The following is a 288,358-nucleotide window of genomic DNA, read 5'->3' as shown; positions in this document are numbered from 1 at the left end:
AGGTGGACACCAGGATGCACTAAACACGTTTCGTTCCATGCGCTTCACTTAGCAGCCCGAGCTGCCTTTGGACAGCGCCTTCCAAAAGGGGGCTCAGATTTCTGCAAGCAAAACTGCAGTGTCTACTTGCAAACACTTAACCATTTACGCTATGGCTTCGCCTTGAGCAGGGCAAGATAAGATGCCACCTGCCAGCAGAATGGTCAGCCATTAGTCTGTGGAGGAAGCAGGAAATCTGAAGCGTTAAGGAGGGGCCTCAGCATTATCACGTGACTTGCAGATAGTATGCATCATTCCACTATGACAGTTCTCGGAAAACAAAACGCTTGGATTTTATCAGAAGCTAAAAGCAGACATGAGAAGCGGAGTTGTCATCACCACCAGAATCGAAGATAAAGCATTCAATACAGAAGATGATGGTGATAATGATAATGATGATGATTTTTTTAAAATAAAAAACCCCCTAAGACCACATACCTTGGCATAGTTTACTGCAGTGCTGCCAAGGGCCATAGATATTCCAATAAAACTGCTGAGGTTTATCTTCAATGGGGATATTGAATGTGTATCGAACATCAGGGTTATATAAATTACCCACTGATAAAACCTAAGAGGGAGGAAAAAAGCATAAGGTGAAAAGAATTATCTCAGCTATTACAATTTAGAAGAACAGTATTTATGAGGTTTTCATTTTAAAGCGAGATGTTTCTAACCTGAAGAACTATTTCTTGGTCAATACGGTATGTAGAATTGATCCTTTCAATGGGGGTGTCTGAGCCACTGTATTCTATCACCGCATTTCCAACTTTGATTTCCTTCTTAAACATGCTGACAACGTAGTCTCCGTTTAATATGAAGCCTTCGTTACTCGACAATGCTGTGCAGATAGAAACAACAACAAGCAGGGACACAGAATCAGTGTAATCTGCTTGCCTAGATAAGAAAGGACGTTATTCGAAAGCCATCTGATTTACATAATGCTCAAAATGAACTCGGGGATGTCTATCTCCAGAAGCAACCAAGACAGAACAAGACTGGGAGGGAACCAGAGACCGCCTGCGCTGATTTATGCACTCCTTATTCATTTTGTTCCCTTTATTGCTTCTGTCTCACTGTCCCTTCCTGACAGAAGCCCAAAGCAGCCAGCAGCAAAACCAAAAGCAACTAGATTAATACAAAAGCATCAGGCTGTCAATATAATGAAACACTGGCAGACAGGAAAACATAAACCAAGTCAAACTCAAATTCAAGTTGAATTCCTTGCAGCGCTGGTGTCCCCATGCTCCCGTTCTTGACCTCATTTGTACAATGATGGGAGCTGCTTCTCCATGTTGTGATCCGTGTGTGTGTGTGTGTGTGTGTGTGTGTGTGTGTGTCTAGTTCTCCCACTACTGCAGCCTAACCCCTGACAGCTTTCCACCTTGGCAATACAGCCCAAAGTCCAAAAAGGCTTCCCTACTACCCCTGAACAATGACTTGGAAAATCAGCACAAATCCACCAAATAGTTGGAAATCCAGGAATAATTAGCCCCTACTAAAGGCTGTTCTTCAGGTAAGCAACAGTAGAGACCAATTCAGTCAGTCACTGGAACTCAGGCAAGGCAATGGTGATTGCATCACACTTTTTTTTGGGCTGCTGCAACCTAGTAGTTGTCAAAGGGTTGGTGTGGGCACCGGCTGGCCCTGTTTGTTAAGGAGCTACTGAAGACCCTGAATGCAAGATGCAGATGCTGCAACGCTGCACTGCAGGGGCACAGCATAGCGCTTGCACATGCTCTGCTTGGAAAGATTCCATGTTTGATCCCCTGCATCTCCAGCCAGGGTTGCAGCTCAGTGGTATAAGGAAGAACCCTGGCTCAGCGGTAGAGCAGCCACTTTGCATTCAGAAGGTTCTATGTTCAATCCCAAGCTCCTCCCAAGTTGGGATGGGAGAAAGTCCTGTCAGAAGCCCTGGAGAGCTGCTGCATAGGCAATGCGGAGCTAGATGATCAATTGTTTGACTCTGCACAAGGCAGCTGTCTGTGTTGCAAGCTCTAAAGTAAAAGGTTTCCTGTATCAATACTGTGAAGGACATGCATCTCAAGCTTGGAGAGAGGGAGTTATTTTTAAAAAATAGACAATTCTGGAATGGTGCAAATTTGAAAGGGTGCAAATATGGAGGGATATGTGAAGCTCCTCACAGTGAAGTCAGGAGAACCAGCAACCATAAAAAGGTGCCTGATTCCTCCTTCACGTTCCTGCCGGACCCTAAAACCAGACGTGGCGAGATTGGCTACAGCCCTTGCACTTCAAGTGGTGGGTGCTGTAGAAACACCTGTCTCAGGAAGAGGAAGACCAGAAGCACCAGAAGAGGAAGTGGGATGACAAAGGTGAAAGTTTTCCAGGGGTCCTTTACCTTTTACCTTACTCTACCCAAATACTGGGACGCAGGTGGCGCTGTGGGTTAAACCACAGAACCTAGGACTTGCCGATCAGAAGGTTGGCAGTTCGAATCCCCGCAATGGGGTGGGCTCCCATTGCTCGGTCCCTGCTGTTGCCAACCTAGCAGTTTGAAAGCACATTGAAGTGCAAGTAGATAAATAGGTACCACTCCGGCGGGAAGGCAAATGGCGTTTACGTGCGCTGCTCTGGTTCGCCAGAAGCGACATAGTCATGCTGGTCACAAGACCCGGAAGCTCTAAGCCGGCTCGCTCAGCCAATAAAGCGAGATGAGTGTCACAACCCCAGAGTCAGCCACGACTGGACCTAATGGTCAGGGGTCCCTTTACCTTTTACCTTTACCCAAATACTGCATTTAAGAAATGCAACAGAGGCATCCATTTGGCCTCTTTTTCAAATTTCCCTGGATTGTGCTTGCTTCAGATTCAAATACATGTATCAAATATACACAAATCAGCAAACACGCACGTGCTCATGTACAAAATCTGGAGTCTACAAGCATGCAGCATACCAAAACCCAAGACACAAATGCTCATGGACACAAATGTCTATATCCTCTCACATCAACCCAACGTTTCACACAACCAGTACAGAGACACTTCAACACTCTCCCTAATGCAAACGTGAACATCCCACACTTGTATCAGTTCATTCTCTCTTATCTTCCTACACAGAACACACTTGTAGGATGGAAGTTAACTCCACCACACAACACCTTGATTTAGCTGTAAAGAAATACTAAAACAAGAGGATCTAGTTAAAACATCTAAAGCTGACCATCCAAATGGGAGATTCAGAGGTGTTTGGCCAGCACCGTATTTTGCGTTTTGCTTCATGCCAAACATGAGCAACACACAAAAATGTCAAAAAGCTTAAAAGTCTAAAAGCTTTCTCTAAAAGGGACGGTTTCCTGAAAACAGCAGTCTGCTGCACAAATTCACACTAATGCGATTATGTAGTTAATTTCCTAAGTTAGTTTCCCCACCATTTCACCCATCACAGCTACTATATTAGCCCTAAAGGAGTACTCGAGTTGCACAGAAAGGAAGGTGTTCTCTGAAAAGGCCTGCGAGAGATAAAAAGCTATCACACTGCAAAGGGACAACGAAGGGGAACTTTCAAAGCACACAGAATCCAGCCACTGTTGCTTTTCACGCAGGGGTGGGCTCTTACGGTGCCAAACGACACTGAAACCCACAACAAATCTGAGTCCTTCCTCTCGCAGGAGGGTGAAGTAGTGAGACAAGAAAGGTACACCTCTCAGTTGAAGATGTGGTTGGATACTTACTAAAGCATGAATGTCACCTTTGACACAAACAGGCCACCATAAAAGGAAATGAAAAGTTCTCAGGGCGAGAGGAAATAAAACACTAGCTTCAAGTAAGACACACTGGATCAGGTGGGAGTCGCTCCGCCATCTTATTTGTGCAAGGAAGCCTTTGCTAAGCTGTTACCCAACAGATGCTTTCGACTACAACTCCCATCAGCCCCAGCCAGCACAAGGCTGATGGGAGTTGTAGCACAAAGCATCTGGAGGGCACAAGGTTGGCGAAGGCTAGCATAAGGTATATTAGTGGCTCCCCATTTGTGGAATGCTTTCCCCGGCGAGGTCCATTTTTAGGAGCCAGGCGAAAACATTCCTCTTCAACCAGGCCTTTGACTGATTAATATTCTACAGCCTTTTAAATGTGCTTCTGGGAGCAGGGGGCTATTGTTTTGTTGGTTTTGTTTTACCTACTTATTTCTGTCTTTATCTTACATTTTTAGCTTGTGAGCTGTCCTGAGATCTTTTGACGAAAGGCAGTATATAAATCTTAATAATAATAATAATAATAGTTACAGATAGGTAGCCGTGTTGGTCTGCCATAGTCAAAACAAAACAAATTCCTTCCAGTAGCACCTTAAAGACCAACTAAGTCAGTTCTTGGTATGAGCTTTCGTGTGCATGCACACTTCTACAGCAAACCTTTTTAGAACTAAAATACCCAACAGATGAAGTTAGACAACAGATCAACAGAGCCAGACTGATACCCAGAGAGAACTTGCTGCAAGACAGACCCAAAAAAGAAAATAACAGAACACCTCTAGTCATCACATACAGCTCCCAAGTTAAAACAGTACAACGCATCATCAGAGATCTACAACCTCTCCTGGACAATGACAGTTCTCTTTCTCAAGCTCTGGGAGGAAGACCTTTCATTGCCTACAGACAGCCACCCAGTCTTAAACAACTCCTAACCCACAATAATACTACAACCAGACCTAACACGGACACTGGCACCAGAGCCTGCAATAAACCCAGATGCCAACTTTGCTGCCACATACACCTGGACAACACCATTACTGGCCCCAACAACATCACACATACCATCTCGGGACTATTTAATTGTTCATCGTCTAACATTGTGTATGCCATAAAATGCCAACAGTGTCCTTCAGCTCTCTATATTGGACAAACAGGCCAGACCTTACGCCAAAGAATAAACGGACATAAATCGGACATCAGGAATCACAAGACAGAGAAACCAGTAGGAGAACATTTCAATCTCCCAGGACATTCTATACAAGATCTCAAAGTAGCTGTTTTACTACAAAGGAATTTCAGAAATAGACTGGAAAGAGAAGCTGCTGAATTACAACTTATCACCAAACTCAAAACCATGGAAAAACCTGGTCTGAACAAAGACCTTGGATTCTTATCTCATTATACATGACAAAGCCATTTTTCACCTTTTCACCCCTTGCTTTTTCCTGTAAGACCTATTGCAGTCATTAAGAGTCGTCAACAGGCTCATCACAGCTATCTGCCAATCACCCATTCCCACCACCCTTCTGAGTAATACCCCTCCCCACCTTCTCACTATATAGAAGGGTCTGGAAACTTCTGTTTCAGTGTATCTGAAGAAGTGTGCATGCACACGAAAGCTCATACCAAGAACTGACTTAGTTGGTCTTTAAGGTGCTACTGGAAGGAATTTGTTTTGTTTTGAATAATAATAATAATAATAATAATAATAATAATAATAATAATGCATTTTATTAAATACTTCTGAAGGCAGCTCTGGGTGAGTTTCCTTGTTTTGCTCCATGCTAGGTTTTGATTGAGAATGGGCTAATACACATTTTTGCTACAGAACCATCAGGACTAAATATCCAGCACAGAGGAACTCTGCATCAGATGACCTTTGAGTTCTTTCCATACTGGAAATCCCGTGTTAGCCCGATGGAAATATAAGCACGTCAAGAAAACAGCATGGTTTTGCCACTGCTAACAAGCACCATGTCTTACCAAGGTAGTTATCATCTTCTGGTTTCCCTGAGTAACTATGCTGCCGCACATCGATATTTGTAGCACCAGCCGGTATGCGTATCACAGTGTTATAACCTGGGGAAATAAACTAGAAAGTCAAGCTTGTCGTGCATTTGTATCCTCTGCTTTTCTTTTTTCTTTCTAAATCATCTTAGTAAAGAGGGCAGGAAACCAACGTAAAAATTTGGAGTTATGTCAATTAAATTAGTTGTTTGGTGTGATCACGAAGTAGCAAGAAACTCACATTTCCGGTAGCTTAAGGGAATTCCTGCTTATTATAAGTGTTAGGTGTTTGAGCGCATCATGCACAGTTAGGGGTTTTCCATCCTGGTGTTCTGCCCGAGTAAAGTTTTCTGCGACCAATTCTTACCATAGTGCACCGTGTTGAATGTCCCTGCAATGGTTTTGCACGAGGAATTGTCACCGCCACACACACCGCACTTATCTCTCCTGGCTTTCGAATTGAGCACATGATCACATCCAGCTTGCTTTAGAGAAAGAAAAGTTCAGAACTAGATTGAACAAATACGGAAAACAGGATAGCGTTTAGCAGGGCTCCAAATTGAAAACATGCATCTGCCACTGAAGGCCTCCGACTGCCGCGCTCATTCGTTTCTTTTCCAACGTGCTCTGCTGAAGCTATAATTATAGCCATCTTCCAATTAGGACTTGAAAAACGAGTCTCTTCCAGGCCCGCCATGTGAAGAGCAAAACCACTCAGCGTGGCGGGGAGAAAAGGTGGGGGGAGAGCTAAGGAGCTGTGGGGTTGGGGGGAGCTAAGGAGCTGTGGTTAAAAGTCACACGGACGTGGGATAGGGTTATTATCAAAATGGCATTGGTGTATTTATTAAGTATTTGTAAACTGTTCTTTTCATAAAAGCATACTGAGGAGGGAGCACAGCATGCAAAGTTATAATAAAACGAGCAAAACCGTCCATTAAGACATAATTAAAATATCAATAAAACAGTAAGTAGATACTGGTTGGTTAAAGGGGGAAATTCATGTTGTGAAGGCCTGCCTAAACCACACAGTGAAGTGGAAATGCCTAAAAGAAGGCAGGGGTGGTTCCTGTGGAAACACCATTGGCAAGGCCTGAACCTGCCACACTATAGTCTTGGTTCCCAGTGAAGGCCAGCTAAACCTGAGAGAAGTGGGAAAGCATCAGATGTAGGGCCATCAGAAGTCAGGTGGTCCTTAATGTGAAGTTACTTTTTTCCAGGCTTTGTATTTTAACAATTGTTTTTTCCTGTTTTAAATTGTTTTGACTGTGTGGGAGGTGGGGCAGGCTGGGTAAGGAGGGGGACGTGGCACAGGTGGTTAGTGACTTAGCCATGTGCCAGACCTGAGGAATTGTGGTTGTCCTGTCAACCAGCCCTCGGGTCTGCAGCTGCTGTTGCTGAATGCCAGGTTGGCTCTGAGGCTGGCCACGATCTGATTGTGGATGAGGAGGCTGGTCTGGTCTGTATCACTGAGACCTGGATGGGTGGGCAGGGTGGAGTTGGTCTCACCCAGCTGTAAGGTAAAGGTAAAGGACTCCTGGACGGTTAAGTCCAGTCAAAGGCGACTATGGGGTTGCGGCGCTCATCTCGCTTTCAGGCTGAGGAGCTGGCGTTTGTCCACAGACAGCTTTCCGAATCATGTGGCTAGCATGACTAAACTGCTTCTGGCACAATGGAACACCGTGATGAAAGCCAGAGCGCACGGAAACGCCGTTTACCTTCCCGCCATAGCGGTATCTATTTATCTACTTGCACTGGTGTGCTTTCGAACTACGAGGTTGGCAGGAGCTGGGACAGAGCAACAGGAGCGCACCCCGTTGCCAGGATTCAAACCTTCTGATCGGCAAGCCCAAGAGGTCCAGTGGTTTAGACCACAGCGCCACTTGCGCCCACCTGGGAACTTGGTGTAGCTTCAGGGCACACTTGAGGGTCGGGGATGGGGAGTTGCTGTGGTGGAGGAAAACACCAGCCAAATGCAATCAAAGACTGGTGAGGGTTCATCATCGAGACTACCTAGTGGCAGTGAAGAGAGCGAAGAAGGCAGACACTCTAAGGGAAACTGATTTTCTAGATCCATTTCAGTCAGGGGTTAGTTCGGATTTTGGCACGGGAACTACAATCCTTTACTCCTTTGTATTAATGGTAGAGGAAGCAGCAAAATCTGTTATACTACAGTGGTGCCCCGCAAGACGAACGCCTCGCAAGACGGAAAACCCGCTAGACGAAAGGGTTTTCCGTTTTGGAGGCGCTTCGCAAAACGAATTTCCCTATGGGCTTGCTTCGCAAGATGAAAATGTCTTGCGAGTTCCTGCGGGGTTTTTTCCCTTTCCCTCCCCTTTTTCTAAGCAGCTAAGCCGCTTATCAGCTGATCCGCTAAACTGATAAGCCGCTAAAAGCCGCTAAAAGCCACTAAACCGCTAATAGCGCTAATCCGCTAAGCTGTCAATGGGCTTGCTTCGCAAGACGAAAAAACCGCTATACGAAGAGACTCACGGAACGGATAAATTTCGTCTTGCGAGGCACCACTGTATTTAGATGCCGGAGGTTCTGTGGAGTTCATATCCCACAGAACCATTTTGGGAACTGACTGGCCTGTTTGTCCCATCCAAAGTGGATTCTGTCTGGACTGTATGAAGCCTCCAGGTTCTGGCACATAGCCAACACACAGGCATGCACCAGGGCCCCACAGAATCCATCCCTATCATGGCGATTATGTGGGGAATGAAACCTCACTCCTCATACACTTAAAACCCCTCATTATTTTGTGATTTGGGGCTTTGGCAAGATACACCAAATGCGGTTGTTAAGGCAGCTGGGTAATACAAAACAGAACCCTAAAGGGGATATATTACAGTCTAAAGCAGATAACAAGGCTCTTGGGTTTAATTTAAGATAAAGAGTATGGAATAGAGCAGAAGTGGGGAGCCTTTAGTCTTGATTAGGGCCCCCAGGCCTGCCCATTTGGCCCACAAAGCCATTTAGGCCAAGTCATGCCCACATGCCCTATATCTGACCTCATATTTGCAGAGCACTATGCAGAAACTGGTCGTCGTGAGCACAGGTGACTGACTGACTGGTGGCACGCCCACCTGTGAAACCTGGAGGAAGGCACTCAGGGTCCAACTCATGGAAGAGGAATGAGCTGGTTCCTCGAAGAGAGTTAGCCAGTTAAACCGAAGGAGGCTGTATTTACCCGACAAAGTCCTTGTACACAGATGTCATTTGTGTCTGGGCCACAAGGAGTGCCATCAATAACTCTGTCCCTGAGCTGATAATACGCCGTGTTTCCTGCCACTCTGCAGAAGAGCTTGCACCTATCTTTCATTAAAACTGCCAAGAGAAAGAAAGGAGAGAGAGAGAGAGGAGAAAACCAAGTTAACTTAGTGCTGGTTGTTTACTTTGTATGGTGAGAGAACACTCCTATGCACTCTCCCACAACTCTGAGCTAATGTCCCTTCCCTCACAGGTTAAAAATCAGATGCCAGCACCGCCTTGATCAAATGAGGCACTCATTTGCCCAGCTGGGTTGCTCTCAGCTCAGTTGCCATGGCGGCAGCAGGTTGGTGGCGAAATTGGAGCGGCCCATGGCTGCAGGCAGGCGATTGATTCTACTAGGCCAGGTGGTAAAAGTAAACTGGACAGCGGAGGCAGGGCTCCAGTGAAGAAGAGTGGTAGGAAATCATCATGAGGCAGCTCCCCACAAATTCCTCCTTAGACGGTAGTTTTGCAAGGTTGAAATCACTTTATCCTGAAAATCTCTAGAGATCTTGCCTACATTCAACAGCCCCTCACTCCCAATATTGTAACTTGCTATTTAAATAACGTAAGGGAGCTTTTGTCAGACCAAACTAGTCCCATGAATATCTTTTCTGTGGGGGCAGAGACGCCTTATGTTAAGGCTTTGCTCTTAAAAATGGTGGCGCAAATCAACCCTGGGGCTAGGAATAATACACAGAATTAAGCTGCAAGGTGCATGTTCCTTGCATCTAGTCCACAGATGAGGGACCCATTAAACTCAAGGGCTTCATTTCCTTCATGGCAACTTCTCAGCTCCTGGACTTGGGCTTCCCCACCCTGATCTAACTGCTAGATTGTTTTGATATACTTACTTCCACTGTATTTTGGAACCCAGCGCACATTAGGAGGTAGACCGTTAATGTTAAAATGCTTCCCATCGAAGACTGCACATTGCTCATCACGGAAATCTTTCTTTTGCTTTGAACATGGTTCAGTGTTGCAGGATTTAAATTTCATTCGTCGTCCCACACAGTATTTTCCACCATTTTTGGGTCTTGAAAAAAAAAGAGATGGGATAAGTATATAGTTACAAATTATAACATTATTTAAGAAAACCCAACCCTCTCACACAACCCATCCATTTTTGGAAGCCTCGACTAGTTCTTTGATCCTTTCACTTCTTTCCAACTTTTAAAGCCCTACCACAATCTTGGTTGCTTCAGACATACTGATAGCTGTGGTGGTACTTTGTCCCACGTGGTTTACGAGACAAAGAAGAAGCGTTGCGCCCACTCCTTACTTCCTTCTCTTGTGTGCCTAATGCCATACTTCCAGGGTTTGTCAAACCAGAGTTTCTTGTTACATCCAAACCAGGAAACTGTGTTTTAAGCTCTTTCTAAAATCCTGGCTTGCAAACAAAAATCAAACCAGGTTTGTAACGTAGGAAGAAATTCAGGGTAACATTATCATAATCTTTCTATCGCTGCGAGCATTTCAGCTTTCCAGACGGAACAGTGCCCCCTCTCCTCCCCCCAGGTGCTGTTCTGGGGCTTCGTCTAATCCCTCCAGAGCACAACACTTTTTCTCAGTTTAATAGGCCAATAGTTCCTAAACCTCCCCACAATGGACTGCTTGAAAACCGCTGGGGTTCTTGGAGGACCACTTAGCTGCTTTTCTGCCGGTTGTAGCACTTACAATGCATTGTGCTAGGTACTGTATAATTTTAAATTGCATTTTTATTGCTTCTTTTATTTCTTATATATTGTGATTTAATGTATTGCAATTTGAATTCCATATAATTCAAATTATAACCCAATAAAAAGAATGCATGAAATGAAAGCAGCAAGGAAAATCCAATTAAAAATCAATATGAATATTTAATGCAATGGATGTGCCATCTCTCCCCTTCAACCACAAATCCGCAGACCACTTAAACGAAGCTTATGGACTACTGGTGGTCTGTGGACCAGTTTAAGAACACCTGTAATAGGCCATTGGATTGAGATCATTATGCCTGAACTGGTGTTGTATGGTCAGGATTTCAAAGCACAGAAGAAGATGAGCTATCTGAACTGACTTCAGTTCTCCAAAATATTTATGCCACTCGTGGCAAACACAACCCACCAGCTTTGTATGACATGCCTACAGGAGCTAATATTTCACTGCTTGCCTAGACTGATATAGATTACCAGGCAGGCCACAATATACGGGTGGTGGGCTTCATTTAGAGTGAAGGGTCACACACTGTGCAGGCTGGCTCCCTTGTTTCTGAACAGAATTAGAGAGTGCTGCTTCGTTCTGATTATGAATCACTAACATGACCTTCCAGTATTGTTATAAGGATTGATGAGGTAAGAACTGTCAAGCACGTGGGTGTTCTCCTTGCAAAACAAGTTTGCACACTGCATTTCATATGTGACAGCACATACATACCGTTCCCCCAGTGGAGATGATCTGTGCAGAATAAAATGTCACAAATAAAGCTGTGTTGAGACCAAGAGCCAAGGCACACCAGTCGCTTAATATGAAAATCTGGATTGTAAACAGTACACAGTCTGCTGGACTCTCTTGGTTCTCAACAAGATACTGCAGGATCCATTTAAGAGCTAATTACATGACAGGAAATATCCCCCCCCCCTTTATTGTGAAAAGCTAATAAATTAATCCAAAACTGTTTGAAAGAAAATTAGGCTGCAATCTTATGCCCACTTTTCTAAGAGTAAGCTATGATGAACTCAGTGGGATTTAATTCTGAGTAGGAATGTACAAAGGTCCATATAGTTAAAGCTATGGTTTTCCCAGTAGTGATGTATGGAAGTGAAAGCTGGACCATAAAGAAGTCTGATCACCGAAGAATAGATGCTTTTGAATTACGGTGCTGGAGGAGACTCTTGAGAGTCCCACGGACTGCAAGAAGATCAAACCTATCCATTCTGAAGGAAATCAGCCCTGAGTGCTCACTGGAAGGACAGATCCTGAAGCTGAGGCTCCAATACTTTGGCCACCTCATGAGAAGAGAAGACTCCCTGAAAAAGACCCTGATGTTGGGAAAGATGGAGGTCACAAGGAGAAGGGGATGACAGAGGACGAGATGGTTGGACAGTGTTCTCAAAGCTACTAACATGAGTTTGACCAAACTGCAGGAGGCAGTGGAAGACAGGAATGCCTGGCGTGCTCTGGTCCATGGGGTCACGAAGAGTCGGACACGACTAAACGACTAAACAACAACAACAACTAGGCATGTACAGATTTTTTTCAAACCAAAAACAAGTTTTTGTGAGGATGGAACTTTTATTATTTGAAGAGAACAAGCAACCATGTATGGATTCCACACGAAGCTGGGTTTGAAGTCTGCTCACAATAAGTTTTCAAGGCAATACCATTTTCCTGTGCAATTTTTGATGTCAGAGGCAACACACTGCACATATGGTACTGTCACAAACCGCAGGAAGCTGGGCTTTGCTGCCAAGCTATCATTCATCAGCTTCACGGTCCCATAATGAAACTTCCTTTCAATCAGGATGTTGGGGTTAAAACATACTTACAGGTCTGAAATTGATTTTTTTCTTTTCCAAACTAGCCCTTTACCACCCTAACAAATTTTATGACAACTTTGAAGCCGTTAAGGCTTCGTACTAGCTTTCTCAGCAGCAAGCAGAGATCTAAACCTAGCTCGATGTACTTTGAAGCGGAAGAAGTACCCACTGGCAGAGAGGGTATGTTCCCAATTAAGTACTGTCTCCAATATTGCCATGCCTTGTTCACAATTGCCATTTGGGACATTTCCTTTTCTTATACAATCAAATTCCATTCTGTTTTTTCTATAGATATCTGAAATGAAATCTTTTTATGCATTCAGACAGTTGGAAAGACTCTTGGGCTATCAACCCAAACTTTCTGCTCTACAGCGGGAAAATATAGGCAGCTGTATTCAGAAGGTTTTCTAGACTCATCTTAAGCTAAGGGACCTGGCATGAGAGCAACATGAAGGGACAGGAGGTGACACAGAGTTCTGATTGTTTGTGTCAGAGAAAGAGCAGGGGGTCGTGGAAGTAAGTGTGCCCATGTACAGCCCTGGCACAACCTGTTTCTGCTCCCACTCCTGTGGCCGGAACACCAGTGCTAGCAGGCATTCCCATTTTGCATACTAGGGGACCTCTGGGGCGTTTATTGGTGGACCTCCCTCGGTCAGTAGAATGGCCTTTATGCCAGTGGTGGCACTGTGGGTTAAACCACAGAGCCTAGGACTTGCCAATCAGAAGGTCGATGGTTCGAATCCCCGCGACGGGGTGAGCTCCTGTTGCTCAGTCCCTGCTCCTGCCAACCTAGCAGTTCGAAAGCACGTCAAAGTGCAAGCAGATAAATGGTGGGAAGGTAAACAGCGTTTCCGTGCGCTGGTCTGGTTCGCCAGAAGCAGCTTAGTCATGCTGGCCACATGACCCAGAAGCTGTACGCCGGCTCCCTCAGCCAATAAAGCGAGATGAGCACCACAACCCCATAGTCGGCCACGACTGGACCTAATGGTCAGGGGTATACCCAGGAGCAGGGTTTCCCAAACTTGGGTCTCCAGCTGTTCTTGGACTACAACTCCCATCATCCCTAGCTAGCAGGACCAGTGGTCAGGGATAATGGGGATTGTGGTCCAACAACAGCTGGAGACCCAAGTTTGGGAAAACCCTAGCCTGGTGGCATCTCCAAGTAAATACAGGATTGTTCCCTTAATTTTATTTTAAAAAAACAAAAACAAAAAAATATCTATAGCTAAAAACACGGAGAGCAAAAAATATTAAAAGGATGAAAGAATGCCATATAAGAAAGCCCAACACAACAGACGTCTCAGCTGTTAAAGTGAGTTTATACTTCTGCCATATTTACTCCAATTTTACTTTTACTGTTGAAATTATGACCATTGTTTTAATTGCTGCTTTCAATTGTTTTGATGTGACGCTATCCTACTTGCCAGCTTGTAAATCAGTTATGTCGAAGAGATGGGATACAAACATTTTTAAGCATATACGATGTGTATATGATTGTCAACATAGATTTGCAAACGGTGGTTGAGGCCAGTCTTGCTTTGCTGAAAGCATCTTTCCCCATGTGGCATCCAGTAAGTACACCAATCCCATCCATCAGTGGCTTATCTTAAGCCTTTTTTCTACCTTGGGGACTCAGCAGAGCTTCACGGGGAAACAGGGTCTGCTCTGCTCATTCCTTTGATTGCTATGAAAGCATAGTCTGCTGGCAAAGCCACTTACATCTTCTTAGAAAGAGCTGGTCCGTGTATGTGTCAGAATAAATTCATTTTAAATAAAATAAAAAAGAACCACTGGCAGCAAAAGCTCAGGATAAGGCAGTGAGTGTCTTGGGCTTTACGAGCACCATCAAGTTTAATGGGGAGGCAGCACTAAGCCAGTGAAAAGAGGCTTCACATGGCCTCCTCCTCCCTTTCTTCTCCCAGCTCACTCTTAGTACCATTGTCCTTCGACACAGCCAACTAGGGATGAGTGAAATCTGCCAATTTCTATTTCGTCCCCTTTCTCATTTTTCCAATCTTAAGTTCAGTTCCCAATATTTCATCACCAGTTTGCAACTCCTTTTTCTTTTTAAAAAATAAGTCTTCGTGAAAAACCATCTGCAGTTTAGGGAGACAATTTCTCCTAATGTACACATTGTTGAGGGACGTGGGTGGCGCTGTGGGTTAAACCACAGAGCCTAGGGCTTGCTGATCAGAAGGTCGGCGGTTCGAATCCCCGCGATGGGGTGAGCTCCCATTGCTCTGTCCCTTCTCCTGCCAACCTAGCAGTTCAAAAGCATGTCAAAGTACAAGTAGATAAATAGGTACCACTCCGGTGGGAAGGTAAATGGCGTTTCCGTGTGCTGCTCTGGTTCGCCAGAAGCGGCTTAGTCATGCTGGCCACATGACCCAGAAGCTGTACACCAGCTCCTTTGGCCAATAAAGCGAGATGAGCGCTGCAACCCCAGAGTCGGCCACGACTGGACCTAACGGTTAGGGGTCCCTTTACCTTTACACATTGTTGTATGTAATTACGCATATTTCTTACAAAGCATCCCCAATATAACTTGTTTCCCCACTAAAATATGCATATTTATGCACACTCATTATGCATTTGCGCATTTCTGCGTACTTAACTTGGCTAGACAACCGCACATTCAGAGATGTGTGAACTTTTATAGATGGCTGTGGTTCGGTTAGCATGTTGATTCAGAAAGTGAGAATTTGCTACGTTTGTCTTGTATTTGTGAATGGAGTCCTATTTCTCCCTCATGCCTACTGCTTCACCACACCCCCAAGCTCTTTAAGAAATCTACTGACGTATGAGAATGAGAGCAGTCTATGGTTGCCTTGTGAGACAAAATCACTTACAAGTATACAGAAGTACTATTTGGCCCAAAATGAATATGACATTAAAAACAAACAGCATTTTAAAAGAAATTTGCACTCTAGAGAATTCCTGAAGTGGCTTCTGATTACACACACACACACACACACACACACACACACACACACAATGTCAGTAAATTTAAAAGGAGTAACACAAAAATTAAAACACAACAGCAAACTGAATTAAAAGGCTTGAGAAAGTTCAAACAAGGTATTTGACTGATGCCAAAATTAGATCAGACACCATGTGACCCTCCCTTGTGGAAGAACATTTAACAATTGACGCATTACTTCTTCTCATTCTGCTTATTTGAGATCAGTACTGATTAAAAATCTTCATCGTCAATTGTATGACTTCCATAGCTGGAAACTGAGGGCTGAAATTCGCAACACAAAAGAAATTTGTTTTAAAGCTAAGTGACCTAATGGGCCAGTTTCAGTTTCATAAGCTGGTCATAATGCAGCTACAAATCAGACTACGCACTTCTCCAAATTGGGTGATGTAGCTTTCCTTCAAAAAATATGCCAAAAATGAATATTTTAAAGAAAAAGATGTGTATACAGATGCATGTTTTAGTGGAGATTTCAGAGTAAGAATATATATAAAATGAAGATAATTTAAATGCAGAACGAGGACGGTGTACATATAACTGAGGGCTAAGAAATAGGTTGATCCATCCATCCTTAGATGAAATACTTCCTTGTGATATAAGAACAAGACATCCTCGCAGGTGATATCATATGGTTTCTACAGCACTAGAGATATCAGTATTTTAGCAACATTTTTTTCATTTTGGGAGGGAGGCCAACAATGGCTGTTACTTCATCAGTAAGCTTGACAGTTGGTTAGCACTCCTGTACTTACTCAGGCCTGTTGCATTCTCGAACAGCATTTTTTATGCCCCCACCACATGTTCGTGAGCATGCGCCAAAGGGACTCCATGTGCCCCATGCTCCATCCGTCATGGATATCTCTCGCTCTCTGGGAACACAGTGGCCATATTTGCAGTGCTACACTCCAGAAAGGGCAACAGAAAAAGAAAGAGTTTCACAACATTGTTTCATTGCTATGATCTGGATCCAAGCATTCTAAAATGAACCCGAGATACTACTATACTACTACTTTATTATTTATGCCCCACCCATCTGGCTGGGTTTCCCCAGCCACTCTGGGCAGCTCCCAACATTAAAACATCAGTCATTAAAAACTTCCCTAAACAAGGCTGCCTTCAGATGTCTTCTAAACATCAGATAGTTATTTATTTCTTTGACATCTGATGGGAAGGCGTTCCACAGGGCAGGTGCTACTACCGAGAAGGCCCTCTGCCTGGTTCCCTGTAACTACACTTCTTGCAATGAGGGAACCACCAGAAGGCCCTCAGAGTTGGACCTCGGTGTCCAGGTCAGATGATGGGGGTGGAGATGCTCCTTCAGGTATACTGGGCCGAGGCCGTTTAGGGCTTTAAAGGTCAGCACCAGCACTTTGAATTGTGCTCGGAAACATACTGAGAGCCAATGTAGGTCTTTCAAGACCGGTGTTATGTGGTCTCGGCGGCCACTCCCAGTCACCAGTCTAGCTTTACACCTGAATGTGGTGTTGTCAAACTTAGCAGGAAAAGAAATTGCACCCGTCAGAACACAATATTAGAGATCAACCTTCTCTCCTAACCCAAGTTGCGCAGGAGGCATTTTCCTGTTTACTGTGAGGTGGGGAGCTGCATTTGCGTTTTGCTGCTGCTCAAAATCTGGTTGTAACACTATGATAATCTGGTATTTTCCATCCTACTAAAATGAAATTCTTCTACTCATTATTTTATTGAGGGGGTTGGTTAAACTATGGTTAGTGAGGATAAGCCAAGATAAAGACATAGTTTCAGGTGCTGACTTGTTCAAAAACACATAGTTTAAACAAGCCACAGTTTTTCAACTTCAAGCATCACAAGGAACCAAAGTTTGCTTAAAAATAGAAGTGGATGCTTTCAATGTTCTCTGTCTGGTGCATGGAAGAGCAGAGGGGAGGGCACAATCTTGATGCTCGTGTAGCAGGAAACTACAGTTTCCCATTGTATCTGAACCAGGGCAGTGACTTTATAATCAGTTTTTAGTTATGGATTCAGAAGCTTCCACTCCCATCAAATTCTACTGCAGATATGAATGAGGTTTGAATCTCTGAACAATAAAGGGCATTCAATCTGCTGAGGACAGTGGAGTGACAACTTCCCAAGCCATTGAGTTCTGCTCATTTGCTGTTCCAGGACAAGAAGCACAAGCTGTTACAGCTTCTGAGGAAAGCAGCCTGGCTGATTTTCTGATCACAGGTTAGATGTCACAGTGTGTAGAAAGAAAAGATGCATCTGCAGATCAGGCATGGTGAAAGAACCTCTCAAATACTGAAGGCTTAAAAAAAAAAGATGATGTAAATAACAGGGGTGGGGAGGAAGGAGAGAGTGGATTCATGTCTCTGCCCTGTCAAGCTGGATGCCCTAGGCACAATATGTTCCCCTTCTGAAAAGATCCTGCACCACTTATGTGCAACCACATCACTCCCAGCGAAAGGGAAGCTTGGAGAATTTAAGAACGGCAGCATCAGTTCCTACGCTAACCTTCTGCAAGAGCACAGAGGTTCTGCAGCTGTCAAAATAAATATACACATGCCATCAATATAGACAGCGCTATCCCCAAAGAGGAACATCTTGCAGAACAGCTGCCATGTGCAGTGAAAATATTGAATAGCAATCGCGCTCCGCGCAGAACAGACCAATTTGGCTTGAGAGCGCCTAGAACTCACACGACGCGGCATGTTTTACGCATGTTTGAGCCAGCAGTGAAAGGCGGAAGCCTCACTAGAGAAACTGGTGTAATCCAACGTAGGCAACCGCAGGTGAGTGCTACATCTAGTTGTGTGAATCAGATGAATCTGAAATAATGCTGATTTAAAAACAAAAGCAGAGACATCACCTTGCCAACAAAGGTCCGTATAGTTAAAGCTATGGTTTTCCCAGTAGTGATGTCTGGAAGTGAGAGCTGGACCATAAAGCAGGCTGATCGCCGAAGAATTGATGCTTTTGAATTATGGTGCTGGAGGAGACTTTTGATAATCCCATGGACTGCAAGAAGTTCAAACCTATCCATTCTGAAGGAAATCAGCCCTGAGTGCTCACTGGAAGGACAGATCATGAAGCTGATGCTCCAATACTTTGGCCACCTCATGAGAAGAGAAGACTCCCTGGAAAAGACCCTGATGTTGGGAAAGATGGAGGTCACAAGGAGAAGGGGATGACAGAGGACGAGATGGTTGGACAGTGTTCTCGAAGCTACAAACATGAGTCTGACCAAACTGCGGGAGGCAGCGGAAGACAGGAGTGCCTGGGGTGCTCTGGTCCATGGGACACGACTAAACAAAAACAACCACCATGGCATGACCACGTTTGAAATATTGTGTACAGTTCCGGTTGCCTCCCCTCAAAAAGGGTATCATAGAGTTGAGAAAGGTTCGGCAACCAAGTATGGTCAAGGAGATGGAGCAACTCCCCAAAGGTTACGACATTTGGGGCTTTTAAGTTTAGATTGGGGTTTCCCAAACTTAGGTCTCCAGCTGCTTTTGGACTACAATTCCCATCATCATCTAATGCCTCTAAAAGAGGATTAGGCAAATTCATGGAGGATAAGGCTAGCAATGTTCCACGGCCATGCTTGGAGGCATTACGGCTCATGTGTTTGGGGTTAGCAAGAAAGAGTCAAGGAGCTGCAGCAAACCTTGCCCTGGCCACATTCCGTCCCATCAGCCCATGGCGTGTGTTGAGTCCGACATCCTTTATGTGCTCCATCGGCATTGATGCACCAGAGTCTCCTGCACTGCTTCTGCTTAAAGGGAGTTCAAAAAGTCTCAGCATTACTGAACAGCCAACCCAACATACATCATAGCCCAGAGACATAGTTTAGATTATCTCCCTGGTGTTGTTACGATCATGTGTAAACAACGAACGCAATAAAGCAGGGGAAGATGACTCGGGCTCTGGTTGCAAATGTAAAAGCTTTCTGCTCAAGTGCCTTAACCACGGATTTCAGCGGCCGGGTTAGTAGCCAACAGCTCAGTCCAAACCGAAGATCCATTGGGGCGGGAGAGTTTGGATTCAGTGGATCTTGCGTTTCCTGGCACAGCTACGGCTTTGCTGTGTAAGACACTTACACAGCATTAAATTAAAGCATTAAAACGTCAAAAAGGAAATATTCTGGGGGAAGGAGAGAGCAAGGAGAGACTTACACCCCTTCAAAACCCCTTTCAGCTTGGTTACATGACCTAAAACAAACCCCAATAAGATCCAATCACAACAATACAAACACAACATGTAGGCTAACAGTATAGAATATATAATAGAATAATGATATCATTCAAATTATAGGAACAGGCCAATCAAAATTCATATATACAATATAACAGAGTATCGTCAAGCCGTGTATTCAAAACAGATGTCTAAGGACAGTCTCACAATAGTCTTTCAAAAGTTTCAACAGAAGATGTCTCAAAAGTTTCAAAAGTAAAGTCTCTCAATAGGCTTTCAAAAGTTTCAGCAGAAGAGGTCTCAAAAGCCTCAAAAGGACAGTGTCTCCGGAATGATACTACTGCTTGGTAATAGTCTTTGTCAGCTGGAAATAAGATACAAGGCATACAAACCTTGGCTTATTCCTATAATTTGCATGATATCATTATTGTATTTTATATTCTTTACTATTAGCCTACGTGTTGTTTTTGTATTGTTGTGATTGGTTACGTGACCTGGCAACCCAGCAGAACTCAAGTTTGCAAAAAGGGTGGTGTAAGACACGTTCCCAGATCCTTCCTGAACAGATTCTGGAAGTTAACTTAAGCCACTACTTACAAAAACAACAACCCTTAAGCCAGTGCAATTTACACTAGACTATACCTTGGATTTCCAAACACAGAATTGCTCTGTTAGTTTGTATTCACACAGAGCAGCTTGCAAGTCAGACTATGGAAAGCTGGGGGGGGGGGGGACGACGACACCCTGCCAAATAAGAGTAAACATAAAACCTGGACAACCCAGGAATATTTCCGATTGTCTAGAAATGTGGCTGCATCATGAACACAAAATGCTCCCCAAAATATTAGCATTGTTTGAATATCATTTGCAGTATGGAGCCTCTGAAGTGTAGAAAGAAAATCAGGTTAACAATGAGACTGTCTTACATTCCAACTCTATTAAAATATGAGGATAAGCCATTTCCCCTCTGTGATTCCTAATTTGGAACAGTTATATAAAATTTTAAGTTCTTCCTGTAGCAGCATACAGAACCTGCTCTAGGTGAGAATTTAGTGATATAAACAGGGATTTCTGCGACATCAGTCCTTCCAAATCCTATCATGTTTCCTCACCTGGCAAATTTAAAATTGGGCACAAGTTTTACCACATATTGTGCTTGTAGACTGAAGTTACCTAACATTGCCTGTAAGCTTAAATGTTGCTGCTCATGCAGGCCCCATTCACACACCTACCCAGAGGCATCTCTCACATGGCTCTGTAATGAACATGAACAACCAAAATATATGGACGGGGCAGACTGAATGGATTTCCCAAATCTGATCAGCACTCTGTAAGGAAGTAGGGTGTTGACTGGGTAAGAAAGGTCCATGAGATTAACCTGACCCATTCATTGTGGTATTCAAACACATACAGTATTTGCTATTGGATTTCTTGCTGCAATTTTATTATTTTAATGTTAGTATATTCAAACTCGAAATGTGATATCCTTGTAACGTCCCTGGAGCCATTTCGTGAAGGGCGGTCTGTAAGTATTAATACTACTATTACTACTACTACTAATAATACCACAGCCATGTGAGAGGACCTGGGAAAGTGGTTTTCCTCTGTGTGTGTGTGTGTGTGTGTGTGTGTGTGTGTGTGTGTAAGACTCACATTGTAAAGCTTCAAATCCAAAATGACTGAAAGGCTGCAATCTTTTTCAACAACAAGGATTTGTCTCCTTTAGGAATCTCACATACAAAACACATGCATGCATCTTATTCAAAACGTGCCTATCGGTATTTCATACTCAAAGCAAGTTTTTTTTTAAAAAAAGTGTTCTTACCATGTAGGGGCAAACCTTAGCTCCAGGCCCAAAAATTAACTCACACTGCTTATTGACATCATATATGTATCCTGGAAGTTGTTGAGGCAACGCATACTTTCTCGGTGAAGGTTCATCAAGCAAACACTCCCCATAACCAGTGCTAGAATGAAAAGTGTGACATTTATCTCCACGGCTGCACTTGAGAAGGCGATTAAGATCATTCTAAAAATCTCTCAATGGTTAGTGAATAGAGTATTATTAGCACGGAATAGTAACATACAGCATAAGGCCACTTAAGCTTACCAACCCTCAAAAAGCCCATTTATAAAAAGAGTAATCTACTAAAGGACCACAGTCGTGCCATAAAGTGGCTTCACTGCATGATAACCACTTGCTCACAAAGACCAACAAAAAATTAATTTTCACATAATATTTCTGGACAGTGGTACCTCGGGTTAAATACTTAATTTGTTCCGGAGGTCCGTTCTTAACCTGAAACTGTTCTTAACCTGAAGCACCACTTTAGCTAATGGGGACTTCTGCTGCCGCCACGCCACCGGAGCACGATTTCTGTTCTCATCCTGAAGCAAAGTTCTTAACCTGAGGTAATATTTCTGGATTATCGGAGTCTGTAACCTGAAGCGTATGTAACCTAAAGCGAATGTAACCCGAGGTACCACTGTAACTTATAGCAGTAGAGAGAGGTTTAAGAGGTGCACAAGGCTGTCTTCTAAAGGCTGGAAGCAAAAGTTAAGTGACAGTGGAAGGTAAAAATAACATCCTACTCTTCTCAGTCCCCCCCCCCAGCTGCCCAGAATAATAATAATAATAATTTATTTATACCCCACCCATCTGGCTGGGTTTCCCCAGCCACTCTGGGCGGCTTCCAACTGAATATTAAAAACAATACAGCATCAGACATACGCTATGAGGCCAACCAATCCCATCTAGCACTGCATCATTCCACAATTAAAACAGAGAACCTAAAGGCAGTGTAAGCTGCCTCAAATCACCTGTCACCCTCTTATGCTGATGAGAAACTCTGCCCGAGAAAGAAACTCTGATTTCTTTATTATATAAATTAATGTACAGTTGCAGAGTTCGCCTTTTAGGGTTGGAGAATATTGCTTTTAGACTGGCAGAAAGCAAACAGCTGTTCTCAAATGCATCTTAGTAATGTGCACAGTAGGGCTTGGAAAACTGGGGGGGGGGGGGGAGCTGCATACACGCCATACATTTAAAGCACATTTTCCTCCCTGCAAAGGAATTGTGGGAACTGTAGTGTGTTAAGGGAATTGTAGCTCTGTGAGGGGGCAAGCTAGTCCCCAGGATTCTTGGGTGAGATATGCGTGTGTGCTTTAAAAGTATGTTGTGTGCGCAGCCTCAGGACATAATTTTGGCCTGTTTCCCACCCGCCAAATTTTCACCCATGGAATCATGTTGGAAAAGCACCCCCATGTGGCACTCTTGGAAGAGTGCTGTACACATGTGAAGAAAGAGGATCAGGTGATAACCCAGTAATACAACCCAGTAGTTCATTTTCCTTTGGTGAGTTGCTGGATACAACACTCATGTGGGTTTTGCACTTTCGCCATCACTCACGGTGATTGTCTTTTTATTGCCCACTTCTACAATTAAGAGTGTTTTGCATCACAAACCACTGAACCTCTTTATCACTCCTTCTAACTGCAAACTCAAGCGTTGACAGGATTATAGCCAAAATAAGGACACTGGAAAAAAAAACAACCAAGAGGGAGGGACGTATCTGCATGCTCAAGGGAACCCCAGAGGCTGTAGAAGTGCAAGAAAACTATAAGAAAGCCTTAACTTGAAAAACACCAATAAGAACTAGGAAAGGGCCAATTAAGGACTGAGTATGCTCAACAGTTGTGGAATGTTGAGTATCAGATGGAAAAGAAAAACAGAAAGGGAGGCAGTGATTGAATGGCCTGATGGAGGAGAGCAGTAACCTTGAACAGGAACACTTTCTTTAGGATTTGAGGATACACTACAAGGTTTTTTGCTTGCAATCACCAGATTTTTCTCTTTTGTGGCTGGTACACTTTGCTTGTACCTTTAACACCCTCCCTTTCTTTTGTTCTGCTCATCATGGAGAGCAGCACTAATATCAATTGCTGCTGGCCATGATGTCAGATACAGTCTACCTCTGTATACCATTTGCTAGGAATCACAAGCGGGGGGAGTTCTTGGGTCCTGTTTGTAGGCTTCTCACGGGCATCTTTCAGGCCATGGTGAGAACAGGATGCTAGATTAGTTGATCCAGCCCAGCCCTCCTCTTGTATTCTTACGTTTTTGCCAAGGAAAAGTTGCAAGAATGAGGTATGAATGGACCAAGCACCCGGACCTTTTGATTCACCAACGCGTAATATGAGCAAACGAATCCACAGTGTGCATGTAATGTATATTTGCATTCCAAACCTCCCCCCTGCTGCTCCGCCCCCTATGCTAAGCATGCATTCATATCCAGGCAATTTCACACAAACTCAGGAATCTGTGAAGTAGTCATTAAGGCTTTACTCTAGAAATTCTGTTATATATTTCCGGCTACATTTTGACCACATCCAAGGGTTGGTGTTGTAGTTCAGGGTGGGAGCCATCACGTGCTGCTGGTTTTTCCCTCCGTCTTCTTTGCACTTATTGTTGTCGTCATGAGGCATGTTAAATCTACAAGAGACAGCATACAGTGGCCAATGTGTTTAGCGAGAATTTTGAAAAGGAGGCAAAGTTAAAAACACCTGCAAACATAGGGGATTTCAGTGGAAGTGAGCCAAGCACCTCGTCAACTCCCCTACTTAGAGTCATAAGGTAAAGGTAAAGGGACCCGTGACCATTAGGTCCAGCTGTGACTGACTCTGGGGTTGTGGCACTCATCTCGCTTTATTGGCCGAGGGAGCTGGCCTTTGTCCGCAGACAGCTTCCAGGTCATGTGGCCAGCATGACTAAGCCGCTTCTGGCGAACCAGAGCAGCACACGGAAACGCCATTTACCTTCCCGCTGGAGTGCTACCTATTTATCTACTTGCACTTGACATGCTTTCGAACTGCTAGGTTGGCAGGAGCAGGGACCGAGCAACGGGCGCTAACCCTGTCATGGGGATTCAAACCGCCGACCTTCTGATCGGCAAGTCTGTGCTTTAACCCACAGTGCCACCTGTGTCCCTACTTAGAGTCATAGAATGTTAGAATTGAAAGGGGTCATCTAGTAAAAGCATTTCATTCAGAGTGCTCTGGGTAGGAATTATGGAGCAAAGGTTTACAGAATTCCTACATAAACAGGGGTTTGTCCTAGTGCTGTGTTCAGAAATTACGGCCCATGTGAGGGGTCTCCTGCCTCATCTCCAAAACAACAATTCCCAGTTCTCCATTGGCAAGCAAGCAATAGTATTTCAGATGTTTTGGACTTTCTGCTTTGGAAATCAAAGGGTGACTATATGCCTAACAGAGTGCGTAGGCACTCCATAGGTTTTTAAGTAGTAAAGCAAGCTATGCACATGAATTTTATATATAGATATAATTCTTGATGAAGCATTGTCAGGACACGTAACTAATGATCTCGGGCAGTGGAGAAGGGAAGACATTTTGCATGCTTTACCAAAACAACCACAAGGGGAAACTGTTGTTTATTGTATTACCCAATCAGAAATCCAGAAAAGCAAAAATTTTGCAAAAAAAATCTCCCACCTTATGGCAGGACAGTGTCACCAACTTTCCATGTGGCAACATGCTCTGCTAATAAGCCTAGCAGTATCAATAGTGTAGTACAGGTTAATGATAGTCTACAGTCACCCAACACCAAAAATTTCAAGACAGTGGACACTTGGGTTGCGAACATGATCTGTGCGGGAGGCACATTCACAACCCGCAGAGTTTGCAACCAGCAGTGCCGCATCTGTGCACGCACGGGTTGCGATTCGGTGCTTCTGTACATGTGCAAAGCGCGATTTAGCTCTTTTGTGTATGCATGACGGCCAAAACCCATTCCGGTACTTCTGGGTTTTGGCGTGTCCGTAACCCAAAAAAACGCAACCTGAAGTGTCTGTAACCCGAGGTATGACTGTATTCATTTTCTCACTTTTCAGAATATTTCCTACTACAGTATTTAATGCTCACACCACAATTTCAAACATTGAGGAAACATTGCCTTGGACCCTAGGTTGCTCCTTCATTCACATAAGGGAGCAGTGGATTGATTTCTGCCATCTGGCAGGTTGAGTGGAGAGTTTGTTTTGAACCTGGTGGCTGAGAGGGAGGGTCTGTCAGAAGCGAAATGAATTCATATTGATTTATATATATTAGTAACTCTGTACAGTGGTGCCTCGCAAGACGAAAAGAATCTGTTTCGCGAGTCTCTTCGTCTAGCGGTTTTTTCGTCTTGCGAAGCAAGCCCATTGACGGATTAGCAGATTAGCGCTATTAGCGGCTTATCGGCTTAGCGGATAAGCAGATAAGCGGCTTAGCGGCTTCGAAAAAGGGGGAGGAAAGGGGAAAAAAACTGCAGGAACTCGCAAGACATTTTCATCTTGCGAAGCAAGCCCACAGGAAATTCATTTTGCGAAGCACCTCCAAAACGGAAAACCCTTTCATCTAGCGGGTTTTCCGTCTTGGGAGGCATTCGTCTTGCGGGGCACCACTGTATTAATCTAACATTATTATATGTAACTGTTTATTTTTGTAATATTCTGTTGAAGTTGTCTAGTTTTGCTTCAGTTTTCTGTACACCACTTACAGATGTTTTATTAAATTAAGTGGTATAGAAATTAAATAATCAAATCCACTCTCCCATCTATTTACAGTCCCCAGTGTCATATCACACACCATTTTCAAGGGTCCCCCAGCTCCCTTAATCAGATTTTTGGAGAGGTCAGGGGGATGCAGAGGGGAGGGGAAGGCCCTGTTCTATAACTCTTCAGTTTACAAGGGGAAAGTTTGGATCCAAGCCAATATTGGCATATACAGTTGTACCTTGAAAGACGAACAGAATCCATTCCAAAAGTCCGTCCGACTTACAAAATGTTCGAAAACCAAATCGCGGCTTCTGATTGGCTGCAGGAAGCTCCTGCAGCCAATCAGAGGCCACAGAAGCCCCATCAGATGTTCGGGTTCCAAAAGAATATTCGTAAACCAGAACAATCACTTGCATCCCCATGTAAGCTATATGGTTTACATATCTCTCTCAATGATGTCATTTTTTAAATATATCTATGTTTTTATAGAACATACACATGGCCAAGTTCATGTGCAATCGTAAAAGCAGTACTTAGTCCACTGTCTTCACTAATTGAGCAGCTCCGGTATGGATCACAGACTGTACCCAATTCAGCCAGACCTGGAAAATCAAAAGCAGAACAAGAGAGAGAGAGAGAGTTTGCTCTCTAAATAAAGGCGCGCACAACGTTCTGTCAAAAACATGTTAACATTGACACCTTAAAGAGTAAAAGAAAAAGGAGATTAGGCTTACCTAAAGTATCACATTTGTCGTGAGCTCTACAAATATCCTGTCTGAAAGCAAAACAGACTTGATGCTTTTAATTTCCATGCAAGTTAGCATTCAGAACACACAATAATAAACATAACACCATTTAATTATATGGCTTTGGGTTTCTTGCTTGGCATTAATTTCAATATGTAGCCTGCCCAGTTCCAAATGTTCAAGACGGGGATAATAGTAGATTAAAAAAGCAGGAATAAAAATCCAATTTCATTTTTCAAAGGACTATCATTAAGGGCTGATAATCTCACATTAAAATATTTTGCGGCATTATAAATAAGAGACATGAGCGTTCACTTTAATGAAAATTTCAATGCAAAACTCCAAGGCCCTGCCTTGACTGAGTGCTGTGCATTGTTCATAACCGGTAGCTATTTTAAACTAATAGCAGAAATGAAGCAGAAACCAAATGGGTCTTTCTATTCACTTTTTTTTTTTATGCGCTCTGGAGTAAAATTCAAACTGTGCAATGTTCTGAAGGTAGCAGGCAATGCTCCCCATCCACTTGGCATCTAGCCAGATTTGAAGTCATGGAGGCAGCTGCTAGTATCCTCTAACCCAGAGGTGGCTCATAATATTGAGTAAGAGCAATCTTCCCCAACCTGGTGCCCTCCAGACGTTTTGAAATACAATTCCCATCACTGCCCCCAGTCAGCATAGCCAATGATGCAAGTTGTAGGCCAAAACCTCCAGATGGCATTGGTTGGAGCAAGCAGGACTAGAAATAAGTGCCTACTAAAAACAGCCGATGTTTTTACTACCTTATGTCACTAGTACAGGCCAGTGTTTCCCAAACTTGGTCTCCAGCTGGTTTTTTTGGACTACAACTCCCATCATCCCTAGCTAGAAAGACCAGTGGTCAGGGATGATGGGAATTGTAGTCTGAAAACAGCTAGAGACCCACGTTTGAGAAACACTGGATAGGCTGTGGTGCTTTATTAGAACATTTTTACAAAGGCAAACACTTACTGCAATTTCCCCCACTTTGCCAAGGCTCAATTAGGTCCCCACTTGAAATACATGACCACTTGTGTAAGTAGATTTTATTTCTTTTTTCATTTCTGGTCCAGTTGCTTGTCCCTACCCCCCAGCTGACAAACTGTTTGAGAACCCTACACATCTAAAACATAGTTCCAGTTACAGATAGGTAGCCGTGTTGGTCTGCCATAGTCAAGACAAAATAAAAAAATTCCTTCCAGTAGCACCTTAAAGACCAACTAAGTTAGTTCTTGGTATGAGCTTTCATGTGCATGCACACTGTGTATCTGAAGAAGTGTGCATGCACACGAAAGCTCATACCTAGAACTAACTTAGTTGGTCTTTAAGGTGCTACTGGAAGGAATTTTTTTATTTTATCTAAAACATAGTGTGCAACAGGGAGGCTGTGAGGGCAACAATGAAAAGAAGATGTGTACATGTCAGATCACGGCCTCCAGCCACAGCTGTAGTGCAAATGCTTATGTATTCATAAAGCCACTTCCGCCCCAGCTTGAAATCCCTCCCATAAGACCTCTCCTTTTCTGAAAAGGAGAAAGCATTGCCTTTATTGCTAACTGGTGTGGCTTAATAAGAAACTCCCATACATTGCAAACTTAGCACCAAAATCCCAGAAAGCCTCACTTTGGGTTCAGCCAATGACCATATGACTGAGTAATAGGATTGTATACTCTCACTCAAAAAAAAAATTAAAAAAAATTGATCCCTGGTAGGGATGGGCTAATTTCAGTTCCTCTCAGTTTCTTGCCTTTTATTCAGTTTTCCACATTTCCACACCAGTTTTTAAATATATATATTTTTAAAGCCCTCACGAAAATTCAACAAAGGTGTAGTGCAAATTTGTAATATTTGCACGCAACTCCCCCTGATGTAACACACATTTGTGTTTTGATTTCACTAATATATGCATTTTTACACACCCACTACCATTCATGTATGCAGTACGTTATTTGGCTGGAGAACTGTGCTGTACATTCTGAACGAAGGCTATGCTTTCTTTGCATTATCGTTCCCAAAAGGGGGAAATTCAGTAGATCCGCCTTTAATTGCAAATTGAAATGAATTCCTGATGCCCCTATCCGTAGCCCTTAGAGCTCCTGTTCTCATCACCGCCAAAAAATTAGACAGCAATATAATACCTTTCCCCATTATGCCTCAACATTTCAATTATCCTTGACTATAACATGCACTGTCATTCAATTGTGATTTGTAACATTGCATTCTAGTGGCAATTACAGTGAGGCCAAAAAATAAATAAATCTGCCCGTGACATACCTTGTCACCAATACAGCTGTGTCATGCTTTTCTGGATGATCTTCGTTAGGGTGGTTCTGGGTCTGCTGCCACTGACAGAAGTTTTTTAGTGTCGTTTGAGCATTGTAAGATATGGAAGGGCCATCCTGGGTATAAAGCAAACATGTCGAAGGATTAGGACTCCCTATCCTCCCCAGTTCCCATTCCTCCATCTGCGGTGCCTTTTATTTATTGACCATTTTATTTTACATTTATGGGCCACCTTTCTACCTGATAACATGTCTCAGAGATGGACGGCCACAGGAAAGAACACTGAACGTAGTCATCAGAAAAACAGCAAACCATCTCTCTCTGCTCAAAAGCATTCAGCACCGGCATCCTACTTGTGGATTACTTTCAAATTCCTAATGACTTTCAATAAGGTAGCATTGTTGTTGTTGTTGTTTTTTCCACTCTCCCCTCCTCCAAAAACACATTAACACTATTGTGAGACTGATGGGTACTGTAAAATTTAAATAAAAAGCCCTCTTCTCCCCATGATATTCCCATTCGCTCAGTAATATAACAACAAAAAAACATGGCAAGTGCAGTGAGAAAGGGGGGGGGGAACGTTCCTTCTGAAATCCTCAGCAAGAATACGAAGCTCTGTCTAGGTTGTATGGACCCTGAGCAGGAACTGCTTTGCTAGGAAATGGGAAAACACTGCAAAAGCTTGTTTAGTAGGGAAGTATTGGTTTGCCCGATTGGGGGTGCTTCCAGGTGGGTGATTAATTGAGAAAATGGTACCCCTCGTGCATCCATGTTATTCTGTAGCATCTATCATTGATATATATATATTAAATATTTGTTATCCCTATTTCAATTGGCCCCTGAGAACAGGATGCTGGAATACTGGGGCATTTGGCCTGATCTACAATGGCAGAGGAGCTGTGTTGGGGAGGGAGCTCCCTGGCTCCAAGCTCATGAGGAGTGTTGAGGCTCTTCCATGTGGTGCTGCTGTTTGAAGAGCACCTTCCAGCATACAAGGCACAGATGGTTCTTTGTCACTCTCCTGCAGACGGCGAGGAGATGTTTGGATTCAGTTGGACGCCATTTTGAATCAAGATGGCCGAACTGGACCTTTCAAAACCTCACACTGATCTTAACCAAATTGCGCACAATGGCTCCTGTGACCAAGGAGCAGGTTTCCATCTATGCTTGGATGCACAATTTTGAAAATCAAGAGTCAATATTTCAAAACCACACTGATTTCAACCACTGATTTCAAAACTGCCCTGAAGTTTTGGCTTCTCAGAATTCTGAGCTACGTTGTACACAAGGCTGCTGGTAATAAATAAGCGGGAATGTTTCTGCCATTGCAAATAGTGGGGGCAAGGCCCCCCTGATTCTGATTGATATTGCAGCAGTGGCAAAGCGTTAACCCCTTCCCGCACCCAAGGATATGGATAAATCTCCTAGTATTATCCCAATCACACAAGTGTGGATTACATTGTTAGGGAAGGGCGATTGCTCAGTGGTAGAACATCTAGTAGAGACTCCTGTCCGGAACTCTAGAAAGCCACTGCTGGTCCATGTACACAAATCTGTGGGCCTCTGAAGCTGAGACAAGCTTGCCTCATACTGCCTGCCCCATACACCCAACTTTCAGCAATACAAATCTCAGTGAGCTTTTGGGAAGGACGTATCATGTTTTTTTCTCAGTTTTAGAGCATTTAAATGACCAAGAATAAGACATTCCTAGAAATATGTCTAGGCGAGAAAGAGAGTGAGAGAGAAGAACGAGGGAAGGAGTAATTACCTGCTCATTTTGTATGACCTCTAATCTCACGATAACAATATTAATTAAATTTCCAATACTTGGGTCTTTATATATAGAAGCTACCTGCATTAAAGAAGGATAAATTTTGAAAAGTTAATGTTAACACTATACAAGCAAGCAAATAATTGACTCTTTTTTAAAAACAACAACAAACACACACCTGCAGTGCAAAACGCAACAGCTGCTGGCCTACAGCTGATTAAATCCTGACTTCAGGAAGTACATTCTGTTAGCGACAGATTCTGAGAGCAAGGAAGGGGTGGGAGACCTCAGACCTAAAGGCCAAATGCAGCCCTGCGGGTCTCCTTATCTGGCCCTTAGAGGTCTTCCTGGGCCCTGCTGAGCACCACACCTTCCTCAATATCTTCTGCCTGACTAGGGTGTACCCTTGAACCCCCATAACTCCTCTTGTTGCCTGGATGGAGGGGTGTATGTTTGCAGAGAAACCTCTGGCCTGTTGTACAAAGCCAAGAGTCACATCTTTGGACTCCAGATTGGAGGTTCCTCATCTCTGCCACAACACAGCAACGAAACACTCAGGTTCGTTGTGTGCAAGTGCCATGGGGGAAGGGGGAAGAAAGTGCCCTCTGAAATGCCTGGGAGTACTCTAAGTCTCCATCTGGGCTGTCTGGAACTCTGAGCAGGAGCACTGCAACAGCTTGTTCCCCAGGCAAGCATTAAATTGCACAGATCTGGCATACTTAAAATCCCCACAGAGGGATTTTAATACTTACTATGGACATTAAGGTCAAAATGTAGTGCTGTAGATTTGCTCCATGGTAAGCAACCATCCGACTGTCTGCCACCACCATGACCTCCACGTATCGAGGGTAGGAGAGGAATCGCTTGGTTCTTCGGCGTGTGCTTTTCCTCCTCACACTGCTAGTCTTGTTTTTACTGGATGCAGGAGACTGCGCTGAGGCTAGGCCACGTTTCAAGGCCTCCACGTCGGACAATATGCTCGCCGTGGGCCACTGTCCCGTCTTGCTCCGCCTCTTAAACTTTCTGTGGCTTTTTTCATGCCCTGCAGTTTTAAAGAATGCAGGAAGACAAGAGACATTCTTGAAAATATACCTGAATGAGACCAGTATTTTTCATTCATTCATTCATTCATTCATACCCCGCCCATCTGGCTGGGTTTCCCCAGCCACTCTGGGCAGCTTCTAACAAAAGATTAAAAATACATTAAAACATCAGACATTAAAAATTTCCCTAAATTTCCCTGGCAACAGCCAGGGCTAGGACTGCAGCCCAGATCACTGTGGCTCCATTCAGAAGTGGGGGTATATTGGGTTAAGTTTTCCTAGTTATAATGCTAGCGTTTCTAATGTTCCTTTTACACTGCAGTACCTGTTATGTTATGGAACCATGGCTTTTTGAGCGACATATATCGGCCATGCCGTGCTAAATTTTAAACAGCAAGGAAGAACTGTGTGCCAGAAAAGCGCCCTGAATTTCATCACATGAACAGGGGCAGCACGATAAATGCAAAACAAAGGTAAACTGCAACACAACACAACACCCCCCCCCTAAGTTTGCCAACATTTTTTTTCTTCTGGAAACCATTAGCAAGGAAATGAACACGAAACATCTGCTGGGTTGTGCTAGATTTCCGGAAGTGGCTTTCACAGCCAAACCAGGAAGAGGCATGGGCTTGGCAAACACTGTTTTTGGTTTGGTTATTAAGGCCAGTCCCTGGACTCAATGCTTACTTGTTGGCATCTGTCTGTCTCAGGAGTCAATGGAGGAATGCACCTCTGGGTGGGGAAGTCAAATTGTTGGAAGGTTGTAGGGCTTGCTGTGGATCCAGAGACCGATATGGGAGAGACATGTTTTGTTGCAGCTGGGGCAGGTGAAGGTGCCCAGTTGTGCTGCTGCAGGTACACCAGTCACTAAATTCCCAGCACACAATTTCTTCTATTTATTTTAAGAGAACACCCTGTGGAATTGAGGACCATGCAATGGTGTCTAGAGGTTCCTTGCAGACTCCTTTGTCTGGAGTTTCTCTCTAACAGTGTTTCTCTCCATATGTCATTGGACAACAATTCTCATCAGCCCCAGCCAACAGCCAGTGGTTAGGGTTGATGGGGGCTGTATTCCTACAACATCTAGAGGGCCTCTAGGCAACTATCCAGTTGAGAACTTACAAGGGGATTTTCTGCAAGAATCTTCACCTCCACTGCTGCCTCCCAGTACCCAAGGCTAGGAATTTTCCTCTCCCTTCTAACATCGGGCAGCAACCTGCCAGCAAACTCTCTCTCAGACTGTGACTGTTTCTTCCTGAAGCCAGAATTTCCTTCCATGCTACAGAGCTTCCACGCATACAGGGGTTTTTCTCTTTTCCCATTTCTAAAGTATTGACGTTCCACAGGTACTGAAATGCTCACACAAGCGTTCCACCTATGCCTTTGAGTATCTAGGTCGCTCTAGATCAAGGGCTTAATCTTTAAAATCTCAGTCCCTTTTTGTTTTGAAGATCTGCTTTAATTTACATCATGCTGGCTGAAAATATTCAGCACCCTACTGGGTCCACAGAGAAGAATACATGCAAAGTCATATAATGGAATTAAGAAATCCCATAAGCTGGCACAACATCTAACAAGAGCTAGAGCGCCTTTCCTGTGAGGAGTTCTCAGAAATTCAGATATTAAAAATACAGAAGCGTGCATCAAGATTCACGCTAGTATTATTTTGCAAACTTTAGAATTTAAAATAAGAAGCACGTCCCAAACTAAGCACAACTTAAACTTTATGCTCCCCACTTTTGTGATCTTGACATTTAAGCTCGGCCAACCATGCACCTTTAAACTCTGCCCTCTGATGTGAGCTGTGACAAAAATCACACTGACTCGGCCCGCTTAGCTTCAGCAAAATGGTGGTCTAACGTGCCTTCACACCATACCCTGGGCCATTCCCTTGCAAAGGAAAAAGCATCATTTATATATGCTCCAGGGCACCTTACTCGTAAGGCCCTTGTTTGGAAGAAAGGGAGGATGAACTCTATACACTCATACCTACATGCCAAACAAAAGGCAGAAACCTTGAGCACACACACAAAAGCTGTAACCGGAGAGAGGAGTACAGAAATCTTGTCACTTTCCTTATGTGCAGTTGTTCCAATGACCTTCTGTCAATCTTAGCAGTGAATTTCCTTGTTAGTTACAACAGTGGAACGCAGAACACAGCCTTGTTTCTTTACTAAACAATTGAGCAGAATATTGCCTGTAAGGTCCCCTTATATCTCAGGCACTTTCTCTCCCTCTATATATACCGTATTTTTTGCTCTATAAGACTCACTTTTTCCCTCCTAAAAAGTAAGGGGAAATGTGTGTGCATCTTATGGAGCGAATGAAGGCTGTGCAGCTATCCCAGAAGCCAGAACAGCAAGAGGGATCACTGCTTTCGCTGCGCAGTGATCCCTCTTGCTGTTCCGGCTTCTGGGATTCAGAATTTTTTTTTCTTGTCTTCCTCCTCCAAAAACTAGGTGTGTCTTATGGTCTGGTGCATCTTATAGAGCGAAAAATATGGTGTGTGTGTGTATATAAATTTATAATGTTAGATATATATAGATAGATAGATATAGATATAGATATAGATATATATCTAACATTATAAATTTATTTACGTTCCAATAATAATGATAATGATAACAACAACAGATTTATATGCTGCTTAACTGCCCAAGTGACTTCTAAGTCATTTGCAATTATAAAACCCGCTTTCAAAAAATATAAGCAGACATACTCAAAATACATAACAATTCCATAAAAACCATTGAAACAGAAATGTATTTTGTAACAAAAGAAAACGTGAATCCAGGTCAGGCAGCTAATGCCTCAAACAGGCACAAGGTGGCAGGCCTAGAATCCCAGCAAAAATTTGGCTCTCCGGGCAATATGGCAACGCTACACGATGCATAATCGCTGTGTCCACGAGCATTGTTATGCTAAACTGAGAAATTGTAAGAGGGCAACCACTTATGGTGAGTCACTCTAATCCCCTTCGTTTCCACAATAACGTGTCCTTCAGAAGAGACACCATTTTGCACTATTTAATGGGACATGTGACAATGGACGCAAGTCCAGTTCAGGCTCATGACAGATTGGGGGGGGGGGTCAGTTTCTATAGCTACTCTCAGCCAGCCTTGCAGTAACTAGGAAGTTAATTATTTCACAGGCCTTTGCAGAGCTGATCAAATGTTAACCAATATACCTTCAGGCAGATACACATGTTATGAACTAAAAACAAAGGTTTGTTTGTTGTTGTTGTTTTAAGCAATTGGCACAATCCGAAACGGTGTTGGTTGGTGCTATGTATGACTACAGCAAAAATAGATTTTACCTCACGATACAAGACATTCTGTCATAAGTGAGGGTGCAAGGCAGCAACATGGGGTTCCTGCCACAGAGCTACACATCTCTAGAGCTGTCAATGGAGGCAAACCTAAACTGGAAAGGGGAATTTTACCCTTGCTATCTAGCAGGGAAGCTGTGTTGGCTTTCTAGCAAGTGGATCGCTGGTGCTTACTATCAGGGAGAAAGGCGACGCATTGGGGAGGTTGGTGCAGGGAGAGGGTCCCAGTGTTTCTGCGCCTCATCTTTCTCCCTGCCACATCGGCCCTGTTCTCTCAGTAAGCCGCAGCGAGCTGTTACTGTATATACTGCATGGATGACCCAAACAGATGTCCATTAGAACTTTGTCTGCATCTCTGTAGAAAGCATCTTGTATCTCTGTAGAAAGTATCTTGTCATAGAACAGCATTTCTCTGACCGGTGCACTCCAACTCCCTCTGTCCCTGACCACACTGGCTGGGGGTGATGGGAGTTGGATGGAATCCAATATCTTCTGGAGGGCACCATGTAGGTGAGGTAAAGGTAAAAGACCCCTCAAAGGTGACTACGGGCTTGCGGCGCTCATCTCGCTTTCAGGCCGAGGGAGCTGGCGTTTGTCCACAGACAGCTTTCCGGGTCATGTGGCCAGCAGGACTAAACTGCTTCTAGTGCAACAGGACACCGTGACGGAAGCCAGAGCGCACGGAAATTCCGTTTACCTTCCCGCCACAGTGGTACCTATTTATCTACTTGCACTGGCATGCTTTTGAACTGCTACATTGGCAGAAGCTGGGGGCAGAGCAACGGGAGCTCACCCCGTCACGCAAATTCAAACCGCTGACCTTCCGATCAGCAAGCCCAAGAGGCTCAGTGGTTTAGACCACAGCACCACCCGCTCCCGCTTAGGTGAAGCCTGTCATAACACACTCCTTGTCAATTTTGCAAGACGTTCGCTGCACTGAAAGATGCATCTCTTGGTGTGAGCCTGACCGTAGGTAGGTGCTACTTGAAAATTGCTATGCTCTTCCTCTTATTCCTCTAATGGCATCTCCCTACTTTACAAATAGTCTGTGCAGCCATGAAAGAAAGAAAGAAAGAAAGAAAGAAAGAAAGAAAGAAAGAAAGAAAGAAAGAAGTCATCCTGGGCAAGATTGTTCCCAGCAATCAAGACTTGAAATGTTACCTATTCCTCTGACAGAGCACTGTACAGTGGTACGTTGGGTTACATACGCTTCAGGTTACATACACTTCAGGTTACAGACTCCGCTAACCCAGAAATAGTACCTCGGGTTAAGAACTTTGCTTCAGGATGAGAACAGAAATTGTGCTCCGGCGGCGCAGCAGCAGCAGGAGGCCCTATTAGCTAAAGTGGTGCTTCAGGTTATGAACAGTTTCAGGTTAAGAACGGACCTCCGGAACGAATTAAGTACTTAACCCGAGGTACCACTGTACTTCAACTTCCCGGAAGAAGTCACATTGATATCAGATGTCATAGAACAGACTGTTTGGTAGGAAAAGCCTGTATTGCTCCTGAAGTCTAAGCAAGGAAAATTTCCACCCTCTTCCTGGATCTGCTTCTATGCTCTCAACCAAGCAGCCTGCCCCACCAAGAATTACAAACACTGAACTTCGACACAACATTCTTAGTATACTCAGAAATGTTTGTCCAAGCATTTGTTGTTTTATTTTTTTATGTAACTATCGCATGTCACATGCTCTAATGCCAACAACAGTATATCGCAGTGCAAGCGTGTTAAATGGTTTGAGGGCGAAATAAAAACAACATTACAGAAAAACCCAACACTGAAACTTTTGCTACCATTTCATCTCCATGCCAGACAAAAGTCCTCACCTGCAATATTCTGCATGCCAGAGTATTAATTATTATTGCTATTAATTAATGATGATCATAATTTTAATGTAACTTGTTAGTTACCTAATACCAAAGAAAAAAGTCTCTAAGCGACATACAAAAAATTAAGAGTCAAAGGCACAGTGGAAACACAAAATGTTTGGTTAGTACTGCTATGGCACAACAGGAGGTCCAGTAAAAATCTGGAAATCCTAAAGGCTAGTTGCAGCTTCATCACCCAATTTGAGGACATAAAGGTTAAAACTGCCCCAGGGTATTGTGCACCTTGCGACCCTTTCCTCCTCAACACATTTACCTTCCTCCGTCTACCTGAGTCTGGACAGCAACAGCAGGCAAGAGAAGAAGATGAATGAGAGCAGGTGTGGTCAACCTTTTCAGGGTTTTGAGGGCTCCATTTCCATGGGAAAGGATGTTCTCATGAAAATCCATCAGCATTATCCCGTGAATTATTCCCACTATACACATTAGCTCAGGACCACAATACCTCAAGGACCGCCTCTTTCCATATGAACCTACCCAGACCCTGAGCTTATCTTCTGAGACCTTCCTTTCTGTACCTCCTCCTTGAGAGTTCTGGAGGGTGGCAACATGAGAACGGGCCTTCTCTGCAGTGGCTCTCCATCTGTGGAATTCTCTCCCCAGGGAAGTTTGCCTGGCACCTTGATTATACACCTTAAGGCGTGAGGCAAAATTGTTTCTCTTTAACCAGGCATTTGGTTGATGCGATTTATATCCTATGCTCTTTTAAAATGTGGGTTTGGGGGGGGTATTGGTTGTTGTTTTTATTTTCATTAGGTATTTTTGTGGTTTTATATCTTGATTTTATTCTGTGAATCGCCCTGAGACCCCCAGGTATAGGGCAGTATATAAATTCAATAAAATAAATAAACAATTTTTTATATGCAGTTTCCCCTTAACAGAATGCATTTTTGCACGTTATTTTCCACAAATATACACATTTATAGGCACACCAGTATCTGCAGTTTTGTAAACAATAGTTAGCTGGAGAACTGCGCCGCAAAACCTGGATAAGTATGAATTCTGAAGGACAGCTGTATTCCAATGTGTGTTACTGTACAGTGGTACCTTGGGTTAAGAACTTAATTCGTTCTGGAGGTCCGTTCTTAACCTGAAACTGTTCTTAACCTGAAGCACCACTTTAGCTAATGGGGCCTCCTGCTGCAACTGTGCCGCCGCCGCATGATTTCTGTTCTCATTCTGAAGCAAAGTTCTTAACCCGAGGTACTATTTCTGGGTTAGCGGAGTCTGTAACCTGAAGCGTATGTAACCTGAAGTGTCTGTAACCCGAGGTACCACTGTACTGGAAAAGGCAAATTAGGAAGGTTTGCCTTCAAATGTCGAATTTCTCCCTAATCTGGGCGCTCTACAGGAAGTGTGAAGGCTGTAGCCTAACTCAATGCTTCAGATCATGTCAAGGTGTAGCTATTCCCTCAAGGTGAGGATGCAGCGCCAGTATAAGCCAGAAGGCCACAAAACGGATTTATCAGGGAAGGAAGAAGTGCATTTTCCCGCTTCCTGTCACTCAAGGGCACTATAGGAGGTGACAGCACCATGGCACACAACTCTGAAAATCCTGGCTAGGTGGAACTAGTCCTAGATCACCCATAACAACAAAGGTGTCTTTTCAGTTCAGCTTATCTCTAAATGCACCCATTATAAATAAGTTTCCATGATTTCAAAAGACCCTTTGATTAAAACTAATGAAAGCTGCTATGGCTGGAGATAGTGGAAACCAAAGCTCTATTGCCACTGGAATTTAAAAAAAGAGAAAAAAATTGCTCCCAGCTACATAGTACGAGTTGCAGTAACCCAAGCTCCTCATATTCTGCTAATGTGTTTCAACCTTGACTTCATGGGGGGCTTTTACGAAGAGTTCCATTTCTTATGCCCAGTCAAGTGCACACAGCCAACAAAGGCACCCAACTCAGGTCGATGCTTTCTCAAAGTGGACTCTGAAACTGATAACATTTCACGAAGGCAAGGCTGGAAAGAAATATGCCAGCGCTCCCTGCTACTCCCCGTCCTTTTCGAAGGATTCCACTCAAGCACGCTTCTCGGAGTTATTTCTTTATTTCAAGCATTTACACCAAATCCTTTCTATGGGGATGCGTTCAAAGACGCTAAGCGGTAGCGTTTGTGTTGCACGCCCCCCATCTCCGAGGAGTGTGAGATTCCAGGGGTTCCAAGCCTTTACCCTGGAGTTCATGTTTCTTTTTGGAATGAGGCACAGCGGAGACTGCGGTGTCTTTAGGATATATGGTTTATTTACACATATATAAATCGTGAACCCACGATGGAGGGGTTCACAGCATGAACACCCCAAAAGGGTCTTGTTTCTCATTGGATTCAAACAGAAATCTGACATGGCGCTCTCTCTCTCACTCTCTCTGCCTGCTGCTTTGCTTCTACGTCACACCAGTGCAAACTCTCCACTCCAAACTCTGGCTTTTGCCCTTCTGAATATCTGCGAGTTGAGGGAGAGGCCCCACCCATTTGCCGTCTCCCACAGAGCCCCTTCCTTGGTTCCCCTTACACCTCAACAGCAGGCTAGCCTGCCTATTCCAAGAATCGGAAGCCTTGATTAGATTGTAACTCTTGCTGGATCCAGGAATTAGAGGGGTCTCTGAATACAGCCTACTTTTCCCGCCCCACGGCATCCAAGTTTATATTTGGGGAGGAAAGAGAGCGGTGACTAAACAGTGGACGTGTAGAGTAATTAAAAATTTCTGGGAGATGATATATAATGAATTGAAAAAAATGTTTAAAATAACTTTTGCTAAAAAAAGCCAGAAGCCTTTTTATTTGGAATTACAGGTACCGAGATACCAAAGGACCAGAAAATTCATGGACACAACAACAACCACACAGATGCTACTAGCCCAGAGATGGAAGGAAGAAACAACCCCGACTAGAGAAGAATGGCAAACCAAGTTGATGGGCTATGCCGAAATGGCAAAATTAACTGGGATGCTCAGAAATCAAGAAGACAAAAACTTTAAAAAAGAATGGGAAAAGTTTATGATTTATTTAAGAGACCACTGCAAGCAAGTTAAAACACCGACAGGATTTTAACCACACTTGTAAAATAACAGAAAGGATGGATAAGTTATAAGGATAAAAAATTGGATAAATATTGATATGCAGTTGTAAATATTATCATTAGGACCCATGGAAGGGATGGGAAGTCAGAAGATTCAGAGATGTTTGTAATTTCTTTACATTATTTAAAATCAAATAAAAAAATTATGAAAAAGAGAGGTGACTAAACAAAATATCACTTAAGTGGAAACCTAAGTGGAATTACATCTTTACCGCTCCACCTCCCCCGATTCTTGCTTCTTTCAATCAAATGCTGTTTGAATTGCAAACCACATCCGACACACACACATATCCTGAAATCTGCCAGCTATTTCTCCATGCAGTTAAGCCTCAGTGAAGAGGGTTCTTGGAAGTGCAGAAGAGAAAAAGGATCTCAGACCAAGCCCTTACTTTTGGTCTCCCCTCCACCTTATCAGCCACTGCTGAGAGGCGAAGAAAGACTTTGGCGTCAGATCCTATATGTTCTCCCAGAGGCTGGCACTGTGCTGAGAACCATTTCAGCTTCTTGCCACCACGGTGAGAATCGGCGGAAGTCCTTTCCTTCCTTGATTACAACCCCTTTACCTCTTCTCAAGGAGGCGAGGTCTCTGGTCACCTTTCCTAGCCACAAACGAAATGTGCAGCGTTAGGTCGCTGGAGCGGTCAAGCCTTTGTGGAACTATGACACATCAGGATTGAAATTGACCTCAGATCTAATCTGCTGCAATCCCTGCCCTCACCACAGCTGCTTTAAAAGGCACAAGAAGTGCAAGGCACCTCACATTCCACTTGGAAAAAAGGAGGAAAAGTTGGCCCCAGACAACTGCTTTCATTTCCCATTTTGACATATGAGAAATCCACCCTTATCAGTTGCTGCAGCCAGAGGCAGACCCCACCGCAATCCCAAACAAAGGTCAGGGGGGAAGTGGTGTGGTGCACGATGAGGGCAACTTGGATTACATTTCTTTTGGGGGGGTGGGAATCGTTAAGGTGAGGCCAGGAAGGAAACCGAGTAAGCCCAAGGAAAGGTCAACTGATAAGAAAACAAGAGTTTAAAACCATTCATGACATTGAGAAGGAAATACCAGAAACAGCTAATTAAAAATACAGCCTCTGAATGCAATAAAAAAAAAAAAGGAAGAGAGCATGCAGAATTGGGAAAAAAAATAAAATCAATCGATCAAGACAGAGAAGCAGCCTGAGATTGCAAGGTACTTGCAAACGTGACAACAATCACATATGAAGGTATTCCATAGGTATTCCACACTTCGTTTGGTAAGCAAGGCCGGCACAGAATGGTTCCTAAGGCTGGTTTTCCCTGACACTTTCCCCCCCTTGACACTGGCTGACTCATTCACAATCTACAAGTTTCTGAACACCAGCCATAGGTTTTGTAATCAGGAACTGAGCAGGACTTTCTGTGCCTTGTATCTCACATGCAAGCCCAGTATTACTGACTAGAGATATCTGGGGCTTCAACAAGGGGCATCATACATACAAAGGATGTGTAGCACTCTACTGACCTATGACCCTCCTCTTGTACTAGTGCAGGCATAGGCAAACTCGGCCCTCCAGATGTTTTTGGACCACAACTCCCATGATCCCTATCTAACAGGACCAGTGGTCAGGGACAATGGGAATTGTAGTCCCAAAACATCTGGAGGGCTGGAGTTTGCCTATTCCTGTACTAGAGAAACCCCTGAGAAAGGGGAATACCTACCACTAAAGTTACCTCAGAAGTAAGAGGGGGTGTGACTGTACTCAATGGCTCGTGGGTTCCCTGCTCAGCGCTTCCACAACAAGTTTAAATACTGCTTGTAGCATACTGATCCTGTGTCACCTAGTCACCCACTAGTCCAGCTTATTTTCCCCAAACCTCTCTACAGACAGGCCCTTGGACTACCAGAACCTTAAAATCCTCTTTGGATGCCCTCTATGGTCCTTTTAAATAATTTAGGTAATGTGGGCCTCTGTTCTTTTTTAAAACAACAACAACCCTGAAGGAGCTCTTTTTTCTCTAATTGCCTTGTATGAATGTTACAAAGTTTATGAGGCCTTCTTGGTTGTGTCACAACCTTTGGAAGTTTGGTTGGTGGCAGTGACAGGGAGGACCTTGTCTGTGATGGAACACTTATTGTGGGGATATGACCCCTTCTGAGCTTAGCCAAACTCTATCATTATTAACGTTCAGTAACTATTAAGATGACATTTATGTTCCCTAGCCTTTGCTGCTTAGTCCCAGTACATTATTTCATTTCATTTCAACTCTGCCTGGGTTTTATTCTGGATTCTAACTCTTCAGTGTTGCTATATCGTAAACATAGCAAATATGTTTTTAATTTTGGGTGTGTGGCAAGTTCTGTATTGTTGTTATTTATGTGGGATTGCCCCCCTTTTCTAATTGTTTGATCTTTTTCACTTTGTACAGTCAGCTGCAACTTACGTGAGGATTACATTCTGGGGTTTGCACCTAAAGCCAAAATCGTGCATAGTCAAAACCCATCGGGTTCAATGGTGGTTGGGATTGCCCAAGCAATTTTTCCTGGAACCCTGCCCTCCTTTCTTATTGTTATTTTTATTCTTTGCCAAGCACATAAAGCTGAAGGCACACAAGTTAAATGTGCCTAAGTTGTGGACTTGTTGCAGTTCATTGTTGTTGTTGTTTTAATTATTTATTGCAAGCAGCCCAGAAAACTTTATGTTATACAGCAGAATACAAATGTATATACTCAGGGCTGCCAACTTGAATAAAATATTGGGTGGGTGGGTGGGTGCATCAGGTAAGCCCCACCCTGCATAACCAATCACAAGACACGACTCACACACACCATTTGAACAGCAATGCCTATCAACTTTGGGCATGTAACAGAAGAACGTTAAGAAGAGCATCTGGTCCAGTATCCTGCTCTCACAGTGGATGAACAGTTGCCTGGGGGAAAACAGCAAGCATGATTCAGGCACAACAGCACTCTCCCTTCCTATGGTTTCCAGCAACTGATAAGGCTCTTTGGCTTCCATCAGTGGAATGGGGAGAAGCCAAGAACCCCTTTTCCCTTTGCACTCCCCGAAATCTGCTCCAGAGGTTTGGGGGAGCCACCAAAGAAGTATGGTAGGGGTTGCAGGGGCCTGCAAGGTGTAAAGGGGCTATTGCTAAACATCACCTCCCTTTCCGTTCCGGTGATGGAATCCTCTACTGGTGGCAAAAGCTTTCTGCCAGTGAAGGAATGCCAACTGGGTACAGCTATCAAGGATCAGAAAACCAATTTCATATAACATCATCTTACCTTGTTTGGAAGCCACTGACCTGGTTCAGATTAAGGAAACTATAGTTAACTGTGGCTTGTATGTGGAAAGGGAGCTATAAAGAAGCTGTACGTGAAGCTAGTGCACATCTTGGCTTATCAAACTCAGATTTTGTGGTCCAAATTTGGACAGTATATGCTAGATTTTAGGGCATCCTGCAATTCTGGAAAACAGTTGGACCATAATGACAACAGTTATCATCCACCAGGAATGAGAAAGCCAAGGGTTCACCAGGCCATAATGTCTTTCCTATAAGTAGATTTGGAGGGGGGAAACCCCACCTGTAGTATAAAAATCTAGGAACAATGGATGCTGCCTCAGGCCATCTAGTCTATGCTGACTGGCAGTGGCTCCCCAAGATATGAGGCAGGGTTCCTCCACAGCCCTACCTGGAAGTGCCAGGGTCCCTCTGTATGCAGAACAGATGAGTGATGTCGCTTTCCTGGCATGGAATACTTGGGACACATTGTAAGAAAATACGTGCAGAACTCTTAACCAGGAACGATGAGAGTGTTATGAAACAAGCATCCGGCATTTTACAACAGCATGACTCGGTAGCATTTTATGACCTTTTCCGCTCCAAAGGGTCACACCTCCTGCCCTTGAAACTATTCTCCACCTCCTCCTCTCCCACAAGTCAAGCGAGCATCCGAACTATCGAGCCAATCTCTTTTTTTCCTCCGTCTCGTTCTCAAGCCCACCCTCCTCCGTGGCTCACAGGAAAGACGAGGCTCCCAAGTTCTGCAGTGCTTCCTTTCTTTATTAAAGATTATTTTTAAGTTCCCAGTCCCTCCTTCTTCCTTCGCTTCCCTGCCCACATCCCCTCCCCACAATAACTGGAAATGTTTAGATCAAATGTTATTTGAAGCTGGGATCTGAAAGGCCAACTCAACAGGGATGCTGGCACACACCAGCAGAGAAAGCACTCGAAGTTGCCTCTGATTAGAGGAGCGCTAAGCGACACAAAACCCTGCACACTGGTGCTGCTGTCTTGAACCTTCTGCATCACAATCCCGTTTAAATAGCCTATCCTTTTTGGTCAAGGTTGAAGGTGCATGGAACTGGGGGAGGGGAAACTGCTTAACATTTCAGCAAGACCTGCTGAAGCTGAACACCACACAATTTTTTAAAATGTGGCAAGAGTTGTGGTTCAGTGGCAGAGCATCCACAAGGCCTCAGATTCAATCTCTGGCATTCTGAGGACAAGCTAGGAAAGCACACCTTTCAGGATGAGGCTGTAGCTCAATGTTAGGGCGTCCTCGGTTGAATACCAGGTCTCCCCAGGCTGGGAAGCACTCCTGTCTAAAACCCTGGAGAGCTACTGCTAAGCTTGAAAGGCCAATGTGTCCATTTTAGTCTAAGGCTAAGTCCCTATGAAACAACAGGGAGCTGGTTGGCCAGTCAGTGTTGTAGATAGTACTGAGCCAACGGCCTGACTCTGGTAAAGAAAAGCCCCCTATATCTGGCATGTACACTATTGGTTTCTCTGGACCTTGGCCCCTTAGCCCAATCTCAAGCTCCACAATCACTGTGATACACAAATGGAGATCTCACACAAGTGATTTTAACCATTCATTTCAATGTTTGGCCAGCTCTCTTGTGTATTAGCTTTCTCCCAAATCAGGGTTGCTGGGCTGAAAGCCAGAGAACATATACGTGCCTTTAGATCTCCCAATGCAGCAGGAGATCAGAAGTTCTGCGATGTCTCCTGCTCATTCCCTCTATGTCCCTATTGCCCAGCCCCCTCCCAGGCTTGCTGTGTGGCATACCTGGGACTCTGACAACATTGGGGAGGAGGGATGGATGAAGTGTCCCACTGAGACACGTGTTGGAAGGAATCAGGAAATGGCCTGTTAAGCCATGCATGAGAGGAGAGGAAGGAAGGGGGGGAGGGAGTTCGGTCTGGAGGATTGGGAATGTGATCAGTGATTTTGTGTGAGTCATGGGAAATTCACCAGGACGTGGTGTTTCGCAGCACCTTGGAAGAAGAGGCAAAGAGAAATAACTTCTTGAGTGCAAGTGATGTTCCAAACAAAGACTAATTTCCCTTGCGAGGTCCCCGTTCTTATACGCTATCTAAAATAATCATCGTGTTTAAGAAATATTTACTGGATACTGGTACTCAGAAACCCTCATTTCCAGTTAAGCTACACTAAGCTCTTCCCTGTCTCACAGAGCTTAGCTATTAAGAATGCGGCTTGCAGATCTCTCCGCAAGTTTTGCCATTTTTATCCTTGAGCCACTTGCTGCAAAAGTTGTGGCGTTTATGCAACTGTTTGCTCCGGTAATGCTGTAAAAGCTAACCCAAGCGTCCCACTGGAACACAGCTGAGCTTCAAAGACTCCACGAGATTATTTCTTTTCTCTCTGGTTGGCTGGCAACTGTGACTGATGGAGTCGGCCCGCATAAAAGGACCGGGGCGAGCCAAGTTGCAATGATGAAGCTGACAATAGCCCCCGCCAGCCCCCCAATCCTCTTTTGATGGCAAGCCACTCTCTCCAAATAGAAAGGTCAGAGCAGGGGAGTATGAGCAAAGGAGCACACTGCCTCCCATACATCTTCAAGGCGGCTGACACCAGCACAAGAAGATACACTGCGATGATCATAGGAAATGATGAATAGCAATGCAGGCATCTTCTGGAGAAGAGGGAACGTAAGAACATAGGAACCTGCCTTGTCAGACCACTGTCCTAGCTCAGCATTGCCTGGCAGCAGCTCTCCATGGATTCAGGCAGTCTCTCTGGAGATCTGGGACCTTCTGCATGCAAAACAGATGCACTACCACTGAGCTATGGATCTGAACCTTATCCTACTGAATCTTCAATCAAGTAACACAAAATGGTTGAGTCTTCCTTGGGGTTACTAAAGAAAGCCAAGCAATGGGAGGCTAGTTAGAAGATGGCCCTCATTATCCTCCCCAGATGTGTGGACCACTGGATCACTGAATGGAGGGAGATTAACAGGAGCATCCCCAAACAAGTTTTTTTTTTTTTCAGGGTCCCTCCAACTACCTTTGATTCAGCGGAATCCATGCTCTGCTGATCCACTCTCCCAAGGGTTGCTGATCAAATGTGCCAGATCCCATGGTTCCTTCCAACTGTTCTGAGTCTCCAGCATCTGATCTCCAAGAAGGGAGCAGAGACAGCTGGAAGAGAGAAACCAGAGGGGCATAGTCCAGCAGCAACCTTTGGAAGAACAAACAATAAAAAGCCTTGTCAGAGGTACCGTTCTCTTGAGAAGTCAGCCCTTCTTACACCTCTAGGCGAGTGTTGCTAATTGGGGCCCCAAGAAAAATTTAAAGGGGGGGAAAAAAACCTGGATGTACATTTCCAAAAACAAATAAAATAAAACCCACATACAGCAAGTGTTTTGTGTTGTGTAGGCTTCAATAATAATAATAATAATAATAATAATAATAATAATAATAATTTATACCCCGCCCATCTGGCTGAGTCTCCCCAGCCACTCTGAGCGGCTCCCAATCAAGTGTTAAAAACAGCACAGCATTAAATATTAAAAACTTCCCTAAACAGGGCTGCTTTCAAATGTCTTTTAAAGGTAGGATAGCTGCTTATTTCCTTCACATCTGAAGGCAGGTGTTCCACAGGGTGGGTGCCACTACCAAGAAGGCCCTCTGTCTGGTTCCTTGTAACCTCACTTCTCGCAGCGAGGGAACCGCCAGAAGGCCCTCGGCGCTGGATCTCAGTGTCCAGGCTGAACAATGGGGGTGGAGATGCTCCTTCAGGTATACTTACTTATGATGCAAGTAATGGGCCCTGCCTGCTAGCCTGCTCCCTAAAATATCACTGGTTTGCTCATTTCTATATATAGGGTGCCTACATTCTGCATGGACTGCATGCATGGTCCATATAGCATATATTCAACACAAAAACTAGCGACAATTTGTTGTTGACACAGCTGGACATATAAAGGGCCCCATCACCTTCAGTAGCTTACAGCCTCATCAAACCTAAATCCAGCCCTGGCTGGGCGATATCTGGTTTTCAACATTGTGATACATCGATATATCACAATGTCTGAAATAAGGATGGAGCTACACAGAGTCAATGGCTGGCTTCATGGTTTTCCCCACATTGTGATTTTTCCTGGCAGGAGAGAGCTGAGCTGGCAGAGATAAAAGGGGCTGCAGGAATCAAGAGAAGCACTGGCTGGCTTCACAGTTTTCCCCGCATTGTGATTTTTACATAGCACACATACCATGATTCATGATATATTGCCATATCAAAAATTATGAAACTGGTATCACAATATGGACCGGTTTTGGTTGATTTACAGTGGTACCTCTGGATGCGAACGGGATCCGTTCCGGAGCCCTGTTCGCATCCAGAAGCGAACGCAACCCGCGTCCACGCATCACAATTTGCCGCTTCCGTGCATGCACGTCATTTTGACTGTCTGCGCATGTGGCGAAACCCAGAAGTAATGTGCTCTGTTACTTCTGGGTTGCCGCAACGCGCAACCTGAAAATACTTATCCCGAAGCTACTTCAACCTGAGGTATGACTGTATTGACATATCGCCCAGCCCTACTGATTGCCATTAAGACACCTCTCATGCTTTCTCTAGTTCTCTTCAGCCAGTGAGTACCTTGGGTTAAGAACTTAATTCGTTCTGGAGGTCCGTTCTTAACCTGAAACTGTTCTTAACCTGAAGCACCACTTTAGCTAATGGGGCCTCCCGCTGCCGCAGCGCCGCCAGAGCACGATTTCTGTTCTCATCCTGAAGCAAAGTTCTTAACCCGAGGTATTATTTCTGGGTTAGCAGAGTCTGTAACCTGAAGCGTATGTAACCTGAAGCATATGTAACCCGAGGTACCACTGTATTAAATTAACATGGGGTGGGTGCTCCATGGGAGGGGCGAGTGTTAACTCCACCCCCACTACTATTCCACCTGCCTCCCCCATGAACTGAAGGAGCGTTGACTGAAGTGGGGAGCCCCATGTACTTGTGGAAGGTCCCCAAACTGGAAAAATCAGGATTCTAACATGAGGAGCCTCCTCTGCTCTTGAGGGCGGTGGAATCCCAAGTGGGGAGAATGTTGTTACCCTCATCTCCAGCATGTGAGCTTCCTTTGGCTGCTGTAAGAACAGGAAGCTAGATGGGCCTGTGGTCTGATCCTGCAGGGCTTTCCTTATGCAAATCCCTGCTCCAGGATTTCGGCTTCCAACTCATGGCAGGCGATCGGAACGAGTGGTGGACAGCAGAGCTGGCAAGCTTACTCCCCACAGCCTTCTCACATGTTAACGCAACTCCTAGCAAGGGGTTTTGCCTCACCCACTCGCTTTACCCCGAATACTAATTTTTGCACTACTAGTTCCAGTCAACTGGAATCAAATGAATTCCTGCTTCAAGCCCGCTACACACAAATCAACATGAAAGATTAACGATAAAGAAAAACCACAACAAAGCAGCTATGATTAAGATGATGGCCTGGGCAAAAGACTACCTGCCCACAACACAAAGAGAATTAGCTCGGGATGAGTGCTGTGGCAGATGCCTGGACCTTGAGAGCCAAATAGCGTTTAAAAGCACATCAAAACAATGAACGTCATCTCTGAGAGGAATAGTACACAGACATCTGGCACAGGATATTAATACATAAAATATCACAAGAGAAACTGTGGGAAGCAACTATGGTAAGTTGGGGGGAAAGAAGTCTCTTTACAATGTTGGCATAAATAGATTCCGTTACAGGTTTGTGAAGTTCTATATAAAAATATTGGAAACGAGGTATTGAGAGTGGTTTAGGAATCAAAGCAATGTTTATTATTAAGATAGTGTTTCATAAGAATTGCAAGAGCAGTGGAGGCAGCTGTTAACCCTTTTCCTGTAGTATGGGAACATCATGTACTTTATTTTCTCTGTTTATGCGATTACAAAGACGTGTGCAAGTATAGATTTGTTTTCAAATTTTGCATTATTTCATTCTTTACTGTGTATTGGCAAACTGTTCTCTCCAACCCCCATTCCCCCCTAATAATTGCTAGGAGGGAAATTGTATGCCAGAATATTCCACTTGAGTATTGGAATGGGTAACAACGGATTAAAAACAAAAAGTTGTTTTTTAAAAAGTCTATCTTCATTTGAAATTATCTATAAATGCCCACAGCTTCCAGAGGTACATATCTCCTGGAGTATATCTCCTGGGTACAACCATATAAAATCGATATTAATTAAATCATTTTCATAATTGTCAATCAGCTTGAACTTGAACCATGTATTGAGCTAGGTTTGATTTTAAAAAGGATTGGTGCTGAATTCAATGACTGGGAATGCAAATACAGCACAATATGGGAAGTAAGAAAGAAGTGACCAAGCTGCATTAGAAAAAGGGCGGAAACGTCTCTCCCCCCCCCCCCCGGCAACACAAACATTCATAGTGAAGGCAAATGATCAGCTTCATTACGCCTTAGTGATATTCTCACATACTGTATTGCCCCAAATATAAGCCACAACCAAATATAAACCAAACCTTTAAAATTCGGGGGGCGGGGGAGAGAAAAAGACAATACTCGAATATAAGATGACCACATGGCGGCGACCACATGGTCCAAGCAAAATAATGTGGCAATATAGGACCAACATGGCGCACTGGGAAATGAAGGGGGCCTGCAGAAGAGGCCCCAACACTCCTCCAAAGTGCCAGCCTTACACAGTGCAGCTGGGGGAGGTGGCCCACCCGGGCACCCGCAACCCACCGCCAGCTGCCCCCTCCATGCTGGGTGGGCCCTAACAGCAGCAGTGGGGGCCGACTGGGCAAGAAGAGACATTCTGTGGAGGGCGCAGCTCGCCTCACACAGCACCAGGTAGGCGTCCCCTGCTACGTTAACAGCGGTGGGACAGGCAGAGGGGGATCGCATGGCAGTGGCAGCACGGCAGCCCCCGCCGGCACTCGCCATCCCACCGCTCCTGGCACTGGGCGGGCACCCCCCCCCCCGACAGCAGAGGCCCACAGCGGGAAGCGGCGGCACTGGTGGCCGGCCACCAGTAATCCGCCACCCCGTTTGCTAGGGCTCCAGCAGCAGTTACAAGGCTTGGGAGCAGCGGGCAGGCTGTGCGTCATTGCCCCATGCTCCCGCCCACTTTGCCAGCAGCCTCCCCCCCCCCTCGCTCTGACAGCTCAGGGGAGGCTTGGGAGCGGCGGACGAGGCAGGCACCATTGTCCCGCACCCCCAACAGCCCTCTGGTGGCATCCTAGGCTGTTTCAGCAGCGATATCATAAGGCCGTGAATATAAGCCACACTTTAACTTTTCACTGTCAGAATTGGGGGGGGGGGGAAGTGTGGCTTATATTCGGGCCAATACGGTAGTATGGTTGCATATAAACAAACCCCTATGCGCATCTTAAACATGTTTGAGGTCAAGGGATAGCCCCCTCCCTGGCCACTGATTCATCTGCCAGTCATGCTTTTCACTTCCATGCTCAGTGAGCACAAAGGACCTGAGACATGTACTGATGTATGCAAACAGGGCTTCTTCTGTAGGACCCAGAAAGACCCTTGCAAGAGGTTGTTTTATGTGCATAGCTAGAACACGCATGGGAGGCCTCTTTACCAGCTCACCAAACACACTGCTACAGGGAGGTGTGGTGAGCAGTCTCAGGGAACAGCCACCCTCTCCATGTGGCATTTAAACATGTGAGAGGTTTGCCTGACCACCCCCAGCATGGTATTTGACAAGCTGGAATCATGTTACGAATAGCAATCAAAGATGGCACCTGGAGCAGAAGAGAGGGGACCTGGAACAAGAGAGACTTAAGTTATTTCACAGGCAAAATTCTGACACAATCTTACTCAGTGTGAGGGCCAGCACTGGGGGTTTCAGGTTCAGTATTCATTCTGCAGAAGCCCACATTTAAAGCACTTATTCCGCATTGAGAGTCATGGCTTCCTTGCCAAATAATCCCAGCAACTGTAGTTTGTGTCTCCAAACACCTCACAGCTCCCAAATCTCTCCTGTTCCGGGTTGCCTCTCTCCTGCATGGCATGGACAGCACACAACCCGAGAAAACAAACAACAGCTACACTAGAATGTGTGGCTGCCGTTGCACTAGGCCAAAATGCGCCCAGGCAGTTGGAATACAGGGACAGTAAAAAGTAAATTTCAGTGGTATCTCGGGTTAAGTACTTAATTCGTTCTGGAGGTCCGTTCTTAACCTGAAACTGTTCTTAACCTGAAGCACCACTTTAGCTAATGGGGCCTCCCGCTGCCACAGCACCGCCGGAGCACGATTTCTGTTCTCATCCTGAAGCAAAGTTCTTAACCTGAGGTACTATTTCTGGGTTAGCGGAGTCTGTAACCTGAAGCGTATGTAACCTGAAGCGTATGTAACCCGAGGTACCACTGTACTGGATGCAAACAGACACGCAGAGAGAAAAAGACATGTTGTGTTGAAGTTGGGGCAGGGGGAATCTAGTTATAGACAGTGTGTGTTTGTGCTGATCATGCCATGGTTCAACCCTTGTATGAGACAGTTGCATATTCCTGTATTGAAGGGGTTCAAGGATTCTGTAATAACAGCAAAGCGCAACGTAAGTCAATGGCATCCCTGCTCCCCAAATATATGTGGACACACACACAAAAATCCATACATGTGTTTTAGGCAAATATGGCTCTTCATGCCTCTCTCATAAATGCGCGGATGTATTGCAATGAGGCAACTGGCAAGAACATTGTAATTGTCTCCTGGCACAGCGATGGATGGTTCCCCCCATGCAAACCCGCTACGGATATTTACGCCGGATGCTGGTGAAGCGTGTGAGATGAGAGTGGAGCAGGGCCTGTGACCAAGAGGTCTCATTTGAAATGTTTTGCAAGGTTCTACAGGCCTTTATCGTTAAGTGGTAATCTTACTCTCAGCTCTTGTCTTCCAAATCAGTGCATAAGATTATGTATGGTGTGAATAAAGTGGACCTTTACCTAATAATAGAACTCAGTGACATCCATTGAAGCTAAATCTTGGAAGAGCTAGAACAGATGTAAGAACAAAAGGCAAAAGAAAGTAAGGCTATCAAGAGCCCACCATGGCTATGATGTATCTCCACTGTTGGAGGCAGGGCTCTCCTTACGTTCTTATGTTAATGAAAGTAGCAACACCAGCCTGCAATGCATTAACTGTATCTTCAGTTTTAAGCAGGTATCATAGAGTTGTAAAGTTGGAAGGGACACCAAGGGTCATAAATAAATTTATTTATGTATTTATTCTTATAAGTAAATGTAACGTAAAGGTAAAGGACCCCTGGACGGTTAAGTCCAGTCAAAGGCGACTATGGGGTTGTGGCGCTCATTTTGCTTTCAGGCAGAGGGAGCCGGCGTTTGTCCACAGACAGCTTTCCGGTTCATGTGGCCAGCGTGACGAAACCGCTTCTGGCACAACAGAACACCGTGACAGAAACCAGAGCACATGGAAACACCATCTACCTTCCTGCCGGAGCGGTACCTATTTATCTACTTGTGTGCTTTCAAACTGCTAGGTAGGCAAGAGCTTGGACAGAGCAAGGGGAGCTCACCCTGTTGTGCGGATTTGAACCGCCAACCTTCTGTCGGCAAGCCCATGATGCTCAGTGGTTTAGACCACAGCGCCACCCGCATCCCTTACTTACATTATAAGTAAATGTATTTGTGCACAAACACTATGAGAGAGAAGGCCGAAGGAGCTCTCCCCTTCCCTCCTACCTGAGTTTCATGCAATATTGTGCCCTTGTAGTTTGAAGGAGAAAAGGGGCACAGCTCCACAAGCAGTGCAAAACAAAAAAGGGAAAATTCAAGCACAAGAGATGAAAGGCAGACCTGAAAGGAGCTGAGCTTTGCCTTGGGGCAATCAATAAAGCTAGAGCCCAAAGCCAACTCAGCTGAGCCACGCGACTAGATTATCCATTCTAGGGATATATTCTTAGAAGTAAGCAGCCCACATCCATCAGTTCTTCATCCCCGATTTAGGATTCCAATCCTCGTGGGCTACCTTGGATGGTTTCAAAATTATTCTTACCTCCTGCAAACTCAATGCTAAAGGTCAGGGGAAAGCAAAATATGGGATTACCTGAAGTGTCGCAAGTCTGCTTGTCCCTTGGCACGGCTGTCGGAGGTGCGCTGTGTCTGTAGACCACATGTGGCTTTTTGTGCTCTTCTGCATACTCTTGCTGGTCAGACAGTATCAGCGGCTCTACAAAATACTCTCCATCATGAGACCTGAACGTGCCGAGCTGAGAAGGAATGAAAACAATACCATGAAGCTTCCAACAGAGATGTCAAGGAGGGAGAAGATTCAAAGACTTTGAAACAGGGCAGAAGGGGGCAAAAGAGGACAGGACTCCTTACCTTTCAGAGGTTTGAAGAAGGGATTCCAACAGGCATGGCTTGCATCATCATCATCACCATCATTTTATTATTTATAACCCACCCATCTGGCTGAGTTGCCCCTGCCACTCTGGGTGGCTTCCAAAACATATGAAAACATCTGGCCACCCTGTTTCTAAACTCCTGCTAAGAATGGGAATTTTTGCACAAAGGCTGCATTTGCATGACTGTCTTTGGTACACATGACATGTACAGTATTTGCTTTGCATCCTCGGCTCCTTCCTAAGATTCCTTAAGGTGAATACTACGTGACGTGTTTGAAGGCCTGCAGAGCAGGGATGAGGAAACTGCATGCCTCTAGACATCGCTGAACTGCAACTCCCATCATCCCCAACAACTGGTCGTGCTGGCTGGGGTTGATGGGAGTTGGAGTCCACCAGCATCTGGAGACCACACCAGTTCCCCACCCTGGCCACAGAGGAACAACGTCCACTTGCAGCTCCTTGAATATAAACTCAACGGCCAGAAAGAATCTTAGGTACCACAATGAAGTAGAAAGCAGATGACTTTGTCCTGATCTTTGACTCCTTGAACTGTTTAAAAAATTGTGCAAACCACACACTAACTACCACTGGGGTGCAATCAAATGAGCAAGCCAGCAGGAGGGAATTTCTCAGATGTTCTGCTTTTACTCATCACAGAGTTCTCCCTGGCCACAAGCTGCACCTTCAGGTATTTATGTATTCTGCTGTATTGTTTTTAATATTCAGTTGGAAGCAGCCCAGAGTGGCTGCGGAAACCCAGCCAGATGGGCGGGGTATAAATAAATTATTACTACTACTACTACTACTACTACTTTTTCTGGACCAACCGGCAGCACTGGGCATGGATGAGTGAACTGAGAGAGAAACTTCTCTTTTCTCAGGCTGGATTCCTATTAGAACCTAAAAAAGAGTCAAGAAGAGCCTGCTGGATCAGCCCAATGGCCCATCCAGTCCAAGCATCCTGTTTTCACAGTGGCCACCTGGATGCCTGTGGGAAGCCAGGATTCGAACACAGGAGCACTCTCCCCTCCTGCAGTTTCCAGCAAGTGGAATTACTGCCCTCATCCATGGAGGCACAGAAGAGCCATCAGAGCCCTCTTCTCCATGAATTCATCTAAAAGAAACCTCTTTTAAGGTCCAGGTTGGTGGTCATCATCACTGCCTCCTTCGGGAGGGAGTTCCATATGCACTGAGTGAAGAAGCACTTTGCTTCATCTGTCCCGAACCTTCCAACATGCAGCTTTGTCGGACGTCTTATTTGTAGGTTATCATCCTGGATTTCTCAAACACGATCAAGATTGGAGGTGGCACAAGAGATCACATCTCAGGAACACTTAAAGACACTCGCTGCAGAGGTGGTCCCTCTTATGCATCCAATCAAGTTACAAATAGGGCCCTGCTCAGTCCCATTCCCACCATTCCCCACAGGGGCTTGTGGAGGGAAGATCTCTCTTGACGTCTTCCTTGCCTTTCCACCTTAAGTTTCCAGCGGGCTGAAGAGGCTGGGAAGTTCCTGGACTCCCTTAAGGTCGATCCCAGTAGGAAAGCACAGTGCCTGAGCTCAGTTAGGAAAATGAGTGTTATTTCCCCTCCTCTTCTGGTAAGCCATGCTTGTCTAGAGGGCTGGCAGAACACACTCCCACCCCCTGGTGGCTCTTTCCGCAGAGCCCTGGGCCCTCCCTCCCCTCCACTGCCTCCGCCCCCTAAGCATCAGAACATCACAACAACAACAATGGCACAGAGGTTTACTACAACTGCGCAAGCAGAATCTTGGAGGAAAGGAGCATGGTTTTGCGGGGGGGAGAAAACGGGCTACCTGTCACTGCATCCCTTTCCCACCTCTGATGTACACCTGTGGGGCACTGCCCCAGGCAACCCCAACACCAGGACAGTTCTGCCTGGTAAGTATGGCTAAAACTTAGCTGCTTGCAGCTCTCTCTCTCTCTGGAACAGAGGGGGGATTGGGGAGGGGGAAGAAAAGCAAAACCTCTCATCTTTTTTCTTCCCCTTGCAACTGGGACAGAAAGCTGATGAGCGTCAGGTTTTGACAGCAGGACCCAAAGCTTTCTTACAAATTCTTAAAACAGGACTTCTTCCAAGTGGGGAAATGACAGCTTAATCAAATTACTCTTTCGGTGCTCTGAAAGCTGGGAACCGTACCGCAAGCCCACCTACTGGATCAAAGTAGCAGTATCTATCCTGACTATATACCCCCATCCTTGGGCAGGCTTCCTTAGCAAGAACTGCGCACACTGTCTGACACCATGCCATGCTTTTCAACTTAAAACCTGTTAAACTAGAGAGGAGCCCTGCCGGCTTTAAGGACACTTTTCAAGAAACTTCCAAGTTGCAGAGCTGTAGAGCAGTAAACTTTCGTCCCTAGGGGGAGCGAGGGGGGAAGAAAAGGGGAAAACACACGCTGCTTCTATTTGTCTCCTTCCACCTTAAATGGCTCTCGGGCTCAGAGCACCACCCTTGTTTGGGGTTCTTCTGACTGCGAATCCTCCTCCCACCAAACCCACCCATCTGCCCCCTCCTCCAAAAAGCCGCCTGGGGTAACCCCACCTCCCAGCTTCCTCTCCCATCGCAATCCCAGCCTCACGTCAGAGCCCTGCAGTTCCCCTGTTAAGTCTCCTTGGCTGGACACTGCTCATGTGTTTGTCAATGGGAATAGGAGGGAGAGAAGGACTTGGCTCTAATGACCTTTGGGAGAGAAAAAAACCCCAGAATTTGCTAATGGTCACTGCTTGTTCCTGGCAGATCCTTGCCCCCCCCCCCCCGCAACCCTCCTTTCTCCCTCCCCGCATTGCTTTTCCCTCTTCCCCATCAATCAAAACGAGCTCTCCTCAAAAGTGAATCCTTTGATTTTTTATCTACTGCTCTAGCCTCGGAACACAATGGCAATTCCTTAACTTCTGTATCGCTTTTTTAAAAAAAGAGTGCTTTGTAAATAAGGCGGGGGGGGGAGGGAGAGATGCTGAAGGAAGGAAAGCAGCCAGTTCTGATATCCATCAGCAAACAACTTTTAACAAACAGGAGTTTTGCTTTGTTTAAAAGTCTTATCTTTAACTTCAGCACTCCTCCTACATGCAGGCAGGTTCCAATAGCCCCACGGGGCAAGGATGTTTAAAAAAAGTGTGACATAATCCCAAGCATCCCCAATTGTGGTTCAAAATCAAGGGCTGAGAATGAATTCCTTCCACCCCACCCCACCCCTGCCCCTATAAACAACAAGAGGGGCTGTCCATCTTGTGACAACAAAACTCCATCCACAGTCAAGACCAGCAAAGGAAGGCCACTTAACTTACCATCCCAGAGCAGAGGCTGATGACTGCTGTGTGCTGGGGCTCGGTATTGACATGTCCTTTGTAGAAACAGTGCTTAATGTCACTTTCCTCCTCCTCAGTGTAAAAGTTTGTTTGGTTAACCTCAGGTACTCCCAGGAGGCTGACAGTGAAGAGAGGAGCAATAAATCCCGAATGGGCTGTAAGGTTGAAAAAGAAGTGTTGCCCAAAGGCTGTGAGCCTATAGTGCGCTTGGACGGCACTGGAAGATGGGGAGGAGGAGGAGGTAGCATCTGGGCCCCAGGCCTCAGCGTCCAAATGGAGACTCCGCTTCTTCCTTCGAAAGTGGACCTTGGGAGGGAAGGGCTCCCCAAACTCATTCACCCGGGTGGGGGTCACTATCTCGTACTCACTCAGAGTCTCCAGCAGTTTAGCTGTCGAGAGGGAACAAAACAGATCCCCTGTGAGCGGATGCAAGTGTGTGCGTCTGTGCACTATACAATATTATTTCCACCCTGTGGGTCTGTGAGAAATCCAGTACCAAGGGAAACCAGCAACTGCCCCATAGAGGGGTCATTTCCTTATCTGTGGGAAAGACACAGTAAGTGACTGTGGAAGGTGCTTTTTCTGAACACTGCCCATCTTTCTCCCTTGCCTCATTCACTTGAAATATCTGATGTGCATTCTGCAAACGCTCACAAAGGTAAAGGAGGCTGGCAGTTTAGAGCAATAGGGCAGAGGCTGCCTGTGAGGGGGGAAAAAAACTTTCCGCTCTTATGTAACCACGCTAAGCACTGCGAACAGCACATGCACTCAGCAGCAATTGCAAAAACGGGATGTAAAATTCCTTAACCACCGCAAAATGCACACAGGTATATATGAATGTATGTGCACCGGAAGGTTGACATCTCCTAAAACCCTATGCGGCTCTGGAAAGAAAGCACTTAGTTCTGGGCCACTGCAAACAGCATCCTTCTGAGGCTGAGCCAAGCAGTTCAGTTCAGCCCAAGGAAACGTTCGGGAGGTGAACGAATTAACAGGTTTGCTAACAGGAGCTCCCTTCCCCCCGCCCTCCCCAATGCAAAACTTTTGCCTTTAAACACTGAGCAGAAAAAGAGCCGACCGAAATGTCCAGCTGTTTGCAGCAGAAGTACACATGGCACAAGTGCTGGAGTTTTAGGTTTTGTGTTGGTTTTTTTTTTTTTTATTAAAAAAAAATGTTTAGGGAGGCTGCTTTCCAGCCACAGGCAGCGAAAGAGAAAAGCAAAGCAGGCTGAACTCCCGACAGCAATGTTGCGGGGCTGCAAGTGTTTCGAAATCTTAAGCACAGCATACATATATTTGTAGGCGGAGCTGCTAGCAGACTGGATACGTCTGGAGCTCCAATTGCTTAGGAACGCTTTCTGCGCTTTGCCTCCCCGCGTTGAAAAGAAAAGCGTGACACCCCCTTCAGCCCACCCCGCCACGAGCAAAGCAGTGCCAAACTTAAAAAGAAAAAGAAAATGATTTTTATTTTATTTTATTAAAAAAGAAATTATTTCAGGCGCTGCTGTATCTTACCTTGTGTCAGATGCAACCTTTCCTTCCTTGCTGCTGCACCGGCTACATTCAAGAAGTCTTGCAGGAAGAGCGTGCTTAATCCCACTGCCCATAACACAAGCTGCATGGTGGTTTGTGCCGCTCCGTTGCAGCGGGTCAGCCTTTCCACACCCCCGTTTCGTCCCCTTCTTTCGCCTTCTTGCTGCTTGGAGGTGGGGGGGGGGGAGCGAGGAGAGCGGGGGGGGGGTTGTTGGAGCCAAAACTTCAGAGAGAGCTTTTTCCCCCACTCTCCTTGGCTGCCTCCCCTCCTCCCTCCCTCTCTCCTTCTTCCCTCCCTCCCTCTCTCCCTCCCTCCTCCTCCACCTCCCGCAACTTCACTTTTATTAAACGTGGGGATCCCTCCGATCCGAGTCGCTTTCTGCTGCGGCCACCACTGCCCGCTCTGGAGAGTTGTTGATCGGCAGGAGCGGAAAGACTCGAGCGCGGTGGATCGGGTGCACCATAGTGCAGGGAAGAGGGGCTGGCGTGCGGGGAGGGGGGGGCGGGAAAGACGCCGCTGCACTTTTGGTGGGCTGCCTCCTTTGCTCTCCCACCCACCCCTCTCTCCCTCTCCCCCCCGTTTGCCTGCCGGACTAGAGAGTGCTTGGGAACCACTTTAGGATACCGGAGTAGGGGCGGGATCGCAGAGATCAAATGCCCGGAGATCCCGCCTCCCTTTAAGGAGGGGATTGAGAGAGAAGGAGTTGGTTGCGTGCGTGCGTCCGTGTCCCCCGCGTTACTTGCGAGAAGAGTGTCCCGCAGCGAGGCTCTGGGTTCGCCTTTCCAAATGAAATGTTGGTTCTTGCAGGTTCGGGTGGAAATCGAAAGGGCTGGGCCTCCTTCCGAAACCGAGCCCAAAAGGCACGAGAGATCCGAGATCTTAAGCTTTTGGAAGAGCAATCAGGGCCGGGGTTGGGGGTGGGGGTGGTTGAATTATGCAGCCTGGGCTGCCAATAAATGTGGCACAATATAATCATTTCCACAAAAAGTTTTTAGTGGCCGGCTCTTCGGTTTCCTTTTGTGCACTCCTCCTTCGTCACTCACTCTCTCTCTCTCTCTCTCTGTCTCTCTCTCTCCACCCCTGTCTGCTGAAAGCCAAAACTGCCCGCTTGAATTACTCCCCTTCTCTATAATTTGTTTTCTTCCAAAAAGAAGAAGAAGGAAGCTACTTTGAAAAGTATAGGCGGCAGCAGGCAAGGTTCGCACCTATTTATCGTCCCTTGGACTGAGAGTTAATCTGGAACAATCGCGCGTATTATTAACACTTTATGGAGTGTGGAAAAACCCTTTGTCGATTCCTTTGATACTGAGAGAGAAAGAAGGGGGGGGGGAGAGGTCACCAGCCACAATAATCTTACCTTTCTCCCTTGGTTTTTTGTTTATTCTCTGCTTATTGGGATTTTTTTGTTGTTAGTTTTTCTTAGTGAAACCGCAGGACCTCTTGCAAAGTATTTAGAACAAGATATACTTCCTTGGAAGTAAGCCCCATTCATTGTGATTTACTCCGGAGTAAACTTCCACAACATGAGTTGCCTAATTCAAAGGAAGCCAAAGTTCACACTTGATAGGGTGATCCTATGGCCCAGCTAGGTGCTGCCACTATACCTATAGGAACCTACAGTGATATCACCACAATACCAATACATATGTGGCCCCAATCAAAAGCTGGCGACAGCTCCCACATATGGCACCAGTGGAACACCAAGGTGATGCCACTCAAACCAGAATAATACAGAATGGTAGTTAATGATGGATTAAAGCAGGCATAGACAAACTTGGCCCTCCAGATGTGTTGGGACTACAACTCCCATCATCCCTGACCACTGGTCCTGTTAGCTAGGGGTGATGGGAGTTGTAGTCCCAAAACATCTGGAGGGCCGAGTTTGCCTATGCCTGAATTAAACAGCCATCGCTTCCCCCAAGGAATCCTGAGAACTGTAGTTTGTTAAACATGCTGAGAGTTGTTTGGAGACCCCAATTCCCCCCGCAGTGCTGTAATTCCCAGAGTTCCATGTGAAAAGAGATTGTCTGTTAAAACCATTCTGAGGATTGTAACTCAGAGGGGAATGGGGGGGGGGGTCTTCTAGCAAGTCCCGGCACCTTTAACCACCTACAGCTCCCAGAATCCTTTGGGGGAAACAGTAGAGTGCTTTAAAATGCATGATGTTAACAGAACCAGGAGTTTGGCTTCTTAAAAACCCTCTTCGTGTGTTAGTTGTGTGAAGGGGCAACATGGACACAAAATGGCTGTGGTGGGGCCTCGTGTTTAGTCCCACCCCTAAGGCTGTGCAGCTCCTCTGCCCACCTCACATTGTTGAGGGTTAACTTCCGAGGTGGGGAACCTTCCTCTCTGTGTAGATTCCCTGTGTGATGTGATATATATATATATATATATATATATATATATATATACACACAATTTTATCTTCAACAAAATCATTATCACATATAGCATATATAGATCCCCCTCCCTGCTCCAATGGCTTCCTTCAGTTGCCCCTTCTCATTCTTTAAATATTGCTTGTCCTGCCTAAGTTGTTGTACCTTAATTTTGTAATCTTTTAATTAAATATTGTTATATTCTTACCATTTTATGCCCTATTTCCCAAGTCACATCTTATGTTTTATTATTTACTCCTTTATTGTCTCTTAACTTTTTTTGTTTATTTTCTTAATTGTAAGTGTTTACTCAAACCCTGCTTGTGAGTCCACTTCTTTGCAATGTTTCTGTAGATACACCATAAACGGTTCCCAGTCCTTTTTAAAGTCTCTTATTGTCCTTGTCTCTTAGTTTTCCAGTAAGTTTCACCATTTCAGCATATTCCATCAGCTTTTCTTGCCATTCTTCTTTCGTTGTTATCTTGTCGTCTTTCCATCTGGGGGCTAGTTAGTAGCATCCTACCCGCTGTTGTAGAGTTTCTTAAGAGTTTCTTCCATTCTTTTGGCAAGTCTTGGCCTGTAATGCCTAACAGAAAAGCTTCTGGTCTTTCCCCAAAAGTTATCTTAAACATTTTTTTTCATTTCATTATAAATCATTTCCCAATAGCTTTTGATTACTTTACAATTCCACTACATGTGGAAAAACGTGCCTTCTTTCTCTTTACATTTCCAACACTTATTAGAACTTGTTCTATACATTTTTTGCTATTTTAACAGATTCCCTGTGTGATTTAGACCCTTGAAAGATCAGAGTCCTAAATCACATGGGGAACCCATGTGGATAGAAAAGGTACGCTCAAAAAGTTAAGCCTCAACATGGGAGAGGTTGGGTGGAGCCATGTAACCTTGGTGACAGGACTAAACCCCTCAAAAAAACCACCCACTTTGCCCTTTCAGGCAAGTAATGGATGAACAGGGCTCTAAATACCCTAATATTACAGACCCTGTCAATGGCTTGCTTTTTCTACCTGCCTAAACTGGAAAAACAACAACAATAGGGTCATCAAGCACTAGACAGACCCCATAGCCCACCAACACAATTCTGGTGTGCTGCGTATAGGTCACAAGTTGAGCAGGTGTGGTTTGATAAGGTTTGCAGCTTCATTGCAGGACAAGGGTCCTATTCATAGGTGCCGTTTCTCATCTTGTAGAGCAGGCCTGAGGGGAGAAAACCTCACTTGCTGAAATTTGCCTTTCTGGGAAACGGTTTCCACCAGCCATTTCAAGCAAGGGTATTTGACCCTCTGCTCTCCGTGGTAAACTTAATGCGGGGGGTGGGGGGGCAGTAAATGGAAGAAAATAAAAGCAGCGAATAAAATACAATGAGAACAAGCAGTATGCAGTCCCAGGCTAGGGTATTTGTTTTTTCTAGTAAATAATCCAAGTTGTACTACACAGAGTTTAGGTAAATCTGTTTTTAGGGTGAAGTTAGGTCAGTAAATTAATGTAACAAGGTTTTTTATCTATATTTTTATGACACACACACACACACACACACACACACAAACACACACACTACAGTGCTATTTCTCTAGAAAAAGAGGTGCCAGAACTCACCATGAACACCTCCCTTGTTCTCTGAAAATGGCAATGGAACTGAGAAGTGTTGGAACTGAGTTCCCTTGAGTTCTGGCTGAAAAAAGCCATTGGGGATAGGGGAGAAATTCATTTCAATTCAAGGAGAAGCTACCAAATCTGCATCTTCCAAGACAATATGGGAATCATAACACAGCTACCTTTCAAAATTTGCTCTTTGAATTTTACAGTGCAGATCTCCTGCTAGGTAACGTGCACAATAATTCACGCAGAGCAAGGAGTGCATTAGAATGCATACATTACTGAATGTATATTAGGGGAAATAGCATTGGAAAATGTGTGTATTAGGAAAAAATAGCACCAAAACGCTGATGAATTTTCTAGAGGACTTTTAAAAATGTGAATTGGTGTGGAAATATGGAGAACTGAAGATTGGAAACATGAGAAACATGGAGAAACCATAAAATTTATACTCCAATTGACTGTAAAAAAAACACAAAACCCAACAATCTCAGTTTACAAAAAGACAAAACAAGAAAATCAAGAAAAATTCACAACCATACTTTGAAACACACAAAGGTGAAAATACTACAGCAGATTAATTTACCTCACAATTCTAAGAAACTAAGTAGGCTTGCCTAAATGAAAATGTTTTTAGCAGGCATCAAAAAGTACAGTGATGGCGCTTGCTAGATCTCAATAGGCAGGGAGTTCCAAAGTTCAGGTGCTGTCATACTAAATGACCGAGTTCTTAAAAATGTGGAAATGAGTATTGCTTGACCCCTCCCTGCATGGTACGTTACCATTTAACCAGTTTACTAATGCGGTAAGTAATTGTGGTTGATTTCAGTTGACCTTATTGCTACAGAATAGCCATGCCAAAAAAACTAGAAGGACATGCAATTCACAGGGTCATTCTTGTACAGGGATGATTGACTAGCACTGCCAACATGCCCAGTCTTTGACTTTCCACAACCCATCGCAAATCCCACATGGTTTATATATCGGTACAGAATTAACCTAGACTGAATTAACTTTTGGTGATGACAAGGACAATACAATGCTCTGAAGAAGAGCAGGATTTTAAAGTGCCTTAGTTTGCCTGGATAGTTCAAACAATACTAGTAATGATATTGCTTTTATAGCTTCTCCTGTCCATTGGCACATAAGGCACTCCATGTGAAAAAGCACGATAAAATCTAATAGCATGCCATTATAATCCATTGCAATCTTATTTCCAGATTATTTCGAAAGATGTGTGCTATGTATTAGCTATTCTTCCTTGGGCTTTTTAGCTTGCTGAAAGCTTAGAGCAAGCATTTATATTAGTAAGCAAAATGCTGATGTTGTTGTTAAATAAACAATGTATTTTCAAGGGGTGCAGAAAGAAATCAGCCATTGAAATAATCCCTTGTTCACCCACATGAAAATATTCCTATCTTAAAAAGTTTTTTTATTTATTTCTGCACTCCTTTCCCATCTTCATAAATATACACAAGAAGGCTTACAGTAATGTATAAAACAGCAGCACAATAAAGCCACATAATTAAAACTAAAAGCAGGTTAAAAGGCAGCAGCAGCAGCAATCAAAATGACACTTTTAAGAGCAGTGCTCAGGGAAAGCTTGTACAATTGTATTCCCTGCCAGTCTAAAAGCAAACAGCTGTGTGCCAAATAGACCTCCTTAGAAAGGTTATTTCAGATTTAAGATGAAAAGGCCCTGTCCCATGTACCAGGCTCAGCACCAGTAGTCAGGCTGGCACTGCATTACCTCTCACACTGACTCAATGCAAATCTTATTACGGTCATAGACCAGCATTTAAAATCTAAAAAGCGTTTGGATTTAAAATCTAAAAAGCGTTTAGACAAGGTGAATATAAAAGTCTATAAGAATTTAAAAGAAGCTAAAAGAATCCAAAAGAAGGGTCAGGAACATTGGGTGAGTGTGGAAGAACACAAAAGCTTGATATATAAAGGCATTAACTATCATTTACAGAACACTCTGATATGTTCATTAAAGCTGATTTGTGGCACAGGTCATCCTCCTACGAATCTCGAGTGCTGCTGTGCAGAACCTAGCAAAACTATACATCGCAGCAGGATCGGTATCCAAGAGCAAAAGGGAGGTGTAAAATTGTCCTGTGCACCCTCGGTACTATGGGGAAATCAGACTAGTAAGGATGTCTCTGGAATACAGTGGTATCTCAGGTTAAGTACTTAATTCATTCCGGGGGTGCGTTCTTAACCTGAAACTCTTCTTAACCTGAGGTACCACTTTAGCTAATGGGGCCTCCTGCTGCCGCCACGCCGTCAGAGCACGATTTCTGTTCTCATCCTGAAGCAAAGTTCTTAACCCGAGGTACTATTTCTGGGTTAGCGGAGTCTGTAACCTGAAGCGTATGTAACCCGAGGTACCACTGTACAGGACATGCTCTAACGTTTCTATTTGTCCCAAGTCACAGGAGCATTGTCTTCTGGGTAGTCAACCTTCTGGTATCGGCCTTCAATAACGGCTGAGGGGAGGGCATGACATCGAGCCAGGGTGAAAGCCCTTATGTGTTTAGGGACTTCAATTTTAGTAAGATATGCCATAGGGGAGGCAAGATGGATTCCTTGGCAGTAAAAGTTGGAGTCCTGGCTAGATCCAATTGGTGCTCTGTGTCTACTACCTCATACTGACTCAACCCAACTATGCTGCCACTCCTCAGCCTGCCCCCAGGTGACCATTTTAGCAATGGGTGGCCAGTGAGGCCACTTTCAAATGGGATCCATGCTTGACTGCATGACCATATAGTGTGTGTGTGTGTGTGTGTGTGTGTGTGTGTGTGTGTGTGTGTTGGGGAGCCCATTAGTAGCACTGAGCTGAGGGCCTCCCAAAGTCTGGTTCTTCCAAGGATCCTCCAACCATATATCTGATGGTGGGTGGAACAAAGGCAGGGGCACTGAATGTTGAATAAAGCACTTCGAGCAGGTTTGTATGAAGGACGCCATTATTTAGATACTCTTCCTATCCCTTTCATTACAATTGTATGCTCAAATTATGTCTTCTCAGCCGGATAGGATCATTACTAAACCCTGTTACTTTGGCAGAACAGATGCTACCTAGATTTACTGGATTTTAGCAGTAAACTTCAGCTGAAATGTTTGAGGAAGTCTGAAGGGACGGAAGAGAAATTAATAAGACCAGCGCAGCCTATGAACCCTATATGTGCTCAGTAACTCGGACACTGCAAGTCCCATGATGCAGTCCAGAATAAATCCACAAAACAATCCACAGGTCTGAAAATTGTACTGAAAAGCTACCTGATGATTCCAAATCAACAATCCCAGGAACTGATTTTTTTTCTTGCAGGAATCAAAACAATGGTTGTAAAATCAGAGTTTAATATGAATCACCTTGCCATATTTTTTTTTGGAAATTTCATGTATGACTGATTCTGTTTTCTACTTTCTCTTAATAACCCCCTGTTTCTTATTGGCTGACACAAAATAATAATGGAAATAATTGCTAGAATTCTCATTTCTGCAGCAAAGACTAGGGAAAGGGATTTTGTTAAATTTATCTCAGTTTGTGTCTGTCTTTGGCTAATAGAATTATGATATATTTTAAAAAGGTATATATGGACTTTTTTGTTTTTACCAAGTCTATATAAGAAAGTTTGTTGTTTTATTCAATCCACCCACAGAACCCCTTGTACTGTTTTGATATGCAATACTTTAGCCATCTTTCCCTATTGAAATATTTCAGTTCATCACAAATAAGGGAAACCTCTTTGTGAATAAAACAACATTTACAGAAATGCAGAGTGGGGACAATGTAAGGGAGGGAGAGAGAGAAAGGTTTCAAGCATGTGAAATGAAGGAAACAATCTTGTTTAAGCTGATTAAGAACCTTGAGGACTGATGGGTTTGTGTATTTAAAAGAAGAGACATCACCAAAGTTTATAGGCTCTGAAGAACATGGACTTGTACAACTTTCAGGGTTCAGATGCACGGGCGGAGGAAGAGGGGGGCGGGGGGAGTGCACTGCCCTTGGCAGTGCGATCCTGGTGGGGTTCCATTGCAGCTGTCCCCCTACCCACGCTGGGTGCCCCTCCCCCTCAGGCGGGGCCCCCCACCCCCAGGACATGCACCCCACCCCTTTGGGCAGTGCGCCCCACCCCTGGGACACACACCAGCCCTGCCCCCACCTGCTCTCCGCCCCCGGTGCTGGAGCATGAAGCTCTGCCGCTGTTCAGATGCATTGCAAATACCGCTGCATGTTCCTCAAAAGTTGTTAAAACAACCGCCAACTTCCTTCCCTGGTGCCTTAAAATTTGCATAATAATAATAATAATAATAATAATAATAATAATAATAATAATTTATTTATACCCCGCCCATCTGGCTGGGTTTCCCCAGCCACTCTGGGCGGCTTCCAACCACATATTAAAAACAATACAGCGTGGGACATCCCAGAGAGCAAAAACCCTGGGAAATGCAATTTTGCCTACAATGACTGGCAGCACTTCTCCAGGATTTCAGATAAAGGATATTTCGAGCCCCACCGGGGGAGGGGGGTTGATCCTGAGCCCTCCAGAATGCAAAATGGATGCTTTACCACTGAGTTGCAGGCCTTAGTGCAAATACTGGTAGAGAAACTCTATTATATTTTGCGCATATGGTCATTATGTGGCAAACTGTGGTTAACCCCCCCACCCCACCCCACCCCCAGCAACAAGCCCAGACCAGCTGGAAGCTGAGTGCGAGAAGCATGTTTGGCAGAATTAGGTATGTTCCTGGATGCATGTCAGGATGTTTCTCAACATGCTTTGCAGCCGCTAGCTAGCGCTACCCTGCAAGGTTCAATTTTTGTAAACCACATCAGCCTATTAGTAACTAATGTAATATACATGTCCAAACAAGTTAAAATAAACCCCGGGAATACAAAAGAGGCCAATCCGTTCTTAAAATTACTTCAGTCTGTTGGGCACACTTTCCCTGAAAAGCCATTGTTCTTGCGCTCTGCCCTGGCTCGGGATGAAAGCAGGCCTTTGAAGGCTGAGGGAGGTCAACCACGTCTATGGTGGTGGAGCTCTGACGTTACCTGCTCTGGGTAAGGGACTGCAGAAAATAGGTGAGCCTGTGGGAAATTAGTTGGGGAAAGAACACAAGGCTGGACAGTGCCTCCTACTGTGGAGAGAGGGTGGATAGGTGAACATCTGCACAATCAGGTGCAGATGTGGTTTGGGTCAATGTGCAGGCCAGAAGGAGCCCACAAATGTTTGTCCAAATAAATATTACTAACATTAGGACCTCTTCACATCACCTTCACCGTTCATGCTAGAGCAGTGTTCTGTTTTGCTGCAGAAGAATGACCTCATCACAGGATCCCCTTCCTTAAAAAAAAAAAAAAAAATCAAACATGGCCAAAGTGTGCTATAGCACTGGAAAGAAAAACGGCATGTCAAATAATTAAAGAGACTAAGAAAAGAAAATCTGTTTGTGAAATGGGAGGAAACTGCCGGTGGGATGAGAGGGAGGGATAGTTGCTGGTATCCAGCAGCTTAGGTTTTATGTGTGTGCTTTGTTTTATTTTAGAAGGCTGTTTAAGGATCAGTGCAACCCCTAAAAGGAAATCAAAATACTTTTGGTATTCTCAGAACATTGCATGCATGAGAACAGAGTATATGGTTGTTCTTCACCAGTGATGCCACAGGCACTAGCCAATAGGTACCCATGGCAATCACGTGACTCACAGCCTATGAACTTGCAAGGGCCAAGTGAAAACTTTGCATTTATTCTAGCCACAAAAAACTGAAGTATGTGGCAGGAAAAACTGAAATATGATGTATCTGAAAAGACGCTGGAAATACTGTAAAGTTGCTGCCTTCCGTGAGGTTCTAATTCTAGCTCTCAAAACACTGAACACAAGCAGGTCATAGTGTTATGATCAGGCTGCACACATTACTGGTGGTATCTATTTGAGTAAAGCTGCAATTCTATAGTATGCACACTTATCTGACAGTAAATCACACTAGACCCAATGGGACTTACTTACATTCATTCATGGCATATGCATTCTGCCCCATAACACAAAGTTCTCTGGGTGGCTCAAATGAAACAAGAAAGAAATAATTTGAATGCAAGTAAGATGTAAAACATAATGGCATGATTGTCTGTAAATTGCATTAAAGAGGGCCAATGGGGTCATATCCTCAGATTGTTCCAGATTCTGAAGAGTACACAGGAAACCTGGACAACCTAAAAAGAATCATGCGAAAGAAACCCCAGGATCTAACCAAAATATTTCATCCCAAGCCTGTAAAGCGAATGGTGACTTTTATAGCACAATCCTATCTGCTTACTCAGAAACAATTTCCGCTGTGTTGACTTGGAGCTCCCCCCCCCCCCCATGTAAGTGTCTAGGACTGAAGTCTTTAGGATTGCATCAATGTTTTTGAGAAAGGATATGATAGTGGGATGGTTTCTTTAAGGAACAGTATTCAGCATTAAATCCTTTGGAAATAATATTATGCCGTGTGACAAGACTACATTGGCAAACCCAGTCCTTTCACTGTGGTTAAGAGGGGAAAGATACATCATTTGAGGGTAATGATGGCCATCTGAATCCCTTAGCTTTTTTATTCTGTATTCTTTAAAACCGGCTCCAAACTCAATGCTAAAAGGTCAAACAATAAATGCTTTTGCTGTTGTTTGTATTTCCAGGCTTAATCAACATACTTTTATGCTTACACTTAAAAGAGCCATCAACTGAGGAATGGTATTATAGATCAGCCCCTGCTGTGGCCACCAGTTCCTGGGTGGTATAGGGTTTGAATGACTTTTTATTGGCAGTTTGGATGATATACAGACAAGTCTCGTACAGCTCGGCGTTGTGAATCTTTGCAGATGGGACGCCCGGAGGAAAATCGCAGCCTAAGTGAATAGATATGCAACATCTGAAGGAATGGAGCCGTAATCCTAAATACCAACTCAGCAAATAGCTTCCCTATCATGAAGGATCTGTTTTTACTTACAGACAGCTCTGGATATAATATTAGTGCAAACATTACACTATGCACACACACACAAAGAGAGGAACATTTCGTTTATGTGGGTCTGAAATCCAGATCCTTCCCACTCTATAAGATAAAGGTAAAGGGATCCCTGACCATTAGGTCCATTCGTGGCTGACTCTAGGGTTGCGGCGCTCAACTCGCTTTATTGGCCGAGGGAGCTGGCGTACAGCATGACTAAGCCACTTCTGGCAAACCAGAGCAGCGCACGGAAACGCCGTTCACCTTCCCGCTGGAGTAGTACCCATTTATCTACTTGCACTTTGACATGCTTTCGAACTGCTAGGTTGGCAGGAGCAGGGACCAAACAATGGGAGCTCACCCCGTCACGGGGATTCGAACCACCGACCTTCTGATCGGCAAGCCCTAGGCTCTGTGGTTTAACCCACAGCGCCACCCGCATCCCTTTCCCACTCTATAGGATCGAATTAATTACCGAGTGAGCAGCCCGAATCTATGTGCTTGAATATTCATTCAAAATATCTGGGCGTATTGGCCCAGCCTAGAAATGGTTTGTCATTTTTATTCTGACAAAATCCACCAAATCAGGGAGACTTAAGCTAGTAACAGCTAACTTGCCTGATGATTTTCACCAGCGTTTAGACCTGGTTCAATATATTAATGGATCTGCATGTGAACAGGTCCCCTGAGAGCCAGTCCCAGGCAGAGATGGGGAGAAATTCATCGGGTAATTTTCACTTCACGAATCAGTAAGTGAACTGAAGGCAGCTGTCGTGTGGAATTTGTACTTTTCTGAAATTTGCAATGCTGTCCTCCCAACATTAGGTGTGGCGAAAAGAACTGGTGAAAAACGTTAGGTTGCAATGAGCTGGTGAGTCCCTCAGCTTTCAAATCGGAGCCAGCTAGATCAGAGCCAGTGAATTTAATGAGCACCATGAATGCAGCTGCAGCCCATGTTCTGTAAAACCTCAGACTGGGGAGGGCATGGATTCGATCCTTTAAGCAAGCGCCTAAATACCAGGAACAAATGCTCCTTTGCTGTAATAGAACTTCATCAATGTCCCAATGGTTTTCTTTGCTTTGACTTTCATGGGCTCCATATGGCACTTCACTAAAGAGTATACAGTGGTACCTCGGGTTAAGAACTTATTTCGTTCTGGAGGTCTGTTCTTAACCTGAAACTGTTCTTAACCTGAGGTACCACTTTAGCTAATGGGGCCTCCCGCTGCCACCACACGATTTCTGTTCCCATCCTGAAACAAAGTTCTTAACCCAAGGTACTATTTTCTGGGTTAGTGGAGTCTGTAACCTGAAGCATCTTTAACCTGAAGCATCTGTAACCCAAGGTACCACTGTACCTTGATATCTAAATGAACAAATTTGTTCTACAGCTTGTGGATCTAAACACCATTTATACCTGCCCAAAATCCCACTGAAATTAATGGGCTAACGTAAGTCAACCCAGGCCCTACCCCTCACTGGCTCAGTAGGAATGTGTCCATGAACTCTGGTAATACCCCTTGCTTGCCTATATAGAGGATAGACACCTATATAGGTGTGCTTATAGAAACTTGCCCTCTGTACAAAGGCAAAATTTCCATTCCTTGCTCCACCGACTTTTGCCTCTGGCATGTGGCCCTAGGGAGGTTGTCCAGAACAGAATTTGGCCCTCAAGCTAACTGACTCTTAACCATCAACCACTGAACATACCCAGTACATTTCAGAGAGCAAATATAGTATCTGAAATGTTATACTAGGCAAAATGTCTTTGTCTCTACAGAGTCAGAACTGTTTCAGACTCTCTGCCAATGAAAATAATCTACAGGAAGGTGTTTCCCCCTTAACCTCTGGATTGGTCATTTGAGGGTGCAATCTTATCCTCCCTTATTTGGGAGTACTTAAATCTGAGTGGACATGTATAGCATTGCACTATTAAATTATGGGCACAATCCAGATTTTCTTGGCATTACACCCTTTAGTTATCATATATTCGACAGAGATTTTGCCCCTTTCTTCCGAGGTTCTACTATTTTCTGAATTTAGTGAGTCTTATCTTTACAGGAAGGGTTATCTCTTACAAATATATTTTCAGTTATTATGTCAGAGCGTTTGCTGTAAACCCTACAGCATCCAAGATTTTCAACCCTAGTCAGGAAGCCAAAAACCTGCAGGTTCTTGGCATACATTTAATTTTCAAAAGTCTGCCTGCCAAGCAAAAGCTTTTGATCATGCACTGGTTGAAGGGTTTTTAATTTATGACCAAACTCTTACCCAGTAGCTAGTTCTTCTGCCTCTGGCTTCCACTTCCCCGTTCCCCCCATATCTCATTGGCCCCACATAGAGCTCAGGGATTTGGGGCAGTGCATGTTTTTGAGCGAGTGTCTGCAGAATGCTGGAGACTAGTTATAACTCAGTGCCCTCCAATATTTGCCAGACAAAACTAGGTGTACTTGTTTTACATTATATGGTGGGAAATGGCTCCTTGTAGCAGAGCAGAAACTAATCGGAACAAGCGAAACACTTCTTTATTTATTTTATTACAGTATTGAAATTTGGAGGCTTGGAAAGCTTGTTACACAATTTACGAATTGTGGTTCACTCTTATAAAACTGAGGGGAAAGAACATCTATTTCCATCCCACCAATTCTAGAGATGCTGAATGTGACGTTGTCAGGTCTTTCATTTTTTTTAAAAAAAAGATGTGTTATATTTTTCACAGTATATCTGATAGTTGCGATGGTCATCATTCAAAAGGCGATATTCCTACCACATCCCGCCAGCGCAAGGGTCACCACTAGCATGATGGGACTTCCTTCCCTTCTCCCTGGATTAATAAATAATCCATCTTTGCAGGGAACTCTGGAAATTGTATCTCTGTGTGGGGAATAGGGGGGTCTCCTAACAACTCTCAGCACCCTAAACAAAACTGCACCTCCCTGAATTGTTAGCGCAAAGCCATGATGATATAGAGTGGTACCATAGTGCAATAATAATAATAATAATAATAATAATAATAATAATAATAATAATATAATAAAAAATAAAAATAAAAATAAATAAAAATACCATGCCCATCCTGCTGAGTTTCCCCAGCCACTCTGGGTGGCTTCCAGCAAAATATTAAACTACAATAATTCATCAAATATTAAAAGCTTCCCTAAACAGGGCTGCCTTCAGATGTCTTCTAAAAGTCAGATAGTTGTTTATTTCCTTGACATCTGGTGGGAGGGCATTCCACAGGGCGGGTGCCACTACCGAGAAGGCCCTGTGCCTGGTTCCCTGTAACCTCACTTCTCACGGTGAGGGAACCGCCAGAAGGCCCTCGGCGCTGGACCTCAGTGTCCGCGCAGAACAATGTGGGTGGAGACGCTCCTTCAGGTATACTGGGCTGAGGCTGTTTAGGGCCCTGGATCCATTCCAGTCCGGCTTCCGCGCTGGTCATGGGACCGAGACGGCTCTGGTCGCCCTAACAGATGATCTCCGCAGGCAGCTGGATCGAGGCGGGTCGGGGCTGCTGATTCTTCTAGACCTGTCAGCAGCCTTCGACATGGTCGATCACAAACTCCTGGACCACCGCCTTGCCGACGTTGGGATTCAGGGCACAGCCCTTCAATGGCTGTGCTCGTTTCTCTCTGGTCGGGGACAGAGGGTGGCGCTTGGGGGAGAATTGTCATCGCACCACTCCTTGGTGTGTGGAGTGCCTCAGGGTGCGATTCTCTCCCCAATGCTTTTTAACATCTTTATGCGCCCCCTCGCCCAGCTTGTCCGGAGTTTTGGGCTGGGTTGCCATCAGTATGCCGATGACACCCAACTCTATCTGTTGATGGATGGCCATCCTGACTCGGCCCCAGACACACTGACCAGATGTCTGGAAGCTGTGGCTGGATGGTTACATGGGAGCCGGTTGAAGTTAAATCCTTCGAAGACAGAGGTCCTCTGGTTGGGACAGGGCGATATGGGATTGAGGGGGCAACTCCCATCTCTTGCGGGGGTGCAATTAGTGCCAGCACCGTCTGTTAAGAGTTTGGGTGTAATCTTCGATACCTCCCTCTCTATGGAGGCGCAGATTACAGCTATAACAAAGGCAGCATTTTTTCATCTCCGCCAAGCTAAGCAGTTGGCTCCTTATCTCTCTCGCCCTGACCTAGCCACTGTGATCCACACGACGGTCACCTCCAGACTGGATTATTGTAACTCGCTCTACGTGGGGCTACCCTTGAGACTGACCCAGAAACTCCAGCGGGTGCAGAATGCCGCGGCGAGACTCCTTATGGGGTCTTCGCTGCAAGATCACATTCATCTGGTACTATACCAGCTGCACTGGCTCCTGGTGGAGTACAGGATCAGGTTTAAGGTGCTGGTTTTAACCTTTAAAGCCCTATACGGCCTAGGACCCTCGTACCTACGGGACCGCCTCTCCTGGTATGTCCCACAGAGGAACTTACGGTCTGCAAATAAAAACATCTTGAAGATCCCAGGCCACAGAGAGGTTAGGCTGGCCTCAACTAGAGCCAGGGCCTTTTCGGCCGCGGCTCCAATCTGGTGGAACGCTCTGTCACAAGAGACCAGGGCCCTGCGGGACTTGACATCTTTCCGCAGGGCCTGCAAAACAGAGCTGTTCCACCAGGCCTTTGGTCAGGGCGCAGTCTGACCCCCCTCCTCTGGCAATCTGCACAGAATTTTGCTTATTGGTTGCCATAAATTTGATTTTAATTAATTTGTATAATGAAATGTTTTTAGAATCGTTGGATTATTTTGATTGTTGTTAGCCGCCCTGAGCCCAGCTTCGGCTGGAGAGGGTGGGATATAAATAAAATTTATTATTATTATTATTATTATTATTATTATTATTATTATTATTATTAAAGGTCAGCACCAACACCTTGAATAGTGCCCGGAAACGTACTGGGAGCCAATGTAGGTCTTTCAAGACCAGTGTTATGTGGTCTCGGTCTTAAATGTATGGTGTGGATGTGGCTTTAGCTGGATACCATCCTCTGGATTATTATCATGGGTTCTTCAGTGAGAAGATCAGGAAAAGTTAACCTGCTTCCTTGAAAGGCAGGTAGCTCTACTACCTCCACTGTCAGAGGCACCTTGTGTCGGAATTCCAGCTGCTGGGAATCACAAGTGGGAGGATGGCTGCTGTGTGCAAGCTTTCCATAGCCATTTGGTTGGCCACTGTGAGAAGATGCTGCTGGACTAATCGGATAGGCCTCTGCAGCAAACCACCCCAGACAGGATAATCCAGAGGCTTTCTTCTGGATGCACTGATCTAGTTGCCAGGCCCGAGGAAGCTGGCATGTTGCCAAGGTGATGGAGGCGCAATCCAGATGCTTCTTTGGAGACCAGCTGCCTCTTGCAGGACTGTGCTGCCTGCCAAAGATGGGAAGCCAAGGGGAGACAACCCTTGCAATCATTCTTCATCCTGGAGCCTCATGCATGCAGTCAGAGGAGATTGTGTCTCTGTGCCAATGACACAGATGTGCCAGCCAAAGTTGGAAATGGTGTATGGTCTGCAGCTTGGGAAAAAAAATACTTGATTAAATAACATTGCATTTGGGGGTTGTTGCAAAGATTCATGTGTATGTGTGTGTCTGCTTTATAAAGCATAATAGTTTGACATGCAAAAGAAAGAGCTCATGTTATCTGAAATACAGAAAAGGCTATTTTTAGGAGCCTTTTTCAGTAAAGCAAGCAAGCAAACAAACAAACAAACCAATGTCCATTCACCTCCTTTCACTCTCCTCCCTTCATAATTCACAGTACCAGCCCTCTTCTTGGAGATGACAGTAATACTTTTTGTGGAATACCATACAGATACCTACTCAGATGTGGCCCTCAGTCTGAAACATTTGCCCGTCTCTGCTCTGACATACTATATAAATACTAAAATGAACACTAATGTGGAAGGCCCGTAGATTTCAGTGGTGTGGATGGACTGTGGGACTGCAGCCTTATTGAGAAAGAATCTTACAGAGGAGGAATTGCAATGGCTTATGGATGCTTCCCAGTTATTTCTGCCTTTTCAGCAATTTCACATTTTTTAGCTCATATTTCACTGAGCGGTATTTTTTGTCTAGTGTGCAGCAACCCTTGGAGACCCTAGCCAAACTCATTTCAAATACTTTTTCAATGCTGTTATATCCCTCTATATAACAAAAATGTAAGAACGTCATCATGCAGTCCCCAAAGCAGGACCAGTGGTCAGGGATGATGGGAGCTGTAATACAACAGCTGCTGGGGGCCCAAGCTTGTGAAACACTGCCTAGTATGTGTGTATGTGTGTACACACACACACACACACACATCCTTATTGTTATCTCAGGAGGTGTTTTTACCATGCTTGTTCAGTCCCTCTGAAATCAGTATGGTTTCCTCACAAGTAAGCAAGCATGGGCTTATTATAACATGACACGGTAATGAAGCTGCGGGAACAAGTGCACTTGGGAGTGTGACCCAGGTGTCCTTGCCAATAAATTTATAAATAGTACCCAATTAAGAGCAAGAACAACAGATGCTTCTTGTCTGAAAGCCAGAAAATGACTTGTGAAATGTAGAGGTTATATACAAGACCAGAGAGCTATGTATTCTTACACCAAATATTTCATAAAGCATGAAATAATAGTAATCACTCAAGCAAGCCCATAAGGAAAGGCGGGTTGGTTTTCTGTTTTGTTTTTCTCTTTCAGATGGAAAATCTGCAGCAATCAGATGTTTCATCCAAAGGCACACAATCTATCAGCAATGGAGCCCAAGAGGACCAGACTTCTAAATACACGTGTTTTTCCTTTCTTTGAAAATGGGCCGACACTGTGTGTTCAATACCTTTGCACCCACATAAGGTATGGACAAACCTGATGTGTTCCCATTGAATTATTCACACCATAAAACCTCAGAAACCCCGACAAGTTGCTTCTTTCCCGCACACTTGCTCTTGTAGTTTGGCACATGTTAGTTGTATTATATCTCAAAGATTGTCACTGTGGAAGAAAACAACTTGAAGCTTTCCCGTAGGATGTCACCTCTTCCTTGTCAGCGAGGAACCCTGTGGTGCAGGCTTCCTGCACAGCAGAGGACTGATGCCTCAGCTGACGAAATAAGCCGCGCCTACCTACATAAAACACTCCTTACAGCATGCAATGGCTTACTCTTCCATTCAGGTCAGTGATGGAGTAATTCCATTTTAACCTATGATGCCTTGAACGGTTAAAGAACATACCTTAGAGCAGAGGAAAGCAGATTTCAGGCTTGCAGGATCTACCTTGGTGTCTTGTTTTTTAATCCACCAACTGAAGCCTGTTGCAAAAACTACACAGAATGAAATTCTGAGTGCAGGAATTTGTTTTGAGTACCAAAACTGAATGGAGTACACTGCTGTAATGCGATGGAGGCACTCTAGAAATAAGTTTTTAAATGGAAAGTCTCTGAAAACACATCCCCATGTTACCTCACCCTATTTCAGCAGGATATTATTGGAGGTAACTTTATTGTTATACCTCAAGCATCTTTGCCAATCTACTTCAGCTCACCTGGAATCTGTCAATATTCCAATCTACATTCTGCCACTCCTGCCTTAGAGAATTCCCTTTCCAAAGGGTTGCCAGATTGGAGAAGCTCCTCTGTCCCTTTAGTAATGGAGCCACAAAGTAAGAGGAAGCTACCTAACTCATTGTCTGTTCCCATCACATATGCTGGGCCACTAAATGAGAACTCTACCAGGTCCAGCAGGTGGAGAGGAGGAAGAATGACAGGACAGGGGTAAGGTAACCTTGGCTACACATTTTCCTTCAGCTTTGTTGACAAAGAGACAATGGAGTTCTCTACGTTGCAGCTACCAGGATCTGAGTATGATGGGGTTTATACAACGTAGTCTATGCTAAACACAAACTCATATGTTTACAACAAACTCTTTCTCTGAGTGTCGATCCTTAGAAAGCCAAAATGGCACCAGTTGGACATGAGCGGAAGATATCTGCTTGGGGGAATTTGAAGATTTGCAGGAGTACAAAGACTCTTTCCAAACACACAGAGGGTATGAAGTAGCCCATTGACAACTGAGCATATTGCACGGGCATGGAATAGTTGATGGGGGAGGATGGGAAATGGATGGCTGAATGTGTGCTGGCACACCGTCGACCAAGACATGGCTGGCCAGAACTCTGAACAGGAGCACTCTGCAATGTAACATTTTGTTGTAGCTCTCACTTATTGCTGTATAGTGAAAAATGCCACATTCTGAGATAGGCTATGGGTGCCTTTTCCTGCCTTCATGAACCTTTTAATTCCCCATCCCTCTGTATAGTTACATTCTCCACAACCAAGCAACATGAGCACAACAATAGGCACCATTTTGAGACGTTGAGTTCACTGCTGTGGCTTCCTGTGGAACGCTAATGAAGTAGGAGTGCTAACCCTTAAAATAATGGGTGTGGAAAGCAAATGGAACAGTACAGCACCCCACCCAAACGCAGCCTAATTTCTTAAAGAAAGGAAAAAGAAGAAAGAGAGAGCATTTTGGCTAGTGGTCAGCGAGACCACAACTGCTTTTGTTGGGATCACTAAGAGACTAACACAAACCACCCACCAGTTCTAGTTAGGCTCTGTTGTACTGCTTGAAATATTCTGTCTGAACTAGTACCCAAGGGAGTCTAAGATTAGAAGCAGAATCTTCTTCTAAAAGAAATAAAATGACTGTGTTTCTTGGCCATGAATGTAAGATACCAGATGGTTTTGGAAGAATATTAAACAGAAGACAAGTTCTCCTGGCAAGCCTAAATTCATCTAGGGGTTGTGTTTATATTTATAACAGAGCATTTCTTTTGAGGCAAAATTTGTCCATATCGTCAGTTCTAGTCACTATAAAAATGTGAGCTGGCTAATAAAAAGGGAAACACAGAACCAGGGCATTTTCTAAATATAAAAAAGGTCGGCTGGTAAGGAAGGGGCTTGCTGTCTGCCCCCTTTCCTCTGAAGACAAAGAGACAACTGTGCGGAACTCAAATGGTTTGTGCCTCCTGTTAAGTTCACAAAACTGATAACATTTAGAAGAGACTCCTAGTTCAAACAGTCGCTTTCTAAGACCTCAGGATACTGTCCCCCAGGGGCAGCCACTTGCTTGAAAGGACCCTCCAGAGAAAAACTGTCTGTGCCGCATGACAAAATGTACCTGAAAAAGAACGTGTGCCTCTTGAAGGAACAAGGTTTGATGCAGAACACTTTCAGAGGAGTAACATCCCACATTAAACAAACCCAGAGACATAGGATTCATACTCCAAAGATTTAAAACCCACCCACTCAAAAATATTGGGAACTATAGATTAAGAATTCTGAAAACTGTGTCTTTGTGAGGGGTAAATTGCAGTTCCTGGGATTCTTTTTGGGTGTGTGTTTTAAATGTATGGTGGATATGCAGCACTAGGATCTATTGATACACATATAAACATACACAATACACACCAGACCACACCTGCCCATTCCCTTAGGTTGGATTCAGTGGTATACCTCATAGGCCCAGAGGGCTTTTCGATCCAATGAAGATTTTTGTCAGTGAAATGAGGAGTGAGGCCATTTTTGTCGGTTCCCCTTCTCCCCTGTAGCCTTCCCACACCAAATCAGTTCCAGATGAACCTTTTGGGACAGGTTGACCCGGGGGGGGGGCAAAGGAATCAGAAGACATTGCCTCCCTCCCCATTGTTGTTGTTGTTGTTTAGTAGTTTAGTCGTGTCCGACTCTTCATAACCCCATGGACCAGAGCACACCAGGCACTCCTGTCTTCCACTGCCTCCCACAGTTTGGTCAAACCCATGATAGTAGCTGCGAGAACACTCTCCAGCCATCTCGTCCTCTGTCGTCCCCTTCCCCTTGTGCCCTCCATCTTTCCCAACACCAGGGTCTTTTCCAGGGAGTCTTCTCTTCTCATGAGGTGGCCAAAGTATTGCAGCATCAGCTTTGGGATCTGTCCTTCCAGTGAGCACTCCAGGCTGATTTCCTTAAGAATGGAGAGGTTTGATCTTCTTGCAGTCCATGAGACTCTCAAGAGTCTCCTCCAGCACCATAATTCAAAAGCATCAATTCTTCGGCGATCAGCCTTGTTTATGGTCCAGCTCTCACTTCCATACATCACTACTGGGAAAACCATAGCTTTAACTATAAGGACCTTTGTTGGCAAGGTGATGTCTCTGCTTTTTAAGATGCTGTCTAGGTTTATCATTGCTTTTTCCCCAAGAAGCAAGCGTCTTTTAATTTTGTGGCTGCTGTCACCATCTGCAGTGATCATGGAGCCCAAGAAAGTGAAATCTCTCACTGCCTCCATTTCTTCCCCTTCTATTCTCCAGGAGGTGATGGGACCAGTAGCCATGATCTTCGTTTTTTTGATGTTGAGCTTCAGACCATATTTTGCGCTCTCCTCTTTCACCCTCATTAAAAGGTTTTTTTAATTCCTCCTCACTTTCTGCCATCAAGGTTGTGTCATCTGCATATCTGAGGTTGTTGATATTTCTTCCGGCAATCTTAATTCCAGCTTGGGATTCATCCAGTCCAGCCTTTTGCTTAATGAATTCTGCATATAAGTTAAATAAGCAGGGAGAAAATACACAGCCTTGTCGTACTCATTTCCCAATTTTGAACCGCTCCCCATACTACTGACAAAAGCCTCTGCTGGATCAAAAGATACTTTTGGCAGTTCAACAGACACCACTGGATCATACAACCCACAAGCTGCCATTGACCCTCGTTGCAAAGATACTGAGAAAATGCAACACAACTCTCAGAACATTCCAAAGTGCCATATAAATGCCAAGTGTGTGCTTGTTGTTACACTGAGCAGGTAGCAATGAGGTTTTATCACGCTTCAGGTACAAAAGCTCTGGTAACAAAAGGGGTCCCATCTAATCTTCAGCTACTACAAGGACTGACAGTTGCATAAATACATTTCCACAAGGGATAGGTGCCAGAGAACCAGCCACAGTTGTAAAAAGTCAAGCCAAGATAAACTTCACTTATTTAGTTCCAGTTCTACAATGATGATATAGCACAGTTCTGGAGATTTTAAAAAAATAAAGATTAAAATAAATTAAAATAACAATAATTCAACACACCGATTAACAATGGCTTAAATCTGGAAATAGCTTAAGGAAGTAGAGTAAACCAAATAATCACAGAGGAACTAATAATATCTTCAGAGACACAAGATTTGTTTAGACTGTGATAGATGGACACATTTTTAATCAATCCGTAGAGAGGGGCTATAGAAAAACATAAACCTCTTCAGCTGGGGGCAAGTATGGTGTCCATGATAATGAGAGCAGATGCATCCAAAGGATACAACCAATTTTCTCAAAGAAACCGCATTTCTTCCCCCACTTTGTGATACGTAAGACTAATTAGTTGACTATTGCATCTTTCCAAAGGCAGAAGCTTATATAACTGTATTTAATATTATTCAGTAGTCCAATGCTATTCGTTAGGGTGGGTATAGGGACCTCAGCCATTGTCCTAAATCAGGAATGGGGTACCTGTGGTCCCCAGGAAGCTGCTAGAATCCAACTCCCGTCACCTTGAGCCATTATGACCAATGGCTCCAGCAATGTCTGGAAGGCCACAGGTTCCTTGTGTCCATCCTAAATCTTAACATTACTGGTAACATTTAGACTGGGTGTATGTGCCTCAGGTCTAATTTTGATTTCAGTGGGTCTACTTTGAATCCCCATCAGCCCCATAGACTTTAAGCAGTATCACACCATGTTAAACTGTCATGGCTTCTCCCCCCAAGTAATTCTGGGAAGTTTAGTTTGTTAAGGTGCTGAGTGTTGTTAGGACACACACACACAGAGAGAGAGAGAGAGAGAGAGAGAGAGCGCGCGCTACAATTACCATGGTGGTTTAACAATTGATCCTTCTTCCCAGGGAACTCTGAGAATTGCAAGTCTGTGAGAGGAGTGGTCCACCACCACCAACAACAATAACAACAACAACTTAAATCTGTATACCACCCTTCATCCGAAGATCTCATAGTGGTTTGCAGCATAAAAATACAAAATAAAGACACAAAATACATAATGAAAAACAAGAACAAACCAAAACAATCCCAGGATTCCTTGAAGGAAGCGGTGACTGTTAAAGTGTTTTACGTGTATGCAGCAGATGTGGCCTTAGTACCCAAACAACTTGGCTAGCCTTGAATGCCATGTACCCTGACTTGGGAAGGGAACGGGTAACATTGGCTATTGAACCTCAGGCAGCAAAATGTATTGGGCATGCTAAGTTGTGAGTGAACATATCAGACGACACAGCGATTCTTCAAACAGCTCTTGTTTATTCATAGGCCAGAACAGAACTGAACTGAAGGGTTCAACCAGCCTGCTTATATAGAGCTCCACTAGAACGCAACAGTAACCACTTTCTGTAACTATCCAATCACTGAACGTCACTTTTCAATCCCTTATTTGCATATGTGGACCTGAGTGAAAACTATCTATAGTATCCCCCTGCTGGCCCAGGGTGAGAACTTCAGTACATAACAGGGCAGGCCTTTTCTCCAGATTCGGTTCCTGGTAGAAACATAAGGAGAGGGCATAAGAAGAACCTGCTGGATGAGGCCAATGGCCCATCTAGTCCAGCATCCTGTTCTCATAGTAGCCAACCAGATGCCTGTGGAAGCCAGCAAGCAATCCTAACTAAAGGAACTCAGCATGAATTTGGCAAGCCAGTGCCAGCCAGAGAGGGCTTTTCGGTAAGGCTTCAGTTCCAGCCTGCGGTGTGTGATTACTAGGCCATACTGGCCATTGGATTGGCTTAAAACAGCAGGCTTTCTGCCAGTGCCAGCTTCAACACCATTCGCGTTAATATACATTTAACATGGGAGTTAAAAAGAAAGAGAAAAAGAAACTGTGGAGCAAGAGATTCATTTATTATTTTGATGCCTAACAAGAAGGCAGATAAGGATGAGAACAACTCCAGACCAAACTAGGGACTGGGCTTTGCAAAGAGAAGGACAACTTGTATCGTCCTGCACAGATACAGATACCAAATAATTCACACAGCAGACTTTGAGAATGCAGAAGCCATTGCTTGATAAGGAATTTGAGGAGAGGAGACAGAAGCTGGCAAGGTTACTACTCAGTTTGTTGTTACAAAGGAGATTGGTGAAAGGCCTGCTCTGCAATTTCATTTTATCTTTTTGTCAGCACGCTGCCCCAGTCTTCACTGGCGGGTTAAGCTCCCTTCTACTCCAGCTTTCTAAAATGGGCAAGTCAGGCTGACCTCTGTTTTCAAGTTAGATGGGGATTCTTGAAGGCTATTGCTGAGGAGGACTCTGGAGCCAAAGACTTGTTGCTGTTATTGAGAAACAATTCTGAAGAACGGCGTGAACAGAGAGGCTGAAAGTGGGACAAATTTCTTTTAGGCTGCTTCAGTGAATCTAGCAGCATGTTTAGATTTGCTTCGCTACATGCCAATGGGCCTTGTGCAAGGAAATGAGGTCAGATCCAAAAGGCAGGTCTCATTGTAGATGCATGCTGAACGTGGTTCTGAAGCAGGCCTGAGATTTACCCTGGATTTTGTGCTTACTAAACCTCGCTGCCAATCTGAGTTTCTTAAACCGCAGGGCTGCTGTAAACTGCCCAGATTGGTTGGGGAAACCAAGCTAGATGGGTGGGGTATTAATAATAATAATAATAATAATAATAATAATAATAATAATAATAATAGCATGGAGCCAGGAATGAAACCAAAAGTAGACTGACCAGCTAGCTGAATCAAATTATATTGCTATGGGGGTGGGTAGTAAACCTCTAACATTTTACTTTTTGTTACTTCCAGTTTACTTGGTAACACCCCCCCCCTCCCCTGGGAAAAGCTAATATTTGAATAACAGCTGGTTAAGGAACAACACTGGGCAGACGCCATGATTTGATTTTATCGGGACTGTGTGTCAATAAGGCAGCTACCTGCAGTGGAAGGCTCCTGGACTAATTCGGCAGAAACACCAGTTTGTGAAGAGAGGATGTGAATTTACAGAGGGGAATCTTGGACTACAGATTTGGACTATAAAGAAGAAGAGTAAAGACATAAAATCCACACAGAAACATTTTATTTTGACTTCAACTCACTTGCAGAATGAAGGCAGAGGCTGTTGAAAAGAATGGAGGATTAACAGCAGAATGTATTAAGGGAATTATTGTAATATTTTGAAATGCAGTAAAACTATGAGATGATTAGGATTCCCTCCGATCTCAAAGCATGAGAAGTCAGCTAAAAATAATATATATATTAAAATAATAATTTATAATTAGGCATAACATTGGGATTGTTTGATTACTGGATAATTTGTATAATTTGGAATATATAATTTGGTTTGATTGGAAATTTTTAATAATTTTTTAATAATTTGTAAATAATTTTTTAATAAATAACAACAACAACAACAAGAAGGCATCCTTAGCTTAGGCAGTTGCCAAGGTCTCAGTGCAGGTGAGAAGTAGGTCCACTTCTGATGCCTGCCGTGCGTCCCTCACCGTTGGTCCAGTACTCTGGGAAGCATCAGACAGCTGGGTCTAGACACCCTTTTAATTTCCCACAATGCCCCTGACCTAGTATCACCCCAGGGGATTATGGGGAATTAAAATGGTATCTAGACCCAGCTGCCTGGTTCTGATTGCAGCACTACCACCACAGCCAGGTAAACACCTTGAGGACCACTGACAGAGGCAAGAGGACAACAGAAGAATATTTTATCCAGGGCCCTCTTTCCCTCCACCCCAAGTTTCAAACCCTGCTAAACAGGTTCTTTGTGGAGTAACCAGCCTCCCATTTGGCATAAGTAGGAAAATGTAGGTACTTCAATTTTATTGAAAAGCTGCACCTAGCATTCTAAGGAATAAATTGTTATGAGAATCAGTTCCAATGATATGCCAGCAGCTGGGTTGTTGTTTTTTTTGAGGGGGGGGGTTAAAACTTTTCATGCAAAATGTGCTTGTGTGACTAGACTAACATAGGAGCTATGAGATGGCATGTTGCCATTTTCCATTTGTGGAAGTAAAGGGGTTATCCCACATGAGTTAGAAAAAGACCCACCTGGGTCTGAGTTATTATTTGAAGGCAGTGGGGTCTTGTCTATAAAAGTGTGTTGGTTGCACTGTGGTGTCTAGTTTGGATTCTTATTCCATAGTCCTTGTTTTATCATCTCATGGTGCAGTGGAGAGTTTGTCACACTGCCTTCCTTTCTGCTTTCTGCATTAACTTTGGCTTTCTGGCTTAGCATCTGTCATCAGCTTTTGTGCTTTCCTCCTAGTTTCTCTTCTCTTTTCCTTTTGTTTTGTTTTGTTTTGTGATGGGACCTTATACGAAAGCACAAAACTCTCATACCCTTGTTGAGAAGCGAACTCCAGCATGATGGATCCGCATTTAATTCTGGAAAGAATTCGTGCCAAAATTTCTGTTCTTACTTCATGTTGGAAACAATCCCAGCAGCCGCGAAGCATTTGGAGAGTGATGCCAAACCGTACAGGAATGATTTTGAGCACAGAATCGAGCAGTTAGATCAGGGGGGGTACCAATGTGGTGTGTCCTAGATGTTCTGACTCCAACTCCCATCAAACCCAGCCAACATGGCCAGTGGTCCGGGACGTTACTCATGGGAGCTGGATTCCAGCAACATTTGAAGGGCACAACATTGGCAACCCCTAAGTTAGATTTACCCCAAAGAGTTAGGGCAGAGTGGAAATTAAATGGCTCTATGTATTAAAAGGGATTTCCAACTGAAATAATGTGTGTGGGGGGGTAGAATTTGTAAATGTTATGGAGTGCCTTTTTTGTTATAGTATTACAAGGCTATACATTTGCATAAAATAAAATGGACCCACGCTACTTGCAATTTACTCAACAGCCACTGCATACAAAGTTCCCCTTTTGTTCCAATGTGCGCTGACTCTGCTAAGCTTTGCTCAGAGCAAGGGCTGATGGGAAAGAGGAGCTGAGTTGTGATGATGACTCATTTGTGCATTAATAATAATAATAATAATAATAATAATAATAATTTATTATTTATACCCCGCCCATCTGGCTGGGCCTCCCCAGCCACTCTGGCTTCCATAGAAAGCAAAAATACAATAAAATATCACACGTTAAAAACTTCCCTGAACAGGGCTGCCTTCAGATGTCTTCTGAATGTCAGGTAGTTGTTTATCGCTTTAACATCTGCTGGAAGGGCGTTCCACAGGGCGGGCGCCACTACCGAGAAGGCCCTCTGCCTGGTTCCCTGTAGCTTTGCTTCTCGCAATGAGGGAACCGCCAGAAGGCCCTCGGCGCTGGACCTCAGCGTCCGGGCAGAATGATGGGGGGTGGAGACGCTCCTTCAGGTATACTGGACCGAGGCCGTTTAGGGCTTTAAAGGTCAGCACCAACACTTTGAATTGTGCTCGGAAACGTACTGGGAGCCAATGTAGGTCTTTCAAGACCGGTGTTATATGGTCTCGGCGGCCGCCCCCAGTCACCAGTCTAGCTGCCGCATTCTGGATTAGTTGTAGTTTCCGAGTCACCTTCAAAGGTTGTGTGCCTGTCTACTACACCACTCTGTGGTGCATATCACTTTCTCTGTCTGAACACAGTGCCTCCTAGTGGTCCTTCTGGCAATTCACAGATGTCCATCTCCACCCTCTTTTTGATAACATCTTATGCAAAAATGAGGCATTAGCAAAACTTTTGTATGTTGTGGCTAACTTGTGGCCCTTTGGACTCAAACTCCCATCATCCCAGTCAGCATGGCCAATGACCAGGGATAATGGGTGTTGAACTCCAGCAACATTTAGAGGGCCACATTTCCCACATCCCCGGTCTAACAATATCCTGCACAAGAAGAACCTCACCTCATATTCCACAACTGCTTTGTCAGGAATCTTTGATGAAGTGCTTTATTGAAAGCTTTTTTTAAAGTCCAAGTACTCTATGTCAACTGGATTGCCTCTATCTATATAGACACTCTCAGAGAAATCTAAAAAGTTAGTGAGGCAGGACATACCATTGCAGAAGCCATGCTGGTTTTGCTTCAAGCATGGCTTGTTCTTCTATATGCTTGGTTGTTTAACCATTAACAGTAATTAACAGTAATTAACAGTAACAGTAATTAACAGTAATTCCCACTAGTTTTCTAGTGTCATTTCCAGAATACATTTCCTGTATTCCTTTCTAAAAATTGGTTACATTGGCCACTTTCCAGCCACTTTCCAGGCTGATCCCAGGGACACGTTACATACTTTTTGTTAAGAAACAAGCAATTTCACATTTGAGTTCTTTAAGAATTATTGGGTGGATGCTGAAACTGTACCAGATGTATCAGCACACCTGCCAAAATGGTGCCAGTTTGTGGTAAGGTGACCTGTACCCTGAGCTGAAAGAGATCTATTTATACTGGGTTGGGGAACCTTTGGTTTTTTCTAATGTTGATAAAACTACCACTCCCATCATCCCTTGGCCATTGGCCATGCTTGCTGGGGATGATGGGAGTTTTGGTTCAACAACACTTGGAAGACGAAAGGTTCCCCATACCTAATCTATAAAATAAGAAACAAATGTGTGGATTTAGAGGAAAGACTGCTCTTGCTGTTGGAGAAGGTTGAGAAAATGTGGAAACAAATATTTGTTAAATATAAAAAAGGATTCCAAGGTGTAGTTGGCAAAATGTAACACAAAATTCTTCCTCAGGTCACGGAATCAGGCAGTTGATCTTCAGATCTCTGGCAGCCTTAGGAGCTTCCTTGGCCTAAATCTCTGATACACTGGTTTGAGCACTTCCACAACATATGGCTCTTCATTTATTCATTTACCAAATTTCAACCCAGCCTTTCCACATATGCGACCAAGGCAACTAAAAACAATTTGCTGTCAGAAAATGGCCTGTAAAAAGCGGAACAATAAAAATGCAAAATGTGCCGGTTAAGACCATTAGTATTAAAATCAGATTTTAAAACACTATTCTTTCCCAAAGCCATGTCTAAGTAATAAGAATAATGTTGGCTATCTTCCAAAAGCTAGGACTGGGTCACGATGAATAAGCTATGTTGCTAAACTACACCAAGCCCTTAAACTGTGATGATAGGATAGTGGCTTTTCTTAAATCAGATTGTTTCCAGGCAACACAGGGTTTTAAAGATAAGCACCAGCATCTTGAGCCTGGAAGTCAATGCAGCGGAAGGGAAGCTATCTGATTACATCAGTGGTATAGTGGAGGACAGCATTCTGGAGTGCACAAGCACAGGACATTTTCAAAGCAGAAGCGATGACATCATCTGCTGGCGCACCAGAACAACTGGTGGACTCTCCTTTGCCTGGAATGAGGTGATAACGAGGCTTTTAAGTTTGTTTGTAACAGATTAGCTTGGAGGAAGTCAGATAAGCAGGGAAATAATCAAGCAGAGGCGGGATAGTTTTGTCCTTTGATGGAATTCCGAGCTCATGCTAGCAGTTTAAATGATAACACTTCCATGCAGTTTTAATTTGCATTTCTAATTGGCGTTTCAGCTGATCATTCGCCAAAGCTCATTTCAGTTAGCTGGAGATCTTTCATTAAAGTTCAGTGTGATTTACAAGCTGGACCCTTGCTGGCAATGGTAGACTCATTCCCAGGAAACAAAGCACAGGATTACAGTTGCACTGAGTCTAAATAACTGTGTATTATGGCGATGGCTGTGGCAGGACCAACACATGTTGGCAGGGTGAGGATATAGACGACACCTTCCTGTTGGTGGTATTGCTCCTGTTTACCTGGACAGGGCTAGATGGGGTTGCGGCAGTGTTGGGGTCATGTGATCATACTGCCAATCCATCCCTCTCACTGGTACAACTGCACACCGCAGCCTCACCATTGACCTGCCTGGCCCCATCCTCATCCAGGTCGAGAGAGCAGTGACACACTGCTCCTGGGCTATGGACTCTCCATGGTGGACTGATGGTGGTAGGAGAACTCTCAAGAGGAGCTCCTCCTCATTGTTGTTGTTTAGTCATTTAGTCGTGTCCAACTCTTCGTGACCCCATGGACCAGAACACGCCAGGCACTCCTCTCTTCCACTGCCTCCCGCAGTTTGGTCAAACTCATGCTGGTAGCTTCGAGAACACTGTCCAACCATCTCGCCCTCTGTTGTCCCCTTCTCCTTGAGCCCTCCATCTTTCCCAACATCAGGGTCTTTTCCAGGGAGTCTTCTCGTGAGGTGGCCAAAGTACTGGAGCCTCAGCTTCACGATCTGTCCTTCCAGTGAGCACTCAGGGCTGATTTCCTTAAGAATGGATCGGTTTGATCTTCTTGCAGTCCATGGGACTCTCAAGAGTCTCCTCCAGCACCATAATTCAAAAGAGCTCCTCCTAGTCAGATTTACTGCTATGCTGACAGGAGTGGGCCAGCAGTAAATCACACAGGGCAAACTGAAGTTAACTCTTTATTAGCAAAACAGGATCTGCGAAGGATCTTGTCCCCATGAAGCAGTTGCCAAGACTAATGGGGCCTCCTCACAGCCAACTACGTCTCCTCCTCTCCAGGGTGTTTCCCAAGCAATAAGAGACTGGGCCTGTGTGCGTATCTTTGCTCCTCCCAGTTCATGCCCCTCCTGGTTCTGGGAGACCAGGAGGGAGGGGAGCTTGTCATAGCTTGCCATACCTCTTCACAAGCCTGGTCCATCTCTGCCTCTTGGCCTCCCTCCTCTATTGCTTCTGCTTCTGAATTTCTCTCAGCCACAGGCTCTCTCCACTCCCTAAGGCCAGCATCTGCCACCTGGTCCCTCTGCCCACTCATCATTGTCTCACCACCAATCCCCGGGCTCTGAGCCTTCTTCCTCTCGCCATTCTTCTGCGTCCAACCAGTCCATGACATACGTCACTGTAACGTCCTCAGTTTCCAACAGCCTTTAGAAAGCAAGGTGCAGCAGTCTGTAGCAGCCAAACTCCAAAAGCCATCCCATACTGCATAAGCAACATTGCAGCAGGCAGGCCTTGAAGTGGGGTTTTTTTAATTAAAAAAACAACAACCATGACAGCTCCCACCTTTCCTGTCTTTTCTGACAAGATGGCCACCAGTGAATAAGGTGCAAATGGCAAAACATCTTTAGCCCAAAGTACTCCCTGTAATTCTTTACTCTCTTCCAAGCTGTAAACCTATCACATTTTATTTCTGAAAAAAATTATTTAGTCCCCATTTCATGCTAAAAAGGCTGGAGGGCAGCTTGCATACAGTTGATTAAAAGCAAGAGGGCCTCTGTCTATCGGCTTAGAAACCTAAAAGACATGATATAAAAGGAAAAAAGGAGGAGGCAGCAAAAGGTAACTCGGAAATATTCAACCAAAGCGAGGGCTAAATTCCAAAAGGGTAGCCTTATTAATCTATAGTAGAAACAAAATTTAAAAAATCCTTCCAGTAGCACCTTAGAGACCAACTAAGTTTGCTATTGGTATGAGCCAAGTATGTATGCAATAACACACTTAGTTGGTCTCTAAGGTGCTACTGGAAGGAACGCCCCCCCCAACTACGGCAGACTAACACAGCTACCTACCTGTAACTAATCTATAGTAGCAAAAGCAACAACGAATCCTGAAATGTTGTTAGAAATTAATACTTTTGTTTTCAGCTTTGAAGACACCAGCACCAGCTAATTCCCTCCCTTCCTACCCCAGCCCTTATTCCCTCCATCTCTCCGATAAATTGTTTGTTTTCAACCAACTACCAAGGGCTTCCAGGCCATGCTTCGGGTTAAGCAACTGAGCCTCTTCTTCTGAATGGATTTGGGGGAGAAGACAAATGGAATTGGGTGTCATCAGCATATTGACAACAGCTTCCTCCAGATGATCGTTCCCAGTGGCCTCATGTAGAGGTTGAAGGTTTCTGCATTTATTGGTCTTTGATTGGTGTAGCTGTCTGTTGGCAGGCATTACATTATCTTCAGCAAATGAGACAAAGGAAGATGAGTTGGTCTTAATTGGAACTACTAAGCCAGAAGAAAAACAATCATGCGTAATAAGTTGCAGATGCTCAAGCCGGGGCTGGTGGTGTTCTTAGTCCTAAGGTTGCCCCTAGATCTCCTCCACTCCACATAAGGAATAGATTTCAAAAGCTATTAATGCAACATAGATGTGCGGTTTGAATGCCTTAGATCAGCATTAGCTCTAGTCTAGTCTGTTAATCAATAAATGAAAACATTGTGGTTGCTAGAGAATGCTCCGTGTAAGCTTGATCAAATTCTTCTAAACCAAACAAAGCCAAAGCTTTACATCTTAAAAATGGAACATTTTAAATATAAGCAGGGGATTCTTTTCAGGGCTTTGCATTATAAAACCCTACCTGTCCTTGCATATAAAGTTTGTTTAAGTTGGCGTGAGGATGTGGCCATTTCCACAGACACCCCCCCCCTTCTCTTCCACCCTCCCAACCGCACGCTCTCTTCTCAATATGGGACCTAAGGCTTGCTAGCCTTGCCCCCCCCCCCAGTGGCATGCATTTTTGTGTTATTATATTGTAAACCATACTGTGCACTTCAGATGAAACAAGGTATAGAAATTTATTTAATAATAGTAATTAGAAGGATGCAGAGACAGAGTCCATTTGGGACTCCTTTCTAGCTGTGCTGCTCTACGCAGCTACCCTAGTTATGTAGGTATTGAAAACAGTGTCACCAGACTATAGAAATTCTGTGTTTTACCCTGGGTTCTAGCATCCTGGTATAGATGAGGTATTCGGTGACTGACCTTTGCCAAATTTGTCCTTCTTTCCACCCATTAGCCTATTAGCTACCCTAGCAGGGTTGGTTTCGCAACTGCTCGACAAGGGATGTCACTAGATAGACCAATGACAGAAGCTCACTTCATGCACAAAATGAAAATGTGGATACTAAAGTACCATATGGTGTACATTTAGCCCCCCACCAGGCTCACGTGGCTTCTCCTGGCCACTCAAGTGTTGAGGGATAACTTCTGAAGTTGGGGGCCTTTTCTATTCCTATAGACTCTTTGTGCAATCATAGAATTGTAGAACTCTTTCAGGTTTCCAAATGGTTCAGGGAGCCCCTTTGAAGAGAAAAGGCTCACTGCTTCAGAAGTTATCCTTCAACATGCAAGAGGCCGTGGGGGGGGGGACTGCATGACCTCATAGTCTCCCCTCCAGACCTTTAGGATCTGTATTGTACACTTGCATGTGAAAAGGGCCTCTGTTATTAGTCTGCATGGTTATGGTCCCTGTGTGAAAGGCTAGAGGGCAATTGGACACTTGTTTCAATCATTCAGTCGGCCTTCAGAGTCAGCGTGGCAGTGCTGGAGATGAACACAGTCCCCACCACCACAATTTCTGTGTGGTTTTCTGAAAGCATTATAAAGTAAACTAGATTTGTCATAACAAGCTTTCCCCTGTCAAACAGCACATTTTCTCAGAGCTAAACTATGTGGACAGCATCGTATACAGATAAGAGGGATTTTTTTATGTTATGTGTGTGTGTTTTAAATTAACACTCCACTTCAACCCAGTGACGCCTTCAAGGCAGGATTGGGGGGCAGATTAACAGAAAGGCCCCCCGAAACACAACATAGCTGGTGCACCACATTTTAAAATGAAAGAAGTAATAGTATTTCCATCCAAGAGCATCTCCATCACCTGAAGAACAGGACGTCCAGAGCCCAAAGAGTCAAAATTAGCCCTATTGGGCTCTCATAGGAATTGAAATTGAAATACTTTATTGTAACTTGTACAACTTGTATACAACTTGTGTATCTGAAGAAGTGTGCATGCACACGAAAGCTCATACCAAGAACTGACTTAGTTGGTCTTTAAGGTGCTACTGGAAGGAATTTGTTTTGTTTTAACTTGTATACAGTGAGATTACACGAGCACTCCCCACTCAGCTCTCTTAGTCTTAATTCCCCTCATTTACTGACGCGCACCCACCAAACCTAAAAGTCAGTTGCTCTGTTGTTATCTTTTCATTCAGCAGCCTAACAGCCCACGGATAGAAGCTGTTCTTTACCCTGTTGGTGCGACTAATCGTGCTTCTATATCTTCTGCCTGAGGGCAGGAGATCAAGAAAGTGCTGGCCAGGGTGTGAATCATCCCTGAGAATTTTCCTCACTCTCCTGAGGCAACGTTCTTCCGCTATTTCATCCAGCGGATTCACGGGACTGCTCATAATATCTTGTGCTGTATTCACCACCCTCTGAGGCACTTCCTATCAGTTGATGTCAAAGCAGCGTACCACACCGTGATACAGTATGAAAGGAAACTTTCTATTGTGGACCGGTAGAAGGAGAACATCAGATGTTGATTGACATCGTTCTTTCGCAATACTCTGAGGAGATGGAGTCTCTGTTGGGCTTTCTTAACCACTTGGGTTGTATTTATTTTCCAAGTAAATCCTTCACTGAGATAAAATCCTAGGAATTTAAAGGAAGAGACTCTTCACAATGAATTCACAATGAACATATAAGTCACAGAAGAAAACCCAAATGCCGTCAACCTCAAAGAATAAAACAAACAAAACAAACCCCACCAGCCTCATATACCTTAGAACTAGGGATGGGAAGAAATTTTATTCCGTTTGCATCTGAATGTGAACCCCATCTAATTTGCAACCTGCGAACCAAATCACAGCCCCCCCTTTGAAATTTGTTTTTCTCCAAATTTTGCAATGCCACCCACCAGCCAGCTAACAGGTACAAAAATGTGCATACTAGGGTAAAGCGTGCATAGAAATGTGTACTGAAGTAAAAATAGCATACACAAATGCATTTTATTAGGGGACACTGTTTTGTAACCCCCCCAAAAAAACTGTACATTAGGCTTAAGAGTATATGAAAACATGTGTGAGAGGGGAAATTGGCACTAAAATACTGGTGAATTTTCATGAGGGGTTAATTTTTTTTTTTTTTTGGCAAACTGATGTGGAGAACTGAACTTAATATTGGAAACATTAGAAACTGAAATTCAAAGAATCATAGAATTGTAGAACTGGGAGGGACCTCAAGGGCTGTTCAGACCAACCTCCTGCAATGCGGGAAACTCTAAAGGATCCATGACAGATGGCTATCCAACCTCTGCTTAAAAACCTCCAAAGAAGGAGAATCCACCACCTCTCGTGGGAATCTGTCCCACTGTCAAACAGCTCTTACTGTCAGACAGTTCTTCCTGATGTTTAGTCAGAATCTCCTTTTTATAACCCCTCCACTTCAAAGCGATGTGAATCCAGGATGGTAATGCAAATTAAAACAAACCAATACGATTATAAACTGAAAAATACAGGGAGCAGATAAAAATTGCAGCAGGAGCATCAATGGTAAGAATAAATCAGAATCTAGCCACTTGTGTCATTAGACAGGCCCTTGTCATTCGCCTACAACCACCCTCCACACAAATCTTTATGATTTGCTATTCTTCTTCCTTTTTTGCTGGTTTCACCTTCTGATTCTTTCCTTTCCGTGATGATGTTTATTCTGCAGCTCCTCTAAGCAGATCTCCACCCCCCCTTTTTTTTGCCTTGGCATTTGCCATATCCATCTGTGGCTGGCAAGCCTTTATTGAATATTTTAATTTCCATTCCGCCCTCCCCACTTTTCCCCTCAAATCCCAGCATGCTTAACTGATTACAGCTAGGATTCTCACTGCTTCTAAGATTTTTGTCTGGCATAAGGTGTAGCAGAGCAGAACTGACTTCCTGGCATGGTTTCAAATGCTGCCTATCGGCTGGCTCTCATATCTGTAGGCTCCCTGTTAATGAATCTGAATAGCTTCCTATGCCAGTAGACACGCTTATTAAAACTGAGATTACTTAGAGGTGATTTGCCAAAGGGACAGAGGGATTTAATCCCTCTCACACACCCCTCCCCATCAGGTTATATTTTAAAGCAGGCCTGGATGAATTGTGACCCAGCAAATTTAACACAGCCCACCGGGTATATATGATTGCAGCTTGCCAAGAGTATTTAACAGCCATCCTGGTTTTACTGTCCCAGAACTGGAGGCAGGAAGGCAGCCAAAATTGGAGGGCCATTGAACCCAAACCTACCAATGGGTTTGGGAGGCATTTCCTCCGCCCCCCCTTGCCTAAATTGAAATCTGAAGCATTTTTTTTCCTGGGGCAGGGGGTGTGTTTATCCATGTGAGAATTTCAAAGGAAGCACACAGAATATTTTTGTCCACTGAGTGTGAACTTGCAAGAGAAATGGGCTTTGTGGAAACAATTCGTGATTTTTCAGTGGGGGGGGGGCAGAAAAAATAAAGCTTAAAAGCTCTATTTTATTTTATTTTGAAATGTTTGCAGCTGTGTTGATCCATTATAATGAGAAGAATCAAAACACTGACAGATGAGGACCAACCGTAAAGTTGTAAAATAGTCAGCAAGCTTTAAACAAAAGTAGCCAAAAGCAGCGTGGTAGAAAAGCCACAGTTTGGACATTAGTGTAATTTTAGAAATGAAATTTCAGAATTAAAATAGAAACTTTCCTTTCATAACTTGTGTTAGCATATGTAAGGGACAGAATCAGGGCATGCTTGTGGGAGGGGGACCATGTTACCAGTTTGTACTCCATGTGCCCCCCACGCCAAAAAAAAAGGATACTTGGGGCCTGCATCATTTACCGTATTTTTCGCTCTATAAGACGTACTTTTTCCCTCCTAAAAAGTAAGGGAAAATGTGTGTACGTCTTATGGTGTTCTGGCTTCAGGGATAGCTGCGCAAAGCCTCTTCAACAACATTTGATTCAGAATTTTTTTTTCTTGTTTTCCTCCTCTAAAAACTAGGTGCGTCTTATGGTCTGGTACGTCTTACAGAGTGAAAAATACAGTAGGTCTTGCTAGACCCACAACATAGCTGGGTTGTGCTTGGCTTGGTGGGTTGGGAGTTGTGCAAGCATATATTTTTTATAATCCTTTTATTTCAAAGCCTGTTTTCATGACTCTCACAAAGGCTTCAGCAGCCCACTTACGGCAGTTGACAGTCGCCTATTGTGGTTCTGGTGGTAGATGGATGTATGCCTGGTGGTGCACTGGAATCAATGCCCGTGATGTAAATTCTGGTCCGAACCTGAGTCCATTACTGATTGCCAAGTGCTAAGCTTGCTCCATAATTCTTATGGGAGACATAAAACCCTAAATCAGATGAGCAGAAAGTTGTGAAAGGCAAATTGGACATGATAATATTTGGCTTAATCTTATGTTTTTGCGAAAGGGAAGGGAGTGATGTTTTCAAGGCTCCAATTATAAGGAAAACAACTTGGAACTAAATGAGATTTACATCTGAGTGAACCTGATTAAGATCACCCTACAGTAGTTTTAAACTAATTTTCTGTATTTGCCAGCATGTTTTATTGCTGCCATTGTAATCTGCCCTATGGCAATAGCGCAAGACAGTGGGATATCCTATGAAACATAGAACTGGGTTTAATAGCTGCTTAGCCTTAAACACATTTGGTAGGGCTTTTGTTTTGTTTTTAGGTAACAAGCCTCGTCCCCCCACCTTGTCTATCCATTTCCTATGTGTAGAACAGGAACTGTCACGATATTGCTCACTGGATTTTTGTTGGGATGTGAACTGGGTAAGGGACAGAGCAAACCTTATACTCTGAAAGTGTGTACGGAAATTGTTTTGATTAATTGTAGCATGACTGCTAAGTAAATGTGTTTTTGACACAGTCAAAATTAGACCCAGATTGGCAGAAAATGAGGGTTCTGTTCTGTGTATGTTCTCATGTGGAAAACACATGTCAGCTGGGTGGTACATAGCTGAGGGCATGTTCTTTGAATTCTAGCACAGGGGATCACCAACATCTTCCCATCTCCCACTCTCAGTCTTGTCAGATGTGGTACTTACGAGGACATAGTTTTGTCAGATTATTATTATTAAAATGTGTATACCGCCTCCCATCCATAGATCTCATGGCAGTTCACAACATAAAATTATAACATGCTATTTAATAGACTGAGTGGAATGGTCTTCCACCCACATACCAGACTGATCTAGCCACTTCCAAACTTTAGGGTCATGGAGGGTGATGGACCTGAGTTCAAATCCCAGATCAGTCCTGCCTCCTCTGCTCTGTCCATAGAATGGAAATTGCAAGTATTAGCCCCATAGGGACAAGTGACAGATACGGAGCAAAACACTCTGAGCACAGAAAGGTTTTCAAACGGTATGTAACTTAACTCAAAGAGTACGCAGCCTCATGGCCCATTACTGAACTTCATGGATAACCCAAAGCCAGATGCAGAGGGTGAACTGGGGCAAGGTACCATGGCAGCCAGATCGCAGATAGATCTACCTGCAGTTCACAGGAGCCCTGTTCACATGCCAGTCATGTGTAGGACTAATAGATTCAAGCCAGAGTGGGGGAACACTTCTTACTCACATGAACTGAGATTTCACCGCAGCGGACACCACCGCAGTGACTTAGAGTGGAAGTTGAGAGGCGGGTTGGTGGGGTGCCAACTTTTGGCATTGCAGAGGGCACCACTGAAATTTGAAAGCCCAAAGTCCGCCCCTGCTCCAACAACCGCACACCGAATGAAGTTGTTTTGCCAGTCTGGGATCCACACACAGAGAGCCTTCTTAACTGCTCCAAGCATTAGTGACAAAGAGTTGCTGTTCAGAAAGACATGGCCCGACCACAGTTCTAGAGAGCCAGTGTGGTGTAGTGGTTAAGAAGAAGAAGAGTTTGGATTTGATATCCCGCTTTATCACTACCTGAAGGAGTCTCAAAGCGGCTAACATTCTCCTTTCCCTTCCTCCTCCACAACAAACACTCTGTGAGGTGAGTGGGGCTGAGAGACTTCAGAGAAGTGTGACTAGCCCAAGGTCACCCAGCAGCTGCATGTGGAGGAGCGGAGACGCGAACCCGGTTCCCCAGATTATGAGTCTACCTCTCTTAACCACTACACCACACTGGCTCAGAGCGGTAGACTCGTAATCTGGTGAGCCGGGTTCGCTTCCCCGCTCCTCTACATGCAACTGCTGGGTGACCTTGGGCTAGTCACACTTCTTTGAAGTCTCTCAGCCCCACTCACCTCACAGAGTGTTTGTTGTGGGGGAGGAAGGGAAAGGAGATTGTTAGCCGCTTTGAGACTCCTTCAGGTAGTGATAAAGTGGGATACAAATCCAAACTCTTCTTCTTCTTCTTCTTCTTCTTCTTCTTCTTCTTCTTCTTCTTCTACTACTACTACTACTACTACTACAACTACATAAAAGTGTCTTAAATCACAACCCTAAACCAATGCATGTGCAGAACTGCAGCTTATGTATCGCAGTGGACCATTTATTCCGTGCGGCACACCTTAGTGTTTTCTTCTGCACCTCCATTCTTTGCTGTATCCCCAGTTTAGAAACTCTTTCCACATGGAATCAGTTGCCAAAGAGCGCAAGAGACCCAGTTAGGGAGGAAGAGAGTGTCTTTCTACAGCTCTGTGCACCGCGTAGGAAACACTGCAGTGAAGGGATTAGGAGGCTATTTTCAGGCTAGCATTCTTTGCTGTCTTGGCCATGAGGCAGAAATCTGTGCAGAAGTGGTTGCATAAACACGCTAAATTAACAAACAGAAGGAGCATATTCCGGAAGAGATTAATTCCAGCTACCCTTTTTCCCCCTATAGAGCAAGTTGCCATTTTCATCAAACAAGAGAAGCGAGGCGGCAGTGAAAACAGCAGGTGGGTGGGGGGGAGGGAGAGGGAGAACATGCAAGGAGCTTGGAGGCAAGTGTAGGAGGTTATACAGTTTCATTGGAACTCCCCCCAAAAGCTGGGTGTGCAGGCTGAGAGTCGGCATAAGCAATGTGCACCACCTCTGAGGTGTCAGTGGGACAGGGAAGTCTGCCATGTCTGTGCCACACACCAAAAGCAGTGTGAAATATGGTATTAGGTGAACTCCCTGTTGCTCATCTCAAAAACTATTTGGGTTTTAAAAAAGAAAGCACCAGCTTTCCTCCTACCTCCCCCCAGCTGTAGAGCGGCTGAGGACACGCACAGTCTGTATGTGCATGGCATCCGAACAGGCTGCCGCTCTCACGCGCCATCCATATGGGCGTCCATACGGGCTGCCTCTTGCATGGCGACCGCACAGGATGCCGCGCATGCGCAGTCCGTACAGGATGCCACACATGCATAGTCCGAATGGGAAGCCACTCACGCGGCAGCCTGTACATTTGCCATGCAAGTGGCATCCCATATGAACTGCACATGTGCAGCATCCCGTATGGACCGCGCATGTGCAACATCCCATATGGTTGCCGCACATGCACAGTCTGTATGGGGTGCCGCTTGCACGGTGTCCATACAGGCTGCTGCACATGCACACTTCGTATGGGATGCCGCTCACACGGTAGCCCGTACGGTCGCTGTGCAAGCGGCAGCCCGTATGGATGCCATGCAAGCGGCACCCCATATGGACTGTGCATGTGTGGCATCCATATGGGCTGCCGCACATGCACAGTCCGTACAGGATGCTGCACATGTGCAGTCCATATGGGATGCCCCGCCCCGGGTGCTGGAAAGGGTTCCTCCGCCACTGGAACTATTAGAGGTGTGTGGTGGGGAAGGAGCAATTCGTTTCTGTACATTCTACAGGAATGTTTGGAAAATAAACAAGGGAGCCCCTTCCCTGCCAGCCCGCCTGAGCTATTCCCCAAGAAAAAGCTGGAGAAACCGCCCCCTTCCTTTGAGAAGTGGGAAAGAATACTCAGTAATCATCACTAGAGCAGGGCCTCATCATCATGGGCCTCCAGGTTAGCAATGGGGGAGAGATTCATTTCAGAGTGCGTCTAAAGGCAAACCTACCTAATTCACACTTTCTGAAACAATACAAGAACCAATGCACAGACATCCTTCAGCTGTAGAGCATCTGCCTTGCAGTCATAAGGGCCGGAGTTCAAATCCCGGCATCTCCAGCTAGGGCTAGGAGAGACTCCTGCCTGAAACCTGGAGAGCTGCTGCCAATCAGTGTGGACAATACTCAGCTTGATGGACCAATGGTCTGACCAAGTATAAGGCAGCTTCCCATGTTCCTAATGTGCACTTGTCTGAATTTCACAGTGTTTAATAGCAATGGGAAGCCAGTGAGGTAGCTGAGCCCAAAAGCAGAGTCATGTCTCCTTTCCCACCATCTTATAGAGCAGAAGCATCAATACAATTCATTGAACAACAACTGCAGGGCTAGGATTGCTATATGAGGCAGATGTTTGGTTTGTGGTATCTGTATCATGGAAGCATCACAGTCGGTCAGTACAGTGGTACCTTGGGTTACATACGCTTCACATTACATACGCTTCAGGTTACAGACTCTGCTAACCCAGAAATATTACCTCAGTTAGTTAGTTAGTTTGATTTATTACGGCCATTGGCCCATATCGAAAACAATACATCAAAATTTATCCATAAACAATACAATTTAAACAGTTAAAATCCAAGTTAAAACACCCATATAAAACCAATTTTACTTCAATTAAGTAAACACTATACACAATAAGTTCCCTCTATGTAAACTGAAATTCAAATCCCTCGGATTTTGGGAGGTATGCGTCTTAGTTCTGGCACTTATTGATGGTTCTTAAGTTTAGCTAAGCTGTCAGAGTCATACAGTGATCCATTTCTCCTCTTTTGATATAAGACATTAATCAGGTATCTAGCGACTGCAAGGGATCTACTTGTGTCTTCGTCGTTTAATAAGTATATTATTTGGGCTTCCTGAGGTCTGTCAGCAATTCTCGATAAATATGGGGCCAGAAACTTGGACCGTGAAGCCGAATGTAATGGACAACAAAAGATTATATGATATAACGATTCTATAGATCCACTTTTACAGTCACAGAGGAGTGAGATCTGTCCGTTGGAGAGTCTGTTACCCAACACATTTGATGGGAAAACATTGAATCTAGCCTTTATAAAGGCATACCTGTGCATCACCACAGATAAGGTAGTTAAATATGAACAGTTGAGCTCCTTTCCCACCTGCTGAAATTAGGTTTGGAAGAAGCATTATACAGTGGTACCTCGGGTTACATACGCTTCAGGTTACATACGCTTCAGGTTACAGACTCTGCTAACCCAGAAATAGTACCTCAGGTTAAGAACTTTGCTTCAGGATGAGAACAGAAATCGTGCTCCAATGGCGCGGCAGCAGCAGGAGGCCCCATTAGCTAAAGTGGTGCTTCAGGTTAAGAACAGTTTCAGGTTAAGAACGGACCTCCGGAACGAATTAAGTACGTAACCAGAGGTACCACTTTACATATCTTGTGAGCATATGTTTTGTTTGTATACAAGGCTTTCTTCCCCATCTAACATGGATCCATATAACGTCCTAGTTCTATGAACAAATATCAGAGTGTTTTGTTCTTGCTGGGTTTTTTTACTGTTCTACATTGCTACTTATTTACTTGGACATAAATCCCACGGATTTCAATGGAAGTCCCTTTCATCTAAGGGTGCTGAAGATCACAGCTTCAAGTGTTTTTTAATAGAAATCACCAGAGGATCTTTTAATGAGAGAAGTGACAGAGTACGCCAGCCTCAAATCTTTTACAATAGGCCACCCGATTCTTTCATCCCAGCATGTCTACAATGAGATGAGACAAAGGCAATAAAAAGAAGGGAGCTCAATGAGGCTGAAGACATGAAACTGCAGCCTTGTCATCAGCTGCTGAAGAAACAGAACAACATGCTAATACAATTATCTTCTCCAGAATAAAGTAACTTTTTGCACATCAATGTGAGAAGGGGGGAAAAAATCACAAAAAGTGACAATGCGCTAACACTACTCTGATGGTGGTAGGGAAATCAAGGGCAGAGATAATTACGAGAGGAGGAAAGAACTTCACGTTTATGTTTCTATTAAACTAGGAGTGCTTCATTGTGTGTGAGGATTATTAAGTAAACAGGAGGAGATCAGTTTATTCCCTCATCCCTGGTGGTCCTCAGTCCAGTCAGAGACGAACAATGGAAGAACCAGGGATAGCCAAGGATCCTGAACTTTGTGAATTCCAATGCGAACCTTTCAGGCTAAGGTGCAAAACTAATGTTGTAGCAATCCTACTCCGAACTAAGCCTCACTGACTTCATAGGGGTTCACTTCCAGGTAAGCAGGGTTAGAATTATAGCCTTTGTTATTCACCAATTTTTACATGTATTGAACCTGACCAAAGAACTCAGTTATGTGGGATGTATACAAATATAATGAATACATGCATAAATAAAAAAAAATGATCTGCCACAAGTCTTGGATCAAAAATGCATAGCCTGACCTCAGGCGAAACCTTGGTGGTGGTGCTGTCGCTGACCTGTGGCAGGGCCTTTTCAGTGATGGTTCTCCAGTTGGGGAATGCCCTCCCTAGAGAAGTGTGCCTCTCTCCATCATTATTAACTTTCAGGAAGAATTTGAAAGTATCCCTGCAAATCCAGGCATTTGGTGCTTGAAGCATGCTGCTCCTGGCAACCTTAAAATCAATTTTTAAAATTGTAATTGCCTTTAGAATGTTTTTAACTGTAACTGCTTTTAGATGCTTTCAATTGTAATTGCTTTTAGCATTTTTTTAACACGTTGTTTTTTTAAAAAAAATCTATATCTGCTTGCCACCCTGAGCTCCTAGGGAGGAAGAGAAGGATATAAATTCAAAAAATAACAACCACAACCACAAATAATATCCTGAGAGAAAAGACGTTTAGAAATATGTGTTTAAATACATATTTAAATGTGAATTACCATGGGCAGTATTCAGTGACATATCTGTGCTAGAAGAAGAGGAGGGGGAGGAGGAGGAGAAGTTGAGACTTGATATCCCACCTTTCACTCCCCTTAAGGAGTCTCAAAGTGGCTAACAATCTCCTTTCCCTTCCTCCCCCACAACAAACACTCTGTGAGATGAGTGAGGCTGAGAAACTTCAGAGAAGTGTGACTGGCCCAAGGTCACCCAGCAGCTGCATGTGGAGGAGCGGAGACGCGAACCCAGTTCACCAGATTACGAGTCCATCGCTCTTAACCACTACACCATGCTAGCATAAAGATGAGTGTTATCTCACTGGGATTCCCTCCTCTCTCCTTCCCCATCCTGTTATCAAATCTGCTGTTGAGTGTTGGGGGAAGCCCGGAACAGATTTGGGGAATGCTTGTGGGGAGGAGAAAGGGAGAACATTCTGCTGCATGAGGAGAAATCCTTGCACTGATGGGACATGCTTCGTTGAACACAACCCCAAATGGTTTGTTTCAACAATAACAGCAAGAGATCAGTGCATAAATGGGAATGGTGCAGTGATAAAACCGCTAGCACATTTGCAAAGCTAAGTATAGTTTCAAATTGGATGAGGGACTGCGTCTTGAGATTCCTGCATTGCAGGGGGTTGGACTAGATGACTCTCACAGTCCCTTCCAACTTCTATTAGTCCATGTTTCTATGAACTGCTGTATATGCAAAAGTGACAAAGACCGGAAATTAGCTGATTCACCTGTCTCTGGGTGGAACCTTGGAAGACATTGCAGAAAACTGTCTGCCCCTCCTGTTCTATTTCTGGAGCCAGGAAGTAGCTGAAGCCAAATATACATTTAAATATGCATGTTTTGTCCCACAGGGATCATGAGACTGAAACATAACATAAATGTTGTGCATTATGCCTACAAGTTTAAAGACATGCAAATAGAGGAGTGCAAGTTGGGAGTTTGCTTGAAGAAAGCTAGGTGCATTGAGCCGTAACTCTGCAGATAATTTCTGGATGAGGCAATATCTGCAATAAAAACATATGCAAAATACAGTGCAAGTCCAAAACCTACCAAAACAGGTTGGTCCCCCTGCCCTCCACCCATGTAGATGACTTCAACTTAATGCAGGGATGGAGAGAACCTGTGGCTCTGCAGATATTGTTGGACTCCAACATCCATCAGCCCTAGGAGCCATGGCCAATAGTCAGGGGATGATGGGAGTTGTAGTCCAACAACATCTGCAGGCCAGGGTTACCCAATTCCTGGTCCAATGGTTACCCAGCACATGAGTACTCACAACCCATTACTGGTACACTGCTAAGTTTACAGTAGAAGAGAAGAAACAGGAAGTTGGGAGTGCTATTTCGCTTCCTCATCATTCCCTACTCAAGAGAGGAAGGACCACAGCTTAGTGATAGACCACAGCTTCTTCACATGCAAAAGGTTCCAGGTTAAACTTGCAGCACTTGCAGCCAAAAGCTTATCAAGTCAATGGAGTGAGATCTGCCTGAGATCTTGGGGAGGAATTGTCTCGTATATAAGACTAGACTAGAAGACCAATAGCCTGACTCAGTACAAGTCTATAAGTTCTTATATACTCTGAGCAACCATAAGAGCAGCTAAGTTTGGACCAGATGGAAACTGGTGAGGAGGTACTTCTGTCCCAAGCGAAAGCGATATATGAAAAAGGAAAGACAGGGCACTTCCACCCTCACTTCAATTTCTCTATACTGACAATATTCCTGCAAATCAAACCGGTTGATAGGGAAAGGGCAGGACTCCCAGTTTTCTGTTGCTGCTGTGATGGAAGTTACACCTGCATGAGCCCCACTGATTTCATTGGACATAATTGGATGCAGGCCTACAGGCAATCAAAAGGACTCTCTGCTGATCCTTTGGTTCAGCTTAAGCTGCGGTAGCGCAAAGAGCGACAAACAACAGTGTTGTTGAAGTGCGATCCTATGCTTGGGAAACAAAGCTGTCTGGCGATACTCTGCAAGAGGGTAGTAAGGTAAAGGGACCCCTGACCGTTAGGTCCAGTCGTGGACGACTCTGGGGTTGTGGCGCTCATCTCGCTTTATTGGCCAAGGAAGCCAGCGTACAGCTTCCAGGTCATGTGGCCAGCATGACTAAGCCGCTTTTGGCGAACCAGAGCAGCGCACGGAAATGCTGTTTACCTTCCCGCCAGAGCGGTACCTATTTATCTACTTGCACTTTGACGTGCTTTCGAACTGCTAGGTTGGCAGGAGCAGGGACCAAGCAATGGGAACTCACCCTGTCGTAGGGATTCGAACCACCGACCTTCTCATCGGCAAGCCCTAGGGTCTGTAGTTTAGACCACAGCACCACCCGCATCCCTCAAGAGAGTGGTAGAGAGAGCCTTATCCTCTACTTCATGCCAATGCCATGTGGCATAGTGGCTAGAGTGTTGGACTATGACCTGAGAGACCAGGGTTCAAATCCATGAAGTTCACTGGGTGACCTTACCCTCAGCCCAACAACGGACCTCACAGTAAGAAGTTGTGTGGATCAAATGGGAAGGATAACTATGTAAGCCATCTTGAGCTCTTTGGAAGAAAGGTGGGAGACAAATGTAATTAATGGTAATAGTAATGCAACAGCTGTCCATGAATTGCGCAGTGGAACAGACCAATGCCCACCACTGGGATGAGAAGGCAACTTCTCTTTGCACTAGATCCTGCATATTCCAGAAGCAGGAATGGATCTCTGGCTTAGCTGAGGACAAGAAATATTGGTTTAAACAACCCATAGGCTACAGCTTTAAATCACATATGCAGAAAAATAACCAATGCGCTGTGATTGAAAGAGCTGCAAATGAACCCTTTCTGTTGGTTGCAATATGTGGGGAAGGAAACTTCTTTTTGATGTGCCACAGATTCCTAAAATACAAATGAAGAGATCACTGAGAGGTTCAGTCCATTTCCTTTTCAGTCTGCGGCTTGCTGGGTGTCCTTCTGAGTCCTACTTAGCCTGGTTTTTAAGGCAACGATCAAAGGTGATGTTGCATCTAATGTGGTGAAACGGTCGCTAGGGCAGAGGCCCCACACCCATCAAGGATTTATGACTTGTTTGTTCGTTGTGTGGTTTGAGTCTTCAATAAACCAAAACAAGGAAAACCATTTAATTTCAGGGTACAAATATATGTATGTGAGAGTGCAACCCAGATGAAAGCTGCCATTCTCAGGACTGAAGACAAGATACATGAAACCAGCCAAGAATGACAGAAGCAAGGCAATGTCTGCCAGATTTCCAGTTCGGGTGGATAATGAATGAGTGCAGCTATAAAATGAAATGACTTCTCTCCCTCTGCCAATGTATGGCTTTTTAGAGGGTTGCTACGAGGCTATTATGAGGGAGGAAAACAGGGCAAATTAAAATACGAGCAACTTTGTAAAATCAAAGATGTTCCAGGCCACTTTGAATGATGCTATGTCATTTGGTAGCCTTCTGTGTGGTTTAAAAATAAATAAATGGTGTGTCCTACTGATGAATGACACTATTTGACAGGGATAGGGAACCTTAGGCCCGGATTCAACTAATCTGGTATGCTAGTGAAAAGCAGAACAAGGGCTCCTACTAGTGCAAAGGGCCTTTCCTGCACCCCAATTCTGCTCTGTGAGTTGGGGAAAACAGTGCATGGGGGAAGGAGAGGGGGGATTGCTTCATCCAGCAAGTGGAAATGCTTCTGCTGACAGAACAATCAGAAAAGTATTCCTCTGAGAGGAATACTCTGAGAGATCTCTGGGCCCAAATGCAGCTCCTCAGCCCTCTCTATCTACACCTCAGGATCTTTCTCAGGCCACATCTCCTCCAGACCAAACTCCACAGTGGCCAGGTGTTATGTACTGAGTCGAATAGGATCCAAACTGCAGCAGTCTGATTGGTCCTAGAACAATAGGATCCAAAAGGCAGCAGTCTGATTGGTCCTAGAACAATAGGATTCAGAATGCAGCAGTCTGATTGGTCCTAGAACAATGCAGCAGTATGATTGGTTGGCAGGAACCACCCAATCATGCTCCAGATTGAAGTGAATCCACAACCTGATTGGTTTACAGTACAATTCCGGAATTAGCCAATCATGTGCAGCCCATTGTGTAAATAATGTATATAAGGCAGATACTTTGAGGGGACTTTCATTCATTCCTCCTCACCACTATGAGCTGAATAAAGAGCATGAAATCACTTTGCGACTCCGAGTATATTTCACTGGCGACGAGGATGGGATCCCGCTGAGCTGACTGCCACACACAGCACCGCAGCACCGCCACCTGCCGCACCGCTGCCTCGCACCGTGTATCCAGGCTTCAGCTCCGGGACACAAGGAACTCAGAATGGCAACTGACAGCATCTTCTCGCCGTTCAACCCAGCATCTGGAGACTGGGAAGCGTACGCCTCCCGTTTCACCTTCCTCCTAGAAGCCAAAGGGGTCACCGATGATGAAGACGCCAAGAAGAGGGCAATATTCTTCAGCGTCTGCGGAGAGGAGACATTTGAAATCGCCCGGGCTCTCCTTGCGCCTGAAGACGTTGCTACTGTTCCATACAAAACAATAATGGAACAGCTGACGGGGCACTTTTCGCCACAGCCCTCAGTGGTGGCTCGTCGAAATGCCTTCTACGCAAAGCGGCAAGCCCCTGGGGAAACCATAACTGGGTTTGTGACCTCTCTCCGCCAAGCCGCCCGGTTCTGCAACTTCTCAGAGCTGGAGAACATGCTTCGTGACCGCCTCGTCGGTGGCCTGAGGGATGAGAAGCTGCAACGACGCCTCTACGCTAAGAAGAACCTAACGTTCCAGGTCGCTCTGGAGGAGGCCCTGGCAACGGAAGCTGCCGAGAGGTCGACACAAGAGGTACGGCCGAGCCAGCCGTCCCAACCGAGGGTCCACCATGAAAACCTCACCGACGACTCAGGATCTGACAGGGAGGAGGTGCACCGAGTACAGCAGCGCACTCAAGCAGCCCACATACCACAGCTGCCTCGACGAGAAGGAGGGAACTGCGCAAGCTGTGGAGAAAGTCATGAGAGGAGGACCTGCCGTTTCCGCAATGCAGAGTGCAGACAGTGCAGAAAATCGGGACACATCGCCCGGGTGTGTCGGGCTCGGCCCACCCGACACCAGGCATCAGACGACCAATCCAAGAACCCCAGGTCCCGGGGCCCAACGCACCAAGGCAACTCGACAGAGCTCACGGACTTCCAGGTATACCAGTTGCCCCACCCCAACATAGAGAAAATTTATGTAGAGGTACAGATAGAGGGGGCCCCATGCCGCATGGAGCTTGACACGGGTTCAACTCTATCCATAATCTCGGCAAGGACCTTAAGGAAACTGTGTCCTACTGGGGGTCCCAAACTCAGGCCGGCCCCATTCACCCTCCGGGACTTCCAGAAACGTAAGGTCCCCACAATGGGGGTGGGGACCTTCAGGGTGCAATACCGAGGGCGGACGCGGCAACTGGACTTGCTTGTGGTCAAGGGCCCCTACATTAGCTTACTGGGATTGGCATGGTTTGGACCACTGGGGCTAGCTGTCACCGGGGTGAACCACACTAGCTTACAAGTGGACGTGGACGCCATATGCAAGGAATTTCCGGGGGTTTTCGATGGGAAATTGGGACAGTATACGGGCCCCCCCATTGCTCTACAGCTTGACCCCGCAGTACGACCAGTCAGGCTCAAGGCCCGCCGGGTCCCGTTCGCTCTGAAACCCCGTATAGACGAGGAATTGGACCGGCTCGTGGAGCAAGGAGTGCTGGAACCGGTACCTAATGCCCCCTGGGAAACCCCAATCGTCACACCTGTCAAGCCTAATGGCTCAGTCCGCATCTGCGCAGACTACAAATGTACCATAAACAAGGCCCTCACGGCCCATGCATACCCAGTGCCAGTGGTCAGCCATGTCCTTGCCACCCTGGCTGGGTCGAAAATTTTTGGCAAGCTGGACTTGGCCCAAGCATATCAACAGCTGCCAGTAGATGAGGCAACAGCAGAGGCACAGACGATTGTGACGCACAGAGGAGCATTCAGGGTAAAGCGGCTGCAATTCGGTGTCAGCGTGGCACCAGGCATATTCCAGAATCTAATGGACTCTCTCCTTAAAGGGATTCCTGGCGTCACCCCCTTCTTCGATGATGTGTTGATTGCCGGGCCCACACCAGAGGAGTTTGAGGACCGCCTCCGCACCGTTCTGCACCGTTTCCAGACAGCGGGTCTCAAGGTAAAGCGGGAAAAATGTCTACTAGGAGTGCCCCAGGTGGACTTTCTGGGATTCATGGTGGACGCAGAAGGGGTCCACCCGACTGGGGACAAGGTACGGGCCATTTGTGATGCCCCAGCGCCCAGGAACAAGACTGAACTTCAGGCCTTCTTGGGACTATTGAACTTTTACCATTCCTTCCTTCCCCACAAGGCGGCGGTAGCGGAGTCCCTACACAGACTCCTGGACAAGCGGGCCCCTTGGGTGTGGGGCCATCGCCAGGAGGCCGCATTCCAGGCAGTCAAGGACTTGCTTGTCTCAAACTCGGTCTTGGCACACTTCGACGAGAGGCTGCCGGTGGTGCTAGCATGCGACGCCTCACCCTATGGCATTGGCGCTGTCCTGGGACACCAACTCCCAGATGGAAGAGAGGTACCGGTGGCATACTTTTCCCAGACACTCAACGCAACCGAGCGGAACTACTCACAAATCGACAAGGAGGGCCTGGCAATCGTGAAGGGAGTAAAAAAATTCCATGATTTCTTGTATGGGCGGCCCTTCACCGTGGTGACTGACCACAAACCGTTGCTTGGCTTGTTTGCCCCCGAAAAGCAGACCCCCCAAGTGCTGTCTCCTCGTGTCCTCAGGTGGTCAATTTTCCTTGCCAGCTACCAGTATGCACTGATTCACCGCCCTGGGAAGGCGATGGGCCATGCGGACGCCCTCAGCAGGCTACCACTACCAGAAACAGGCCCCGACCCGGCACCTGCACAAGAGGTTAGGAGCCTGGAGCTGCTTCCCGACCGCCCCATTCAGGCACAAGAAGTTGCACACCATTCCAAGAAAGATAGGGTCATCTCCCGGGTCCTGGAGTGGGTGTGGAGGGGATGGCCCAGCAGCAGCCCCGGGCCAGAATTCGCCAGCTACACAACCCGCAAACATGAACTGTCGGCCCACAAGGGGTGCCTGTTATGGGGAAGCAGGGTCGTTGTTCCCCAGCCCCTCCGCAAAAGGGTCCTCACAGCCCTACACGAGACACACCCAGGGGTAGTAAGAATGAAGGCCCTTGCCAGGAGTTATGTGTGGTGGCCGGGGATCGACGGAGAGATAGAGGCCTGGGTCAAACACTGCCAGGCCTGCCAAGAATCCCGCCCAGATCCCCCAAGGGCCCCAGTCCAGTCCTGGGAGTCTGCCCGAGCACCATGGTCATGCCTGCATGTGGACTTCGCTGGCCCCTTTCAGGGGAAAACATTCTTCATAGTGGTGGACTCCTACACCAAATGGCTGGAAGTCGCACTGGTACCATCCACTTCTACATCCGCAGCCATCCGGGTACTACGCAGGCTGTTTGCAACGCACGGGCTCCCTGACACTCTCGTCTCAGACAACGGGACTGCATTTACGTCAGGAGAATTCCAAACCTTCACAGCGCAGAACGCCATCCGCCACATCCGTTCGGCGCCATTCCACCCTGCCACCAATGGCCAAGCAGAACGCATGGTGCGGACCACCAAGGACACCCTTCGCCGCATGACGCAAGGGGATTGGGAGTACCGCCTTGCCACATTCCTTCTAGCACAGCACAGCACCCCCAGCTCAACGACTGGCCGGAGCCCCGCTGAACTACTAATGGGTCGGCGCCTTGCAATCAGATTGGACCGCCTTCACCCCGATAGAGCTCAGGATGAGGTAGGGGTGGGGGAAGGCAGGAACCCCCGGACCTTCGAGGCCCAGGACCCAGTGTACGCAAAGAATTTTGGGGCAGGCCCTGCATGGGTACCCGCCACAGTCACCAGGGTCACTGGCCCCGTGTCGTACGAGGTGCTAACGGATGGGGGGCAATGCTGGCGCCGCCACTGTGACCAGATACGGCGACGATTCCCGGGAGAAAACCAGGAGGAGGAGGACAGGTCAGAGGAGTCCCAGGGGAACAGTGGGGCAGTGAGGCCCATAGAGCAGCAGGGGCCAGCAGGAGAGGCAGAACCAGTAAATACAGAGAGGTCCCGGGAGGCCGAAAGGACACCGGAACCAGAACCACGACTGAGCGAGCCGGTTGCGCCAGACCAAACAGCCCCATCACAGCCAGCATCCTTGGAACACGAGCCAGAACCAGAACCCCGGACCAGGGAACACCCCAGGCCGCAACGCACACGTAGGCCGCCAGCGTACCTTGAGGACTATGAATGCGACCTCCCGGGCAGGACTGGAACTTAGAGGGGAGGGGTGTTATGTACTGAGTCGAATAGGATCCAAACTGCAGCAGTCTGATTGGTCCTAGAACAATAGGATCCAAAAGGCAGCAGTCTGATTGGTCCTAGAACAATAGGATTCAGAATGCAGCAGTCTGATTGGTCCTAGAACAATGCAGCAGTATGATTGGTTGGCAGGAACCACCCAATCATGCTCCAGATTGAAGTGAATCCACAACCTGATTGGTTTACAGTACAATTCCGGAATTAGCCAATCATGTGCAGCCCATTGTGTAAATAATGTATATAAGGCAGATACTTTGAGGGGACTTTCATTCATTCCTCCTCACCACTATGAGCTGAATAAAGAGCATGAAATCACTTTGCGACTCCGAGTATATTTCACCATGTGTCTTTCAAGTGAGGTAATGCCTCTTGTTTGCCTTGACAGACGCTTGAGATATGTGTATGTTTGTGTGTAGAAACTTCTCACAATTGCATGACTGGATTTTACAAAGAAAAAAGTCACAATTCTGGCCTTGTCTACTTTTGCCTCACGGTCGGCATGTGGCCTCTAACAGATTGTTCATAGGGGAATGATGCCCTCAAGCTGGAAAAGTTTCCCCACCCTGACTAGATGGCAATATATTGTTGCTTTCAGGGGTATTCAGTGCTTTTTTCTGGGGGGTACGCATATCCTTAAACATTTTGTGAATCTTTGTACTTTTGTCCATTTACTGTATTTATTTACCCTGATTTGAACTATAAAATGATGATTTTCCTGAGTCAAAATGAGAGTACCCTAAACATTTTTTTTAGAAAAAAAGCACTGGGGGTATTCTGATTCGATACGTGATATCCATTCATGTAGCATTATCAGGTTTTGTTTCTACTGGCATTGCCTTTTAAGCTCTGAGTTGCAATTCACAGCTTGTGGGTTTAGACAGCCAATCACGATGAGAGTGGGAATGGCCCTGGCCTTCAGAAATACTCACAAGCAGTTGCTTTCCCCCTTTTGTTCAGTTCTATTAGCTCAATAAAGTCTCTTGCTGTTATCACTGTGTCTCACCTTGTAGAAACCCATGTACAGTGGTACCTCGGGTTACAGACGCTTCAGGTTACAGACTCCACTAACCCAGAAATAGTACCTCGGTTTAAGAACTTTGCTTCAGGATGAAAACAGAAATTGTGCGGCGGCGGCGGTGCAGCAGGAGGCCCCATTAGCTAAAGTGGTACCTTAGGTTAAGAACAGCTTCAGGTTAAGAACCGACCTCCAGAACGAATTGACTTCTTAACCTGAGGTACCACTGTACACTTCAGTTGGGATGGAGAGTGTTGGCAGTGAGAAAAGTCCTGCTGTTGCTACTGCCAAATAAATGGCAGTGGAAGGACGTAAGGCATAAAGAGGTGAGCAGATTTCACCTTCCCCTTTTGCCTCCCATCTGTAGTATCCACAATACTATCTTCAGTGGTAGTTCTAAAATGCAACACAGTCCAGCAGCAACCTTACAATAGCGCTGGAGGAGATCTGTTGCCTCATCTTCACCAGGAATGTGATCCTTTGCTTGCTGATTTGGGTTTCTAGGCCCTCTTGGTTTCTGGTGAGATGCAAACCCCACGTAACAGCTCAGGAATGTCAGAATCGCTATGTACTATCAACTCTTGCCCATTTCATTTTCGCTTTGGGCTTGCTTCCAGCCACTGTACATGATGAACAGCCTTGTGGGATCCCAACACGTGAGGATAACTTATGATCTCAAACATGTGATCCCCACCTCCATCCCCTCAAGTCAGCAGACATACACAACTGAGTTTCTGGGGAAGCAGCAGACAAAGCATCCTCAAAATGTTTTTGAATTTCTCAGACACATGGAAGCGATACAACTGCAACTTGGAATGGAAAGCTACATACTCAACTTCTGAAGCTAAACATTCTGGACCCAAACATTTATGCAAAGCTTAAACAATTAGCAGTGATAATTTTCGTCAACGGTTTCACTGGCTGCTTCGTGAAATAATCTAGAAAGCAAAACAAGCAATATCTTTTTAAATGACATAAAACATGACATGTATCAGATTAGAGCCCCCTGGAAAGCACCATGTAGTACAGCTGTATCTGACCACTCGTTTGTATACTTCTCTAGTTTCTGGGTCACAAATTCTATTCATTTTCCAAAGTTGGCTAAGCATTCCTTTGAATTGAATCCTGCTGGCTTCATATTTGGCCGGATAGCAGCTTCCTGGCTGTACAGATGACATTCTGCAGCAGTAAGCAACGAATACTTTCAGAGGAGTCAACTTCTAAAGTAATCCCTGGATGCTGGGGTAACTATTCAACAGTCCCTTGATAGATCACTCACTCCCAGGATATGTCAAAAGAGAGAGAAGCAAAATTAGAGAGAGAGAGAGAGAGAGAGAGAGAGAGAGAGAGAGAGAGAAGGAGGAGGAGGAGGAGGAGGAGGAGGAGGAGGAGGAGGAGGAGGAGGAAATGGAACCCCCCTTCAATGAAAGCGATGGCTACTAATGTGCATAACAACTGGGGAATTCATTAACCTTCTCTACCTTGAGGAGTCACAGTCCCAAGGCAGAGGCAAGCACAGGGGACGCCTTGGCCAGGGATCCTGCAAAAACTGGAGCTGGTGTGGTGGAAGGAGACAATTAATTTTGCAAGGGCTTCTAGAACTGCTCGCATCATTTTTTCAGAAGCGGGGAGTGCTAAGACCTCATAGGAAGCTGCCTTATACCCAGGGGCGCCGACTTATAAAAAATATTGGGGGGGCCCATACCGGGGTCCTGCCCCGGGAAGTTTTCTAAATTTTAGATGAAAATTAGTGAGTTTTAAAGTTTTTTAAAAGTATTTTAGAGTCATATGATCAACATTAGAACCCCGAAAACTCGACTCTCTATAACTCCACACTCCGGGAAACTCGACAAGCCTGAAACACTTTTTGGCTTTGAAAAAAGAAACAAAACATAAACACGCACGGTATTTTCGTAAAAAGCTAATTTAATTTACAGTAACAATTATGCTTATAGACTATTACAGAGCAGTGAATATATAGCTCTGAAAAGACTGTAATGATATTTAAATAAATCCTAAACTATCATTAAAAGAATAAAACATAAAATATTGCTGTCGCACAGTAATAGCACTTTGATTAATAAGTGAAATAGCTAATTTAAGCTTACTTTGAATAAGGCTGAGGGTTCATTAAATAAAAATAATATCTCAAAGTTAATGCTTTAATACAGTTAATAAAGTTAATACAGTATGCCTAATACTGTATGTAAATACTGTAATACTGTATGTAAATAACGGGCTTTAATTGGGTCTTACACCCTAAAAATATTTAAGTATTTGAAAATAACAATTACAGTACTATAGTAATATAGAAATACAGTACTAAACTAGTACTAATATTTCGAAACTGAAAATTTAACATTCTGTATGTATTTAATTCTCTATTTTATAAAGATTTTTAATATCTGACAGTGAGTTTGGAGTAGCCCAATGCAAAAATCCTGAGGATCCATGTGGATCCATGCTTTGTAACCACGTTTTTGCACCACTGTGACCCTAGGCAACAGTGGGTGCGTGATTTTTTTGGTGCAAGATGTAGCCATGGACATGCTATGTGATCTGATGGTGAATTTGGGGTGGCCCAATGCAAAAATCCTGAGGATCCATGTGGATCCGTGCTTTCTAACCACGTTTTTGCACCACTGTGACCCTAGGCAACAGTGGGTGCGTGATTTTTTTGGTGCAAGATGTAGCCATGGACATGCTATGTGATCTGATGGTGAATTTGGGGTGACCCAATGCAAAAATCCTGAGGATCCATGTGGATCCGTGCTTTGTAACCACGTTTTTGCACCACTGTGACCCTAGGCAACAGTGGGTGCGTAATTTTTTTGGTGCAAGATGTAGCCATGGACATGCTATGTGATCTGATGGTGAATTTGGGGTGACCCAATGCAAAAATCCTGAGGATCCATGTGGATCCGTGCTTTGTAACCACGTTTTTGCACCATTGTGGCCCCAGGCCACAGTGGGTGCGTGATTTTTTTGGTGCAGGCTGTAGCCATGGACATGTAATGTGATCTGATGGTGAATTTGGGGTGACCCAATGCAAAAATCCTGAGGATCCATGTGGATCCGTGCTTTGTCACCACGTTTTAAATGGGGAGGGAAGGAAAAACACAGAAGGGACAAGAAGCACAAGAGGGGTGTGCGGAGAAGCAGCTGGCTAAGAATGCAGGGAAGGGGTTTAACGGGGTGGGGGGGAGGAAAGGAAGGCAAAAGTCCCGGTCCCCCCAAGCCAGCCCCCTCTCTCTCTCTCCCACCTGCGAGTCCCTAGAGCACGGAGAGGAGGAGGTGGTGGGCTGGAGCCTGCACGCAGTGTGACTAGGAAAGAATTAGAAGGAAGGGCTCGATCCTTTCCTTAACCCTCTGCTTGCCAGGAGGGCAGGGGATTCCCTGCTCTTTGTTGAGTTTGAACAAACGCAGCAACAGAAGCGGGTGGGCAGTAAGACCCTGAGGCAGAATGCAGGAAAGCAGCAGCTTCCGCCTTCCCTCCGCCCGACCGCCCGATCTTATTTTTGCCTGATTTTTGCCTATTTTTGCCCCTGCGCTCCGGAGTCAGCTCCAGGGACCACACATTCGCTCAATAACACGCACAGACATTTCCCCTTACTTTTTAGGAGAAAAAATCTGCGTGTTATAGAGCGAAATTTACGGTAATAATTTTCTTAAATTATTGGGGGGGCTGAGCCCCCCCAAACGAATTTTTGAGGGGGCTCGGGCCCCCTCAGGCCCCATGGAGTCGGCGCCTATGCTTATACCAAAGCAGGCCACTGGTCCATATAGCTCAGTATTGTCTACGCTGCCTGCCAGTGGCTCTCCAGAACTTCAGGCAGGGATCTCTGGCAGCCTTATCTGGAAATGCCAGGGACTGAATCTTCTACATGCAAAGCAGTTGCTCTGCCACTGAGCTACCACATTGGCTTTGTGTTCAAAACTTGAAATCTATGCTTCACAGAAAGCATTATTTTTAAGAAGAGTGATTTGTTTATTATTCATTTAAGCCGGCCAGGCCTTGGACCTGCTGTGTAGGTGTGCAGGGTATGGGCTGTTTGAAGAGACAAGACAACAAAAGAATAGTAAGCGGTTGATTATGGGTCCTTTTGTCTCCTTCCCTTCCTGTTTTGGGCCTTTTGCTACATCCTATAAACAGCCTACCCCCTCCATTCGTCAAGTCACTTCCTCATCCTGTTCCAAATCCCTCCTCGTAGTTCACGCAAGAGTGCCATTTAGGGACAGCAGGGGAACGGATATGAACTGCCTCCCCACCCCACCAGTGTTGAGGAACAGGTCAGGCACATCTCCATCTCTCTGGCTAACACACTTGCTCCATACACTGCGTTATGGAGTTCCTCTTCATTAGATAAAGAAAGAACAAAGTCTTGTATATGTGGCATATGGTGAAGTGATGTTGGGTCCCATTTCTTCATTCTGCTGTTTGTGTGCTCTCAGGCCACATCAGCACCATACATTTAAAGCAATATGATACCATTTTAACTGTCATGGCTTCCCCCAGGGAACTGTCATGGGGATAGTAGTTTGTTATGGGTGCTGAGAGATATTAGCAAACCCCTTTTCCCCTCACGGAGCTACGGTAGCCAAAGTGGTTTAACAGTCAATCCCTCTGCACAGGCAACTCAGGGAATTGTAGCTCTTTGAGAAGAATAGGGGTCTCCTAATAACTGCCAGCATCCTTAATATTTACAACTCCCAGAATTCCTTGGGGGAAGCCATGAGTATTCAGAGTGTTATCGTTGTGCTTTAAATGTGTGGTGTGAATGTGGCCTTAAGTAGGCTTTTAAATATGACATCTTCCAACTTAAGTAAGGACTTCTGCACATTTGCTTCTGAGGAGAGGAAAAGGGAAAGTAACTTTTGGGAGGATAAAATAGTTAATTGGTGAGTTTTCTCAGTGTTGAATAACTTATGCTGCTTCTTTACTCTCATAATTATGTCCTGAAGAAAAGTCCTTACTGACAATTTTGGTATTTCTCCCTGGAGATTAATTCACTAGTTGGGATAAGCCTAGAACTGAAAATGGCCAATTAAATTGTCCCAAAAGGAAGGGCCTTTATTCTAACTGCTGCTGGAGCCGTTCCCTCCCTCCATTGATTCCACTAAATAGTGAGCACTGCAGCATCTATGTACAATTAAAATTAATGGCCAAATTAATGGCCGCAGTGAGAAATCAATGTAACCACCATTAGAAAAATAGGGATGGCTCCTCATGTGTATCACGGTGGCAAAATGGTGATCCGTGCTGCAGACGGCAGTGGAACAAATAAAATCGATGGTGCATTTTTATTGTTCGTAGAATGTTTGTAAAAACAAATGTCGCACCAAGGAAATGGATTCAGTGCCACTGGCTAGGATGGGCAGCTCACCCATATTTCTGCCATGCAACAAAACCAAACCCTGTTATTCCACAAGTTTAATTCACCTTCCAGTGGCAGGATGCTTTATGGCTGGCTTTGTTAAACTGCTTATTTCACCCTAGTGGCGATCTTCAGGGCTTGGTTTATGATCCCTTTAAAAAAAGATAATAAAATCAAGGTTCCAAATTGCCCATATATCCCGGGAAGCACATTTATGAAACCAAAAGATTTTAAACCCCGGGAAGATGGATCAAAATTAAATCTGGTTGCCTCATGGAAATGGACTAAACTGTGGTCACTAGTTTATTTTGCTTTTCAAGTAGGTAAAGGAACAAAGAAAAGGAGAGGTATTGATATTGGCAGTGCAAAGACTACAAAGAACACGTCCATACTAGTAGGGGCTTTTGTGTGTGCACGCAAAGGTTCTCTTTTATCTGATGACATTATGAGGGTCTTATAGGATGTGTTTCTTCTGATTATGATACAAAGAATGCTTTGTCTCCTAATTCCATCTCCACATCTCAGCTGACCTCTAGATATTTTCCTTTGGTTGCCATGCCAAGTGCAATGTTTATCTTGTTATGCTCACGTTTGTACAGAAAAGACAATGTTTTTTTTCCTTCGACAAGAGAAGAAAATATCATGTATCAGACACTTGCTCAAAAAGATTCCAAAGAAAACCACATTATAACTTTCCTTGTTACAATTTCCAGAGGGGTAGCTATGTTAGACAGCTGCAGCAAAAGCAGCAAAGAGGGCTTTTTTTGTGACACCTTAAGAACTCACACTTTTATTGTGACATAAGTGTTTGTGAACCATGGATGACCTGCCTGAAATTTGGCAAGCTTAATCCACGCTGGAGGGGTTTCTTTGCCTGCAAATTTCATCCACTTATGTGAAAAGCAGGGAAAGTTGCAGCCATGTTTAGATTCTCCATTATAATCAATGGGGACAAAACAGAACTTTGTGTTTAACAGATCAGATTTGGACCTAAATAAAGAATTAAATGAGAATGACATCAAGCTGTTCTAAAACAGATCAGGCTGTTCCCAAATGCCACAGATATGAGAAAATATTGTGGTCATTATACACACCTTAGCATACACCAGGCCAGACTATTTACCTACTAAGCACATTGTTGTTTATTCTGACTGACAAGGTCCCAGACAAAATATCTTTTCCATCACCTGCGACCTTTTAAGTGGAGATGCCAGGGATTGAACCTGGGACCTTCTGCATGCAAAGCATTTGCTCTATCTTCTGAACTATGCTATGCTCCCTATGTAACCTCGTGGGTTCAAATCCCACGGTTCAAATCCCCACGATGGGGTAAGCTCCCGTTGCTCAGTCCCAGCTCCTGCCAACCTAGCAGTTCGAAAGCACATCAAAGTGCAAGTAGATAAATAGGTACCACTCCGGCAGGAAGGTAAACGGTGTTTCCGTGCGCTGCTCTGGTTCGCCAGAAGAGGCTTAGTCATGCTGGCCACATGACCCGGAAGCTGTACACCAGCTGCCGTGGCCAATAAAGCGAGATGAGTGCCGCAACCCCAGAATTGGCCACGACTGGACCTAATGGTCAGGGGTCCCTTTACCCTTTACCTTACCTTTACTTCTACACCTGCATCTATTCATACAGATAACACAAGCAACTTACATGCAAATATATATCTTTTGCGGGGGCAAAGCATATGTGGCTACCATATGCGATGCTTAACAAACTGGTTTGGCCTCTGCCCTTCCCCCAGGAAGGAAGAGAGAAACAAAGGACTATCTTACCATTTGAGATGCCTGTCCTCAACCCAACTTCGAAAACAAAACAAACAGCTTGGGAGATAACAGTGTCTTCTCCTCTGTCTTCTGACCTACTGTGCCAATTGTGTTTCTCAACCCTGGAGGCTCCTGTGGTGAAAAACGATACTGTCTCTTTATATCTCCCTTTCCTTAACTGATTCCTACATCAGCCCAAGGCCATCGATGTTGCTTCCTTCCTGCTAGGGGTGTGTGTGTACCGGTAAGAAATCAATGAAACCCAGCCTCTTGTTTTCTAGTTTTCTCTCCCCTCTTCGTGCAATTGTGCAATTGAAAACCATGCGCTCGGTACTGCCTGACTGCCTCTCCCCTGTTGTGCTAAATAAGCACTTCAGGAAGTGTCCCCCTCTCATCAGAGCGTGATCTCAGTAAGATGTGAAAGGGATATTGAGCTCCCTGAGGAACCCAGGCAAAGGACAAGTGGCAAACTACCAACTGAAGAATAAAAAACCAGGAGGGGTGTGTGTTGCAATCCTGCCTATAGGTGTACCTGGGTTAAGTCCCACTGATTTGGGGGGATTTGTGCATGAATAAGGAGGAGCATCACTGCCGTTCTTATGCCTTACTTATTGCTATTTGAGGCACCATGCAGAAGTTAAAAGGGAGATAATTCTCCATGCAGGCTTGCAGTCTGGTAACCAAGGGGAAAGGAACTGGGCTGTTTTTGCAAGAGCAAGAGCATCCCCAATGTTGACCAGGAATCAAACAAGGACCAAGAAGGAAAAGCAAGTGTAAAGAAAATAAGAGGAGAGAGGTTTCGAAAAAGATCTTAAAGGAAGAGAAGAAAGCATTTGGATGTATGGTGGAAGAACGTTCCAAGCAATGCAATTTGACAAGAAAGAAAGGTAAAAAGGACAAAGCTAAGAAATAGCAGGTGATAAATGGGGTTTAAAAAGAAGATTTGTGACTGAATACAGAAGAGGCCAAGATAAAAAGAAGGGAAGAATGAAAGATAGCAGGGGCTAAGCCAAACTTGTAACAATACATTTATAATATCTATCTCATGACACCAATAATAATGATGATAAATGAATTGCTGTGAGAGGAACATGCCCTTATACAATCCATCTGTATAAATCACCAGTGGTCTACAGGCCTTTTTAATAGGAGAGTAAAGTCATGTTATTTGAACAGACTTGGTGTTTAAACTCTAGCACAAGAAAACTCCCTTTGGGAAGGCTCCATATTGTGTTAATTTACATATGGTAACCTGGCATTCTTAGTCAAAACAAAAAAGGGGTCGATTTTGCTTAACTTGATTAATGGGGATGGATTAATGAAGATTAGTGGAAGAGCATATTCCCTGCACACATGATCCCAGATACAGGTTGCAACCCTAAGCAATCCTACATATATCTACTAGAAATAATTCCCATTGAGTTCAATGGCACTTACTCCCTGGTAGGTGTGTATTGGTTTGCATCCTTACTAGGAAGTAAGCTTCACTGAGCATAGTCAGACTTAATTCTGAGCAAACACAAGATAAGATTACCCTGTCAATCCTTGACAACTGCACTTTAAAAAGATTGCAGCTAATGATGGGTGTATCTTCTCTGGTGCTAAACAAAGGCAAGTGCAATACAGATTGTCCTTCCAAGAAACGTGACATGAGAAATTGCGATAATGGTTTCTCTGAAAGCGTGATCTAAAACTTTGTGGCAAGTAAACAGAAGTTGGAATCAACTGTGGGAGTTGAGATGGACTTGTTTTCTAGTGGTGCCTAACTTCCGAAGTGCTTGGGCTAGATTCCTCTGCTCTGGTGCAGAAGGCGAGTCTAAATAAGCCATTGGGTTGGAGCCCAACTTCAATTTCCATGGGTGAAAAGGCTTCTTCCATCCTTGAAAGACTTTGGATCTGGCAAAGGGATACTACTGATAGGGATGGAGTGTTAGGAAGGCAAGTTGGCTGCTTCCTCTCCTCCTGCATTCCTGAAACACTGTGTGAGCCGGAAGTCTCTCCAGGTAGTACTGAGGAAAACATCTTCACAAGACTCTGGAGAGCTGCAGCCAATCAATGCAGACCATATTAAGCTAGATAGACCAATGTGTCTGATGTGGCATAAAGCGTTTGCTGCCTGAGGCGGTTGCCTCCCCGCCCTTCACGGTGAAGCTTTTAGTCTGATCATTCAAAATGTATTCAAACTGCAGAAACACATGACAACTAGATTTTCATTGTAGAGTTCCAGGTTCCCCTTAAGCCAAAGGAATGACGTCCAATTCAGCACCAAAGGCCACACACTATGGAGGTGAGACAGAGCGGGATCCATAGGAACTTCTGCACAGAGCCTAACTGCACAGTTGTGGACTGGATTCTTGAGGAAGGACCATCCTCAAGGCTCTCTCCACAAAAATGCAGGGTGCAGACTAGCCTACATGCATATTGCTGGTACATGTGTTGGGCTCAGCACAGGTGAATGCCAGATGAATGTGTGATGCTAAGGGGCAAGAACAGAAAGCCAGATGAATGTGTGACGCTAAGGGGCAAGAACAGAAAGCGTGTTCCTCATCCATTCCTATTTGCACAAAGAATCCTTATCCATCAAATGTGGTTGATGGAGCAGGGCTATTATTGGACGCTCTGGAGAAAAAGGAAGTGTGGTGTTTGCCCTCCTAGGTGTGTGACATCATACTGGGTTCATAAGGAAAGGGTTAACTAAGTGTAAAATGACTAACCAATAGGAACCCAAGGGGAGGAATTAGAGCTAGAGTTAAGAGTTGTTCAGAAGTCAGTCTGGAGTTAGAGAAGGGAGAGGGAGGATAATCTGTGGGTTGGGCTGTGAGAGTGTGAGAGAAACTGTTAAGTTGAGATAATCAGTCAGAAGGTATTAGGAAGGTATAGGCCGGTAAAGAAACTAAGGATAAGAAACTGACAAGAAAATTAACTGAGAAACCATACTTGTTAATGCTTACAAAATAAACTTGTTTATTTGATTTAATTTTAACAGCTGTCTGGACTCAGTGTGTACCCGAGAGTAACGGTTGGTGGCAGCAGGGAAGCGAGCACAGTGGTGGCATAGGGATCAATAGACCGTCAGACATCGAGGGACCCTGTGTGATCGCCACAGGAAGGTTTTTTTCTTTTTTTGTTTTTAAATATAAACAAATGTCACTTGGAAGGATCAGCCATGAATGCCATGCCTCAGAAATCCATTCTGAGAAGTCAAAGTCTTCTTTTTCTGATTGCAGTTACTGTTTCAAAGTGAGGCAGTGCAGAAGGGCTCATGGAAGATCGTGATGTTGCCATAGTACTGCAGATCATCTTTACTCCATAGCAGAGGTTTTGAAATGCACACTTGTTTTGCTCAGAAAGATCATTGGAAACAACTGGAGAGGTTGCTCAAGCAGAGCTGGCTCTGTATGTGGAACTATAGGGATCCTTTGCACCCATCGCAGCCAGAATCCAAAGGAGCTGCATATTTAGCTCTGCCAGACATTGTGCAGTTCCTCTCAGCCTCTCATGTTTTTAAGGAATAACTTTAGAAGGGAGGCACTTTCCCCATCTGTGTTGGTGTCCCATATAATTGAGAACTCCATTCAGTCCCCCCTTCAGTTCTGCGCATCAATGTACCCCCTATGCATTCATGGGAACTTGAAACAGTGGAGTCCCACAAGAATTACGAAAGCGGCAGGTCCATTACTAGGACGCCACATGCCACTAAATGTCTGTGCCTGCACAAAAGCACCAAGGACACTGATAAAGGCAACACATTTGACATGGTGCAAATTGCAGTCTTCTCACAGAAGCAAAGGAAGCTGATTGAGAGACTGAGACCATGTGTCCATCTCTGTCAATATCATCTACAGTGGTACCTTGGTTTACAAACTTAATCTGTTCCTGAAGTCCGTTCTTAAACCAAAGCCGTTCTTAAACCGAGGTGCACTTTCCCTAATAAGGCCTCCCACCGCTGGTGCCCTTCCACCGTTCGGCTTCCATTTGTAGACTGAGGTAAAGTTCACAAACCAGAACACTACTTCCGGTTTTGCGTAGTTCGTAAACCGAATACAGTGGTACCTCGGGTTACAGACGCTTCAGGTTACAGACGCTTCAGGTTACAGACTCCGCTAACCCAGAAATAGTACCTCGGGTTAAGAACTTTACCTCAGGATGAGAACAGAAATCATGCGGTGGCCGCGCGGCAGCAGCGGGAGGCCCCATTAGCTAAAGTGGTACCTCAGGTTAAGAACAGTTTCAGGTTAAGAACGGACCTCCAGAACGAATTAAGTTCTTAACTCAAGGTACCACTGTAGTTTGTTAACAGGGCTGTTTGTAAACCAAGGTACCACTGTACACCAGTGGTTCCCAATTAGCTAAGTACTGCAAATGCCCTGTTTTTCAAAAGCCAAGCCATGGACTTTTCATGGAATAATAGAATCTTAGAATTGGAAGGGACCCCAAGGGTGATCTGGTCTAACACCTTGGAATGCAGGAATCTCAGCTAAAGCATCCCTGACAGATGGATGTTCACCCAACCTCTGCTTAAAAAACCTCCAAGGAAGGAGAGTCCACCATCTCCCAAGGGAGTCTGTTCCACTGCTGAACAGCTCTTACTGTCAGAAAGTTCTTCCCGATGTTTAGTCAGAATCTCCTTTCTTGTAACTTGAAGCCATTGCCTCGAGTCCTACCCTCAAGAGCAGGAGGTATTTTGATATCTCCATGGTAGTTTTTTTATGTGAAGGGTGACATGGCCGCAGACTTCCTGGGGAACCAGCAATTGGGAACCACTGATCTATACTGACTGGCCAAGGCTTGCAAGATTTCAGATAGGATGGAACCTGGACCTTCTTCAGGCAATGCCTGCTCCCTACTACTGAGCCTCTTCCCTTTCCCCTACACTTCCGATGGATTGTTGGGCATGGTTGGGAGGGTTTCCCCCTTGCTGTGCAGGTCAAAGGGCTCTAGGCACTGACGGACAGCACTGGAGACGTATTAGCATCAGCAAGCTTTTATGGCTGGGGGCAGACAAAGGAAAGTCACCTCATCGTCCACTTGGGGAGTTTGGTTTGGCGCTCACGGTTATATGAAAAAAAGGAACCGTCCCCTATTAAAGATACCTATGTCGATGGTTCCCATGGGATTACTCACATTACAGTGAAGCCTCATATGGTGCTTGGAATTAGGGATGCATAATGCATGAACAGACAGAGAAACACAAGGCGAGGTCAGTGAAGTGAAAAGCTATAAAAGAGCTTTAGAATTTAGGTACTTGGGATCGCGGGGAAGAAAATTCTATCGCCACCCAGGCCTATTCCCTCCACGCTGCTAACGAAGGGGGCACTGCGATCGTTCCAGAGGGCAGCCGTTGGAAACAAAGTCTTATTATCCCGAGCAACAGACAAGTCTATTTTATTTTATTTTATTTGGATGTAGAATCTGTCATCTCTGCCAGGCAACAAACAACTTCTAGGAATACTCCTTCCTGCAAAGTACCGTGGTGTATTTTGGCTTCTAGCTCTGCAGACATGATATAACAAGCAGGGGCTGCCAGTAATTCACCCAGTGAAGCTGTGCAGTGGAAGATTCAGGTCAGTTTAAGGCAGTGCTTTTTATTTTTTCTTTCTAGAAAAATAAGTGCTGGTACTCAGGGGTGAAATCAGGCTTTATTTCACACTGGTCAAAGACCCAATTTGGTACCCACAATGCATATTTGCACACATACACATGCAGACTGGGAGCCTCAATGGCGGCCCTCTGCAGGTTTCACCTGGGGCAAAAAACCTGGCTAACCCTCCTGTAGCTACGGCTCTGTGGTACTCACCATGGAGTTGTTACCGTAAGTGCCACACTTTTTAACAACAAAAAGAGGTGCTGGTACTGCATACCCTCGAGTACCCCCTGAAAAAAGCAGCACTGGTTTTTTTCCACACAGCACACTGTTAGTCAGTGGAATTTGCTGCGCCAAGATGTGGTGATGGCCACAAACCTAAGTGGTATTAAAAGAGAGTTAGATAAATTCATGATGAATGAGGCTAGCAATGGCTATTTGTCATGATGGCTTTATGGCCCCTTCGGGATCAGAGGTAAACTGCCTCTGAACACCAGTTGCTGAGGAATAACAGGCTGGAAAGGGGTCTTGTTTGTGAACTTCCCATAGGCATCTGTGGGGCTAGATAGGCCTTTGGTCTGAACCAGCAGGGCTTTCATACTTTTATGTTTTTATGATCCTGTGCCCAGTCACCGAGTTACAGCCTGTCTCTCTAATACACACGTTTGTTCATACAAGAAACACAGACTCAAACACAGAAACACAAAAGCAGATTCACGCATGGTCTCACATGAAAACAGACTCAAAGCTGAAGTCTTTCCACGAGCCCAAATCCATCATAGCTCCTACCAGAGTTGTCCATTGGCAGAGAGGCTTATGTTGGCCAGCTTGACACGGGTAGCTTCCAGAGGGCAATTCTCAGTTTTTGCAAATCATCGAAGCTTGCACACTGGCTAGCTGTCCTGTAAACCAGTCATTTGTACAGGAACTTCCAAAGCTCTAATTTCTCAAGCATCCCTATGATGATGAGCAACTCCCCTTTATTTCTAATGTGGTAGTCAGGCAACCACATGGTTGAAGCCATTTTGAAATGGCCTGAAATGACAATTATACTTTCTTTTTCGGTTTTGAAATCTACATGATCTAAATTTTATTTTTTTGGTAATGTTCAATTTATTCTGTGTTTACCAAACTGTTGATTTTTGTCATTTTTTAATTTTCTGACATGCTCTGTATTTTGTCTAAACTGAGCTTTTCTCACCACCAAATTCTCTTTTGCTTACTGGTGACAACTGATTTTTTTCAACTGGAACTCACCAGAACTCAGTTCAGGCACCTCTCAGGTGGCTCCACTGCCATTATAAGAGAACAAAGGGAGGACAGATGGTGAGTTCTGGCACATCTATACCTATACCTATATCTATCTATATCTGTATCTATATCTACTTAGACTGTACAAGTCTAAGTGACTGGGGGAAAATCAGTTTAGGCCCTGTCTTACACAGGAATCAACTCCAGTTCCAAAGCACAAAGTTTGGGGTGAAAGGCAGCTATGCAGCCCCTTGGTCCAAAACAACGATAATAAATTGGCACAGATTACCTGCAAGCTCTTGGAATTTAGGTAGGGTTTCAGAGCTGTGGGAGGTTGGCTTGACCTCTCACTCTTTTATTGCTTTGCCCAATATTCCCAATTTTTACCCTCACTTCTCAGCAGGCAGAACGGCAGCTCAGAAATAGATGCCAGATGTTCATAAAATGCACATCACCGATACTATATTTTGCTAGCACTCACCCTTGCTTAACCAAGGCCATCAAGCTCTTGCCCTTGCATCAGCCCTGAGGATGCTCGGATTCTGGCAAACCTCAAGAGGGTATGGGGAGCAGGGGCGAAATGAAGCCAATGCCCACTGCAGTTGACGTCTTGATCATTTTGGAACAAACTCTTCCTGTGTCCATAGCAAAACTATGGAACTCTCACGCAAGGCTGTGATGGTGACCAGCTTGGATGGCTTTAGACAACTTGGATGGATTAGACATGGATAATTCATGGAGCACAAGGCTACCCAAGGGCTACTAGCCACAATGGCTCTGTCCCACCGAAATTATCAGAGAGACATCATGCCTCTGAATATCAATTTCTAGGAATTGCATGTGAGCAGATTGCTGGTGTGTTCATACCTAGCTTCCCAGCTTCCGGCAGTCATCTGATTGGCTACCATGAGAACAGGATGCTGAACTAGATGGACCCTTGGCCTGATCCAGCAGCCTTGACTTACATTCTTATGTTCACAATCACTGCACAGCTGCCACACCCACAGCTGTGACTCTCATTTTATTTCTGCTGCACACTGAAGAACTCAGTTGCAATTTGCCTTCTGTGGCATAATGTCAGATGCAGCAAACAAATAGATTTCCGAGGTTTATTTAAACAATACGAGGAAGCCATCACTGTTGATTGTTTAACAAACTGCACAGGGTTGAGATGCCACCTACAAGTTATGCCCAACAGTCCACCCAACGAAGCCATGCGTTCAGCTCTTTGTACACAGCTAGCTTCAGATTTTCTGACGTTCACTGCAGTCGATTTCTCCTGCTAGGAAAGCTGGCAGATGGCTGTTAAGCAAATGATTGACTTTCAAGCTAAATCTCCCCACTCACAAAAGTCAACAGAGGGGAAGGGTTCTCCATGGGATTTCTTGCCCATGATGGAATTAGGATGGAGCATGGACTGAGGTGAGCAGCCGAGATGATAAAGTGTCTGTGAACAAAGTCTTATGAGGAACAGTTGAGGGTATGTTTAGCCTGCAGAAGAGGAGACTGAGAGGTGATATGATGGCCATCTTCAAATATCTAAAGGGCTGCCACATTGAAGATGGAGCAAGCTTCTTTTCTCCTGCTCTGGAGGCCCGGACTTGATTATGTATTTGTTTGTTTGCTTGTTTGTCTTATATACTGGCCTTCATAAACAGATCTCAGGGTGGTTCACAAGACAAAAATACAAGATAAAAGCACAAATAAACAGAAACAAGAAAACAATAGTCCCCCTCCCATAAACATATTTAAAAGGCTGTAGAATATTTATAATAATATTTTATTTATATCCCGCCCTCCCCAGCCGAAGCCGGGCTCAGAACAGCTAACGACAGTAAAATGATACAACGTTCTAAAATCAGTTCATTGTAAAATCAGTTCAAATCAGATTAATGGCAACCATTAGGCTAGAGTTCTGTGAGTTACAAGACAGGAGATCTGCTGCTGCTATGTAACTTTTCTCCTCCTCCTCCTCCTCCTCCTCCTCCTCCTCCTCCTCCTCCTCCTCCTTCTTCTTCTTCTTCTTCTTCTTCTTCTTCTTCTTCTTCTTCTTCTTCTTCTTCTTCAACAGCTTTTTCTGTTAAATACAATCCCTGGGATGCCTTTATACACTTCCAATTTAGAGCAGGTCAAGCTTTTTCTGTGCTGAAACCTTATGCGCTAAACTGATCAGACAGAACTCCCTCAGCATGAGATCATGCCTTTCTTAATGACTGCAACTGACCTAGGCCAGGCCATTGAAAAAGGCAGGCTTCAGAACTCCATTCAGAGAACAGCAAGCTATGTTTGAGGAGCTGCGTTTCAGTCTCCCTTGCATTTAGGGCATGCCCCCCTGCTACAAATCTAATATGTCCGGGGACTGTTATGCAATGCAGGAGTGCCATGTAGAATGCTATGGCTTGGGTGTTCTGAGTCTTGGGCTAGAATATTCTTTTCCCCCTTTCCACTTCCAATTCTGGAAAGAGGGTTGCTGGGTGTCCTACTTTACAGAAGACAGTTCTTTCTTTGAAGGGCTATCTGGCCCAAGGCTGTTTGAAAGATAATAATAATTCTTATTCTTATTCTTATGATTTATACCCTGCCTTCCCTGGCCCGAGCAAGGCTCAGGTTGGCTAACAACAGTAAAAATTACAGAAAAAACATAATGGGGGGGGGAACCAATTTAAAATACAGGTTAAAATGCAATTTAAAATGCAGCCTCATTTTAAATGTAGCCCATAGATCAAAACCATAAGGGGAGGAAAACATAAGGGTCAGACTGAGTCCAAACCAAAGGCCAGGTGGAACAGCTCTGTCTTGCAGGCCCTGCGGAAAGATGTCAAGTCCCACAGGGCCCTAGTCTCTTGTGACAGAGGGTTCCACCAAGTCGGGGCCAGTACTAAAAAGACCCTGGCCCAAGTTGAGACCAATCTAACCACCTTGTGTAAGAATGGTGAGCAGCGCCCCTGAATGTATCCGTCAGGACATAGACAGCACACTGAGCATCCAATCACAGTCTACTCCCACTATGGTGAGATTTACTGCATTTTTAAAATCTTAATTATAGCAAGTATCTCTAGATTTGCATCTGTCTATGAAAAAATATGCAAATCTGCACTCCCTTCTCTGATTATGAATAAATGGCTACCCTGTTTGCAAACCATCTTGATTTGGGTTGAGGCATTTGTTGTTCCATTCCAGGAATCAAAATGTCTTGGGCTAGCCCTGTTTGGAAACAGTGCCCTCTGACCCGGAAGTGCTTCCTTTAATCCCAGATGTGGGAGATGAACTCCCTCTACTTGCCCAGTGAAGTTCATCACACTCTGAATCAGTGCAGGTGTGCTCCCCCCTCACACTTCAAATTTAGGTATAGAATGGGTTGAAATTCATTGAAAATTATTGTTTTGTACAAGTGCTAGCAGTCTGGGTCTGTATGAAGAGATACAAGAGAGGCCTCAATCTATAAACAGAATGAGGGACCGCCCTGTGTCTGCTCTGCTAGATCAAGTAAAAGAATTTGAGAAAGCAGGGTTTCCACAATATATTTAAATTGCTTAACCATTCCAGACCTTGTTCGTTTTAATGGCGTTCTTGCCAAAAAGCATCGAAGGCTGCAATCTTCTGCACACTTGCGTATGGGAACGTTTGCACCATTGAGCACAGTAGTACTTACTTCTGAGTAACCCTGCATGGGATTGCAATGTATGAGATCCAGTTTCTTGGCAAAAGAAGTTGGACCTTTGTTCAAGCTGGAGTCCCTAGTTACACTAGATCAACTCTGAAGAATGGCTTTGTTTGTCAGATACAGAGAAATATGACTGTCCTTTTGCCCAAAACTTCACCATTGTTTTGCTTAGTAACCACCTGAAATGTTTACATTTGCACACTGCAGTGGTAGTAAAAGGAAATCTTATCTCGTAGCAAAACCAACAAGCTGTTTCAACACGAGAACAATGTCTGCAAAACTGTCATGCCATCTGTGCCTGTAAAATTCCGTCTTTCATAGACACAACATGAAAGCCAAAAAGAGAGAAAGAAACAAGAAACACCCTCTGGTTTTTCTGGGTTCTGGAAGACAAAATATTCTGTATTTTGTTCTCCAGTATGCATTTGCTGAATTATGCTGAATTTTGAATTATGGTGCTGGAGGAGACTCTTGAGAGTCCCATGGACTGCAAGAAGATCATACCTCTCCATTCTTAAGGAAATCAGCCCTGAGTGCTCACTGGAAGGACAGATCCTGAAGCTGAGGGTCCAATACTTTGGCCACCTCATGAGAAGAGAAGACTCCCTGGAAAAGACCCTGATGTTGGGAAAGGTGGAGGGCACAAGGAGAAGGGGACGACAGAGGACGAGATGGTTGGACAGTGCTCTCAAAGCTACCAGCATGAGTTTGACCAAACTGAGGGAGGCAGTGGAAGACAGGAGTGCCTGGCGTGCTCTGGTCCATGGGGTCATGAAGAGTCAGATAAGACTAAACAACTAAACAACAACAACAACGTGCATTTGCTTTCCTAGAAAGTAATATGTAAGTATATGAAAGAGGAGGAAGGATTCTGTCTGTCCCAGGGCTGCAGAAGCTGCAGCCCTCCAGATGTTGGTGGACCACAACTCCCATCACTTCTAAGCACACACCATGCTGGTTGGGGCTAATGGGAGCTGGAGGTCAACAATATGGAGAGAGTGCCACAGGTTCCCTATCCTTTCTCTACTGCACTATATAGAAGGCTTACAAAACATTGTATTGAAATGCTGAACTCTTGGCTCAATTTCCAGCCCTTGTGTTGCAAATGAGTCCAGTGGTATTTTGAGTGGCATAGTAGGACAGAAAGGAATAGATCTTATGTTCTGTTCATGAGAGCAGCAGTGGAGATTGCAGGGCCGGGGTAGCTGCTTAGATTTTGTAATGCGATTGGCTGCAAGGCTCTGCACCAGTCTCTGCTAGCCTTCCAGATGTTTTGGAGCACAGGTTCCATCAGCCCCAGCCAGTATGGCAGTAGGCCACTGGAACTAAAGGGTCAGGGTGCTGTCAGTGGCTCCTGGCTGGTTGCCCAGGAAAGTATAAAGACAAGGAAAAGTTTCTTACAGTCCTTTTTTATTTCAGTCTTTACAGAGAGAGGCTATAGAACCCAGCCTCTTGGATAATGGCGTTGTGCTGAGTGAATCTCCACCCCACCCCCCCGTCTCTCCCACTTCCTCATTCATCACTTCTATGGGTGCTGCTACATGCCCTCTGCCTTTGAGCTCTTTGCTCTCCTACTTTTAAGGCTCGCTGGGTTCTGGGAGATGGAGGGCCTGGAATGCTTTCCAGTGACAACATGTCAGCCAGCTGCTCTGCCTCTTCCTCCTCTCCCATCATTTCCCAGCTTTCCCCCTCATCTGCCTCTGAGCTGTGACCTCCCTCAAACCCCTGTTGTCAATCTCTACTGTCTTCCTCTTCCTCCACCCTGGAGGGTCAGGCTGGGGAGGCGGTCTTCCTCCTCTGCCCAGTCCCTGACATAAAGGCAGTTGTAGTCCAAAACATCTGGAGGGCAGGAGGCTTCTCTCCCATCCTTGAGCATTCTCTAGATTCAGTTCCCATTACTATTCTGTATCTCCTAAAAACTCACAGGTTCTCATCAGCCCACCCACCTTCTGCCCTAACTGCCAGGCCATTGGCTGCGGTAGTGGCTCTCAGTCTTTCAATGGCCATTAGTCATTATGGTTACAGTGGTACCTGGGTTCTCAAACGTAATCCGTTCCCGAAGACCGTTCGAGTTCCGAAACGTTCGAAAACCAAATGTATGCAAATTCAGTTGAGAAAATTGAAAAACATGCAGTGGAAGCCATTCAACTTCTAAGGCACGTTCAAAAACGGAAGCATTTACTTCCGGGTTTTAGGCATTCAGGTTCCGAAATGTTCATCGATAGAGATGTTCAAGAACCGTGGTACCACTGTATATGCTAACTCCAGGTTCATGAGAGTTAGCATATACAGTGGTACCTCGGGTTAAGAACTTAATTCGTTCTGGAAGTCTGTTCTTTTTTTTTTTATAATAATTTTTATTCATTTTCCAAACACATAATAAAGACAAGCGAAACACAAAACAAAAACATACAAAACATTTAAACATGTATAACTTCATAATCTTATTTTCATGCACCTTCTTTCCTTCGACTTCCCCATACCTCCCCATCACTGCATCCTTGTTTTACGATTCTTTAGCAACCCTTTAGTCAATTTATCTATAATTCCTTTTCATTAAGTTTTCTTTAATTTGTTAATTACAGCTGTAATTCTCTGCTTCTTACCCCTTGACATCTTAACACTCCTCAATTTTACAACAGTTTTTAAGATATATTTTAAATTTCTTCCAGTCCTCTTCCACTGTCTCCTTCCCCTGGTCGCGGATTCTGCCAGTCATCTCAGCCAGTCCCATAAAGTCCGTCACCTTTGTTTGCCATTCTTCCAGAGTAGGTAGTTCTTGCATCTTCCAATACTTTGCCAGAAGAATTCTTGCTGCTGTGGTAGCATACATAAAAAAAATCCTGTCCCTCTTTAACACCAATTGGCCAACCATGCCCAAGAGAAAAGCCTCAGGTTTCTTAGGAAAGGTCCACTTAAGGACTTTCTTAATTTCATTATAGATCATTTCCCAAAAAGCTTTAATCTTCGGGCAGGTCCACCAAAGGTGGTAAAAAGTACCTTCAGTCTCATTACATTTCCAACATTTATTATTGGGCAAATGATAGATTTTTGCAAGCTTGACTGGGGTCATGTACCACCTATAGATCATTTTCATTATGTTTTCTTTCAAAGCATTACATGCGGTAAATCTAACACCAGTGGTCCATAACTGTTCCCAGTCAGCAAACATAATGTCATGACCGATGTCTTGTGCCCATTTAATCATAGCTGATTTCACCGTTTCATCCTGTGTATTCCATTTCAACAGCAAATTATACATTCTTGACAAATTCTTAGTATTGGGTTCTAACAGTTCTGTTTCTAATTTTGACCTCTCTTTCTGAAATCCTATTTTCCTATCCTGTTTAAATGTCTCATTTATCTGATGATAGTGCAACCAATCTCGAACTTTGGACTTTAATTTCTCATAACTCTGAAGTTTAACTCTTTCACCATCATGTTCTAAGATTTCACAATATTTTGGCCATTTAGAATCCATATTAAGTTTTTTCACCTCCTTGGCTTCCATTGGTGACAGCCACCTGGGAGTTTTACTTTCCAACAGATCTTTATATCGGATCCAAACATTATATAATGCTTTCCTAACAATATGATTTTTGAAACCTTTATAAACCTTTGCCTTATCGTACCATAAGTATGCATGCCAGCCAAAGTTATTATCGTACCCTTCCAGATCCAAAATGTCTGTGTTCTCAAGAAGTAGCCAGTGTTTCAGCCAGCAGAAAGCTGCCGATTCATAATAAAGTCTTAAGTCCGGCAGGGCAAACCCCTCTCTATCTTTTGCATCAGTTAAGATCTTAAATTTTATTCTGGGCTTTTTGCCCTGCCAGACAAATTTTGATATATCTTTCTGCCACTTCTTGAAACAGTCCATCTTGTCCAAGATCTGCAACGTCTGAAATAAAAATAACATTCTAGGCAATACATTCATCTTAATAGTAGCAATTCGGCCTAACAAGGAAAGTCTCAACCTTGACCATATTTCTAGATCTTTCTTTACTTCTAACCAACATTTTTCATAATTATCCTTAAATAAATTCACATTCTTAGATGTTAAGTTTATCCCCAGGTATTTCACTTTTTTCGTTATTTCCAAACCTGTTTCATTCTGAAATCTCTCTCTTTCCTCCATTGTTAATTTTTTTTCCAGCACTTTCGTTTTTTGTTTGTTCAATTTAAATCCTGCTACTTGACCAAATATCTCAATTAATTCTAATACTCTTTTGGTACTAGTGTCTGGCTGTTGCAGGGTCAATACTAGGTCATCTGCAAATGCTCTTAGTTTGTAGTGTCTGACTCCGACCTGAACTCCTTTAACCAACTGGTCCTTTCTAATCATGTTTAACAAAACCTCCAGGACTGAAATGAAAAGCAAAGTCCGGGAAGTTAGATCGACCTTAAAAAAAAAAAGAAGTTAATGATTATAAGAGAATTGGATAGTTGAATACAGATAAACAAAAGATTTTAATTTTTAAAAGCAATGTGAATATCTTTAAGAGGTTAGGTAAGAACTTGCTGAATTAATTTTGGAATTGGGATGTAAGAGGAGGGGGTGGGGGGAAGTCAATGAAAGTGGGTAAAGAAACTTAGGGTATGTAATTGTATTTGTGTGTTTGTTTGTCTTTGTCTTTGTGTGTGTGTCTGTTGTTATAAAATGTAAAAACCCAATAAAAATTATTTAAAAAAAAAAAAGAAAAGCAAAGTCCGTTCTTAACCTGGAACTGTTCTTAACCTGAAGCACCACTTTAGCTAATGGGCACCGCTGGAGCATGATTTCTGTTCTCATCCTGAAGCAAAGTTCTTAACACAAGGTACTATTTCTGGGTTAGCAGTGTCTGTAACCTGAAGCATCTGTAAGCTGAAGCATCTGTAACCCGAGGTACCACTGTACTTGTTACTGGGGAGCATCAACAGGAGATGGTTGTTGCCTTCAAGCCCTGCTTATACAAGGGCACCCCTGAAGCACCTGGCTGGCTACTTTGGAAAACAGGATGCTGGACTGGGTGGGTCAGAATCCAGTGGGGCTCTTCTTATGACCCAGACATCTAAAGAGAAGCATGTGCTGTTTGGGGAGTTTAAAGGACTGTCTTCTGTGTCCCGGTACTTTTCTGAGACCTTGGTTGTAGCTAGCATCCTCATTGCTGGTATGGCAAGCATCATTTATCTTGTGCTGAAAACCTACCATTTCATAGCAAGAGATATTTTATCCCTCCATCTTCCCCCTTCGAATGCTCCCAGGCAAATCTGTCTGAGGGATAATAGAGAGCTGTGTGCCCCAGCATAGCGTGACCGGCTCTGAAAAAGATATTTGTCTTGAGAAGTGCTTTTCAGACTTGGCACGGACAAGGAGAAGAGGAAGGCAGTGAGCTCTATGCATTTTGCATGTGATATCCTGCTAGGAACATGAGGCAAACAGATCAGGTGCAAATGAAAGGGAACAGGATTGCCATAAGGTCAATGCTTCACGGGGCCAAACGGGGGGGGGGGGGCTCATATGATAGAAATATCATATGAAAAGCTGTCCCTCAGGAAATTCTTCAGCTTATGTAACTATCTAGTTACAAAATGCCCCTTTTGGCATTGAATGAAGGGATGGGGAGAAATTTCGTGACAGTACTTCATATCGGTGAGTACCACCATACAGGTAAAAGGACTGTTTTCACAGTTTCCGTTATTTATTAAATTTATATATCACCCTTCACACGAAGATCACAACAGAAAAACTATAAAACAAGAAAACAAAATACATAATGAAACAAAAACAAACCAATAACCCCCACCCCTTATCATTAAGGATCAGGCAGTAGTATTATACAACAAATAGCTTTATTTAAACAGGCTTTCTTTCATTCCTAACTTTCTCTGACCCTTCTGTGTGTGTGTGTGTGTTCTCTCTCTCTCTCTCTCTCTCTCTCTCTCTCTCTCTCTCTCTCTCTCATGCTGAATCTTTTTCTGGTAGCTGTTCCCTCTCTGTGTGACTAAGTTTATCTTCTTGACTGCTGTCCTGACTGCTTCCACGTACATTGACACATTTACGTTCCATATTTTGGGATGCTTAAGTAATCACAGAATTGTAGAGTTGGAAGGGACCCTGAGGATTATCTATAGTCCAATCCCCTGCAATGCAGCTGCTCCATACAGGGCTCTAACCTGCAACCAGCACCACGCTTTAACCAACTGAGTTATGCAGGCTGGTGAATGGAACTTGGAATTTAATAGAGATGGATTTATACATTTCAGACGCCTGCCTGTGAGAAAGAACACCACACACACACACACACACACACACACACTGTTAGCTTTTCTAAGTATTACTCAAGTAATCTCCAGCTTTGCCTTTGTCTTCAGGCAAGGTCTTTCTGAATGCTGGAGGCTATAGTCTCAACTCCCTTGCTTCCAGCAGGCAGGCAGGCAGGCAGGCAGGCAGGCAGAGCTAAGTTCCACGCCTTTAATTTCTCTTTCATATGTTCCTCCAGAGCATTAGAGGGTGTGGGTTTTTTTTGGAGGGGGGAGGAATCTATTTCTTTAAAAAGAATCAAAAACTGTACATATTAACACAGTGGATTAAAAAACACAAACCCATAGAGTAAATGTGGGCTGGCCGGGGAGGGGCGGGGCAGGGGGCTGCACAAATGGGATAAGTATTTTAGCCTTGACTAGAATTGTTGGGCGGGGGGAATTGTTATGAGGAATAGATAAGAATAGTTAAGAATGAACTGTCCTACTCTATCCTAGGGATCAGCACAGTTTGCTTACTCAGAACAGCATGTTCTTATTAATTTGGTTTACTGGACGCTTCAAGCATGGTGGCAAAACATATCTAAGGAGCCATCAGATGGCTGGATAAGATACTTTGAGTACATCGCATGGGCTGATGCCATCTTTGGTCCACTTTTATGTGTAATGTGGACAGCAGTTTTTGCACATATATATGGTGAAGCAGTATGTGGACCGAGAACTCCCAGAAGTGCAAGCTGGATTTCGAGGAGGCAGAGGAACCAGAGACCAAATTGCAAACATGCGCTGGATTATGGAGAAAGCTAGAGAGTTCCAGAAAGACATCTACTTCTGCTTCATTGACTATGCAAAAGCCTTTGACTGTGTCGACCACAGCAAACTATGGCAAGTTCTTAAAGAAATGGGAGTGCCTGATCACCTCATCTGTCTCCTGAGAAATCTCTATGTGGGACAAGAAGCTACAGTTAGAACTGGATATGGAACAACTGAATGGTTCAAAATTGGGAAAGGAGTACGGCAAGGCTGTATATTGTCCCCCTGCTTATTTAACTTATATGCAGAATTCATCATGCGAAAGGCTGGGCTGGATGAATCCCAAGCCAGAATTAAGATTGCTGGAAGAAATATCAACAACCTCAGATATGCAGATGACACAACCTTGATGGCAGAAAGTGAGGAGGAATTAAAGAACCTTTTAATGAGGGTGAAAGAGGAGAGCGCAAAATATGGTCTGAAGCTCAACATCAAAAAAACGAAGATCATGGCCACTGGTCCCATCACCTCCTGGCAAATAGAAGGGGAAGAATTGGAGGCAGTGAGAGATTTTACTTTCTTGGGCTCCATGATCACTGCAGATAGTGACAGCAGTCAAGAAATTAAAAGACGCCTGCTCCTTGGGAGAAAGGCGATGGCAAACCTAGACAGGATCATTAAAAGCAGAGACATCACCTTGCCAACAAAGGTCCGTGTAGTTAAAGCCATGGTTTTCCCAGTAGTGATGTATGGAAGTGAGAGCTGGACCATAAAGAAGGCTGATCGTCGAAGAATTGATGCTTTTGAATTATGGTGCTGGAGGAGACTCTTGAGAGTCCCATGGACTGAAAGAAGATCAAACGTATCAATTCTTAAGGAAATCAGCCCTGAGTGCTCACTGGAAGGACAGATCATGAAGCTGAGGCTCCAATACTTTGGCCACCTCATGAGAAGAGAACACTCCCTGGAAAAGACCCTGATGCTGGGAAAGATGGAGGGCACAAGGAGAAGGGGACGACAGAGGATGAGATGGTTGGACAGTGTTCTCGAAGCTACAAAAATGAGTCTGACCAAACTGCGGGAGGTAGTGGAAAATAGGAGTGCCTGGCGTGCTCTGGTCCATGGGGTCATGAAGAGTCGGACACGACTAAACGACTAAACAACAACAACATGGTGAAGCCTGAGTTGGTCTAGGGGCACTTCTGTGCCCCTGCACCCGAAACTGGCTGAGCATAGAGGCCTCTGACATGCCACGCATTGACGAAAGTCAGCATCATTGTCAAGACGCAGAATGCGCCGTAGACTTCCATGTCTATTCAAAATCAACAAGCCAACCAGATTCTTCCATTCCAAAAAGCAAAGAATTACCCAAGCCAATAGTGAAAGCTCAGCAAGATCTATCTGACTTTTAACATTCCATTTAATCCAAAACATCATAGCGCCTCTACTCATTTTCAGTCTTTCTTTTTTATTTCTTTACTTTGCCAATTATAAAGAGGGTATTTTTACTCTATTAGCAAAACTACTAATTTCTATGTGGTATTTTTTGGACCCTTGCCTGCAACCCTATATACACTTACTTGGGAGTAAATCCCACTGAACCCCATGGAGCTTAACTCCAACTTAGTAAAGACAAATGTTATGCAAATAATAACTTTTATGCAAATAAACTTTTCAGTAAATCCTTAGGAAGAGGATTACTGAAATTGATAATCACTTTACTATTCTAAACTATAGCCTGTGTTCAATAGAATATAGATAGCCCACTCTTTAAGAGTTTCCAAGCACCAACAAGTATGACAAGGAAGTATGCCTCTGTTATTTTTGATTTATTTTTAATTGATTTGAAGTTCATTCCTCCCAAAATTCTTTTAATGAGCTAAACACACATTTGTATTTGTTCACAGTCTAGTCTTACACTTTAGGATCAAGGTACTGGGGCCATTACTTCTTATCCTATCTAAAGTGTGTAAGATAAGCACTTCATTCCAGCCACAAACATCCCTTCCACCCCCTGCCATTCTTTAAATATCTGAAAGCAACCAGCTTCTCCCCTGAGCTCCCCATGACCAGTTCCTCCCACTGTTCTTCATATCATCAGCCAGACATACACTTAGGATGGAGTCTCCAACCCTTTTGACCTAAGACTGTTATATGTAAATGATCTTCAAATGGTGTTTAGAGGTAAGTTTCACGTATTTACAGAGGTCCTTCTGCTTTCCAACAGAGATAACCTATCACAGTCTGAACGATAAAGCCATGTGAGATAAGAAGTCAGAGCCCACAAACCAGATCTGAATCAATATTTACTGTACACCCGAAGATGACTTCTCTGCTGCGAGTCTCAGACAAGACCCTCAAGAAGATGAGATCCTCAGTCGAGCCTCTTTGCCAGGGCGGCGTGTTTGGGGACACATCTTGGGATATTGGAATGACTTGAACTCATGAACCTCATTCTGTTTTACATCACTTAAGGGACTGAGCAGGCTCAACGTTGTCAGGGCAGTTTAGTAGCCAAGTTAGCCGTAGCGATGGAGATATCTGTGCCACCTCCACCAGCTGCTGCTGTGCAGAACAAATCTTAACAGTTTACACAAAAACTTTCCAAAGTGGAGGCATCACCTCCTAGAACTATTCCAACACAGGACTAGACTGTGTTCTGGATTCCTCCTGAGAGTCATCTGCTATAATATACTGGAGGATGTAAGTGACTTTATCATAGATTTGTCGCGTTGGAAGGGAACCTGTTTGAAATGCTTTGCAAACAAATCACAGTGGGCCACTGCTGTTTCTGGCCAGCATGTAAAAAGCCAAGAACTACCCCCAAAAAGCTCTGCTGGATGGTATAACGAGGGTGCAATGACAGCAGCCAAGTGTCTTCACTGGCACCAAGATAATGATTCTTGAGATCTTGATAATGATTCAAGAGTCAAGACCCATCAACAACCTGACTCATCCTTGTGTTCCACAAAGCCAGGGCTTTGACAGGTGTGCCATTTTAGCTGGCAAATCCTTCAGAATGGTCAGAAACCAGTTGAATTCATCAACCTCCAGGGACAGGCCTTTCCAAATGATCCCTGTCTGTGAAACTACTAAAGTAATTGTGAGAGGAAAAGGGGTCTCCCAATAACTGGATGGCTATATTGATCCTCTAGGTTCAGAGACAGTATGGCTCTGATTAGCAGTGGAAAGCACGTAACAATTGGAGCAGGCTGTTGCTTCATGCCTTGGTTTGAACCAGTAGGTTCAACTTCTCCTCTCATGGGAGTTTCCTCCTCTGGAACCCCTGACACAGATCTTCCACTAAAATAAATAGATAACTCTGTCTTCCACCATTATCACCAAAACGGTATCAGTTCCAAAGCCAGGTCGGAAACATAACTCAATCAATCAACCAACCAGCCAATCCAATTTTATTACGCAACCACAGACCCATGGGAAATCTTACTGGGGGGAAATCGATATCTTATCCAGAAATGTTCTGGGCTGATCACGTGCTCAGTTAACTGCTCTAAGGAAGGAGATCAGAAGCAGGCAAGTATAGTTGCCAGAGGTTAACGTGCAGAATCACAGGTGGCCACAAGAGAACCTTTGGACTCCAATAACTGCAGTTTTAAAAGTGCTGCTTTCTAAAGGCAACTCCACAACTGTATTCACAAGCTTCCAACACATAACTGGAAAATACAGTCCTAAAGCAATGTCTGATTATTAAACTTTTGTGGAAACATACAGAAACAAAACACAGAGACTGCAATCCTACATGAAAAAGTTGGCGGATCCTGCATTTTAAAAAAACCAACTATGACTAGGATGTTAGGGTCTTAATGTTAAGGAGTTCACATCTCCAGGGGCCATTATGCTGGCCAGCAAAATTTTATAAATGCCCATACAGGGAGAATGAGCCGATAAGATGTGATTCTGGCACAAGTCCCAAAATCATTTATATTGGTAACTCCTTAAAGTGCAATTTTTCATAGCAACATTGTTCTACAGTTTGTACAACATACTGGAGGTTCTCTCCCCCACCTGCCACCCCCAGCTAAAGAAGCCCAAGAGGCATAATTGACGGAAATGTGATGTAAAATGCCAAGGTCATTTAAATAATAGGTTCCTTTCCAGGCCAGATTACAGCAGAAAGGTAATCCCCGAGGGAAAAGAAATGAGCACATGTGCTAAGAAATGTGTGGATGTTATATGGCAATGCTTGGCTATGTTACAATTACGTCTAATAGCCCAAAATAAAAGCAGTTTGGTCATGGCGGAAACATGCACATAACCAGGCTGGGGGAAAAACCCCTCTTTAAGAACTGTACATAAACCTGTATCTTCTGACTACTAATAGAGAACCCAGGGACTGAGTATTAATTCATTCCCAAATGAGACAAGCTGGATTTCATCCTGAAGAAGGAAAACATCATAATTGTGACCTCATTGTCCTGCTGTCACTACACCAGCAGCCTTGAGGTTGTGGACTTGGGGGTGTAGAGGGTTATGTCATCACAGTGAGGTTGGTGAGCCACACATTGATGCTCCAACCTAGATGAAACCTGGGATATCTGTAACAGGGTCTCCTTGTTTTTTAAAAATTGAGAGTGGCCTTTGGGTGGGAGGTTTGTACTATGGTGTGGGAGAAGGAACCCTTGCCCTCTGCCATTTCCCTGATGTAATTTTGCCCTCCTAATGCTACTTCCTGTTACACATTAGGGCATTTTTATTTTCAACCTACAGGGAGGAATTTGATGTAGTGCTAAGATAAAGTCCCTTAGTGGTGTACATGCACGGCCCCACAATCCGAACACAATGAGTTCTCAGGGAACCATTTGTTAGGCAAGAGTTTGCATAATGAGTTGACAATTTCCATTGATTCATGTCCGAAAATTTCTAATGTGTTCACAGTCATGGAATTTTGACCCCCAAATAGTGGGAAACGCCAGGAAAACCATCTGAGACCTTGCAAAAGGCAAGGAAGGAAGGGGGGGGGGGAAAGCTCGCTTATTTGCCCAGACTCTCTCCCTTTACCCCCTCCCACCATAGCTGTCAACTTTCAGATTTGAAAATAAGGGATCGGCAGCCTCACCTGTCCCGGGGACAGTCTATGGGATATCTAACAATCTGGGATAGCAGTGGGAAGCAGCAGGAAACGGCACTGGAATAAGGGAATTTCCCGCAAAAAAAGGGAAGGTTGAGAGCTATGCCTCCCACCATGGTTTCTGGAGAAGAAGCTGCCACAAACCAGCAAAACACAAAAAAGCAAGGCTTGCTTGAGGCTGCTTATTGGCTACACACACACACTACACACAGGTCTGGCTGTTTGGATATCTGAATCCACGAGAACTGTGTTCATTGCAAGAAGAGGCTGAGTCAGGGCAATCAGGATCTGAGCAGAATTTTTGAGATTTTTGCCAAGACCCTCACAGGCACTACAGGAAGTACAGTAGTACCTCACAAGACGAATGCCTTGCAAAACGAAAAACGCGCAAGACGAAAGAGTTTTCCATTTTTTGAGTCGTTCTGCAAGATGAATTTCCCTATGGGCTTGCTTCGCAAGACGAAACGTCTTGCGAGTTCTTGCGAGTTTGTTTCCTTTTTCTTAAAGCCGCTAAGCCGTTAATAGCCGCCAAGCCGCTAATAGCCGCTAAGCCGCTAATAGCCGTGCTTCGCAAGACAAAAAAACCGCAAGACGAAGAGACTCACGGAACGGATTAATTTCGTCTTGCGAGGCACCACTGTAGAGGCACAACCCCTGATTATAAGGCTTTATTTATTCTGTTTTAATGAGTTGACTCTTATACGTATGTTTTAGCCATATTGATCCCACTGCTCCCCAAAACTTTATGGATGGGGTGACCTGCTAAACAAATGTGGTTGCTCACCAGGCAAGCGTAGCCTACAATGCTTCTGCCTGCCTTTGGAAGGTGGTGGACTGTCCTTCATTGGAGGTTCTTAAACAGAGGGATTATTTAGCTGTGATACCTGCATTGCAGAGGGTTGAAGTACATGACCCTTGGGTCCTTTCCAACTCTACAATTCAGTGGTTCTATGAAAGCTCATGGCATCCCCCACCCCATATTTGCTGCAAGCATCTTAAAAGGGCACGATTGGTGTGTGCTTAGGAGCAGGTGCTTAGTCAGTAATCAAAGGACTGGCAAGAAGAAATAGCAAGTTATCGACTGAAAGTCAGTATATTCACAGTGGGAGCAGTCCAGAGCAAGGTTTGTTTCTGGCAATCATTTGCTGCAATCGTTCAGTTTCTGCTTGGAGCAGCTGGTTCGTAAACCCACAAAGTGGTCCCTTTAAAACTCGTGGGATTGAGGCGAAGTCTGAAGACAAAGAAGCGAGATGTCTTGACTTTGAGGTGGCCTTTCTTCAAAGCTCAAGGCAAACGCTGTGCGAGGCTTTACATTACAGCCGGGGCCATTTCCCACCGCTGCACACATTCGGAGGGAGCTCTAAAATGGCCAAACATGGTTAATAGCTGCATTGAGCTCTTGTTTGGGGATTAACAAGCCCTTCAGAAGAGTTTAACCTGCCCCTCACTTGGCTCAGAGCTCTTCACTAACAAACTGGTCATTAACCACTGCTGAAGAATCACTGAGTGGTTTCCTGGGATTACATCAGCGGTAATTAAAAAACCTAATCGCTCCCCACAATGGCCTGCTAAATTACACTAATTTATCATTCCACCTCTTGAAAAGGCCTCAAGTAAGTGGGCAACAAAGAAAGGGACAAAAACACTGAAGGGAATGTGATCCCCTGAAGATGCAATGCAAATCGAGAATTTCCTTGGCATCAGATCTTCTTTTTTATGTTACATTTGCACACATGGGCCAAGACTGTGCAGGGGGTTGAGGGTGTGGGAGCTTGTGTGTGTGTGTGTGTGTGTGTGTGTGTGTGTGTGTGTGTAGCTCAGGATGGGTGGAAACAATGTGCATACTAACTGGAATTTTCACAGGAATCAGATTTAAGGCTTCCTTGCAAAAAAGAAGATAGGAGAATTATTTTAATTAAGGGATCCAAAAGGAAACAGAAGCATTTTTTTCATTAGTTAAACTACCAGTCAAAAGGCAACACTTCTCAAACAGCTGCTCTGTATCTTAACAAAAGCACAGCAGTTCTTATTAGGGCTTGCATACATGTATGTGTATATCTCCATTTTACTGATAACTGTGATGTAAATATTTACAGCAATTACTTATGCTATTATTGAAGCTATTTGAGGAATATCTTACTCAGCCACCCCTACCTGCTGGCAGCATCAGACTTTGTGGGTGTTAAAAAGCAGATGTGTTGAGAGGAAAAAGCAATTGTTATGAATGGGGGGAGGGAATGTTAATGGGGGAGGGAATAGCTTGTTTTAGATAGGCTTACCCTCCTTGTGTCTAATGCCTGAATCCAGATTGCTGTTACTATGCCAAGTTACTTCTAGTTCTTTAATGCACGACATGCTTTAAAATTCTGACTTCTTTTCACCCTACCCACCACCTCAATGTTTCCGGATTAATCCATATCTGTCCATATTGAAGGCCATGGGCTGGGGGGGGGGAGAGTGTGGAGCAGAGGTTAGGATTTCCATTGTGCCCTGAGTTTCTTCAGGTCAGGGGCAATTGTGCCACCTCCTGGTGGCTGGCATCATAAAAGGGGGGGGGGCAGGGAATCAAACAGAGTGTGATTCAAGAAAACACGGCAAGTGTATGTGCTGATAGAATTTGATGAATTACAGTGGTATCTCGGGTTACAGAGGCTTCAGGTTACATACGCTTCAGGTTACAGACTCCGCTAGCCCAAAAATAGTACCTCGGGTTAAGAACTTTGCTTCAGGATGAGAACAGAAATTGTGCTCCAGCAGCGCGGCGGCAGCGCGAGGCCCCATTAGCTAAAGTGGTACCTCTGGTTAAGAACAGTTTCAGGTTAAGAACAGACCTCCAGAATGAATTAAGTTCTTAACCTGAGGTACCACTGTATTGTATTTTAATATTTTGCTGAAAGCTGCCCAGAATGTCTGAGGAAACCCAGCCAAATGGGTGGGGTATAAATAAATTATTATTATTATTATTACAGCAAGGAGGGTGAATGTAGAGGGGACGAGGCCTAAATGCACCCAACTGAAAAATATCTTTTAGGGAAGCGTTGCAGGCTAACGCTTCTTATATGGGTATGGACATTGATGACTGCATTGCTTCTTATACATTTGTTTTTATCCATTTATCACATAACTTTTAAGCTGCTTTTCAACACACACTTTTTCCCAAGGCAGTGTACAAAAAAAAGAGAGAGAGAGAGAGAGAGAATGGAAATAAATTAAGATCCTTTATCAACATAAAAATTGTAGAACAGACACACAAGGACAATGATGAACAAAAGTGCAGCAATCAAAGCATTAATAAGAACATAGGAAGATCCTACTGGAAGAGGCCAATGGCCCATCTAAGTCCAGCGTCCTGTTCTCACAATGGCCAACCAGGTGGCTGCGGAAAACCCTCAAGCAGGACCCAGGCACAACAGCACTCTCCCTCCCATTGGTTTCCAGCAACTGATATTCAGACGCTATACTGCCTCTGCCCATGAAGAAGAGCATAACCATCATAGCTAGTAGCCCTTGATAGCACTGTCCTCCATGAATTTGTCCAGTTCATCTAAGTTGGTGGCCATCGCTGCCTCTTGTGTGAGTGAGTTCCATAGTTTAACTATGAGCTGCATGGTAATTTTAGCCAGCCACGTTAGCAGAATCAGCTGGTGTGGTAGGGCAGGTTTTGGGGCATACCTGGAAGGGGCTGGGGTGGCACAGAGTGGTGATGAGGTCAAGGCTTCCTGGGCACATTGGCAGGGATGCTGCATTGGCTCTGTCGCCGGTGCCACCCTGTCCCAGCCTAGCTCCGTTCAACAGTGGCGTAGCATGGGGGGTGCAGGGGAGGCCGGCCGCACCGGGCGCAACATCTGGGGGGGTGCTCGCCGCCTCCGGAGTCGCCGAAGAGCCTCAGGCGCAGTCTGTAGCAGAGCCCCATGTCTTGTGGAACCGACGAGATGTGCGCGCGTCCGGGCTGAAGGCGTCTGGCAGGCAGCGGCTCTCAGCGCTCACCGCAGTCCCTGCACGTCAGGGCCGTGGAGGGCACGCCAGGCAGCCCCTTCTCACAGCCACGCCACCACCGTGGCTACCTTACCGTAAATACCCCAGCCCAGGCAGCAGAAAGAAGAAGCTGGCAGTGGGGGTAGGTTAGGGGTTAGGGGGCGCAAATTACTTGCCTTGCCCCGGGTTAGGGGGCGCAAATTACTTGCCTTGCCCCGGGTTAGGGGGTGCAAATTACTTGCCTTGCCCCGGGTTAGGGGGCGCAAATTACTTGCCTTGCCCCGGGTGCTGACAACCCACGCTACGCCGCTGTCGTTCAAGTAAGATACAGCAGGGTCAGAGTGGGGAGGATATTTCTGCTCCTTTGCCTGACTGCAATTTGGCATAAAATCTAAGCGGCCTATAAAATGCCACCAGGAGACAGAACGAGGAGCAAACAGAAGGATATAGCTTACAGAAGTGTCCTCCCTGCCTTTTGCGAACCAAGGAGCTGACGAGTAAATGAAACACATAGAGCAATTTTACTCGAGGTTAATTTGCTCAGGAATAAATCCCACTGAGTTCAGCAGAGCTGGGTCAGTTGGATTGCAGCCATACTGCGCTGAGGTAAATCTTCAAATGAAGCCAAGTTAAAATGCTCACCTTATTTGTTTTAACTTTCTATAAAGAGCAGTGCAGCTCAAAAGATGCATGTATGGGTTGGGTTTTGTTTTCGTTTTTAAGTCCAATAAATTCTTTGTTTCCCTTGACCAATAGATTCTGCTCCCCCCGGCTTTTACCCACCATCCACTCTGCTGTGTGGTAGAGTGTGATCTTTACTCTCTCTTTCCCTGTAGGTAACAAACTTGGCTGCTGCGCTGCCTAATCCTGTGATCTGGTGCCCTCCTGGGAAACTCAATTCCAGGCAACTTCCTGACAAAGCTATTCATCAGGCATATGGACCACATTGATTCTCGAAGAGCAGTCATCATCTCTGGGGTCAAAACTCACTCAGCCTTTGAAATGCTAAACTGCAGAAATGTCCACAATCAGGTAAACATTTCCCAGTTACATTACTCATTCAGTATCTGCACCTAATTATTTAATCTGCATGATTAACTGTGTGTATGTAAAGTCTACATGATTAAGAGCCCCGGTGGATTAATTTTCATTTGAAAAGCAATTTGTACCTCTCAGACATACATTTGTGAACATAACAAGATTATCCCAAGAAAAGACAGAGTATTCTCGTATGGAAATATTGCAAATGGGTAATGAAGAGAAGAGAAAGGGAAAAAGTCAGCGTAACATGCCTTCCTGTTCTGCAAAGAAATGTTTTGGTCACCAGATTTCAAACTTCTTAGCCTCCGGTAACTTTGAACTTCCCATCCTTGGAGCCTCTTCACACAATTGTAGTTGTAGTGTATGGAACTCACTGCTTATTGGCTTAAATGGCCATATAATCCACATCTTAAAGGGTAAAGGGTAAAGGTACCACTGACAATTAAGTCCAGTCGCGGACGACTCTGGGGTCGCGGTGCTCATCTCACTTTACAGGCCGAGGGAGCCGCCGTTTGTCTGCAGACTGCTTTCCGGGTCATGTGGCCAGCATGACTAAGCTGCTTCTGGTGAACCAGAGCAGCGCATGGAAAGGCCATTTACCTTCCCACTGGAGTGGTACCTATTTATCTACTTGCACTTTGACTTGCTTTCGAACTACTAGGTGGGCAGGAAGAGGGACCAAACAATGGGAGCTCACCCCGTCGTGGGGATTCGAACCGCCGACCTTTTGATCGGCAAGCCCAAGTGGCACAGTGATTTAACCCACAGCGCCACCTGCGTCCCTAATCCACACCTTAGATTATTATTTTTTAAATGCAGGGCAAATCAATCAGTGGGTATGACATATGTTAGAACCCCATCTTCAGAGGCAGCGTATCTCTGAATATGGCTGCTACTTTCATGCTTTGCTTGTGAGAGTCTCGGAAGCATAGAATCATAGAATCATAGAGTTGGAAGAGACCACAAGGGCCATTGAGTCCAACCTCCTGCCAAGCAGGAAACACCATCAGAGTACTCCTGACATATGGTTGTCAAGCCTCTGCTTAAAGACCTCCAAAGAAGGAGACTCCACCACACTACTTGGCAGCAAATTCCACTGTCAAACAGCTCTTACTGTCAGGAAGTTCCTCCTAATGTTTAGGTGGAATCTTTTTTCTTGTAGTTTGGAACCATTGCTCCATGTCCGCTTCTCTGGAGCAGCAGAAAACAACCTTTCTTCCTCCTCTATGTGACATCCTTTTATATATTTGAACATGGCTATCATATCACCCCTTAACCTCCTCTTCTCCAGGCTAAACATGCCCAGCTCCCTTAGCCGTTCCTCATAAGGCATCGTTTCCAGGCCTTTGACCATTTTGGTTGCCCTCCTCTGGACACGTTCCAGTTTGTCAGTGTCCTTCTTGAACTGTGGTGCCCAGAACTGGACACAGTACTCCAGGTGAGGTCTGACCAGAGCAGAATACAGTGGCACTATTACTTCCCTTGATCTAGATGCTATACTCCCATTGATGCAGCCCAGAATTGCATTGGCTTTTTTAGCTGCCGCGTCACACTGTTGGCTCATGTCAAGTTTGTGGTCAACCAAGACTCCTAGATCCTTTTCACATGTACTGCTCTCAAGCCAGGTGTCACCCATCTTGTATTTGTGCCTCTCATTTTTTTTGCCCAAGTGCAATACTTTACATTTCTCCCTGTTAAAATTCATCTTGTTTGTTTTGGCCCAGTTCTCTAATCTGTCAAGGTCGTTTTGAAGTGTGATCCTGTCCTCTGGGGTGTTAGCCACCCCTCCCAGTTTGGTGTCATCTGCAAATTTGATCAGGATGCCCTTGAGTCCATCATCCAAGTCGTTGATAAAGATGTTGAATAAGACGGGGCCCAAGACAGAACCCTGTGGCACCCCACTAGTCACTCTTCTCCAGGATGAAGAGGAACCATTGATGAGCACCCTTTGGGTTCGGTCAGTCAGCCAGTTACAAATCCACTGAGTGGTAGCATAGTCAAGTCCGCATTTTACCAGCTTCTTTACAAGAATATCATGGGGCACCTTGTCAAATGCCTTGCTGAAATCAAGGTAGACTACATCCACTGCGTTCCCTTCATCTACCAGGCTTGTAATCTACCAGGCTAGCATATGGCTAGCCATGGTGGGAATCTGCCTACTGGCCTGGAGGATATTATTTGTTTATTTGCAACCATCTTTATAGACTGCCACCTCATATAAAATATCAAGATGGAGTCCAGCAAAACATCCTTCTTCTTTGGTGACACAGGTGCAGTAAAGGATTAGCTACTATCAAAACAATACAAATAATCATTAAAAAATGACCAGCTACTATAGAAAAGGTTTAAACAACTAAATAGGCCCTTTGGCCTTGTATCTAGGCACGGGGCTACAGCTGTCCATCTCCAGCCAAGGCGTTCAAAATCCTTGTCCCTGAAAATGACTCTTATATTAACACTTTCCACGCCAATGTACTCACTGCCTGAAGCAATCCAATGCTCCAGCCATCTCTCCCAGTTCTTCATGTTCCACCACCAAACACATTTCCTATTGCTCTTCTTTTACCTTGTAAGTAACAGGGGCACTAGAGGCAGGTGGAGTGGTTCATGGCCTGAGGGTTCCCTCCTTATTCTCCTCTTTCTATTGCCCCCAAGCACCAATTTGCAGTGTGTCAGGGTGCAAAAGCCTGGAGATAGTCCATAGTCTTCCAGGCTTTGCCACGCCGCTACCCATCTTGCCCATTAACAGGAAGTGAGAGAAGAAGCAAACCTCTCTCTCCTCTCTCTCTCTCCCCACTGTTCTCACTGACTCAACAAGTTGCAACCTATGTGAACAGAAAGGGGAAGGGGAAGGACTGGCTAGGAGGGCTTTTGGAGATGGTGAAGGCTGATGGGAATGTGCCAAGTGAGGGAATTCTTCTCTGGCTTGGATTTTGATCCATGCAGCAGTGGAATTCTGGGGCTAGAAAGCTTGCATCTCTGAGGTGGGTTTTTGAGAACCCCAAATATCCAATCCTGGCTGCTGGGAACTGCTCCAGCACCTCCAGTTAGCTCTATTTCACACAGAAGTAAATTTGGCGAGCTTGGGCTCGATTGGCGGTTAGGCATTGGTAGGGGTATGGTTCTTCTGTTATGCAGATGAAGGGGGGAAATAAGCACCATCACCTCCCCCCAAAACAAAGGGTAGTCCGGTAAAGGATTTAGGCCTTGTCCTAAGCCTATGGAGGTGTGGGACCACGGCACACCCCCGAGCAGTAACTCTGGGGGGGGGGGGGAGCTCCTAGTTGACGTGCCTCAGCAGGACTTTCCCTACTGGTAGTTAACCCTCACCGGTCTTGCAGCCAGCGGGCTGAAGCCAGTTAATGATTAGGACCAATGCCTAAGCCAATACTGCTCAATTCCTGTAATCAATAAAGTTGTGGCCTAATTTGACCCATTAACTCGAATTCTTGTGTCTTGTGTCTTTATTTCATAGAATCATAGAGTTGGAAGAGACCACAAGGGCCATCGAGTCCAACCCCCTGCCAAGCAGGAAACACCATCAGAGCACTCCTGACATATGGTTGTCAAGCCTCTGCTTAAAGACCTCCAAAGAAGGAGACTCCACCACACTCCTTGGCAGCAAATTCCACTGTCAAACAGCTCTTACTGTCTGAGGGAGGAGGCAGGAACTCGCCACGCAACTGCTCCAGCACCTCCAGTTAGTTCTATTTCACACAGAAGCAAATTTGTATTTGGCACCAAGTGCACATTTGACAAGGAGCTGCAGCCAATCGTGTTTGACCGATGAACATACCTGTATGATGCACATTTTTGCAAGGATGTATTTGTTGCATTGCATTTTTTAAGTGCAGGCTTAGAACATCTTGCAGCAGCGTGCAATTGAAAAGGGAACGTGTTAATTGGGCATTAGTCTCCAAGAAACGAAATAGCACCTTAGGTTCTAACTGGATTGTTTTTGCATAGGCTTTCGCTTGTGCCAAATAACCTAGAACACAAAAACTGTGTTCTTCCGGTAAGGAGGCGATTGCTTTAAGCACCGTGTGATAATGGGGACCTGAATGAAGCTGCTATTGTTGATCGGGATTAAGATTGGGCTGACTCTTCAAAAGAGGCTAAATGGATGGAGAGGCATTGTGAATGAATATGCCAAGACAGCAACTCCAAGGATTTTGCTAGCCCTGACCATTCACCGAATGGCAGCTGATAAGGTTTTCAGTAACATGAACTCCACTCTTTGGATAATGCCCCCCTGTAATCTAGGCATAATTAAAAGTGTTAACAATTTTGTTGCCTTTATCTGAACACATTTTTCCCACATGCTTGAAGTGACCCAGGTCATAATCTAAAGACAAGCAGCCTTCTTGTTTTACACGCTATTAGTCTCCTGAGCTATTCCTTCAGCGGGTGTGCAAAGGTCACTGTACCCCAGGCAACATCTTTTGCCAGCATCTTCCACAAATCCAGGATGCACCAAAACAAACACAGATGGATTACATGTTGTCTGTGAGCTCAGCATTTCTTTCCCCCTCTTTCCTTGGATGCCAGAAAACAATTAAAGGCTCTTTGTGTGTAAGCTGTGATGATGCAGACCAATTATTTGACAATTACCCTGTTGGTTACCTTTATTAAGTCCTCCATAAAATGATTCAAGCGGATGCAACGTGGTTCCACCATGTTCTTGTTGCACAGGCTTCCTTTATTAAGGAACAGGGATAAAATTTTAAGATGAGGTGGTGAAAGACAGAATTGATGATAACAGGTACTGAACCCAAAGTTGAATTTACTTTTTTTTTTAAAAAATGGTATCAGGAAAAAAGTAATAATTTCTAAAACGCTAAAACAAAATCCAGTGCAGTACAGCAGCACTGTACAATTGCATTGTATAACACTGTACAAACTCATAACCATACAATTAAAATGGGTGGGGTTTACAAAAAGACCCAAAAAACCTCAGCAGTTTGGCTACGCAATGAGTACATGAATGATCACTTGATTACTTAGAAATCTTTACGGTCTCTGCTATAATTGAGAAAGATAAACATGCCATTTGAATTGCACAAAAATGGTGAATATATTTATAGAATGTATAAACCATTTACTTAAAAAACAGCAACCCAAAACTCTAAATGGTGTACAACAGATTAGCCAACAGTTGCCAAAGAAAGAATACCATTTCCTACAGGGCATCATCGCCACGAGATTCTCCAGCAGGAGGGAGGGTCAGTTCATGAAGTGAGACTATTTGGTTTATATTCAATAGTCATTTGATATTTGACAGCCACTTGGTTTCCTCAGCTTTCATTATTACCAGAAGGCTGTGTGAATGCCAACAAATCAGCTTGCTCATCCTTGATTGGGTCTCCTGAGGGAGGTTTTGTGTTTGTGTGTGATTTTTTTAAAAAAATATCTTTGCTCTTCAAACATTGTTCGAGGAACTTTCCAGTTTGTGTGAAGAATCAACAGCTTAACCCTCTTCAGGTCAGTAAGAAAAATGATAAGTCAGGACAGTTACACATAATGGAATGAGAATGTATAGAAGAATGGGAAAGGAATAGTCTCCGCCACCTCACTACACCTCTTGGTGCCAGTCGCTCTGTGTACAGTTGCCGCCCAACTCAAAATTTATGGTTCATATCCAGAAAGTGTGGTGTAGTTTAAGCTTCAGACGGATTGGTACGTTAGCTTTGTGGCAGCAAGGCTGAGCTGGCTGCAGGGATGGCCCAAGACATTTGGGTGCCTGAGGCAAATCCCAAAATGGCAGCTCCCCCCGCCACTGCCAGGGAAGAAAGAGTGAGTGAAGATGTACATGAGGAACAAGGGGAAATAAAGATCAACACTGGGATCTGCTGCCCCTATGGGTCCTGCTGCCTGAGATGGTCTCCTCACCTTGCCTCATGGGTGGGCCAGGCCCACCTGGCTACGTAGATAATATATCAACAACCAGCACCTTTATGCAGTTGTTGGGGTCACAGCATCCCAGGAGAACCCACCTGCCCCTCCCCAAGTGGACTGCTACTGACTTTGAGCCGCCATTTAAATTTCCCACAATGCACCAGAGTGATATTACATTGTGTGCTTTGAGGCATTTGGGGAAACTTCAAATGCTGACTCGTGGACCGGGCTAGATGAGCCCAATAGTGCTTCCCACGTCTTAAATTTACAATGAAATGGCACTATTTCACTATAAAAATGAAATTTGAACTTTTATTTATTTATAGAAGTATTTTTATACCTCCACCTCATAAAATATATCAAGGTGGTGTACACTATAAAACATAGAATATCAATTAGTTTTGTTTTTTTAAATGTACAGATAATCAATTGTGGTGACTCACTACCGTATTTTTCGTCCCATAGGACGCTCCGTCCCATAGGACGCACCTAGTTTTTTGGGGGGGAAATAAAGGGAAAAAAATTCCCTTTATTTCCCCCCCAAAACCAGGTCGGGGAACAGCAGTATGGCGGCGCTGCGCCTCCCTGCTGTCCGCCGAGCTTGTGGGGCTGGCCGACGTCTGCCCGGCGCGCAGGGCGCTCTGCTTCAGGGCGCCCCGCGCGCCAGGTGGCAGGCTGATCCCCATGCTGCAGATGTCTGCCCGGCGCTAGGGGCACTCTGCTTCAGGGCGCCCCGCACGCCTGGCAGCAGGCTGCTGTCTGCAGCGTGGGGAGCCCTGCGGGAACTCCCGTGGGCTCCCCAGGCTTGCTGATAGCTTCCTGAAGCCTGGAGAGCGAGAGGGGTCGGTGCGCACCGACCCCTCTCGCTCTCCAAGCTTCAGCGAAAGCCTGTATTCACCCCATAGGACGCACACAGATTTCCCCTTCATTTTTGGAGGGGGAAAAGTGCGTCCTATAGGGCGAAAAATACGGTAATAACAAATTAAACATAAATTTAAAATTACTTCATCCAGAAGAAGCAACTGGCCTATCTTCTGCACACAGGAACTACCCACCACAAAACCTTCATTCCCCTCCCCCCCAGAGTTCAAACTCAGTTTTTTGGCCCTCATCCAATCCACCACTGCATTAAGGCACAGCCCAGAGCTTGCAAAGCCTCGCCTGATTCAGATGTTAGGGAGAAACAGAGCTGTGTGTCATCAGTGTACTGATGGCACTGTGCAGCAGAACTCCTCATAAAGTCTCTTAGGAGCTTCATGTAGATGTTAAATAACACAAGGGGGCATAATGGTGCCCTACAGAACCCTATAGCCAAAGTGCCAGGGGGTTGAAGAGCAGTCCCCCGATGTTGCTCTCTGGACTTGGCCACACAGGTAAGAATGGCATCAGCCAGGTATGGTGCTTCCAAGAACCATCCCACTCAGTCATCAAGGAGGAGCTACATAGCCACATAGAGCTACAACTGGTCCCCACTCGTTCTGTTCTTAGGTGTCAGATGAAGACACATTTGATTTCCCATACCTATGGAAACTGATGTGAGACTGAGAGTCCTGCTGGATTGTTCAGGCTTTCCTCTTCTTGTCTTCTCCTCCTCCTTCTCCCTCTCAATTTTTTGCTTTCCTTGATGTCTGTCTCATATATGGTTGGTTCTATGGTTTATGTATTGATCTGAGTATTTTAACAGATTGTGATGTATCACCATGGGATTCTTTAGGTTGAAGTGTAGGCTACAAATGGTGTGTGTGTGTGTGTGTGTGTGTGTGTGTGTGTGTGTGTGTGTTAGACACCTTGCCCAGTTGAGTATCGAAAGTGTTGGGTGTCTGGGGTTCTTCCCAAATCAGCCTTTTATTTTTACACAACCTGGTAGGCTAGAACTTTTGGGTGGGTGGAAAGTGATCTTCTTTTGACTCTCGGTGCTGAGAAGTGTAAAAAAAAAAAAGAGGGGGTGGGGAGAGGGGGAAAAGAATGTCTTCTTAATTGGTAGGTGTTGAGAACTTTACAATATCTGGTTCCAATTGTGGTTGAAGAGTTGGCCTGAACTGGAGAAATCCTGGCCAAAGGGATAGGCCATAGCCATAAAACAATGAGGAAGCAATGACTCCCAGGACAGACTTTTTCAGTAGTTTCAAAGGCCAAAATAAATGGTCCGGTAATAGCTGGAGGATATAAGCTAGCTTATCAATCAAAGAGCCTTTCATACAGTCGCTTGCTCACTCCGGGTGCTGCTGGTAATGCCATGTAAGCTTCTGAATGAGGCCATGAATGGGCTGTCTGGAGGATCCCCTGGAGATAAGACTTGTGCGGAAAGCTGAAAATAGGGGTATTTGCAGATGTGAATTACTGGCCGTGGGACTCACAAGCATTATTACAGTTGCCAACTGACAGACGGGAGAGGGAGAAGCGTGGTCTGCCTCTGTATCTCCATCCAAGTTTAATATGCAGAAATCGGCAGTTGAAGCTATTGGGGCCATTGAGATAAACACAATCACCTGCTAATTGCTGCAGAGCCAGCCATTGGTGATGGGACAGGAGCCAGTGTTGATGTGGGAAGCCTGACTACTGCTTCCAGACCTGAGGGAAGGAGCAGACCCAACTCTGCTTATACGCTCCTCTACTTCCCATTCCATTCCAGCTCCAGTCCCTGGCTGAGCTCAATGAGCCTCGGCTTCTGTTCAGCTTAGGTTCATCCCAGCATTGTTTATCTCTTCACAGCTCTGCTCCAGTGTCCTTAACAACTGCATGGGTGCAGAACGAAGCAGGATACTTCACCCCCATTACTTCTCCCTGCCCCCAATTGTTGTTGTTGTTGTTGAGTTGTTTAGTCATGTCCGACTCTTCGTGACCCCATGGACAAGAGCACGCCAGGCACTCCTGTCTTCCACTGCCACCCACAGTTTGGTCAAACTCATGCTGGTAGCTTTGAGAACACTGTCCAACCATCTCGTCCTCTGTCGTCCCCTTCTCCTTGTGCCCTCCATCTTTCCCAACATCAGGGTCTTTTCCAGGGAGTCTTCTCTTCTCATGAGGTGGCCAAAGTATTGCAGCCTCAGCTTCAGGATCTGTCCTTCCAGTGACTACTCAGAGCTGATTTCCTTAAGAATGGATGCGTTTGATCTTCTTGCAGTCTATGGGACTCTCAAGAGTCTCCTCCAACACCATAATTCAAAAGCATCAATTCTTCGGCAATCAGCCTTCTTTATGGTCCAGCTCTCACTTCCGTACATCACTACTGGGGAAACCATAGCTTTGTTGGCAAGGTGATGTCTCTGCCAACAATTACTCCTCCTCTAAGCACTGAAAGAAGATATGCGGGGCTGGTGGGGAATAGCCCCGTCCCAACCAACGCATCCAGAAACCACATCTCCCTGCTGTTCATGTTTTTGGCTGGTGTGCAAAGAGTCTGGGCATAGTAATGAACTGGTTTCCAAACTACAGATTCCGCTAACCCAGAAACAGTACCTCGGGTTAAGAACTTTGCTTCAGGATGAGAACAGAAATCATGCTTCAGTGGCGCGGCAGCAGCAGGAGGCCCCATTAGCTAAAGTGGTGCTTCAGGTTAAGAACAGTTTCAGGTTAAGAACGAACCTCCAGAACGAGTTAAGTTCTTAACCCAAGGTACCACTGTAAAACCAAACCTTGCCTTAGCTCAATGCATTGTGACCCACCTTGCCTTAGCTCAACACATTGAGAGCCCACAAGTCTGCTCACTGTGGCTCACTGTGTTGTGTGAACCAGATCAATTTGATTTATTTTTATCTGTTGTATCTACACCCCACCTTTTCCTCCAAGGAGCTCAAGGTGGTGTAGATGGTTCTCCTCACTTAATCACCACAACAGCTCTGTGAAGCAGACTGGGCTGGGAGGCCATGACCTTCATGGCCGAGTGGGGATTTGAACCCTCATCTACCAGGTCCTAGTCCGACACTCTAACCACTACTGCACACTGGCTCTGTATTGTCGAGTTCCTCTGTGTTAGAGGGGACCCAGTTTAGGTGAGGTTCCCCATATGGAGAAGCCCTACACACATGTATGTCTACTTCCGTAGAGTCTTTTCACCTGTTGCCCAAATGCACAGAGAACAAAGGGTCCATTGGTATCTGACAACCTCCCACAATATATATATTTCAACAGTTTAATCCCTTTGTCATGGAATGAGCACTCACACTTAGACTGTGGGTGCCCTTTGTGGGATCGTGTGCGGTGCTTCAGAGCCTGGGGAACTTATCAGTTGTATGGGCTGACCTGCCTCTCCGGGTTATTCTTTGGAGGTTCATGCCCAGCCTCAGTTAGTCAATTTACACTGCTGGGAGGTGGGGCCTGTCCCATAAATAGGGGGTGGAGTCAGCAGCACCCAGGCAGTTGGCTCAGGAGCTTCACCCACCCAACCCTCCCTTTGTTTAATGTTTCTTGTTTGCAGGTTAACCTTTTTCTTCCTGTTTAGTGGGTGCTGCGGCGGTCTTTTGATTGGTTGCTGTTGAAGAACCAGGAAGAAATTTTCCTGCATAGGCAGGTTTTGTCTTCCCCGTAGAAATTCGTCACAACTTTGGTGGTTTAAGGCCTTGGGGGGAATCCTTTAGCGTTTTCTTCCTAAATTGGGGGGGGGGGGCGTGGCGTGGCGTGAAGTGGTGATTCTGCTTTATATACATTATCTGCTTTATATACATTATTTACACAATGGGCTGCACGTGATTGGCTAATTCCGGAATTCTTCTGTAGGCCAATCGGGTTGTGGATTCACTTCTATCTGGAGCTGGATTGGGTGGCTCCTGCTGACCAATCATACTGCTGCATTGTTCTAGGACCAACCAGACTTCTGCATTCTGAATCTTATTGTTCTAGGATCAATCAGACTGCTGCAGTTTGGATCCTATTGTTCTAGGACCAATCAGACTGCTGCAGTTTGGATCCTATTCAACTCAGTACATAACAACCCCCCTGCGCGGCCGCAATTCTAGGGTCCCCTCTTAAAGGGGTTGTAATATGGGTGTCACTGGCCATACATTAAAAGGTTGTCAGTGAACTACGCTGCTTGTGGGGATATGGGGTGGGCTGCCTGCGTACACATGCATCTTGCAGGGCACCCTCATATCCCATTTACCCTGAGGAGCCCCAGTTCCCTTGGCTGGGGGGCTGGGAGGGATACACACCCAATGTCTAAGCCAAGATCTTCCTACATTTGAAAGTTTAATAAAGTTGCAGACAAATTTTAATTCCATAACACATTGTCAAGAGTCTTTATTCCTTTCTGGTGGTCCCTTGGGCTGGGACGGTTGCTGCCTGGTCACGCAAAGTTAAATTTCTGCAGAGCATGGTGATGTTTAAGATGTAGGAGTAAGCTGGGGTGAAGAGTTGAGAATCCTAATTAAACTCTAGGAATATTGGGAGAACAGCTGAGGGACTAAGAGGCTCCAATAAATAGCTTTAAAAAAAAAATCATGGCTGTGTTTCCCATTTGTGTGATACAAATGCTAATGCTTTAAGAATTATTAATGTTCCCCGGCACACCCACAAGCTCTAGAATATTGCTGAAGTACACTGCCAGGGAACTCTTCTGCTGCAGTCCTATGCACACTGGTCTGAGAGTAAGTCCCCTTGAGGATTTGCTGCTAGGTGTACAGACAAAGGATTGCACCGTTAATGCCTATTCCTTACTCACACAAGAAATGTGTGTGTGAATTCAGAGGCAGGAATGACAACCCCAGATGTTGAGCTACAGTTCCCATCTTCCCTGGCTGGGGCTAATGGGAGCCCAATAATATCTGAAGGCCACAATGTTGGCTATCTCTGGACTAAGGTTGTAAAGGTAAAGGGACTCCTGACCATTAGGTCCAGTTGTGACTGACTCTGGGGTTGCGGCGCTCATCTCGCTTTATTGGCCGAGGGAGCCGGCGTACAGCTTCCGGGTCATGTGGCCAGCATGACTAAGCCACTTCTAGTGAACCAGAGCAGTGCACGGAAACACCGTTTACCTTCCCGCCGGAGCGGTACCTATTTATCTACTTGCACTTTGATGTGCTTTCAAACTGCTAGGTTGGCAGGAGCAGGGACTGAGCAACGGGAGCTCACCCCGTCACGGGGATTCGAACCGCTGACCTTCTGATCGGCAAGTCCTAGGCTCTGTGATTTAACCCACAGCGCCACCTGTGTCCCTCTCGGACTAAGGTCACTTCAACATATATTCCCCCCCATTAACTCCTAGTCCAACTACTACACCACACTGTCTTGTTGTAAGTACAGGAAGCCAAGGAGATTGCCTAACATCTTGCTGGCAGCTGCTCTGTACAATTTATTTTTTAAGTCATATTTTTACTTTTAAAGAAATCAGCACAGAAAGATTTTTTTTAAGCAGATAAAAGGTAGAACTTCCCTTAAAAACCAAAACCAGTGAGTGCACCAATTTCATGTGCTTCTTAGCCACCCTCCCTGGCTTCCCTCATTTCAATTAAAAACTCAGGAGAAGGTGTCATGAGGTAAGTCCTCCCACTGAGCTTTTTCAGATCAGGAAATTTCAGATCAGGAAGGCTGCCAAACCCTGGAGAAATAAGTAGCGGAAAGTAAAACACGCACACCAGCCCCCTCACAAGGATAAAGTAAGCTCACCCACTAGAATTATTCAAAATTCTAAAGTGTCCATCAGATGAGGAAGAAAAACCGAAGGCTCTTTCACAAGTGTAGGAAACTTTTGAGAAACTGGAGGACAGTTTTGGCACAAAACTAGTGTCGATCATCCAGTCTGAGTTAGAGGACCCCAGATGGAAGGAGGGAGACTAAAGAGACCAACAGTCTGTGTCTGGATTCATTATTCATCAACACTTGGTAGAAGCACATCTCAAGATGGTTGTTCGGGTGGAGGATCCTGGGTGGCAATGCTTGATGGTTGCAAGGGGCGATGCAATAGGCTAAGATTATGCTGTGTGTATTTGCCAGACACATGACGAAATGGCTTTCAGATGGAAGATGCAGGTTGGGTGGTAAGGTGCATCTAAGCATGTGCCAAACATATGTCAACTGAACATTCATGCCATAAAACCATCCTTACGGCTGCACCCACAACCCCCCAAATAGTCAACACCACCCTTAATATCCATCACCTCATCACCATATTTGACTGCATCTTTTGATGTAGAAGCTTTCAGTGTCAAACTGGCTTTAGCACACCCTTAGAAACTTAGGAATCTGCTTTTTACTGGGTAAGACCAATGCTCTCTCTAGCTTGGTATCTGGGAGTAATGCTTAAGTGAAAAGAACACATTTGATCACTCACTTGAAACATGGCACCCTGCCATGGTACCACCTCCTCTTTATTTGTGTGGCATGTAGATTTTGTATTACATAGGCTAATCTGGGTCTGTGGTGTGCAGAGGACTCTGCCTTAGAGTAGATGTTCACAGTGCTATTTTTCTAGAAAAAGTTGTGTCGGAATCACCAAGAATGCCTCCCTTGTTCTCTTACAATGGCATTGGTGCCCACCTGAGAGGTGCCAAAACTGAGTTCCGGTGTTTTGGCTGATGAAAGCACCCTGGATGTTCAGATTTTATTATCTTTCCTCCTAGGAGTGCCATGAGTCTATCAGTTTTGGTGTTCAACCATTCAATGTCCAATGCACTGGTTTTTAGAGAGCTATGTGTGGACATGTATACACATATATGGGTGTTTAAAATCAAAATTTGCTCAGAAGATTGCAGAGATGGGGAAAGAAAATGAAAAATCAGGAAGGATAGAATTAAGCAGATTGTACAGAAGCAGCAATATTTTTCTAACGAGTTAATGAGGAAAACGTGCAAAGAAGAGGATTTGAATAATGTTCCTAGTTTTGACATGTAAAAGCAAATATTGTGCTTCAATAGCTAATGTGTTGATGGATATTTACAGGAATTTTATAACAACATAGCTAAGCTTCCAAAATTACTAACCTGCACTGATATAAGATCATTTTTTTTCTGGCGTTGGCTCTTTGCCATGCAAAATCTGAAAATGATTTCCGGTTATTAAAAGAATCCATTCAATCTGACTTTCATAAAGTTAAGGGAAATTTGGAGCTTTATTAAGGGCAATCCAGAGGGACCTACAGGGAACTATAGTTTGTGACTCACATGCACCTGACCTATGAATCACATGTCATCTGCTGATTGGATGAACTGGTGTGAATAACCAGTTGCCCAAGACACACAGCATTTTGCAGTCCAGGTTCTGTGAGGGAACAGAAAGCTGTTTGTTTCATTAGGATTCGGGAAGGGCCATAACTCAGTGGCAGGACATCTGCTTTCCATTCAGAAGGTCCCAAGTTCAATAGTCAACATCTCCAGGTGGGGCTGGAAGTGTCTGAAACCCTGGAGAACCACCGCCAGTCAAGCTTAGACAATACTGATCTAGATGGACCTACGATCTCTCTCAGTTTAAGGCAATTTCCTTCCTATCACCCAACACGATTAAAACCTCCCAGGATGGTGCAATTGAAGAAGAAGTGCTGAGAGTTAAGAAAGCTAAGGGCCAAGGATTTCAAAGGCGGATTTGTCTCTTTCCACAGAGAGCGTGAGAAGGATTTATTATGTGTGTCTTCGTTCTCATCATCACGAAGAAAGCTTTTCCACTTCTCTGTAGGTCGTTGTGGGGTTTTTTGTGGGTTTGTGCTCCTTTCCAAATATTTTAATAGCTAGGGGGGAAACCAGCTGTTCAGTGGCACCACCCCACATTCTTTTCCTTGATAGCAAGATACCAATCTGTGCCAAAGCCCTAAGCAGTCTGGGGCTTGATTATCTCAGGAAATGTCCCTTCCAGCGTGACTCCTCGCCTCCTGCCCTGAAATTTAAGATCGAATGCCCTGCTGCAAACACCATCCTATGTTGAGGTCAAGTCAGATTCCAAGAAGCACAGGGTCTTCTTTGTTTTAGCTCCTGAACTTTGGGAGGCCTTCCTATCTGGTCATCTTTCCAGAAGCATCTCAAGAGCTTCTTTTCCTGTGATGCTTTAGGAGGCCGAGCCTAATGAAATGTTGTTCTGCCCAGTGCTATTTAATGTATTCATTGGTTTTACTCATCCTGCACCAACCTGGCACCCTCCAGATGCTGTTGGACTACAACTCCCATCAGCTGCAGCCAACACATGCTGATGGGAGTTGTAGTCCAACCAAATCTGGATGGTACCTGGGTGGCGAAGAGTGGTTTACTTGTATTGTGTTTGTGGTTTTTACCTCAATCCTTATTTATAATATATTTTATAATGTATTGTGATTTGATTGTTGTACGGTGCTTTCGTATTGCATACCGATATGTTTTATATCTTATAATTTTATTCTAAAGTACTTTGATGCAAGCCTAATTCTGTTCAGTGGCAGCATCATATTGTAGTTCTTTAATAAGCAGTGTGCCATCAAAAATTATTATAACTATCTGTTGCATAGTTTTGTTTTATTTAAAGCTTGATACATTTCAGAATTTCTTCAGGGCTGCTATAAATACACTCTCTCTTTCTCTCTTTCTCTATACAGAGGAAATGGGATCATAAAGTATACTACAGTCTCATGTTTATTAATATGGTGTATTACATACATTTTGCTGTCCTTGACGTAGTGCTCTGGTTTTTGGGAAGCTAAAAAAAAATCCATAAGTAATTTGGCAATTTTCCATCCTATTTATTTAGTATGAACATTCACTACCCCATTCCCTGTGCGTGTATTTTGTATATTTATAGTGCCCCAGAAGAAAGATTCTTCCAAAATGTGTGGGACTTGAAAAACATCCTCCCTGCCAAATATCCGGAGCTCCTTTCTCTACCTGAACCCCCCTGTCAGCAGTTTTGTGGTAATTTCATCTTTATTCCTGCAAAGAAGGAAATTAAGAAGAGTTTATGTACTGGGATTTGTCAAAGGACCATTGGACACTGTGTGGATGGTATGAAAGTGTTCCCAAGGAGCAGGAGAAATTTATCTTTAATAAGTTGTCATGCTGTGGTCTAACAGCACCAATCTGCACACTTTACAGGGTTGCATTCAGAGCAGACCCACTGAAATCTATAGTCATATCTATTCATTTCAATGGATCTACTCTATGGTTGGATACAGCCCCTTAAATGTTGATTCTGAATGTACATAGTATTGGGGCCGGGGTAGTACAAGAATGGCAGCATGCAGGGAAGTGGAACAATGCTTAGCTCCTGCACCACCATCTTTATGAATATTGCCCAGTTCCTAAAGCAGCTATTTGATACGAGAAGAATCACCTTTATGGGGGATAAGGCTACCTTTGAAGGTGACCCGGAAACTGCAACTAATCTAGAATGCAGCAGCTAGACTTGTGACTGGGAGTGACCGCCGAGACCACATAACCTACATTGGCTTCCAGTACGTTTCCGAGCTCAATTCAAAGTATTGGTGCTGACATTTAAAGCCCTAAATGGCCTCGGCCCAGTACACCTGAAGGAGTTTCTCCACCTCCATCGTTCAGCCTGGACACTGAGGTCCAGCGCCGAGGGCTTTCTGGCGGTTCCCTCACTGCAAGAAGCGAAATTACAAGGAACCAGGCAGAGGGCCTTCTCGGTAGTGGTGCCTGCCCTGTGGAATGCCCTCCCACCAGATGTCAAATAAATTAACAACTATCTGACGTTTAGAAGACATCTGAAGGCAGCCCCGTTTAGGGAAGTTTTTAATGACTGATGTTTTAATGTATTTTTAATCTTTCGTTGGAAGCTGCTCAGAGTGGCTGGGAAAACCAGCCAGATGTGTGGGGTATAAGTAAATAATAATAATAATAATAATAATAATAATAATAATAATAATAATAAAATAGCTACTAGCCCCGATGGCTGTGCTCTGTCTCCACAGTCAGAGGCAATGTGTCTGAAGGCCAGTTGCCAGAAAACACAGGAGAAGAGAGCGCTTTTGTGCTGAGGTCTTGCCTCCAGGTTTCTCACAGGCATCAGCAAAACGCTTTCCATCCTGACTTTTACTGAATTCAAGCCCCGTTGGGTCAGACCAAGGTCTAGTGAAAAGGAGCCTGATTTCTCCTTCTCCTGGGGACCACTACTGGTAGAGGAGATTACATAATCTCAACTAATGTTCTCCATGTTCACCATGTTCTCAAAGTGGCCCAAACCAACTGCTTATGGGAAATTCATAAGCAGGGCATGAGTGCAACCGTACTCTCTCTTGTTGTGATTTCTAACTCTTCTCTGAAATTCCCAACAAATCTCTTGCCTGCTTGCCAATTCTCCTTGTATTCCCTACTCGTACCTCCCTCTCCCAACATCCTGGCCAGCCAGAAGGGCAGCAGAGCTTCTTTTGTTTCTATTTTCCCCTTTAGGTTTCAGTTTCCTCGGCTGACCTATCATACCTCCTATAGCTTTCTGGACCCCTTGTAACCTCCAGAACCTCATGGCAAAAAACAGCTTCTGAACCGAAAAGCGGCTGTTCTCCAAGTAAGAACGGAACATAACATGGCTGAGCCGTTCCATTCTTTCATGATATAAAAAGTCGTATCTGCAAAGTGAGCAGTGTTTCACAATACCAATAGGGGTGGGGAGAAAGGGCATTTTAGGATGTGCAGCATATGGATCAAAACTCTGAGCTCCATAAAACAGTTTTTGTGGATAAAGCTGTTTATCTCCTGCTTTTAATTGCTGGTTTCCAATGCGATTTGGTTTTGTTATACTGAAAGTATTGTTCTGTGTTTTATTGTTAACTGCCCTGGAAACCATTTGGCTGAAGGGCAATATATAGATGTATAAAATAAAAATCTAAATCAACAAAACCTGAAAATAAAATCTTTCACACACCCACCCTCCCCCATGCTTAACTTGTTTGGCACCATTTTCTCAGTATTCCTTCCTCCCTTTTTTTCTTTTGCTTAATGCTTCCAATAATTATTTCATTACACTGTTGATCTCATTCAAACATTTTGATCCCTCTTGGTACTGAATTAGGCAAAAAATAAGCTGTAACAACGAATCCATACACCTATGGAGGACAAAAAGTGCTAAAAAGGTTTGCACTCTTCAGAGTGTCCTACATCCTGGAGATAGGTCATCTACAGTTTTGCAGATGAAATTTTACATTATAGTGGTACCTTGGGTTAAGTACTTAATTCGTTCCGGAGGTTCGTTCTTAACCTGAAACTGTTCTTAACCTGAAGCATCACTTTAGCTAATGGGGCCTCCTGCTGCCGCTGCACTGCCGGAGCACGATTTCTGTTCTCATCCTGAAGCAAAGTTCTTAACCCGAGGTAATATTTCTGGGCTAGTGGAGTCTGTAACCTGAAGCGTATGTAAACTGAAGCGTATGTAACGCGAGGTACCACTATATAGCCAAAGAATAGTGTGTTGTGACCCTGGCCTTGAACTTTGAGTCAAAGAAGGATGAGCTGGCCATGGAAAGACTGCTGTGTCACTGGCTGAGGAGCTAGACTGGATTCCTGATACTGAACCTGAGGCTAGTGGTCAGCAGCCAAGCCATTGTTGCTATCCCTTGAGCTCAATTCAGCAGATTTGAGTAAAGTCCCCCCCCCCCAATGTAGCTGCCCTACAGCGCAGGGAGTAGGTAAAAAAGTAAAGGTAAAGGACTCCTGGATGGTTAAGTCCAGTCAAAGGCAACTATGAGGTGTGGTACTCATCTCGCTTTTCAGGCTGAGGCAGCCGGCTTTTGTCCACAGACAGCTCTCCGGGTCATGTGGCCAGCATGACTAAACCGCTTCTAGTGCAATGGGACACTGTGACGGAAACCAGAGTGCACAGAAACACCATTTACCTTCCTGCCGCAGTGGTACCTATTTATCTACTTGCACAGGTGTGCGGTCTAACTGCAGCTAAAAAAGCCAATGCAATTCTGGGCTGCATCAATAGAAGTATAGCATCTAGATCAAGGGAAGTAATAGTGCCACTGTATTCTGCTCTGGTCAGACCTCACCTGGAGTACTGTGTCCAGTTCTGGGCACCACAGTTCAAGAAGGACACTGACAAACTGGAACGTGTCCAGAGGAGGGCAACCAAAATGGTCAAAGGCCTGGAAACGATGCCTTATGAGGAACGGCTAAGGGAGCTGGGCATGTTTAGCCTGGAGAAGAGGCGGTTAAGGGGTGATATGATAGCCATGTTCAAATATATAAAAGGATGTCACATAGAGGGAGAAAGGTTGTTTTCTGCTGCTCCAGAGAAGCGGACACGGAGCAATGGTTCCAAACTACAAGAAAGAAGATTCCACCTAAACATTAGGAAGAACTTCCTGACAGTAAGAGCTGTTTGACAGTGGAATTTGCTGCCAAGGAGTGTGGTGGAGTCTCCTTCTTTGGAGGTCTTTAAGCAGAGGCTTGACAACCATATGTCAGGAGTGCTCTGATGGTGTTTCCTGCTTGGCAGGGAGTTGGACTCGATGGCCCTTGTGGTCTCTTCCAACTCTATGATTCTATGATTCTAGGTTGGCAGGAGCTGGGACAGAGCAACAGGAGCTCACCCCATCACATGGCGCTGTGGTCTAAACCACTCTGCCTCTTGGGATTGCCGATCGGAAGGCTGGCAGGGAGTACAGCATGAGGAAAGCCAGAAAAAGGTGAAATGCTCATCTTAAGGCCAGGGGGTTGGCCCTTTAAGGATTCACACCCTTCAGGCAAGCGGTGGAGCCAGGGCTGGCCCACCCATGAGGCAAGGTGAAGCAACTGCCTCAGAATGCAGGGTCCACCGGGGCAGCAGATCCTGATGTCAATCTTTCTTTCTCCACTTTATTCCTTTTGTAGATCTTCCTTCATGCCTTCTTCGCTGACGGGGAGGGATGCACCATTTTAGGGTCTGTCTCAGGTGCCAAAATGCCTCGCGCCAGCCCTGAGTGGAGTGTGAGGAACTCATAGAATTGTAGAGTTGGAAGGGACCACAAGGTTCTACCCCCTGTAATGCAAGAATCTCAGCTAAAGCATCCATATGGTCTTACTCACTGCATCTCCAGCCTAAATTGGAGCTACAGTGGTGCCCCGCAAGACGAACGCCTTGCAAGACGGAAAACCCGCTAGACGAAAGGGTTTTCTGTTTTGGAGGCGCTTCGCAAAACGAATTTCCCTATGGGCTTGCTTCGCAAGACGAAAATGTCTTGCGGTTCCTGCGGGTTTCCCCCCTTCCCCCCCTTTTCCTAAGCCTCTAAGCCGCTTATCAGCTGATCCACTAAAAGCCGCTAAACCGCTAATAGCACTAATCCGCTAAGCTGTCAATGGGCTTGCTTCGCAAGATGAAAAAACCGCTATACGAAGAGCCTCACGGAACGAATTAATTTTGTCTTGCGAGGCACCACTGTAGTTGCTCACCTGGAGCATTCCACAGTACTGGAATTGCCTTGACTCATGGGGCAAAGATGCCTCAGTATGCAACCCACTGAGAAGACAAATGAAAAGTGGTTCCCAGATGGTGGAACAAGCATACACAATAATGGGTCTTTACAAAAATTCATATGGGACTTAGGATGGGTTGTGCACTGTGACAGGAAGGAAGCAGAGAAGCAAAAGTTTCAAGCTTGAACTCTGAGCAGGTAGGAATGGGGGAGGAATTCAATTCAGTTCACATTTCAAGGTGAACCTGCCTAATTCACACTTTCTGAAATGACACACGAAGCAAAACACAGCCATCCTTTGAAAGTTGCTCTTCTCCAGCAGGGTGCAATTCTCCAGCCAAGTGATGTGTACAAAAACACACATATATTAAGGCAAAAGGTATATATTAGGGAAAATAACAAAATGCATCATATTTGGGGAAATTCCTTTGCCAAAAATAAAATAAAAAATAATGTGTATATTCAGAGAAATCCACACTAACATGCTGGTGAATTTTCATGAGGACCTTAAAATAAAATTCAACTGATGTGGAAAACTGAACTTAAAATTGGAAAGATGAGAAGCTGACATATTCACCCAGCCCTATCAGCAGGGAGTTCTGTCCGTTGTGGTTGCTATTGCCATTGCAGCATTATAACCTGGAAACCTGAAGGGGCCAATGAAAGCCAAGAACCAGAGGCAGCGAGGCTGAATTTCATGCGCTGATTTGACAGCTCGTTGTTAACTCTTGTCCCTTTTCATGATGTCAGCTGAAAAATGTAAGACCCAAGGCTGAAGCTCTCTCCTTAAACCAAGACTGTAATTCACATTATTCTATGCCTCCTGTGCATCCCATCATGCACACAGTCTGGTTTGTGTGAACTGAGATTATTTTGTTTAAAAATAATTGTGATGGGTGACCTTTGATGTTACGGGTCTCACACACTGGGGTGGGGTGGGAGGAGTTCAAGTCGGAGAATCTACTGTAGCTTTTAGAAAACCATTCACAACCAATAGTACAAAATGTATAGGAGAGACAAAAACATGTTCCCTAAACCACAGGGTTTATAAGAAGGCATATTGGTTTCATGCATCTAGAACTCAGCCAGCACATCGTAGAGCCAGGACCATATAGTCTCTTGCACTCAGACTTGAGGTTCTACCATGAATGATTCAGCCTTCCCATATTGGCATATTTCATGAAATCCAAGTGGTTTTTGGAATGATCATTGCTGGGAGATACGAACTGTGGGCAAGATAAGATGTGGAGAGTCTGGTGGGAGTGGGAAAGGACACCTCTCTCCCCCCCCCCCCGGTTCTATAGCCTGTACTTGAGGTCAAATTGCAAATACTGTGCTATATGCAATTTTGGCAGCCGGGGGGGGGGGGGGAGAGAAATACATAATCACACTGGCATGCAATCTGTAGAGAAGGCTGAGACCAGATAGGATTACACCACCAGGAAGCCAACCAGCCCTCATTTGCAAAAGCCACATAAAGCAAGGCAATTGCTCCATACCTCTCTCTTGTGATTTAGAAATGAAAACAATAATTGCCTCTTTGAAAACGCTTGGATATTAATTGAACCATGAGACATGCATTATGCAAATGTTGCCTACAAAAAAAGCACCATTTCCCTCTCCGCTTTCAACCCAGTCTCCTGACTGCGGAAAGCCAGCGTGCTTGAAAAGGGTTGTGTTCGTTCCTGTGGCATTGCACAGAAGATCAACACTGTTGCCTTTGTCCATCAGATGCAAGCAGCGAGATGATGTGTAATATCGTTTACCTTCTTTGCCCTCCCTTTCCATTTAGACAGAAGAAGATTAAGGTCTTCAATGTGCTTGACAGATACAATACAGACACCTGCCCACTTGTCAGAAGAAACGGCTGTAGATTTGGTGGGAATGGGTGACACCCCAGGAAACCTGGGAAGTGCCACACAAGGGCACTGGCACAACCTCAAGCTGGATTTCTTCCTGTCTTTGATGTTTTCTGAGCATCTGTTATACTAGATTGTGCAAGCATAAAAAAATATACATTTTCATTTGTTACGTATGGGAAAACAGGAAACCTCAGATGGGAGGTAACAGGCAAATATTTGCTCCTAGGTTTATCTCGTTCACTCTTTGCCAACTTGACTACAACTCCCATCAGTCCGAGCCAGCACTGATGGGAGTTGTAGTCCAACAACATCTGGGGGCACTGGGTTGCAAAAAGCTGATTCAGTTGTTTAAGTCAGCTTTTCCCAACCTAGCACCCTCCAGATGTTGCTGGACCACAACTCTTGTGCATGGGACATATTAGAGGTGTTCACACGTTGCACTCAATGAGCATGTGTACCTGCATACACAGTAGTTGAGTAAACACTCATATACAGATGTAACTTTCTATGTGCGCCCAATAGTTTACCTGCACAAATCAACAAGTGTAGACTCTTTCACACAAACATGTGTACATGTGTGGAGAGCACCTTGTACCTATGTTCTGTATCGCATTGGCTGCCGTTGATGGGTACATTGGAATGCACAACATTTAGAGGACATCAGCTGGGGGGGGGGGAAGCTGGTGTGAAATTTTTTTTTTTTATCCTGCTCTCCAGCTGGTGAAAAGGCTCCCACAGCGGCTTACATAAGGACATCAAAAACAAGAAAGCCCCATCCCACAGGCAGGTTATGTTTTCAAAATTCAGGCCCCGTTCTTTGATGTTTGTGTAAAACAGTGAATTATTGATTCTCTGGCTTGATTGTCAGGCAGCTTCATAAATAATCCTGGAGACTTGACTAACTATGTTAATCAGATTTTACCTAGCCTGTTTCTTTTAGCCCTTTTCTCCTCGTGCGTTCTCTGCATGTTGAGTGGTCTATCATAACACAGCTACACTCTGGAAAAGTAGTTGGGGTTTTTCAAAGAGGAGAGCTGTATCGACCAACCCAGGTTCCAGAAACGCAATGTGTCTCTGAAGATAAGCTGAACTTTACAAGCAAACGTAAGGCTCATTTATTTATTTTGTGGAATCAGTATAGCTTGCTTTAAGTATGTTTAAGTATACATGTGAAGGCATGTCTGCAACATGCCAAAGAACATGTCTACAGCAGGCAGCTGGAACTCAACCACACTTCATGGTATGACATTCAAGAGAAGTGGCCCAAACTCCTGAAGCAAGCTTGTGTCTTCAGTTCGAAAGGAAAGAAGCCGTATCTTTACCCCCTAGCTCTAAAAATCCTCCTATTTTTCAAAAAATCATAAATTACTGCTGAAAGTACTCAGGCATCCCAAGTGATGGAGTCGCCATTTTGAATGAATGTGCCATGTTGGTCCTTTGCTACGCATGCATTTGATGAATTGAGGCTTCTGTGAATTGTCTGGCCTCAGCTGACCTGGGGGAGGGGATCAAGAAAGATTAGGCTCAAGCAATTTAATCTGTGAGTTCTCTATGAACAACCATAGATAACCTCAAAGCAGGTGTTACTTCTAATCCAATCTTGGCAAAATCAGGCGTGTCATTTTAAGAATAATGTTTCACGCCACCAGTTTGCTGAGTGGTGGGAAGTCCGAGCCAGCATTTCAAGAGGCCAGTTTCTTTCTGGAGGGCAGGAAGCAGGAGAATTGTGGTCCCTCTACAGGCATTCAGCTTAAATGTCTGAATGAGCAAGTGGGGACACAGCTATGCCTCACTCCCAATGTTGATGTTCCTATCAGGACCAACATCCCTGCCAGTTCCATTCCTGACCTTCATGCACTGAGTGAAAAGGTCTAATGCAGGAATCGTCATATGTTTGGCTGGAGGTATTTGGAATTCTCCACATAATTGAAAACTCAGAACTTGGATTTGCAGTCACATTGAGAATTGTTGGGGGAGTGGTGGTGGAATGAACATGGATGGAAACATTTGAGGCATGTCCAATGTGCAGAGCCTCACTTCCCCTCCTTGCATTATTTTTTTAACGTGGAGGAATAATTTTGGAAGCAGACTCTGGTTTGTTTATTGATGCCTAGGTCATGCAAGCATTATGTGGGCACAGAAACAAGCACACAGAGTTGGGAGTTAGCATACTGACATCATGACTAGTGGCCACGAATAACTTTGTCCTCCACAAATTTATCTACTCTCTCTTTAAAGCCATCTTAAGTTAGGGCTGTTACCAAATTTTACAGAAGCGAATTCATCAATTACCAACGCATTGCATGAATAAGTACTTTCTTTAGTCTGCCAGCCTCATTGGATGATTCTAGTATTATGGGAGAAGCTTGCTACAAACCATGCACAATTCTATAAGCCAGAGGTTTTCAACCTTTTTGAGTCCATGGCTCCCTCAACCAACTACATTCTTTCTGCGCCACCCCTGTGGGGCTCAGGAGCCCAGATGTGTCACCCCTTGCCTGGAGAGCATCCTTGTGGAGTGTTCCCTAGCATCCGCTCCTCTTCCCTCTCCTTGGGAGTCCTCTGAGCAATCACAGCTGCCCCCCTGCCCCAAAGAGAGGTGCCTCCTCCCACTGCCCCACAGGGGCCTGGGAAGCCAGTCCCAGAGGCACCATCCGCCCGGGGAGCTTGTAGCCAGGGCTGCTGCATCAAACAGCTGTGCAAGTCTTTGGGAGGCAGAGACTCAATAGGGCATCAGAGGAGGGAGGGAAGGAAAGATGGCCAGGGGCCAGTGTTGCCCGCAGCACCCCTGTCCATCTGCCACAGCACACTGGTTGACTATACAGTGGTACTTCTGGAAATTGTATCTCTGTGTGGCGAATAGGGGGGTCTCCTAACAACTCTCAGCACCCTAAACAAAACTAAGGTAAAGGTAAAGGTACCCCTGCCTGTTTGGGCCAGTCTTGACAGACTCTAGGGTTGTGCGCTCATCTCACTCTATAGGCCGGGAGCCAGCGCTGTCCGCAGACACTTCCGGATCACATTGCCAGCGTGACAAGCTGCATCTGGCGAGCCAGCGCAGCACACGGAACACCGTTTACCTTCCCGCTGGTAAGCGGTCCCTATTTATCTACTTGCACCCGGAGGTGCTTTCGAACTGCTAGGTTAGCAGGCGCTGGGACCGAACAATGGGAGCGCACCCCGCCGCGGGGATTCGAACCGCTGACCATGCGATCGGCAAGTCCTAGGCGCTGAGGTTTTACCCACAGCGCCACCCACGTCCAAACAAAACTACACCTCCCTGAATTGTTAGGGCAAAGCCATGATGATATAGAGTGGTACCATAGTGTAGTAGTAGTAGTAGTACAGTGGTACCTCAGGTTACAGATGCTTCAGCTTACAAACGCTTCAGCTTACAGACGCTTCAGTTTACAGACTCCGCTAACCCAGAAATAGTACCTTGGGTTAAGAACTTTACCTCAGGATGAGAACAGAAATTGCACGGTGGCAGCGGGAGGCTTCATTAGCTAAAGTGGTACCTCAGGTTAAGAATCGTTTCAGGTTAAGAATGAACCTCCGGAACAAATTAAGTTCTTAACCCGAGGTACCATTGTATAGGGTTCCTTCTTTTTTCTAAATTAAAAAAAACCCCAAACATTGTACCTCTTCCTCATATGGAAATTGCTTTAACCTTTTGATCATTTTTGTCCCCCCTTTTCGGCACCTTTTACAGCTCTATAATATTCTTCCTGAGAGGCAACAATCAGAACTGTACAAACAGCGTTCCAAGTGTGACTGCACCATAGATTTCTATAAAGCCATCGTGATATTTGCATTTTCTATCTCTTTCCAAATGAGCCTTAGCATGAAGTCCACCCCTCCCGCACACACATCTGCCACACTCTAGATCTATATATTGAGTTATTTGTCATGATACTAATAATTCTTTCCTGGGCAGCTCAGATCACACAGGTCTAATCTAGAATTTATTCATTTACGTACCCCATTTTACACCATCTTCTACTTCCTTACATTGAGGCACATCTGCCAGTTGCTTGCCTATCCACCCCCCCCCCCCTTTAAAGATCTCAGCTTTTCAGAATCCAGTTTGGTTTATTCACACTCCCAAATAATTTGCCGTCATCTGTAAATTTGGCCCCCTCATATCTCTGGATCTTTTAATAATTCTGCCTACCTACTGCAAAACTATTTCTTTCCTCAGTTCTTGCATCATGAGCAGTTGCCTTCAGATAAAAATGGTTTCCTGCTTTCCCTTGAGGACGTGATTCACATTCCAGACATGTAGAGAAAGAAGAGAAGCCCAAGGGATCAGTAAACGTACCGGTGACAATCAGGCTATAAAGAAGCTCTGCGCCCAAGACACATCACAAAATGGCTGTGACAATATTGGTTTGAAAACAAACATACAAACCTATGTGAAGACTGTCACAGTACACGCTAAAATGGGATATGGGCCTGATTTGGTTTCGCAATGTTGATCACGGTGTTTACTTTGGCTAAGCATTTAGTTCTTATTTTCTGAGTACTATATACATTTTGCAAGCCCCTTTGCTCTGAATAAAAAGCTTGACCTACACATACTTTGTTGTTTTTCAGAGGGCTGGATCGTCCACATGTAGCCAGCTGTCCCAGCAACAACGTGGAGATTCAGCTGCTTCTGAAAGCCAGAAGGAAAGCTAGATTTAAGCCCGTTGAGTGCCAACTGCTGCCTTGCATTATTAACATTCTTCTGCGGCGTCTTTTCCCTCAATAAATAGTGTGTACACATAATCCTCACATATACACATTTCTTTCACATCACATCAAGTTCTCTGGTTGCCCCTGCTCCAACTTTTAAAGGAAGGAATCAGGAAATACCCGGCAAATAACTATTTGTTTATTTATATATTTATTTTTGTACTTTTTATATATATTTCTGGACTGTCATGCCAGCGAGGGCAGCTAACGGCACTGAAATACCAAGTAAAAATACAAAATAATAAACAAAAGCATAACAAACAGGTAGTTAAAACATCAGTAAACTCTACAGTGGTGCCTCAGGTTACATACGCTTCAGGTTACAGACTCCGCTAACCCAGAAATAGTGCTTCAGGTTAAGAACTTTGCTTCAGGATGAGAACAGAAATCATGCTCCAGCGGTAGCAGGAGGCCCCATTAGCTAAAGTGGTGCTTCAGGTTAAGAACAGTTTCAGGTTAAGAATGGACCTCCAGAACAAATTAAGTACTTAACCCGAGGTACCACTGTATAGCCCGGTAGAGTGCAGTTGGCACCCTAATCTTAGCTGTGCCCTACTGAAACCTAGGCAGAAAGGAGAATCAGATTTGAGTGTCATCAGCATATTAGGGGTACCAAAATCCGAGACTCCAGGAAACTTCACACAGCAGCTTCATATGTTAATTTAGTCATATGCTCCATGGGAAACATTGATACTCAGCAAATTGCTGGAAAAATACAAGCATGTTAGTGCCAGGTGGGCGAGCGTTACATAGTTCAGGGCAGAGGCACAATCTTCTCAAGATGATTGAGGGGACCCAATGCAATGTCCCAGTGTCATATGTGTGATGTGGTGAGGCATCCTGACAACATCACAAGGAGCCAGGTGGTGTAGCCGAACACCCTCTGAACATTCAGGGGCCCCCCTCAATAAAAAAACAAACACTGGGGCAGGGGAAGAAGTCTTGCTTTGGTTCAGACAAGCACCAAATCTGTCCCCAAGGTGGCCTGGAGTTTGAGGTTTGTCCAGCTCCATATTCTGATTAGTGCAGGGTCTTAGTTCAGCGGTGGGGCACATGCTTTGCGAATAGAAATTGCTTGGCTCAATTGCTAACCCAAAGAATTTTGGGGAGCAAATTTTGGGAGGCCCTTCCTTTCCACTAGAGATCCCAGAAAGCCATAACCAGTCAGAGCAGACAGCACTCAGCAGGATGGGCCAATGATGAGATAATTTCATGGTAGTTAGCGGAATGTAGTTTGGGAGACTTGTGAGTGAAATGACTGGGGAAAAAATAAATAATTGTGTAGGGCTTTGTTTTTCTGTTTTTTAAAGTGAAGGCCATGTGATTAGTTGATTTCCTACTGCACCGCTTGTTATGTCATTAAATTCTGAGTGAAGGCCTGCTCCTCCTTTTGGATGTGGTCTGAACATGTTTTGCAAGCACATTGCCATGTATTGCTAAGTAGGACCCAGGGGTCTCCTGGAATAAAATCACCATTCAAAAATGTACTGTACTCCTGCAGCTGGATTCCTACTTTGTTTTGCAAATCAGAAACAAACCCTGAATGCAATTAAAAAAGAAAAATAGAAAGCTGGAGGTTTATACTGACACACAGAGGATGGTGGCCCTGATCCAAGAATATGAAGAATGATGTGTGAAAATCCAGGGAGGACATATGGGACTTCTGTTTTAACTTGGGACCGGGGGGAGGGCAGAGGGAACGAGTGTATTGGATGTATCTGCCAAAACTAAATCACCTATACAAAGTGTGGGGAAGGGTTGTGTCATGGAAATTTGGATAGGTAAAAGGCAAGATGGCTTCCAAGAAGGTACCAGGGCTGACCCTACCATTAAGCAGAGTGAAGCAGCTGCCTCAGGCGGCAGATGCTGGAGGACAGGGAATGGTGAAGAGGCGTTGGAGCACAGGGCTGTGTACATTGTGTGCGGCTTGCCATACACCTCCCAAGGCAGCCTGCTGGCCTGAAATGCAGAAAGGGATGCTGTCAGCCTGGCTGGCTTCTGTACACGGACTTGGACCTCAGGCAGCAAAATGCCTTGGGCTAGCCCTGGACGATACACATCACCGACTTTCGTTACTCAACTTTCCTTTTATGGATCTGGAAGGCCAATGTGCTTGTTTATAAGCTGGCCGGTTTACCTAACACGTGCTGCTTTGGGAACAGTGAAGCATAGGCCAGTACACAGTGAATGGATATAGCAGGCAGAGAGGAACCAACAGCAACATTTAATGGGAGGGAGTGGAGAGACCGACCATTTTTGTTTCTCTGTTTCCACTTCTAAGTTCAGTTCTTTACATTTCCAATTTGTATTTGTATTGAACAACAACAACAAAAACTCCTCCTGAAAATTCATGTGATTCCCCCCCCCCCCAGATACACACAATTTTGTGCGCACATGTACAAAATATACACATTTTTGCAAAGCAATTCCCCTGGTGTAATGCATTTTTGAACGTTACTTTCGCCGATATATTCATTGACATTCATACTTCACCCTTGCATATGCATTTCTGGACACATTACTTGGCTGGAGAACTGCATTGAAGAATTCAGAGAAGGGCACATTTCTAAGACTCTTGGTTCACATATTGTCTCAGAAATTAAGAATTAAGGGGGCATTCAATTTAGAACTGGATTTCTGCCGCCATCCCGAGGGGACAGTAATCCTTGGTGTGAGGATATGGGTGGAACAATCTAATGTGATTTCTACTGCATTCCGAAGAGCCCATCCTTTTGTTTGAGCTCAACATCTACAGCTGAAAGGCTGCTCTTCATGTGTTGGCTCCCAGTCGTGAACCACTCTAATCTGTATAGGTCAGGCTGCATCTGAAGTATTGGGCTTTAAAAAGGACCGAGACAAATTGCAGTGCATGTAAAGGGAGGCAACAATAATTCTGAGGAGTCTAGTAACAAGTAACTCATTACTGTTCTTCTAACAGAATTTATTTCTTTTGTGACCTGTGAATTTTATCACTACTCCTCAGATAGAATTCTGGCCTCCTAGTGAAAGTGGAGTGAACCACCTGGATTTGACTGCCCATTTCTTACCACCCTAAAACCTCATTTAAAAAGTAAAATTAAATTCAAAATTCCTCTCCTCACACCCCTAAGGATTTCTTGACTTATAGTTAAACTATCCATCTCTGGTGTGGGGGAAATGAGATAGGATGACAAGTTTATAAAAAGGTAAAGGTAAAGAGACCCCTGACCATTAGGTACAGTCATGACCAACTCTGGGGTTGTGGCGTTCATCTCGCTTTATTGGCAAGGGAGCCGGTGTACAGCTTCCGGGTCATGTGGCCAGCATGACTAAGCCGTTTCTGGCAAACCAGAGCAGCGCGCGGAAACACCATTTACCTTCCCGCCGGAGTGGTACCTATTTATCTACTTGCACTTTGACATGCTTTTGAACTGCTAGGTTGGCAGGACCAACAGCACGCCGCAGGAATTCGAACCGCCAACCTTCTGATTGGCAGGTCCTAGGCCTGCTTAATCAAGGTAGTGCGAGTGATCGCAACCCTAACTCCATTTACCTGGCAGTAAACCCCACGGAATTCTATGGGACTTGCCTCTTATGGACTCACTGTTAAAACAGTTTATGGAAGATAATCTTACTCAGCTACGTGTGATCGCTGAAGAAGAGACATGAATAAGCTTGCAGCCACAGTAGGCTCTGCAGTAATCTGAAAGGTCTGACTTGAGAAGGTCATTGATTTGCAAATATGTTGATGGCTGACATATGTGTCTAACATGTGCTATGTTTAAAATATGTGAATATTTCCACATAAGCAAACTATGAGATGAAACACAGGTTTGTGCAAAGTAAACAAGGGGCAGCAAAACAGAAAATGCCAGATGGAAGTACAAATCAATATCAGAATTAATTGACACATGTCCATGCATCCCTGCACCAGTATCATGATGGGGCTCAACATCATCCTCTCCTCCTGAGAGCCAGTGTGGTGTAGTGGTTGAGAGCAGTAGACTCGTAATCTGGTGAACCAGGTTCGTGCCTCCGCTCCTCCACATGCAGCTGCTGGGTCACCTTGGGCCAGTCACACTTCTCTGAAGTCTCTCAGCCTCTCTCACCTCACAGGGTGTTTGTTGTGGGGGAGGAAGGGGAAGGAGAATGTTAGCCACTTTGAGACTCCTTCGGGTAGTGATAAAGCGGGATATCAGATCCAAACTCTTCTCTACTCTTCTTCTCCTGCTCATCATTGTCACACAGGTCTAGACAGAGAGAGGTTGAAACTTCTCTGCTCACAAAAGTGTGATGATGGGGTCCAACAGTGCCACCTCCTGCTTGGTAAAACAGCAGCAAAATTACTGGGCAGCTTGGGGGTCCATCAGAAATTGCTTGGGGAGTAGGCCAGATATGGTGAACTAGCTATAGGGTAGCCACCCTTGACATGAGATATGTTTTCCTGGGTTATTTGACCAACTTGGACCTATCAAATCCCCAGTTGTATTTCTAACAGGAACTAGTAGCTAGGTTCCTCTGGACAAACAGCATCATGACCTCAAAACTATATTCTCCCTGTCATTATCATGTCCAATAGGCTGCAACTGAACTGTGGTCCATGAAGATGTCTAGACCTCTTAAAAAGTCATCTGTGCTGATGGGCATTGCTATACCTAGTGATATGCGTCATTGTGTAAGGAAGTACATCTTTCTGTCTATATTGAATCTGCTCCAGTCTCTCCCCACACTTATAATTTTATCAACCTTGACCATGTTCATTTTATTTCATACGCAGCGTGGCACTGTGATTGACCCTGCCTTTGAGGAGGGGAGTTCTCAAGTGCATGTGGAATGCAGAAAGATATGTACTCCTGCTACAAATGCCACAAATTTATCAAGTCTGCAACATACAATCCTGTTAAAACTGTAGTGCATGATACAGACCACAGCATAAAAGCATTTTAGACAATCACATAGCATCTTTCCTCTCTAAATTACATTATTTAGAGATGGGTGAAGTGGCCTCCACCTGTTACTTACCCATCTTCTTATCTTCCTTTCTTCTGATTTTCTTCCTTTTTCAACTTCTATAAATATTTAAAACGCACACACACACACGGAGAGAGAGAGAGAGATAAGCTGAAGGATTGTGCTCACTTGCCATAAGATGGCAGCAGGTGGGCCTTGTACTGTAGCCAAAAAGTACTAGGGACTTAAAGATCACTGTCTCTTTTTTATTATTTTATTTTTTAAAGTTTCTCCTGGAAGGAATTTTTTTATTTTGTCCTGGATGGAACTAACTGTTGCTCTGTAAAGTTGTAAATTCGCAGCAGGGAAGAGGAACTGTAAATGCAAACATACGGAAACCTCCTGGACTTATTTGGATAGCTAAGATGTGAGTCACTGAGGATAGCGCTGCATCTGTGGTAAATGACTAGTTTTACCTCCATCTCCTTACAGGCACCACAAAACCTTGTTATCTCAGGGCCAGACAAACACATTTGCCTGATAGTTGTCTGTTTTCCAGACGGATCTCTTTATACTTCATCTCGCTATCTACACTTTGACCTTCTGCTCATTCCTTTCCCACTTTTTAAAGATACACTCTTATTGCCTTCCAAATAACTGGAGGGGAGAAGAGGGCATAGGATGACAGTGGATGAAATTTACAGTCACAGGATTAAGCCTGCCAATTTATAGCCAAGTAGGTCCAGGGGCTTTTTGTGGGGGAAAGTGATCAAATTTCCTCTATAATTCTATATTGGGAAGGTCTTTTAATCTCTTGCTCTTTCTTACCTTAAAATAATAGGGGTGTGCACATTTGGTGCATGTATTATTGCTTGTATATAAGTTTATAGTTTTGCACAAGCCGTTAATTTCTGATTCTTGTGTCCTCTCATGCACCTTACAGGCCTCTGACAGGCCTCGCAACATGAGGCTGTCTAAAATGTTGCATGCTTTAAACTTTTAAAAAATCCTCCTCCGCTGTGCTTTAACAAACAAACAACAACCAATTCAGAGCCCTTCAGCACTCTGTGGGAAATATTTTGGACAATTTTACTTCTTGCAAGGCTCATGGACCTAGAAAAATGCAGAGCTTTTGGAAAGCATAGACTACAGGGGTCAGCAAACTTTTTCAGCAGGGGGCTGGTCCACTGTCCCTCAGACCTTGTGGGGGGCCGGACTATATTGGGGGGGGGGGGAAATGAACGAATTCCTGTGCCCCACAAATAACCCAGAGATGCATTTGAAATAAAAGGACCCATTCTACTCATGTGAAAACACGCTGATTCCCAGACCGCCTGCGGGCCGGATTTAGAAGGTGACTGGGCCGGATCCGTATCCCCGGGCCTTAGTTTGCCTACCCATGGCATAGAGCTATATCGTACTGAAAATTCAGTAACAACAGAACCTTGCCCAAAAATGGGTGGTTGTCAATTGGCCAGTAATTAGTTTGATTTTCTTAACTCAGGGCAGGTTTCCTGAGGAGTGATTTTAGCACTACCCCCTTCTAGCAGGCAGGGACCACTCCCTCTTGTATGGAGGCATTAATCTCCTCCCTGGCCCAGCCAGCTGTCCCCTCGCTGCTAATTTTTTATCAGCCAAGAGGGGCAAGGTTCCAGAGAGCAAGTGGTTGCTCTTACCGATCCAAACAACTTGTCCATGTCGAGCCTTACTAACGGAAACTCATCCAACACAATAGGGGTAGACAGTGCTGTGGGCACCCCTTGAGATCCATCTGCTGTAACAGCGCAGTCAAGGTCCTGGCGGATGCAAGCATTTTATCATCATCATCACTCCCACCACCATCATCATAGCAGCTCTGGAAGTGCAAAACATTGTGCCAGTCCCACTGAGGTGCATTTTTGCAGTGGAGTCGTCTATGAGTTGCCACCAGCCTTTTTATCTTGATAATTAAATTTTAAAAAGCAATATTATCAAGGTGGGGGGGGGGGAGGTGATGTTAATTTGGAGAGAAAGCAACACATACAACTCACGTGTTCCCTCTTTCTATCCTTGCAAACTCCCCCCACCAAAAAAAACGGTTTGCTGTTGAGATTCCACCTGAAAATAATTAGATGTAAGCAGATGTTACTGCTGACTAGACACTGAATCATCCAAACATTTTAACATGGCTTTTAAACATCCAAATGGAGTGAGCTGTAACACAGAGTGATAAATCAGATTAAGGTGATTAAGGAGCACAATAAAGGTGCAGTCAGTGCCATGCTCACACTGTTATTAATCAGGCCATCAGAGCCCATTTAAGTAAATGTAGAGGCACCACTTCTGATGTGAGATCAGCTGCCTGGCATTCCTTAATTTTAAGAAATGTCTCTTTTTCAGCCTCTACCACTAATATGGTGCCCCCCCAGATGTTTGGAATGCAAGAACCACCAGCCCCGCCCTGCATGGCCTATGGTCAAGAATTCAAGTAGTTGTAGTCCAAGACATCTGGAGAAGTCTGCAGTAGAGAAATTAAAAGGACATCCCTTGTTTTGGAAGACTCTGGAGTCCAACATTTGAACTAACAGCCTTGAAAGAGAATCATATCTATAGTCTTTTTGCTTAGTTTAACATTTGCCACCATGATAATAATGATGATAATAATAATAATAATAATAATAATAATAATAATAATAGAGTGGTCTTCAGGTAGTAACTAATATGAAGACTGAAATCTCCTAAGTGACCTGTCTTGCTTCAGTTACAGATAGGTAGCCATGTTGGTCTGCCATAGTCAAAACAAAACAAATTCCTTCCAGTAGCACCTTAAAGACCAACTAAGTCAGTTCTTGGTATGAGCTTTCGTGTGCATGCACACTTCTTCAGAATCTGTGTATCTGAAGAAGTGTGCATGCACACGAAAGCTCATACCAAGAACTGACTTAGTTGGTCTTTAAGGTGCTACTGGAAGGAATTTGTTTTGTTCTGTCTTGCTTCAGTTTTCCAAAAACTATTAGGGCAGACTTTTAACTTTCTCTCTCCTGCTGCTACCCAGAGAAGCCTAGAGATTAGGCTTTCCTGCTTATTTTTCTGACAAAACTAAATCCTAATATCTGCACCCCACACATTTTATATATCAGCAACAAGAAAACCTTGACAGAAAGCCGACCAGCTGTTTACGTAATCATCCCCTCAGTTAGTGATGTGCAGAGGTGAGTTTTGATTCTTATGTAGACAAAATAGCATTGTCCACACCCAAAAGGGAGGTGTCAGCAGCCTCAGAAGCAGAATCTGGATGTTTGCAGAAACACAAAAAGTATTTAGGAACAATTTTGGCGGGAGGGAACCGTTTTCCCCAAACTGCTCAGTGAGAACTGAGCATGTTCAGTAACCATGAAACATTGTGCTATTGGGCAGGGGAGCAGGCTAGAAGTGGGGCCGGCCCTACCATTCGGCAGAGTGAGGCAGCTGCTTCAGGGGGCAGATACTGAGGGCTGGGGGCTAAACAGAATGGAATGTGTCATACATTAGGTTTCCAGATGTCCCTGTTTCCCAGGGACAGTCCCCAGATTTACAAACCAGTCCCCTGACAAAATCCTATCATTCCTACTGGCGTTGAACAGTGTCCCCAGATTCATTGAAAAAAATCTGGTAACCTTATCATACGGCCTGCCGTGATGTGCTAAGCTGGCCTGCAGTCCTCAGGCATAGCGGAGGATGGTGCCCCATTGGCAATGAAGGACTAAGATTTGACTGCCTGTCTTTGGGGCTTTTGTATAGGGATGTGGCAGAAATTTGTTTCTGTTTGCATTAAAAAGCCTGGAGCTGACCCTAAGCACAGTTCCCCAAACGTACAGCAAAGGCATAAAGGATGTGTGGCGTGCCTGGGCAGGAGCAAAAGGGCTATGCCACCTTTCCTTAGATTCCATCTATTGCCTTGGACCTCCCAAGCTCATTACTTTGTCTTTTGTAAAGCAGATGTTATGCTGATGCAGCAAATGTGGGTGCAAAGAAGTGGCTTGGGCTGGGAGCCAAACCAGATGTTGCACTAATTTAGTGACTCATGCCTGTGATTTTAGAATAAAATATTAATCCATGCAGGGCTCCCTGGTTTTCATCTGGACTGCAGCACAACGAGAGGGGAGGTTTAACCCTTTCATCTCCACCCGTGAACCTGATGCAGTTCATCCACACGTCTCCACCAGCCTGGCACAAAGACTATAGGATTGTTGGCCATGGAGAGAGCTGTTTTTCTAAGGGTAATTGCAGCCCTGGGGAGAGTTGTGGGGCTTTTTTTTTTTAAAAAAAAATGGCATTGCAGCTAGAAGGATTAAACCCCAATGAGTTGTGGCCCCAGTGAAAATCACCCCCCCACACACCAGAATTTTTTTTTTAAATCATCATCAGGACATAAGAACATAACAGCCCACTGGATCAGGCCAGTGGCCCATCTAGTCCAGGATCTTGTACTCAGAGTGGCCAACTAGATGCCTGTGGGAAACACGCAAGCACAATTCGAACACAGGATTCGAACAGTTTCCAGCAATTGGTCTTCATAAGCACTGCTGCCACCTAGACTGGTGGTCACCATTGCCCACAGTGGCAGTGAGTTCCACAGTTAAGTATGCGCTGTGTGAGGAAGTATTTCCTTTTATCTGCCGTCCTGAATCTTACAAAATTCTGTTTCATTGTATGTCCACGAGTTCTAGTGCTTTGAGGGAGAAAAAACTTTCCTCTATTCATTCCCTCTGTGCAATGCATCATATTATAAGCTTCCAGAGAAAACTACATGTCAGTGGGAAGGATTCCAGCTCAACCCTTTTCCTTGCGTAAGATGGTGCTCGGTAGATGGAAGCAGTTTAAAAGCTGCTCCATTATTTTTATTTGGCTATTTAACACATGCTTGAATAAATAATGTTATAAATGCTTGAAGGAGCCATCTGGAGTCTTGGGAGGGTTAAATATATAATGCTGTTACATAGTCACCTATTTTATATTGTGGTTCTGCTGATATTAGGGCTCTGTTGTAAGCTGCCTTGAGGTGATTTTGTCAGGAGAGGCAGTATTAACCATTTTTGATACAAACAAATTATGATAATAACATTAAAACTGAAAACCAGAATATTGCATACTTTAGTTCAAATCCGGACTGCGATGGTAATCCTATGCAGCCATCATGTGGGTAAAGTGAGAAACTTTTGCACAACCTGGGATGCCTTGACTGTTTTCCCCACAGCTGAGCTGTCTTACTGGCGTGTTGTTGTTTTTCCAGCACCCCGGTTGTGTATGCTTCTCTCCTTCCCCTGTGTCTGCCTGGAACTGGAATTGCACCTTAAATGGGTATTTTGCTGAGCAGATTCTACATGAGGGCCTTGGAAACATCATTTTCATCCTTAATGGGTTTGATCTCCCTGGCTTTTTTGTTTTGTTTTGACCATTGCAGCATCAAACTACTGTCTGTAATGATGGATACTTGCCGTCCACATAACTTCCTGTACTTTAGCTCCTTCTCTTTTAGTTTACCATGGGTGCAACATCTGTATAAGCAACATCCAAAGATTTCACTTCACTTTAGATTCTGGTAAGATGAAACTAATGAGACTTGTGTGTGTGTGTATTATATGTATGTGTGCTCTAATTCAGATTTTTAAAAAGAGAATATATAGATACTTAACACACACTTTTTCTTTGGCAATCACTCGTAGCTGAGTAAGATTGTCTTCCATGAACACGGTCTTAACAGTGAGTCTGTAAGTGACTGTGGAGGCCAGTTCTGGATCCACGCGTCCTTCCGCAGTGGGGACATAGGTTTCTAGGAAGGAGCTGATCATGATGAGGGTTTGCCAAGCATGCCTTCCTCTTAGCTCGTTTCTCCTTTTCATCCTGGGTTCATGCTTCTTCAAAGTCCATGACACCTTTGGTAAAGGCTGTACTCCAACTGGAGCGCTCGCAGGCCAGTGTTTCCCAGTTATCAGTGCTTACACTACATTTTTTAAGATTTGCCTTGAGAACATCTTTAAACCTCTATTGTTGTCCACCAGTATTTCCATTCTTAAGTTGGGAATAGAGTTGTTGCTTTGGAAGATGATAATAAGGCATCTGAACTATATGACCAGTCCAACAAAGTTGATATTGAAGTGAAGAATCATTGCTTTGACACTGGTGATCTTTGCTTCTTCCAGTACACTGGCATTAGTTCATCTATTGCACAGTCCTGGCTTTTCAATAAACACAGCACATACTTAAACTATGGAACGATGACCACCAACCTAGATGTCTTTAAAAGAGGATCAGACAAATTCATGGAGGATAAAGGCTAGCAATCGGTACTAACCCTGATAGCTGTGCTTGATCTCCAAAGCTGGAGGCAGTAATGTTTCTGAATACCAGTTGCTGGAAATCATAGTAGAGAAGAGTGTTTCTGTGCTTATGTCCTGCTTTCAGATTTCCAAAATACATCTGGCCAGTGACTGTGAGAACAGAATGCTGGACTAGATGGACCATTGATCTGACCCAGCAGGCTCTTCTTATGTTCTTAATGGACCCACATGACAAGTAGCATCCCTACTTGTAAACCATATGAATAGTTTGACATTCCTGGTAGAAGGTCTACCAGGCTTGCATGTTGATTTATGGAAGTGAGTCGTGTGCAACTTACACTTAGCAGGAGCAATGCCTCAGTGCCTACCATATGAGCTGTTTCAGGAAGATTCTGGGCATCACAAGACAAGACAAAGATGTTCTCTCCCAAGCTCACATTTCCAGCATTTCTTCACTCCTTTCTCAGTGACATCTACGTTGGCTTGGTCATGTACACAGAATGGAAGATGGCAGGATCTCCAAGGATGTGCTTTACAGGGAGCTGGCTTCAGGCACCAGGCCTGTGGGCAGACCAACTCTTCATTATAAAGATGTCTGCAAATATGACACGAAGGCTGGCATTGTTAGCCTGCCATTTAGGAGTCCCTTGCAGATGACCGCAATGCCTGGAAACAGACAGTCAAGTTGCGTCGCCACAGCAGTGCCCAGAGGAGGAATGACCACTGGGAGGAATGCAGAGAGGGAAAACATCATGGTGAAACTGAGTGAAACTGGGTATGCCTCCATCTGTCTCAGCTGCAATAAAATATGCCTCTCCCATATTGATCTCTACAGCCACCGCAGGTGCTATAACTTTCCAACAGTTTTACTTTACCCTTGATGGTGTACTCTTCCATTGTCTCTCAAGTCAGATAGATGCCAACAACTTCTTGATATTCACAGGTTGTCAACAGAAGCATTTCAAAGGGAGGGTTGAATTCTTTGTAAATACAAAAGAAATGTGAAGGCTTTTGGTTTATCTCCAGGAAGCCATGTTTTACATTAACAATGCTATCTTCCTCTCTCCCCTACTGTCACCCTCAATTACCCTGCATAAGATTACTTCAAACTAGATCTGCCGGTTGCCCAGGAATTGTCATTTTGTTCTCCCCCTCCCCTACTGAAACAAGAGCTAGGTAGTAAACGACAGATTCAATTGAGAGTATTGAGATCTTATTCCTGGTGGGCTGGATACCTGCCTAGACAAAGAGCTGCTGTATATATATAAAAAAATACAAAGAGTTCTTTTGTGTTTTATAGAGTCATATTAATAAAGTCCTCCAGGACCAGGGGCTCAAAATGTCTTTGCCTATAGCCTTGATAGACAAAACAAATACAATGGTGCCCACTATTACAGGGACTAAAATAAAGAGCAGAAGATAACTGATCACTGGAAAGGTCCTTGACAATTATGGTTTCGATTCCGTATCCATGGGGATGGCATTGCTTCACTCGTTCCATTCCCCATCTTCAGAATAACAGAGCTTCAAAGATGGCAACTCTTCCGGAACAAAGGCTGTTTGAAGGAGGGAAGGGCATATTTGCAGGCTGCAGCTCTTGGGGAGAAAAAAAAGGAAAATAATGCAGATCTCATCAGAATGTAAGAAGAGCCTTGCCTAAAGTGTCTGTGTGTCCTACTTTACAGGTGCAGTCCTCTGAGGTCCCACCTCTGTTTGAAGGAGTCTTCTACTTGAACGGCTATTCTGTCAGAATCGGGTCTAAAGGTAAAGAACCCTAAGCAGGGAGGGAGCACCATGCAAAAGAGTCAAACCCCAAGTGACACTATATTTCTGCAGCATTTTATATATATATATAATTGAATCTCCAGTATTTTTATATTTATATGCATCTTTCCATCTACATATCTATTTTCTGTAATTTCCCCCATTTCCAGCGATCAAACAAATGTGAAGTTGCAGTTTTCCCATTTCCATCAATTAAACAAATGTGAAGTTGCCTTCTACAAAGTCAGACTAATTGTCCGTCTACCCCTGTATTGCCTCTCAGACTGGCAGTGGCTCTCCTGGGTCTTTCTCATTCTCTCTGATCTCATCCTTTAAAGTGTAGATGCCACAGATTGAACCAGAGACTTCTTATGTGTAAAAAGCATGCACCCTACTGCTGAGCTTGTGTTGCATCTATGCCACTGAGCACTCTTCTTCACTGGCGGCTGCTTCTCATGAACACCTCCCTCCCCCCCTTCTCCTTCTTTGCCTGCACTGCTCTTGACATCATTTACCCACCCTGCCCTTTAATTTCATTGGCTGTGACAGCCTATGTGATTTTTGCCAGTGGTGATGTGACGCGACACCTGACATACTAACCATCCTGCATACCTGTGGAGATATGCACACCCCATGCCAATCTGAAGTATGCAAGGCCGCAAACTCCACCAATGGGGCAAAGCGGAGCTAAGCACCACTTCATGCTTCCTTTTCCCATCCATATATACCATTCATGTTTTGTACTAAACTGGAATCTTCCATGAAGATATTCCCAGACAGAGAGAGATTCCATTTTGTGCTTAGCTCCCAATTATTTTTAAACTTGTACAGTGGTACCTCAGTTGACGAACTTAATCCATTCCTGAAGTCCGTTCTTAAACCGAAACCTTTCTTAAACCGAGGCGTGCTTTCCCTAAAGAGGCCTCCTGCCGCCGGTGCTCTTCCACCATTCAGCTTCCATTCGTAGACCGAGGTAAAGTTCGCAAACTGGAACACTACTTCCGGTTTTGTGGAGTTCGTAAACCGAATATAGTGGTACCTTGGGTTAAGTACTTAATTCGTTCTGGAGGTCCATACTTAACCTGAAACTGTTCTTAACCTGAAGCACCACTTTAGCTAATGGGGCCTCCTGCTGCCGCTGCTGCGCCGCCGGAGCACGATTTCTGTTCTCATCCTGAAGCAAAGTTCTTAACCTGAGGTACTATTTCTGGGTTAGCGGAGTCTGAAACCTGAAGCGTATGTAACCTGAAGCGTATGTAACCTGAGGTACCACTGTAACTACATTAATATGGATCATAAAAAACCTGGGCGAAAGAAACTATTAAGTTTGTAAACAGGACTGTTAGTAAACCAAGGTACCACTTTATTTTAAAAAGGGATAAGGAAAAGCTTTGGAAATGTTTTCACACGGGGGGCGGGGAGAGAGAGAAAAACTGTGAATGCCGGGGTGTGTGTGTGTGGAGATCACCAAAGATAACTTGGGGGTTGTTTTCCCCCGCCAACCCCGGGGAAAAAGTTATCTCAGACTAACCCTTTTTGTGTGAATGAGGTCATTGGGTTCCTGAAAGGGCATGAAGGAGACTGGGAAACAGATTCAGATTCCAGAAGCACAGCTGTGGCTCCAAACAAGATGCTGCCAAATGTGTGTGTACAAGGAGAAGGCATGCCGATGGACTGGTATGACAAGTCTCAAGAGGATCTAACAAAGGGCGGCCACTGAGCCAAGCGACGGTGGATGCCATCACTCTTGGAAATGTGGCACTGGCATAGGCAACAAGAGCCGTGCCTTTCGATACAGGAGAAGTTAAAGGTTTAACTCCACACATCTGGATGTATTTCCATGGGCATCTGGTTGGTCACTGAGAGAACAGGATGCTGAACTAGATGGTCCTTAGCCAGGAGGAGCAGCACTCTTACAGCAGAGTCACAGAAATCAGGACTCCCAAGATGCAAGCTGATCCGTCGCCGACCAAATACCTTTCCAAGTCTCTTCCTGGATTTGTTTATGAAAGCCTTATCGATTGGCAATGAAAACAAATCTTTGCTAATTGGGGCTGCTGCTGCTGCTGCTGCTAGGTCACAGGGCTCTCTAGGAAACCAGCTGAGCCCATGCTCAAACTGTTCCTGGATTGTACCACTTTGGATTATATGGAGATGATTTTATGGCCGCTCCCTTTTTTGTGTGTGTCTACAAATATTACACACGTATGTATGTGTAGATTGACTCATCTGGTTTTTATTAATTGAATCTGCACACAACCGCAGAGGAGGACCCATAAACTACGTTGGATCTGAACTACATTAGTTGCCCCTACTCCTCAACGAGACTTGTAATCAGGCCTAACTTTTCACACTGATTTCAATGGGAGCTGCATTCACAACCGATTTCAAAAGGACTTCTGAGCAGACTTGGTTAGGACTGTGGTGTTAGCCTGGATCCTTCATGTTTGGATTGTGAATGCATATATTTCAGCTGATGCTATCTAAGAGCAGGAGAGGGTCCTGCTACCTGAGGTTTTTTAAAAAAATAAAAAATACTTGTTTTAAACCATAAGTAACTTTTCAAAAGAAAAGAAAGTTTGCCAGGCTAATTGGGGATGGCTTTTTAGTCAATTTAAAACATTTGTAATTGATAAAGTGAGATTGCCCTGCTTTTTCAAGAGAAAAGAAGGAACACATTTCTAATGTGCTTATACTTTTTTTAATTAAAAAAGTTCTATTTAAATAATTCAAAATGGCCACTGAAAAGTGCAAATTTCATCCACCATGAAGACCATGCTGCCATTTGCTTTTATAGCTAGAATCCAGAGTGAACCTGTTTTGTGTTCTTAGATTAATTGCCTTGTCAATTTTTTCTTCAAAGCCTGAAAAGGCGTAATTTGAAGGTTACTCCTTTCTGTAACTTGATGAAGGGTATAATGATTCCTTTTTAGCTACACTAAGCAGATGGGGTATTGTTGTGAGACAACATAACATTAAACAGGGTAGATTAAATTTCTTTTCTTATGTAGATTGCTTTGGTGGGGAAACTGGACACACCCATGTTTCTAGCATCATTTGCAATGAAAAATCTTGATTATCTACTGAGGAGCAGAGGGAAATTAAAATCTTACACATATTTGTTTCTTTACTGGAGAAAAGGGTTATCCCATCCCATTCTGAATTTGTGTTCAAACATCTTTATTGGCAAAACTTCACAAGCCATGTAAACTGGCCTAACATGCGGAAATCTAGAGTGAAACAATACAGTATAATCATGGGTGTAACCTGGGGGGAGGGCAGCTGCCCCCCTTCGATCAAGTAAAACAAGAGAAATACTTAACTGACCAATAATGTTGGTTCTGCCCGCCAACAAAAATCCTGACTCCGCCCATGAGTATAATCCTAATTTTTTAAACTCTGAAGTAGAAGAGAACCTAATATTTTCCTCCCTTCTAAGGCCACATTCACACCATAAATTCAAAGCACTTAAAGAGTTTCCAGTGAAGAGAGGTGTGGGGTTTTTTTTGGTTAAGCCACTGTGGAAATTGTAGTTCTGTCAGGGGAATGGAACTAAACTCTCAGAACCCTTAACAAGCTACAACTCCCAGAATTCCTTGGGGGAACCATGACCTTTTAAAGTAGCCTCATGGTTCTTGAAATGCATGATGGGAATGTGGCCTAAGCAGGGCTTTTTTCTTTCAGTCAGAACTTGCTGGAACTTAACCATCTTTGGAGAGGTGTCTATTTGGTGCTGTATTTGCAAAAAAACATGCTAAAGAAATTCTCTTCAGTTACTTAGGGGAACTTTTTAGTTGACTGCACAGTCTGTCCCCAATCCATTCTCTACAAAGAAAACAATTTTTAATTGATCAATCTAACTGATTAATTGATTAACTATGGCAGCTCTGTTTTTAATACGGTACATTGTACTGGCACCAACGTAGACGTCGCCCAGGATTTCTTGAAAACTGGGGAAAGGGTTAGAGGCAAGTTCTGCACATCATTTTAGAGCTGTACGCCAAAATGAAATGTAGCCGGAGCTATTAGTCTTGCTAACATCTGTCCCATTGAAATGTATTAGCGTTAAAAGTAGGCTGCAGGGTATATTCACAGTTAAGCATTTTCAGTGCAAATATAATGCATGTGGCGGGGGGATGCTAAAAACCTACCAGACTTTCCCCTTGTTTGTTGTTGTTTAGTCGTTTAGTCGTGTCCAACTCTTCGTGACCCCTTGGACCAGAGCACGTCAGCCACTTCTGTCTTCCACTGCCTCCCGCAGTTTGGTCAAACTCATGTTGGTAGCTTCGAGAACACTGTCCAACCATCTCGTTCTCTGTCATCCCCTTCTCCTTGTGCCCTCCATCTTTCCCAACATCAGGGACTTTTCCAGGGAGTCTTCTCTTCTCATGAGGTGGCCAAAATATTGGAGCGTCAGCTTCAGGATCTGTCCTTCCAGTGAGCACTCAGGGCGGATTTCCTTAAGAATGGATAGGTTTGATCTTCTTGCAGTCCATGGGACTCTCAAGAGTCTCCTCCAGCACCATAATTCAAAAGCATCAATTCTTCGGCGATCAGCCTTCCCCTTGTTTACTCATTGTTTAAGAGCTGGCAGCTCTTTTGGTGCCGTCAGTGGTGTAGCAAGGTCAGGTGGTACCCAGTACGGAAAATTTCTTGTCTCCCCTCGCCCCATTAAAATCTAGTTGGACTCCAATGAGACTGCAATCTACTCACAGTATATAAATACTGGCTGTGACCCATTGTCATGACTTGTTGAGCTTTTTTTTTTGGGGGGGGGAGGGTTGACCAAAGTTGTTGAGCTTTGGGGGGGGGTGTTACAGGGTTTGGATCCTGACTTGAGGGAGCTTCTGTTTCTCTCCTTCCATCCACCCTCCACTTGTTTTCTTGCCAGCCTCCTTCCCATCATCTCCCTTCCTGCCTCCTTCAGCAGCCCAGGGCAGGCGGCACGCTGAATGTCACCCCCCTCGTTGATGACACCTAGGGCGGACCACCCCCACATTGCTCAGCCCCCAGGTGCTATCATCCCTTGGGTTACCACATAGGAAGTGTGATTGCCTTGCAATGCCAATATGTCATCACAGGGACAGGTTGGGCCGTATGATGACATTACAAAGCTAGTTAGGAGAAAGAGCAGAGAGCATGGGTGTCAAGGAGGGTACAATGCTGCTACCACTGTTGCTTGTAGCCATCCTTACCAATCAAAGTCTGTGTCTGTGTGTGTGTGTGTGTGTGTGTGTGAGAGAGAGAGAGAGAGAGAATGTTTTGTAGGGAAGAATGTTCAGAAGAAGTTTCCCCTTCTTCTGGATCATGCAATGTGTCTTTTGTCTTGATAGTTTTTTTATTAAAGATTTTCTTGAGTTATTTTTAAATTCCTCCCTCTATGAGGAGGTCCAGCAGCCATGGCCCTGCTAGTTCAGCTTATAACAGAACAGTTGAGCTCCTTTCCCACCTGCTGAAATTAGGTTTGGAAGAAGCATTATACAGTGGCAACTCAGGTTACATACGCTTCAGGTTACAGACTCTGCTAACCCAGAAATAGTACCTCGGGTTAAGAACTTTGCTTCAGGATGAGAACAGAAATCGTGCTCTGGCGGCGCAGCAGCAGCAGGAGGCCCCATTAGCTAAAGTGGTGCTTCAGGTTAAGAACAGTTTCAGGTTAAGAACGGACCTCCGGAACGAATTAAGTACGTAACCAGAGGTACCACTGTACCACCACCAATGTAATAGGTTGTGGTGCTTAGTTGTGGTGCATGTGCAATAACCATGACAGTTCCTTTGGCCTGCGAATGTGCCCAGGTGCCCAGCCAGGTTGGTGACACCCCCCCCGGCTGATGGCTATTCTTTTCTGTTGGCAGATCTGCCTTTTGTTTTAGCAGGTCACATTGCGGCAACAAAAAGCCTAACCCCAAGGAATGAATTAAAGTAATTTTCTTGGTGATAGCATGTGCAGCTGACATGGGAGCAGCCTCCAACATCTTGTAGGCAGCTGTGAACATCTGCGTCAGTGCCAATTAATAGCATCGTTGGTCAGGGAGGCAGCTCAGCCAACACACAAAGCTCTATTCAGCAACGATAAAGAAGTTACGCAGGTGTTCAAGGAGCTTACCCCCGCCCTGACCTCTTGCCGATGAAATCTTATGCCTGAAATTTCGTAGGTGCAGCTTGGGTTTTACAAAATAGTTGCACCACAGAGGAGCTGTATTCAAATTACTGCGTTCCTGATGGTCTCAGTTCCTGTCTTTTCTGTTTGGCATTTTCAGGATCTCCAGCACTCTCACTATCTGAGATTCCCAGCAACTGGTGTTCATGGGTAGACTGCTTCCAGCACAGGAGGTACTGCACAGTTAATGTGGCTATTGATATCCATGAACGTCTCCCCACCTCTTTGAAGCCATCCAGCCCAGCCACCCTTGCTGCACCTTGAGGCAGCAAACTCCATAGTTTAATGGTGCATTCTGAGGCATGCTGCTTCCTTTTGACTGTCCTGAAGTTTCGACACCAGGATTTCTTCATAAAGTTTTCATTCTGGCAGATTCCACAGTAGAATCTTCCGAAATAATACTAATACTAATACTAATACTAATACTAATAGTAATAGTAATAGTAGTACAGTAGTAGCAGTACAGTGGTACCTCAGGCTAAGAACTTAATTCGTTCTGGAGGTCTGTTCTTAACCTGAAACTGTTCTTAACCTGAGGTACCACTTTAGCTATTGGGCCTCCCGCTGCCGCCGTGCAGCCACCACGTGATTTCTGTTCTCATCCTGAAGCAAAGTTCTTAACCCGAGGTACTATTTCTGGGTTAGCAGAGTCTGTAACCTGAAGCATCTGTAACCCGAGGTACCACTGTAGTATTAGTATTAGTATTAGTATTAGTATTAGTATTAGTAATAATAATAATAATAATAATAATAATAATAATAAAATAAACAAGCAGTTGGGGTTGGCTGTTGAGAAGGAAACTTGAGAGAGAATCTCCCCCACCACACACAAATATTTCCATACCAATCTGTGTGAAACTCCAACCTGTTTTAAAGGTGGAGGGGAACCCCAGCGGAGTCTAATAGATTTGATGTTTCAATGGGGAGGGAAAGGGAAAACTAAGTTGTATGAATGGCAGGCAGAAGTCACCAGCATCGGTGAGCATATTAATTAAATTAATTACTTAAATTTATAGACTGTTCTTCACCCAAAGATCTCGGGGCAGCTCGCAATTATTGCAACTTGGTTATAAAAGGACGGCACACCAGTGGTGCAGCAATAAAGCTGCTAGCACATTTGCAAAGCTTAAGCAGGGTCTGGTGTGGTTTCAAACTGGATGTGGGACTGCAGAGGGTTGACCCCCAAGGTTCCTTCCAACTCGACACTTCTACCATGTCTCTAACTCATGAAGATGTAGTGCAGAGAAACTTTTTAAGCTGAAGGGCCATGTTACCTTCTGGACAGCCTTTCTGAGGTCTGCATGCCAGAGATAGGCAGGGCCAGGGGCAAAAGTGTGCAGGGCAACAAAAGCAAATTTTACCTTTGCACAGTACACTGGTTCTCTATCCTGCATCCAGGCATGCAAAAAGCATTGTTGAAGGACACAGCTCTGAGTGCCACTGCACATCGTCCTGTGGGCATCTGGTTGACCGCTGAGTGATCCGTTTGCTGGATATTAGATAGGCCACCAGCCAGCTCCAGCAGGACTCGTACGTTTTTATTCCAGCAGGACTGGTGAGGGGCATGGCCTGGGAGGAAGGGATGTGGTTGGATAGGGAGTGTGGTGAGAAAGAGCCAAGTAGAGAGGTTTGGAGAGCCACATTTGATCCCAGGACCTGAGATTAGCCAACCCCTGATGCTGTGTTTAAAGTTTTTGTTGTTGTTTAGTCATTTAGTCGTGTCCGACTCTTTGTGACCTCATGGACCAGAGCAGCTAGGCACGCCTGTCTTCCACTGCCTCCCACAATTTGGTCAAACTCATGCTGGTAGCTTCAAGAACACTGTCCAACCATCTCATCCTCTGTCGTCCCCTTCTCCTTGTGCCCTCAATCTTTCTCAGCATCAGGGTCTTTTCCAGGGAGTCTTCTCTTCTCATGAGGTGGCCAAAGTATTGGAGCTTCAGCTCCACGATCTGTCCTTCCAGTGAGCACTCAGGGCTGATTTTCTTAAGAATGGAGAGGTTTGATCTTCTTGCAGTCCATGGGACTCTCAAGAGTCTCCTCCAGTACCATAATTCAAAAGCATCAATTCTTTGGCGATCAGCCTTCTTTATGGTCCAGCTCTCACTTCCTTACATCACTACTGGGAAAACCATGGCTTTAACTATACGGACCTTTGTTGGCAAGGTGATGTCTCTGCTTTTTAAGAGACATCTAGGTTTGTCATTCCTTTTCTCCCAAGAAGCAGGCGTCTTTTAATTTTGTGACTGCTGTCACCATCTGCAGTGATCATGGAGCCCAAGAAAGTAAAATCTCTCACTGCCTCCATTTCTTCCCCTTCTATTTGCTAGGAGAGGTTGCTTCCCAAACCAACCCTGCACTTGATCAATCTGGGATAGCTCTGTTGGTAGATTATGAGACTCTTAATCTCATGGTTGTGGGTTCAAGGCCCACAATGGGCCAAAGATTCGTGCATTGCAGGGGCTTGGACTAAATGACCCCCGGGATCCCTTCCAACTCTATGATTTCATGATTCATTTGTTGCAAGTGACTCCCACTGGAGTTTATTGCGCCGCGGAATGAATGATGCATTCAAAAAGAGCTAGCAATACAAATGTAAAACAATGGTCACAGGTTAAAAGAATTAGGCTGTTCCAGTGAATCTCTCATTACTACTAAGAGACACGCTCTCTGTTTGCTTTCGCCCAGATGCAATAGGTTCCACCGGAATGGCATTATTAAAAGCAAACATGGAAATGACTTTTAAACGACCTGAGTCAGCAGCAGCAACAACAACAGCAAGAACAACAGAATTCCCACACCCACTAAGATTTATGTGCAAATACTTCATAAAGTTTGGAATAATCCTTGCTTACGACAAAATGTTTGGAATAATCTTTGAAGGACCAGTTTCTTCATTTGTCAAGATGGTGGTAAATGCGGACTGAGAACAAGCAGCCTGAGTCAATATTGTCTTCTAAATAAGCTTGTAAGCAAAGGCTGATCCTTTATTTCAACACATAAACAGGGCTGAAATTTTGCTGGTGTTTCAAAATGAACACTGCTGAAAACACACAACAAGGAAGCAAGTGCAGAACATGGGGGGAAAAAACAAAGTAGATACAGCAAGCAGTTCTGAAAAAAACAACACACACACACACACAGAGAGAGAGAGAGAGAGAGAGAGAGAGAGATTCAGCATTTTCCTAAATCAGGTAATGCCTTTCTTTTAAATCAAACACTCAGGACCTATTAAAGGTGATACTAATGGTGTCCTTGTTCATGATGCCATGTTTAGAAAAATTAAATACAGCTGCTGGGAAGGGGGGGGGGGTTATTATCAAGGTCACAGCATGCTGGGAGGGGAGGGTTCAGCCTTCCTTCCCCAGCCCCGATCTCCATCAAATTGGCCTTTTCCCTTGCAGCAATTCCCATTGGTGGCCAGATAGCAGGAAGGTATATTCATCAGAATAAGCATGGAGATTGGGTCTACACCCACACGCTCACAAACAGTAAAAAATTCCTAGTACGTGGTTAATCCATTGTGCTGAAACATGTATTTTTATACCTTAAAGGAATTACACACACACACACACACACACACACACACACACACACACAGGAAACACAAGAGTATACCTGAGAACAAAATGAGAAAAATGGTAATGGCCATCAAGGGGAATGATCAGCCTGTTGATTCAATAGCTGAAATTTCAAGGTCGTCCAGGGATCTGCAAATGGACAGATGTATAAATAAGGCAGTCTCCTGGAAATGAAGAAAGCAGCTATGCCTGCTTTTGTATAATGATTCATTATACAGGGACACATGTTTCCCAGCCCTGGTAATGGGGAGTAGGTCCCCTTGAGCTCATTTCTGGGTAGACATGTACATTGTATGGGCAATAATTGTGCTGTTAAACAACTATGTAGAAAACACTTCAAACTCATGCGAAAGTGGTTCTTTGTAAGCTTAATCAGTCAGGGGAAAGGGGCCAGTTTTGGGACAGGGGAGAGTTTGGAGAAGGGACACAGCTCAGTGTTGGGTCATCTGCCTGGCATGTAGAAGGCCTCAATCCATCTACCATCTCCAGGCAGGGCTGGGAGAGATTTCCTGCCTGAAATCCTGGAGAGACACTGCTGGTCAGTGTAGACAATACTGAGCTACATGGACCAATGGTCTGACTCAGTGCAAGGCAGCTTCCTCTGTTTCTACCAGAGTAGCAGATCTGGCTGCTGTAAAAGTCAGGTTGAGTTTGTGATATGGTGAACTTAGTAGAAAATGCACATGTAATTCAGGCCTATGAAAGTGCCTGGGGATTTCCTTATTCCAGAGTATTCCCTTTCTCTCCGCCCCCCACTCCTGAGCCAAATCTCACATCCTTTCCCTCAAACCAGCCACCCCATTTTCTCTCCTAGTTTCTATTTCCTTAACTCTCCCCCAGCTCCTTTCTTTGATCTTTAACAGACGCTTTGGCGCCCAGCAGATTCCTTCCATTTCATGATGTCACACTGGGGATTCTCGGCAGATCTGGTAACTTTCGTTTTTTGGCGGCTGGCCACTTTCTGTATTAACGCTCACACTCACTGGGGCTTTCTCCGAATGAGAGGTGGGTCAATTTATGTCGCTGCTCGCCCGGCCTTTGGGGAGCCCCACAACTCACGAGCTCTGGAAGAAACAGGAGAGAAAGTCAAGCAATGGCTCTGGAACATGCAGAGTTCAATTTCAGAATTAAGTGTGACTGAATCCTAAAAGGGTCCTGTTGGGGCACTTAGGCAGATGTTATCTCAACCACCTTTTCTTTCTGATGAAGTGGCTCTGTGCTGCTGAAAGGGGACACCAGCATTGGTGAGGAAGCAACGCAGCCAACAAGACTTGCTATATGAACAGGTCATACACTGGGTAAGATTGTGGGCCCATTTCAACCAGTATGTTTACTCCGAGTGGCAGTGCCCCTACACCCTGGTAGGCTTTACCTAGCCCTGCCATCCAGTCTCCTTTTAAGAGAGCTAGTGTGGTGTAGTGGTTAAGAGTGGTGGACTCGTAATCTGGTGAACCGAGTTCACTTCCCCACTCCTCCACATGCAGCTGCTGGGTGACCTTGGGCTAGTCACACTTCTCTGAAGTCTCTCAGCATCATTCACCTCACAGAGTGTTTGTTGTGGGGGAAAGGAGAATGTTAGCCACTTTGAGACTCCCTAGGGTAGTGATAAAGAGGGATATAAAATCCAAAATCTTCTCTTCTTCTTCTTAACTGGAGAGGCTAATGTTTTCACCTGGGATCTGCCCATGCTGTGCTCTAGAGCTCCATCTCATTTGCACAGTCTTCATTTTCAAATTGCTACTGTTCTTTAGCTGCTGAGTTGCCACTCGCTCCTGGTTTCTCACTCCCAGCCTACTGATCTTACAGACTGTCCCTGTGGTCAGAAGGCTATGGACCAGTGAAATGATGAAGAAGTGTCCTGGGGACTACATTCAAAATCCAGTCATTGCATGGAGCGGTTGATGATTATGATGATCATATGAAGTAGGTTTGGCTAAGAGGCAGTGAATGGCCCAAGATCCCCCAGGAAGCTTCATGGCCAAAATGTGAACTGAACTCTGGCCTTTCAGGTCTAGTCCTACAGTGTAACCACATTGGAAATAAGCAGCTATTCTATCTTTAAAAGGAAATAAGCAGCTATACTATCTTTAAAAGACACCTGAAGGCAGCCCTGTTTAGGGAAGTTTTTAATATTTAATGCTGTACTGTTTTTAACACTTGATTGGGAGCTGCCCAGAGTGGCTGGGGAAACTCAGCCAGATGGGCGGGGTATAAATAATAAATTATTATTATTATTATTATTATTATTATTATTATTATTAGCTCTTAGGAAGGATGAGGGATGCAACTGACACTTGGCACGGGAGATAAGGCGAAAGATGTTATGTGGTGAACAAGGCCAGGGAATTTTATATGTCCCAGAACAATGCATTTAGCCTTGTATAAGGTGATACGAGTGGAGGGCAATGTGATCTGAGGGTATTAGTGGAAATCAATACCCATCTGGTATCCAGGAAAGGCTACTTAAATTATGAAATGGAATTAATCCCTTGCACAGGAGAGGCTAGGATTGCATATATTGATCTATTTTTTTTAAAAAAAATATATTTTATTTGGGTTTTAAACATAAATGCAAAAATAAAAACAGCATAACATATATCATAACATCTTCTCTTGACATCTATGGACTCCCTCACGCCTCCCGCTCTCATTTGCATCATTTTCAATTCTTGCCAGCAATTTATCATCTTGTTTACACTCTTGTGTCAAATTCATTTAAATATAATCTATAAATTCTCCAATAGGTTTATAATTTTTCCTCAAATTTACTTATCATCTTAATTCCTTCTATTTTAGTGGTGCACAATTATTTATGATCTAGCATCCTTTCTTAACATTCAACCAAATTACAGTATTTTTTTAAATAAATCTTGAATTTCTTCCAATCTTCTTCGACCCTCTCCTCTCCCAGGTCTCGGATTCTGCCAGTCATCTCAGCTAGTTCCATATAGTCCATCAGTTGCATCTGCCACTCTTCCAGCGTGGGTAGTTCTTGGGTTTTCCAATTCTTAGCGATGAGCATCCTTGCTGCCGTTGTTGCATACATAAAAAATGTTCTGTCCTTCTTTAACACCTTCTGGCCGACAATGCCCAGAAGGAAGGCCTCTGGTTTCTTGGTAAAGGTATACTTAAATACCTTTTTCAGCTCATTATATATCATTTCCCAGAAGGCCTTCACCTTAGGGCAGGTCCACCAGAGGTGAAAGAATGTTCCTTCATTTTCTTTACATTTCCAACATTTATTATCAGACAAATGGTATATCTTGGCAAGTTTAACTGGGGTCATGTACCATCTATATATCATCTTCATTACATTTTCCTTCAAAGCATTACATGCAGTGAAGTTCAGCCCAGTGGTCCACAACCTTTCCCAGTCCTCAAACATAATATTATACCCAATGTCCTGTGCCCACCTTATCATAGCTGATTTAACCATTTCATCTTGTGTATTCCATTTTAACAGCAAGTTATACATTCTTGAAAGTACCTTAGTTTTTGGTTCCAACAATTCTGTTTCCAATTTCGATTTCTCCACCTGAAACCCTAGCTTTTTGTCATTTTTAAAGACTTCTTTAATCTGAGCATAATGTAACCAGTCTCGCACTTTGTCCTTCATTTTATCCAAACTCTGCAATTTCCAATTGTCTCCATCTTTTTCTAATATTTCCCAATATTTTGGCCATTTGGCCTCCATATTGGGTCTTTTTCGGGCCTTAGCTTCCAGATGTGAAAGCCACCTTGGAGTTTTGTTTTCCAATAAGTCTTTGTATTTTGTCCAGACATTAAATACTGCTTTCCTGACAATATGGTTCTTAAAGGCCTTATTGATCTTAACCTTGTCATACCATAAGTATGCATGCCAACCAAAAGCATTGTTAAAACCTTCCAAATCCAGTACATCAGTGTCTTCGAGAAGTAGCCAGTCTTTTAGCCAGCAGAAAGCTGCGGCTTCATAGTACAACTTTAAGTCTGGCAGGGCAAAGCCCCCTCTTTCTTTCGCATCAGTTAATATCTTAAACTTAATTCTGGGCTTTTTGCCCTGCCAGACAAATTTAGAGATATCTTTCTGCCACTTCCAGAAGCACTCCGTCTTGTCCACAATCTGTAATGTTTGAAACAAAAACAACATTTTTGGCAATACATTCATCTTAATAGCAGCAATTCGGCCTAACAAAGAAAGCTTCAATTTTGTCCAACTGTCCAAGTCTCTCTTAATTTCAGACCAACATTTTTCATAGTTATCCTTAAATAGACTCAGATTTTTTGCTGTTATATTTACCCCTAGGTATTTTACTTTTTTAACCACAGTTAGTTCTGTTTCTCTCTGAAACCGTTCTGACTCTGTATCTGTCAAATTTTTCCCCAACACCTTGGTTTTCTGTTTATTTAATTTAAATCCCGCTACCCGACCAAAGTCTTGTATCAGTTGCAATACTCTTTTTGTACTAGATTCTGGCTCCTGCAAAGTCAAAACTAGGTCATCTGCAAAGGCTTTAAGTTTATACTGTTTCGCTCCGACCTGGATCCCTTCCACCAACCGGTCCCCTCTGATCATATTCAAGAGCACCTCCAGAACTGATATAAATAGCAGAGGGGAAATCGGGCAGCCTTGTCGTGTTCCTTTTTCAATTTTAAACTCTTCTGTAACCACATTGTTAACTATCAATTTAGCCTTTTGTTCTGAATATATTGCATCAATCCCATTCTCAAAACCCCGTCCCACTCCCATTTCTTTTAGATTTCCCTTCATAAATTTCCAAGAGATATTATCAAAGGCCTTCTCCGCATCTATAAAAATTAACACTGCTTTTGTATTTATGTCTGTTTGCAAAAGTTCCAAGATGTCAATAATGTTCCTTGTGTTAGCAAACATGTGTCTACCTGGAAGAAAGCCTGCCTGGTCTTTATGGATTACTTCATTTAAAACTCTTTTAAGTCTGCTTGCCAAGACATCTGCAAATATTTTGTAATCCACATTTAAAAGGGAGATGGGACGATAGTTCTTGAGTTGTGTCTTTTCAGTTTCCGATTTTGGTATCAATGTGATGAAAGCTTCCTTCCACGATTCCGGCGCCCTCTTCCCCTCCATGATTTCGTTGCTGACCTCCATCATTGGTTGAATCAAATAGTCTTTTAATGTCTTATAATACTTGGCGGTCAGGCCGTCTGGCCCTGGAGATTTGCCCAGTTGCATGTTCTGAATGGCTTGTTCAATCTCTTGTCGTGTTATTTTGTTATTCAGGATTGATCTGTTTTCTTGTGACAATTTTGTTAGTCCATTTTTTTTCTAAAAATTGTTTAATCTCAGCCTCGTCTTGCGGCCCTTGAGTATATAATTTTTTGAAATATCTGTGGAAGCACTTTCTGATTTCCAAGGATTGCATATATTGATCTAATTAGGAAAGCAAGGGAATGACTTACATTAAAGCTCACAGATTTGGGACGTGGATCCACCACCCTCCTTAAAAACAATATATTTGCTATTGTGAATACATGTCCCAAACTGAAAGGCCTCTTTCTGGACATGTTGGTCATCTGTTTTGGACCTGGTTATAGGCAGCCCCATTCTTTCTCCTTCCTAACAGGTGATTCTCTCTCTCTCTCTCAGCTAACACAGTCAACAATCTGTTCAGCAGGAGACACTACCCAGTGGAGATGTTTAGTGGGGCCAAATTCACACCATAAATATAAAGCTCTATGATGCAAAGTGTTAAGTTGTGGGTGAACATATCAGATGATACAGAAATTCTTCAAACAGCTCTTGTTTATTCACAGGCCAGAACAGAACTGAACTGAAGGGTTCAGCCAACCTGCTTATATAGAGCTCAACTACAAGGTAACAGTAACAACTTTCTGTAACTATCCAATCACTGAACATCACTTTCAATTCCTTATTTGCATATGTGGACCTGAGTGAAACCTATCTACAGTATCCCCCTGCAGGCCCAGGGTGAGAACTTCAGTACATAACACAAAGAATCTTGGGAACTATGGTTTCTTAAGGCTGCTGAGAGCTGTTAGGAAGCCCCTGTTCTCCTCAGAGTTACAATTTCTGGAATGTTTTAAGAATTTATCCCTCTTCCACAGGGAGCTCTGGGAATTGTAGCTCTGTTCCGAGGGTGTGTTTTAAACGTGCATTGGATGTGCTTTAAATGTGTGGTATGAACCTGCCCCATTGAACTCAATAGGGCTTGATTATGAATGGAGAGGGCTGGGAATGCCTCCTGTCTAACCTCTCATCATCCCTAATCATGGGGATAATGGCCCCAAGGTTACCAATCCTAGCTGTAAGGAGGCAAGTCCTCCTGGGTGTGAGGATCTGGATTGAGACCCAGGTGCCACAACTTTAATTCATTTTTCTTTCCCAGGTGTAAGGGAGCTATTTGTTAACTTTTCTCCCGTGCTAATTGATAATTTGTTTTATAATTAGAAGCCAACCATAAATGGACCTTCTGCTTTTTTGTATCTTGTTGAGCAAGAAGTACCTGCTTATGTGATTCAGCCTGTTGATGGCTTTCAAGAAAGCAAGCACAAAATCATTATCTGAATGTTAATTTATTTACTGAAGTGTCTAAGAGGAAGGCGGGGTTAGGAGTATTCTTAGCGGTAACTGTAATGCTTCCAAGGAACAAGAGAAGAAGAAGAAGAAGAAGAAGAAGAAGAAGAAGAAGAAGAAGAGGAAGAATCAAACAATCCCGTTGTTGATTGGTACCAACAGTCTAGGTGGAATTACATTTCTTTTGCCGCCATGGCAATTCGCATCTGTAAGAATGCATCTCATCCAAGCCACATTAAATATGTTCTTCTTCCAAGCCTCTTTTGCTTGCCAAATATTCTCCAGACCTTTAAGTCAACAGCTGCTGTTTAAATTGTCAATATTCATCAAAGACGACTCGCCGCAGAGTTGTGAAACATATGTGTTGCGCAGGGTTGTTTTTTTCAGCTGGAACTCTCTGGAACTCAGTTCCAGCACCTCTCAGGTGCTCACCCTTGCCATTGCAAGAGCACAAGGGAGGTGTTCATGGTATGTCTGGCACCCGTTTTTCTAGGAAAAAATAAATAGCACTGTTGTGCGTGAAGAATACGGGCCCCATTCAAGACTAAAGTTAATAGAGATGGTAAGCCTGAGCTGTCTCTGGGTTGGCCAGGTGAAAAGGAGGACAGGGCTCCAGTACTGTTGATAGTTGTGTTAGGAAAGGAGTTTTCTGCAGGTGTAGCTTACCATGTAACCTAGTATGTAGGGCCTGAGGCTACTCTGCTGCTTCCTGGTGCTCAGTGATTCATTACACTAGCCACTGTATAGAGATCCAGCAGTTCCTGAGGCTTCCATGGAGAAAACAAGCCCTACTTGGAGAATGCAAGCATGTTAAGATGAAGGCTAGACTAGGGCCCAAGTCCTTGACATCTAGCTTTTGAGGTGCAGAGACTCTTTGGTATGCCATAGGAAGCTGCTCAGAGTGGCTGCGGAAACCCAGCCAGATGAGAGGGGTATACCGTATTTTTTGCTCTATAAGATGCACTTTTTCCTTCCTAAAAAGTAAGGGGAAATGTGTGTGCGTCTTATGGAGTGAATGCAGGCTGTGCAGCTATTGCTGAAGCCAGAACAGCAAGAGGGATTGCTGCGCAGCGATCCCTCTTGCTGTTCTGGCTTCTGGGATTCAGAATATTTTTTTTTCTTGTTTTCCTCCTCCAAAGTCTTATGGTCGGGTACATCTTATAGAGCGAAAAATACGGTAAATAATAAACAATAATTGTTATTATTATTAAGCTGCCTTATACCACCAAGTCAGATTATTGATCTGTGTATCCTAGTATTGCCTATGCAGAATCATAGGAGGAGGAGGAATCCATCACCAAAAAAGGGAGCAGAGATATCCGGAAAGTGTGCCTTTGCTTATTTATATGCATAGCTGATTGTGTGGAAATAATAGCTGCAATTTAAATACAGCCATCTCACCACACTGGGGAAGGCTGTCACCAGGTGACCTATATAAGCATATAGCCTGCTGTCCAGATGCAGCTTTTAAATGGACAGGGGTCCTGCCTTTTCACCTGCCCCCCACAGTCCCCTGAATAACTCCTCTAGATGACAACCAGTCATTCCCTGGCCTGCGTTGCACTCAGCTGTTGCAGGACTCTGTACTGAGCAGCACGGATGCTCTTAAGTAAATCCAAGTCCACACTTCTGTGGAAGGGCTGGAGGTCAGTGGCAGAGCATCTGTCTTGCATTCAGGAGGTCCTGGGTTCAATCCCCAGCATCTCCCGGACGGTTCCAGAGAGACGCCTGCCTGAAACCCTGGAGAGCTGCTGGCAGTCAGTGTAGGCAATGCTAAGCTTGATGGACTAATGGTTTGACTCATTATAAGGCAGCTTCGAAGACTTGAATGCTTTTGAATTATGGTGCTGGAGGAGACTCTTGAGAGTCCCATGGACTGCAAGAAGATCAAACCTATCCATTCTTAAGGAAATCAGCCCTGAGTGCTCACTGGAAGGACAGATCGTGAAGCTGAGGCTCCAATACTTTGGCCACCTCATGAGAAGAGAAGATTCCCTGGAAAAGACCCTGATGCTGGGAAAGATGGAGGGCACAAGGAGAAGGGGACGACAGAGGACAAGATGGTTGGATAGTGTCCTCGAAGCTACCGGCATGAGTTTGACCAAACTGAGGGAGGCAGTGGAAGAGAGGAGTGCCTGGCGTGCTCTGGTCCATGGGGTCACAAAGAGTCGGACATGACTAAACGACTAAACAACAACAACAACAACAAGGCAGCTTCCCCCCCCCCTCTCTCTCTCTCTCTCTCTCTGAAATAAACAATGGTTCTGATCTTTTTTTAAAAAATGGAAATCCTTCGTTCCGTTTTCCCCCTTAAGTGTTTCCTCTGCACCAAACAGCCTTTTTTTATATGGAAAACTGAATATCTTTTAAAATAAAAAACATCTGTGCTGCTGGATTCGCTGGTCTCATCCGGCATTGGGTTTCTTCACCATACTGGAATTATTCTCTCCCTCCCTCCCCCCTTCCCTTTCTCTCCACCTCCCCCCCCCCCAGCTGCTGAACTGATCACATTAGTCAACGGAGTTTATTAGGCACAGTGTTTGTTGAACTATAACATTTTACACAGTCTGTTGCTGCCTAATGCCTTTTATAAGTAACACATTTCTAATTCTCATTGCCCAACACCGCGCTTCCCCTCCTGTTAAAAAATGTTGCTATTTAAACTGTGACAAAAGACCTGATTCTGTTATTAATTACATCCACGTCAATCAAAGCTAACTCCTCCAAAGCCAAGACAGAATAAATCAGGTATGAGAGTGGAATCCATCTACAATGTTTGGGGCTACCCCTTGAGGGCAGAAGCTTCCAGTTGGATTTGTTCAGTCTTTGAGGGAAGGTTTAATGCTAAGGTGGTAAGAGACAGAGGGCACGAATTTCCTTCTAAACTAGAAGAGAGATGCTTTCTGCAGCAGACAACAGCAGAGGCAGCAGCAAAAGCAGAGAAAGGAATTGATTGAACAGCAATGAGAATCAGAAATGTGTTACTTATAAAAGGCATTAGCCAGCAGCAGACTGTGTAGAATGTTATAGTTCAGCTCTGTATAGTTCAGCTCTTGTGCCGCTCATTTATTTCAGTGGGATTTGCTTGGGGGAACTTTAGCATGGGAATCTGTTGCAAGGTAAAAGGTAAAGGACCCCTGGATGATTAAGTCCAGTCAAAGGCGACTATGGGGTTGCGGCGCTCATCTCGCTTTCAGGCCGAGGGAGCTGGTGTTTGTCCACAGTCAGCTTTCCAGATCATGTGGCCAGCAGGACTAAACTGCTTCTGGCGCAACAGAACACCATGATGGAAACCAAAGCGCACAGAAACGCCGTTTACCTTCCCACCACAGCGGCACCTATTTATCTACTTGCACTGGTGTGCTTTCAAACTGCTAGGTAGGCAGGAGATGGGACAGAGCAACAGGAGCTCACTCCATCACGGGGATTTGAACTGCCAACCTTCTGATCGGCAAGCCCAAGAGGCTCAGTGGTTTAGATTGTAGCAAACCTTCAGGCTCCCGGCAACTCCACACAGACACACACACACACATCTTCCCTGGGACTTTTCCCGTGTGACTCGAGGGAAGAAGGCAGAAGCACATGCCAGGAAGCTTGTGAAGTTGGCCTGAGTATACTTAGGTACCATTTTTTGTGTAAACCCCCTGAGGTGCCTTTGGAGAAAGACAGTATCAAAACAAGATAAAATAATAAATACCAGTCCTTGGGGAACATGAGCAGGGAGAGGGCTCGTGTCTTGCTCGAGGGCTTCCCCATAGGCCATCTGATTGGCCACTGTGAGATCAAGGATGCTGTTCAAGTAAGGCGTTTGGTCTTCTTATGTTCTTAAGATGCGCGAAAGTGTTTCAATAATTTGTATCTAAAGTGAGTGCATGCCTACACAGATTCATGAACCTTTATCACAGTGCAATAAAAAAAGTACACCAATGTAGAGAAGGAAAATAGAAAAAAGCAAGAATAAGGAAAGGAAGGAAATAAAGAAGAAGAGAAAGAAGAGAAGAGTGCAGAATTCAGCAGCCAGGTTGCTCTCTGGAGCAAGACAGTTTGAGCATATTACACTGATCCTGGTCCAACTGTATTGGCTACCAATTAGTTTCCGGGCCCAGTTCAAAGTGCTGGTTTTGACCTATAAAGCCTTAAACGGCTCAGGACCGCAATACCTCAAGGGATGCCACTTTCCATATGAATCTACCCAGACCCTGAGATCATCTTCTGAGGCCCTTCTTCCTGTGCCTCCTCCTTGAGAGGTCTGGAGGGTGGCAACATGAGAACGGGCCTCCTCTGCAGTGGCTCCCCATCTGTGGAATGCTCTCCCCTGGGAAGTTCACCTGGCACCTTCATTATACACCTTTAGGCGTCAGGCAAAAACATTCCTTTTTAACCAGGCCTTTGGTTGATCCGATTTATATCCCATGCCCTTTTAAAATGTGTTTTTTTGTTGGGGGTGGGGTGTGTTTATTGGGTTGTTGTTTTTATTTTTATTAGGTGAATTTCTACTTCCCCTAGAGAAATTTGGTGAAATGTCCCCCTCCACTTTCTCTCCCACAAGCAGAGTGGAATTTCTTGAGGGGACATTTGCACATATCGCTTTTGTCCAGAAGTGGCTCACTGGAGTGGGTGGGGCAGAGCTGCAGGTGAGTCACCGGACGAAGAGAGCGGCAAGGCAGCAGGGAGGTTGGCGCAAACACACCAGCAGGGCCCATCCAGTACTCCATCTTGGTGCACCTCCAATCTTGCCCTCCATTCCACCTGGTGAGCTACTGCCGATTATGTGTTCTCCAGGAACAGAGGCATCCAAAGAAGCTGGTAAAAGCTTACCTTAGCCGCTGAGGTCACCTGAGCCTCAAATGGCAAATCTGGACCCAGGAGTGCCCCACACTGGGCAAAAGTTTGATGCATTGCAGGGGGTGGACTAGATGGCTCTCAGGGTCCTTTCCAATTCTAAAATTTGGCTGTGTAAATAGGGAGTGTAACCCTGTCCAGAGCAGACAACTGGCCTACCTCCCAGACACAGCTTGCCAATACAATCTAAAGACATTGAGTTTCCATATCCCATAAGCTAGTGCTTATGTGGAAGCTGCTAAGTGTGGTGAGGCAAGGTGTTATGGAGGGAGTCCTGCCATTTTCACCAGCAGTAATCGTGTGAACCCAAGTGTCCCTGGTCCAAGTCCAAATTGTGAGGGAGCCACTTACGCATCACAAAAAAGAAGACAAGAAGAGAAGAAGAGTTTGGATTTGATATCCCGCTTTATCACTACCCGAAGGAGTCTCAAAGCGGCTAACATTCTCCTTTCCCTTCCTCCTCCACAACAAACACTCTGTGAGGTGAGTGAGGCTGAGAGACTTCAGAGAAGTGTGACTGGCCCAAGGTCACCCAGCAGCTGCATGTGGAGGAGCAGAGAAGCGAACCCGGTTTCCCAGATTACGAGTCTATCACTCTTAACCACTACACCACACTGGCACATGGAAGACACCGATTTGCATAAAATTTGCACATGCTAATTTATATGCATAGATGCAGATTTAGAATTAACTACTATATTGTAAACAGAAATACTGTGTGTGCCTGCTTTGTCTGCTCTCCAGATGCTCACTATTGATGGGAAATCAGACTCTTTATCTTTAAACTAGTCTAGGACCAGGTAAAGGGAACCCTAACCATTAGGTGCAGTTGTGACCGACTCTGGGGTTATGCGCTCATCTCGCTCTATAGGCCGAGGGAGCTGGCGTTTGTCCGCAGACAGCTTCCGGGTCATGTGGCCAGCATGACTAAGCCGCTTCTGGCGAACCAGAGCAGCACACGGAAACACTGTTTACCTTCCCGCCGGAGCAGTCCCTATTTATCTACTTGCACTTTAACATGCTTTCGAACTGCTAGGTTGGCAGGAGCAGGGACTGAGCAACGGGAGCTCACCCCGTCGCGGGATTCGAACCGCCAACTTTCTGATTGGCAAATCCTAGGCTCTGTGGTTTAACCCACAGCGCCACCCACAAGTCTAGGACCAGACATCCTTGCAAATAGGGAACTGTGCTCTGTAAAGTAGGGCACATGTCTGCCTTACCTTCCTGGTGAAAGTTCTACAGCGCAACGCCATGCATGTCTTTTCCAAAGCAAGTCATGCAGAATTCATTAGGATTTACTCCCAGGTAAGTGCGTAATGCATTGTAGCCTTAACCTTCTGCTCCTAACCTTTGGTTCGCTACGCCACGAAGTCATAAACTGAACGCCAGGCTAGGCGAGCCATATGACATGGTCTACTATTTCAGGTTAAAACATTTCCAGAAAGCACTCCTCTATGACTGTTTTATTTAAAACCAGGAGATAAATAGGTCTTCCTGCTGGAGCAATCTTGTTCTCTGGAGTACTGCTGCTGATATCCAGTTACAAATCACTTCTTTAAAAATAAAAACGAGAAGGTCTGTTTGGCAGAAGCGACCAGGAACGAATGGGTAACACAGAGCAAAAGCAGTTGCTCTTTCCTCTTTTGTTAAATGGGGATATGCTATCCATCAGCAGGGATGAGGCAGAAAATTCACCCCCAGGCTATATTGGAATGAAATGGCATGTAGTGTGAATGCATCTTGTCTCTATAAAGCTTTTTAGCTGAACAAATGAATTTTACAGAACTCCAGTGGTTAACTTAAACAGCTGGGGCAGCAGGGAGGGGGAGTGATTTAATAACTGAACGCTGGGAGTTGGAATTATGGGAGAAAGATGGCTGACGGTGGTACACAATGGCCACCACCTGTGGTGTTTCAATTTATTGATATACTTATTAAAGAATTTATACATCACCCTCTCATAAGATATTAGGGCAGTGTATAAAAACATTAAAAGGAACATTAAAAGGAACAATCAGTAAAATGACCAGCTACTAAAGAAATGTTTAAACACCTGGATAGGCCTGTTGGCATGATGATGATACCTTCAAGTGATGCCTGAAAGTCATCTTGTTACTTTGCATACAATCGTTCCTTGGAATTCAAACAGAATCCATTCTGTTCAACTTCCAAAACGTTCAGAAACCAAAGCACGGCTTCTGATTGGTTGCAGGAAGCTCCAGCAGCCAATTGGAAGCCATGGAACCCACGGCGGATGTTCGGGTTCCAGAAGAATGTTTGAAAACCAGAACACTCACTTCTGGGTTTCGATTGTCCAGGAGCCAATTTGTTCAGGAGCCAATGCATTTGAGATCCAAGGTATGAATGTCCTTTGGCTTCCGGCTCCACCCACCATTGGAATGTGGACCCTGGAAAGTTCCCCAAGTGGGAATGTGGCCCTCAGTTTGAAAAAGAAGTATTCCCCACCCCTGCTCTACATAGCATAGTATTAACTGGCATCTGTCCTGCAGGAGGGCTTTTTCCCCCTCCAGGACCTTAACCAAAGGTATGTCTCTGCCCTCCGAACTGTGATCATTGTGGTGAGAGATGCCAGAGATTGAAGAAAGCAGCTTCAGCATGTAAGAGGAATGCATTTGACTGCTATACTGTGGTGGGAGGGAAAAGGAAGTAACCACACCTGGCAGTGCCTTTCCCCTGACGACGTACATCAGATCCAAAGCACCTTTCTGTCAATGGATTAAAATTCATTAATTCCACCATCTCATTAGTTTTCTTTATGATAGCTTTTATATAATGAAAGTTGACAAATGAGATTAGCTGGCGCAAATGAATTTCCAGTGGCAGGTGTATGTAATGGAAGGCATAAGTACTGCTCATGACGTGGACTGTAATGCTTTCTGGTGGACACCCAACAGGCATAGTTTCTGAATATGATACATTCATTATAGGATTAGAAGTCATTTGAAAAGGCATTCTGCAGAAGGCCATTTCCTTCTAATGTGTACGTAACCTGAGCCATCCACGAGCGATGGCCAACGGCTGGGATCAAAAGTATATTTTGGAAACAGACGGAAAGGACTGAATAATTTGATGGTTTTCTTCTTGGGGTTCTCAAGCGATTTAGAGGACCCTTTACCTGACCTTCTGCAGTGATGGATCTAGCGATGCATCCAGTAATGGATCTGTTTGTAAGGGGAAAGCAACATCTTCTTGACAGATTAGAGAAAATGAAATTGAAATTGAAACTGCAGCCTGCTAGAGCTGACAGATTGACCCTGAGCTCTCAAGCTATCCTTGTTCTAAACTTGAAAACTTAAGTCTTCAATCCACCAGGCAGCTGCCAGGCTCCGAAGGCTCTGGGTATTTTTACGAGAAAGAAGAGAGAGTGAGAGGCAGCTTGATTTAATTTCGTAATGACATGCTTTAAAATCCCACTCAACAAATCAGCGTAGGGTGCTAAAATTGGGACCTACCTGAAAAAGAAAGATCCAAATAGCCATTCTAAATGGAGAAAGAAGGCAGTCATATGAAAGAGAAATGGAGTATGTCTTCTTATAAAACTGCTTGTCTTCTTTATAGCACCCCACTACATTCTTTCCAATGGTCTCCAGTTAAGAAAGACTTTCCACTTTCCAGGTATGTTTGAGGTCCCCAGGAACATCATTCACATTGACATTTCCTCATACATGTTCTTACCTGGAGCAGTCACAGTTAAAGAAAAGCATTCCAAAAGCAATTAAGCACGTTCTTCTATCTGATGATCGTAGGGTTGCCTGAAACAGTTCAGTTACCAAATTCCTGGGTAAACAGGAATGTTTTCAAATTCCTCCTGAAAGTTAATAATGAAGGAGACCGGCGCACCTCACTAGGGAGGGCATTCTGCAACCGGGAGCCGTCATTGAAATGGCCGCCTCATGGGCCAGTGCCAACCAGGCAGCCCCTGGTGGTAGTGCCACCCATAAGGCCTCATTTTCTGGAAGTTCACTCTTTAAAACTTCCTGGGGCCAATCCATGTAGAGCTTTAAAGATGATCACTGGAACTTTTCACTAAGTATGACAGCAAACGGATGGCCAACAGAGCTGATTCAACGATGGAATGCCATGTTCCTGAAACCCTGGTTCTGCTCACAGCCCTGGCTGCGGCGTTTTGCACCATTTCCAAATATTGTTCAAAGGTCTCTCCATGTAGAGCTCATGACCAGCCTTGGTGTAACCAAGGCATGCATAACTACGGACAAGGTATGTTTGAGCTGATCTGCGGTTTGGACTTCAAAGTCTGTCTGCTACTACTCTGAATTATAAGCTGCTTGAAAAAGTCCTTAGGGCTGTTTGGAAAAGACTTCACCACAATCCGATTCCACAGAACACAGCTATTCAGTATACAGTACACAGCTGTGTGGGTCCCCCCCCCCCCCGCCGCCCTGGTTCCTTCATTATTCCTTCTTGATCTAAGCAATTACACTGGGTGCCGCAGCACTTAAGAGCTCATCAGAATTTATTAACTTCCATTCTCATCCCCAACAACACAAGCCTTTTCCCTTCCCTTTAAACCCTGGCAGCATCTTATTCAAACAGAATTCTGGGAAGGAACTGAAGGTCACCTAGCTAAAGGCTTTTTCAAATGTTGTCAAAGTGAGCTAAAATCAAGAAGGAACCTATTTGGGTCCCTCCAAGTGTCACTAATGGCAGATAAAATTAAAAAAGAGTGGGCAAGGGGGAAAGTATCAGCCTACACTATTGCTAAAGAGGGCAATTGCAAGGGAGGCATCCTAGCGAAGCAAAACACCACACACAAGAGAGACACAAATAGCAGGTTGCTCCTAAGTACTGACAACCAACACAACAGCACATTGTGAATTCAGGCATTTCCTAGTCCAGTGAACACAGCCATAGAAGCATGGGGTACGAAATCTGTACTACTATGGAAATTTTCTCTGATATATGTGAATGTATCTTTAAAAAGCTTACATTTTGCCCTACCATAATATCTGTGAGTATTTCACAAGGTTGCGTTCTGCGTCCTCTGGTCTTTGGGAGTGTAGAGCTCCCAAAACTCCTCCCTTTCTTGGCAGATGAAGGTGATAGACTATATGGGACTGGCAGAAATGACCGGCAGAATCCGAGACCAGGGAAAAGAGACGGTGGAGGAAGATTGGAAGAAATTCAAAGACTATCTGCAGAGGCATTACAAAATTAATGGACATTAGTGTGATGTTGGATAAAAATTAAGTGGTTACCAGCTGTAATGTAGAGGTTGAGCAATAAGTTATGATAAGTTATAACAAGTTATAATAAGGATTTGCTGAATTAAGAATCTGAACGGGAATACAAAAGGGGGAGGTGAGAGGAGGTCTGGGAAACAAGTTAATGGAAATGAGTAAGGGAAACAATATTTGTTTTAACTGTTCTTTTTTGCTTTTGTCTTTCTGTGTTTTTATTATTTCTTTTTTGTGTATGTTTATTTTTTGTATTAAATTGTATTAAACTTTAATAAATATCTTTTAAAATAAATAATAATAAAAAAACTCCTCCCTTTCTCATTCTCTCTCTCTCTCTCTCTCTCTCTCTCTCTCTCTCTTTTTCTCTCTCTCTCTCCCCCAGAGCAGAGCTGAAGGAAGGGGTCCCCCCTGCAAGAAACTGGACCACCTGAGTCTTCAGGGCATGTCAGGAAGTAGGAAGCCAATGGTCAAGGATGATAAGAGTTGCAGTCAGGCAACAACTGGAGGGCCATAGGTCCCGCACCCCTGTTCTAAGGGGCCGGGGCCTTCTTTTGCTGTGCCTACCCCTTCCCAACTGAGGACCCTCTCAGCCCACATGGGACACTGATTCTCCTTTATAAACAGATTGCATTAAAATCGGTGCCAAGCAGAACACAGAGCAAAACATTGCCCACTGTACATTTTGGCACAGTATTATGGTATGAAAAGTGATGTTTGGCGATACGCAAATATGAACTGAAAAAGAGAAAGTGAATAAGGAAGCGTACAATATAGATGTGGGCAGAAAATGGCACTGATAACTACTCACTGTTGACTGACACTAGCCCCTGGTATGACATGTGATACTAGGGCACCGGGCAACAGGATCAGGAAAGAGAAAAGTAGCCCTTCTGATTACTCGCATTGTTTATTGGGTCCTCCCTTAAAGAGGGCACGTATTGCGGTGAGACCTGGAAAAGCGACACCCTGCATTGTGGATGGGTACGTTTGGACAGCCACAACACCTGATTGGTAGGTCCCTCAAAGCTGGATGCAATCTGGCCAATGGGACACAGTCCAAATGGTTCGAGGGACCTATTTATGCCCATGCACATGACCCAGAGCTTCCTCTTTTGGCGCGTGCATTCGGAACACCCGCCCACCTCTCCCTATTTTTACGGCTTTGCGCTTGACCTTGCCATGCCATTGTGTGTCGTCTGTCATTGGGACAGGGGCACGGCAGGAATTTTCCCCACTTGGCTGATTGGCTGTTGTCATTTGGGTTTCGCTTGCCACGTAGCAAATCATCACAACTTGTAAGGGTGTGGATAGGCTCTGGTTCTCATCATCCCTCTGTAAAGTGTATTCCGTTAAAGGAATCCAGGGGGACATTTGGGTGATGGAGTTAGCCCATTCCCGGCTTTCCGCTTATTCAGGTGTTCCCCCTTGGCTGACCTATGCTGGAACCCTGGGTCAGCGCTACCTGCGTGGCAGGGAGCTAGTCAAACCAGAGCCTATGCAACCAGTCACTCTCTGTAATCAATAAAGTTGTGGCCTAAATTCTGCCAAAAACCAAAACAAAAATTTGAGTCACGTGTGAATTTATTTAGAGGGGAGGTTTCTAGGTCTGAACACGCAAATGGTTTTGCACACAAAAAGAGTATAGAATGTAGGGAGAAACTGCTATTCAAAGTATCATATCTCAAATTTGCATTGTGCAGGAATCAACATTTTCTATTTGAAAGTCTGTGAATCTGTTTGAGGACAAGGCAAGGTGATGGTCTGATGTTGCCCCTTTGGGGGATATGTCCCCACCTAATTTCAAGAAACTGACATTTGCACGATCCACCCTCTGCAATGGACAGGGTGCCTCCTGGCTCTGGCAGGTATAAATCTTTGGGACGCTGAACCCTCCATGTCATATGAGTTCAACTTCATTGATGCTTAACAAACACAGAGATTTTCTTCTTCCAGCTAATGCACTTGCGTCTAAAATGTTACATGCCAGTTCTTTTCTTAGACTTTCAGTATTGTAAGACCTGTTCAATGGTGTATTTGAAGCAGCTAATTTCCTGGCTCGCAGTCAGCCCTAACAAGTCTCAATCTGTATCCAAGCAACAGAGTCTGTAAACATTTCATATGTCTTACCCTCCCATCTGCAAAGAACAGAGCAGGAGAAGACATTCCAGCAACTGCACGGCTTGTATGGGTAGGAGTGCCCAGGGCAGGGGAGAATGGGGGAGGCAGAACCCAAAGGAGGGTGCTTATTTTATTTTTAAAAGCAAACAAGAAATCTTGAGGTTCACTAAATTTCCCCCTCCCCACTGACCCACCCATATTAGCCCTGTATGACTTTGGCTGGTGCAAAATCTACCTGATGTGACCAAGGTATTTGCACTGTAGATAAACCTGGTTGGAATGCAAGCTCAGATTGAAGTTACTTTTACTTCACTGCTCCTGTTGCTTTTCATTTTCTATTTGGAAAGCATCTTGGAAAGCTCTGAGGCTTCCACTGTATTCCTTGAACTGAAGTGGTCCAGGGAAAGGTATTCTCACAAATGGAGTGCTCTTGTTTTGCTCCCAGTGGTTTCCATGGGGCTCACACAGGAGAGCTATTTCACTTATTGACTAGAGAGGGGGAAATCTGTCCCTTCTGGCTCCTCTCAGTTTCTCATTTTCCCAATCTTAAATTCAGTTGCTTACTGTTCCACATCACTTTGTGCTCCCCTGAATTCCTTCAGTAGGAAGCGGGGAATATTAATTGAAAAACAACAATTTTTACATTCCTCGTGAAAATTCACCAGCATTTTAGTGCATATTTCCCCCAAAAAACAAATTTTTGCATGCAATTTCACCTAATATATACATTGTTACAAAGCAATTTTCCCTAATATAATGCATTATTATGTGATTTTCAGCAATATATGCATTTTTACTGCACATTTTGCTGTAGTGTATGCTTTTTTCTATGCATTAATTGGCTGGAGAACTGCCTTGCGAAATCTGGAGAAGGATTGCTGTGTTGTTTCGGGAAGTGCAAATTAGGTAGGTTTGCACAAAATGAGTCAAAGACCTCCTCCACCCTTAGTGAAGATTGTGAGGTGCCCTCTTTGTGTGCAAAGAGAATGAATTTCTCCTTGGCAAATTTGGTTCGCATTGATTACAAATCATTCCCTTGGTTTCCAGTGTTTGATCTGTGTGAGTATTATGTAGCCAGACAGCATCACTCATGCAGGCTTGAGGAAAGCCTGAGATTTGCAGAAGTCGAAAAAAATTACAGCAGAGGAAAAACTCTACAGGGTGGTAGGGAGAAGAACCCTTAGAACAGCCCAATGAGGACTGAGCATGATCAGCATCTGCAGAATGTGGATTAACTGTTGGGTAGGGTGAAAGGAACCAAAAACCTCTGAGAGGGGGAATGGAATGGAGTGCCTGGAACCCTGAACAGAGTGTTATCCATGCTGCAACATTTTCTTACAGGTCCTACCCGACTTGTGTCTTTTAGTCTCCTTCTCCATGTCTCTTTCTTTTCACACCTGATTAAAAGGTAAAAAAGGTAAAGGACCCCTGAACGGTTAAGTCCAGTCAAAGGTGACTATGGGGTTGCAGTGCTCATCTCGCTTTCAGGCCAAGGGAGCCGGCGTTTGTCCACAGACAGCTTTCTGGGTCATGTGGCCAGCATATCTAAACCGCTTCCGGCGCAATGGGACAGGAAACCAGAGTGCATGGAAACGCCATTTACCTTCCCGCCACTGTGGTACTTCTATATCTACTTGCACTGGCATGCTTTCAAACTGCTAGGTTGGCAGGAACTGAGACAGAGCAACGGGAGCACACCCTGTCACAGGGATTCGAACCACTGACCTTCCGATCGGCAAACCGAAGAGGCTCAGTGGTTTAGACCACAGCGCCACCAGACACACGGGTCCAGCTTTCTTTCTCCATCAGCCTTCCAGAACAATATTGTAAATGATGAAAGACATTTCTTTCACTTTTTAGGCAATCACATAATACTGGAACAACACAATTGTACTATGGGGGTGAGAGAAACTGGCAAGTGAGGGCACATTTATGCCCACCCCCAATGGACAACTCACGGCATCCTTGTTTCATAGCAAGCTGAAGTTATGGCTGTTTGCCCAACTCAGATCAGGTACGGAACTGGGTTGAAGATGCGATCCCAAAACGCTTGTTGGAAACACAATCTCTAAATTATAGGGAAATCAGGGCCAAATTAAATGCATATAATTAGCAATTGCACATGTGAATTTTTGAAAGTAAATTGCAAGTACGGAACTCTAATCTGGTCTGAGAACCAGCCCAAGCATAGAGGTGGGGGCATGGGAATTTAAACATTGCTGCAGTTCTGCCCGGGGGGGGGGGGCACAGATGGCAGCTTTTATTCTAATAGCAAACCTAAATTCCAATCTAAATCATGAGCCGCAGTGGAAGGCAAGGGTTAAATCACACACACACACACACACACACACTACTAAGATACAAATCTAGATCAACACCTGAGCTTGCTCTTGTAGGATTATTCAAAAGCAACAGCGTAAAATCATTTAGTATGACCCCACGTACTTCGCTTTATCATTAAAAGCTACCAGCAGAGAAAGGGATGAAAGCGGCTGATCCGCAAAAATATTCTCATTTATTTTCCTCTCCTCCATTCTTCTCGCCTCCTTTTGCTGACTCAGAACTGTGCAGAGCAGGAGAGCAAGCAGCACAGAGCGACTAACCCTCTCATCTTCCTCCTCCACTGACAGAAACCAATTACTCTGGGTCTCCTCGGAGCATGCTTCTACCTCTTCCTCACTAAGGCAGGGCATTGTGTTCCCTGTTTATGTTGCATCACAGAAAACACAGCTGGGAGACCGGCAAACTCTTTTAATTTCTCTCGCTCCAAGGAAAGTTAATTATCCCCATTCTAGGATCTAACGAGGGGAACACATCTTTTGTTGACAGGGCAGGGCTGCAGAAGTTTGGGCTTGTATGCATTTGTGTGTTTTCTCTCTGCGGTGCCAATTTAACCCACCCCAAAAATGTGTGTGTGTGATTATATTTAATAGAAACAAGGGAGGGAAGGACATTGTCAGTACAGTGCTTGGGGAGAGGGGGGAACGGAACACAAAAGCAACAACAGTTAACACAACACAGTGCCTTTCCAAAGCTTGAGATGCTTTGGTTTGGTAACTGGTTTCAAAATGATGAATACCATTACTGCAGGCTGAACTCCAGGGCCGGCCCTACCATTAGGCAGAGTGAGGTGGCGGCAGCTGTGCATGCTATATTTGCCTGCCCCACCTCTCAGCCCATCTGCTGCCTTCAGGCACAGTGGAAGACTCTGTCCCGTGTGGACCTTGCATTCAGAGCACTATTATACCACTTTAAAGGTTATGGCTTCCCCCAAAAAATCCTGGGGATTCTTTATTCAAAACACTATTCCACTGAATTACATCTGTACTGAGGGGAACAGGGGTCTCATCCTGCTTAACAAGCTACAGTCTCCAGGATTCTTTGGAGGAATCCATGCCTGTTTAAAAGTGGTATAAGAGTGCTTTAAGTGTAAGGTGACAAGTGTCAAATGAAGATTCAGCTGCTAGTCTGGTCAGCTTTTGCACATGGAAGCAAAAATAAATTTAGCGTTGTATCCAACTAGAGCCCCATCTGTACTATACATTTATTTTATTTTTTTAAAATAATATTTATTACTTTTAAAACTTACAAAAAAGAAAGAGAAGAAAAAAGACAAAAAGGGGAAAAAAACAAGAAAGGGAAAAAGCAATACAATACAATATATAAACAATACAAAACACAACATTGACACATTGACCTAAACAAAACAAAACAAAAACAATTTAAAAACATACATCACACCATTTCAGTACTCTATCTTTCATACCCTTGTTTCATCAACCTCCTCTCACCTCCCTTTTTGTATTCCACTTCTATTAATTGTTTCAGCAATTCCTTTCCATCTTTCTCTATTTTCTGTCATATAAATATCTTAACTTATTTTACCCTTATTTTCCATTAATACTATAATGCTTATTTATGCTTAACTCCTTATAACATTTCTACTAAAGCCATAAGATTTCATTCCAACATTTTTCTAACACTCAGTAATTTTACAATATTTCTATTTCTAAAAATAAACTTTAAACTTTTTCCAATCTTCTTCCACCGTCTCTTTTCCCTGGTCTCGGATACTGCCAGTCATTCGTCAATTCCATATAGTCCATCAACCTGGTGATCTTCTGTCCGAGGCTCTTAACTCTTTTCCAAGTCCCTTCTGCAGGTCTTCTTCATATTTATACATACACTTTACTTTGTCTTCTATTGATCTTGTTCTTATTTTCCTTCCTTTGATACTGAAGAGCAGATCTCGGGGAAGCTCCAACCTAGCAATGCTTTTATTCCTTCTCGACAGGTCAACCGAATCTCCATGGTTAAATCTAAAATCCATAAGGTATTTCAGGACATGTTTCAAAATTCCTCCAAATCTAAAGGCCCCCATAGCTCCAATCTCCTCACGACCCAAGTCCAAATCCCAAAAGTCAGTAAATCCCTGCATGAAGGGATCTATCCAACTTTCCTTCTCCAGTCTAGGCAGGGCTCCGATCCTCAAAATCTGACTTTTTCTAAATTCAATCATAAAAGGCCTCTGCCTCTGTAAGGCTGGGGCTCCCACTTGTATGACTTTAGGTTCAACAACAGCAACTTTCTCCTTCGCCTTCTCGACAATTTGCCCTGTCAAAGTAAATTCCTGTATCAGATCCTGAATAATTTCTGTATTGATGTTCACTTTTTGTCCCAAATTAGTCACTTATTGTCCCAAGTTATCAATTTTAGTAGTCATAACATCTGTCTTCTTGTGGAGTTGTTCCAACGAGTGACTTATCTTGCATAATGCAATCACTAAAACTTCTTCTGTCGACATTCTCAAATAGTCCAAGGTCAATCCCTGATTCTCACAGTCTCTTATCTTGCAGCTGGTTCCCCCAGCTCAGCTCTTATAACAGTTTCAAAGGCTCCCTCTAGAGGGAAACAGTTTCTATTTGTGTCAATCCTTTTAAGCACAGTTCAAACAGTAAATATAGTTTCAATTTTCAGTTACTTTTCCTCCTTTTTAAACGCAGAAGAGGACAATGGAAACAATATATTTCTCTTATTTAGCTAACTGTCAAGATACGTTCTATTCACAGCCAATGAACTTCAAAACGTCAATCTTACTGGCAGCCCCTTTCCAGGTTCAGAGCGGTGGTGATTTAATTTTCATCACTCTCTCCTGCAGGCTTGCGCGATCCAAAATTTCCCCCCTCTTCTCCTGCTTCCAAGGGGGGTTTAATAGTTTTAATCAATGGAAGTTTAATCCTTTGCGGAAGACTTTCCAAGACCTTAGCTTACAGCGTCTTTGCTTCAATCTATTTACAAAAGGGGAAGACGGACTTCCTGTTTGAAACCTTCCCGTTTCGGTGCCAAATTAAGACATTTATACATCCAATTTTCCGTTCTACTCATGGGTAGTTGTTTAAAATCGAATTGTCCACAGGAAAAAGTCAGCGCTCTCTGGCAACAGCAATGCGGCTTCACTCCGTGAAAGAAGCAATCAATTAAAAGCACCACGCCGCTCACCCCACGAAACCGGGTCTCCCCACGAGTAGGGGAGGCGCAAAAGGTGCCAGCCGAATCCCAGGTTCACAGGCTTCTCCCGCCTGTGATTTTTAGTGGGTCTCCGCCTTCGCCATGGCGGCCAGACCCTGTTTCCACGGAGTAAATTCCTCCCGATCAGAGGAATTCCGCCATTGCCAGAGGCGCTAACCCGGAAGTCTCTGTACTATACATTTAAAACAGTACTGTATCATTTCAAACAGTAATGGCTTCCCTCTAAGAATTCTGGGAAGTGTAGTTTGTTAAGGAGTTGTATCCTAACAACTTCAAGCATCCTTAACAAATGACAGTTTCCAAGATTCTTTGAGGGAAGTTATGGCGGTGCCAATCAGAAGGTTGGCGGTTCGAATCCCCGCGACAGGGTGAGCTCCCATTATTCAGTCCCAGCTCCTGCCAACCTAGCAGTTTGAAAGCATGTCAAAGTGCAAGTAGATAGATAGGTACCGTTCCAGTGGGAAGGTAAACGGCGTTTCCGTGTGCTGCTCTGGTTCGCCAGAAGCGGCTTAGTCATGCTGGCCACATGACCCGGAAGCTGTATGCTGCCTCCCTCGGCCAGTAAAGCGAGATGAGCACCGCAACCCCAGAGTCGGTCACGACTGGACCTAATGGTCAGGGGTCCCTTTACCTTTTATGGCGGTTTAAAGTGGGATGATACTGCTTGAAATGCAAAGGTGCAGGCGTGACCAGCGTCAAATTGAGATTCAGTTTCTAGTCTGGTCAGCTTCTGCACATGGGGAGGTGCCATCTTGTCTTTCAACTCAGGCAGCAAAATGTCTTGGGCGGGGCCTGCCAGTCATTTTGATAATTCACTGATACTTCATTTGGTGCCAGCAAATATTAACTGATGGTGCAGTGGTGGAAAGGCATATGTCTACTTTTTTGAAGCCTCTGGGGCTCTCATATTCTCCTCTTAACAAAGTACAGTGGTACCTCGGGTTACAGACGCTTCAGGTTACAGATGCTTCAGGTTACAGACTCCGCTAACCCAGAAATAGTACCTTGGGTTAAGAACTTTGCTTCAGGATGAGAACAGAAATCGTGCTCTGGCGGTGCGGCAGCAGCAGGAGGCCTCATTAGCTAAAGTGGTACCTCAGGTTAAGAACAGTTTCAGGTTAAGAACAGACCTCCAGAACAAATTAAGTTCTTAACCCGAGGTACCACTGTAACAAGAAACGAAAAAGAAAACAGATGGCAGTTTCTTCTAACAATAACTGGTAACCTTTGTTTATTGAATTTTAATTCACCTCTCCTGCGCTGAGGTTTTGGTAATTATACAGATGTGTTTAAAATGAATTGATTAATTGGTCAAAAGGCAAATAATTAATCAACAAAATGATCTTTCATCAATTGACAGCTTAAGTAATTATGTTTTCCAGCAGCAACGGAAGGCTATCTGTGTAATTTCAAGATGCAGAGGTCTTATCTACAAGGCTGTCAGCTTTTTAGTGGCTGCCAAACCTAAATTCAGTTTGCGATTTCTCACTAGCATTGTCCCTTTATCATCAAACCAGAAAAGGCTTCACTCCTAAATATCTTCATTTCAATCTGCTGTTAAAGGCACAACAATTCCAGAAGAAAGGCTGGCAACTCTATCTCATATGAGTGGTTTGAGCTTGACTCACTTTCTGCTTGAGTTTTAAGCTCTTTCCTGCAGAGTCCCTGTTTCTGAAACTATTTTCTGTCTCAGTGTTCCAGGTCTGTAAAATGGGTAGATATTAAATTCCTTGACTTGACTCAAGTCAGAGTATTTTCTGGAATCTTAGGGGAATCTCAAGGGCAAAGCCTCCTAGTTGTTTAAACGGTCAGGCAAGCCATCTGAGGCTTGGAAAGCAAAGAAAGCGAAATAAGATCCTGCAGGTAACATGGCTTATACTGCTTTGATTTTGTCTGTAAGTTTATTGGGAGGCTATTGAGCATATATGTTGCTGGAAATGTTGGGATGCAACTCAGCTTGCACTGGAGACTGATGTGTCTGCATAAGAAAGAGCAGATAGGGAGGGGAACTGTCCTTTCTGACCTTACCTGTGAAGTCCTCCACCTTTGAAATATACAGATACAGTGGTACCTCGGGTTACATACGCTTCAGGTTACAGACTCCGCTAACCCAGAAATAGTACCTCGGGTTAAGAACTTTGCTTCAGGATGAGAACAGAAATTGTGGAGGGTATGGAGTTATCCAACCCCCGAGCCGTCTGAAGGCAATCCTGTATAGGGTAGGGTATTTTTAATTTTTGATGTTTTATTATGTTTTTATATACAGTGGTACCTCAGGTTACATACGCTTCAGGTTACATACGCTTCAGGTTACAGACTCTGCTAACCCAGAAATAGTGCTTCAGGTTAAGAACTTTGCTTCAGGATGAGAACAGAAATTGTGCTCCGGCGGCGCGGCAGCAGGAGGAGGCCCCATTAGCTCAAGTGGTGCTTCAGGTTAAGAACAGTTTCAGGTTAAGAACAGACCTCCGGAACGAATTAAGTTCTTAACCCGAGGTACCATTGTATATTCAGATAGGACCTAACTTCACTATCGGCCTACAACATCCTGTTCCTCACAGTGTAGCCATTTCCACCACTGAGAATTTGTGCTTCTTTCTACAAAAGGGAGACAAGCGGAGGACATTTGAGGAGGGAAAGTGGCAGCTCAAATATTCACAAACATCAAGCAAGGGAATGTTAACTTCGGTGCCTGCCACCCAGGAGTTGCTTGTTAAAAAACACAAAATCCAGACAGACAGGCTGAAAGGTATCCATTGGGGGGAAGCCCCAGAAGGATCCAGCGAGATGTGCTGACAAGACTCCCCTCCCCAAAGAGTTCCACTGCTTGTCAATTATCAGCTATTTAACATCCCTGTGTGATTTCCTCATGTGTGCTGAAAAATGTTATTCACAGCTTTGATGTCTCCTAAACAACAGGAAGTCCTGAAAGGGTTGGGGGATTAGTAAAGAAATGTGTTGCTAAGGAATGATTTACATTTGCCAGGATTGGGGACTGAATCTCATTTGCTATCATCCAAACAGAGTTGAAACGAAATACGGCCTCTGAAACATGGCCCTCTGAGGCCCTCAACCCATTTCCTAGCGGCTGGCCTCTGTATTCTGCTTTGTACTACACTGACACACTCATTTTCGTTCCTACACACACCCCTAAAGGTAGTGGAGAGCACTTCTTGGCTACTTTCTTGCACCTACCCCTGAAGTATTGCCAGTACTGATTAGGAAAATTCTGTCGTAACTGGGATATATCCACACTACAGACTAAAAGCTGGTTCAACTTCTTTGCGATCTGCAGTGAACCGCCCTTAGATCTGCGGATGAAGGGTGTTATACCAATTTATTTAATTAATTTTAACAACAACAACAACAACCAACATTCCCTCAGTCTAGGGAACCCCGGGAACTGTAGGTCTGTGAAGGTGTCTAGGCATTCCTTACAGAAAATTCCCAACATATCACCAGCCTATAATTCCCAGAATCCTTTGAAGGAAACAATGAGACCTTGAGCCACATAAAGCAAATTACTATTTTGTAGCGTGATACATTTCTGTCTTTCCATTTCACTCTTAGATGTCTTTTCTGGAAGGCTTGGCAATTATGTATTTATGGATCACATCTGTATTCAGCTTTATACAGTGCAGGAAACAATAGTGCTTTGAGAGGAGCTTACTGAGATGGTCTTCAGAAACCCTACTCAAAGAGCTATCTAGTGCAGTGCTTTGAACAGGGCTTCTGAAGACAATCAACAAAAGGGTCACCTGATGTCATAATGATCCACAATGGAAGCACTACAGTTTCCTGAACTTCACCAGCTTCTGAAAGTTGGGAGGAGTTCTTCTTCTTCTTCTTCTTCTTCTTCTTCTTCTTCTTCTTCTTCTTCTTCTATAAATAATTTTTTATTAGTTTTTACACATATATTCCAGCATAACATCCTTTTAAACACCATTTCAAATTTTTTGGCTACCACAGCCTGAGATTTCCTTCAAGTCTTTCTAATTATGCATTTTATTACTATAGTTATTGCTATAAACTCAGATTTCCAATACATCTATTCTTAATTCTCTTCGCAATAATTTATAAATTACTCCTTACAAAACTTCTTTTAACCCTACAAGCGATACAAGTGATTACAATTGCTTTCCAGATATGTCGAAAACTTCTTCCATTCCTTTAGGAAATTCTGGTCCTGCTAGTTCCGAATTTTCCCTGTTAGTCTCGCCATCTCGGCATAGTTCATCAATTTCTCTTGCCACTCTTCTTTGGTTGGTATTTCTTCTTGTTTCCATCTTTGGGCTAATAGTATCCTTGCTGCAGTTGTCACATATAAAAAGAGGGTTTTTTATCATTCTTATGAATGTACCCACAATACCCAATAGAAGGGCTTCTGGTTTTTTAACAAATGTATATTGCAACATCTCCTCCTCCTCCTCCTCCTCCTCCGTTTTTTCCCGTTGCCTCCAATGGAAGAAAAATAGCAACACCTGCTGTTGAGTTCACATAAAAAAAGCTCTGTTTGACATAGCTGTCAACCGTCCCTTATTTGGTGGGAAACTCCCTTATCCCAGCGCCGTTTCCCACTGCTGTCCCTTACTGATGATGTCCCTTAAATTTCCCGGGTTTCAAAGGAAGCAGCTCCTCTCCCTCCCTGCCGGCCAGGGAGGAGGGAGGCTCCAACTGTGTTGCTTGGCTGCGTTGCTCACCCAATAAGGAGTCTAAGAATGACTGGGGGGTGGAGCTTGCATGCCTTGTGCCGATCAAATCGGCCGTGTTGCCTGGGGACTCGCCTTTGCTCAGCGCTTCCCAGCGGAGAGGTGATGGTGGTTTTCCTTGCTGCATCCCCTTTGCCGGGTTGCTGCACTGTGGGAACCACCACTTGAGGCTTCGTTTGGCTGCTGGTTGACTAAAATCCCTTATTTTGGCTGCTGATCCCTTATTTTCGAAGCTGCTGGTCCCTTATTTTCAAATCTGTAAGTTGACAGCTATGTCTGTTTGGAGAGGTCAGGGAATAAGGGAACCTTGGTCACTCCCAGCACCCAAAATGCCCTGCTTTTGGCCTTGCCATTGGTGGAACACTCTCAGCACTGTTTAGAGAAGACCTCTAGCAACAGCTCTCCCACCCAGCAGGTGCATCTCTCTCTCTCCAGTTGCAGGCGCCCATGACATCCTATGACACTCTCCCAGGGACCATAGGATTTCACCCTGAATCTCTTTGGCTACAGATTTTATTATGTGGGTGTCTTAGGCTAAGGTTTGCTTTAACATGCTCATGAGAGAGAGGGGAGAAAGATTACAGATGAAATCATATTTTTATCCTTCAGCTTTTCCCAGTACAGTGTTTACAAATTAAAAATATTTGTGTCTCTTTTTTACGATTGTGTATTAAGGTGGGAGAGATTTCTTAAAAGGATTTGTTAAAACTTGTCTTGGATCATTTTTCATTTTCAAGCAGAACCTGCATATTCAATTAGCCCCCGATGAAGTCTAATTACTCTTGATATCAAAAGAAAAAGGAGGAGGAAGGATAGGAAGAAAGCAAGCCAGCGGTCAAGAACACAGAAAAGTGACTGCTCATTCACATTTCCATGGAAATGAATCCCACTCACTCCCAATGAATTATTATTTATTATTATTATTTATTTATTAGCTGCTTTTCAGGAGGCAACTTGAAGCAATTTACATAATAATGTATATAAAACATGCATATAAAAACAGGTAAAACTATTATGTATATGAAAGCATTTTTTAAAAAACCAACTATAAATATAAAAAGCAGTATGGAACCACAATAGCCCCTACGTAAAATCAAGCCAAGGCACATACCAACTGAGATAAAGATTTTAGAAGGTTTGTTGAAATATGCATAGGGCTGAGGCCTTGCTGCAGATTGGGAAATATTGCTTTGGTTATGAATACAGATTTTTAAAACTGCTGTGGTAAATAACTACATTCCTATGGATCATAAAAAAACCTGGGCGAAAGAAACTATTAAGGTTCACCAGGTCAGTGTTTTCATCACACATTTTCAAGAAGTATGTACTCACAGAATAAGTTCTAATTGCTCCAGCTGGATTTCACAAAGCCGTTTACAAACTGTAAATAGCTGTCACTTGAGCCACAATAGATATTGATGTTCTTCTGAAATGTGCACATTATAGACTCAATCCAGTGCCTTAAACTTATTTAAGGCAATTTCAACGAGAAAATGAACTATACAGTTCTACCTTGGATCTCAAACAAATCGGCTCCTGAATGATTGAAACCCGGAAGTGAGTGTTCTGGTTTTCGAGCGATTTTCGGAAGCTGAACGTCCGGCACGGCTTCCGCAGCTTCTGATTGCCTGCAGGAGGTTCCTGCAGCCAATCAGAAGCCGTGCTTTGATTTCTGAATGTTTTGGAAGTCAAACAGACTTCTGGAACGGATTCCGTTAGGCTTCCAAGGTACAACTATACAGAGGAATGGGACTTCCTACCCACAATGTGCCACCCTTGTGCTGGATATTGGTTTAATTCAATATGTTTGAGAAGGATCATACAATGAAACTGATGAGGCTAAGAAATCCAGTAATATAAATTAATGTACATAGGAGTGTTTGTAAATAATCTGCAGAACAGTGGTGGGGAACCTCTGGCCCATCAGGGGTTCCAATTTGCCCATTTCCCCCAAACTACAGCTACTGCCATGTGTGGGTTGAGGCTCCAATCCTGCTCTGCTTCTAGTGAAGCAGATCCCTTGGGGAGAGCAGGATTTGAATCCTCCACTTATCAGCTGTTGAGTAGAGAGTTCAGTTTTGCTTGGTGTTGTTTCACCTACATGTGAGTTCAGGTCTCAGGCATGTTAAGTTCCCTGCCATTGCCGATAACAAGAATGGGGAATTTGTACTCTCCCCTCTCCCCCCATTGTTGTTGGGCTTCAACTCCCATCAGCCCAGACAGCATGAACAACGGTCAGGGATGATGGGAGTTGTAGTCTCACAACTTCTGGATGACCATAGGCGTTGCACCTTGGTCTACAAAGAGTGATGTATGATGCAACAAAAGCAGGGGAGCGGGGAATGAGATACGCCAGGAACTCTAGATTATTTTATCCTGCAGTTTGATGAGCAGTTTTCTTATATATAAATCTTTAATAACGAACACCTAATAAATAAAATATACAGCATGATGGTTTAGTGTTTTGTTTTGGTATTTTTAAAGAGAAACTGCTGTTCTGGGCTTTATGATTTTGAGTTGCCTCATGAGTCCTGACTGCAAAATGAGATAGAAATAATATTAAATATCTGCAGCAAGTTCTCAGTGAAGTTTTGCTATTGCCTCTTCACACTACTGTCATAGAATCCAAAAACATGGGGAGCAAACAGGGAGAGAGTCCTGTGCTTGGGGCTTCTGAAGTGCCACTGATCACATGATCCTGTGCGGTTCTGCTGAAGCCCCAAGGATCACCTGATCACGGGGCCTTCTGAAGCACCAACTATCAGCTGATTGGCTTCAGAAGCTCCTCTTGTCCCAGCCCAGTCTCCTTTTTACCTGCCCACATCAAACATTATATATCTCAGGTGATTGGAAGGTGGACGTGACTTGGCCAAAATGACCTGCCAGGCCAAATGGGGAGGCCTGGTGCATTTCCCCACCCCTAAGCTCAGTGAAGCCCCCTTCATGCATTTTTTGATGTGATGCAGTTCCGTACCCCCAACATCTGCATAGAGGAAGTCTATGTATGTACACTTCTAGAACCCTGCATGTTCCAAGTTCCAAATACTGCAGAGGTCTATGTGTGTAGCCCTCCAAATATGCAGATTTTGGGAGTGGAGCTGGGAAGCCAGATAACACTGGTGGTGAAGCCAGCCATTTGACCCCACTTCCCCTTCTATGCAGAGCTGCCTTTATGTAATGGGAAATTTACAAACTTAAATCGTACATCTACAAATTTACTCTAGAAGCCCACCTTTAGTACTTCATATCTGTCTCAGCTTTACATCTTGTTTGCTGGGATCTATGTGCAGGTGCCCTGTGTGCCAAACCACTGAATTGCAGGTGACAGCCTTTTCAGTGAAGATCCTTCCATACTCCGATGAAAATAGGGACATTCCTTCTTCTTCTTCTTCCCTAACCCATGTGACTAGGTTTCCCCAGCCACTCTGGGTGGCTTCCAACATATATAAAAGCATAATAAAACATTAAACATTAAAAAACTTCACTGTACAGGGCTGCCTTGAGGGACAGATCCTGAAGCTGAGGCTCCAATGCTTTGGCCACCTCATGAGAAGAGAAGGCTCCCTGGTAAAGACCCTGATGTTGGGAAAGATGGAGGGCACAAGGAGAAGGGGACGACAGAGGACGAGATCGAAGCTACAAACATGAGTCTGACCAAACTGTGGGAGGCAGTGGAAGACAGGAGTGCCTGGTGTGCTCTGGTCCATGGGGTCACGAAGAGTCAGAAACAACTAAACAACAAAGGCTGCCTGGTGTGCTCTGGTCCATGGGGTCATGAAGAGTCGGACATGACTAAATGACTAAACAACAAAAAGGTTGTATAGTTACTTATTTCCTTAGCTCGGAGGTCACATAACTCCATACCCTCCAGCATTTCTCCAATTAAAACAGGGACATCCAAAGGAAAAGCAGGACATTCTGGGATCAAATCAGAAACCAGGACAGCTTCTTTAAATCCTGGACCGTCCCTGGACAATAGGGACACTTGGAAAGTCTACCCTTCTGGACCGACTCCCATTTTCCAGCTGAGGTCTGCTTATACAACAAGGCTTTCCTGAGCTCCAGTGTGATCCTGTTCTTAGGACCTGCTTCCCAATTTGTCCTCAGGTCCTAAATTTGCTCTTTGGTCCTGCCTCCTGGCTTCCTCCTTGATCCTGATTTATTTGCTATTCTTTTGCCCATCCATTCTGGCCACTGACCTGTCATGTGACTCCTGGCTCCTTATTAACTTCAGACTGCTGCTCATAGCCTAGACCTAACAGTCTGTGAGCAGTCATTTTTTTCTTCTTGCCTTCCAGTCTCATTATTCTGTTTTATGAAAGGAAGGTCACGGTCAGGTACTAGAATAATAATAATAATAATAATAATAATAATAATAATAATAAAACCATTTACCTGAATGTCTAGCAATATCTCCTCCATCGCCTCTTCTTTGTCAACTTATAATTGGCCTTGCATGAAGATATCCTCTCCTAAACTTATGCACATGTATTACTACAGATGCCTGAACAATAACGGCATAGATAATGAATAGATGTTCAACAGCTGTGAGAAATTCTCTTTAGACGTATGTCAAAGCCAAACAATGACAATCTTCCTTAAACATTAAATGTTTCCAGTTCATTTGAGCTGCCAATTCATGACAGGAAATAACTTCTTCTTTATAAGTTTGAGAGTTGTATCTTTTTTCTGTTTTTACATTTTTTTATTGTTTGAATTGAACACTGAACTTAGATCAACTGGTATGTTAACTAAGGTTTTTAATAGCAGGTTGTAAATTGGTGAGGCTCATATTGAGTGGCATCTCACTCTATAAGGATGGGAAAATGTGCTCACCCTCCTCATCATGTGCTAAACTTTTGTGGGCTGGGAAGTTTTTAATTTTGTCTTTTAAATAGTATTCAAAGCCAGCATCTGAGTTACATTTCAAAATGCAACCACTGTGGCTTTCCGTCCAACAATATGTCAAGTTTCCTAATTCCCAGTTAACTCAGGAAGAAGAGTTTAAGGCTTATACTTTAAGGACTGGGTGGACTGGGGAGAAAATGGCAGAAATAAAATGAGAATACCTGTTTCTGTTCTTAAGCCTATGTCCTAAGTGCTGCTGCTCCTTTGATATTTTCAGCTTATTGTTTTGATCGTATTACATCTTTGTACTACTCTCTTCGCCCGTTCTCTCTCAACTCTGATTTAAGCATCTTATTTACCTGCAAATGCCTCCAATGCCCTGGTCCACTGTATCTGTCTTCTCTTCTTTCTGAATATGCTCCACTTGGATGCTTTGCTTTTTGGTGCCCATCTTCAAATGCAGTCCAAGATAACTTTCCATATTCCTTACTCATGCTCTGCTTCCTATCACTTCCTTCCCAACTGCAGCTCTAAATTGCACAGCTACCCTCCTGGGAGGACCACAGCTTCAGACCTTTGACCTCAATCAAAGGTCATATATGTCCTCAATCAAAGGCCATTTGTCCTCTTTTTCCAGGACACGTCCTCTTTTTCCTCATGGCGATCCATAGTTAAAATGAGAAGTTGGCAAATGTGTTCCTTTTTTGCTCTTCAAAATATGGCCATCCTAGCTTTAGAGGGGACCTGCCAGAAGAGGAGAGACTTGACAGCAAGTCCCTGCTTCCTCTCACATGTTGGATGTGAGTATGAATGCCTGAAGAGGGCTGTGCAGTCAGGTCCCAGAAGCCCTGTTGTATGCAAAAAGCCCACAGCAAATCTCTCTCACTATTTGGAACAGCAGTTGATAGATACCATGAGTTTTTAGGTGGCTTTCATCCACGAGATAGCACTTTGACAGCAGCCTTCATCTAAGAGAACGCTCCTGATAAGGGAGCACTTCTCTGGCTGTGAGTTAAAGCAGGAGCGGTGCAGATCCTGCATCCTACCTGCAAATAAAGAATGCAAATACAGAGTTCTCATACCACATGGCCACAGCCTTTTCCAGGATATGTTGGAATGCTAAACTGGGGAAAGGTGAGACCTGGTGGCTATACACCATGTTTAAAAGAAGATGGATTATTGGAGGCGGAGCTATTTTGATAATCAAGTAAAACTCTGTTGTTGTGGCTGCATAGATATTTGGCCTCAAAGGCAGGGCTGGCTATACCCTTAATGGGCATGCAAATGTCAGATTTGTGTGGTTTTTTTAAAGTGGGTTACTTCTTACATCCAACTCATGCAGTAAACTTAAATAATTCTGTCTTTGCCTCTGCTGCAGTCTATAAGGAAAGTTGTGTTTTGGGTTGCTTCCAAATTGCTTTCTTGAATATTATTTTAAACAGAATGAAGCTAATCTTAAACAAGATTAAGCTAAAATCCTTACTGAAAGCCCCCATTGACCTTCATTGGACTTAGTTCTGAGTGGGAATGTAAAACTTTGCACTGTAATTGCATTAATTTACATTATGTTGTCAATGAAGATTTTATATATCAATATATATTGGCCTGGAATAGATACTGACTTAAAAAATCCCACAAACATGACTTGTTGTGTTTTTTAATCATAATGATCTATAACAGGGGTCAGCAAATTTTTTCAGCAGGGGGCTGGTCCACTGTCCCTCAGACCTTGTGGGGGGCCAGACTATATTTTTTTGGGGGAAATGAACGGATTCCTATGCCCCACAAATAACCCAGAGATGCATTTTAAATAAAAGCACACATTCTACTCATGTAAAAACACGCAGATTCCCAGACTGTCCACAGGCCAGATTTAGAAAGCGATTGGCCCGGATCCGGCCCCCAGGTCTTAGTTTGCCTACCCATGATCTATAAGGTACTTCTGTGTATGTAAAACTATACTTTGTCGTGTTACTGTGCAGTTTTGTTATACAGGCACCTCCTCCCCCCATTTACGCAGGGGTTATATTCCGCGCCCCCATGCGCATAAGTGGGGAGCACCCTCTAAAAAGCTTCTAAGTGCCCATTCTTTTTCATACTCCCCAGTTCTTGCTCTCTCCTGCTCCCTCTCCACATAAGTCTCTCTTCAGCTAGAGATGAAGCTCTGGGGCCTGCTGGAGCACATGCAGGAAAGTGGCTGTTGCTGCTGCACTGCTATGCACGCCAGCTGCTAGGTGGGTTGGCTAGCCAAAACAAAGCACTGCTATGCCTCTGGTCTCTGTTGAGCTTCCTCCACCCTTACCAAAGTCCCCTTCGGTGTGGTGTAGTGGTTAAGAGCAGTGGACTCGTAATCTGGTGAACCGAGTTCACATCTCCGTTCCTCCACATGCAGCTGCTGGGTGACCTTGGGCTAGTCACACTTCTTTGAAGTCTCTCAGCCCCACTCACCTCACAGAGTGTTTGTTGTGGGGGAGGAAGGGAAAGGAGAATGTTAGCCGCTTTGAGACTCCTTAGAGTAGTGATAAAGCGGGATATCAAATCCAAACTCCTCCTCCTCCTCCTCCTCTTCTTCTTCTTCTTCCTCTTCTTCAGGCTCCAGGAAGGGTGTCTCCAGCTCTCTCCTGCCATTTCCTGGTTTGAACCTATTTATTTATTTCCCAGCGTCACACATATACGCGGCTACACACATGTCGATTGTGCATAAATTGTGGGGAGCCTGTATTCTATTTATATGTCAATGCCCTCCTTTGTTTCTTGCCTATGGCTCCTGCACTTTACAAATACCTCTGGATCCATTTTTGACAGCGATGTAAAAGGTCCAGTTGTCCCAGACAGCTGATGTCAAAACAGGCTAACGTTGAGCCCTATCACATTGGGGGGGAGGAGGGGGGAGGATGTATAAAATATTAAGATAATTCACTCTTAAAGGGTGAGCAAATACTTAAAATATACCAGTCCTTGAGGTCATCACCTAGTAGCATCTACACAGATCTGCTCTTAGCCATGATCTGAGTTGACATGTGTTGCTGAAAGGATCTTTAGAACAGTATTGCTGATGGAAGAGGACAGATTTAGGGCATATCTCCTAGCACTGTGCAAAATTTCACACTCAGACATTTTTTAAGATGAAAAAAGGGGTTTACCAAAATGCCTTCCAACCCCTCTCCCGGACTGTTTTTTCATGGGGTTTCTTTGGTGGCTGGTTTTAGCAGTTGTGGTGCCATTCCTGGAGGTCTGCTTAGAAATGCACACACTGAAATAAAATGTGTGTTTAGTGATAAAATACATATTTGAAATCAATTTCCCCCTGTGGATTTCTCTCTCGCTTGCAGACTGTTACAGGCATTGCATAGGACAGACTTATGAAAGGAGGTGTGTGAAGTGGAATGGGCTGATCCATCCGTCTGTGATGCTGGCAGGCGATGTTGCTCCAAAAGCTTGACCTCTGTCCATTGCTGTTTAAACCTGCCAATGGGAAGGTAGGCTCAGTAAATTAGTGAGTGGGCTCATATGGGGAGATGCATTCCTCAAGGTAGGGGAACGAAATACTTTGACTTAAGGCCGGGTGCAATCCGGCAAACAGTGCAGCTGGTGCCAAACAAACGGAACACTGCAGGTAGGCCAGCTAAGTATACAGTCGCTTGCCTTACAAAGCTATTGTACTACCAACCTTACTGTATGCTTGTGAAACATGGACCACTTATAAACGCCATCTCCAACTCCTCGAAAGATTCCACCAACGGTGTCTCTGAAAAATTTTACACATCACTTGGGAAGACAGGCAAACTAATACCAGTGTACTGGAAGAAGCAAAGATAACTAATGTTGAAGAAATGATTCTTCAGCATCAACTTTGTTGGAGTGGTCATGTTGTTTGGATGCCTGATTATTGTCTTCCAAAGCAACTACAGTGGTAACTCAGGTTACATCTGCTTCAGGTTACAGACTCCGCTAACTCAGAAATAGCGCTTCAGGTTAAGAACTTTGCTTCAGGATGAGAACAAAATTCGTACTCTGGCGGCGTGGCGGCAGCAGGAGGCCCCATTAGCTTAAGTGGTGCTTCAGGTTAAGAACAGTTTCAGCTTAAGTAGGGACCTCCAGAACGAATTAAGTACTTAACATGAGGTACCACTATACTCTATTCTGAACTTAAAAATGGAAAGCGTAATGCTGGTGGTCAACAAAAGAGGTTTAAAGACTGTTTCAAGGCAAATCTTAAAAAATGTAGTATAAACACCAACAATTGGGAAACACTGGCCTGCGAGTGCTCCAACTGGAGAACAGCCTTTACCAAAGGTGTCATAGGCTTTGAAGACACTCTAACTCAGGACACAAGGGAGAAATGTGCTAAGAGGAAGGCATGCTTGGCAAATCCACACTGTGATCAGCTCCCACCCAGAAACCAATGTCCCCACTGTGGAAGGATGTGTGGATCCAGAATTGGCCTCCACAGTCACCTACAGACTCATTATTAAAACCGTGTTAATGGAAGACCATCTTACTCGGCAACAAGTGATCGCCAAAGAAGAAGAAGAAGACAGTCGCTTGCCTAATACTATCTCATAAGTGTGAAAGCAAGACTTGAACTAGGAACTTCACAGCTCACACTCTTAGCCACTATAATTCACTAGTTTATCCTATATTAACTGGAGGCAGATAGATCTGTCAGTTTCGTTTTCTCTCAGCTTCCGCTTTTCCAGTGTTGAGTTCAGTTTGCCACATTTACACATCACTTTGTAATTTTTTTTTAAAGTTCTCATAAAAATAAGTGCATTTCTTCTGATGTACATCTTTCCACAGGCAGTCCCCTTCCCCCCGCCATGCACATCTTTGTTTTTTTGTCGGAGAACTACACGGCAAAATCTATAGAAGTGTGAATTTCATAGAACAGCTGTGTTCATTTCACTCGTTGATTTCAGAAGGGGAATCAGAACGTGAACCAAACTCGATATTTCTTCCATCCCTGATATCAACCTGGACACACACAAAAACAGATTGAACATTTTTCACTACCAAGGAGGCGAGGCAAGAATAAACACCATTGTAACTGTGAAAGGAACCCTTTTAAGATTTTACCAGAGAGATAGTTTCAGCACATCCTACAACGTATGATTTTTTTCTGAATATTATGTAAAGACATGGTATATACCTGGTGTGCCTTTTCTTTACCTTAGATTTCAACGACAACTCGCTGTATTACTTGCAAAATGAGATGTGTGGCTTTCCTGTCCATGCCAAATGGGCAGGACACCAGCTGGCTCAGGTTTATAGTTAGAGGGGGTAAATGTTTGAACTGCAGATGCAATTAAACATGAAAGCATATTCTCTTTTAAAAATAAAATAAGGGCCCCTTCGCTGAAGGCTTCGCAATCAGATTTTCAGTGCCTATCAGAGCTAATTTTTAATGACTTCTATGAAATTAATTCAGTTGGAACCTACACAGAAAAAGAGAGAAAAGAGTTTGTGGAGGGGGATATACCCCACTATTGAAATTTCTAGGTACGGTAACTGAATTTACTGCGTGCCATCCATAGATTTCCCTGCCTCTTTCTTTAATGAGCAGTTCCATTTATATACCACTCCTAAGGGACCCTGTCAGTTGCACCTGCAGAAACAGAGATCTGCTCTCCTGCAGCTTAGGACAAAATTATATTACACTACCGTTGCATGTAGCATTAACCTGACAGCAACTTCTCTGCCCCAAAGTTTTATTGTGGGCATTTTGCACTGGAGAAATTGCATGAGGGAGGTTCTCAAACCTCACCCCAACACTTTTCACCTAATTTTCCCCAGCAGCTTTTACCTTTAAATAAAAAACATAGTCTGGCATCTTGTGAGCTTTGGGGAATGACTTCAGGGAAGTTTCCCCAAAATGACTTTGGGGAAGCATAGTTAAACCCGTGGGACGTGAGTGGCGCTGTAGGTTAAACCACAGAGCCTAGGGCTTGCTGATTAGAAGGTCAGCGGTTCGAATCCCCGTGATGGGGTAAGCTCCTGTTGCTTGGTCCCTGCTCCTGCCAACCTAGCAGTTCAAAAGCACGTCAAAGTGCAAGTAGATAAATAGGTACCGCTCTGGCAGGAAGGTAAACGGCGTTTCCGTGCGCTGCTCTGGTTCGCCAGAAACGGCTTAGTCATGCTGGCCACAGGAGCCAGAAGCTGTACGCCAGCTCCCTTGGCCAGTAAAGCGAGATGAGCGCTGCAACTCCAGAGTCGTCCACAACTGGACCTAACGGTCGGGGGTCCCTTTACCTTTTAGCTAAACACCCTTCCACTTTGTCACCGCAATAGCACCCTCTCAATGACACTTTGGTGCAAAGAAGCTGCTATAAAGCTAAGGTAGCACCCTGCTGCTGGGTACAGGGGCAGACTTTGGTCATATTTCAGCTGTACCCTGTGCAGGGCAAACTTTGGGGCCTCCTGTCTCTTGCCTTCCATTCCGCCCAATGTACTACATTTTAGTTGTGATGCCCTGCAACACCCGCTAGGCTTGGTGCCCAGTGTGGTGGAACCAGTCTTGCTGCCTTAAATCTGCCTCTGCTATGCAATGGGTGCCTTTGTTTTCCCTATCAATTGCAAACAGAACGGAGCCATACAGGTCTTCCCTATGCCTAGCTGCAGTCTCATATAAGGCATTTGTCACTTCTCCCATATTCAGGCTGAAGAGGAGGGCAGTAAGCATGTTTGTGTGTGCACATGGACATGTGTTCACACGTTGCATCTGGCTGGCCATTGCTGAGAACAGGCAATTTTGTTTTTCTGGAATAACTTTTCTGACAATGCAAGCTCAGTCCTGTGTTGAATTGTGGGGAGGCGAATGCATCTAGCTAGCCACTAGAATGTTAACCTTAAAGTGATAGTTTTCTTTTTCTTTCCTGGAAAATATGCCTGGAATTAACAAAAGGAGCTTTGTTGTTTTAGCTTTGGAACATCACTACTGCAAAATATAGAGGCATGCATGTGTTTTTGTGTTTTTGTGTGGGTGTATGAATGTACACCTGTGATATGAAGTTGAAAAGCTATTACATGTTCAGGTAGGTAGCCGTGTTGGACTGACGCAGTCGAAATAAATAAAACAAATAAAAAATTGTCCAGGAGCACCTTAGAGACCAACTAAATTTGTTCTAGGTATAAGCTTTTGTGTACATCTGAAGAAGTATCTGAAGTATTTGGTATTTGGTATCTGAAGAAGTGTGCATGCACACAATTTTTTTGATTTTTTAATTTATTTAAGAGATTATATGTGTTTGCGTTGGAAGCTGTTTTGTAGGACAGGTTCTTTTGTTCCTCTAGTGAAAAGTGAGCAATAAAAGATTTATGAATATGAAAATTTAATAGATTTTAGTCAATAAATCTTGCTAGTAATTTTTAAAAATCAGGCTGCACCCCCATTTTCCATGAAACAGGCATCTCCTCGGGTGGGGAATGACATACTTTTTACAACCCCCATTTTGAAATGACAGTGATTTAAAGTTCATCAAAATTTGACGCAGCAAAATCCTGACATTTAATGAATTATCTCGTAACCCAATCTTATGCATGTCTAGCTGGGATACTTACTCCCAGGTCTGCAGCCTTAATGGGATTTCCTGCATCCTCACAGCAAGCAGCGATTCCACAAATAGCCGCACTTATATCTAGATCCCTGCTTCCCAGGTGCCCCTGTGTCACATGACTTTGCAGCTGCTTCAGTGCTGCTTGGCTGGGATTTTAAGAGCTGCCCTGAACTTGTGTGGTCCTGCAGAGACACAGCTTACGTGCAGCACACATAAGACACAGCTGCCGCCAAATACACTCTTTGTCCCTACTCAAGGCAGGACTTGGATGACGGTTTGGGTCAACCCCATCCCCCCCCCCATCACATACCCTTTTGTGTATGTGTGTTTTCTTTGCCTTTTCTCCAGTCTTTAGATGCTAAACCGGAATTATTTTCACATGGGCTCATAAGCTGCTGCAGATACCTGCTTGCATTTGAGAATTAAGCAGGGCCACAAACTGTACCATAGAACAAACTGTGGAGAAAAGCGGTGCCTGTCGTTTCACGGTGCTGGATGATTGCATGTAAGGAGCTGAGTGATTTGCTAGTTATAGTGTTAGGAAGATTGTGCTCGGGCAGGAACTTGATATTGAATCAACACAGCAAAGTGAGGAGCACAATTTGCTTGGATGCTCGAGTCCTTTAGAACAGCTGCCATGTGCACAGATCCCCTCCTCCACGGACACACACAAACACCTTCCGGTCATCCAGCTGCCAAGAATCAGGCTTGCCAAATCTGAACCAGTCGAGAAAGCATTAGCAAGAGGCAATGCTTTGCTGGCAAGGTTAGAAGGCTCACAGAACACTTTGCAACTCAGAGGGATGTAATGTAAACAGGTGCTTCTGGTTTAAGCATAGGTAGCACCAGAGTTCCATGAATACAAGAACAAGCCAAGACAGCGGCTGTGGGTGCTCCCTGCAGTGTTGCTATCCTAGCTAGGCTTCTGTCTAAGGCTGCCATTCGCTTGGGTTTTCCTGGACACATCCGGGAATTGGGCAGCGAAATGGCGTCAGAGCTGATTTTCGCTGAATTGGCAAAATATCCGGGAACCCCCCCCCAAAAAAGCTCCTGATTTTCACGATGGGGAATTTGGCAACCCTACTCCTGCCATTATAGCCAATGCCTCCTAGAAGAAAAGGGTGGGGGGTGTTGAAATGCTTTTGAGGCCGGCCATTGATGTGACTGGCACAAGATGTGCACGGCTTGCAGAACACCGTGAGAAATGGTGTGAAATTGCACTGGGTGGGTGGTTCTAGCTACAGGTGTATTCAGTCAAGTACATCTTGTGTTTCCAACCCAGCAATTTCCTGTCAGTGGAAGTGATCGCTTCTGCTCATTCCTGTGGGAAGTGGTCGTTTTAGAGCCTTTGCAGAAGGTGGAACCAGCACAGCTTTGTAACAGCCTTGTCTCAGCATTAGCAGTTCCTCTCTGCATAAAGGAAGTTATGCCGTGATCACAAGTGGTGCCAGATACACTATGCAATTGATGGCTCTGCATGTGAAAGGTTAAAACTTTCTTTTGCTCTCAGGTGTGTTGATGGCATGTGACGATGAACTGCTTTTGCTGACAATTTTTTTATTTATCTGTAGTTAAATGTGTATTCTGCCAATTTGATTTCTATGAGATGCATGCTTCTTGTATTATACAATTCCTTGTTGTTTTATTGTTGGTTTTAAACTACCGTATTTTTCGCTCTATAAGACGCACCAGACCACACGACGCACCTAGTTTTTGGAGGAGGAAAACAAAACAAAAAATATTCTCAATCTCAGAAGCCAGAACAGCAAGAGGGATCGCTGTGCAGTGAAAGCAGCAATCCCTCTTGCTGTTCTGGCTTCTGTGATAGCTGCGCAGCCTGCATTCGCTCCATAACACACACACACATTTCCCCTTACTTTTTAGGAGGGAAAAAGTGAGTCTTATAGAGCAAAAAATACGGTATATATCTACCGGTATATATCTATCTGTAAGCCACATTGGCTCATTTTTGAGAAAGGTACTTAAGAGCTGTGTTCTTTATGTATTTCATAAAATTTAAATGCCACTTGGTCGTAGAAAATCTCAATGTGGTTTCCAAAAGAATAAAACAATAGGATTATTAGTAAAAACAATCATAACACTTGAAGTACAGATGGAAAAGACTATGCTCTGGGTGTTTCAGCTGGACTTGCTCCAACTGTGGCATCCCAACTCTGTTCAGATTGTTGAAACCCCTCCATGAGGAAGCAGTGATAGATAGGAAAATATATTGCAGGGTATATTTCAGCCATTGGCCCTGGAAGGACTGTAGGTGTCACTTTGCATGCAACCGGTCCCAGAGTCAATCTCTGGCAGTCCCAAGGAATGATGGGAAAACTCCAGAGAGAGCCAGTGTGGTGTGGTGGTTAAGAGCAGTAGACTCGTAATCTGGTGAACTAGGTTCGATTCCCCGCTCCTCCACATGCAGCTGCTGGGTGACCTTGGGCCAGTCACACTTCTTTGAAGTCTCTCAGCCCCACTCACCACACAGAGTGTTTGTTGTGGGGGAGGAAGGGAAAGGAGAATGTAAGCCACTTTGAGACTCCTTCGGGTAGTGATAAAGTGGGATATCAAATCCAAACTCTTCTTCTTCTTAGAGGCAGAGTTTCAGATATATCCTGCAGAGCCGCTGCCAGTTAGGGTAGGCACTACTACGCTTGATAGAACCAGGGGCAGCGGAAGGGGGGCCGTGGGGACAGTCCGTCCCGGGTGTCACCACTGAGGAGGGTGACAAAATGCCCAGCGGCACTCATCGCGGGGCCTGCAGCATGCCCAAGCCACGCGTCTCTCCTGGAAGTGACATTGTGGCTTGGGTGCCTGCAGGCTGCAGGCTGCCCTAAATGGTCCATCTGCTGCCTCCCCCTCAGCTGTAGAGTGGCTGAGTGGGAGGAGGCAGGCAGACTCCGCGGAGGCCCCTTGGAGCCTCCTGGCCCGGCTCGCCCCAACCCACAGGAGGCTGGCTCAGCCCCTGGACACAGGGCACACGCACCGCCCCAGGCGCCCGATAAACTTGTTCCGCCAATAGTCTGACTCTGTGTAAGGCAGCCCAGTCTGCTCCTTAGGCTTTCTGTCTTTCCCTCTGTTGTTTTCTAAGGATCAAGGCAGCACTCTTTTATTTAGCTTTGAATTATCAACAAGGAACGAACATGCATGTCATTCTGACAGGCAGAGAGGGTGTGCAGAGAAAGCTTAGAAATTGCCAGAGCATGTTCTCACTGCATGGATACATATTTTCCCCTCCCGCTTTAATGCCCTGCTCAGTGTAAGCTCATTGGATAACCAAGTGTCATGCCTACGGAGAAGGTTTTTTAAGATCCACTTCAGTGGTCTTCCCCCAAAAGGCGTCCAGCCTGCTCCAGCTGACCCTCTGTGCTGGTTTTTGAATGAATAAAGATCTGTTTTATTCTGCTGGTACTATTTTTAGCTGCTGCTATTCTTTTTGTAGATGTGTTATGTTTTACCTTACAATCTTAGGCTCATGGTGCTTTGTGTTTAAATATAAATGGTGAGTTTACTTGGTGCTCTGTAAATAATGGAATAAGCCAATGAATAAAAATGGCAGGCAGCAGTTTCCCTATCCTTGCCATGTTTAAAGAATTCTAGCTTATTTAGTTTTTTCCATAGAACTCGATGGGAGCACTGAAGAGTTTGGATTTGATATCCCGCTTTATCACTACCCTAAGGAGTCTCAAAGCGGCTAACAATCTCCTTTTCCTTCCTCCCCCACAACAAACACTCTGTGAGGTGAGTGAGGCTGAGAGACTTCAGAGAAGTGTGACTGGCCCAAGGTCACCCAGCAGCTGCATGTGGAGGAACGGAGATGTGAACCCGGTTCACCAGATTACGAGTCCACCCCTCTTAACCACTACACCACACTGGCTCACACTGAAGTCACTCCTTACCTGTGTGACCTGGTCACTGTATCTGAATGGCTCCACCCTGCGCTCCACATATTGGTGACTTGGAAATGTAACAATGAGAGAAAAGTCTAGGAAGTGGCTTTGGCCATGCCCAGTGCTTGGAACAAACTAATCTGGATGAAGTAATTAACTAAATTAATTAAAGATCTCTGAATTACCAATGAAAGTAGTTCATGTAATTTCTGGGTGAAGTGGGTGTGAATTAAGATCCCTTTGCAGCATAACTGTGGGCAACCTTCAATTCAGTTTTAATTTTAAGTCAACAATTTATCTATGTACGATAAATCTGTGTAGGTTCATCACACTTAACTCTGTGCTTGATGGTGTGACCATTGCATTGCTCATTTTTACCAATCTCAAAAGTGATGCTATTGAAGCATGGAGGTCATAATTGCTGGGAAGAATAAATACAACAATTGTTCACATTACACACTGATGTTTTCTTAGTTTCTTAGCTTGTAAAATTCTGAAGGCCGGGGCGGGGAATGCTGAGGACCATGTGAATTGAACTGGAATTCTATTAGTTGCTTTTTGGAGGGGAGGAACTGGAACTGGAATTAATTCATTTTTAAAATGGGCTTTCCAAGCACTGACACACCACACATTTAAAGCATAGGGACCCTGGGAACCAAGCTACAGTTCCCAGAACAACAAACTACAGTTCCCAGCATCCTTCAGAGGGAGCAGTGTACTTTAAACATATGGTGTGGGTGTGACCCAAATATATGTGACCCATATCATGTCACAGTTGGGATTGCAATAGAGCATTCAATACAGGAAAACAAAATTTAGGGGTTTAGTGGAAAGTGTGCTTTTATTATTCTTTTATCATTTATATAATACATGTGTGAACTGTATTATTGTAAATAACTATCTTGGGGACATTTCTTTTAGAAAGCAGAAGGGAAGTGTAGGAAGAAATTATTTTTAACAATGTGTAAGTCCTTATTCTTGTACCGTTGAGCAGGGACAAATCAAAGTTTACACCAAACTACACATAACGATGGATATTGACTTAAATAACTGAAGCAAAATGGAGCCCGGTCTTCAAAGCGCTGCCAACAGATACCCCACTGTGTGGGGTTTTCCTTCTTATCGTGGAAAAGGGTCAGCTTGCAGATAAGCCAAATCTATGCTCTCCCCCCCCCCCCCCCGGTATAAATTATCCACCACAATCTCAAATTCCTTTCTCCCACTTGGCTTCATTTCTCTTGCTTGTCATTCTCTTCTCTTTATTGATGATCTGGGACTCCTCCTGACAAGAGTGTTTTATCAATAAAAGCTATGCCCAGGCATTGGGATCAAAGTAGGAAGTCCATTGCCTGGGTTCTTCCCCTCCTTTGACAGAATCAATCTTACCTGCTGCAACCCTTTCAACTCGCCTAATTTATGACCGCGATGTGCAAACATTCCCTGTGTACCAAAGCTATTTATATTGTAACCTTCAGGGGTCTGATTCATCAGCGGCGCTCCTCCACGTCGTTTCATATCATTAAGAACAGCCTCTTGCTCAATGAAAGATGCTGCTTGCTAATGAAAAGAAGGTAATCTGGGAGATCATAAGGTATATATAGCAACAACAACAACAAAAAGCAGCGTCAGGATTTTAAGCGTTGCTTACGCAAGCAAGGCCAGGCAAGTTAACATAATTATTCAGTGCCGTTAAGAGAAAATGGGAGCCAGTAATAAGCCCCACAGAGAGCTGTAGACTGCCTTGTGTTCTTGGGCAATAACTTCTGTTTTAACAGCTCTCATGCTTTCAGCGTTGAATCATAAGGTCACAAGAGCTTAAGGACAGATCAGGTCTAAGGCTGTTCTTCTCCAGCTCCATGTTTTCACATCCAGATGCCTACAAGAAGCCTATTAAGCAGCACAACATCACTCTCCACACTTCAGTCTCCCAGCAAACAGGTATAGAGAAGGTACTACCTCAGACACTGGAGATAGTACACAGCCAACATGGCCACCAACCATTGCTTTGCCTGTGTGAGGGTCACACGCAAGACGTTGACAAATAGCCTCTCCCACTTTGACTTTCTAACAACTGGTAGTCAGCAGCAAATTGCTCCTGAAACTGGAGAAACTGCATAGACATGATTTGTAACCATTGACAGTCTGGTTCTCTGTGAATCGGTCTAATATAATCTGTCTGAGCTGGTGGCCAAAACCACAGGTTTATAGCTGCAAATTTTGTAGTTCAACTGTGCACCGCAGGGTTTTTTTGTCTGTCCCGAATTTCCCACCGCCCAGCTTCATGCATGACCCGATATTCCAGTATTATGGCCGAGGGAGGAAAAACTGCCTCCACACCATGCATTCGTTATTCTATACAACTCTCTCATGTCCTTACTTGTCTTTGTTTCCTAAACCAAAAAGCCTCAGATGCTGTATCCTTTCCCAACAGAATATGGTCTGGAGACTGGTATACGATGCACTGCTACTATGGAGAACTGGAGCAAAGGGCAGGAAATGATGTAGTCAGGTAGAAAGTCATTCATAGGAAGTAGTATTGTGGATGGATGGAATTGGGTTAGGAGACCATAGGCTGCCTAGGGAAGAGACTGGGGGATCTGGGAAGCAGAAAACACAGGCAAGGAATGTTGCTGTTTCTGGAAAGATCACAGGGTGAGGGGGTGTTGAGCAAGTGGAAATGTGCCCTTGTTAATTCTCCTTGAGTGGTTGTCGATACCACTGACCATGGTATCCTTCTGGAGCGGCTGTCCGAGTTAGGAGTGGGTGGCACCGCTTTGCAGTGGTCCCAGAGCGTGATGCTTAGGAAGTGCCCTTCAGCCCCATGGAGTCTTCAATATGGGGTTCCTCCGGGTTGGATTTTATTGTCTTTATTATTTGTAGTGTTTATACCTACATGAAAGCGCTGGGTGGGGACACCCAGAGTTTTGGAGTATGTTGACAGGAATATGCTGGTGGCAGCCAGCTCTGCTTCAGTCCTCAGGATCTCCAGGTCAGGCAGGGAATATCCACCTGAAGCCCTGGAGAGCCACTGCCAGTCAGTGTAAACCGTTCTGAGCTCCATGGACCAGTAAAAGGCAGCTTCCTATGTTCCAAAATTGGTAGCTGGAAAAAAGGAAGCAAAGCTAGAGCTGGACATAAACATGGGGACTGAAGGCAGTGTGCAGTCTCTTCATTAAACTCGGCAGAGGCCGCTCTCTTTCTTTCTTCGATATATATTTTAACTTTTGTTCACGAGCCGCTTTACTTCACAGCATGGACGTTCTTCATCAAGAATGGCCACTGATTCTGTGCTTTGTTTCCTCTAAGGGCACTGTTAAGAGGTAGGAAGTGGAGCCAAGTATTCTAAACATTAGAAAGCGCCGTTTTAAACCGAGCAGATTCCATTTGCAGGGGCTCATTTTTGGTATCTAAAACCCTTCTAAGAAAACATGCCATTCCCGGCCGACACTTTGATATTTAACATTAATTCCCTGCTTGGGGTTGACATGGTCTCTTAGCAACTTCCTGCCCTTTGCCCCCTTTCATTCTTGTTCCTGTTAGAGCACTTCCTTTTGTTGCCAGCCACTCTCTCTCCCTTTCAAGACTGCTTTGGAGAAAAGATAATAAAAAAAATCCCTGAGTGGTGTGTGTGTGTGTGTGTGTGTGTGTGGAGAGAGAGAGAGAGTGATAGAAAAAAGCCAGATACAATTGGGCTATGTGTGTGTATTTATGGTAAACAGCACTGAGGAACAAGCTGTTCTGCGTTCTGGTTTCCAACTATAACCATAAATCAGTCGGAATAAAAGTTACACATGCTGGAGGAGGAGAAGAAACTTTCTCCACAGTTCTTGCAGGGGTGCGAGGCCTTCACAGTGGGTTGAAAGAGCTGTCTGCCCATGGCACTGGGCACCAAACGCATGCACATCACATTAAGATCACAGACACATGAAGTTGCCACACGAGGAATCTGGTCCTCTTTTCACGATGCTGGTGCTCCTTTTGCACTGTTCTTGGCAGCAAAAAGGGATTGCATGGAAATAACCCCTCTCCGCAAGAATACCCCATTTAGGGGTTTAAGGAATCCATGTTAGCCCCCCCCCCCCCACCATTCTTCACCCTAGTCGAAGGGAGATGGTGGAACACACCAAACAGTGGCTGTTTCCCAGGGTTCATAAAGGGCTCCTGCCTGGCTCCAGAACACAGGAAATGCAAAAGTAGCTTAAAGCCACCTTAATCCCCATTCTTGTCCAATTCTGAGCAAAGAGCCGGAATGGAGTAACCGAGTAGTTAGCTTGAGGAAGGGGCTCTCCTTTTCAAAAGACGGGCCATAAATTGGCTACATTGAACCTCCCCTCCCCCTGCAGGGCTCATTCATTCCTAGCAAATATCCAAGGAGTTTTCTTAAAAAATGCTCATTTGCATACCTATTTAGTATGTTGGTGCAGACCAGCATCTGTACATGCAAAGAAGCACTTGTGTCACAAATGCATGTGTACACAGTCATTCTATAAACTGCAGAAACTCTGTCCAGCTGCCTCTGTCCTCTTGCCCAAGGAATGTTGCATAGCTCAAACGAGAGCTCAGTCAAAATTTCAGCAGACATTCCGGTAATAGTTTTGATTCTTGAAACCCCCCAATTTGATAACATTGAAAAGTTTGAAGTGGGGAAGGCCACCTTTAACGAACTTTAACGAACTCCTGTTTTCCAATGATGTCTCCTGGCTGCATTGAGAACATAACCATTCGTTTGTTCGTTCATACATTTTAACTTGTCGTGTATTGTTGTAGGTTCAACCCTATCCCCACCTACCTGGGAGTATGCCTCATGAAACCCAATGGGATTTACTTCTGAGTAGACGTGTAAGATTTGCAGTATACAGTGGTACCTCAGGTTACATACGCTTCAGGTTACAGACTCCGCTAACCCAGAAATAGTACCTCGGGTTAAGAACTTTGCTTCAGGATGAGAACAGAAATCATGCTCCGGTGGCACGGCGGCAGCAGGAGGCCCCATTAGCTAAAGTGGTGCTTCATGTTAAGAACAGTTTCAGGTTAAGAACGGACCTCCGGAACAAATTAAGTACTTAACCCAAGGTACCACTGTATAGGCTTAGATTTTTTTTTTACAAAATCAACACAAAATGTTTGTCCAAATAAAAAGTTGTTATACGACGTCTGGAATATGGGAGATACATGTGTATTGTGTTGGATGTGAAGATGCCCGCTGAAATAGAGTGAGGTAAAGCCTACTTTATTTGAAAAGAAAAATCTGTGCCTTGAGAATATATATTGTTTTAAACTGCTTAGGTTGTAAACCTGATGGTGGGGCCTGTCTTATTTTTAGTGATTTGTAAACCACTCTGGAATCTTTTCCAGCTAAACAGCCTTTAATGATATAATGAACAAATAAATAAATATGTACAATACATGAACACATTGGTGGCTGATGCCACTGGTGGAGCTACTACAAAGTCACGAAAGCTCATGTGAGCTGGTGGGGTGGGTTTCAAGCACATGTTTTGTTTAAAGCAGGATTGAAAATGACAAGAGTCCAGACAAAAGGAACATCATCTATATTTGCATTTTGTTTTCCCGAAATGTAAATGCCAAGCAGAATCGAAAGGACACTTCTTGGGGAGAATTTTGAGCTTCCTGGGGGATGGTGAGAGGGTTTCACCCACACGTAATAAGTTTTTTTAAATGCCCTGCTTTCCTCTATTGCAACACACAAGCTATCCACAGGCAATTTCTCCTCTCGATACTCATATAGTACCCCCCCCCCAACCTATTCACAAAAACAAATGCAAATAGTTTGAAAGGTTAAAAAAAAATTAAAAATCCCAACAGGTAAATATATATAAGTGACATGATGGTAGCATACCATCCCAGCCAATCAGATGTGACTATGTGATGAAGTTACAAAGCTAAATAAGAGTGAGGTCTGTAAGCATTCACCTTCCTCTGAGTAGGCTTGCTGATGATGCCTTTGTGTTATGTGATTATACAAAGGCAGATTAAAGGCAACAGTTCTTTTCATATATCCAAATAGGCAACCATTTGCTCCCCATTTTTTGTCCTTCCTTTAAAAATGCCAAAATGTGGGTGCTTTTCAAAGAGGAATCTTTTTAGCTAAACATGGTCCTCTTTTAGTTCAGCCTTAAAAATAGCACAAATTAAATTGTTATTGTGAAGTGAAACACAATGAGTCTTTACAGTTAGTTGGCAAGTCCACTTTGTAAGATGTCTGCAGTTTTATAAACCAATTTAGCTCAGATCTAATAGAAACTGTTCCTTCACTATAATCATATTGGCCTGCATTTTAGGTTAATGGAGATGAATATTACTGCCAGAATTTGTTCTTTCCTTGCATGTAATCTAATGCCAGATGGTTCTGAAAGGGTATTAAAACTCCCATGCTCATGACCTCCCAGAGGGTTTTTTTATCATTAGAAGTGCAGCATAATTCAAGGAAGTTTTTCTGCTCGGCTCCTGATCATAAATCTTCCTAATTAGGCACTGAAGCCAAAAAAACAAAATAATTTTGTTAATTTCAGTTGTTCCTTTTTCATCAGATGAAGTGAGAATTCACTACACCAGGTATCATTTTAAATAATGCTAGTGAAACACCACGAAAATTAAATAGTCAGGTCAAAAGTTCAACCCACCGTGGGGAGTTAGAAAATGAAGCGGAGGTGGAATGGACCCACCTTGTACAGTTTAGTTTCTAATTTAGGACACAGAGATGCTATCCTGTGTGGTATTGAATTGCGCTTAGCTTTGCATAAAATCCAGGGGATTTATTGCATAAGCAAGGGTTAATTTATGTTGCACAGAATTTGTCGTATTTTGAGGATGAAACAAAATGGAGTTCCTATTGCAATGGAAGACAAAGGTGGGCAACTGGGACTGAGACCACCAAGGGACTGAGACCACAAGCCAAAAGCACTGATCTGACTTTTTAAGGTCCAAGTTGCATCGCAGTCATGTGCTGTTCTGGGGGTTCTCCTAATTCCCCCAGAGCCAATAGCAGGGGGAGTATGTCCCAGGGAGAGGGGGACAGCCCCATTGTGCTAGCAGAAGGCATTGCATGGGTTTTCGCTGGCAGTGCCAGTTAGCTGAATCCAGTCCTCTGTTTTTAAAACAAATAGTAAGACTAAATAGTGAAACAATATAGTTTGAGGTTTTATAAGCAGATTTGAAAAATCATGCACCTGGAAAGTAATTAAAAAGCACAGGCATGAATATATAGAAATATTTTTGTAATTCAGTATTATATATTCTGAAATGAGAGAGATTAGACAATGAGATATAATGACCATGGTGTGATATTTTGAAAATCCAATACCATGTCTTCTTTCGAGAGATCATTCTGCTTTTGATGATATACACTGAGTCTGGACAAAACACACACACATTCAAATCAATAAAGTATGTCTTTAAACTTGAACATCTGATCTACAAAAGGATGCATAATTCAGGCTAGACCATTCATTTTAAACAAAAATAAATTCTAAATCAATAGACCAATAGTTTTGCCATGGGAATTAAACTTTTGTCTGTTCACGAAACTGCTTTCAGAATATATTTTCCTTTTGAACTGTGCTATGCAATGTTAAGAAAATACATACATGCATACTTACCCAGATTGCTAAATCCACATAAAATTGTAAGGGCTTTTCTCTCTGTTTATATAATGACAATGGCTTGTATCCAGTTAGTCATACTCAGAGTAAACCTATTGAAATTAATAGACATAATTAACATAGGTCCATTAATTTCAGTGGGATACTTTGAGTAAAGCTTAATTGAATTCAATTTGATGTCTGTCTGTATTTTTTTTTATAGAGTGTCAATATTGGGAGTTATATTGGACCTAATTGACATTTACAGATAGGTAGCCGTGTTGGTCTGCCATAGTCAAAACAAAAAATTCCTTCCAGTAGCACCTTAAAGACCAACTAAGTTAGTTCTAGGTATGAGCTTTCGTGTGCATGCACACAGTGTATCTGAAGAAGTGTGCATGCACACGAAAGCTCATACCTAGAACTAACTTAGTTGGTCTTTAAGGTGCTACTGGAAGGAATTTTTTGTTTTGACTAATTGACATTATCAGCAAAAAATAAATAATATTAAATTCCACTGAAGCAGTTGCATTTACAGTACAATGTTAGGCATGCTTACATACCCTCCAGCATTTCTCTGATGAAAATAGGGACTGTGATGTTAACATATGAGAGTGCTGGAGGTGAAATAGTTAAACAGGTTACCCAATCAGAACCCAGGCGGTGGGGTCAGGGGGACTATAAAACCAGCTCTGGGAGGGGCGAAGGGGAGATTTCATTGGGAGTTGGGTGGTTGGTTGGCGTGGGAGTGAATTGGGATAGAGTCTGTGGGTAGGTTGAGTTAGTGTAGCGAAATAAGCTGAGTCAGGAACAGTTAGGGGCTAGGAAGTCAAGTAAATATCTGAGAGGTGGTTTAGTGAGTGAGAGCAGGTAGCGGAAGTTATAGGTCTGGATAGTCACCCCATGATTGTAATTGACTGATACCGTTTATGAAACCACACGCTTGTTAAACTGCAATAAATAAACAGAAGTTTATGTTCCAATTTAACGCTGACTGGACTCAGTGTTGTACTAGGTAGGGTCTGGGTGGTGGCAGCAAGAAATAAAGTGGTGGCACAGGGATCAATAGATGGTGAAACGTCTGGGGACCCTGTGTGATCGCCACAGGGACGTCCCATTCCATAATGATAATTTTACTATTTATACCCCACACATCTTACTGGAGTGCCCCAGCCACTCTGGGCAGCTTCCAACATATATAAAAACATAATAAAACATCAAACATTAAAAATGCCCTACCCTATACAGGATTGCCTTCAGACGGCTCTGGGTTGGATAACTCCATACCCTCCAACATTTCTCCAATGGAAATAGAGACATCCTAAGGAAAAGTGGTACATTTGGGGATCAAATCAGAAACCAGGATGGCTTCTCCAAATCAGGGATGTCCCTCAAAAATAGCGGCACGTGGGGGTGGGTCTGTGTTTACAGAGACATAAGCCCCACTGGCTTTAATGACAATTATTCCTTGGTAAGCATGTCCAGGATTACATCTGTAATCATAACTGACCTAAGCTTAATTCATTTTCAATGGGGCCTGCCCATTGAAATAACAATAAAAAATAGCTGCAAAATGTTGATTTAGTTGAAAGTAAATCCAACTGAGATCAATGTGGCCCACCTCCAAATGTGTTTAGAACCAGACGTAATGATAATCCTTCTAAGTATAATATTCCAGAATAGCCTGATTTGTCTCTTGGAAACTTGTTTATAACTAGTAGACACCTTTATCCTACAAGAGTGAAAAGTCAGTGTTATCATTTTGAAGCTGGCTGCACAACATATAACCTGACAAATGAGCAGTTGTTGCTTAGTTCTGGCAGGAGAGCCAGATGTTGACTCCCTTCCACAAAGTGCTTCTATTTGAGGACTATCTATCACATTTCTTAAACTCTCGAATGGTGGCATCTTACTGATTTTTATTACAATTGGGAATGTCCTCTGGAATATTACATGTGGGGGGGGGGCGCACATCACCTTTTGGATATTGCCAGTGGATTACTCTTGAGGATCAACACAGCTCTGTTGATGTGCTCGCGCCGTGTTGTGAGCCTCACGCCAGCCCTCAGCCTACAGAATGGGGATTCACCTCAAGAAACTGAACCATTTAAATGCAAAGTAGTACTGGGGAAACTCCTTCCTTTGATCCTTTGTACCTTCCGCTTGTTGGTTCCTCTTCCAAGGATAGGCTTATCCAGATTTTTGCTTTGATAAGCTGATACCAATCAGTTTTGGTGCCTTTGCAAAGGCCCTCTGTGCAGAATGAAAATTCAGAACTTCTTCAAACATCATCATGGCTCAATCTATTTCATTTTTTAAAGGAGAAATTGTCTAGTCCTCCTCCCACAAAGGCTGTACCAGTCATGTGATAGTAGAACTATTGTGCCTTCGAACGAGGCCAGCCACATTTCCCCACAAAGACTAATACTTTTTAATTTAGTTAGCTATACTTCTTAACCTCTCTTCACCATAAGGTTCCATAAGGGTAGGTTACAATACATATAAAAACGATGGAAACATCGTGACTGTACAACAAGTAAAACTGTTCCAAGTGGAACAAAAACAATACAAATTCAGCACAAGATGTGGCTCCCACAAAACAAAATATCTTTACTGTTAAAGGCCAAGAGGCGAGGGCTGCTTTTAATGTATTGCGTTGGAAAGCCCTAATAAACAGAGCTGGAGGAGAATGGTCAACCATGTCTCACTGCAAGCGCTATCATGAACTTTGATGGTGGTGTGGGAGAGGTCAGCATTTAGCCTCCTGGTCCAATCAAGGCACTCATAAAAACTGGTCTTGAACTAAGGGAAGCTTGTAATTACTCCCTGCTTTGTCCCCTTTGTCTATATTTCTCTCCCCCCCCCCCCCACATCTGTTTGACACTCCACTTAACTGAAATGTCAGCATCGCCCGGGCTGTTTGAAGTGGCAACTCTCAGGATTATGTTCACTTGCTTTTTTATACTAATTCCCCGTGTCTTTTTCCCCTTGGGTTTCCCCAATAATATTCCATTGAGTTTTCTTTTCTTGGTTAGCTGGAGTTGAATAACCACATGTATTCAAAGTCTGTGACTGGTTGAAATCACAACCAAATAATAATAATAATAATAATAATAATAATACCCTGTCCATCTAACTGGGTTCCCCAGCCACTCTGCATGACTTCCAGCATATACTGTACAAAAACATGATAAAACATTTATTATTTATACCCCGCCAATCTGGCTGGGCTTCCCCAGCCACTCTGGGCAGCTTCCAACCAAATATTAAAATACAGTAATACATCAAACATTAAAAACTTTCCAATACAGGGCTGCCTTCAGATGTCTTCTAAAAGTTGTATAGTTACTTATCTCCTTGACATGTGATGGGAGGGCATTCCATAAAGTGGGTAATGATGACCCCTACTTTGAAGGTGTTTTTCTTTTTTTAAGCACAATTTCCCAATATTCTTTAGTTTGGACCCAGCCTGAACCATGCACAATTTAATTCAATTCTCATTTGAAGGTAAAACTTACCAAATCTGCATTTGCCAAAAAAATACGCAAATCAAAACAAAGCCACCCTTCCAAATTTGCAATTGAATGAATTTTGCAGTGCTGTTTTTCAGCCAAATTATGTGTACCAAAATGCACATACTGCGATAAAGTGTGCATCAAAATGCATATTGCTGAAAATCACATACACAAATGCATTAGATCGGGGAAATTGATTTGCAAAAATGTCTATATTAGTCAAAGTTGTATATAAATACGTGCAAAATCGGAAAAATTTGAACAAAAATGCTGAAGAATTTTCATGCGATTTTTAAAATATATATATTTTTAACTGGTGGGGAAATGTGGAGAATTAAATTTAAGACAGGGAAAAAGAGAAATAAAAACAGACTTGTTTTCCCATGCCTACCCAGGGCTTAATGTTCTTATGGGGTAGGGGAGGACCTTTAGATAGTCAAGTGTAGTACTTCAGTTACAAAGCACACAATGGCATTTCCCTTCTCTCTCTGTCCCTCCTCCTCCCCCATCATTCCATACTTTACAACTGCTTCTTCATTCCTGGTATGTTAGAGCAAAAAAAAAAGTGAGCAGTTTGCAATCCTGGGTTTTATTTTATTATTTTTTGAAAAAGAAGGAAAACAAATACTCTGCATAGCAGATTTCTAACTCACTTAAATTGTGGCACCGTCACGACTACGGGAAGTAAATTGAGTTTGCTTATATTTGCTTTAGCTGATGCTGAACTCATTTAATTAGGAATAAGCACCGTCTCGCTGTATGAAGGGATAAATAATAAGCTGAGCATCTGTAACCACGCAAGTGTCTGGTCGGCCACTCCCTGGCTCTAAATTTTTATTATTTAAATAAGAAGAAAGAAAATATGCTTCTGTGACTATTGCCAGTCCTGGTGAAGCCCGGTATTATAGTGCAACTGATGCCAGGCCTGTTGCCCAGTACCCTCACCATCTGTCATGTTCTGGGTGCACATTTGGGTTGGGCTGAAAACCCTCTGACATATGACCCTGAGGTTCAGGCAGTAGTGTAGCGGCAAATTCAAAAGTGTAGGGCCCATTCATGATAGTCACAGCCAAGCCCTTTGGAAGATTATGTAATAATCTTATAACTATGCAAAACAACAACATTGAAGAGATCAATGCAGATCTCGATGTGTTTCAAATTTTCTATTTTTGTGTGCAAACTTGGAAAATGATTTGAAGTGCTCCAATAAAAAGGGGGGTAAAGGACCCCTGGATGATTAAGTCCAGTCAAAGGCGACTATGGGGTTGCAGCGCTCATCTTGCTTTCCGGAGTTTGTCCACAGACAGCTTCCCGGGTCATGTGGCCAGCATGACTAAACCGCTTCTGGCACAACTGAACACAGTGGCGGAAACCAGAGCACATGGAAATGCTGTTTACCTTCCTGTCGCAGCAGTTCCTATTTATCTACTTGCACTGGTGTGCTTTCGAACTGCTAGGTTGGCAGAAGCTGGGACAGAGCAATGGGAGCTCACCCCGTTGTGGGGATTCGAACTGCCAACCTTCCAACTGGCAAGCCCAAGAGGTTCAGTGGGTTGGACCACAGCGCCACCCGTGTCCCTAGTGCCCCAATTTCTTCTTCCAGATAAGTTGTGTTTTTCATGAAGTTCCATTGTATGTAGCAGAGCTACATTCGCTGGAAACTGAAGCTCCCTATGTTTTCAGTGTTCTTTAATGTTTTGCTGTGGAACACACAGTGGCTTAAAAAGCCACTCCCCTTTCATGATGATTGGGTGACTCTAGACTGCTGGAGACAGGGACTTTGCAGGCACTGCACTGCAGAAATAGTAGTGGGTCTACTTTTACAACTTCCGGTGTCCTCGCGTTGAAGTTTAACTTGTAAGCTCCTTGAGGCAGAATCCTCCTGTACTTTTATAAAGCACCATGCACACTGATGGTGCTACATTAATGATTAACACAGTGGTTTTGATGTTACGCCTGGACTCACGTTCTTTCCGTACGATACCCAAAATTCCCCAGGAATTCCTGGGCATGTACATATGTTGCTAGTGATGTAAAGAAAGTGACATATTTTTGAAAACAGAGTATATAAACTCAAGTCAGTGTAAGCTCTCCATTCAAGCTGTATACATTGAGAATGCAAAAAGAGAGAGCCATGCATAAACTTAGTTAGCCACTTAAATTTTATTGATGCCTAATAAAATTCTGTTGCTATTAGAGGATCGCAAACTCATTACAGAAGATGGTCCAAAGAGGGGAAAGTGAATTTTTTGCCCTGAAGCCCTAAGTAAATTTACTCAGAAGTAAATCCTATTTAATATGAAGCTTTTGTGCCATTTTGATTTACATAAGTGGAACACCTTCCCATCATTGTGGATGAAGAGGAGTCGGTCCATGGCCTGGCAAGACAGAGCCAAAGCTGAACCAGTATTTCTCTAGTTTCTCAGAGAAGGGGAAGGAAGACACAAAGGAAGGGAGCATGTGAAATCTCCAGGCTGAAACCTCTGCTCTCAAATTCTACTTATTCCAATAGAAGCTGTACGCCGGCTCCCTCGGCCAATAAAGCGAGATGAGCGCCGCAACCCCAGAGTCAGCCACGACTGGACCTAATGGTCAGGGGTCCCTTTACCTTTACCTAGTGTGATAGATGTGGGTAGGGAAATAAACTATTCATTTTATTGGTCCAGGGCTCATCCACTGGAAGTGACAATCTTGGGGTTTTGTTGGCTGCAAGATGGTTATGATCCGGCTGGCTATGTTGAGATCAGAAGGAGACCAAGAGCAATTCTTTTATGCATTGGGGAAGGCGTTTCTCATCGGTGCGGAAACACACTTGTGCCTTTGATAAAAGCAAGCTAACTTGGACTTGCAAGCAGAGATTAGAAGAATTCAGAGTTGGTATCAAGGGTCAGTATTGCAGGGCACCTGCTGCAGCAAGGAGAACAATGCTGATCCCCAGAGGCCCTCCATTTCCTCCTTGCTGTTGCTTCCTATCCTCCTGCCCTATCCAAGCAGCAGGAGAAAGCATCAAAAAGAGCAAGGAAGAATTCCAACCTCCACTTGCCTCGTCTTCTCCTACTGAGCAATGCTGAAGATTGGTCCTGGAGAGGAAGACCAGGCGAAAGGCAGCGCCAGCTTGTGACAATGAGGCAGGCCGGCGACACAAGCGCTCTTGCCCATATCAGTTTGCAATTAAAGAAAAAGTATTCAAATTGTTTTAGTGCACATTAAACCATAATACGCACATTTCCGCAAGCCGTTTCTCCTAATATATTCATTTCTGTATCACAAATTGTTTCAGGAAGTACCAGTTAGGTAGGTTTGTGTTAAGGTACAAGCCAAACCAAATTTCTCCTTCAATCCCTATAAAGTAGAGGGTGGTGCTATTAGTGTCATGAAGTGAAGATTTTCTAGAGTTATTAGGTTATTAGGTCATGGCCATTAGCACATTGCATTTCCAGCAGTATCGTATTGGCCCAAATATAAACTGCACCCGAATATAAGCCGCACCTTTAAAATTGGAGCAGGGGGGGAGAGAAAAAATATCTGAATGTAGGCTGCTTGATTCCTCACTGCTCCTGGCTGCATCCTGGGGCAGCCACGCTATATTGCCGGCGGCCTTTCTCCTTCCACGCACTCTCCCTTCCTGGCCTTGGGGGAGAGGACAGGGGACTACGCACAGGGCGGGTACCACTTTGCCGTGCTCCTGGTGCTGTTTGCCCCACACTCCTGGCTGCATACCATAAAGTCACGAATATAAGCTGCACTTTAACTTTTCACGATCAGAATTTGAGAAAAAAGTGAGGCTTATATTCAGGCCAATACGGTATTTCTTGCTAGCCACATTTAATTCAGGCAATCTTTCGGTACTCCAAAACTGATCAGTTTTTACATCCTAAATGTAAAGGGACCCTGACCATTAGATCCAGTCGTGGCCGACTCTGGGGTTGTGGCGCTCATCTTGCTATAGTAGCCAAGGGAGCTGGCATACAGCTTCCTGGTCATGTGGCCAGCATGACTAAGCCACTTCTGGCAAAGCAGAGCAGTGCACGGAAATGCCATTTACCTTCCCGCCAGAGCGGTACCTATTTATCTACTTGCACTTTGACGTGCTTTCAAACTACTAGGCTGGCAGGAGCAGGGACCGAGCAACGGGAGCTCACCCCATCGTGGGGATTCGAACCGCCGACCTTCTGATCGGCAAGTCCTAGGCTCTGTGGTTTAACCCACAGCACCACCTGCATCCATGTACATCCTGCCAAACAGTAAAGAGAATTATACAGCACCCCCTAATCACATCAGAAAGCTGGAGAAGCCAGTGAATGGAAATATTTTCCTCACTACTTCCACAATGCTTCAGACTGCTAGGGAGAGCATTCCACAAGCAGGGAGCCACTGCAAAAAAAGATCTGTTCTTGTTTTGCCACCCACCAGATCCCTCATGGATAAGGCACACGAAGAAGGGCCTTGGTTAATCACCTCAGGTTCCAGGCTGGCTCATATGGGGAGAGGTGGTCCTTGAGGTATTGCAGTCCTGAGCCAGTTAAGACTTCATAGGTCAAAACCAGCACTTTGAATACGGCCTCGAAACTGACTGGCAGTGCAACTGGGCCAGGATTGGTGTAATATGCTCAAACTGGCTTGTGCTCTTGAGTGATGTTATGTACTTAGTGGTATGGAGCACCATTACTTTTTAAAAAATACCACAAGCTGCCATTTTGTGGTGGTACCCGTGGTACTTTGACCAAGCTATGAGTAGTGGCACTTGACTCTTTTACAAAAAAAACTACCACATGTAGATGTATTCATTCGTTGTGGTAGAATAATATGGAGCCTTCTATCCACATGCCTCCACCCAACTCACATCCAACTCTACATTTCCATGCCATGAAATTATCTGTAGAGTATATTATTTGCCCAAGCTATAGGTGATATGGAGGCATGTAAAAAAATACCCACAAACTCATCAAGGTGGGCTTCACGTGTTCACCACACCTGTGTGTGTAGCCAAGTTATCAGACCCAAGTGCTTTGATGGGAATAGCACTAAGAGAAATTCACAGCAACAGTGGCAATCTTTTAGACACAGTCAGTGACTTAAATCTGCTATTTTGATGCCTTGGCTGAGTTTTTCCTTTACTCCTCTAGTTAGCTATTGACGGTCTGTCAGTGAATGTTGCTAAGTAACACCTTACAAACTTCTATACCCTTGTTACATGTGTAAGCTGTTAACTATGAATTCTTTATTGCTAGTCCTTGAAAGCAATGAAACATAGACAATAAGTAACTTCTAGGTGTTGGAAGGAGGGGGAACCCACTGTCAAAGTCCATCCCAAGTTATTTTACTTATTTATTTGTTAGATTATTCTGTTTCCAAAGAGCAACAGGGAGATACATTGAGTCATGCCTTTATCTCCTCACAACAACCCTATGAGTTAGGCCAGAGAGAAAGAGAGGGCACAGGTCAGTGTTTTATTATTCAACAATGATATAAGTAGATCATACTAGGAGTAGAAGGATTTGTCAATTTCATTTCTTTCCGTTTCCTTTTTCAGGGCAGAGCTACCTATCAGTTTTGGCAGTTTTGTCCTCTGCTATAAGGAAATGAAAACATATAACTAGCACGAGTATAGGAAATCAATATTTATTTCCTTTTTCTCCCTCTGAGCTTGGTGGGGATTTTTGTTTTTTGTTTGCATTGTTTTTTCTCAATGCTTGAAGCAAGCTTAACGCCCATCCCACATCAAGATGGGGATGGGAGAATTGGCACTATGCTACTTTCAGTGGTTAGCTTGGTGTATTTTAAAAATACTTATTACAGGCAATTTTCAAGAATTCAGAAATAACCCTTGATTACACATCTATTTCTTGGGAACCGTTTGCTGTTGTTGCCAAACACAACTTTTTTTTTGTCCATTTGAATTTTGTTTTCTTGTGCTGCAATTATCAACATTTAAACTGTCCCAAGCAAGCACAAGAGCTTTATACGTTTCCCCTCCAAAATGTTTGCAAGGGCTTTCCTCAGATCTATGGGATGGAAACCAAGCCCTTCTGCATGCAAGGCAACTGCTGTACCACAAATATGACTGCAGTTATGCAGCAGCTATGAAGCTCGCCCCCTGTTTCCATAAAAGGAGTACATATCAATAAACATAATCATGTTAAAGATCTCTTGAACTTCTCCACAAAGAGAGGCAAGCTTGTTTATTATCATTAGCGCCATTTTGATTTCCCTGCACTGTTCTTTGTTGCAGAGGGGCAATGCATGGGGCCTACCTCGAAAAAAACTCATTTTTCCCCAAAATAAATTATTTCCTTCCCAAAAGAAATCAGATGATGGTTTGAAGGATGTACCAATTTGTAGAACACATGTTGATGATCTTAGCGAATCCTGTCATTCTCAAAAGGTCTGATAGCAATAAAAATTACATGCTGATTACTAGTTCAGAGGGAAAATTGGCCTGGCAAGATTCTAACCTTTTAGAAATAACAAAAAGTTGAGGCTTAAAGAGGGACAAATCACCATTTTAGTCTGATTGTTCTAACCACAAATGACCAATTCCCTAACTTTCTCTTTTCTTCTTCCCCCCAGTTCTGCAAAGACTGATGAGTTACATGCCGAGCCAACAATTTAACATTTTGCATTTGGTTAAGGGGGGCGGGGAGAAAAGGGAGGGATGCCATTCAAAATGCTTTGATATGTTAACTGAAAACAGGAGTTTTTTCTGATACAAGGCAGGACTGGACTAAAATTTTAATTTTTTCTCGCAAATTGGACAAATAAGAGGCATGAACTAACCCCGCATGAGTTCAGCTTCACCTTGGGAGGTTATGAGCTTACTTCTCAATGGAACCCTTTTCCCTTTGCCGCCATCTTCAGTCCTCAGGTCTACAAAGTGCAGCCCACTGTTTGGGGTGGCAAGTGGGTGCATGTTTCCTATTTAGCCATCCATATTCCTCCAGGACCCTTATCTGCAGTTGTTGCATATTGGCTGAGAAGGGAGAGATGAGACTCCACTGAGGCTTATGTCAATGTCCACATTTTGTTTTGTTTTTTCCCCATTCTATGTCCCATGCATCACCGTTTGATTACTGCTGCAGTTCATCTTCCACCCAAAAAACTAAACTATTTGTCGCACTGTCTGCTGTGGCGAAATAATGCAACTTGTGCAACTAATTACATAAATTACCCCGTTACATTATTCCACCTCTTTTGTTTCATTGCAAAGGAAACAACAATGCAAATGGGGAGGAGGAAGTTATAAATTACACACCCTTTACAGACTGAAAACAGCAGCAGTAGTGAACACAGATCATATCTGCTGGATTGACTTCTGTTCTGCACATGGGAGAAATAAGCAAACCCTGATAATTTCCATTCCTGTTCCTGCTTTTGTTGGAATTCTCTGACATCCTTCATTTTATTATGTGTTCCTGGAAGAGAAAGGAAAAGGAGGTTTGGGTTACTGCATCTGGCAGCCACTGTACACCTCCAGTAGCTCCTCATTCTGGTTGAAGTCCCATTGAATTCAATGAGACATAGGTCTGAAGAAAACACAGATAAGATCAGGCCAGCGGCGGAGGAAGCTGCTCTGGCACCCAGGGTGGTGTGCCCATAGGGGTGGGGCGAGCCACCCTTGGGGGCAAGGTGTGCCCTTAGGGGTGGGGCGCACTGCAGGGCCTTCAGAGTCTGCCTGCCTCCTCCAACTCAGCTGCCCTACAGCTGGGGGGGGGGGAGGCAGCGGGCAAATTGTTTGGGCAGCGCGGAGCCTGCGCATGCCCCAGGCACCGTGTCTGTCCTAGGACATAATAAAACTGTCCTAGGAGAGATGCGTGGCTCTGGCACGCTGCAGGCCCCACGGTGAGTGCCGCCTTACATTTTGTCACCCCCCTCAGTGGTGACACCCAAGGTGGTCCGCACCCACCGCACCCCCTTCCTCCGCCCTTGGATTAGGCTGCAAGGTTTTCGATCCTATGGAAATGTAGTGGGATTTCCACTCAGGTAAAAGTCACAGTATTAAACTGTAAGTGGCAGTAAAGATCTGAATCTTGCTCACAAGAGCGGAACTGGATTACAGCGGGAAGAAGGCCTGGGATGGATGTAAACAATGCTTGATTCTGGTGGGAGTTTTGCCCACACAATAATGGAAAGGTCAGGTCTATAATTACTGGGTGAGGGGAATATATCTTTTTACTATGCCGAGAAGAGTCAAAACTAAACAAATACCTATAGGAACTTCAAAATGCCAGGCTTTCTCATTAATCTCTATTCAGCATAAACAATCTCCCACGAGGTTCTAAAGTTGCGTTTATGTGAAAGCATTTCCAACCCCCAAATCAGGCTGTGTATATCATGGAGTGTTTCCCCCCGCCCCCAGAAAAATAGGTGCACACATCATGGAGTTGTTACAGTAAGTGCCACACTTTTTAGCAACAACATAAAGAGGTGCCGGTACTGCATACTCTTGAGTACCTTCTGGAAAAAAACACTGATATTATGAGACAATGAGTTCAGAGGGCAACAGACATTGAATCGGTTTATGTACAATATTTTACCTCTTTTCAAGGGCACTCAATCTTTTCAAATGGTGTACAGTGGTACCTTGGTTTACGAACTTAATCCATTCCGGAAGTCCATTCTTAAACCATAGCGTTCTTAAACCAAGGCGTGCTTTCCCATAGCAGCGGGGGACTCAATTTACAAATGGAACACACTCAACAGGAAGCGGAACATGTTCCCATTCCAAGGCAAAGTTCACAAACCAAAACACCTACTTCCGGCTTTGCAGCATTCTTAATCCAAGTTGTTCATAAACTAAGCTGTTCTTAAACCAAGCTACCACTGTATATAGGTTATGGAGTGAACACAACATTAAATACAATTTGAAATGCTTAATTCTGTCCCTGCTGCCATCACAGTTTTGCTTGGCTGTAACCTTCTGTTTACATATTGTGTTATACAAATGTTTATTTGGGAAGAGGCTGTTGTAATAAAGCAATGAAAACATTAAATGCATAGTTTGTTTTAGGGCAGTTATATGTTACTAACTTTGCATTACCCATACTGTCCATTCCAGTTTCTTTAAATGAGTTTCTGAAACAATTCAGACTAACAAAAAATAAGTCGCAGTGGTAGTACAGTTGAGGATAGTTTTAGGTTCCTTAGCACAATATTCAGAGTACTCATCTGCATTTCTCCTCAAGGAAACTTGAAAACTGAATTATTAACCCCATGTTGGGCAAAAGATTCCTCATGGTCCAGTGCAACTCTACATTTCTATGAAATGTTACTTCCCTACCACCACCGGCTCCACAAATTCCAAGAAAACAGTGACAACCACAAGGCATTTCATTTGGGTTGTCTCATGCTCAGAGTAGACCCACTGAAATCAATGGCCATAAGTCAGTCGTGACTAATTTGAATGCACTTACTTCAGTGGGTCATGCCATGAACCCGCTGGACACAGGAATGGTGGGAGACACCAGCTGGGGAACCCCCAAGGGAAGATGGCTCAGAGCCAGGAGATTGGTGGTGGGAAGACAGTGAGTGGTCAGAGGGAGAAGAGGGAACAGAATGGGAGGAGGAGGTGTCGGAATCTGAAGAGGCAACAGGGTTTGGTGAGCAGGAAGAGGCTGGGGCAGAGAGCAGTGCAGACTAAGAGGCAGAAGGGGAAGCAGGAGAGGAGAGAGGCCATTTGACAGGGATTTTAAAGCTGTGGTTCCTAGTTGACCCCTGGGAATTCTTTCCAACTTAGCAATTCAGTGGTTGTGTTAGTCCCTTTCCACACAATACGGGGGGTGGGAAGGTTGAACTTTTATTCAGTTTGCGTTTAAAGAAAATGCATAAATACAAAAATGCTCAAAGAATGTCCAAGGAAGATGCCTCCCACCATCTGCATACTTTACATTTCACAAATAGGCCTGTAGGTTTGGAGGCAAGAAGGCAACACTGTGTTTTGTGACTCGTTCCCCATGACTTGCCTTTTCCCATGGACTGGGTTACAAAGCAAGGCCCTGTTCTACAATGTAGGAAAATGCAATACACTAAAAACTAAACAACAAAAACGCTGAGGGAGAATACTCTTGATTTTTTCCTTTACCAAGGAAAAAGAGCTGTGAATGGTACGGGAAGTTAAAGAAACTGCAATAGATTTCCTTCCATCCCACCCCCCACCCCGCAAAAAGAGTTAAGAGCTGAGCAGAGCTTTAGATCGTTCGTAAACCTGGGAGGCCCAGATGAGGTAAATTGACCTGAATTTATATCCCTGTTTTGAACGAAATGTAATTTAGGGCTTGAATGATCAGATAATTTGCAGAGCAGGATTATTTCTGCTGCTCCAGGCCAAGCTCCCAGCTTGAGAGTAAGCCTTGTTTTGAGAAAGCGTATATGTACCAGACTGCAGAGAGGTTTCGGCATATGACGCTACAAACATACGCTGAATTTGTCTGCATGTGTGAACACAGAGGGGAGACAGCGATTGCAAGTCTAGTTGGATCAGAATGTTGTTCATCTTTTACAAAAAAAATACCTTGCTAAACACCTATTAATGATAAAGATGATAATATGCCTCTGACTCTTTGAATGTACAGATTGAAAGGCTGAGTCTGGGGAAGGGAGAGCAGAGGATTCCTAGCTCCTTGCTCCCCCTGCAGCCCCTGCATGCCCTCAGAAAAGCTGTTCTGAATGGCTAAGGGGACCTTCTGGGATGGCATGAAGGCTCCAGAGGATGTGGAACTTGCAGAATTCAGGGAAAGCTGTTTTGCATGGAGAGATGTGTGTTTTGACTCACACAAGACACCTTTGGAGCCTTTTAATACTTTGGGCTTTCACCTAGGCACATAGGATTTCTAACAGTACAGTGGTACCTCGGCTTACAGACACTTCAGATTACCTACGCTTCAGGTTACAGACTCCGCTAACCCAGAAATAGTACCTCGGGTTAAGAACTTTGCTTCAGGATGAGAACAGAAATCGTGTTCCGGCAGCGCGGCAGCAGCAGGAGGCCCCATTAGCTAAAGTGATACCTCAGGTTAAGAACAGTTTCAGGTTAAGAACGGACCTCCAGAATGAATTAAGTTCTTAACCCGAGGTACCACTGTATTAGGTTGGATCTAGACTTAATTAAGCTTAGAATATGTAGACCCATTAAGATCAGTGGCTTGTATCAGATGCAGCACGAAGTAAGCATTCTGTCAGCACAAGAAAATTCCGCTTGCACAATGGGACTTTCCCCTCTCTCTTCCCCCTCCCCACACCCTGCGCCCTCCACAGATCTGCTCTGGAGGATTGTGGGGAAACTCAGAAACAGATTCTAGGGGTGTGAAGGGGAGGAAAGGAGGGAAAGTCCCATTGTGCAAGTGGAAATTTCTTGCTCTGACAGGATGCCTATAGCACTAGGGAAGTTATTTAGATGCATCTTTGGTGTAATATTCTCCAGCTTAAGTTTTTATTTTTTAAAAAAACATATATGCTGGCCTAAAAAAATAAAATCAACAGACCAAAGTACTAATGTTATGCATGCCAGCTCAGAAGTAAGTCCTACTGAGTTCACTGGGACTCACTCCCAGGTAAGTGCATATCTGATTGTAGCCTAAATGACCATTCTCGCAATTCTTACAATGGTTATTTGCAATAAACAATATTGCAAAATGGATATAAAAGGAACCAGCTTACAAAATTGTATATATGGCTTCCAATGGTTTATAAACAGTTCTATTTTTCTGTGTGCCTTCTTCCATCTGTTGGGATCAAACGGCGCTCCTCTCTCCTTTTACTTAAATTAATGCAACATTGGGAAATTATAGTGGTGTAGATCATATTCATTCATTTCTAGTCATTATACCATTATTATTATTATTATTATTATTATTATTATTATTATTATTATTATTAACAATGTTTAACGGAATAAAAGTAAGAAACAGAAGTTAACTTGGACACATAAATTACAACATGAACAAGCTTAGAATACTGAATTTCCCTGGCAAATCACAGCTTGTTGCTTTAAAAAGAAAGGACTGTTTGTCTTAACAAATATTAAAACACACACACACACAAATCTGGATAAAATTACATAACACCAGAATGAACAGAACCATAAGACAAATGTAAAAGCCTGAATCACCCTGGCAAAAACTGATATAAGGCAAGGGAGGGTAGGCTTATCTCTCCTCTCCCCAGTGGTCCCATGTACTTGGAACACATTTTTTCAAACCTACAAAAGTATTTTCCAAGGGTTGTAATCACACAGGAGTGGTGATATTAGTTTCACCCAGGATGGGGAGGGAAGAGATAAGCCTTCCCTCCCTGCATGCTGCATTCCTGACAAGGATGCCCTCCTCTCGCACACCTGCAATTAATAAAAATAAAAAATGAGAGGTAACGACCAGCTGCAAGTGACCTGCAACATGTAGGTGGACCCTTTATATAATCCATCAATTTGGTTGTTACTGCGTAGTCACGCATTTCAGCAATCCATCCTTTTTATTTTTGCTTTCCAGTATTTTGCCCGTAGTAACCAAGCAGCAGTTTCCATCAAGCTTGCCAATTCCGAATGTTCTTTTTTTAAAGGCACCTTTTATTGCATCTATTTGTTAATATCAGCAGGTTTAAACTTATGTTGTAACTCAAGGTTCTTTCCACAAGGATCCTTTCTTCATTCCATCCCCTCCCCTGCTTTTTTTTTGGGGGGGGGTAAGATAATGAATCCTCCTCTTTTGAAAGATGTGTCTGTGAGCTGTTTGGCATCTCCCTCAATGAAGGCTGTGCTGCTTCTTTGTTTCAGATAGCATTGCTGGGACAGCACACCAGCAACCAGCCATCATTTTCAAGCAATTATTTCCTCTTCTTCTTCTTCTTCTTCTTCTTCATCATCATCATCATCATCTATAAAAAAGCAATGAAGTAACCCCTTTTCCTATATGTTTGTTGCAAAAAAATTTCCATGTGCACAATTCACCTGTGAAGAGCCCTGTCAGCACAAACCCTACAGGAGGGATTTTTCTGATGCAACAGCAGTGCTGGATTTACGTATAAGCTAAACAAGCTGTAGCTTAGGGCCCCACTCTCTTGGGCCCCCCAAGAAAAATTAAAGAAAAAAACCCTGGATGCACATTTCCAAACTATAAGATAAAAAACAAATAAAATAAAACCTACACACAGCAACAGTGTTTTGTGTTGTGTAGGCTCCTATGATGTCAGTACCGGGCCCCACCTGCTAGCCTGCTCCCTGAAATATCACTGGTTTGCTCATTTCTATATATAGGGTGCCTATATTCTGCATGGACTGGTTGCAGGGCAACATGTGGAAATGGCTTTAGATACCCATTAGGTCCATAAATTACCATATAGCGTATATTCAACACAAAAAACAGCGACAATGTGTGTTCGACAAAGGACAGGTGGACATATAAAGGGCCCCATTACCCTCAGTAGCTTAGGGCCTCATCAAACCTAAATCCGGCCCTGTGCAACAGGGATTTCCCCTCCTTGCTGTGTGCCCCCTGGTGCCCCCTGAAATTGGGGGATCAGGAAAACCCCCAGAATAGTGCAAGGGGAGAGGAGAGGAGGCATTGTTCCACCTCACAAATTACAATTCCGCCCTATATATATTCATTACAGGAGGAGGAGAAGAAAGAATTCACATTATAAAACTACAAGTGCAGAATTGTTTATCTTGTTCTAGTGCCTAATAAACATAGACCAAATTTCAACAAAAGGTAAACTTCCTTATCTACCTTTGTATATTTAATAATGTCTATGGGATTTCAGCATTATCTATCACATCCCAAATCATGCTTTGCCAATCTCTTACAAATGGAGGTTTTTCCAGTTAGAGCTGGTTGTTCATTTACTCACTGCAGCTAGGATGGCAATCATTTCTCTGCCCCCGCCCCCAATACTCCTCATTTAATGCTGCCAAACTGTTTGAATGTTACTTGGTATCCTGTGATTTCCTTGATATTATCCAGTACTTTTAGATACTAATGCATTCCCCCCAAAACATGGGCCATATGCTTCCACAACTCCATATATGGCTCATTCTTTTAGGTGTTAGATACCATCTGCATAAAAGCTTGCAAAACCATTTCTTCAGATCAAGACATGTGGCTGCCACTCCCCACACCTACAAAACAAATTTCACTTATATTCATATGTGGAGAAAGAGTATTTCCTTCTTTCCATATGCATCGTTAGGTCTGCCTTTTTATGAACCCTTTTACTTGTCGCTTGTATATTATTATGCGTTCTTAAGAAACTGGGGCGCCCATAGTAATATTTAGGGAGCCAGAAAACAGGGGCGAAGTTCTGAAGTTCAGTGCTATCTTGTTTACTTTCCTTTGGAGGAGAGAGCACAGGTAGCACCCAATATTCACTTTATTTACAGATGTTCAAGCAGAGGCAGCAGAACTGCCAACCCTCATAAGTCCTCAGAAAAAGAGCAAGAAACTCTGTGCCCCAAGGTGCTTCAGCTAACATACTATTGTCTCTCCCTGCTTCTGTGTTGTTTAAGCTGCCAGTTCTCCAGACGCTGCTCTCTCTCAGCTCCCACTATGACCAAACTTGCAGGTGAATTGCCTATGCAGAGGACTGTCCATAGTCAACAAGAGACGCTGAGATTTATTTGTCAAATCCTGCATTCTAATCAGGTGTCCCTTTAAGGCTCACTTATAATAATAATTCTATTATTTGTACCCCACCCATCTGACTGGTTGCCCCAGCCACTCTCAGTGGCTTCCAACGGATATAAAAACACAGTAAAACATTAAAAACTTTGCTATACAGGACTGCTTTCAGGTGTCTTCTAAAAGTTGTATAGTTGCTTATCTCCTTGACAACTGATGGGAGGGCATTCCACAGGGCAAGCACCACTACTGAGAAGGTCCTCTGCCTGGTTCCCTGTAACCTAACTTCTTGCAGCGAGGAACCGCCAGAAGGCCCTCGGAGCTGGACCTCAGTGTCCAGACTGAATGACGGGGGTGGAGATGTTCCTTCAGGTATACAGGGCTTTCAAGGTTAGCGCCAACACCTTGAATTGTGCTCAGAAACATACTGGGAGCCAATGTAGAGTCTTGTAAATACTAGCCTGCTGGTGGCTAGTTGAAGAGGGATGCTAGTACTTACAGAAGGGATATGGGGAGGTGTGAGATGTGGAGATCTCATCTCTGTGCAGGCAAGACTATTGGATTGGCTGAACCACACCTCACAACACTGAGGTCCCCACTCTTCTTCCTTTCCCATTTCATTCCATTAATCACCAGCAACGTACTGTGTTCAGAAGCCGGGAGAGCATCAGTGACCTCCCCACCGCACAGGCCGCTACTGTGTGAAGGATTGCATTGTTAGCTATCGAGATTTGCAGGAAGCGAAGGTTCGCCCTCACTACGAACGCTTCTTCCAAAAGTTAAGCAGACAACTTAAAAACTAATCTGATGGATTTCCACTCGGTCGGAGACGCAGCGGAAGAGCCAGCAACTTCCACGGCAGTGAACTAATCTGAACTTTGTGCAAATTTCGAGGCTTGCCAACGCCGCTGCTCAGGATAGAACTTGTAGTAACAGGACTGGCGGAAATTAGCCAACGAGAGCGATTTTTGGCAGCCTCCGCAGTGCAGCTGTCACCGACTTTCACTGGGTCTTCCTAAAGTTACAACATGCGAGCAGCAACTTTGCAATAAACTTTTTATCTGGCAAAGGAGAGCAAAAGCAACCAAGCACGACTTCATACACTTCACCCCTTTCCTTTTTCCTTTGTGCGTTATTATTATTGTTGTTATTGGGGATCTGCTCAGGTTACCACAGTCATGAAACAGGACCTCAGTGTGGTGCATAGCGGGCAAATACCGAAAGGATAAACAACCCCTGTTCATAAGGAACTTACAGTCAAAATACGAGCCAAGTTATAAATAAGTTTATGCAACGGAAAAGAACTGCCTTCTGTGTCACAAACTACAGCTGTAACACAATTGCCTGCTTGTGTGAAGCCACCGTCACAAGTCTGCCAACTAAGACTATTGTTTCTATCAGGTTGCCTTGCTGTGGAAGCATGAAGGGGGGCGGATATGAAAATAACTCCCAATTCCAAGCCACCATTTTGTGAAGCAGAAGCAATCGATTATCATGGAGGTATCATGTATTCCAACATGAACACATACATAAACCTGGTGCTCTCCAGATGTTTTGGACGACAACTTCCATCATTTCTGACCACCGGCCAGGCTAGCTGGGGCTGATGGGAGTTTGAGTCCAGAACATTTGGAGGGCATTGGATTGATGAAGGTTTCACAAAGACCATCTGAGGAGCAGTATGTGGGAATAAATAATAGACTTTTCAAAGGTGGCATTTTTCTATGCTCACCCAGGGAAACTCACCTAGTACTAGGAGTGTGAAATGAAAGCATTTTTTGTTTTGTCTGGCATTTTTATTTTTGAGGAGACGTTTGTTATATTTTACCACAGTTTTCATTTCCCCGCTGATTTCAGCGAAGACCTAACCTGTCTTCGGTTGTGTGCAGTTTTTTTTCCTTTTGTGCCCAAGTGGCATGGAATTTGTGGACATACTGCTAGTCTGAACAAGAAGAAGAGGTAATCTTAGGTGTTAAAAATGTATTTATTCACAGACACATGCCAGGATTAATCTGACTGCTGACATTTTTTCAGTTGTGTTCTTTTTCAAGGGAATTGAAAAACAACAACATAAAAGTTAGAACTTTTCAAAATCATTCAATATCCATTGCTTCAAAAAATACTCATTGTCACTACTAAAATTAATAAAATACATATTTTGATAAGGTAATCTGATCATTGCTCCAACAGAAAAGTTGTTGAAGGAATAGAAGAGGCGGCTTATGAAACAACAACAGTCTGGCAAATAATCATCTTCCCATTAAAACAGTTAGAACATAATTTCTCTATAGCACACAGACCCGTAATCAGGCCTTTTTTTTAGCTGGAAATTGCTGGAACTCAGTTTCGGCACCTCTCAGGTGGGTGCCATTGCCATTATAAGAGAAAAATGGGTAAGTTCATGGTGTTCGTGGTGAGTTCCAGCACTTTTTTTCTAGAAAAATAGCACTGCACGTAATATTGCAGTTTGTTAATATCTGTGATATAATATTTGATTGTGTATCTTTTTCTTTTTTTTCTTTTTTTTATAATATTTTATTAAGGGTTTTTTAATTACAATATAAATAAACAAACAAAAATATTACATATCATAACATATTTTCTTATCTCCTTTGGACTTCCTCACATCTCCCGCTCCTGCGTTCCAAATTGTAAAAATTAAACCAGCAATTTATCACCTTATCTCCATCCTTACTATCTAATTTTCAACGTTATATCTCAAATTTTAGATACATTTATTTCACTTCTTAAAAAATTAAACTTAGCCTAATTATTATCTAAAAATTTGTTTTTCTTTAAATTTACCTTATCTTCATAATTCACTTCGTCTGTTTTGATGGTGCCAAATTGTTTATGATCAAGCATCCTGCTTAACATTCATATAGTTTACAATATTTTTGCAAATAAATCTTGAATTTTTTTCCAGTCTTCTTCTACCATCTCCTCTCCCAGGTCTCGGATTCTGCCAGTCATCTCAGCCAGTTCCATGTAGTCTATCAGTTGCATCTGCCATTCTTCCAGTGTGGGTAAATCTTGGGTTTTCCAATGCTTAGCGACGAGTAACCTTGCTGCTGTTGTTGCATACATAAAAAATGTTCGATCCTTCTTTAACACCCCTTGGCCGACAATACCCAAAAGGAAGGCCTCTGGTTTCTTAGGGAAGGTATACTTAAATACCTTTTTCAGCTCATCGTATATCATTTCCCAGAAGGCCTTCACTCTAGGACAAGTCCACCAGAGGTGAAAGAACGTTCCTTCATTTTCCTTACATTTCCAACATTTGTTATCAGACAAGTGGTATATTTTTGCAAGTTTGACTGGGGTCATGTACCATCTATATATCATTTTCATTACATTTTCTTTCAAAGCATTGCATGCAGTAAAATTCAACCCAGTAGTCCACAACCTTTCCCAGTCCTCAAACATAATATTATGCCCAATGTCCTGTGCCCACTATATCATAGCCGATTTGACCGTTTCATCTTGAGTGTTCCATTTTAACAGCAAGTTATACATTCTTGAATGTACCTTAGTCTTAGGCTCTAACAATTCCGTTTCCAACTTCGATTTTTCCACCTGGAATCCTAACTTGATTGTGTATCTTTTTCTGGGTACATTGTAATGAAGGGGGAACCTAGTTCACTCACCAATATTATTGTTCTCATATACCAGTTCATTCACTGCAAGCAGTTTCAAAAACTGCAGAATAGCTCAGCCTTAGGATATTATAGGAACTGAACTTGCTGACAAATATATTCCTATTTAACAGTGGCCATTAAAGTAATGGCTCCCCCAAAAAGTATTATTTAAACCCAAGCAAGAGTAGAAGCCCAGTGTACTCACTGATATTAGTTAGCTCTTTACTTACCTTGACCCAGAGGTCACCACTGGGTGCTCCTGTCAAGTGAAGCTGCTATTAGGGTCTGAAATTAAAAATAATCTCATCCTACAGTGCCAATTTATTTTTCATCTCTCTTTAAGAATGTGGAAAGCTTATCTTGACAAATGCACTGTTATTTCTATTTCAGAATTGTAATGTGTGACTCTCCTTCCTTAGAGGTTTATAAGCAGAGGTTGAATGGCCATCTGTCATGGATGATTTAGTTGAAATTCCTGCATTGCAGGGGGTTGGACTAGATGACCCTTTGGGTCCCTTCCAACTCTGAAATTCTATGACAAAGCGTAAGCTAGATGTCTGGGGCAACACATTAGTAATATAAAGTTAAAGCTTGTTAAGCAAGCAGCTACTTGCTAAGAGGTTTTCAAAGGTTGCAGCCTGAGTTTGCCTCAAGTGTTTATTTCATGTTTAAGAGATTTTATTTATGATGCGATTTTACCTTCAAGGGTAGGTATTGTGCATTAAGGCTTTCACCCTAAACATATTCTCTCTGAAGACAGTGATTTTGAAGGACTTAACTTCCAAGTAAGGATGGATAGATGAACGTGTCAATTTTGGTTCCTCTCAGTTTCTCATTTTTCTACTTGTAAGTCTGCTGCTACATTTCCACAACACTTGGTGACTTTCTAACAAATTGTCCTCATCAAAATTCATCTGCATTTTCGTGCAAACTGCACTATATATATATATATATGCACACACTTTTGCCTGATATACTCATTTTTGTAGAGCATAATTTCCCCAATATTTAAAGTTCCCCTAACACAATGCATAATGAATGTTATTTCCATGAATACATGCATTTTAATGCAACTTTACCCTAGCTGATGCATTTTGTTACTTGGCTGGAGAATGGAATTGCAAAATTCAGAGAAGTATGAATTCCAGAAGACAGCTGTGTTTTGGCTTGCATATTGTTTCAGGTAGTGTGAGTTAGGTAGAGTCACATTTAAATGCAAACCAAATTGGATTTCTTCCCCATCCTGACTTTCAAGTAAGAATGCTAGTGATTGCAGCCTTATATGTGCACATGATGAGTGACTTTCCTTCAGGATTAGCAACTGGACTGTTGGTTTCTGCTCTCTTCACTGTGCAGCGAAATGCTTGTCACAAGACAATGTTTACATTCCACAGTCAATTGCTGTTGGAGTTTTCCCACGGGAAAGGGAGACTGGATGTGACGTACACTGTTTTCCTGTTTTTCACTGTTCTTTGCAGTTCAGTGTGTGTTGTTCTCTCCGTGCTTTAGAGGAGAGAGGGTGCTTTTCTCTGCTCCGGCAGAGGCAAGATGTTTTTCTGTAACATACCAGCTTTGAAGTGTAAATAAAGCAATATGGAGTATGTGGCACGTACTCCTCATCCTTCCGCTGTGCAAGGGACGCTGCTCATCACCAACACATGGTTATGGGCTCCAGAAGTCGAATCGGAGTGCCGGCAAAGGATGGGAATGCAGAGGGACAGATCGGAACGGAATCTGCTCTGCGCGTCAAGATGATTGATGAGGTATGTGCTACTGCTCCGGGCAGCCTGCCAGCTTCTAATTAATGGCTTTATGGCTGGTCTTTGAACTTTTAAAGCCGTTTGCCGGGCATAGGCAAGGGCTCAAAGGATCAAGTTCCTATGCTGGGGAAATCGAAAGTAACTTTTTAAAAGTGCTTTTGGACTAAAGCAGCTGCAGAAAATAGTGACGCAGCATGATTTAAGGCAGCAGAGACAAAGCACTTTTGAACTTGCCTTTGGAATGAGGTTTTGAAGCAGCAGTGAAGCAGCTTGATATAATGCAGCAGAGATGACGCAGAAGGCTAATGCCAGTGTCATGATGGCTAGCTGCAGAAGACTGGCTGAAGCAAGTGGGGAATCTGTTACCACTGATCAGCCAAATGCTCAACTCACAGTAGCCTGTGATACTGCCATGATTCAGAATGAAGCAGATCGCCAGGGTGATAGCTGCATGGGCAAGGGGGAGACTTCACAGACGTCATCCCATAGTGCAGTGGAACCACCAGATGGCGCCAAAGCTTTGAAGGCAGTGAAATGCTACTCGTGTGGACGTCTAGGCCATATGAAGAGGGAATGCAAATATCCCAGGGCCAAGACAGAGCAGCGCAGTGAAAGCTCATCACGTGGAAAAGGCCAAAGCAGAGGCAAAGGTCCAGTGTCAAGGACAACGCAGCCCAAGGCAATGGTCTCACGCTTCACTCCAAAGGTTGCAAAGGTCCAGAAGACGTCTAGATCTTTCTTCATTGTTGATTCAGCGGCGACCCATCACATGTGCAACGATAAGCGACTGTTCGTGTCTTTTACACCGCAGGAAGGTGCGATTCACCAGGCGGATGACCACACAATCCCCAGTAAAGGCTATGGAACTGTTGTTCTTCACAGTTTGGACTTATTGATACAGAATGTGCTTTACGTACCGGATGCCAAACATAATCTGCTCAGCGTTGGACAGCTGAATGAGCGGGAAATTGACGTTTCCTTTAAGAACAAAAGGTGCATCATCACAAAGAAAAATGATTATGTATTGTATGCTGAATATGTTGATCGTTTGTATGTTTTGTATTATGATGATGTTGTGCAGGATGACACTTGTTGCATTGCAGGTTCTAACAAAAGTTTGCATGCAGAATGTATTCACGATTTTCATAGAAAATTTGGTCATTTGCATTTTGAGGCAGTATCTAAAATGCCTGCCTTGGTTGAAGGTATGACTATTAAACCCTGCAGGTACCACATGAAGTGCAAGGCATGCGCAGCAAACAAGGTGAAAATGGCTGCGAAAGGTAAGGTGTCTAGTAGGCAAGCTACAGAACCATACCAGGTTGTTCATGCTGATTTGGTTGGACCACTAGCGCCCTCTTTGGGTGGAAACAGGTACTTCATGGTTCTCATTGATGCATTTTCCAGGTATATTTATGTGTACAATCTCAAGCAGAAATCAGAGGCTTTTCCTAGGTTCAAGGAATTCTGTGCTTGGTTGGAAAATGTGCATGGTAAGAAGGTAAAGACTCTTTTCAGTGATCGCGGGGGAGAATTCACTTCTCAGCAGTTTGAAGCTTTTCTGACTGAGAAAGGAATTCAACACGATTTGTCTAGTCCTCGCTCGCCATGGCAGAACGGTCTTGCGGAACGAGCAAACCAGACTTTGCTTCAAGGGTTAAAAACCTTGCTGCATGATGCAAATCTTCCAGAGAGTTATTGGGCCGAAGCTCTCTCATGTTTCACTTACAGTTATAATCGCAGGTTATCTTCAGCGATTGGTTGTACCCCGTATGAGAAGATGTTTGGCAAAAAGCCATACATCAAACACATGAAAATTTTTGGTTCTGACATGTGGGTTCACTCACCACAAAACTCCAAGTTAGACAAGCGTGGATTGCATGGTATCTTTCTAGGTTATCAGAAAGGGTCTTACAGAATAATGATGACTGACTCAAAGGCAATTAAGCTCACAAGAAGTGTTGAGTACAATGCCAAGTGGGGGGAGAATGTGGGAATTTTCCAATGTTATCCTGATGTCAGCGATGAGACTGAGGATAGTCAACAGCAAAAGCAACCACAACAACCCACACCCACTGATGAAGGTTCTGATTCTGAGTCTGAAGCTGAATCAGGTGATTCAGAGGATTTCAAGAGTGCGAAAGCCTCTATGCGACCCTCTGAAAGCTCTGATCAGGAATTGGAGGAACCATTGTTCACAATAGGTCACTTTTCTCCCAAGAAGGAAGAGGAGAGTGTTGAAGACCTACGGCTAATTCGCAGGTCACAAAGAGCCACAAAAGGTAGACCTCCAAAGAGATTTGCTGATGAGTTTGCTAAAATAGCAGTAACAGCTGTTAAAAGCTCCAAGAAGGTATTTGAACCTTCAAGTTTCCAAGAAATCCAGGATTTGGATTCAAAGGAAGCTGAGCCATGGTTAAATGCCATGAAGGCTGAGCTTGATTCCTTGGAAAGGAACAAAACATGGGACCTTGTTCCAGTAGTTCCAGGAATGAAACTGCTTGGAAGCAAATGGGTCTTCAAAGCGAAGACTGATCAAAATGGCAAGATAGTCAGACACAAAGCCAGATTGGTAGCCAGAGGTTTTGCACAGGTACCAGGGGAAGACTATCACGAGACCTACTCACCCACAGTGAGGCATGAGAGCATTAGGCTTATGCTCAAGCTAGCTGCAGAGGAGAATCTACACATTAGTCACCATGATGTGAATACAGCTTTTCTGTACGGATCTCTAGATGAATCTCTTTATATGCTTCCACCTGATGGCGTACAGGTAAAACAGGGATTTGTTTGTGCTCTGAAGAAGTCCCTTTATGGTCTCAAACAAAGTGCAAGGTGTTGGCACACAAAACTCACTGAAGTATTGTTTTCTCTAGGTTTTAAGCAAGGGAAAGCTGATCCATGTGTATTTGTCAAAGAGGAGGGGCAAAAGAAACTGTATTGCTTGTTTTATGTTGATGATCTTTTATTCTTTTGGAAGGATGTCACAATGTACAATAACGCCCTAGCTCAACTGAAAGAGCACTTTGACATGAAAGATCTTGGTGAGGTAAACAACTACCTATCTCTGGAAATAGAGAGAGATCAAGATGGTAACATTCTAGTACACCAGTCACGGAAAATTGCTGATGTGTTAAGCAAACTAAACCTGATGGATGCCAACCCTGTAGACACACCGATGACAACAGGTTATCAGGTAGATGACACTGAAGAAGCATTTTCTGACACTACACTGTACAGAAGTGTGCTAGGCAAGCTAAACTTCATTGCCAGATGTTCAAGACCAGACATTGCTGTTAGCTGTAATTTGCTAAGCAGACAAGTCAACAATCCTACTGTTAAGGATTGGAAAGCTCTGAAATGCATAGCGCGGTATTTGAAAGGCACTGTGCATTACAGACTGAGATTTAACAATCAGAAGTCTGGTGGTCTTGAAATATTTGCAGATGCAAGTTTTGGAAGTGACACTACAGACAGGAAAAGTACGTCTGGAGTTTGCTATATGTACAATCAGGGTCTATTTGATTGGTCATGCAAGAAGCAAACAACAGTTAGCTTAAGTACTTGTGAAGCTGAACTGAACGCACTGTCTTATTCACTTAAAGATTGTGAATGGTTGTTACAATTGTGCAAAGACATGAAAATTCCTGTCAAATGTCCAATCCAGGTTTACCAGGACAACAAAGCATGTTTGGCTTTGCTGAATTCTGAAGGTTGTAAGCAAAGCACGAAGCACTTGCAATTGAAGTTGCAACATGCTAGGGAACAACATGCTATTCAGAAGGGACTCGTAACGGTGTCCTATATGCCAGGTAATGAAATTCCTGCTGATGTATTGTCCAAGATTGTATCAAGGGATCAACACTGTACCTATGTGCAGAAGTTGGGTTTGTACTGATATTGTACGGACACGCTGCCCAGTGATGTTCACAGAAAGGGGGAGGATGTTGGTTTCTGCTCTCTTCACTGTGCAGCGAAATGCTTGTCACAAGACAATGTTTACATTCCACAGTCAATTGCTGTTGGAGTTTTCCCACGGGAAAGGGAGACTGGATGTGACGTACACTGTTTTCCTGTTTTTCACTGTTCTTTGCAGTTCAGTGTGTGTTGTTCTCTCTGTGCTTTAGAGGAGAGAGGGTGCTTTTCTCTGCTCCGGCAGAGGCAAGATGTTTTTCTGTAACATACCAGCTTTGAAGTGTAAATAAAGCAATATGGAGTATGTGGCACGTACTCCTCATCCTTCCGCTGTGCATGGACATGGGGGTGGACATGGGGGTGAAATGACATGCTTTTCCTACCCCTCTCCTCATTTGTGTAGGACACGGGTGGCGCTGTGGTCTAAACCACTGAGGCTCTTGGGCTTGCTGATCGGAAGTTCAGCGGTTCAAATCCCCACAACGGGGTAAGCTCCTGTTGCTCTGTTCCAGCTCCTGCCAACCTAAGAGTTCAAGAGCACACCAGTGTAAGTAGATAAATAAGTACCGCTGTGACAGGAAGGTAAACGGTGCTTCCATGAGTTCTGGTTTCCATCACAGTGTTCTGTTGCACCAGAAGTGGTTTAGTCTTTCTGGCCACATGACCTGGAAAGCTGTCTGTGGACAAACACCAGCTCTCTCGGCCTGAAAGCGAGATGAGCACCACACCCCATAGTCGCCTTTGACTAGACTTAACCATCCAGGGGTCCTTTACATTTTTTTTTATAAAAAAAAAAACCCTTATGTGTGTCCAGTATGGGTGCTGCTGAGGTCTTGGGCCTGTAACATATCACACGATGGGTGAGAGTTCAGAAAGGAACGTCAGAATAAGACAGAAAGGGACACAAATTTGTCACCCTGATGGGGCTGAGCCCAGTTAGATGTAACAGCCCCTTTGCACGTCTTGGCAATGAAGCTGCCTGATGGCTAATTATTTTTATGCAAACAGTTTCCAGTCCCTTGGGCTGAAGGAACTAGGGCGATATTTCAGTGAAGCCTACAGGTATTTCAGAAAGGCATAATTGCATTTGTTGCTGTCCGTTGCTGCTCCCCAACGCAAGTCAGCTTGCTTGCTGCAGATGACAAAATACTAGGAGACTGCTTTCACCTCTGGTATTTATAAGCATTTTCCCAACTCCAAAAGCTGGTGTGTGTGTTTGTGAGTGTGTTTTCCTAAGGCCTATTTGTGTGCATTGCTGCGGTTGTCCTTTTACTGCTTGTTTACTCTTTAATATGTTCATTTTTTCCTCCTTTGACCCCTCTCCCTTCTGAAAAAACCCCCCTCTCTTTGGTGGTTAATTCTAGAAATGTTTGTAGTCCAAGCCAACAGTTATCTTAGAATTCTGTACGCACTGGCACAGGCTCTGGAGGAGTACTTAAATGTACATGTAATCCAACAAACTGATTGTTCTGCCTGTCTCGGAAACATGTTGAAGTTGCTGGTGGGAAGTTTCATAAAAATGGCCACATCATGAAGAAAACCCGCTTTTGGAAATCTGCTTGTGAAAAGTACAATGTTGGTATGAGATTATTGAAGAAAGAAAGAAAGAAAGAAAGAAAGAAAGAAAGAAAGAAAGAAAGAAAGAAAGAAAGAAGCCCTTAAAACTATGTACAATTATATATAAATATAAATAAATATAAACATCCCAACCAAACCTTGCCAGCTTAAAATCAGAGTTAAGGCTCGTGTTGCTTCCTCTTCTACAAAGCTAGAATATTAGAAGCTAAGGCCGATGCTGTAACAAACAAATCTCATGATCCACAACGATGTAATGTCATAAATTGTGCTTGCTTACCCTCTTAGCACTCACACATTTTGGCCATTCAGACAGAAATTCAGATGGAGAGGATGGAGTGACTGGGAGCATCAAAGTTGCCCCGTGTAGTCCTGTCCTGGTCCTATATTGCCTTCTGAAATCTCTGAGCCTTACCAAATTGCTGGAGGAGCCACACAGGAACTGACCCACACTGCTTTGCTGTTTATATCAGTAGCTGTCAGGATGGGTTGAACAGTGGGAGGGCCCCCCTTCCAGCATCCTTCGCTGTGCTTATGCTGGTTCACCACACAGAATGTTTTTTTTTGTGTGTGTGTGGCTCAACAGAAAGACTGGATGACATGAGGGTTCAAGTTTCTTATTCTGTGCATGCACACGAAAGCTCATACCAATAACAAACTTGGTCTCTAAGGTGCTACTGGAAGGAATTTTTTGTCTGTTTGTTTCGACTATGGCAGACCAACACGGCTACCTACCTGTAACTTATTTTGGATTAGTCTGTGTGGTATTTCAATGTGAGATGGGGTGTTGGGGGGCTATCTATTGAGTGAGGGGTTCAGTTGTGTGGTGCGGTGTTATTCTGGAGAGGGTATTTGTTTGAGGTGTTTTGATTTATGTGATTGGCTGTATTTCTACATAATGGGAGGGCATTCCAAGGTGTAGGTGCCAGCACGCTAAAGGCCAGGCTCCTAAATCATACAGACTGGACTTCCCGATAAAATGGTATCTGCAGGAAGCTGATCCCTACAGAGTGCAGTGATAAGTGCTAAGCCAATCTGTTACGTATCCTGGTCCTGAGCTGTTTTAAAAAATGTTTTAGCTCTTTGCATGGTACAAATAATTGCTTATCTTCTTTGATCAGAATTCTTAACTCTGCTCTATATTTCTGCAGTTCCTTGTGATTTTGCTCAGGTAATTTTGAAGTTATCACCTTCTAGTGATTAAAAGGAGAGCCCTGTAATTTATTTTGCAATTTTTCTGTCTAGTTTGTCTCTTTTTGTCACGAACGTTCCAGCGGAAATATTCATTTTTCTCAGTGATCAAGTCTATCCCTCCCCTCACCCACCCCTTCTATCCAAAACCATCATCTGCCCCACTCTCGGAACTCAATAAGAAGTGACTGTCAGCTGGAATCTATTTTTAATGCTTTCGGGAAACTTTTTCAAATGAGAAATGTTTGAACATAGTTGGAATTCAAGTCACTTTTGAAGACAGGAAATATTTTCCCCATGTTAACACAATCCTACTATAATACTGTCATCTTTGAAATTAACAATTTCCCCCCCTTTAAATTGAAATTCAAATACGTTTATGCTTTGAATTATTTATTTTGCTCACTGGAAAGGCAAGGTGCAGTCTACGGTGCTAGAATAGCAGCCGCGGAAAATGTTGTTGTGTACACCGAGTAAGCAAATGGGTTCTTGAGTTCTGTTGTTCATATGTTTTTCAGCTATAGTTAATAAATCTGCCCTAGTTTACCCCACACTTGTGTCTTGCCTCTTTTATTTCCACTTTCTTAATACAAAGGAGGCTCTCAGTTTTGGATTTATATTACAAATATAAAAGCGAACATAAGGTAACCCCATCATTAGAACACAAAATGTCAAACCAAAGACAGCAGCAATCAATCAATCAATCAATCAATCAATGCATCAATCAATAACACAAAGAGGAGTACTCAGAATCAAAACATTAAGCAGCAACTACAGTGGTACCTCGGGTTAAGGACTTAATTCGTTCTGGAGCTCCGTTCTTAACCTAAAACTGTTCTTAACCTGAGGTATCACTTTAGCTAATGGGGCCTCCCACTGCCGCCGTGCTGCCGTCGCGTGATTTCTGTTCTCATCCTGAAGCAAAGTTCTTAACCCAAGGTATTATTTCTGGGTTAGCGGAGTCTATAACCTGAAGCGTCTGTAACCCGAGATACCACTGTAAGTCAAAATCCTTGTTTGTAGTAACAGGATGCTTTCAATTGCCTGCAGAACACCTATAAAGAGGGTGATAACCTTGAGGCAAGGAGTTCCACAGGCGTAAAGGCACCAAGGAGAGAAGGCTCCATTGTGCATTGCCACCAACCTTGCTGCAGAAGCCAGTAGCACAAGATGCACAGGCTTTGAAGGCAAGATTGGCAGTACCCGAGCAAAAACGAGCGGTCACAAGTCATGGGTTTGGAGCTTAGGATCATCTCAGTTAATGAATGTATTATGGTCCCCATGTACCCTCCCCAACACACAGAGCTTAAGAGCGGAGGATCAGAAGAAGAGCCATGCTGAATGGAAGAGCCAGTGGCCCTTCTCACATCCTGTTCTCACAGTGCCCAACCAGATGCTTGGGCAAGAAGAGGGGTTGGTGCAGCATGCCTGATCCCAATCTCCACTCCACATCACGTCCAATCTCATGCCCGGGGGAATGCCTTCCATGAGGTTGTGATCCGCTGCTGGCTCAGCCTTTCCCTTGACTCCATTGGGCACCACATCAGATGCTGCCAGAGCTTCTGTTCAAAATGCAATTTCTCAGCTGGTTTTCCTTGCTCCAGAGGTTTTGCAAGAATTAGATTTTACTCGTCATCGAGGAGACTCAACGCCACATTCTGGTTCTGGAATTCAGACCAAGCTTTTGAGGGATTAGATGTCCCAGGCTAACCTCAGCTGTTCGGAATTACTTCTGAATTTGGCTAATGTAGGTGAACTAAAAATGGAACAAAGGGTTTTGTTTGGTTCTTTTTCTTTCTTCTCTCCCGCCTTCTCTAAAACAAAAAAACAAAACCCTCCTTCTTCTCCTGCTTTGGTTTTTATTGGGTATTGTGTGCTTAACTGGTATGTTTTAAATTCAGAAATACAAATGAAAATTCCAGGAAAGGAGGAAGTAAAAAAGACCCAGGGAAGTTCAAATACAACATTCCTGCTCCCATTGGAAAAGCTACCCTAAGCAGAATAATGAAAGGAACATAATAATTCCGGCACAGATCATCCGATGTGGCTGATCTTGTTTGGATACCTACTGTATTTGGAAATATAGACTGCCTCTGTTAATTCATATGTTTAATGTAAGAAGAACATGAGAAGAGCTCTACTGCATCCAGCCAATAGCCCATCTAGTCCAGCAACTTGTTCTCACAGTGGTCAGCCGGATGCCCATAGGAAACCTGCAAGAAGGACCTTAGCACAAAGAGCACTCTCCATATTTGTGATTCCCTGCCAGCTGGTGTTCAGGGACATCTTGCCTCTGACAAGGGAGGTACAACATAGCCATTGTGGCTAGTAGCCATTGATTGCCTTATCCTCCATGACTGTGTCTAATCTTCTTTTAAAGCTTTCCAAGTCGGTGGCCAAGTTTAAGTCAGGATCAATGGGATATTTTTTATTGTTAATGTCAGCTCACAATTTTTCTTTCTCCCCTGTTATATTTACAAAAATTAGATTAAAACAAAACAATATGAACTTTGCTACACCAACAACAGAAGCATATACACACACACAAACCCCTTTGGAAAAGACATCTGGATCCAATGCAACAACTAAGTAACAATTTTGCAATGACTTTTCTCAGTGCAATTATCTGGGAAAGGCCCTTGCTGTACTCTAATTCTGTGATCCTGGCACTCAACGACAAATGGTGCTTAATCTAATTTCAAGCATTATAAAACACACACACGCTTAAATGTGAGAACAGTTGGGCCAGCAACCGGGGTACTAGATCTGAAACTTAGAAACTAGCATTTGAATCCTCGCTCAGCTATGAACTTGGCAGACAGCCCTGACTGTTTTCTGTCTGTAAAATGGGGATGTGAGCTTTGTGTGCTCACAAACCTATGTTTGCCATGATAACATGAGTGGGTAGAGGGGCATTTTAATGTAAAATCAGTGGGAGGGAAGAGTGCTGATCTTGCCTTCACTGTGTCTCCAATGGGGGCACCATGCTGCAGGTAGGAAAACATGAACAGGTGGCCTTAGGAAAGATTCCATGAGCAAAGGAAAGGAGGGGAAGTATTATCCATATTATTCCTTGCAAATGCCCCAGCACTGCATTAGTGCTACAAGCACTTGTGTCCCAAGCATTTTGCTGCCTGGGGTAAATAACAAGACGGCACTAGAATTTATGGAAGCTGGACGTTGGAAAATTCAGAGGAAACTATCTTTTCCCCCAGAGCATAGTTAAACTATGGCACTCGCTCTCACAGGAGGCAGTGATGACCATCAACTTGGAGGAGGATTGGATAAATTCATGGAGGACAAGGCTGGTAGCCATGACAGCTCTGCTCTTCTTCCATAGCTGCTGGAAACCACAGGAGAGACAAGTGGTCTTGTGCATCTAATTGGCCACTGGGAGAACAGGATGCTGGACTAGATGGGCCCTTGGCCTGATCCAGCAGGCTCCTCTTATGTTCTCATTATCCCCCCTCCCACCTTACTTCAATTCTGATGATAAGACAGTGTCCTTCACCACATCTGATGGCAGCAGACTAGTTGAGGGGCAAGCCATGTGACACCAACAGCTCACTGTCATTCACTGCTCTCCAGGATCTGCTGCCTGAGGTCGCCACCTGATTTTAACAAGCGTTCGGGGCAGCCCTGATTCCATGGAAGACTTTGAGGATGCATCTTTATGGAAGTTGGATTAAGCCAGGGCAAAACAATGAGGGAGGCTACTGACTCCATCCAGATGCAGCTAAGCCTAGAGCTACCAAGTAACACAAATCTCATGCATTCTCCAGACAATGAAGAAAGAAGTAAAACACTCTTGCATACTGGAAGTGATGTGGGCAAACTACATGTTACATTAAACTATGTGTGAGAGAGTTAGGGTGGCCAGTAACGTAGTGCCGAAAAAAGAGAGGACAAATGAAGATACCATTTTGTGTAAAATCTGCATGTGGCAATTTATATATAGAGAGAGATACACTTTAAAAATAATTACTATGCTTTAAGTAGTAGAACAAATCTCACCAGAGTGAGGCAGGCACTATGTGAGAAGACTTCCTCAGGGAGAAAAACTTTGCCTCCCTGCACAGTCTGTTGACCAGGTGTTGAGAGCTGTTGATGGGCAGCTTCAAGGCCCCTCCAGCTCTCCCTTTTAGGATTCCTTATCTTTAAACCAGACTTGACCAGGACATCCTTCAGAGAGATGGCTGTCCTCCACTACCCTTTAAAAATAGGGGACTGCCCTTTATGAAATATGAGAAATGACTTGGTGCGTGTTTATTAAATAACAGCCAGGAGCCTGGGGCTGAAATCCTGCTCATACTCTTAGCAAGAGTTCTGTGTTAAGAGTGTGCCCTGTTGGAACAGGACCCAAATTCTGTTCCTACACCTCGAGTTCAAGGAATTGGGGAAAGGCCCCCGACTGAATTAAGGACTTGCATCACTAGATGAACTACTGTAGATCTTGTCTTGCATAAGGGCCCAACTTTTATCCTGTCTGTTTTAGAGGTCAAAGATTGGTCATAGTACCCCTCCTGCATGTTCTGTCATCACCTATTTGAAGTCAGTAGAGCAAGCTGCTGAGGCGGATTTGGAATTCAGTCTTGGTTGCAATGCAATGGGGAAATAGCACAGTTGAAAACCAAAGCTCACAGATAAGTAAGATCATGGTTCCCACCACCTCCCATTTCAAAAGAGGTGAAATCCTGAGCAGTGTTAGATTTCTAGTGGGCAGAAAGATGAGCACAGAAATCCTATTGTTACAAGCCCTAATTCAAAGCACTTGTACTCCTCTAACATATAAGATAGTGACATAATTTGCTCCAGGGCACAGCACCATCAAAACCCTTTCAGTTACATCTAAGATAACTTGCTAAAGTTGTGAAACCCACATAGCAGGCATCAGATGGAGAGAGAAGAATGGCTCTTGGCTAACAAGGCTGTAAATGCCACTCCACTCCACTAGGAAAAATCCCCCAAACACCTAGAAACATCTCATGAACAGATATAATGAGCTGTCTTATACTGAGTCAGACTAAACAGGCTATCTAGCCAATCCCATGGAACTGAGAGAAATCTTCTGTTCTTCTCTCCTAGACTGGCAAAAGCAAAGTAGGGAGAAATGAGGACATACAGTACCATTTGATGTCCACATCTGCAACAATTCCCCTGGCTCTAATTCACTATGGTTGTATTCACCGACTGCTGGAGAAGAATGTAGAGGCAACTTAGCTTCTCATCATCAAATCATAGGATCATCAACACCACCACCAGCATCTATAGCCCTTTGGGGATATTCAAGGTGCTTCACCCTCCATTCTCTTAGTAATCCTAAAAACAACTTCGTAACACACATTAGCACTGAAACGTGTTGGGAGCCATCTCTGTTATGCAACTTGTCTTTTTTTTTGTTCTTGGGTTTTTCTGCTGCTGATATTAATCCCTCTCTGTTTGTGTTTGGATAATTTCCTGCTGAGGAATAGGAAAGCTTCAAGGAGGGGTGGACCCTGTACACTATACGTAGATTTAGCCCTCCGAGCCACTCACAAAGGATGACACAAATTTGTGTATCCTTCGTGTCATGTGCCATTTTGTGAAAGGCCCCAAAATAAATAAATGTAATTCAAATGTCTGACAGGCGCAGTGTAAACAGGTGAAGCTTTCCTCAAATTTACATTTCCATACTACAGAAGGTATAGCCCCACTTTCTCCCAGTGCCAACTCTAAACCAAAGGAAGCACAAAACACGTCTCCTTTATTGGGCCTTTGGCTCAGCTGGCTAGTTTCCTTGATCTGATTGATTCTGCTCTTCGGTTTTCTTTTGATTGTTGAGGCTGTTCTGTTTGTTTTTCGACACTGTATGGTTCCTCCAGTGCTGGGAAGACAGCAAATCCTTAGGAACACAAGACCATTGGAAACTGCTTTATTTATACCAAACCTTAATATTTCAGTATTGTATGCAATGACTGGAAGCAGTTCCCTATGGATTGAGGAACATTTCCAGCAATACCTGGACAGTCTGGGGATTGCACCGGAAATAACCTACCCCTGAGCTATGGCTTGTCCATCATCGTCACCATCTTCGTTGTTGTTGTGTTAATTGTTATTGTTACTCCAATTGTGAAAATGGCTTCTTAGGAAATGTCAAGGTTGCTTTCCTGACATGGAGAGCTGCGAACTCAACTAGAGTGACAGTCTAGTTAGTATAATGCTTGGGGGGGAGGGTTTGCAGGGGGTGGGAGCATTTTGTATCTGAGTTATAGAATTACTGTGTTAAAAGATACACCAGCCACATTATCCTAACTCAGACCATGAGTCACTTTCCCTGCATCAACAAGGCATTCAGTAACTCCTAACAGGTGCGACTCTTAACAGGAATAATCCATAACATTACACCTGATGGAACAGTAACCTTTACAAAGGAGAGCTGTGGACGTCAGAAGAGAAAAGAACCAGGAAATGAGGTGTAGAAACTTGTTGCAGAATACTTAAATCAGATAAATACTCTCCATAGGTTAGTGACCTTGAAATAAATGGGCAACGTAGCCAATGCAGAACAGTAGTGATTTATGTGCTTGCCCTGCACAAATATTGCAAATGCTTCTTGAAGTGCAATATATTATGAAAAGCTTTATTGGATTCATGAAGAGAGAATTTATAAAGGAATGCTGAGGAGTTTAGACTTCCTCGCGGATTTCTCATCATCAACACAGCCCCAATTTAAATCTTTTTTTTATTATTTGTGTGCTAAGCAGTGGCATTTTGCTTGATAGTTCCTTGTCATTTACCTGCAACCAAATATTATACATGCCGACAGTAAAGTAAGTCCCAGGTGATAGTGCACAAGACTGCATCCTTAATTAATTGACATAAATCTTTGTTAACATCAGCACGATGGGGAGGGGGAAAATGTGCTTTTCGGAGTAGCCGCTTGGAAAAGGCAAATTTCAGCAGCACATGAACAAAACAATCAGCCATGCCATTAACAAAAATCTTCAGAAACTCTGTATGTTTCATGAGCTTGTTAAATCAGAGTTATGGATGCACAGACCATGTTCGGCTGATTATATCTCATCTTAATAAGCCAAAGTACGAATGTGCATTGTGGCCTCACAAACAACCTTCTCATGCCATCATCTGTATGTGAACAAGCCCGGAAATCTTTAGCTATATATTTATTTTTACCTAACAAAATGTATATGACACTTGTAAAACTCTGAGTAGTTTTACAAGACATATCAATTATCAGCAAAACAGTTAAAAGCAATTAAAACCCTTTAAAATAACTAAGATTAACAGTGAAAGTGACTCATACTTAGCGGGCCATTATCAAGCTATTCCAGCAATCAAATTTGCACTGGATCCAGGAATTAGAAGGCTTGATAGTTTCTTTTAACACTTGCTGGATCCTGGAGGCACCCCCCCATCCCATAATGCTACCTCCTTGCAAGAGTCAGATATCTGCCCCCAGATGTACAACGAAACAGCAAAATACAGCTTCCCTGTGGAAAAATAGCGGACAAGTTAGCAAAGGCATTAGAACACACATTATAAAATAATAAATAATTGCACAATTTAACCCAACACCAATTTATCCCAACATTTTGTTAGGATATAGTTCCGTTCCACCTTAAAAGGGAACAGGCTGTTGTGTGTCACATGCCTGTTTACTTCCAGCACTTGTTAGGAAGTTCCGTTTGTATATAGCTTTTGTGTTACTGCTGTTTTGCTGGAGACGAAGGGAAGCAGACATGTTTTCTTCTGTTCCTGAACTATGCTGAATAAAATGCTGTACATTATGCTTACACATTTCTCTGTCTGCCTCTTCTGCTGTGAGAAGATTTATGCACTCTGCTGATAGAGTATGCACGGGTCTCTAAACGTATATGAGGCTCGTGTTGCTAATTGATGCTGTTCCAAGGGAGACCGGCTGCCAGCCGGTGGCTGGAGCCAGCTGGGGGCCTGCCTGATGCCCCCACCTTCCCGACAGTATCCCAACACATTTAACCCAGCACCAGCACAGTGACAGCTTATTCCTTTCAAGCAAGCTTTCAAGCAAGCTTATTCCTTTCAAGCAAGACTCTCTTCAGGCCTGCCTATTTCTCCTTGGCGCATGCTCCCAGTCACAGCTCGGCATCCCAAAGGGGAGCCTTTAGCTTCGGGCTTTGCCCACCGTCAACATCCAGCCCCCGGAAGGCTGCCCATGAGGGAATGTGGTCCTCATGCTGAAAGAGGATCCCCACCCCAATCTAGACAGCATATGTTGGGTTGGGAAAGCCTGTGGAGAAATATTTGTGTTTCTGTTCATAAAGGGAAGTCTAGGTTGGGAGTGCCTTGTTTAGCGACTGCATTACTAACGTTGGAGGCTTCACAAGGTTATGGTTAAATATTGTAGATAATGGACAGCTCAGGGATAGTTGAGGGTGGATTACATCTCTGATGAAACCCTCCCTTCCTCATCTTTTATTTTTGTAGGTTGTGGAAGAACTTGCCCACCATGCAAAACGAAAGTGGAGAAGGTAACCAATGAGAGTAAGAACTTGCCAGGAAAAGAACGATCAACCTACCAATTAATCTGGGGCTTAGATGCCTGAAGAAAGGTAACTTTATTCCTCCACAAACGTTGCTCACCCATGTTCAAATTGAGGTATTTATCAATTTCACATTTCTTCATCCCTTAGGAGAAAGCTGCCATTTATATAAAGAAGTGGGCAGGATAAATAAATAAGTCCCAGGAAACATTTACTTGATTCCATGAGGCTTAGCCCACACATGACTGGAGTTTCAGTCTCAGTAATAATAATAATAATAATAATAATAATAATAATAATAATAATAATCAGCTGAACTCTTGATGAGTAAGCTCAGTGGAGCAGCTCATTAATAGCTAATAAAATTGTGGCAGAGGCCTAATAAATAAATTTAGCCAATTAATTGGTAGCATAAATAAGTTCTATAAATACTGCCATGAACTTACTACTTGTTATCTG

General features: G+C 44.1%; 1 protein-coding gene and 3 long non-coding RNA genes across 10 annotated transcripts in view; 2 read left to right on the top strand and 2 right to left on the bottom strand.

Moving 5' to 3' along the window:
* The window catches only part of ADAMTS9 (ADAM metallopeptidase with thrombospondin type 1 motif 9), a 139,492-nt gene extending 78,955 nt beyond the window's left edge, over nt 1-60,537 (bottom strand). The window contains exons 1-18 of one of the 5 annotated variants that reach the window (XM_081852251.1): nt 58,867-60,537; nt 57,331-57,740; nt 53,722-53,884; nt 31,791-32,080; nt 31,036-31,119; nt 29,259-29,383; nt 26,958-26,998; nt 26,720-26,825; nt 24,018-24,164; nt 21,498-21,639; nt 19,146-19,253; nt 16,255-16,400; nt 9,859-10,040; nt 8,943-9,079; nt 6,120-6,237; nt 5,729-5,824; nt 714-877; nt 478-607 (exon numbers count right to left, since the gene is read on the bottom strand). In XM_081852251.1, coding sequence (XP_081708377.1) covers nt 478-607; nt 714-877; nt 5,729-5,824; nt 6,120-6,237; nt 8,943-9,079; nt 9,859-10,040; nt 16,255-16,400; nt 19,146-19,253; nt 21,498-21,639; nt 24,018-24,164; nt 26,720-26,825; nt 26,958-26,998; nt 29,259-29,383; nt 31,036-31,119; nt 31,791-32,080; nt 53,722-53,884; nt 57,331-57,740; nt 58,867-58,972 — 2,695 coding nt within the window. In that variant the 5' untranslated portion in view covers nt 58,973-60,537. Of the gene's footprint in view, nt 1-477; nt 608-713; nt 878-5,728; nt 5,825-6,119; nt 6,238-8,942; nt 9,080-9,858; nt 10,041-16,254; nt 16,401-19,145; nt 19,254-21,497; nt 21,640-24,017; nt 24,165-26,719; nt 26,826-26,957; nt 26,999-29,258; nt 29,384-31,035; nt 31,120-31,790; nt 32,081-32,768; nt 32,943-46,673; nt 46,808-53,721; nt 53,885-57,330; nt 57,741-58,866 lie in introns of those variants that run through there. The other 4 variants (XM_081852249.1, XM_081852250.1, XM_081852253.1 and 1 more) reach the window with 4 other exon arrangements.
* On the top strand, nt 55,674-83,692 carry LOC309337359. Of its 3 annotated transcripts, none has more exons than XR_014154205.1 (3): nt 55,699-55,923; nt 76,571-76,723; nt 82,204-83,692. It is a non-coding gene; the product is annotated as an uncharacterized lncRNA (long non-coding RNA). The 3 variants fall into 3 exon arrangements; XR_014154206.1 differs by lacking the exon at nt 82,204-83,692 and adding an exon at nt 81,786-82,197; XR_014154207.1 differs by lacking the exon at nt 82,204-83,692 and having other exon boundaries at nt 55,674-55,923; nt 76,571-76,735.
* Nucleotides 83,693-126,085: 42,393 nt separating this feature from the next.
* Nucleotides 126,086-287,965, top strand: LOC309337510. The gene is made up of 3 exons (XR_014154375.1): nt 126,086-126,102; nt 146,585-146,780; nt 287,844-287,965. It is a non-coding gene; the product is annotated as an uncharacterized lncRNA (long non-coding RNA).
* LOC309337461 lies at nt 196,155-201,915 on the bottom strand. The gene is made up of 3 exons (XR_014154324.1): nt 201,737-201,915; nt 197,299-197,379; nt 196,155-196,444 (listed from the first exon to the last, which is right to left on the bottom strand). It is a non-coding gene; the product is annotated as an uncharacterized lncRNA (long non-coding RNA).
* Nucleotides 287,966-288,358: the final 393 nt, after the last annotated feature.

The sequence above is a fragment of the Podarcis erhardii genome, assembly GCF_964252035.2.
Source record: "Podarcis erhardii genome assembly, chromosome: 2".
Classification (NCBI taxonomy): Eukaryota; Metazoa; Chordata; class Lepidosauria; order Squamata; family Lacertidae; genus Podarcis; species Podarcis erhardii.
Note: the sequence above shows the minus strand (reverse complement) of the source record. Positions and strands in the feature narration are given on the sequence as shown.